Raw genomic sequence first — 279,570 nt, 5'->3', positions numbered from 1 at the left:
GAGCGACTGCGACGAGTATCCTAAAGCTAAGGAGAAAAGAAGAAGAAAAGAAAAGAAAGGAAAGCTCTCGAAGATGGCACGAGCTTATAAGCGGAGCTCGGTGGGTCTTGTCGAGAGCGGAGCCGAGACCCTCACGGGCTCAGCCCGTTACAATAACCCCCTCCTTCCCCTCCCCCGTTTCGATCGTTTCGATTGGGGTGGTTTCGATCCAACTTTCCCATGAACTTCTTCATACCTAGCCAGTGCTATTGTGTCTGCGACGTACTTGACTGGCTCCACGTCGGACCTATCCATCCGACCCATTTCACCAACACTTTCCACTCTCTCCGACTTTCTTCCTGTCCAGAATCTCTTCCACTTCCCACAGCTCGCCATCGTCCGTCAAAATGGCCGGTGGGCGGTAGTCATCCGACGTCTGTGACGGTAGCGGATCGTCCGCTGCTAAGCGTAAGAGCGACACGTGGAACACGTTGTGTATTCCCGGAGGCGTGTCCAGCCTGCACGCGTGTGACCCAATGGTCTCCAGGACGGTGTACTTGGCCGACAGCCAATCGAGCTTCTTGGATGGCCGATTGGATCGGATGTTGCGAAGTCGCAGCCATACCTTGTCTCCAGGCTTGAACTGGTCTGACGGCTGTCTTCGCGAATTGGCGTTCTTCTCTTGCTGCTCTTGCGCTGACGCAATTGCCGCCTGGGCCCATTCCGTTGCCTCTCGAAATCGTTGCACAATGCTTTCAGCCCTGGTCACTGGGGACCTTCCGTCCGTCCGTAACTTCTCCTTGACTTGTATCGGGTCAACATGATACCCATGCGTGATAAAGAACGGGCTCAGGCCTGTCGACGTCGAGTTGTGATTGTTGATGGCCATCATGGCCGCTGGCAACAGCTCTTCCCAGTTATCCTGAGCATAAGCAGCAAAGATCCTCAGATATCTCTCGACTTCCTGATTCGCCCTTTCTGTTGCACCGTCAGTCTCGGGATGCCACGCCGTAGACAATCTTTGCTTCACGCGTAGCAGCTCGCAGAGCCTCTGCCATAGTCTACTGGTGAATTGCGTGCCACGGTCAGTGACGATCGCGCGCGGCACGCCATGGTGTTGCACCACGTTCCGTAGCAATGCTCTGGCCGTCGTCTCGGCCGTGATGTCCTTCAATGACTCAAGAACGACACTTTTGGACAGTCTGTCCGTCACGACCATAAGGTTGGTCGAACCGTTCGACTTGGTTGGTGGCAGGTCTGTCACAAAGTCAATTGACAGCTCCGACCAGATCCTGTCTGGAATAGGTAGCGGCTTCAATAAACCGCGACGCTTCTCTCGCCAAATGTTGCTTCGGCCACACACATCACAATTTCTCACAAATTGACGCACGTCTGAATCGAGGCCTGGCCAATAAAACTTGCGGCTCAACAAGGACTTCAGCATGTCCCGTCCGGGGTGTCCTGCAAGCGTTGAGTCATGCGTCTCCTGCATAAGCCGCGTGCGCAGGGGTTCGTGGTTCGGCACCCAAATTCGCTCTCGCCAGCAGAGCCGCTGTCCATCGTCAATCGAGCATTCCGAGAGCATCACGGGCAGTCCCAATGCGACGGCAGACGCCTCGCCTTGCTGTACGGCCTTTCGGATGAGCCAATAACGATTGTGCTTCTTGACACCTTCGTCCCATAACTTCTGCAGTTCCGGGTCCGAGAAAGGGTTTTCGATTGAGTCGTCTTGGTCAGTTGTTGCGTCATCGGGTTGATCCGTGTCGCCCTTGGTGACATAACCGCTCTTGACTTTTGTCACCAGGCCACCCTTGTTACGTTGCAGCAGCTGAACACGTCGTCCTTGCAACCGATCATCTTCGGCGCTGTGCGGCATGTCCTGTTCTCGTCGAGACAGCGTGTCCGGTACGACGGCTTCTTTGCCCGGTCGATGCTTGATGGTGAAGCTGTACCGCGATAGCGTCTCAGCCCATCGCGCCTGACGTTCACTCAGTTGCTGCTTCTTGGTGAAGTAACGGAGGTTGAGATGATCCGTCAAAACGGTAAAGGACTTCACACTCCTCAATTCGGCGTCCCAATGCTCAAGGCGGCGAATGATCGCCAGCAGCTCTTTATCGTGGATTGGGTAGTTGCACTCCGCCGGTGCGTTTTTCTTTGAGAAGAAGGCCACAGGCCGCATGATGCCGTCATCGCCCTTTTGCGAGAGCGCCCCTCCTGTGACATAACCGGATGAATCCGTCTCCACAATCGTCTCTCTATCCGGATCCCATTGCGCAAGGACCGGCGCACTGGTCAGAAGAGCCTTCAACTCCTCGAAGGCCTTGTCGCACTCCTTCGACCACGCAAACACCGCATCCTTCTTTGTTAACGCCGTTAGAGGCGCGGCGATGTTGGAGAATCTGGGAATGAATTGCCGGTAATAGTTGGCAAACCCCAGAAAGCTTCTGACGCCTTTGACAGAACGGGGTCGCTGCCACTGCTGAATTGCCTGCACCTTCTCCGGGTCCACGCGGATACCTTTCCCGGCTTCGACGATGAAGCCCAGGTACTTGACACTCTTTGCCTCAAAGTCACACTTGTCGATATCAATCTGCAGGCCTGCATCTCGCAGTCGAGCAAGGACCTGCCTGACTTTGTTGCGATGATCTGCGAGCGAACCGCTCGAGTAGATCAAGATGTCGTCAATGTAAGCGGAACAGAACTCGTCGAGGAAATCTCGCAACGTGTGGTTTATGTAACGCTGAAACGTTGCGGGAGCACCCGTCAACCCGAATGGCGTGACAAGCCATTCGTAGAGTCCGTAACGTGTTCTGAATGCTGTCTTCCACTCGTCTCCCTCCTCGACGCGAATCTTGTGAAATGCTGCGATAACGTCAAGTTTGGTGAGCCACTTGGCCTTGGACAGCGACCGCAAAGTTTCCTCGATCAACGGCAAGGGATATCGGTCTTTCTTGGTGATCGCATTCAATCCTCGATAGTCCACGCAAAGCGCAGACCACCACCGGGCTTCCTCACGAACAAAACTGGTGCTGACGCTGGAGAACTACTTGCTCGAATGAAACCCTTGTCGAGTAGCTCAGTGAGAGTCTTTCGCAGAACAATGAGCTCTTCTCGTGACATGCCGTACAATGGTCCCCACGGCGGTTCTTTCTCCTTGTCATCAGGAACTCTCTCTAACTGAATCTTGTGATCACACCCCGGACGACGCGGTGGGAGTTGGTCCGCTTGGTCGCGGTCGAAGACGGATAGGTACTCGTGGTAGTGACGGGGCAGCTTCTCTCTCGGGTCTGACTTCTTCCTCGGAGTCAATGCCTTCTCAATGTCTTTCAGGCTTGCGGCGAAGATCCGCACTCCATCGTCTCGATGCTTGAACTTTCTTGCTCGGCGAACCATTCCGGCGAACACGAACGCCGCCTGTCCTCGTATGTTGCACCGTTCCTCCTCCTTCGGGTCTCGGCCTTTCACCCAATGGTCGTGCGTCCCGATATGCAAGAGGTTCTGCGATAATCGCAAGGTGACATCCTCCTGGTTCAACCACTTCTTGCCCAGAATCACAGGATCGGTCTGGTCTCGCACAACGTAGAAAAAAGCTCTTTTCTTCTGGTACCCGTCGATATCGAAGTCGAAGTAGGTCACGGCACAGATGGCCTCGGGTGAGAATGTGTTGACCTGCTCCAACGCTCGAGGTTTAATCGGAATACGCGGCAGGTGAAGCTTGCGGGCAAGGCGCTCACTGATGGTCCCATAACACAGGCAACCACAGTCAACGAAGGCCGTGGTGAAATACTCTCGATTGATACCGAAATTTACGTAGAGGCCTTCACAGTCCATCTCGTCCTTCTGAGTTGCCCATTCCGCCTCAGCCTTTGCGCGCTCCTGACGGCGATTTTCGTCAGGAGCTACTCGTTTTCCGAATGGTCATCGGAGGTATCCCGCTAGAACTCTCCGCGGGCTCTTGGTGCTTTGCTCTCGAGCTTCTTGTCTTCTCTTCGACACGGACCTTGACTCTCTGCTGCCGCCGCTCCTTCCCGGGACACTTGGCCGCAAGATGGCCAAGCTTCCCGCACTCGTAACATTTGCGCTCCTCCAACGGAACAAATTGCTTTTCCTCCGGGGCCCTCCTGCCGTTTATCAACCGATTTGCTTTCACGGGTTCCCAATCCATCTGATCATCGGACGGGGGGGACGACGTGGTTGGCGATCCGGGTGACGGGGGCTTTTGTCGGGACTCGAGCGGTTCGGATAAACGACCATACTCCTTTCTTGACCTCTGCTCGCGGCCTTGTTGTCGTTGGTGGAAATTGAGGCTATCTAGGCGCGAGCCAATCGTCAAGAGTAGCTCGGCGTAGCTGTTGAAATCCTTCGGGAGACTGACGGCACTGACGAGACTCGACTTGAGCCTATTATTAATTGCTCCTTCCAAGTAATTGATTTGCACCACGTCGGCCCACTCGCCACCGCCACTATCGGCAAGCTCTTTCTCGAACTTTGGGAAGAAACTGGCGAAACTCTCATCAGGCTTCTGCTTCAACGATCGAAGTCGATCCAGTGCTCGTGCCTTTGCGTTCGGGTCCCCGTACCGACGGTTCAAGTAGTCGAGAAACAGATCTGGGAGCGAGCACCATCGATACCGCCCTGTTCGTAATAAGCAGCGGCCATGTTCTGGGCTGTTCCCGCCAACCGGGAGTACACATAGGCGAAGAGTGCTTCTTTATTGTCGAATGCCTGTCGGTCCACAGCCAATTTCGCTTTCATCTCTAAGAACCAGGGACGGAAGTTTTCCTGGTTCCATCAATTTCGGCGGATCAGGCAAGGTTGGTTTTACCCTCTTTGATGGGATTCTTTCGGATGTCTCGATCGATTGAGGCGTGTTGTCGGACATCGGTTCGATAGGAGCGACTGGTTCATTTGCCGGAGTCGGAGTTGAGACGGCTGTTTGGAGGATTCGGATCTGCGATCGCATCTCTTCGCGTTCGGCCTCTTGGCTTGCACACACTTTCTAGTTTGTCCATCACTGCAGCCAGGGCTTGCATCATCGATTGAGGCTCAAAAGAACCTTGCTGGGAATCGATTGCCTCCATGACTGAAGATTTTCTCCTCGTCTCTCAGGACTGAGGGCGACTTGATCACACAGCAAGTCTGATACGGAAGGGATATCTCGACAACGGTCGAACGCTATCAACGCCTCGAAGGCTCCTTCCTACACGGCTGGACGTTCTGCACAGGGCTTCTAGTCCAGCTGCTGCCGTCCACACTGGGAGCCAAGCAGCAATCACGTACTTCTCGCTCAACCGCACGCCGTACGGAGAGCAGATTGACGCTCCACGTCCTTTGCTCGGGAGATGAGAGCTACGCGACGCGAGCCAAGCTGGCTTTGGCGCCGTACACACGCACTTTCGTCGCGGGCGTTCCACAGGATTGCCCAAGCTACTGCCACTCCGCGTACCCACAAAGGAACTGAACAGCGCTGCCAATTGATTGTGATCAAAGGCTTTAACGATGAAAGCGGAGCTTTAGGATAATGTAACGGTCTCAACTGAGTGTGTTGACAACTAGCTGAGCGACTGCGACGAGTATCCTAAAGCTAAGGAGAAAAGAAGAAGAAAAGAAAAGAAAGGAAAGCTCTCGAAGATGGCACGAGCTTATAAGCGGAGCTCCGGTGGGTCTTGTCGAGAGCGGAGCCGAGACCCTCACGGGCTCAGCCCGTTACAGCAGGCAACAGCCAAGGAATAAAGAAACAGACAAGAAGCCAAGCAGCCGAGCAGCCAAGCAGCCAAGCAGCCAAGCAGAGAGGAACAGACTAATAGCCAAGAAACAGGCCAACGGGAGACCAAGGAATAAACCAAGCAACGGGCCAAGGAACAGGCCAACGAGAGACCAAGGAATAGACCAAGCAACGGGCCAATAGGCCAACCAGAGACCAACGGTAAGAAATAGCAATAGAGGGAAGAGAGATCCTTATAGGCAAGGGAAAGAAGAAGCTAACGAGGAAGGCAGAGGAAAGAAATCTTTAAAGGAAAAGGGGAAAAAAGTCCCTAGAGAAATACCTAGTAAAATTCATTTAAAATTCAAAAATTATACCCTCTTTTTCCCCGGCGACTTTTACGTCTAGCTAGCTTTACCTAGGCAAATACCTATGCCTAGGAGGAGAATACCGGAGATTGCTGCTCTTATCTTATTTATTTTAGGTATTTCGAAAAGGGGGGATTTTTCACACTTTCGTTAAGACTGCTTAAAGGTGCCTGCCGCGTCGGCTACTACGGACCGTGCCGGGAAGGGCGGAAGGAAGGATCTCTTGCGTATGCTATTATTGCTGTCGGAAAGGTCGTCTATCACGGAAGTCGTCTGCTAAAAAAGTCGTCTATTGCAATGGAAGTCTGCCGGGGAAATCGCCTGCCGGGACGGAAAAGGTTGTCTGCCGGAACGTCTGCCAAAGAGGAAATCGCCTACCGGGACGGAAAAGGTTGTCTGCCGGAACGTCTGTCAAGGAAGAAATCGTCTGCCGGGACGGAAAAGGTTGTCTGTCGGCACGTCTGCCGGGAAATCTGCTAAAAAGGGGGGAAATAAGGCAAAAGAGGGGTGCCTGCAGTCTCTAGGTGCGTAATCGGATGGTCAGAATAGGTGCCAAGGGGAGCCGTTGGTCCGGGCCATTGGTGCCGAAGGAGCCGTTAGGACCATCTGATCGTGCGAGAAGGAATAAAATCAAAGGAAGCTGCCGTGCTAGACGAAGAAGACTGCCGTGCTAGACGAAGACTGCCGTACTAGAGGCGCTGCCGAGGAAATTATCGAAGATTGCCGAAGAAAGAGACTGCCGAAGAAGAAGACTGCCAAAGAAGACTACTGTAGAAAGAGCTTGCAAAAGACCGTAGCCGAGGGGGCTGTCGAGACCGTAGCTAGGGAAGCTGTCGGGACTGTGGCCGAAGGAGCTGTCGAGACTGTAGCCAAGGAAGCTGTCGGGCTATAGAGACTGCCAGTCCCGTAGAGCTATTGGTCCCGAAGAGCTGTTGGTCCCGTGGAAGCTGCTGAAGAAGTTGTCGTATTGGCCGCAGAAAGAAAACCTAGAAAATGTCCGCTGCTGCTGCTGGCGTAGGTGTCTTCCCTCCACAACAAAGACCAGACGTCCCCGTCTGCAACTAAAGCAGCTGCCGTAGATAGAGCCTGCCGGGGAGGAAAGTTCGGTTCGATAAAAAAAGAAAGTTCCGTCTAGTGCAAGGGACTCCGGCTAGGGCAGGGGACAGGGGCAGGGGCCGTGGTCTGGGCCAACCGCTAGAGAAAAAGAAAAAAAGTCGGTAAAATCTTTCCCTGCCTAGCGCTTATCTCGACGGGAAAAGTACGGCAGCACCGGCGCAGTTCGTTTAGCTCTGCCCTTTTCGTATCTTCTTCCTCTTCTCGAGAGAGAGAGAGAGAGGGAAAGGGAAATAGAAGCTTCACGCTCTAAAGACTAGTTTTAACTATAACTACGGCACACACCTAAAGACACACCTACGCCAACGGCAATAGCAGCAGCTAGATACCGAAGGACGAGGGGGTCTAAGGGGAACGAAGGAAAAGAGAAAGTACTAGGCAGGGCAAGGCAAAGGCAAAGAGGGCTAAAAAGGTATATTAGTAGAAGAGGATATAAAAGAAGATAATAATATAAGATAGTAATAAAAGAAGGAGATACTATCTACTAGCTAAGGAGAAAAAAAGACCTCTTTTATAGACCGAATTTTCCCTCTTTCTTCCCTAAACGATTAGGGGCTAAGGGATTATCTAATTAAGAAGAGGGCTAGCTAAAGACTCTACTAAGTATTACGGAGTAGGCAGAGGCGTATGCGTAGGTGCCGTCTATAGGATGATATTAATAAGCTATATAGAGCTCTTCTATGCGCGGCTAGCCTATATATATACGTGCGGGATCCGGCCCTCCGCACGTAACTATACGGCTTAGGCCGTAGCCTAAGCCTATAACCTATAATAGTTAAAGACTCTTATATAATGCCCTCCCTTAAGCGCGGCGCGGCGCTGCCCTATTAACGGCTTCCGTACTATTAGGCCCGTGCCGCTAGCTCTACCCTGCCCTTTCCTATTAATCGTGCTAGCCCTACTAGCCTTATTATCCCCGTACCTATTAGCCTAGGTAGCCGGAACCTAGCTCTATACTTATCGGCCGGCTAGCCGTTTAAATAGGGGCGTAACCTATTATATACGCCCCTAGGTAGCCGGCGGCCGGCCTAGACCTACGTAAGCCTTAGGTTACCCGTCCCCTTAGCCTTAGGCAGCCTCCTCTACTAAGGGGTATATAAGGCGGTATCCCCCCCTTCCTCCTTCCCTTCCTTCTCTTCCTTCTTTAACCGTAGTAGTAGTAGTAATAGGTAAGTTCCGCTCTACCTAAGGCGTTAGTTTATTCCTAGTTATATAGGCCGCTCTATTAATATATACTTATAGTAATAGCTATAGTAGTAATAATAGCCCTAATAATAGCAATAATAATAATAACTTTAACTAGTAAGTTCCTTACCCTATAGAGTAGGAGGCCGTAATCCGTAATACTAACTTCCGCGATAGATATATCTACCTCCCCCTCCCCTACCTCCTCCTTCTCGGAGCGTGCGGAGTCGTTCGTCGACGCTATACTAGGCACGGCCGACGACGACTCCGCCGCTGCCGCTACTCCTGCCCGCGCCCCTGCCACCGCGCCCACCGCCGCCGCTACTACCTCCGCTGCGCTAGCCACCCTTACGTTGCCCTTTAGGGTAACGACGCCGTCCCCGCCGCTACCCGTAACGCCCGGCCCCTCGGCCCCCGCCTCTATCTCCGCTACCCCCGTAAGTCTATAGTCGAGCGAGCGTAATAGACGTCTTCCGCTAACTCCTTAAAGCATAAGCGCTAGGTCTAGGCCGGAGCCGCTCGCGCGGCCCCTTATATGCGGTGTACGTCGTAGGAGCTCCCTTACGCCGACTAGGTCGGGCGCCGCCGCGGCGGTAGTTATTACTAGTATACGCGTGCCGGCCGCGCTTATAAGGCGGCGCCTCCTATCCTACTCGCTACGGCGTCGGCTTAGAAGGCCGGCGCGTATAAGCAGGCCCGGGAGGCTACTAAGAAGCGCCTTACTACCTCCGTAGCCGCCTACTATAACCTCCGCGCCTTAAAGCGCTAAGGGCTTATCCTTAAGTAAGTTCTTCCCCCTCCGCTCTTTTACCTCCGCTACTAACTCTCCCGGTACTAGGGACACCGCCTCTATTGCCTTATCGGCGATCCCTATAGCCGTGCCCGCCGCCGCCGCTACTACTACCCCTGCCGCCGCCGCTAAAGCTAGCCGCCGCCCCTCCGCCCCCGGAGCCGCCGCCGCCGCTAACTAGCTTATAGGCCTAGAGGGCCGACTTAGCGCGCTAGAGAGCGCCGCCGCCGCCGCTAAGGAGGAGGAAGGGGCCGACGAGGATAATAATAATAATAATAGCGAGGGCGAGGGTAATAATAAGGAATAAGCTTAAGAAGTTTAAGGGCTCCGCCTTAAAATAAACGCTATTTTTATCTCTACCTATACTATTACGCCTATATCGCCGTAACTACTAACTCTACTTTACTTATTTTATAGTCTTAGTCTAGGCTATTACTAGTAGTCTACTAGTCTATTATTCTTATCTACCGGTCTATATAGGGTCTCGAACTTATCGAGGGCTATAGCTCCTATAAACTTATATATAGGTTCCTATATAGGGTTAAGGTACCTACGCTACTTAATAAGAACCTCTTAGCGTATCCCCTTACCTACCTTCTTTTAGCGTATAGCCCGTATCTCCTTAACCTTAAATTCGTCGTCCCCTTCTACTTTAATTATAAGCGGTTAAGCGTCTACTATTTCTTATCTAGGTAGTAGGTCGGAGGAGGCTTAGCGAAGGAGGTTAAGGTTAATCTTATTATAGACCCTTATTAAGAGGCTATTAAGCTTAACTACTTATAGGCTAACGACCCTCTATACTATAAACTTTATATATAGCTAGTTTAGTTTCTTCTTTAGTTATACTAACCTATAGTTATAGAGGTCGAGCTATACCTTATCTCTTACTATAAACCTATCCGCTAGCGCCTTAGTCTTATTAGCGTGCCGCTCTTAATCTTATACCGCCGCGGCTATCGCGGATTAATAGTATTCTATAGTTTCTTATAGCTTCTATATAAACGCGGAAGCACGGCTATCTAATAACGTACTACTATACTACTCTACTACTATATTAGTAGTAAACGGGATCGGGGAGGGCGGCTTAAAGCTATACGTTGCGAAGAAAGGGGCTATCTAAATAGAGGATTACGGTCTACTATTTAGCGCGAGCTAGGTAGCGGGGAGCTAGCGGTCTTAGTCCGCTTAGTTATAGGCTATAACTTCCTATAAGTACGCCTACGCTTCCTAGTTAACCCTCTTAAGACCCCTATTAGTTTATAGGTAATAGGCCGTGCTAAGTAGCTATATAATCCGGAGTAGCTAGTATAGGTACTACTAAAAGCGGCTAGTTTAGTTCGACCTTTTATCGCTTATAATAGAGGCCGGCTAGCTATATAAGTAGGCCTAGTACTAAAGGAAACGCTCCGCGTAAGCTTCTATATTTATAGACGGTATTAGCTTTAGTACTACTAATTTACTAAGTCGGTCCTTAATTACCTATATATAGCGGTTGCCGCCTTCTATAAGCGGGAGGTCTATTATAAAGTCTATCTATATATACGTATAAAACCGGTCTAGTACTAAAAGCTGCTTAAGTAGCCCCTTAAGCTATGCCCTCTAGATCTTCGTACGGCCGTAGATATCGTAGTTATAGAGGAAGCGACGAACGTAGTACTATAGGAGGGGCTAGTAAAAGTCCCTCGCGAGGCCTACCGCTATGCCCTACCTACCTAGGTAACCTACGATACTAGAGTCGTAAATAAGCTAGACTAGCCTCCCTTAAAGCTCGTTCCGTTTATCTAGCTCCGGCGGTCTATCTTTCTCCTTAGCTTCTATAGTATATAGTACGCTTAGTACCTATAGTCTCCCCCGCTAGCGTAGATACCCTTATAAGTCGATATAGTAGTTAGCTACCTATACCTTTAGCTTTAGCTTTAGATCTAGGCGTCGAGCGCCGGACTTTATAGCGCGGCGCACGCTCTTATAGGTACGATCTAGAGCCGCTATCCTATCCTATAAGCGTTAAAGGGCTATATCTTAGAATACTCTCGCCGCGCGTGCCCCTAGGCCGGTCTATCCCTCCTTACCGGACTAAGGTAAAGGCGCTAGGGGAAGCTCGTTTAGTAGTAAAGGTATAAGGGGAAGCTCGTCCGCTAGCACCGCGCCTTCCTCTACTAAGGAAGCTCCTATATAAGTCCGTAGCGCTTCCTATAGGATAAGCTATAGATCCTAGGCCTCGATGTCTGCTCCCGTTAGCCGGTCCTAATCTCTCTAGGAAAGCGCGTTTAGGACTACGGAGTCCCGCCTAGGGCGGTACTTAATCGAGAAGTTAAAGCGTAAGAAATACTCCGCCTAATAGGCTTACCGCTCTAAGAGGTACTAGCGGGTTATAAAGTACTCGAGGTTCTTATAGTCTATAAGAACCTCGAAGCTCTCGTAGCTCTAGAGCTCTACCTACTATCGCTCGAGGTAGCTAATAATCGCTAGTATCTTCTTATCGTAAATAGCGTAATTCCGCTTTACTAAGGTTAGCTTATAAGAGTAAAACGCTACTAGTTACTTCCGCTTATCTACTTCCTAAGAAAGCGTTCTTTTAAGTGCCTAGCCGCTATAGTCTGCTTCGACTAACGTAGACCGGTTAAAGTCCTACTAGAGTAGTACCGGGGCTTACGAGAAAAGGTCCTTAAGCGTATAGAACGCTCCTTCCTATATAGGCCCTTAACGAAAGGCGGTCCGCTTCCTAGTAATCTTATTTAAGGGCATTATAATATAAGAGAAGCCCTTAATAAACATCCTATAATAGTTCGCGAACCTAAGGAAGCTCCGTATACCTATTTATATAGTTAAGGCCGCTTAGTCTTAGATCGCCTAGATCTTTATAGGATCCGCCTATATACCTATACCTATATAGATAATAAAGCCTAGGTACTTAACCCTCTTAACCTTAAATTCGTACTTATCTAGGTTAAGGTAGAGCCTATAAAGTTAAAGGCGCTCTAGGACCCTCTATACTTTCTATATATAGTCCTTATAGGAGCCGCTTATATAGATAAGGATATTATCTATATATATAGAGGCGAACTTATTAAGGAAGTCGCGGAGCACGTTATTAATATAACGCTAAAAGGTAGCGGGCGCTCTTAATAGGCTAAAGGGCGTTATAAGCTACTTAAATAAGCTATAGCGTATATAGAACGCTGTCTTTTACTTATTACCCTCTAAGATCTATACTTTATAGAACGCCTATTTTATATCTAGCTTTATAAACTACTTTGCCTTTAAGAGGTTATAGAGTATATCTAAGATTAAGGGTAAGGGGTAGCGGTCTAGCCTCGTAATTACGTTTAAAGCCCTATAGTTATAATAGAACTATATCCCGCCCCTTAGTTTACGTATAAATAAGACTAGCGCTCCTACTTTAGAGCTACTTACTTAAATAAAACCCTTATCTAAGAGGTCCCTTAGCGTCTTCTTTAGCACTAATAGCTCCGCGTATAATATACTATATAGCGGTCCGAATAGTATAGGTAGTTCCTACCCCTTCTTATTAGTATAGAGTACGATCTTATAATCTACCCCTAGCTTATATAGGTTAAGCTTATCCGCTTCCTAGGACTTAAATAGTAGTAGGAGGTCGTAAAAGCGCTTTAGTATCTACTACTATAGCTTAGCGGGCGACTTTAGCTTCTTTATCTAAAGGGCCTTATCGATATTTACTAGGCTAACTACGTAGACCGCTACGTTAGCCGCTGCCCGGCCTTCCTTCTACTTTACCTATCGTATAGTTTCTACGAAAATAAAGGCAAGGACTTCTTAGGCCGAGTATAAAGCTCGCACGCCTAGTCCTATACCTATAAAACTATCGTCGTAGTAGACCTACTATTATATAGGCCTAAACTATAGCTTCTTTTAGTATAGAACTAAGTATAACTCTATATATAATAACTAAGGTTTCCCGAGGATTAAGGGAAACTCTAGTTAAGGGATTATATAGGCTACGATAAGCTTATAGTAGCCGTCGACCTCTATAGCTAGCTATATAATGCCCTTAATTACTATACCCTCTATCGCGCTTAAGGCGCCCTTTACTCGCCTTAGGGCGATCTTTTCTACTAGTACTTATATCTCTCGTATAAGCGCCTCGTTAACTACGGCGTAGTACTAGTAGCCCTCGTCTATAAGGGCGGCGACGGGTAAAGAGTTATTAATTATAACCTATATTAAAGTAGGCTCCTCTTCTATATAGGCGGATAATTCCTCCTTCTCCTTTACTAGTACTAGTAATTAGGGCTCTAGAGCCCGTCTTCGCTCCGGAGCTACTCTTTTTCCTCTAAGCCTAGGGGCGTAGAGTCCTCTTCGTCGTCTAAGGTAAAGAGCGGTTCTATCTTCGCTACTCGAACTACTATAGGCCGCTTAGCTAAAAGGAAGGGGCATTTTAATATAAAGTATATAGACGCGCTATAATATAGGTAGCGGCCGTTAGCCTTCCTTTTCCCGATTTCCTCGCTCGTTACCTACTTCGCCCGCTACTTAGAGGGCGGAATAGTATAGGGAATATTCGATAACGACTTCCTACCGCGTTTAGCTCGGTCTATATAGGTAGCCGATATTAAGGTATCCCCGTCTATATCGATAGTCGGCTATTCCTCTTATAGAGGGGCGGTAATCCCGTTACCGCTATACGGCGTATACTTATAAAGCTTTTAAAAACGCGGCGTCTACTTATAGCCCTATACTACCTTTATTAACCGGCTTATATACTTACCGTAGTTAGTAAGTATAATTATAGGGATAAGTAGCTCCCGTAGGGCTAGCGTAATCGAGTTCTATAACTATATAAGCTTTACGCTATCTTCTTATACCGTGGTTTCCGCCGCCTATAAGAGCGTCTCTTTAAAGTTAGGGAGGAATTCGCTAAAGGACTGCCTATCCCTCTACCTAAGGGTCTATAGCTTATCCTATGCCTTCTCCCGCTCCTATACGTTACCGAATATATATATAAGGTATTAGAAGAAGTCCTATAGGTCGCGTTTACCCTTAGGGCCGCCCTTATCCTAGAATCCGGAGATCCTTTATATCTAGGGCTCCGGTAGCGTATAGAGGAGCGAATACTACGCTATATTACGATAGCCGTTTAGGCCCTATTTCTCGTCTATTATAAACTTCGTCTATAGCCGGCTAAGGAAGAAGTAAAAGGACTTAGGCTTACTATCCTAAGTCGGCTACGGAAGCGGCTTTCGTAATAGTAGTGCTACCGCCGTAACCGGTATTATAGAGGTTATAGGGGTTAACGCTAGTCTCGTAGATAGCTCCCTTAGTATAGCGAGAACCTCGTTCTTCTCGCTAGCCGTCGCGCTTTTAATCGCTTCTAGGATAGCTACGATACTTCCTATCCGCTTAAGGGGTAGCGGGGTGCTCCCTTAGGGAAGCAGCGCCCTTTCTAGGGAGATATCTATTAGATCTATTAGTTAATAGCTTATACTATTACGGAGTAAGTAAAGGCGTATATATAGGTGCTGTCTATAAGATAATATTAATAAGCTATATAGAGCTCTTTTATACGCGGCTAGCCTATATATATACGTATAGGATCCGGCCCTTTATACGTAACTATATAGCTTAGGCTATAGCTTAAGCCTATAACCTATAATAGTTAAAGACTCTTATACTAAGGATCCTACTAAGGACCCTACTAAGGACCTTATTAAAGACTTTACTACGCGGGCTATATATATTCCTTAGGGTATAGATGCCCTTATTAAAGTAACTAGGTAAGAAGTATAAGGTCTAAAGGGTATAAGAGAGGTATACTCTTTTAAATTATACCTTTAGTAGCGGTAGGGCCGCTTTAGCTTTTAAAGCCTTAATAGGGGATCCTTTAAAGGCTATTAAGACCTTTAAAGGAGCTTAGTTTTAAAGCCTTTAAAAAGGCTTTATAAGGCTCCTAGGGGTCTTAGGCCCCCTATATTAAAGCTAGGCCTTATAGTCTACTATAGAGGTTATATAGGCCTAATAGAGCTATTTAGAGGCTCTAAATAATAGGCCTTTTTATATAGAGGTTAAGCGGGATAGTCCTTTAAAGGCAGCTTATATATAGGCTACCTTCTACTTAATATATTATTTAAATAGGAGTATAGAATTAAAGAAGACCCCTAGCTACTATACTAAGGGCTTTGCCTCGAAAATAAGCCTCTTACTATTATACCCTTTAAAATAAGCTGCCTTTACCTACTAAAGTAAATAAGTTTTATTTTTAAGGGGTTAAAGTAAACCCCTTAGTCTTTAGCTTATTTAAATAGGTTAGTAGCTATTACTTTTAGCTACTAAATATTCTTCTTAGCTAAGGTTAACGTTATAGAGATATTAAAGTTATCTATATAAGATAGCTAGTATCCCTTAGCCGCTAGTATCCCCTTTATATATAAAAAGAATAAAATAGGGCTAATAAGGGACCCTTAAAGCACCCTTATTACTAGGTTTATAAGGGGCTAGACTTACCCCTTAAAAGCTAGCTAGATCTTCCTTTTAGTAAGGAAGTAGTCTACTTAGCTTATAAGGGCCTTAAGGAGGTTTAAGTCCCTTAGGACCCTTATAAGCTATTCCTTTAATATAAAATTAAAGGCGCTCTTTATATTTAATAAGAAGGTACTAGTAATAGCCTTCTTATTAAACTCCCGGTTCTTTTAAATATAATATAAAAGGAGGAAGGCTATATTTATAGCTAACTATTATTTTCGTCCCCTTAGCTATATAGGGTTTAAAAGTCTAGCCGTATTAACTAAATAGCTTAGCTAGGTAATATATTATTTTTTAAGGACCTTTCCTAAGTAGTTAAGTAGACTTATAACTATATAGGCCTTAAGGATAGTATAGTTTAGCTTATTTTACTTAGGAAGTATAATTCTTATAGCTTCCTTTTATACCTTAAGGTAGTATCCTTAGTTAAATAAAGCTTTATAGGCCCTATTAAAGACTATAGGGTATTATAGGGTAAGTAAAGGGTTATACTATAAGTGCCTTTTATTATATTATAATAATAAGCTATATAAGATCTAACTATACGCTACGCTTACCGCTACTAAATATACGTTTATATATATAGCCTACCCTACCCTATAACGCTATCGGCTAAGGTCTAGGCTAATACCTAGACCTATATTAAGGGTAAATACCCTTATATAAGGTCCCCGCCCCTCTCTTTATAGGCGGTCCCTTATAACGTTAATCCTATACCTTAGCGCGCGGCTAGGAGGTAAATAACTTACTAGCGCGCTCTTATCGCTCTTTCCTTTTAACTATACTATTATTATTATTATTAGTAGTAATAGCCGTAACTATAACTATAAGTCTCTTAGCGCTTAGCCGTACGCTACCGCCTATATATAAGCTAACCTATACCCTTATTAGTTATTTAAATAATTTAATATATCCTCCCCCGCTTTATCTTACTTCTCTACTAAGATCGATAACTTTATTAATCGCGCCCTCGCCTCGCCCGCTACCCTACCTACTACCCCCGCCGCCCTAGTCGCGCCTACCGCCGCTCTACGCTACCTACTACCTAGCTTCTTAGCCGTTAACTTTACTACCTACGCCGCTACCGCCCCCGCTACGCTCTTTACTACTATCCGCTACGATAACGACGATAATAATAACGATAATAATAAGCGCGGGTTCTCGCCGCCCTCCTCTATAAGCCCCTCCGCCCTTATTCTCGCGGGTATTACTAACTCCCCGTACTAATATAAGCGCGCTATAGCCTAAGGCGCTACCTACGATTCCCCCTATATATAGTATACTTTATAGTCCCTCCCCTACGCTAACTAGGCCGGCCGCCCTTAGGGTAGCTGCTTCCTATACGCCTAGGCTAGCCGCGCTTATAAGGTTATGCCGCCTATCCTTACCCGTGCTACCGCGGCTTAGAGCGCCGCGGAGCCGGGTAAGGACTAGAATAAGGCTAAGCGCGCCTTAACCGCTACCGCCGCCGCCTACTATAACTTATAGTTCCTCGAGCGCGCCGCCCTTATACCTAAGTATATAAGCTCCCTTTCCTATACTCTCTATAGCGCTAACTCTCTCTCTCTTAGGGGCACCGTCGCCGCCGCCCTAGCTACCCCTGCTACCTCTACCGCCGCCGCCTCTACTACTACTAGTACCGCCGCCGCCGCCGCCGCCGTCCTTAACGCCGCCGCCGTCGCCGCTTAGCTAGGTAGCTTAGAGGGCTAGATCCGCGCCCTTAAGGCTAGGGCCGCGCCTTATACTAAGGAGGAGGATAAGGAGGAGGATAAGGAGGAGGATAAGGAGGAGGATAAGGATAACCGTTTAGTAGTTAAGACCTTACTAAAGAAAAAGGCCTACTAGGCCTAGTCTATACGCCCTTAAGCGCGCTTATAAGGGCTAATACGATTTATTTATACTACCGCTAACCTAAGTACGCCCTACTTATTATCTATAGTCGCGGTATCTATAACGTATACCTATAGCTTACGCTAGCGTAGCGACCGCCGCGGGCCTAGTGCCCCGCTACTTCCTTAAGGGCGGGGTATAGTCTCCCCTACGTCTTAGGGTACTAGCTACTTTACCGTTAAGGGGGTAGCTTCTTTTACCGGGCCGTTATTTCTCTTTATTAGCCTATAAAGGGCCTTAAACTTATCTAGAGCTACCGTGCCCTCGAACTTTAAAGCTAGCTCCTACGTTAGGTCTTAGTAGCCGCGCTACTTAACGAGGACTTCGCGCCTCCTACCGCGGCCTATATTCTTTTAACGGGCTACCTATAACTCCTCTACTAAGAACTCCTCCTTCCCCTTAATAAGGATAGCGGCTAATTAAGGATCCGCTATCTCTTAGCTTAGTAAGGGGTCTATAGTAGCGTAATAAAAGAGGTCGACGTTAATCGTACTATAGATACTATTAAGGATTAATAGAATTCTATAACTTATTATAGCTTTTATATAAAGGTAAACGCCCTACCTTTTAAGGAGCTAGCTAGGTAGCTCTCTACGCCTATATTTATAATAATAGGCTACGCCGACGGCGGTTTAAACCTATATAGCGTAAGGAAGAGGGATATACTAATAAATAAGTTTAACCTACTATTAAGCGCTATCTAAGCTATAAGAAGCTACTTATCTTAGTCCGCTTAGTTATAGGCTATTACCCTTTAAAGGTAAGCTTAGACTTCTTAGTTAAGGCGTTTAAGCCTTTTATTAGTCTATAGGTAGTAGGCTATACTTAGTAACTAAGTAACTTAAAGTAGCTTATAAAGGTACTATTAAAAGCAGCTAGTTTAATTAGTGCCCTTATTACTAGTAATTAAGGCTAGCTACTAATAGAAGTAGGTATAGTATTAAAGGAAGCGCTTAGTATAAGCCTTTACTTTTATAGATAGTTATAAGAAGGTATAAGTAATAAGCGTAGAATCGGGTAATCGATAACGTAAGCGGAAAGATCGGTCAAAGGAGTATAGGGTAGGATTTCGTCCGGAATTTATAACGAGCATATAAGGGGCTAAATAATATATTAAAAGAATAGCGTTATAAAAGATACTTGCTAACTTACTTATTCTATCTACTACTCCTAGGGAAATCCTTTGACTTTTATAGACTATTACTTACTTACTAGTAGACTAATTAGTTAGCTTTCTAGTATATTCTATAGTACTTAAAAAGCTCTATCTATAGTATATCTTCCTAACTTAGTAGGTGGTCTAATTATAGCGTGATGGTTAACGTAAGACTATAGGTTCTAGTATAAGTAGTAGATTTAACTAGAATGTTCTATGCCCTACCTATTCTCGTATCGCGGATATCTTCGGAACCGCTAGGCTAAAATAGGCAATAGGGTATCCGTTCTACTCGTAATTAACTTATGCATTTTATGCATATTTTTGTTTATAAGGATAGGCATCTAACCCTTTTCCTAGAGGAAGGTATAGATATCTAGTAGAGGTCTTTGTCTTTTAAGGGTTATTCCCTTAGACTATATTATAGAGCCTCTTTTTACTAGCTTATTCTATAAAGCCTCCCTATACCTATTATTTCTTTATAATAGTAAAATAGGAATATAAGGGTATATTCTTATAATAGTATTAGCTTTAGTACTACTTCCTTACTTATACGGTCCTTAATTACCTAGAGATTATAGTTACTGCCTACTATAAGGGGGAGGTTTATAATAAAGTTTATTTATATATATATATAGAACTAGTTAAGAACTAATAGTAACTTTAATAGCCCTTTCTTAAGCGCTCGCTAGATCTTTAAGCGGCTATAGATATTATAGTTATAAAGGAAACGGCGGATATATAGTGCTATAAGCAGCTAGTAAAAGTCCTAGCTAATCGCTACTAGCGTGCCCTCGCGGCTAAGATAGCTAATTACGCTTAAGTCGTAAATTATTTATACGATCTACCCTCTTAACCTATCCTACTCCTCGACTTTTAAGGGGGCCGCCCTAGCTATAGCCTCCGTCGTCGCCGGCGCGCCTAGGACCTATAGCCTGCCCTTATAGTAAAGGTAGCTATAAGGGTTAATATAGTAGTCGCTTACTTAGACTTTTAACCTAAGGCTATAGTTAAGTAAGCGCGCCCTTACCTCTATAGCGTAGTATACGCTTATATATATACTATCTTATACCGCTAGCTAGTCTTATAGGCGTTAGAGCTCCTCGTCTTAGAAGATACGCCGAGGAACGTCGGGCGTATACTTAGGGGGGGCCGGGACCCCGGCCGCTCTTAAGGGGTTACCCTCCGCCCTTAATAAAGTAGCGCTAAGGTAAGTCTAAAGCGTCTTATTTAAGATTATTTATATATCTTATATATCGAGGTTAATAAAGGTAGGCCGGTCCTACTCTCTCTATAAGAGGGCGTCTAAGACTATAGCCTCCTTACTTAGTCTATACTTAATATAGAACTAAAAGCGCGAGAGATACTCTACTTAGCGCGCCTACTACTTTAAGAGATACTATTAAGTTATAAAGTATTTAAGGTTCCTATAGTCTATAAGGATCTTAAAGCTCTTATAGCTATAGAGCTCTACTTACTATTACTTAAGGTAGTTAATAATTACTAATATCTCCTTATTATAGATTAAGTAGTTCCTCTTTATTATAGTAAGCTTACGTAAGTAAAACGCTACTAGCCTCCTCTACCCTTTTACTTCTTAAGATAGGGTTCCCCTAAGTATATAGCCGCTATAGTCCGCTTCTATAGTTAATAGATTATTAAAGTCCTACTATAGTAGTACTAGGGCCTATAAAAATAAGTCCTTAAGGGCTTAGAACGCCTTTACCTATATAGGTCCTTAAGAGAAAGAGGCCTTATCCCTTATTAGCTCGTTAAGCGGTAGTACGATCTATAAGAACTCCCTAATAAAGACCTAGTAGTAGTTAGCGAAGCTAAGGAAGCTCTATATACCTCGTTACGATATTAGGGTCGCTTAGTCGCGGATAGCTTAAATCTTAGCTAGGTCCGCTTATACGCCTATACCCGCGATAATAATAAAGCTAAGGTATTTAACGCGCTTAAAGCTAAATTTATATTTATTTAGGTCTAAGTATAAGCCGTACTCTACTAGGCGGTTTAGTACCTTCTATACCTTCTATATATAGTCTTTATAGCTCTTACTTAAATAGATAAGAATATTATCTATATATATAAATACGAACTTATCGAGGAAACCCTTAAGTACTTAGTTAATATAATATTAAAACGTAGCTAGGGCACCTACTAGGCTAAAAGGGGTAACTATCTACTTAAATAAGCTATATCTTATATAGAACGCTATCTTTTACTCCTCCTTATATACTATTTATACCTTATAAAACGCTTAGACGATATCGAGCTTTATAAACTACTTTACCTTTACTAGGTTACGAAGGGTCTTTTTTACGAGCGGAAGGGGGTACTAGTCCGGGCGTATAATTACGTTTAACGCTTAGTAGTCTACGTAGAAGTAAAGTCCCCCCCCCGGCTTCTATATAAATAAGACCGGAGCCGCCGCCTTAAAGGAGCTAGCCTTAATAAATCCCTTATTAAAGAGGTCTATAAGGGTCTTCTTTAATACTAGTAGTTCCTCTCGTAATATACTATATAGCGGCCTAAATAGTAAGGGAAGCTCCTTACCGTTATCCTTTATATAGAGCGGTATTAAGTAGTCTATACCTAGCTTATAGGGGTTTAACTTATCGGCCTTACTCTTTTAAAAGAGCGGTAGTAGGTCGTAGAACTATAGTAGGATAGCTTACTATAGCTCCTCTTTTAATATAGGGCGCTTTAGTTATAGCGCTTTCTTAATATCCGCTAAGCTAACTATATAGATTAATATTATAGCTATAGCCGGCCCCTTCTACCTATAGATTTACTATATTATGCTTATAAATACCGAGGCTAAGACTTCTTAAGCGTCTTATAAGTTAAGTAGGGCGTCTAGCACTCCCTCCCTACCGCTATACTAGACCTAGGACTATATAAAGCTAAACTATAGCCTCCCTTTATATAGCACTAAATATAACTTTATATACGTTAACTATAGCTTCCTAAGAATTAAGGGAAACTTAAGCTAGGGGACTATATATACTACTAGTAGCCGTAGGAGGCCGTTAACCTCTATAGCTACCTAGGCGACGCCTTTAATAACCGCGCCCTCTATCGCGGCTAAGGCGCCCCTTATATACTTAAGGCGAATCTTCTTTACTAGTAAGTATAGCTTAAGGGCTTTTACTTTATTAATTATAGTATAATACTAGTAACCTTTATCTATAAAGGTAGAGAGGAGGTAAGTCTAGTTAATAATAACTAATATTAAGGTAGGTTCTTCTTTAATACGCCTTACTAGGTCCTCCTTAGCTAGTATTAGCTTACTAGGCTCTAGGGCCCGCTTTTATACTAGAGCTAAGCTTTTCCCTCCGCTTTATATATAGTAGAGGTTCCCTTATCTCCCTCGTCGTTAGATTTTAATAGGGCGCGGGTAACCTATATCTTTACTAGCTTCCTTACTAAGAGGTAAGGGCAAGACCTAACTATATACGTGCTTATACTATAACGTATATAGCGGCCCTCTTTATATTATTTACTAATTTCCTTATAAGGTACTTACTTAGCTATCTTACTAGACTATACCGCTAGTAGAGTAGCTAGGGTCTTACTATTACCGCGCCCCTTACGGCGTATAGCCGCTATCTAAACGTCGCCGTCTATATCGACCGCTAACTTAGGAGCGGGCCTAAGCGTAGATAGGTTAAGTAAGGAGGAACTATCTAGCCTATTAGTCCCGCTTAAGGCTAAGCGCTTATATAGCTTTTAGAAGCGCGGCGTCTACTTATAACCTTAGGCTACCTTCGTAAGGTAAGCTATATAGCCCTTATAGGTAGAGGGTATTATAATAGGGATAAGTAGCTCCTAAAGCGCTAGGGAGATTAAGTTCTATAGCTAGGTAAGCTTAGCGCCGTTATCTTAAGCGGTATTACCCGCCGCCTAGGTTAGGGTCTCTTCGAATTCTAGTAAGAACTCCTTAAAAGACTGCCCCTCTTACTAAGTAAGGGTCTATAGCCTATCTTATACCTTCTCCTATTCCTATACGTTACTAAAGGCGTAGACTAGGTAGTTAAAGAATACTTAAGGGTCTTTCGTCCTTTTAAGACCGCCCTATTCTTAGAAGCCCGCTACTTACTATATCTAGGGCTTTAGTAGCGTATAAAGGAGCGAGAACTAAGCTATCTCTTTATAGCTATTAAGGCCTTATTTCTCGTTAATATAGTATTTCGCTATTAAGCGGTTAAGGAAGAAGTAAAAGGTCTTTAGCTTACTATCTTAGGTAGGCTAAGGTAGTAGCTTCTATCTACTAAGGGCCGCCTTACGTTCTAACCTCGTAGTAGTAAGGGGTATATCTATCGGAGCTAGCGTTAAAAGGGTATTAAGGATCTAGCATAGGGTTACTCGTTAGTCTAGGTCTTATAATATCTAGTAAAATAGCTTTATAAACTAGGCTTATTCGTCCTATTACTACTAGGCCTCTTCTTATAAGTATTACTAGTATAGCTCTTCCGCCTATTACTATAGCTATTAGTACTAGGCTTCTTCTTATAATAGCTACTACTACTACTACTACCTTAGCTAGTACTACTAAGGTTTTAATATTAAGTTTAATATAAGGATAGCTTATACTATTATAAGGTAAGTAAAGGGTTATACTATAGGTGCCTTTTATTATATTATAATAATAAGCTATATAGGATCTAACTATACGCCGCGCCTACTACTACTAAATACGCGTTTATATATATAGCCTACCTTACCCTATAACGCTATTAGCTAAGGTCTAAGCTAATACCTAGACCTATACTAAGGGTAAATACCCTTATATAAGGATAGCCTTATATATATATTAAATAAGGAGGAAGCTAAGAGAGTCTAAGCTAAGGGCTTTTTTATTAAAAGAGCTAAAAATAGCCCTCTTAATCTTAGGGTCCTTTAGCTCTAGCTAGTCTTACTTAACCGTACCCTTACTACTTATATAGCTTAGAGGCTCTTTTTTTTCTAGGCTTTAAGGGGGGCTAAGGGGGGGGCTAGGGCTAGGGTCTAAGGTTAAAAAAGGGGTTATTAAGAAAGCCTTATATTTTTCTATAAAGGTATTATATTATATACTAGTCCCTTAGTATAAGGCCGGTACTTTAACCTAGCTATTTACTTAGATTTAGTATAAGTTTAATAAGTAATTAAATAGACTAGCTACTATATATAATTAAATATATTATATAAACTAGCTACTATATATTATTACTCGCGTTAAATATAAACTAGCTACTAGTCTTATAAGTTAAAGTAAGAGTAGTAATAACTATCTATATTCTTTTCTACCTACCTAAGGTCTAGCGGGTTCTCTATCCTTTATATATACTATAGTAAGCGTAAGACCTTACTTAGGGCTTTAACTAAGTAATATATTAACCTTATAATTATATAATAGTAGTATAGTATATTAATAGTATTTCTTAGTATTTTCCTTAGGTAAGTATAGGTATTTCTCTATAATTTCCCTACTATATTCTTATAGTAACTTCTTAAGGAAATATTAATATAGTCCCTAAGGAGCTATTATTACTTAGGAAATTATATTATATTCCCTATATAATATATCCTTAAGGGAAATCTTTATAAAATATCTATATAATCCGCTTAATTATTATTTCTAGGATTTCTAAGTAATTTCCTAGAGTTTACTTAATAGCTTTTAGGTTCCTTCTTTTATAAGGAGCCTTAAGGAGTTAAGGGTAACTTCCTTAAAGGAAGTAGATATTATTATAGGTACCTAGATTATTAACTATAAGGTATCCTATAATAAAGACCTAGGGTAAAAGAATTAACCGACGTCCTTATTAGTCTCTCGCGGTATTTAAGTAAGAGTCGCGCTAATAAGGAACTATAGTAAAGTTATATAGATTTCTAAGGTTAATATAAAGGATAATTTATATCTTATTTAAAACGTAACCTAGTATAATTAATACTAAGGGCGCGAGGTAGCTAAGCTAGGAGTAAAATACTATTAAGACTAAGGGCGCTAAGTAGCTAAACTAAGGTAATAAATAAGTAGGGCTAGGGGTATAGTATAGCTAAGCTAGGGAAAACTAATTATAATTAAGGGCGCTCTATAGCTAAGCTAGTAATAAAATAAATAAAGCTAAGGATATAATAAGGCTAACTTAGTAACTAACTATCTTATACTATAAGGGTAAGGGTAGGGTAGGGAATCTCCTCCTTAGCTTCCTCCTTTATTAGTTCCTTAAGGCCTATTAATATATCGGCTAGGGTATCTTATATATTAAAGACTTTATAGATAGGCACGCTATAGGTTTTATTTAAGGCTAGTTTTACTAAGAGTATTATAGTTAGTCTATTACGAGAAGCTAGAATTTAGTTATAGATTACTACTACTAGTACTTATATAGTTAGGCCTAGGTTTTAGAATCCGCTTAAGTATATATTAGTAAACTTTTAGTTTAATAAGTTAAAATAAGCTATTACGTTAGCCGTATAAAGGCGGGCCGCTATTAGCGTATATAAGGGGCTAACGTAGGCAGCTCTTTAATATACTATAGTAAGCTTAGGCGAGTTATTTAAGAGGTAGGCGGCGAAAGTAAACTAATAAATAAAGCTAGTAAGTACTTTAGCGAGGGCAGTATACTAGCTAAGCGAGAGGTTAGCGTCGGCCTCCTTATAAATAGCGGCGAATAAATTTACTTAAATTTCGGCTATATTTAGGGCTTTATAGACTAGCGCTTTTAACCTAGAATAAATAATACTTATATAGCTATCTATATCGCTTAGGTTATTATAGTATACTATAAAAGGTATAATAAGGAACAGTCTAGGCTTTTTATAGCTTAGAATCTAGAAGGGGTTAAGCTTTTATTAAACCGGTATTAGGGCTTATTCCTTAGCGAATAAGTTAGCCCGCTTAGAGGAAGTAAAGGGTAGGGCCGCGGCGTTAGTAAGTAAGCGTTTAGTAAATAGGTTCCTTAATAGCTCGTTTAAAGTAAGGTCTATTATACTAGATCTTCTAGTCTTAGCTAGGGTACGCTTAAGGTTCTCTCTAAACTTATAAGTTCTTAATATACTAGTAGCCTCGCGCTCCTTTATAGCGGCGGCCTTAAATATCTTTAAATAAGTAGGAAGGTACTTTATACTAGTATTAAGGGCCGGCGTATACTTAGTATAGTAGTATAGGGCCGAATAATTATTTATCTAAAGCTAAGGAGAAAGGAGGAAAACTCTATCTTAGTCGCAACGGTTATCTATCTTCCTTAGTCCCTAGCTCGACCTATATTTAAATACTATTCGGCCTAAGTTTAGGTCGAGCTCTACCTATATATAGGTCTACTTTAGCCCGACTTTAGTACGGTCGCTATAGTATAACCTTAGCTTTTTATAAGCATAGCCTATAATACTACCCCTGCTCTCCCCCTTTTATCGGTAGTACTCTTATTCCTCTCTTACCGCCTTTCTATTATCGCTATCCCCTTTTTCTTAGCGCGCGCGGTTGCTTCCTTCCGCCTTACGCTTACCCTATCCCTCTATACCCCGCCCTTTTATATACCTATTCTACCCTCTCCTTCCCTCCTCCGCGTATATACCCCTATACCTTACTAACTATACGCGTACCCCGCTATATATAAATACCCCTCTTCTATCCCCTCTCCCTCTTCCTTTCTTTTTCCTCTTTTAAGCTTTACTCCCTCTACGCGCGCGCCCTTACTCTACCTAACTTCTATCGCCGCGCCGCGCTATATTATAACTACTATAGGCCCTCGTATGCCCGCCGGCTTCTTTACTCCGCGTAGCGGTACCCCGCCTCCTAGCACGCCGGGCGACTATACTCTACCGCCTTTACGCTAGTTAATACGTCCGCCTATATCTCCTAGTAAGCGTAGCGCGACCTATAGCACTACTATACGGCGGCTACCCTATCTCGCCTATATAGGCTAAATAACGTCGCTAAGCGTCGAGATATAGTATAGTACCTACTAAAATTAGGCGTCGCCGCGTACTTATAACTACTTTACCTACGCCCGCGCTAGATTACGCTACCTTCCTATCTATTACTCTCCCTTAACTTTATTCGATAGGACGCTAATATAATAGTAGTATACTAAGGATACGATCGCTACTACTAACGCCCTCTAAGACTATATATCTTAAAGGATATTCGACGACTATTAAAGCGACCCTTATATATATACCTTATTCCTCCTCTAACCTTATCCTACCGTTTATCTCTAACTATCGTTTTAGTATACTAAGCTTACCCGCGCCGCTATATCTACGCGCTAGGCCTAGACGTACCTTAATATCTTAGAGTAATTAGGCGGTAGTTAGGGGGCGTTTATAGTCGGTTAAAATTAAGTCGGTATCCTTAGTACGTCTTACTATATCTATATCTTATCTTATTATATCCTACCCTTATCCTTATTCTTATCTATCCTCTATCGCTATCCGTCTTATATCTATCTCCTATCTATCTTTTATCGTTTCCTTTTAGTACTATAGTTCTTTTTTATCTTTTCCTTATTCTTTAATAAGCGTCCCTTATTTCTTACCTCTTTCTCTTTCTCCCCCTTCTATCTTTTATTTCCCCTTCCTTATCTTCCGCCCTCCTCTTTATCCCTTTCTCTCGCCCCTCCTTTATTATTCTCCTTTACGTTTCCCTACTATCTCTTAAATCCCTTTAAGGCTTCCGTCTCCTAGAAGTCATCTAGCGGGTACTATAATAGGTTTATATACCCTTACTATTTTATAAGTACCTATCGCTATCTGCCCCTCCCCCTCCGCTTTTACTACGCTTACTAGATCTCTTCGACGATATACTTAGGCTCGTCGTCCTCCCCGATTACTAGTAGCGGTTAGTAGTCGTCGACTACCTATCTAGGTAGTAGGTTCTCTACCGCTTAATAAAGAAATTCTATATAAAGCCTCTTATATACCCTCCTTAGTATATCGAGCTCTACTATATATAAGCTTACTACCTTTATTATTATAAGGAACGGTGTTCCTACTATAAATAAAGCAGCTATAATATACTCTCCCGATTATATAAGCTAATAAGTAGTATATTAATTATAGATAAAATCTTATCCTATAGAGCAAGAATCGCTCGTTATTTTACATATTATTATATATTAAACGGGTTGCCGGTTATTGTATAATCGGGAATCGAAGGAATAGAGCTAGCTTAGAATACTAGCTAAGACCTCTTAAGAACACCGGCACGACCAACCTCCTTTAAACACGAATATTAGAGGAACTAAGACACTTCTAGATTTACTCGAGGTATCACGGGATTCCTTAGTCTTAGGGCTATACGGCAGCTTAAATCTAGTCCCGAAAGGTTCTTCCGTTTAGCTATAATTATCTATATAAGATAGTATGTCCGCTAGTAGATAAATAGAGAATTATTAACTTTAATACCTCTTCTATATACTAATATACTACTAATAAATTCCGTTGAAAATCCTACCTTATACTCCTTCTTCCCCTTTATTATATAGTCTTACGTAATTCCTTAATTTCCTAAAATTCCGCTTTTACTTATATACCTTAAGAGTTATAGTATACTTTTAGTATAGTTAGTCGAGCTTCTTATATAGCTAGTTAGTTATATATTTAGCTATATCTACCTATACCTTATTGCCTACTTTAAACCTCTCTACTAAAGCTCTCTTTTAGTTTACCGTCTCCTTTTATCTTACTTACGCCGCGATAATAGCGGTTTATAGGAAGTTAGTTACCTCTCTTATCCTTTAAGCGAGCTCCCTCGCCCCCCTTACTTCTAGCGCTAGCGGCCCCTCCTCCCTTACTATTTAGACTAGCTCGATATTATATTTATATATCGCGAAGAACGGGCTTACGCCCGTTATTAACGCTACGCGGTTATTTAGTATAGCTTATATATATAGTAGCTATACTCCTTAGTTATCTTAGCTATAGTAAACGTATGCCTAAAGGTATGCCTATACTTTTTAGTTTACGCGCTTAGTCGACTTATCTATCTATAGGTAGTATACTAAACTTAACTTCCTTTATACTCTTATTTATCTATAGAACTCCCTTTAAAAGCTTCCTATTTAGTTCGTCCCTTTATCTAATATAATCGACCTTAGCATCCTATAGAAGTAAAAGTAAGCCTAGAGGAACCTTATTACGTATACTACTACCCTTATCGTCGGTATTACTTTAAGCGTTACCGCCTTTATTAGCTAGTCTATAATTACCTAAAGGTACTTCGCGCTTTCTATCTTAGTTAGTAGTAGTTTAACTATAAAGTCTATTAATAGGTATATAAATAGTTAGGACGGCGGTAGTAAGGGCTTTAAGAGTCCCTTTTAAAGTTACCTTTATATATACCCCCTCCTATATAGTCCGTAGTTTACGACGAGCCGCTTTACTATCGCCGACTAGCTAAGCTAAAAGAATTCTTAGGCTAGTATTACTAGGGTCCCTTCTCTCCCTAGGTATCCTACCGCCGTTAAGTTATACGTCTATCAAGCTATCTATACCTAAAGTATATCTTATTCCTTAGCCCCCTCTCTTTTATTATACTTTAGTTTCCCTAGTACTTATAGCCTCTCTTAAAAGTATAACCGTCTCTTAATATCGATTATATATTCGCTTAACTATACCTTTAGTTACTATTTTAGTGCTAGCGATCTCTCCCCTTTATATACTACTTAGAATACCGCTTAGTATTCTTTATCTTTCCTTAACGCCTTTATCTATTTCTTCTATAGCTCTTAGTCGTTAAATACTAGTATAAGGTTAGCTTATTCCTAGGGTATATTTCGGCCTAAGTTTAAGTTAAGTTTTAATCGGTTATCGCCCTTATTTGCTTCCTCCTTAGGTCGTTTAATAGGCCCCCCCGCTCCGCCGATATACGCTATTACGCCTACCCCTCCTTTACTTACCTATAGCGCTGCTACTACCGCCCTATCTTAGGCTAAGCGTCCCGGTAAGTCGGCGTGTCGGCCCCCGGCGGGGACTAGGCGGCCCTATAAGTATACGGTCTCCGGAATTATCTAGACTACCCGCCCTATCTCCCTTTCGTCCGTTTCGCCCGCCGGCCGATCTTACTCCCGGTAGGATAGCGCGTCGGGCACCGCTACTAGCCTCCCTAGCTAGAACTCTAGTATAAAGTTATAGGATATAAGCTCTATTACCTATTAGCTTTATCTCTTATTTAACTTCTTCTTTATTATAAAGTACCTTAGGTTATTATAGTTAGTTAGTACTATAAAAGTAGGTATATTTTAGAGTTTTACTTCTTAGAAGTCTAAGCACTATATAATTATAAGTATCTCTTTATCGTAGATTAAGTAGTTATACTTTACTAGGTTTAGTCTCTTTAAGAAGAATCCTACTAAGTATTATATACCGTCTAGCCCTACCTATATTAGCGCCCCTCTTATCGCGTATTTAAAATAGTCTGCCTCTAGGTATATTTCTCTCTTTAGGTTATAAAGTTATAGTACTAGGGCGTTATAGAAAGCATTCTAGATAAATTTAAACGCTACTTAGTACTTATTTATTTACTTAAAGATTATACCTTTCTTATAAAGGCCGTCTAAGTATACTAATGCCTCTACGTAGAGTAGTATAAAGGCCTAGTAGTAGTTTATAAAGCTAAGAAAGCTCTAGACTCCTTTTATATTCTAGGGTACCTACTATATTTATATTACTTAGATCTTCTCTAAGTTATATCGAACCTTACCCTTTACTTATATAATAAAGCCTAGGTACTTAACCTCCTTTATTATAAAGTTATACTTTCTTAGGTTTAATATTAAGCCTACCTTTTATAGCTTTTAGAGTACCCTTACTACCTTCTCTTAGTAGTCTTAGAGAGACCCTAATAAGTAAATTAAGACGTTATCTATATACGCTATAATAAACTTATATAGGTACTCCCTTAGTACCTTATTAATATATTATTAGAAGGTAGCCGGCGTCCTTATTAAGCCGAATAGGTATACCTATTACTTAAATAATCCGAACCTTATTTAAAAGGCTATCTTAAACTTATAGCCCTTTACTATCTAGATCTTATAGAACGCCGCTATAACGTCGAGCTTTATAAACTACTTTACTTTTATAAGTATCTATAGTATCTCTATAATTAAGGGTAGCGCGTACCTATCTCTCTTTATAATCGCGTTTAGGGCCTAGTAGTTATAGTAAAATCGTAAGCGACCGTCTAACTTTTAAGTAAAGAGTACTAGGGCCGCGGCTAAGGAGCTACTTAAGCGGATTAAGTTTACCTTTATTAGCTCGCTTAGGGTCTTCCTTAGTACTAAGAGTTCCTCCCTTAATATATTATAGAAGGGTTCCTATAGTAGGGGGGGCTCTGCCTTATCTTTATCTAGTATTAGGTTAATCTTATAGTCTACCCTTAGCCTATATAGGGGTATCTTTAAAGCCTTCTCTAGTATAAAGAGGTCTAGGTATATATCTAGCGCCTACTTTAGGATATAGTCTACTAGGTCTACCGCTATCTTTAGCTAGAGTGCTCTCTTTATATCCTTTATTATAATCGCTTAGATATCGACTATCCTCTACCTTCCCTTATTATCCCTTACCGCCCTCTCCCTTTAATATTCTATTATAAATACTACCGCGCTAACGATCTTTACCCTTTAGATCTATTCTACCCTCCTTATTACTTCCGATCCTTATAGGCTAATCTAGATCTTAGCCTTACTATACTAAATCCGATCCCTTACTATATTATATATTACTTAGTTCTTTTTTATTTATAGCCTTCCTAGGAATATATTATAGCTTAGCCTAGGGACTATATATATAAAGGTCTACTCTATATAGCCGTTAATATTTATCTTAAATACTATAATTCCTTTTATTTATAAGGCTAGAGTATCTTTTAAAAACGGCCTTAGTTATCTTCTCCTTTTATTAGCGAGAGGTATTTATAGCTTCTTTACTACCCTCTTACTTACTATAGTATAGTAATTATAGCTAGTATCTATAAGCGCGTTAAGTCCCTTCTTCCTATTAATACTTACCCTTAGCGTTACTAGGCCTAATATAAGATAGTCCCTTATTAACTTTTAAGCTTCTTACTATTTCTCTTTTACCCTTAGCGCCTAACTTTACGCTAGGGTTCCTCTTTTTCTAAGTTATTATTATCCTTAGCGTCCCTCTCTTCCTTTATTACGCTTGCCCTCTAAGGTTCCTATCTCTTCTTCTTATAATAAAGCGCGATATATCCTTTAACTCTATAGTTAAAGTATATTTAGTTCTCCGGCTAGCTCTACCCCTCCCTTTATCTATTTAAGGCGTTAATACTAGTTATTAAGGTATCCCTATCTTTATCCTTCCTTTCTTAGGGGTATATATCCGCTAGTCTCCTTTAGTTTAAAAGGGGTTATCTTATTTACTAGACCCTCTCTAGCTTAGCCGCTATTTACGCTACCCTATTAATATAGGCGGCAAAGCTTAATATAAGGAGGTCGACTATAGCTAACGCCTCGCGGAGCTAGATTCCTAGAGCCCCCTCTAGGAAGACGATCTAAACGTCGTATAGCTAGGACCCGCCCCTAGCCTTAAAGAGTCTCTACTTAAACTTTAGGAGGAACGCTATAAACGTTTAACTTTCCCCTTATTTTATTATCTAGATCGCCGCCGCCGCGCGTAACTAGATATCTAAGTTAAGGTAGATTAAGTTAAGGTACTTTAGGAATTCCTTTTAATTATAGCCCCTCTCCGCCTTTATTTTATAGTATATAGTAACCGTTTATTATAGCCCGGCGTCTAGGTAGTTATAGATAAGGTAGAAGATTTCCCTTAAGCTTAAGAAGAATTCTTTATCGATCTTATACTTCTCCTATATATATTATACCTATAGGGTATAGTGCCGTCGTTATCTATTAAATTTTCCTAGGCTTAGGAGAGGCTTCTTATAGCTATTCTTCCTTATTACCTCCCCCTTAGTTATAGGCGTTACTGCCCCCCCTATTGCCCTTAAGGGCGGTATTAAACTGCCTACTCCGCCCCTAGCCCCCTCCTACGTACCTATCTATATCGGTTTATCTATCCTTTAGTATATCCTCTTAATCTAGCCGATTAGTTCCTATATCTATAGTTAGCTTTATATTACTTAATGCCTTATCTTTACCTCCCTTACTTATAGCGAGAGTATCGCTTACTTTATCGTTAGCCGGGCGTCTAGCCCTCCCGTTACTACTCCTTACCGTCCTTAGGACTATTCTCCCTCCTCTAGGTCGTTAAGATATCTATATTATATCCTTTTAGTCCGATCTCTCTCTAAGCTTTATAGCCTTATCTAAAAGGAGCTTTAGATATGTTAAGGGCTAGCGTATACTTAGTATAGTAATATAGGGCTAAATAATTATTTATCTAAAGCTAAGGAGAAAGGAGGAAAACTCTATCTTAGTCGCGATAGTTATCCGTCTTCCTTAGTCCCTAGCTTAACCTATATTTAGGTGCTATTCGGCCTAAGTTTAGGTCGAGCTCTGCCTATATATAGGTCTACTTCAGCCCGACTTTAGTACGGTCGCTATAGTATAACCTTAGCCTTCTATAGGCGTAGCCTATAATAACTAGTAATAATAGCGACGATCTTAAGTATCTTAGCGTCTATAGAGGCGACCTATTTAAATAGGAGCTTATTAATAACATTAGCTAAGATAGTTTAATAGGGACGAGGGTATATACTTAAAGCACGCGTAGTATATAGCTAAGGATTAATAGAGTAATTAACTATATAATTATCTAATTATCGGTCCTATATATAGCTCTAAGGGCCTTAGGTTATAGATATAAGTCTTAGAGATTTCTTTACTTTATACCTCTTTATCTCTACTAGAGTCGCGTAACTAGCGGCCTTTACTTTAAAGGGGAAAAATAAAAATTTAAATTAACTATAATTAAGGAAGATACCTAATTAGATAATTAAGGTCTTTATAACGCCTTTAAGTATACTTAGAAGTAAGTTAGAAGGGGAGTACTAGGGGTCTTATCCCCCCCCCTAACGGGCTAATATCTATAAGGGTATAATCTTACCCGTTAAACTCCTCCCTAGCGACTTTCCGACCTAGGATACTAATAGAAAGGGCGCGATAATAATAGGTAAGGTTCTCTTCCTAAGTATATAAGTAAGTAAATAAACTATCGACGGAACTTTTCTTCTTTACTATAATCCTTTTCCCTTTACGTCCTTTATTCCTCCTTTTACCTATAAGCTACTCGTTTAGCTCTTTCCTATTTTTACTCGCGTACTTCCTTCTTTAGATAATTATCTACTACCCCCTATATATACTCCTAAGTATTCGCGCTTATTATTCCTAGAGGCGTTAGGGAAACGAAGTAGTTAGCGTCTTTACTAGTCTATAGCTTTAAGTATAGCTAGATTAAATAAGCTATAAAGTCTTATAGGCTAATCGTTATCGCGTTATTAGTAGTCCTATATAAATATATAGAATTATAGTCGTTAATATCTTAGCGGTAGTTCTAATATATTCCTAGGTTTTTAACTCCTTTAACTTAGGAGGGCTTAAAACCTAGTATAAACCTTATAGGGACCGTAGCTAGAGAGGCTATTACTATACTTTGTTTCTAGGGAGTAACGGGGCATACCGTAGGCGTTACTAGAGTCTTCGGCCTTAGGGTAATTAACCGAGCGCCTAGTAATTTTAGAGTCTTAAGGCGAGTTAATAGTTAGGCTATCTACCTTTCTTCCTTACTAGCTCCTTATTAGGTTATCGGCGGGGGTATAGTTATAAGTCTTTTACTCCTTTATACGTTTAAAGGAGTCGTTAGTAGTAGGCGAGGAGTAAGCCTAATTAGCTATATATTAAAGGGGGAGAATAAAAGCGTCGTTTCTATATAGATAAAGGGACTAGTAAGGGTGCTTAGCTCTCTTCTTTATAGGCTCTAAGGTAGGGATCCTATCTTAAGGTTACTTAGGGAAAGGCTACTTAGTTTAAATAAAGAGCTCGATTTAGTTAACGCTTAAGGTAACGAAGGACTAGGTTTATTCTCGATTCCTATTAGCGTAATTAGATAGTTAGGGGTCTTTTTAGGGAGGAGTTTCGTAAAGAAACCGCGTATAGTTTAAGCGATTAAGTTAGGTTACTCTATAAGGGTAGCTAGTATAGATAGCTCCTTTCTCGCTTTCCTTACTATATAAGCTAGTTCTATATCGCTTTAAAGCGGTAGTCTCTATCTAGTAGGCCTATCTAAGAGGTTAACTACCTCTAGGACTTCCTAGAGGTCTTATTCTTCTTAGTCTCCTAAGATAATACGGTTATATCGGTAAATCCGCTCGCTCCTAAGAATCCTTATAAGAAAGACTTTATTAAAGGTTATTAGACCTTAATTAGATAGTATCCTTTATAGTTATCTAACCCTACTATTAAACTACTAGGAAACTCTACCGCCCTATAATATTACTTACGTATAATTAAGCTCGTTCGCCGTAATAGCTTAGATTCTATATATTAGCCTATCGACGTAGCCTTTTATACTTATCCTCTTGTTTAGCTTAAAGAAATACTAGTCTTAGTATAAGATTTTATCTATTTATAGGGCTTCTTATATTACCCTATACCTTTACTCTAGAATTACTTTAACCTTTAAGTATCGCTGCTTAATTATCTTAAGGTATAGCTTAACTATACCTTTAACTTAGTATTAGATTATTATTAAGGCTAAGTAGCTATATTCCTACCCTTCCTACTAAGCGGTATAAGGGACTAGCGTATAGGTAAAGTTATAAGGAACTTAGAAGATATAAAGAAACTACCGCTATATTTATAGGAACGTATAAAGTCTAGCGTACTATCCCTCTTTCTAAGTATTAAAAACGACTAAGTTTCCTTCCCTATAGTCTTAAAGGAACGCTCCTTAGTAGAGTCCCCCTTTATTTAGTCCTACTAAAAAGTTAATAACTCTAGTCGTATACCTTTATTTATACGTAAAGTAACTAAGGTTAAAGGTAGGAGCGGTAAACTTAATTAAATACTCCTTATTATTTAGGTATTTATAGTACTTTATATATCTATCTTCCGTATCTTCGATAGGTTCCCCTTAATAGTTAGTATAAACTAATAGTAGGTAAGGTAAAGGGTATACCGCGTTCTTAATACCTCTTATTAAGATCTTAATTATCGTACTAAGGCTAAAGCTTATAGCCTATTATTTATTAATAGCTTTATAGAGAAAGTTATATATATCGATAATATACTCTTCTTAGTAGGCCTTATTCCTAGTAAATCCGTTTATCTTTTTAACGCCCTTATATATTATCTAAGTATCTTTAAGGGTAATATCCCGCCGTTTAATAGGGCCTATTAGTATTAAGTACTAACGATCTCTATAAATATACTAGGGAGGTTACTTTTGCCTATAAATGTCTTATTAGTCTTAGTCTACGAACTTTTCCTTATCTTTAGCGTAGAAGCGCCCTTTGCTACCTTCTACTTTAACTTCGCTATAGTAAGTAGGCAAAATAAAGCTCCTACTCCTAAATAGTAGTACGCTAAAGAAGATAGCGGCATTCTTAAGGAGGTCTATAGCTAGGCCTAAGATACTATTTAAGTTCGCCGCTATATCTTAGGAAAGGGTAAAGTAAGCGAAAGAGAGGGAGAAGATAAGATTAAATAGTTAAGGTAAGTAGTTCTAAGTTATAACGCTAAGAGGCTAAGAGGGTATTATATATATATATAAGAGTTATATTAATAGAAGGGATCGTTATAAGTAGGGAAATATATAGAGTATATATATATATATATATATAGAAGGAAGAAGAAGGAAGGAAGAAGGAGGGTATAGCGAGAGGAATAAATAGTTATTAAAGCGCGCGGTTATTAGTTACTTTAGCCGGCCTTTATAGCGGTAAGGTCTTAGGCGTATTTAGGGGTTACGCTTAAATAGCTTCTTTTACCGGTTATTAATTAGTAAGCTATCTAATCTCTGCCCTTTTCTTCTCCTCTTTACTCTTTCTATTCCTTTTCTTCCTCTCTTCTCCTCTATCTTTTTTATTTCTCTAGACCGCTACCTTTTATCTTCTCTTTTTATAACTACCTCTTCTTCTTTATTATATCTTATAAGACCGCTAAACTTAAAACTAAAGAGCTACTAAATATTATTAACCTCTCTTTAATTACTCTTCTATAACCTTCCCTTATTATTACTACTCTTCTTACTTAGAATTATTATACTAAGGTCTTTCCTCTTTATATAAAGTACTTTTAAGTAATAACTATCTAACTTATCTAATCTCGCTTAGCTCGTTCTAACTATCTTTTTCTATAGATCTATAGTTACTTTAAGACCTAGGTCTATAGTAGAAATAATATCGGTTATTAAGGGTTTCTAATTTATATAGAAATTGCCTTTTAGTTATAGGTTTTATTAGAAGCTCTTAATATCGTTAGGATTAAAGCGCGCGGTCGCTCTCTTCTCTCTTACTTTCTTAAGAGCATACTAAGTCGGTATAATTAAATCGTTTTCTATGCCCTTTATTATAGACGTTAGCTAATAATCTATATCCCTATAGAAATCGCTTATCTATATAGATACTTCTTTTCTTAGCTTAGTTTAAGGTAGTAAGAATACTCTTAAGTAGTCCTAATTACTTTATATAGAACTTATAATCCTTGCCTTTATTAAGGGTATATTTAAACTTATTAGATAACTATAACTTCCGCTTATAAGCACGTTATATTTCCTTTTTATAAGTATATCTCTTTTCTAGGCACTACTAGCGGTTCTTATACTAACTATATCTAGGATTTAACTAAGGCGCTTATTTATAAATAGCGGTACTTCCTTAGATACTATAGGGCTACTTACGACCTTAATAGATTTACTAACCGTATATATAGTTATAATTTCTATACTAACCTTAAGACTAATAAATTTTACGATAAGTATATTAATAATAAGACCGCCCCTTATCTTCTTTATAATATCCTTAATCCCTTTAATCCTACTAAGGATTTAAGGAAGGGGAGGAAATTAACCTTACGCCCGTTTTACCTAGAAAAAGATTATATAGGTTTAACGAGCTCTCTCTTAAGTAATAATTAGATAGTCTTTAAGTTCGCTTTATAATAGTCTATAATAGGTTTACTAGGAGTAGGTAGCCTTATTTAGTCGCTATCTTTAATAGTAAAAGTTTTTCTCTTAAGGTTATACGTATTTAATCTAGTAAGTTAAAAATATATTAAAATTTATCTTATAAGCGCGTTTATTTTCGCTATAATAAGTCTCCCCCTTTATAATAAAGAATAAAAGTCCCTATCTATAAAGTAAAAAATCCTATTCTTAAGGGAGGTAGGTAGTAAGAATATTTATTTTCTTACTCTATTATTTAATTATATCTTTATTTATCTTCTTTAAGGTAGTAAAAGGTAAGTTATTATTAAGGAAGGGTAGGAAATATTATCTTTATCTACTTAAGGAGCTTTAAGTAGAAAATATAAAACGGTAAGGTAGTAGGTAGGGCGCTTATAAATATCTCGGCTACTATAGTCGTCCTTTAATTAAATAGTTAAACGGTGCTCTAGTTACTAGTTAGGTTCTAGCGTGCTTCTTACGATAGTTATAGATTTTTGTCTTTACTGCCTTTTCCTCCCTAGCTCCTTTTTACCTCCTCCTTTTCTTATTAGATTAGCGTCTTTAAGGCTCCTATATAGAGATCCTTTTTTACTTTACTAAGTTATAGTAGCTAAACCTTAATCGTATGCCTTAGGCCTTTCTTAGGTATCTATAGTCGCTCTTCTTCCTCTTCTTAGCTTTAATCCTTCTAAGGTTTATTAAGGACTATAGTACTATTTAATCTAAGGCTTCTTTACTTAGTAGTAGTAGTAAATTATCTACTTTATTTATTATTTCTTCCTTCTTTCTCTTATCGAGAGTAATCTTATCCTAGAGTAACTAGTCGTCCTTAGTAGAGTACTACTAACCTTCCTTATCCTTTTTAAACTTCTTTAAATACTCTCTTAAGATTATCTTATTAAGTACGATTTTATCTAAAGTCTTAATCCTATATGCCCTAGACTACTCTAAGCGCGATACTACTTAAAAGGGACTGTTTTACTTTATTTAATACTTAGCTTACCTCCCTAGATTATTTAATCGTCTTACGTTAAATAGTAAGATAAGGTCTTTAAGTTATAAGCTTTCTTTTCTTATTATATACTTATTAGCTTTATCCGTTCTCTCTATTAATTAATTCTAATATCTTATTACTCTTTTCTTAGCTTTTTTTATATTTTTTTCTTTCCTTTCTAAAACTTATACTTATACTTTAAATAATTCTTCTCTTATCTTTACTTTATCTTAGTCGATTAGTCGCTAAGTTAGGTATTCTACTTTAAGAGGTAGTACTAGTTCCTATCTATATAGTAGGTAGAAAGCTAATATTTTATAAGACTCTCTAACTACTATTCGGTCTGTAAGGATTACTTAGTTAAGGTATCTAATCTACTTACCCTTTTTCTTTACTATTTTTATAAGTACTATTATTAACCTTTAGTACTCTTATTTTACTACTACGTTTGCCTTTAGATTATATACTAAAGTTTAAATAACTTTAACGCCTATATCTTTTAGGATATACTTAAAGTCTTTCTTTATTTCGGGCCTTCTATCGATTATAGCGTATAGTATTACGCTATACCTATAAATAATAAAGAGTATAAATTTAGTTATAGCTCCTATAGTAATTTCCTTAACTAGGGTTACTTCTACCTATCTAGTAAGGTCGTCTCGTGCTTTTATAAGGTATAAATACCTATAATTAGATAGTATATACTAGCTATCGAAGTAAATCTTACTTATAGGGTAGCTAGGCGCGGTCGCGGTTATAACTTCTTAGGGTCTCTTAGTCGTAAAGTATTAATATTCTTTATAGGAAGAGATTACGCTATAAATATCGTTTTAAAAGCTAGCCTACTAATACTTATTCTTTATAAATATATATATAACTTATTATCCTTTTTATCCTATTTACGCGTAGTACTTTACGATAATCCTTTTTTATTCTTTTAGGTCGTCTACGACTAGTATAGGTCCCCTTTCTTTCTTCTTAGGGAGTCGCTAAAGCTTTTAATCTTTAACGTAGAAATTTAGACTCTTTAAACGTAGCTTCCTATAGTCTTATTTAGAAAGGACCTCCGGCCGTTTTAACGTTTAAAGGAAGTCTATAATTATCCTCGATTCCTTTAAGTAGTCCCCTTATAGCTTAGTCCCTTATACTACGTTTAAGTAAAAGTCTATAAATTCTTTAATATTGCCTTCTATTTCCCTTCGACGTATTATATAGTAAAGTTAAAGAGGAAAATATAGATTATCTAGCGAGTTACTATAGCTCTAGGGACGTCTTTAAGGGCACCTTTTAGTTAATTAACTAGGACTTATACGTTAGTTTCTAAGATAAAATATACGCTATATAGGTATATTCTTAGTCTCCTAAGCGCACTTAATATAGCCCTATACTCCCTCTTTATTATATCGTATTTAGTTTCTACTAGTAACTATATTCTACTTTTAAACCTTATAGGGCGCCTCTTTCTATCGACGATTTATATTAAGACTGCCCCCTAGCTAAGTAGACTAGCATTATATATTAAAATAATATCTCCTCTTCCTAAGCTAACGTTAAGGGATACTAGAAAGACTAGATTAGTAATAGCTTCCTTAAAGGTAGCTATCGCTTTTACTTATTTATCTCCTTATTCCTAATAGACTTCTTTCTTTAATAGGTTTATAAGGGGTTTTACTAAGACAGCGAACTATCTAATCTAGATTCGATAGTATCCTATAATACTAAGGAAAGCTTTAATATACGTTATATTAAGGTATCTTATTTATTCCTTAATTTTAATAACTTTAGCTTTTATAGGGCACCTTTTATTTATTCTATAAATATAACTAATAACTTCGGTTACTTACTAGTAGAATTTCGATTTAGCCCCTATAATTGTATAACTAAAGAGTTTAACGTTAACTAGGACTTTATTAAGGTTAATCTAAAGGTATATAAGCAAAAGCGGAATTTTAGGAAATTAAGGAATTACGTAAGACTATATAATAGAGGGGAAGAAGGAGTATAAGGTAGGATTTTCAACGGAATTTATTAGTAGTATATTAGTATATAAAAGAGGTATTAAAGTTAATAATTCTCTATCTATCTACTAGCGGACATGCTATCTTATATAGATAATTATAGCTAAACGGAAGAACCTTTCGGGACTAGATTTAGGCTGCCGTATAGCCCTAAGACTAGGGAATCCCGTAATACCTCGAGTAAATCTAAAAGTATCTTAGTTCCTTTAATATTCGTATTTAAAGGAGGTTGGTCGTGCCGGTATTCTTAAGAGGTCTTAGCTAGTATTCTAAGCTAGCTCTGTTCCTTCGATTCCCGATTATACGATAACCGGCAACCCGTTTAATATATAATAATATGTAAAATACCGAGCGATTCTTACTCTATAAGATAAGATTTTATCTATAATTAATATACTACTTATTAGCTTATATAATCGGGAGAGTATATTATAGCTACTTTATTTATAGTAAGAACACCGTTCCTTATAGTTAATAAGGTATTCGAAGATAAATCTCCTTACTCCTAGCGCTACCTCTTTATTATTATACGTTATATTAGGCCCCTTAATACCTATATTATTAAGGAAATTCCTATAGATATTCGGTATAGGGTCTTATAGGATTCTTTATATTATCCTTATAAATTAGCCGACTAAGTTTATAGCCCCTTAAGGGAGTATATATATATATAAGAGGCTAATAGGTATCGCGAATATTATTAAGTTACCGCTTCTAATATTAAGAGGGATCTAATTATAGCCTAAAAGAAGGTCTAGGAGGGAAAGGATCTTATATATCGAGAAGTAGTCGCGAAACTTATCTATATTCGGCGGTAGGTTTGTATCTCTTATTATAACGGTATTTATACGCGTAGCGGAATTAATTAAGCGTAGTCCTCTATCTTTCTTTACTACTAGAAAAAAAGGGTTCTTATAGGGCCTATGCCCTTTTTTAAGTACTCCTATTTCTAGTTTAATTTTAAGGATATCGATAACTTTCTACTCTATTACTTTTAAGATTAGGATTAAAGCTACTTACTACGCCTTATATTTTATTATCCTAATAACCTATAAGGGGGCTATAGCTAGGTCGACTTTACCTCTTTCTATAAAGTCCTAGGATAATACTGCTTCCCTATTAAATAAAATACTATCGAAGATCCGGATTTCTAACGTTAAGCCGTTTAATAGAGTATCGTTAATAGGGTTAATCTTATTTACTTTTCTTTTAAAGAGAGTATTAACTCTTAGATTATATAATCTAATAGGTTATTTCCTCCCTATCTTAACTTTAACCTTCTAGATCTTTTTAAACTTCTTTCTAGCTCTAATAATATTTTTCTTAAATTCTCTTATAGCCTTTATAACTATAACTTTAATAATCTCTTTTACTATCTTAGATCTAATAGCTAGAATCGCTTTATCTCCTTTATCTATAATTAATTACTATTATACTAGTACTATTAAGGGCTTATTTACGCTAGCGTAGGCTAGGTTAGGGACTTAGTTAGCGCCCCCTCTATAACTAAGGATCTTACCTCCCGGTAAGAGAATCTCGGCTATTAGGGTATCCGTAAGGGGTTCTCTTTATAATTATTAGGTAGCTCTTAGGTTATCTTCTTTAACTTTTATTACTAAAGCCTAAAAAAGATTTCTTAGGAGCTAGGTAGCTATTTCCTATATAGTCTCCTCGAGCTTTAGTCTTTCGTATACGTCTTTATTAACTATTAAGGTCGTAGTCTAAAAGGATTTTACTATATCGACCTTATCCGGAAGCTCCTATTTAATAGCTCTTACCGCTAGCGTAACTACCTAGATAGTACCGATTTAATATTTAACCTATATATCGCCGTTCCTTAAGGAATAATTAAATAATATACGCGCGGCTCTAATAAATAATATGCCTAGGATAAAAGGGACTAAGACTCCGTCTAGCGTAATATAAAGACGGATTAATATCTAGGCCGTGCCTAGATAGAGATTAATCTCTACCTCCCTAACTATATCTATAAGGGACCCGGTATACGCCGTTATTAATACTCTTATTAATAGGATTTTAAGCCTATATACGTTTATATATCTTTTAGTAATAAGGTTTCCTTCGGACTTAATATCGATTAAAGCGCTTAGAACTTTAGCTTTCTAGCTACTAAGCTATACTTAAATATAGGGTAGGTCTTATATATACTTAAGCGAGCGGAAAGGTATAAGGACCGTATTTATATATATTATAGGAATCGCTATAAGGTCCTTTAGAGTTATCTCCTAGTATCTTATTAAGAGTACTACTTCCTATATAATAAATTTATTTTTCTTTAGTCTTATTACTTTTAGAGTTTATTAATTAAATAGTCCTTAGGCTAGTTACGTTATACTAATTATATTAGTTATAAACCTAACTTCCTTTAGTACTTATTAGACTTCGAGGCACTTATAATCCGATTCTTTATAAGTAGGGTAAGTAAGCTTAATCGGTTCGACCTAGTATTCTTCGTACTATTCTTTAACTTATACTAAAGCTACCGCGAGTTTTCCTTATAAATATTTAAGGAGGAGTAAACTACTCTCTATATTATCTTTAGCTACTTTTATAACTATTATTATAGCTCTATAAGGTCTTATATTACTCTCTACTTTCTCTAAGGTCTAGAATTTATTATTTTCTATACCTTAGGCTATATCTATATATCTCGTACTAAGTCTCTTACCTAGTTAAGGAATAAAGTCGATAAAGTAATTTAAAGGGATTAGGATTCTTTTATATATAATTTCTCCGACAATTTTATTTATAAGTCTATCGAACTTCCTATCTAAATCTACTCTATATCTATAGTATATAGGGATAATCTTTAGGCTAGTTTTTACTATTCTCGTTATCTCGATTTCCTCTATATTCTCTTTAACTCTTTATCTTTTCCCCTTATAGGCATTAATCCCTATTATAGTTATATAGATTATCTAATTATATATATCGCTTTATTATATATTATCTATAATTATAATAACTAATATCCTTCTTACTTCTTTTCTTATATCGCTTACTTTTAGATTCCTTAGCTTTTACTTATACGGGCTTCTATATCTCTAGAACTAGTCTAAGAAACCAGATTCTCTTTTACTAGTAGCCTAATTTAGGTAAGATAGTATAACTATAGCTTTAACCTATTTTATAAGTAGTAATATAAAGGAGTCTAGCTATATATCTACTTAGTATACGATAAGCCTTTAAATATATATACTTATTTAAGAAAACCTATTAGTAAGTACTAGGGGAATTACGCTTCCGTTATCTTTTCTTTTAAGGTAAAGAGTCCCGTTTACTACTTTATATATTATAAATCCGATCTTATAGTCCTAAGAGTATACCTTATACTTATTAGGGTAGTATCCTTTTTTACTATAATAAAAGTATCTCTTAAGCTAGTTAAAAGCATTAACCTAAAACTATATATATTAATTAAATAGGTAATAAAATCCGATAGTATTTACGCTACCTCCTTATCTATAACTTAAAGAGTAGCCTTTACTACTAATACGTCTTTATTCCTTATTAAGCTAGTTAAATATCTACTCTTACTAGCGAGTAAAGTTAATCTTTATATCTTTAAAGGCTTTTATTAGGTCTAAGATCTTCTTTATAAGCTATCTAGGTTTCTTATCTATTTTCTTTAACTCTTTAGGAAGTTTTTCTTTGCCCTTATTAGATTCGGCTTCCTCTATTACTCTTAAGGTATATGAGCAAAAGCGGAATTTTGGGAAATCAAGGAATCACGTAAGACTACGTGATAGAGGGGAAGAAGGAGTATAAGGTAGGATTTTCAACGGAATTTATTGGTAGTGTATTGGTGTGTGGAAGAGGTGTTAGAGTTAATGATTCTCTATCTATCTACTAGCGGACATGCTGTCTTATATAGACAATTGTAGCTGAACGGAAGAACCTTTCGGGACTAGATTTAGGCTGCCGTATAGCCCTAAGACTAAGGAATTCCGTGATACCTCGAGTGAATCTGGAAGTGTCTTGGTTCCACTAATATTCGTGTTTAAAGGAGGTTGGTCGTGCCGGTGTTCTTAAGAGGTCTTAGCTAGCATTCCAAGCTAGCTCTGTTCCTTCGATTCCCGATTTTACAATAACCGGCAACCCGTTTAATGCATAATGACATGCAAAATGACGAACGATTCTTGCTCTATAAGATGAGATTTTGTCTATAATTAATATACTACTTATTGGCTTATATAATCGGGAGAGTATATTATAGCTGCTTTATTTATAGTAGGAACACCGTTCCTTATAGCCTCCCTTAAAGAGTAGATTTATATACTCTTTACTGATTTATTTATAGTAGTATATATATAGGGTAAAACCCTAATTTAGGAAAACCATTCTTATACCTTAATAGGATATATAAAAACCTATTCTTTCTTAGGAAAGAAATCCTTAGGTATATACTAATAAAAAAACCTATAGTAGGAAAAATCTATAGTTATAATAATTATTTATAGGATAACCTTATATAAGGTAAAACCTATTATTGCTAGGAAAATCTTAATAGATAAAAACCTAGTAAATATTTCTCTAGGAAACCTAAAAGGAAAAACCTAGTAGGGGAAAGATATAGAAAGCATAAGAAATATCTAAAAACCCCTTTTAATTGCTTAGGAACTTATATTAAGGATAGACCGTCTCTAAATTTATAGAGTAATTTAGGTCTTAATTCCTTCGTAAAAATATCAGCTATATTATCTTCTGATTTAATATAAAAAACTCTAATTTCCCCTTCTCTTATACTAGTTCTAGTATAGTAATAGGCTAATCTTATATGCTTAGACCTTTTATAAAATTCCGGATTTTCTGCTAATTTAATAGCAGCAGTATTATCCGTTAAAATAGGAGGTATAGTATTAGGAATCTTAATAGATAGATCCTTAGTAATATTTCTAAAAAGCATATTTAAATAAACAGCTTCTTTATTTGCCTCCCTAAGGCCAATATACTCTGCTTCGCAGGTAGAAAGGGCAACGGCTTTCTGCTTAGAGCAAGCCCAGCTTATTATATTATTATATATATAAAAACAGTAACCGGAAAAGGATTTTCCGTCCGTTAAATCCGACGCCCAGCTAGAGTCGGTAAAACCCTTTATATAGATAGGTAAAGGGATATTGCAATTATATTTAATCTTTAGGCTAGGGAATTTATTTAAATATTTCCAAATTATATTTAAAGCCTTAAAATGCGTCTAGTCGGGCTTAGCCGCGAATCTAGCGCAGGAAATTACAGAATATAAGATATCTGGCCTAGTAAATAAGGCTAAGTATAATAGAGATCCTATTTCTTTCTGAAATAAGGCTAAGTATAATAGAGATCCTATTTCTTTCTGAAATTGCAATATATCTTCCTTAGAAGGTAATTCCTTTGCTTTTATAAGCTTAAAGCCTACTATAGCGGGTAAATTCGAAGTTCCTAAACCTTCTTTATTAAATTCCTTAATTTATTTAAGGTATAATTTTCTTGGGATATATATAGCTCTTTATTTTCTCGGTTTATTTTAATATTTAGACCTAAGAAGTCTTTTATATCTCCTAAGATAGTAAAATCTAGGAATTTAGATAATTCTTTAAATAATCTTTCTTCTATTATAGATTTAGAGGGCCCTACTATAAGAAAGTCGTCGACGTGAATTGCTAAGGCTATACTATAGTCCTTATTTATAAATACTCCTTCGTCTAAAAGAGGAAGAAATCCGAGATTATTTAGTATAATTTTTAAATGATTATACCAGAGCTTAGGACTTTGTTTTAGGCCATATAATGCTTTCTTTAGCTTTGCTTTAATTTGACCGGTTTTATATAGGTCTAGGAATTTAGTTAATTTAATTCCTTTAGCTCTATAAGCTGATCTATGTTTTAAATAATATTCTTTAAGAGCGTATTCTTCGTAGCTATAGGAAGATCGATATATACTTCGCTATCTATATCGGCATGTACGAATGCATTTGTTATATCTATTTGCAAAGCTTCAATTCGTAGATAATAGCTAAAATAAGCAGAATTCTAATAGATTCGGGTCTAGCCGTAGTCGAGAAGGTATCTAGGAAATCTAAGCTATAGATCTGCTTAAATCCCTATATTACGAAACGGGCTTTATATTTTATTATATTATTTTGACTATCCTTCTTAATAGTATAGACCCAGCGGCCTCCTATAGCCTCCCTATCCCTAGGGAGGTAGGAAAATTCCCAAGTTTTATATTTAATTAGCTGGATAATCTCCTTAATCATAGCATCTTTCCAAAATGCTATTTCAGGGCTATTTATTGCCTGTTTATAGGTCTTTGGAATTTTTAGATCCTGATTTTCTATACTAGCTAGAATTAACTCTGTAAAATCGCAGTTTAGAAATAAATTAACGTTAGGGTATTCGATATAGTTAGAATCGAACCCTTCCGGCTTCTTAGGTAATTCTACTACTATTTTACTAGTAGTAGGAATAGGATCGTTATTTAGAGACTCTTCTTCTATAGAGGGCGAGGGACTTTTATCTCTAGGTTCTCTAGGAGCTTCCTCTATAGGGATATAGCTTTCTAGCTTATCTTTATTCGGAATAGAATTAAAATCAAAGGTATTATTACTACTAGAGATTTCTAGATTTTTTATAAATTTATTTTCTAGTATAGTAATATCTCTAGAGATAGTAATCTTTCTCTTAGAAAATCCTAGATTTTATATGCATTTTCTAAATAGCCTACTATTATTCCCTTAAAAGCTCTATTATCTAGCTTATCTTTAGGGTCTTTATTCTTATAATATATAAGGCTTCCGAAGGTCTTAATTTTATTTAAGGTCTCGAAGGGTAGTATTATATTATCCCTCTTTTCTATAGGACTTTTAAATCCTATCGCAGAATGCGGTGATCTATTATATAAATAGGTAGCTGTTAAAACAGCTTCTCCCTATAGATATTTAGGAAGCCTAGCAGTAAATAAAAGAGCTCGTACTTTTCTAATATAGTACGATTTATTCTTTCTATTCTACCGTTAGATTCCGGCGTCCTAGGAGGACTAGAATTAAAGGTAATTCCTTCTTTTCGCAATAGAGCTTTATTTTATATATAAATTCTTTAGCATTATCAGAAAATGCTTCTCTAATCCTAGTATTTTTAGGGTTATTTTCTACCCTATTTTTAAATTCTAGGAACCTATCTAGAGCTTCTCCCTTTTTTCGAAGAAGGTATATTTCTAGATATCGGGTTCCTACGTCTAGGAAAGAAATATAATAGTAATATTTATTATAAGTAGGCACTTTAATTGGCCCCTAAATATCTAATACTATTTTTTCTAAATAGTAATAAGACTTATACGAGGGTTGTTTATTAACCCTATTCGTTGCTTTAGCTCTAATACATATTTCGCACTGCCTTATTTTATTTTCCTCTTCTAGAGGCATTTTTATATCCTTATTATATCTTTTTAATATTTCTAAAATAGCCCTACTATTTATATGCCCTAAGCGTAAGTGCTAAGTATAAAAATCTATATCCTTTGCTTTTAAAGACGTAATAAGGATCGATTGGCTTTCTAATAAAGGTTCTATAGGAATATAATATAATTTATTTCTAAGAAATCCTTTAGTAAGGACCTTAGCCTTATTATCTAGTAAAAGGACTTTATTTCCTCCTATTAAGGCATAGGTATTATTAAAATAAGATTGGGATAGTATATTTACCCCTAATTCGGGTATATAAAAGCAGTCTCAAAGGATATACCTTTTTCTACTATACGGGAACTTAAATACTAAGTCCCCCTTTCCTTTTACTAATATAAAGGAAGCTTTTCCCCAGCAAACTTTAGACTTAATTTCTTTATAGTTAATAAGGAAATTCTTATTAGATACTATATGCCTAGTAGCTCCGGTATCATATATAAAATCAAAGATCCTTTTATTCTTATAACTAGGAAATCCTCCTTCTCTTGCCTTTAAGACTAATTCCTTTATTCTAGGAATCGAGGCTTTTAGAGGTCCTAAAAGAGAGTCTTTATTAGCTTCTGCTATAGGGGTAATTATAGAGGTTAAAATTACCTCTAAATCCTTAGACGTATGCATAGGGGTCGGGGCCCTAGAGAGGTCTATAAGGTCGATATCTAGGTCTATATTTTCTTCTTGCGAAGCTATATTTGAGACCTTATTACTATCTTCCGAATCGGACTCTAGCTCGGTAATTCGAGCCTTCCTTCTTTTATTAGTAGTAGAAATGCTACTAGAAGGATTTCTTCCTAGAAGAAGAAGAAGAAGAAGATTTTCTTCTTAGAAATTCGAGTCCTATCGTCCTTTTTTCCTTTATTTAATACCCAATAAGCGGGAGCCTTATTCGGGTGTAATTTATAGCAATTTGCTATAAAATGCCCTGGTTTTTTGCATTCCTTACAATAAGGAGTATCCGTAGAATTTCTATGGGATTTCTAAGGCTTCCTTCGTATTAGGAAGGCTTTCTCCGAAGATTCGTCTATATCCTCTATTCTTCTAGCTTCGTCTAAAAGACTAGCTGTAAGGGTTTCGAGGGTAAACGCCGCAGAATTATGCCTAAGGCTCTGCGTAATATTTGTAATATAGCTTCTAAATTCCTTATTAAGGCAATTAAGAATCCATGCTATAAGAACAACTTCTAGAATTTCTATATTACGGGATTTTAAATCCTCGTAGATTTCCTTTACCTTATAAAGGTATTTTCTAAATCAGAGTCCGAGGACTAAGATTAAAGAGCTGCTTAATAAGCAGATAATTCGACGAAAAGTTCGACGGATTATATAGCTTTTAAGCTCATCCTACGCTTCTTTAGCATTTTTAGATGCCGAATTGCATTAAGGGACCATCTTCGACTCGAAGGAATATCATAGATAAAGCCTCCGTAGTCTGTATATGATTTGCTTGCTCTAGAGCAGCAATAAGCTTTTCTTTTATAAGGATAGCTTCTATCCTCGTAGTCTATAAGGTATAATTTGAATTTCCCTTAAGTCTAGTAAATTCGTATTCTTTCTGTCCACCCATTTTATATAAATTCGGTATTATTTCGTTCGTAGGGATCGAGAAGTCTAAACGGGAGTTTAAGAGCGTAGGAAGGTAAAAGAAGTCGGGGGAATTTCGAAAGGAATTTTAATTGAATATTTCGACGAGGAATTTCAAAGGTATAAGTAGTTGATTTCCCGGCTTAAAAGGAGCAAGCCGGGCTCATAACCTCTTAAGGTATATAAGCAAAAGCGGAATTTTGGGAAATCAAGGAATCACGTAAGACTACGTGATAGAGGGGAAGAAGGAGTATAAGGTAGGATTTTCAACGGAATTTATTGGTAGTGTATTGGTGTGTGGAAGAGGTGTTAGAGTTGATAATTCTCTATCTATCTACTAGCGGACATGCTGTCTTATATAGACAATTGTAGCTGAACGGAAGAACCTTTCGGGACCAGATTTAGGCTGCCGTATAGCCCTAAGACTAAGGAATTCCGTGATACCTCGAGTGAATCTGGAAGTGTCTTGGTTCCACTGATATTCGTGTTTAAAGGAGGTTGGTCGTGCCGGTGTTCTTGAGAGGTCTTAGCTAGCATTCCAAGCTAGCTCTGTTCCTTCGATTCCCGATTTTACGATAACCGGCAACCCGTTTAATGCATAATGACATGCAAAATGACGAGCAATTCTTGCTCTATAAGATGAGATTTTGTCTATAATTAATATACTACTTATTGGCTTATATAATCGGGAGAGTATATTATAGCTGCTTTATTTATAGTAGGAACACCGTTCCTTACAATTACTTTATTAATTTCCCTAAAGAGCTAGTCTTTCTTTAGGTTCTTAAGCTTTTAATTATAGACTTTAAATACTATATCTCGTCGCTTAACGTCCTAGCGAGGTGCTAAGTAGTTATTAATTATATAGATAAGGCTTTTATATAGGAGTTTCGAGATAACTTTAGATATCTTCCCGTTTCTCTCTATAACGTTAATAATAAGCTCCTTTAGTATTATATAGTAAATAAAGTATAACTAGACTATAGATTCTTCTTAGCCGTTAGGTTATACCTTACGCTATAAGTATAAGTAAAGACTAAGCTATTCTATAACTTCTATAATAGTCTTAGGCTTTTTAGTATTATAATAGTTTAAGCGGTCGTTAGTAGTTTCTAGTTATTTAATATTATATATATAGTAGTATTAAAGGAGTCTCTTCTTTATTTCTTCTTAGGTAAGTCCGTCTATAAGAATTTTAATAGTAGGGGCTTATATAAAGGAGATATAGACTTTAAGCTAGTCTATTTTATCCTCGTTATAGATATAGTTAACGCGTATCTCTTATTCGAACTTCTTAAGGAATTTAGTTACGTTTTTACTATTAAATTTACTAATAGGTAGGAGTTATAATTAGTAGAGTCTTCCTATAAGGTTATCTTAGCTTTTAGTAAGTATATCTCTAAGTCTATTAGTAATCTTATTAATATCTACCTTAATTTTCTTTATATCGCTAGTAGTAGGATTAAATAATCCCTCTTAACGGCTAGCGTTTCTAAATATAGTATGCCTATAGATTATAAGGTTATAAAATTTAAAGTTAGAGTTTTTAAAGTTAGAGGATATCTTATTATAACTATCTTATTACTTACTTTCTTATCTATTAGCGGGAGGTAAGCGTTCTCTATAAGCCACCGCGTAGAGGAGAGCTAAGGTTAAGGTTATTAAGGTGTCCCTCGTTAATACTTATATTAGTATTATTAGTATATATATAAGTAAGAGGTCTTAGTAGGGTTCTAGAACGGTCTAGATTATACTATTATCGTTATTTATATCTTTTAAAGTATTATATAAGGATTATAGTTTCTTAACTAAGTCGCTAGTATTAGGGGTTATAGGGCCGATAATAAGAGCTTAGGGTTTTTTAGTATTAGCTTATTACTTTTCCTTTACTACTAGCGAAGGCATTATCTAATTATTTATTTCCTAGTAAGTCTATTACCTTATTAGGTCCCTAACTCTAGCTATTAAGGTAGTTACTACTTTAATTATTAAATCCCTAGATTTTATTTTTCTAAATAGTACTATCGTCCTCTAAGTACTTTCGGCTTTATAAAGCTACTTATCGCCGTATAAATAGAACGGAATAATAAGTTTACGCCCTAAAGACTAGTTTTAATAGGGACGAGGGCATATACCTAAAGCACGCGTAGTACGTAGCTAAGGATTAGTAGAGTAATTAACTACGTAATTATCTAATTATCGGTCCTATATATAGCTCTAAGGGCCTTAGGTTATAGATATAAGTCTTAGAGATTTCTTTACTCTATGTCTCTTTATCTCTACTAGAGTCGTATAACTAGCGGCCTTTACTTTAAAGGGGAAAAATAAAAATTTAAATTAACTATAATTAAGAAAGATACTTAATTAGATAATCGAGGTCTTTATAACGCTTTTAAGTATACTTAGAAGTAAGTTAGAAGGGGAGTACTAGGGGTCTTATCCCCCCCCCTAATAGGCTAATATCTATAGGGGTACGATCTTACCTATTAAAATAGTAGTAATTTATATAGTTTTAAGGGCGCTAGTTATTATCTTAGTTTTATTAAGGAAGATAGCCTTATCTAAGTCGCGTAGTAATAAAGAAAGAAGCTTATCCTTATTAAATAATAAGGTAAACTACCTATAAGCGTTTAAGGGGGTACTAAGGGTTTTCCTTATAATACTTAAAACTAAGGGTAGCGAGTTATTAAATAAATTACTAAAGCTTAATAGCGGTAAGGTATAGTTATTAAAGCGAACGTATAAAGGAGTACTAGGAATAAAGTAATAAGAAGCGCCGACTTACTATAGTTAGATAGTTAACGTTATATTCTTACTAGTTTAAGTAGTTATAAGAGTTATAGTAGTAATATAATAAGCGGCGGCGCTATAAGGCATAGAGAAGTATAGCTAGTTACGTTTATATAGATTATAGGCTTTAAACGGGGGAAGAGATAAAAAGGCGTAGTATATACCGTTTTTTACTAAGCTTACGTTAAGATCGTACCTTTCTTTAATAAGGAGGTCGCGGTAGTTAGTATATATACTATAATTATCGTATTTCTACTTAGTAAATATGGCTATATTAGACTTAAGGTTATAAAGGAGCTTTGCTTTATTCTTATATAATTAAACTACTTAGCGGAATCCCTTAAAGCTTAAGCGCGGCGGTTAGTAGTAGATTTAGTTAGAGAATTACTAGCGAAATACTAAGTCCTTACTATAATACTTATAGCCTTAGATAGCGGGAACCTTAAATATAGGTATAAGAGTAGCGCGGTTTGGTATAAAAAAGGGAGCGTAAAAGGATAAGGAAATTAGGTTCTTAAAATAAAAATAAATATAGGTGCTAAAATATAAAATTAGATTACTATTTACTATAGGCGGCTTATTAATACTTATTAGCTAGTTAACCTATCCTTAGACTTTTAAGAAAATAAATAATAATAGCGCGTACTATATACTATTATTTCTCCCTTAGCTATAGCGGCTTATACTATTATATAGCGCGTATATAGAGCTTTTAAGTATAAGTAATATAACCTTATAACGCTCCTTACTATATATTAAATTCTTTAATAAGGTCTTTAGTAATAATATCCTTAGTAGCTACCTAGGAATTATAGCTACTTAGCTAGCCTTTTTAGCTAATAAGGTATTTTATATAAGTAGTTCCTTAGCTATATTTATAAGTTTTAGAGTTAAGGATTCTTTTAACTTCTTAGTAGTTAGTATTAGGTTCTAAGCTAAGTTAGGCGTTTAGTTATTTAGCTAGCTATAGCTATATAATAGAAATAACGTTATAAATATTTAAGGATCTAGCTAAGTTAAGGTAGTAAGCTAGATAGCCGATCTATTTAAGGACTTTAAATAGTCTTATATAGCGTTCCTTTAACTTCGCTACCTATTTATTAGCTATACTATATCCTTTTCCTAGCTAGAGCTATACTTAGTTTCTAAGCTTAAACTCTAGCGCTTAATGCTTTATATTATATTACTTTTTTATTCTTACTTAAGCTAAAGCGATTAAGATCCTAGCTTAGTCTTAGAGTATCTCCCTATCTATTTATAAAGGGCCTTCTTTAAGGTATTGCTTACTATCCTCTACCTATATCTTAGTTAATAGCTCGCTTAAAAAGGTACCGATTACTAAAGAGTAAGAGTTATTAAGGGTAAATTAAAGTAATAGTAATATATTAACTTATTAATAAGATAAAAAGTTAGTTATAAAGAACTAAAGTATAGTTTTAACTACTTTTTTATATTATTTTAATAAGCTATTAGTCTAAGAATACTAAGCTATAAATACTAGTAACTTAGACCTATATACTATTTATAGTCCTTTTTAAAACGCTAAAAGGAACCTAGGGTCTTAGTTAAAAATAATTTAAGCGGGAATTCCTTAATTATAGTATATTAACTTAGTAAATAGTACCTTAGCTTAGTCTTTTATAGTAAACTAATTATAGCCTAAGATAAGGAGCTTTATTTTTAAGAACTTATTAGTTACCGTTAGTAGTATATTATAGTAAACCCTAATAAGTAGTATCTATAAAGTTTAGTCTATAAGGACGTTTAAAAGCCCTATAATAAAATCTATAGCGATTATATAAAAAGGTAAGGCTAAGGAAGTAATTAAAACTAACTTACTAAGGGCCTTTAACTAGTTAGTTTAGTTTTTATAGTAAGCGTTATACTTATTAATAAAGCTATTAATAAGTTTTTTAAAGCTAGTAATAGTAAACGTAGAAGATAACTCCTTTTATATTCTTTACTATCTAAAGTAAAATTTACGCGTATAGTTATTAGCGATAATTTCCTTAGTATAAATAGTAAGGATATAAAGCTAATAACAACCTTTAGACTTAACTAAGTAAAGTAACTTATTTTACTAGATAAATAAGAGACCGACCTAAGACTTATTGCTTCTAAGCTACTTTAGTATACTAGCCTACCTAGGTTCTTTTATATATACTTCTTAGATCTTTTAGTATAGGTTAGGTTAAATAAAGGATTCTATAACTATATATATATATTTAACTAGCGCTTTATCTTCTTAAACGTAGTTTAATTCCCTAGGTTTATATTTCCTAGGTATTATAGATAGTAGTCGAGATAGTATATTAGTAAGGATATTTATAGTTCTAGGAATATAGTAGACCTTTAAGGGAAACTAGCTAAGGTACTATAAAGTAAGTATAAGCTAATTATTTATCTTTATACTAATAGTAAATAGTAATATTTATTTTAGGATTATACTTATAATAATATAGTTAGTTAGTATAACGACCTTTAATAGTAAGGTAGAGATAATATATAACTAGAGCTTTTAATATACCTAGGAAAGATAAGTAACTTTAAGTTTAATAGGCTAGTATTTAAGCTCTCCGTTAGTTAAGCGTTTACTAAGGTAAAGGATTAATTAGATACTTATTTAAGGTAAGGTCCTTCCTAGGTTCTAGTCTACCCTTAGTACTAAGCAAAAGGCTACTATTATAAAGCTTAGCTTATAGCTAGTATTAATTTATAGGAATAATAGCTATTATAGGTCGAAATAATATAGCTACGTTAGTTTTATAAAAGCGTTTATAATATCTTAAAAAGCCTATTCTTTTACTAAGGATAGTTAGTATATTACCTTAAAGGTATATCTATTCCTTACCGATCCTTTAAGTAGCGCTTAACTATCCTATACTTCCTTAAGTATCGCTATTTTCTAAACCTAGAGCGCCTTTACCCTTTAAAAGAAGTAAGCTACTAAGTACTATAGTTAGTTAACTAAGCCGAGCTACTTTTCTAGTACTTATAAGGTATTTAGAAACTTTATATCCTATAATACCTATACTTATTCTTTAGTATTTATTAAGCTAATATTATCGACTTAAAATCCTAATAGTTTTATATATAAGTAGCTTAGAAATAATATCGATTTAGCTAGGGCTAGGTTATAGTCTATAAAGAGTTAAAAGATAGCTTAAAAGTAACGAATATAGTCGTTTTTTATATCTAAGTATATTATAATATTATCGATATACTTAGAGGAATAGTCTATATATTCTTAAAGGATTTAGTTTATAAATCTTTAAACGTATATAAGTAAGTTCTTATATCCTATTAAGGCTACCGTTAGTTATTTTAAGCCTTTATAGCTAATTACTATAAACCTTTCTTAATACTCCTTATAAATAAAGAACTAATAAAAGAAAGACTAAGTATTTATAGCGGAAATAAAGCGTTTCCTTTATAGCTTCTAAATTATATCTCTTTAAAGTAGTATTAAGTAAGCGTCTAAGATAGCTATACTATTAAGAGCACGTAGGTCTATTACTATTTAGCCCTTTTCGTTACTATATATAGTTCTCTAGACTATAAATATAGGGTAAGAGAATAAAGTTACCTTTATAGCTTATTTTATATACCCCTTTTAATATAGGTCTTTATAGGTTTAATTAATTAGTACCTTATCTTTTTAGCTAAGTAGGTAAGCCTTAAACGCTAGTTTTTATAAGTACTAATTTTCTAGTAGTAGAATATATATATAGTAGTCTAGGTAGACCTTAATAATACCTTAGTCCTTTTATAAGGTTAGGAAGGAAGCGACTATATATTAGATCTTTTTTATAAATATAGGGTCTTAATTATAGATTTTAACGTCCTTTAAAGTAGTTATTTCTAAGAGGCTATAGTCTTATAAAATCCCGATCTTATAGTTTAGAGTTTATCTTATAAGAGTCTTTAACTATTATAAGTTATAAGCTTAGGCTATAGCTTAAGCTATATAGTTATATATAAAGGGCCGGATCTTATATATATATATATAGGCTAGCCGCGTATAAAAGAGCTCTATATAGCTTATTAATATTATCTTATAGATAGTACCTATATATACGCCTCTACTTACTCTATAATAGTATAAGCTATCGACTAATAGATCTAATAAATATCTCCTTAAAAAGGGTACCGCTTCCTTAAGAGAGTACCTTACTACCCTTTAAGTAGATAGGAAGTATTATAGCTATCCTAGAAGTAATTAAAAGCGTAATAGCTAGCGAGAAGAATAAGGTTCTTACTATACTAAGGGAGCTATCTATAAGACTAGCGTTAACCCCTATAACCTCTATAATACTAGTTATAGCGGCGGTACTATTAATATAAAAGCTACTTCTTTAGCTAACTTAGGACGGTAAGCTTAAGTCCTTTTACTTTTTCCTTAGCTAGCTATAAACGAAGTTTATAATAGATATAAAATAGGGCCTAAATAGCTATTATAATATAGCGTAGTATTCGCTCTTTTATATACTACTAGAGCTTTAGATATAGTAGATCTCTAGATTCTAAGATAAGGGCGGCCTTAAGGGTAAACGCGACCTATAAGACTTCTTCTAATACCTTATATATTTATTTAGTAATATATAAGAGTAGGAGAAGGTATAAGATAGGCTATAGACCCTTAGGTAAAAGGATAGGTAGACCTTTAGCGAATTCCTCTCTAACTTTAAAGAGACGCTCTTATAAGTAGTAGGAACTATAGTATAGGAAGATAGCGCAAAGCTTATATAGTTATAGAACTTAATTACGCTAGCCCTATAGGAGCTACTTATCCTTATAATTATACCTACTAACTATAGCGAGTATATAAGCCGGTTAATAAAGGTAGTATAGGGCTATAAGTAAACGCCGCGTTTCTAAAAGCTTTATAAGCGTACGCTATATAGCGGTAATAAGATTACCGCTCCTTTATAAAAGGAATAGCTAACTATTAATACTAATAAAGATACCTTAATATCGGCTACTTATATAGACTAAGCTAAATATAGTAGGAAGTTATTATTAAATATCCCTTATATTATCTTACTCTTTAAGTAGCGGGCGAAGTAAGTAACGAGTAAGGAAATCGGGAAAAGGAAGGCTAATAGTTACTACTTATATTATAGTATATTTATATACTTTATATTAAAATGCCCCTTCCTTTTAGCTAAGCGGTCTATAGTAGTTTAAGTAGCGAAGATAGAACTGCTCTTTACTTTAAACGATAAAAAGGACTCCGCGCCCCTAAGCTTAAAGGAAAAAAAGTGGCTTTAAAGTAAAGATAGGCTTTAAAGCCTTAATTACTAATACTAGTAAAGGAGAAGGAGGAATTATCCGCTTATATAGAAGAGGAGCCTACTTTAATATAAGTTATAGTTAATAACTCCTTACCTATCGCCGCCCTTATAAACGAGGGCTACTAGTACTACGCTATAGTTAACGAGGCGCTTATATAAGAAATATAAGTACTAGTAAAAAAGATTGCCTTAAGGTAAGTAAAGGGCGCCTTAAGTATAATAGAGGGTATAGTAATTAAGGGTATTATATAGCTAGCTATAGAGGTCGACGGTTACTATAAGCTTATTATAGCCTATATAATCCCTTAACTAGAGTTTCCCTTAATCCTTAGGAAACCTTAGTTATTATATATAAAGTTATACTTAGTTTTATACTAAAAGAAGCTATAGTTTAGGCCTATATAATAATAGGTCTACTATAATAATAGTTCTATAAGTATAGGACTAAGCGTACGAGCTTTATACTTAGCCTAAGAAGTCCTTACCTCTATCTTTATAAGAACTATACGATAGGTAAAGTAGGAGGAAGGCTAGGTAGCGGCTAATATAGCGGTCTATATAGTTAGCTTAGTAGATATCGATAAGGCCCTTTAAATAAAGAAGCTAAAGTCGCCCTCTAAGCTATAGTAGTAGATACTAAAGCGCTTTTATAACCTCCTACTACTATTTAAGTCCTAAGAAGTAAATAAGCTTAACCTATATAAGCTAGGGGTAAACTATAGGATTATACTCTATATTAATAAGAAGGGGTAAGAACTACTTATACTATTTAGACCGCTATATAGTATATTATATATAGAGCTACTAGTACTAAAGAAGACGCTAAGGGTCCTCCTAAATAATAGTTTTATTTAAGTAAGTAGCTTTAAAGTAAGAGCGCTAGTCTTATTTATATATAAACTAAGGGGCGGGATATAGTTTTATTACGACTATAAGGCTTTAAATATAATTATAAGGCTAGACCGCTACCCCTTACCCTTAATCTTAGATATACTCTATAACCTCTTAAAGGTAAAGTATTTTATAAAGCTAGATATAAAATAGGCGTTCTATAAAGTATAGATCTTAAAGGGTAATAAGTAAAAGATAGCGTTCTATATATACTATAGCTTATTTAAGTAGCTTATAACGCCCTTTAGCCTTTTAAGAGCGCCTACTACCTTTTAGTATTATATTAATAATATACTTTAAGACTTCCTTAATAAGTTAGCTTTTATATATATAGATAATATCCTTATCTATATAAGCGGCTCTTATAAGGACTATATATAGAAAGTATAGAGGATCCTAAAGCGCCTCTAACTTTATAGGCTCTACCTTAACTTAGATAAGTACGAATTTAAGGTTAAGAGGGTTAAGTACCTAAGCTTTATTACCTATATAAGCGTAGGTATATAAGCGATTCTTATAAAGATCTAAGCGATCTAAGACTAAGTAGCCCTAACTATATAAATAGGTATATAAAGCTTTCTTAGGTTTACGAACTATTATAAGATATTTATTAAGGGCTTCTCTTATATTATAATGCCCTTAAATAAGATTACTAAGAAGTAAACCGCTTTTTATTAAGGGCCTATATAAGAAGGAGCGTTCTATATACTTAAGGACCTATTCTTATAAGCCCTAGTACTACTTTAATAGGACTTCGACTAATCTATATTAGTTAAAGTAAACTATAGCGGCTAGGTACTTAGAGGAACGCTCTCTTAAGAGGTAAACGGGTAGAAGTAACTAGTAGCGTTCTACTCTTATAAGCTAACCTTAGTAGAGCGGAATTACGCTATTTATAATAAAGAGATACTAGTAATTATTAGCTACCTTAAGTAATAGTAAGCGGAGCTCTAGAGCTATAAGAGCTTTAAGGTTCTTATAGACTATAAGAATCTTAAGTACTTTATAACCTACTAGTACCTCTTAGAGCGGTAAGCCTATTAAGTAGAGTATCTCTTACGCTTTAACTTCTCGATTAAGTACTACCTTAAGTAAGACTTTATAGTCTTAAACGCGCTTTCTTAAAGGGATTAAGACTAGCTAATAGGAGTAAATATTAAGGCCTAGGATTTATAGCTTATCCTATAAGAAGCGCTATAGACTTATATAAGAGCTTCCTTAGTAAAGGAAGGCGTAGTACTAATAGACGAGCTTTCCTTTATACCTTTACTATTAAATAAGCTTCCCCTTATACCTTTACCTTAGTTTAGTAAGGAGGGATAGACTAGCTTAGGGGCATACGTAGCGAGAGTATTTTAAGATATAGCCCTTTAACGCCTATAAGATAGGATAGTAGGTCTAGACCGTACTTATAAGGGCGTACGCCGCGCCGTAGAGTCCGGCGCTTAACGCCTAGATCTAAAGCTAAAGCTAAAGGTATAGGTAGCCGACTACTATATCGACCTATAAAGGCATCTACGTTAGTAGGGAAGACTATAAGTACCGGGCGTACTATATACTATAGAAGCTAAGGAGAAGGATAGACTACTAAAGCTAAATAAATAAAATAAGCTTTAAAAGAAGCTAGTTTAGCTTATTTATAACTCTAGCGTTATAGGTTACCTAGGTAGGTAAGGTATAATAGTAGGCCTTATAAGGGACTTTTACTAGCCCCTCTTATAGTACTATATTTATCGCTTCCTTTATAACTATAATATTTATAGCTATATAAAGATTTAAAGGGTATAGCTTAAAGGGCTACTTAAGTAGCTTTTAGTACTAAACTAGCTTTATATATATATATAAATAGACTTTATAATAGACCTCTTACTTATAAAGGGCGGTAACCGCTATATATAGGTAATTAAGGACCGACTTAGTAAATTAGTAGTATTAAAGCTAATACTATTTATAGATATAAAAGCTTATATAAAGCGCTTCCTTTAATACTAGGCCTACTTATATAGCTAGCTAGCCTTTATTATAAGCAATAAAAGGTTAAGCTAAACTAGCCGCTTTTAATAGTACCTATACTAGCTACTTTAAATTATATAGCTACTTAGTACGGCCTATTACCTATAGACTAACGGGGGACCTAAGAGGGTTAACTAAGAAGTATAAGTATACCTATAAGTAGTTATAACTTATAACTAAGTAGACTAAGACCGCTAGCTTCCTACTACCTAGCTTACGCTAAATAGTAGACCGTAATCCTTTATTAAAATAGCTCCTTTTTTTATAATATATAGCTTTAAGCCGCCCTCCTTAATCTTATTTACTACTAATATAGTAGTAGAGTAGTATAGTAGTATATTATTAAAGAGCCGCGCTTCTATATTTATATAGAAGCTATAAGAAACTATAGAATACTATTAATCCGCGATAGCCGCTATAGTATAAGATTAAGAGTAGTACGCTAATAAGACTAAAGCGCTAGTAGATAGGTTTATAGTAAGAGATAAGGTATAGCTCGACCTTTATAACTATAAGTTAGTATAATTAAAAAAGAAGCTAGACTAGCTATATATAAAGTTTACGGTATAGAGGATTATTAGCCTATAAGTAGTTAAGCTTAATAGTCTCTTAATAAGGGTCTATAATAAGATTAACGCTAACTTCTTTCGCTAAGCCTCCTTTAACCTACTATTTAAATAAGAAATAGTAAACGCTTAACCGCTTATAATTAAGGTAGAAGGGGATAACGAATTTAAGGTTAAGGAGATATAAACTATACGCTAAAGGAAGGTAGGCTAAGGGAAACGCTAGGAGGTTCTCGTTAAGTAGCGTAGGTACCTTAACCTTATATAAGAACCTATATATAAGTTTATAAGAGCTATAGCCCTTAATAAGTTTAAGACCTTATATAGGCTAGTAAATAAGAATAATAAACTAGTAAACTACTAGTAGTAGCCTAGGCTAAGACTATAAAATAAGTAAAGTAAAGTAAGTAGTTATAGTAATATAGGTATAATAGTATAAGTAGAGATAAAAATAGCGTTTATTTTAAGGTAGAGCCCTTAGACTTCCTAAGCTTATTCCTTATTACTACCCTTACCCTCGCTATTATTATTATCGTTATCCTTATTAGCCTCCTCCTCCTCCTTAGTAGCGGCGGCAGCGCTCTCTAGCGCGCTAAGTCGGCCCTCTAGGCCTATAAGCTAGTCGGCGGCGGCGGCGGCTCTAAGGGTAAAGGGGCGGCGGCTAGCTCCGGCAGCGGCGGTAGGGGTAGTAGTAGCGGCAGCGGCGGGCATAGCTAAGGGGACCGCCGATAAAGCGACGGAGGCGGTGTCCCTAGCGCCGGGAGAGTTAGTAGCGGAGGTAAGAGAGCGGAGGGGGAAGAACCTACTTAGGGACGAGCCCCTAGCGCTCTAAGGCGCGGAGGTTACGGTAGGCGGCTACGGCGGCGGTAAGGCGCTTCTTAGTAGCCCCCCGTGCCTACCTATATATACTAGCCTTTTAAGCCGACGCTATAGCGAGTAGGACGGGAGGCGCCGCCTTATAAGCGCGGCCGGCACGCGTATACTAGTAATAACTACCGCCGCGGCGGCGCCTAACTTAGTCGGCGTAAGGGAGCTCTTACGACGTATACCGTATATAGGGGGCCGTATAAGTAGCTCTAGCCTAGACCTAGCGCTTATACTTTAAGAGGTTAGCGGAAGACGTCTATTACGCTTACTATTACGACCACGGTCTAGTAAACCGTAGGGACTAATATATATTACGAGGTTACGTAACGTAGGGAGTAAGGAATATTAAACGGACCGACGGGCTAATTAAGTTTAGAGCGATAGGTTACTCTAGCGCTCTAACGCTCTATAGCTAGGATCGTAGGATCGCTTTAGCGCTCTAGCGCTCTTAGACGATAGGATTACCTAGCGCTCTCGGCGATCTAAGGAAGCTCTTAAAATATATAAGGAAAGAACGGAATACTCCTTTAGATAGATAGCTCGATAGCTTTTAATATTATAATTATTACGATCTTTATTATAATCTTATTTTTAATTCCGATTACTTAATTACCTAGTTCTAGTCTATAGTCTACGACCTTTAACTTATTACTAATATAATATACTTATTATTACTTAGACTATACCTTATTATATCTACTAATATAAACCCCTCGATAAGTTTATCTCTTAGGAATAATACTAGTTATTATACGTTAAAAGCTCTTATTTAGTATAATACCGCGTTACTTTAAGTAATATCGTAACTATTAATATGCCTATATAGTAAGCTAGATTAACTAACTCTAAAGCTACTATATCGCCTTAGGATATAATACGCGAGATTATTACCCTTTAATATAAGGTATAGTTACTTAGGAATAGAGGAGGTAATAAATAAGTTAGGGACCTTAAAGAAGTAGTTAAACTAAAATAGCTAGGACTATTCGACGGTACTTATAGCACGCTTTAAGACTTTCTTACCTAACTTAAGGCCTACTACTAGTTTTACCCTACTAAACTTTTAGACTTAGTTAAAAAGGTACTTTATATAGGAAATTATTTATTTAGAACGGTACTCGCTTAGTTTAGACCTATTATAAGGGACTTTCTTAATAACTAACTAGCGCGATAAGATAACGAAATAGATAAAGTCTTTACTAGTTTTTAAGGATTTAAAGAAGCTATTATAAAGGTATTTAGAATAACTAACGAGGAATAAAAAGCTAAATAAAAACTTTAAGAACTCCGATAAAGGATCTTAGTATTAAATTATACTATAAAGTTCCGTTAAGTTACCTTAAAGCTTAATTAGGACGACGAACCTCTTATATTACGATTCTACGATAAGCTTAAAGAAGAAGTTAAAGATAAGCTCTATAAGGAAAATCGACCTAATAACCTCTTAGACTATATTACTATAGTAGTATAAATCGACGATAGATAGTATATATAATACTAAGAAAAGAAATAAGGAAGAGGAAACTAAAACCCTTCCTATAAGAATAACTTTAACTAACGCGCTAACTATAAAAAGAAGCGCGAAACTCCTATTACCTACGCTTATATAACTAACCTAGGTAGGATAGATCTAGATATAATATAGAAAAGTAAAGGAAAGTATTTTAACTATAGGAAACTTAGATATTACTTTAAAGAATATAGATAACCTTATAAGGAGAAGAAAACCTACTAGGCACTAGCCCTAGAAGGTAAGAAATACCTAAACGCTATTAATAGATAGGAACTAAAGTATAAACTCCTTAGTTAGACTATATACTACGACGAATATATAGTATACTTAAGCGATAAGGATAGTATTAGATAGTTCCTAAAGCTATTAAAGAAGACCCTTATAATAATATAACGAAGGGATCTTAAAATATAGAAATAAGTTAAATTCGTAAAACTAAAATACCCTTATCTTAAAGGAGTCTCCTAAGGCTAGATTAAGAAGAACGGTAAACGATTCTAGGAAGATATATAAAATAAAAATCGATAATAATAATAGGCAGTCTATAAATAATATAATAAGGAAGATATAGATATAGCCCTTATACTTACGAAACTTAGATAATAACCTAAGGAGGAATAATAAAGTATCGACGATATAAGCTTTAAAAAATAAGAAATACTTAGAGAAATAGAAGATAAGAACGAACTTATACTACTACTCTTACTACTAATAGAAAATACTATAATTAGAGAACACGCTTTATACTTTAAAGAATTTAAAGAAATACTTAAAATTAGAACCTAATAAATACCTTAAATTCTTATAGAAAACTAATAAGCTATATTAATTCGGTATTAACCGGCACTACGCGGAGGAGACTATACTATAGCTATCGCCGCGGTTAATACTTTTATAGCTCTATAACGAGAATAGTAACTATAAGGAGAATTTTTAGATAACCTAAGAATAGTACTTAGTTATAAAGAGCATAAGTATATTTTATAGATCTTATACGTTTACTTAGACTATATAATATACTTCTAGATAAAGGTATAATACGACGCCTTCTTAGTTAGATTTAAAGGATAAGTACTTTTGAAACCCTTCCTAAGTATAAAACTAAACTACTAGAAAATCGATTAACGCTACCCGAACAACTAAGTTATATTATTAAAACCCGATTATAGTATACTACTTAAATACCGCGATAATTATAGTTTATTAACGAGATATCTTTCGGAGATATATAAAATCTATAAATACGCTAAAATAGAGGAATAGTATAGCGCTACTTACTTTAAGGTATCTAAACTATTAATCTTTTAAAGACTTATATAACGAATTAAATATAATAAAGAAGATTATAACGAATATATATACCTAAACTATAGAATTTATAAATACGAAAAAGTATAAGTATAGTATAAACGATATAACGGTATACTAAAAGATTATTAGTAATATATATAAAGGCTATAAGCCGTATTTAACTAAGGAAGAATTAATATAAAAATACTATATATAAAATAGAAAGATATAGAACGAAAACTTAACCTTTAGTATAAGAACGAATAGAATTATAAAGTATAGTATATAATTAACTATAAAGTAGTATAATATAAACGATATAGCGTTAAGAAATAAGAAATCTTCGATTAGCTATAAGAAATTAGTCTCTTAAGCCCTAATACAATACTACGCGATAAAAATATAAAGAAACAATATTAATAATAAATTAAAGAAGAATACCTAAATAAAATAAATAAGGACTAAGTAAAAAATAAGGTATACTATCTATAAAAGGGCTATAGACTAGCACGATATAATAAGATCTAAGGACCCTATATATAGTAACGGTAAGCTATAGCGACTAAATAGTATTAGATATCTAAATCGCGGGATATTATATACGTATACTTTTAAACTATAGCGCGATAGGTAATTACGTTTTACCTAAAGTTATTAATCGTTACCGACTTATATAGAAATATAAGATAGATCTATATAAACTTATAAATATCGAAAGAGAGGCCTTTAACTATAATAACGGAATTATTAATATAAAGATTAATTACCTTAATATTAATATCTAGGGCTATAATAAATAAGTTAACTTTAATATTATAGATATTAAAGAATATAACCTTATATTAAGACTTCTATAGCTATAAGAGAGCAACCTACTAATTAACTAGAAAACTAGCTAGCTATATTAGGACGAAGATATAAGTTTCTAGGACTAGTAGATTTAGAAGAAAGTAAAATTTTATAATAATTTAGCTATTAAATAGAACAAAAGGGATAACCGTTTAAGTAAATTATTACGGGCTTTAGCAATATAAATAAAAATAGTAACCGAACTAGCGGATATAAAATCGACTAATAAGACCTACGTACTAACTAATATAGCTATATAACTTAGTATCCGATATAAATAGAATAAAGGATATAATATAAAGATCTAAAGAGTTATTACTACTTTAAGGAAAAACCTTATATAAATTAATAAAGAGCTTAAGTTAAGAGAAACTAGCTTTTAAAAGAAAGAATAAAGCCTATAAGATAAAATAAAGAATATCCCTTAAGAATACTAAAAATATAATAAACTCTTTAAGGAAGAACTTAAGATAGGGTTACCTAAATATAGCTAATAGGACTATAAAATTTATCTTAAGGATAGAATAACGCTAACGTTTTATAAGATCTATAACCTAAACGAAAAGTAACTATAAACGCTATATAACTACCTTAACGAGAATCTATAAAAGGGATATATATAAACTTTAATATCTAAAGTAAGCTACCTAGTAATATTTATTCTAAAGAAAAATAGTAAGCTATAACTAGTTATCGACTATAAACGCTTAAACGATATTATAATAAAGGACCGAATACTATTACCGCTTATATCGGAACTACGAGATCGACTATATAGTAAAAAATAGTTTATAGCCCTCGACCTTAAAGGCGCCTATAACTTAATACGTATAAAAAAGGGATATAAATAAATAATAGCCTTTAAAACGAAAATTAGACTATTTAAATATCTAGTAATACTATTTAGACTTATAAATATACTAGCTACCTTTTAATAGATAATTAATAATATCCTACGCGAATACTTAGATATCTTTATAGTAGTATACCTAAATAATATCCTAATCTTCTCGGATACCTTAAAAGAATATAAGGAATATATTTATAAGGTACTCCGCGTACTTTAGAATACGAAACTACTAGTTAAACTAGAAAAAAGTAAGTTCTATATATAGGAAGTAGACTTCCTTAGATATATAATCTTACTAAAAGAGATATAAATATAATAAGATAAGATTAACTTAGTTAAAGAATAGCTAATACTAAAGAACGTTAAGGATATATAAAGTTTCCTAGGATTTATAAATTACTACTAACGATTTATTAAAGATTTCGGAAAGATTATAGTACTACTATACGACTTAATAAAGAAGGAAAAAGAATTTATATAAGACGATAAAGCTAATAAAGCTTTCGATTATATTAAGACTACGATTATATAAGAACTAGTCTTAACTACCTTCGATCTAAAACGATAAATTAAACTTAAAACCGATATATTAAACTTTACTCTAAGAGTATAAATCGGATAAAAAGATAATAAAGAAAGACTACGACTAATTATATTTTACTCGAAAAAACTATATAGCGTAGAACTTAATTACCTTATCTACGATAAAGAGTTCCTTATAATTATTTAAGCTTTTAAGGAATTTCGATACTACCTTCTTAAAAGTAAATATAAAGTTAAGGTCTATATAGATTATAAGAATATCTTATATTTTATAACGACGTAATAGTTAAATAGATAATAGATCTAATAGGCCGAATATTTATTAGAATTCGACTATAAAATAATCTATAGAAAAAGAATAGAAAATAGTCGAGCTAATACCTTTAGTTAACGAAGTAACTACGATATAGGAGCACCTATAGTAAAAGGATAGCTCCTAGAAATTAACGAAAACGGGAACTACTAGTAATAATAGCTAAATATAATATTTAAAGTATAACCTAATAACTTAATATACTAAAAGATCCTAAAATAAATAAAAGAATATAAAGTACTAAATAGATATAATATAGAATATTTAGAAGTTCTAATATATAAAAATAAAATCTAGATACTACTAGAATTATAAGATAAAGTTATATAAGATATATATAAATATCTAATATATAAATACTAAGGAATCTAAAGAATAATAGAACGGATTAAACGATAATATAACTTCCTATAGCTTAAAGAAGTAATACGATAAGTTATTAAAGAATATAAACTTTACGTATAAAGTAAAGCTAAACGATATAAACTATATAGAGAATTATAACCGCTACTAGTACTAGAAAAACTATAGGATTTAATAGCTTTTAACTATATTATAAAGCTACTACTATTAAAAGAACCTATAACTAACGTTAAGTACGATAGTATATTCGTTATTACTAATAGACTAACGAAGTATAGGTACTTCTTACTATATAAAGAAGTAAGTAATATAGAAGAGCTAGTATATATATTCCTACGAACTATTATTAGTAATTATAGACTACTAAACGAGATTATCTTTAATAGAGGAAGTACGTTTATAGCTAAATTTTAGTAAGCTCTTATAATATAATTAAGGATAAAATATAAGCTTAGTATAGCTTATTACCTATAAATAGATAGATAAACGGAACGACTTAACTAAACGCTTAAATAATATTTACGATACTATATTAGCTACGAATAAAACAATTAAGTTAAATAGCTACTAATAGTATAACTAGCTTATTATAGCTTAGTTATAAAAATAACTAAGCTCTTACTAGTATACGCTAATTACGGATATAACCTAGAAGTATTTAAGGTTACTTAATAAGGACTATAAGCGGAACGAGCGATACTATAAGTAGATTAGCTATGAAAATTATATAAAGAAATATAATAAGAACTTTAATTTATTAGAAAACGAATATCTACTTATTATAATCGGAAAAGATTATAAGGACTAATCTTTTAAGAGGGAGATATAGTCTACCTTATATAACGAAATATTAAAATAAAACGACTAAGTAATAAATTAGATTTTAAGAAACTTTAACCGTTTAAGGTTAAGAAAGCTATTTTAAAAGTTAACTATAAACTTTCGCTACTAATAATAATATAGATATACCTAATATTTTATATCTTATTATTAAAACTAGTACTACGAAACGCTAAACTATAGGATAAAATTAAAGTCGATAATAATTAGGAATATAAAGCTAAATAAATACTAGATATAAGAAAATAAGGTTAGTAATAAGAATACCTTATTAAGTAGAAGGGATATAGGCTAGAGGAAAATACCTAGGAACTACTTAAGCACTTAACCTACTATAGCTCTCTACTCCGATAGTTCTACTAGGCGAACCCTTAATCGGAAATATAAGGTTACTAAGAATAGCATCCTAGTTTAATACGTCTAAGGCACTAAACGATTAAACCTTACTAATAGTAATAGTTTCTTTATTCGATAAATAAACTAATTCGTCTTAAGAAGAACGCGTTATACTATCTTCTTTATTAATAGCTTATATACCCCGCTAAAATAACTTACTACCTCGGTCCTTTAGGAAACGCTTTTATTTCTTAATCCGAGCTAAGCGAGCTATCGCTTCCTTTAACGCTTCTTTTACTTTCCGTTTAACCGAATTAATCTTTTACTATTAATTTATAATATAACGAACTAGAAAAGAAGGAATATTAGTAAAAAGAATAATAGGGAAGGAAAGGGATAAAATAAATAAGCGGACGCTATATTATAACTATTATAAGAACGGCCTATAGAGGTATATTTAGAATACCGATTAAAACGCTCGCTAACTTTATAAGTTAGGCTTAACTAAAAATAATAGGAGTAAGGTATAATTTTAATACTATAGATCTTAGTTTAGGATACTAGCTCCGATCGTTAACGCGATTTATCGGAATTATAGGAACGGGATTTTTAAATATAACTAGATATATTATTAGCAGTATATCCTAAAAGGATAAAAGAATAAGAAACGATATACTTATATACGACGCGATAAGGGTATATTTATATACGGCGGCTAAAGTAGTAGGTCTTAGGGATAAGACTAAAAGGAAGGGAGGCATCTTATTACGACTACGGTCTAGTAAACCGCGGGGACTAATATATATTACGAGGTTACGTAATATAAGGAGTAAGGAATATTAAATAGACCGACGGGCTAATTAAGTTTAGAGCGATAGGTTACTCTAGCGCTCTAACGCTCTACGGCTAGGATCGTAGGATCGCTCTAGCGCTCTAGCGCTCCTAGACGACGGGATCACCTAGCGCTCTCGGCGATCTAAAGAAGCTCTCGAGATATATAAAGAAGGAACGGAATACTCCTTTAAATAAATAGCTCGATAGCTTTTAATATTATAATTATTACGATCTCTATTACGATCTTATTTTTAATTCCGATTACTTAATTACCTAGTTATAGTCTATAGTCTACGACCTCTAACTTATTACTAATATAATATACTTATTATTACTTAGACCACGCCCTATTATATCTACTAATATAAACCCCTTAATAGGTTTATCTCTTAGGAATAACACTAGTCGTTATACTTACTTAACTATAGACTTATAGGGGTAGTAGAGATAAAGGCGGGGGCTGAGGGGCCGGGCGTTATAGGTAGCGGCGGGGACGGCGTTATTACCTTAAAGGGCGATATAAGGGTAGCTAGCATAGCGGAGGTAATAGCGGCGGCGGTAGGCGCAGTAGTAGGGGCGCGGGTAGGAGTAGCGGTAGCGGTAGAGCTATTATCGGCCGCGCCTAGCACGGCGTCGATAAATAACTCCGTACGCTCTAAGAAGGAGGAGGTAAGGGAGGGGGAGGTAGATATATCTATCGCGGAAGTTAGTATTACGGATTATAGCCTCCCGCTTTATAAGGTAGGGAACTTACTAGTTAAAGTTATTATTATTATTATTATTATTAGGGCTATTATTACTACTATAGCTATTACTATAAGTATATATTAATAGAGCGGCTTATATAGCTAAGAACGAACTAATACCTTAGGTAGAGCGGAACTTACTTATTACTACTATAGCTATAGTTAAAGAAAGAAGAGAAGGAAGGGAAGGAGGAAAAGGGGGACGCCGCTTTATATACCTCTTAGTAGAGAAAGCTACTTAAGGCTAAAGGGATAGGTAACCTAAGGCTTACGTAGGTCTAGGCCGGCCGCCGGCTACCTAGGGGCGTATATAATAGGTTATGCCCTTATTTAAATAGCTAGCTAGCTAATAAGTATAAAGCTAGGTTTCGGCCGCTTAGGCTAATAGGTATAAGGATAATAAGGCTAGTAAGGCTAGTAGTATAAGCTTAATAGTACGGAAGATATTAATAAGGTAGCGCTACGCTACGCTTAAGGGAGGGTATTATATAAGAGTCTTTAACTATTATAAGTTATAGGCTTAGGCTATAGCCTAAGCTATATAGTAATATATAAAAGGCTAGATCTTATATATATATATATAGGCTAGCCGCGTATAAAAGAGCTTTATATAGCTTATTAATATTATCCTATAAATAGTATTTATATATATACTTTTACCTACTCTATAATATATCTATATATTTATAAAGGGAGTTCCTCTTTAGTAGACTTTAAGCTCCCTTCTTTTAGGGTTTTGTAAGGAACGGTGTTCCTATTATAAATAAAGCAGCTATAATATACTCTCCCGATTATATAAGCCAATAAGTAGTATATTAATTATAGAAAAAATCTTATCCTATAGAGCAAGAATCGCTCGTCATTTTGCATGTCATTATGCATTAAACGGGTTGCCGGTTATCGTACAATCGGGAATCGAAGGAACAGAGCTAGCTTGGAATGCTAGCTAAGACCTCTTAAGAACACCGCACGACCAGCCTCCTGTAAACCCGAATATCAGTAGAACCAAGACACTTCCAGATTCACTGAGATATCACGGAATTCCTCAGTCTCAGGGCTATACGGCAGCCTAAATCTGGTCCCGAAAGGTTCTTCCGTTCAGCTACAATTGTCTATATAAGACAGCATGTCCGCTGGTAGATAGATAAAAAATCATTAACTTTAACACCTCTTCCACACACCAATACACTACCAATAAATTCCGTTGAAAATCCTACCTTATACTCCTTCTTCCCCTCTATCACGTAGTCTTACGTGATTTCTTGATTTCCCAAAATTCCGCTTTTGCTCATATACCTTAAGAGGTTTCTACTAATAGGTTAATATCTTAATATAGGTCGCTATATTCTATAGTCTTTTATATAGCTAGCTCTTTAGTTAAAGTTACCTTAGCTAAGGTTTCCCTAAGTAAGTCTATCTATAAAAACTATATTTTATTACTAAGGTCTATTAGTATTCCTAAGTACTATCCTTTCTTAAATCTAATATAGCGAGCAGTAATATTAACTATTATAACTAATATTATACCTTAGATTAAGTTATAGGCTAATAATAAGTCTCTTAGAAAAAATACTAGGTTACGATCCCTTAGTATATCCTTAATCTATACTAGTAAGCGTTTTATTTTATATATAGAGATATTAACGTTAGTTTAGCATATAACCTAACGATAGATTATATAGCCTTATTAAGTTAAGCGAGCTATAACTATTAATTTACTATATAAGCTAATAGATATTATTCCCTTAGAGTTTAAGATATTAACTTCGTTTAGTACTAAGAAATCTTATTTAAGTAATAATCCTATAAATAAGGTCTAGACTACTTAAGTACTAATAGTAAATTACTTAACCTTAAATCCCGTTCCTTATTTCCCTAAGATATTAATTATTAAGGTCGCCTAACCCTTAGTTTAGCTTTTCCCTATACTAGATAGTAAGACCTACTAGGTTATATTAAGGGTTATATCGTTAAAGTAATTAAGCTAGTCTTCTTTAATTATAAAGCGGGCTATACTAAAGTCTATATATACGTTTAATAGCTAGTTTAAGCCTTTAGTTTTAAAGATAGATATCTAAGTATATATAAACTAAGACGGCTTTATTAGATCTAATATTTTAGTTTATAGCGCTACTCTTATAGTTAGCTAGTTCCTTAGTATTCTAGGTAAACGGCTCGGTCCTATAGGTTCTACTTTTCTTATATTAAGAATAAATAGGATTTTATCTTTTATTTCTTTAGTTTCTTCTATTATATCGGCGGTAGTATCCTTATCTTTTAGCTTTTTATCCTAGGTAAATAGGATCTAGTTTTATATTTCTTAAGAAAGATATATCTTACCTTAGTCGTTAGTTAGTACTACTTAAAGCTAATAGGCGAGGTTAATAACGATTAGGTTTTCCTAAGAGCCTTCTTTTAGTTTTAAATCCTAAGGCTATAGTCCGGTTTAAAGACTAGTTAACTAGTTTAGTACTAGGCCTATATCTACTTAGCGTAGATTATTCTATCTTAATATAGTTATTATATTTTCTTTCTATTAAAATTATCCTTATTCCTAGGGTTTCTAACTAATTAGTTTAGCTATAGATAAGGTAAAGTTTACTATAGTCTTATTCTTAGTTTCGTATAACCTGCCTTATATATATTCTTTTACTATATTACTTATCTTCCTTTACTACCTAACTATTAGCTTAGTTTCTAACTATAAGATAAGTTACTTATAGTTATTAATCTAGATATTAAATAATTTTAGGCTAATAGGTCGGCGGAATAATTCTTATAGTAATATATTTAGTCGTTAATAAACTAATATAATAAAGTGCTCTTTTAAGTATAGCGCTACTTTTACTTTTTAGTAGAGCTTTAATATCTATTTATAGAAGTTAGCTCTATTTATAATATCTAAGGTAGTACCTTTATACTCCTTTTATAGCTTTAAGAGACTAATATAGAAAATATTATAAAGGTATAAGTACTTCTTAGGGAGCATAAGATAATATACTTACTTTCTAATAGCTTATAAGACCTAAAACGGTCTAATATACTTAGGTAAGAGTTTTCTTTTTTCGTCCTTAAGGTATAAGTTCTTTATTAATAATACTATAAGGTCTCTTACTTTTAATATAAGCGGTTAGTGCCTTAAATTATAGTATTTTACTTACGATTTAATAGCCTTTCCTTAGTATTCTTTAAGCCTCTTTTATAGCTCTTATAGCTTAGTAACTCTTACTCTTACTTTAGGTACCCCCTTTTAAATAATATTATCCTTAATATTAATATAGAAGTTTAGTTAGTAGCTTATTAACGCTTTATTAAGTAATAACTTAGTTATTGCGTTCTTTATATTATTATATTTAAATTAAGTAATATATAAGAGTAACGCTTAGTTAGTTTATTTTAAGTTAGTAAAGTATCTTAAGTAGTACTATATAGCTTAGTTTATTTATTTCGTTTACCTATTAGATTATAAGTAAAATACCGTTAATAGCTTATATCTTACTTATAAGATAAAATAAAAATCTAACTAAAACTTACTTATAAATAGGGACCCTTTATCTAAGATAATGCCTTTTAAAGGTCTATATACTAATTTAACTTAGTAATAGAATAATTTTACTAGCTTTAAAGCTATTATTATCTTAGAGATAAGAAAGAAAAGGTAATACTTAGTATATCGGTCTATAATTACTAAGATCGTATTAACGTCTTATTTATTATACTATACTTTAGGTAGACCTATAATAAAGGCTATTAATAATTCTTCCTATAGTTATATAGGATATAATAACTATTATATAGTGCTATAAAGGCGATGCCTCTTAAATACTATACTTTAATATACTAAGTATAACTAAACGTATTTATTTACGTTTTTTATTATTCTATCTTAGTAGAAGTTCTTTATTAGTAGTTCGCTAGTATATTAAGAGCTAAAGTATCTTACTAATAAATTATTATAAAAGAGCTATATTAGCTCGTATTATAAAGCTACCTTTAAAGGTACTATAATATAACCTATTTATAGTAGAAGTCTATCTAAGCGTACTAACTAAAAACCCTTCCCTTTTAAAAAGTCTTTAGTCTTTTTTAGCCTATTAATTACTATATTAACTAACTAAGTACGTTTTAGTAACTCTAGTAATAGTTCTAGAACTTTTACTATATAAACCTTTATATAGTAGGCTACTTCTTTAGCGGTCTTCCTTAAAAGTAACTATTTATAACTAGCTCTTTCTTTGGCTTAATTAGCTAATTATTTAGGCCTCGCGCTTAAATTATTATAGTTTCGCTATAAATAAGCTTATATATTTTCCTTATATAAAGGCACTTTACTATACTTATATTAACTTAAGGTTAAGTATCTCTTTACTTATAAAAACGCTTTATTATTTCTTTATATAGATATAGTATTAATAGTAGCTAGCTTTACTTATAGCTCTAGTAATAGTTTTATAAATAAGGGCTTTTTACCTTTATATCTAAGCATTCTTAATAGTATATTTACTAAGTTTAATTTACTTATATAATACTTAATTATAAAGTTAAATAGTACTAAATATATATACTATCTTACTTACCTCCTATTTATAAAGGTCTAGTATATAAACGTCTAAATATTATAGTAGTCTAATAATACCTTTACTTTATATACTACCCTTTTAATATAATATCGCTAATATTTAAATAACTTAATAATAGTAAATAGTTCTTAGTTTAGAATACTATAATTAAGTTTAGCTCTAGTAAACTTCCTTAACTAAAATATAATTAGATAGCAACGCCCTTTATTATTAAGTTAAGAGATAATCCTTACTATTATAAGTTATAATATATCTATTTCGATATAAATATAAAGCTAAACTCTAAGAGGGACTAGCCTTCTTATTAGTAAGCCTCCTTTAATTATATTACTAATAGTATCTCTTTATTTATAGTATCCTTAATTAAAATAAGTATCTATTTTTTAAAGTATACTTAATCTATACTATATTTAGTTTATTTAATTAGCGTTTATTCTTTAAGGTATTAGCGCTATCTCGCTTTATAGTCGCTATATATATAATCTACTATATAAAGGATCTTTATTTTATTATAATAAAAACGTTTAGGCGCTGCCTTAAAAGCATCGTTTAAATCGTAAGTCTAGTCTAGATATTTCTATATATTAGTAGGTTAAGATAATTAAGCGATATTTTTAATCTTAACCTCGCTACCGCGACTACTATTTAATTTAAGGGAGTAGGACTATCGACGCTTCCCTAAACGGATAACGATAGCACTAGCGCGTTTAGCAATTTCCTCCTTTAATTATTATCGCGAAGACTATTGCGCCACGCAGGCAAAAGTAGAACGCGCGCTCCGATAGGTGCGCTGCAATTAACATATATAACTAACAACCGCGTTTTTCCGACACACCCCCTCAGGGATCGCGGCTCCGCCGGGATTCCTAGACCTAAGCCCACGACGCGGGAGTCAAACACTAAGCACCGCGCCTATTACCTAGGGAAATCTAAGAGAGAGAGGGGTACACGGCTATCTACGGGTATTACCCCGCAACGCGTAGTTACCGGAAGTTATAGGGGTGGTTTGCCACCCCTCCCGGGCTTATAACTCTCGCGAAGAGAGATACGAGAAGTGCATAAAAATGCACGAAGGTAAAATTAGAAGTAAGGGGTCGGATAGGCAGGGCAGAGAGATTTAATTCTTATAGGAGTAGTAATAAAGGTAGGGGAGTAGTTATTATATTGCTTTAATTATCCTTCTTTCCTTTATCTAACGCCCCCTTTTATACCTATCTAGTATCTTAATTAATAAAGAAGATCCTACTTAAAGAAGCTATTAATATCCTTTTAACTACTAAGCTTTTTACCGGTTTTTCCCCTCTTTTCTAGCCGTTGCCGGTATATCCGTCTTATCTTTCGCTACCTTTATAGGAAGCTATTACTACTTCTACTTCCCCTTATACCCCTACCCTCCTTTCTATACTTCTTTTTAGCTCTTTCTTCCTTCTTTTATACTAGGTATTTTTAGCTTCCTTAGTCCCTTATACTAAGGGATATCTCTAAGAACTACGAAATTAAGCTATGCTTTACGATATACCCCCTTAGCTATAGCCTGCCCCTTAAGGGCATAGCTAATACGGCTTCGGGCTAGTAAGCGTATAGAGGAGGTTCTTAGTTCTATACTTCTCCCTTTACTTAAGGAAAGCAGGGGCCCTTTTAGGTCCCTAGGCTCTTTAGACCTACTTAATAATAAGGGCCTAAAGAGGAAATTCCTATAAGAAGGGGGCCTTCTTAGAAGGGAAAAACCTAATTAAATAGGGGGCCCTTTAAAGGGAAAAACCTCTTCCTTTTCTTTAGCTATAGATATTACCTTCTTATACGGGCTATTAGCTCCTCTTATAGACTCTTAAGGCGGGCCTCTAAGGATAGCTTTTCTCGAACGTCTTCTAGCTTAATTTACTATAAAAAAACAGCTAGCTTTTACTTTAGTAAGGGCTTCGTAAGACCGTCGGCTTTTATTAATACTATTAGAACCTAACGGATAGAAATAAGTCCCTTTTAGACCTCTTAGCGTAACTAATACTAATAGATATTAATATACTATAGCTAGGTTAATAACTTACTATTTTCTATAAGAATTCGTATAGTCTATATATTATTATATTCTATAGCTAATAGGGTCGGAATTTATAGTTATAGAGATATTAATAGCCGGCTAAGGAAAATCGCTTCTTTTAACGCTTCTAAAAGAGCTAGTAGCTCTGCCTCTATGCTTAATATAGTAACGGTAGCTTGCTTCGAAGCTTTCTAAGTAATAGTTCCTTTAAAAAGGGATATAATATACCCTTATAAGCTCTTTCTATCTAAGGAATTATCCGTAAAGGACGAATCGCTCGAATAAAAGAAGATTTTAGTAGCTTATTTCCTTCCCTGCCCTCTTAGGCGTAGACTATATAATCTCGTTAAATAGAGATAAAGGATAGCTCTATCTACTACTTTTTAATGCCTAGAGCTAGGATTCTAGTTATGCCTAGCTAGCTAGGAGACCGTAAAAGAGATATCCGGTCTAGTAAAAATAGCTAAAAAAAAGCAGGGAGCCTACCTTCTATTAATATTAGTGTTTCTCTTACTCCCTAGCTTAAAAGGACGGATTAGGCAAAAGCTCTTTATCTAATATAGGCGTAGAGGGAAGCTTCGTATCGAGGGATTTAGGGAGAAATTTATAAGCGACCTTATCGATATAGGCGTCCTAGGTAAGCTAGATAGTCCGTTAAGACCTATTCCGAAGGATTCGTATCCCTAGGAACTACTTTAGCTCCCCTAGCTTAGTTATCTTATACCTTTATTATAAGCCTTATATAGCCTCCCTAGTAGTAGCTTCTTCCTCTTTTAGGTAGGCCTAGATAATATCGTCGACGTAGAAGAAGACCGTGATTTTACCCTTCTATATTATATACGGTTCTTAAAGGACTTTCTTAAAGCCTAGGGCTTTAAGGGAACCTATTAAATGCTATTAATAAAGAAGGGGTAATCTTCGTAGTCTATATAGAGCTTTCCTAAGCTATAGAACCTTTCCTAGCTATTAGAAGCCTAGTAGAAGGCGTATATAGATAACTTCTTCTTCCTTAAGTAGGTAGTTAATAAAGGCGTTAACTATATCTATCTAATCGAGCTTAAGGTCGAATTCTACTACTATAGCTATAAGGGTCTAAAAAGACATCCCTACTAAGGTAGTTGCCCTAGTAGGTAAATCCCCTTTTTCCTATTAATTCCTATAGATAACTAGCCGGGCTTTATACTTTTAAAGGAAGCTATGTTTATTAGTCTTATAGATAAAGACCTACTTATCGCTAAGGACCTATTTTCCTCTTGCCTTTTCCTTAAGGACCTCTTTAAAAGACCCTATCTCTTTATATAAGGCTAGGTAATCTTTCTAGGCCTAGAAAAACTAGTCTCTAAAAGGGTGTCTTTCTAGCTACTTCTAGTTTACTAGTAGGTCTAGGAGGTCTCTTTTATATACCTTCCTTACTAATAGCTATAGCTTAAAAAGCCGGCCTACTATAAATGCTCTATAGGAACCGTCTTCTATAGGCGTTAGATAGAAGTCGGAAAAACGATCGAAATAAGGGAGAAATTAGTCTTCTTTAGTAACTATATCGGGCCCTATACCTTCCTTTGCTTCTTAAAGTAGGGATAAAAAGGCAGCTAGGTAGTCCTTCGAGAGAGGTGCCTTTCTTACCCCCTTAAAGGTCGAGACGGGAAGACTAACTAAAAAAGCTACTTCTAGATCTTCTTCTTATTCCGTAAGAGGAGGCGTAGGAAGGTAGGCGTATTCTAGCTCTACCACTTTCCTATAGTCTCCTTCTTTATCTATATTATCTAATCTAGTATCTTCCTCTTCTCCTTTAAAGTCGGCGTTATCCTCGACTACTTTAACGTCGGTTTCTTCTTCCGTTTCCTTATCTAGAACCTCTTCTTAAGACTATTAAGAAGGAGGGATTTAGATCTTTTAAATTAGCTAACGTTATAAGAGTAAGAGGGGCTATTAATCCCTCTTTTTATCGAAGAAGCTAGATTCGTCGAAAATTATATCCTTAGTCGAAATAACCTTCTATAGAAGAAGAATCTAGATCTAAAAGATATTCGTAGAATTATAACTAACGAGGTAACTAATAAAGGCTCTAGGATTAAGCTTTCTTTTCTTCTTCCTTTTTAGCTATATATCGGTAGTTATTATATATACCTTATAGCTATAGGCATAAAGATAGGCTAGCGAGGCCCTTATCTTCGTAAAGAGCTCGAGGGGGGATTTCTAGTCTATTCCTTAGGTAGTCCCTCTAAGGGTCCGGTTCTATAGGTAATAGGCAGTCTTAACGACTTCCCTTTAAAGGTCGTATAGAAGCTTTATAGTAAGTCTTATTATATAGGCCCTTTTTATTATAGTACCCCCTAATCTTTCTGCCCCTCCGTTTTAGGCCTAGGTATTTAGTGCTAACGGGAGGGGTAAAATGCTTATTTTTCGAAGCTAATTTAAGTTATCCTTCGTAAATAGCTCTCTATTAAACCGTATCTTCTTTACCTTATAGCCGAAGTAGGAATTTATCTAATTAATAAAGTCCTAGAGGGTAGACTAGTTATACTTACTTAGGTAGGTCCGTAAGAAATAGGGGAAAACTATGCCTAAAAAAGCGTTTATAAAAAACATTACCCTAATAAAGCTTTCTTAATCCTTAGAGACGTCGGTCTAGTCGACCTAAATTTCCTTATATAGCTGGTCTAGCCGTAAAGGGGTTCGTCTAGAAATTCGTCTCTTAGTCTTTCCTTAGCCGTAGTATTCGTACGCCCTATTATTGTCCTAGCTTATATAAAGCTAGGGGGCCTAGGTAACTAAGTCGTGCGTGCTAAAGAAGACCGTCTCCTTAGGCTGCTAGAAGAGGGTCCTTTAAACCTACCCTCCTTTAAGTAGGGAAAGCTAACTTCTTAAGTAGTTCCTTCCTATAAATAGGTTAGAATTTAAGAATAAATTAACCGAATTTTTCCTCGATAAGCCTAATAGTCTAATTCTTCTAGACTAGCCTTATAGGCTTAAACGTTATATCCTAGAAGATTCCTTCCTTTTAAAGAAAGCGGAAGGAAATTAGGCTCGTTAAAAATCAAGGGTAAAAAGCTACCCTTTTTCGTTAAAGAATTCGTATAAACCCGTTAGGTAATTTTATCGTAAAATTCACCCTTCTATATCCCTCTATCCGTACGGTTAATTCCCTAGCAATAAGATATTCCCTTTATACCTTCTTAAAGAACTAAAATCGTAAGAGTATATTATAGATATTAAGGGAAGTACTAGAGTTAAGGATAGCTGATTTTCGTAGGGGATTATCGGAGGGCTCTAACGGTTAGTCTTAGCCTTATTAATCTATAGGGAAGACGAAGGCCGGATTTACTATACTAACGATTTTTCCTCGAATTTATAGCTCGAATAAGAGCAGCGTTATTATTAATTACTATTTCTTAGTAACCTAAATCTCGTCTATCTTCTTTTATAACAAGGAGTCCTCCTTAAGAGACTATTATACTCTTTCTTATAGTCTCTTTAAAGGGTTAATTCCTTTAGGTCGGTTTTCCTCGAAGACCTACTAATAGTCTTCTAGCCGATAAGGCTTTTTATATACTTAGTAGGTAGGTCGATTCCTCCTCGTACGTTGTCTCTTCGAGGAATCCTTATCCCTTTTCGGAAGGTCTACTTAAAAACCCCCCCTTTTTACCCCTTATTGCTAATTTTAACGAAGAGGTTCGATTTCGACTAGTTCCCTAATTTTTCGACTAACGGACTAAAAGGTCTATTAAGGGACTAGTCGGGCCGGTCTAACTAACGGGACCGGGGCCGGACCCGGAATAAGATATATAGCCGGGGCCGGGGCAGCAGCTATAGTTAACGACGGCGTTAAGGCTCTCGAGGGAGGTAGAGCCGAAGGAGCAATAGCTATAGCAGTAGTAGCGGGGGCCGTAGTAATAGGGGCTATAGCAGCTATAGGTCGAGCTGTCTAGGTCGAGTGCTAGCTACGAAGGAATAAGACTACTTACTATTATACTCTAGTAGCCTCTTTATTTAGTTCCTAGCTAGCCTCTTAAAAGATAGTTAAGTAACCGTAACTAATAGGCTTTATTAGTATAGATATATCCTATAGCTACTAGCCGGAAAGAGCTTTTATAAGGAAGTATTAGTTAGCTTCCTCGAGGATTTCTTCCTACTTAGCTAGCTATAAAGAAGCTAGTAGGTTCCTAGTAGAAAAAGCTCTTAGGTAGGCCGTATAAGTCTTCTTAATACGGTTAGTTATATAGCCCCTCGAGGGAGCTATCGAAGTCTCGAGCTTTAAAAGCTACTACCTAAGAGTCTCTTCCTCTTAAAGAGAGATTAGCTTTACGGCACTAATAGATTCCGTTATCGCCGTACGTATAGTAGTTAGTAGCTTTATCTTATAGAGGTACTCCTTTCGGTGACTCTTATAGTCGCCTAGGGCAGTAGAAAAAGCTCTCTGCTATATAGAGGTTAGCTCGGAGAAGAGGGAAGCTCCCTCTATAAATTCCGTTACCCTTAGACAAAGAGGAGGCTTAAGAGGGTCCTACTTATTAGAGAAGACTAAATTATAGATAGTTCTATCTATACGAGCCCGTAGCTCCTTTACCTACTTATCCTAATCTTAGGGCTCTATAAGAATCGTCCTATATACCGTAGGGACGGTAGAGGAGTCGTTTTTCGATATTATTATAAGAGAGGGGGTAGAAAAGTCGGTTAAAAATCGGCTTTTCTAGTAAGAGGGGTAAAAGGGAGCTACGAGGGATATAAGAAAGGTGCCTTTTATAGTAGCCGGAAGGTATAGGAATTCTATTCCTCCCGGGCTTATAACTATCGCGAAGACTATTACGCTACGTAGGTAAAAGTAGAACGCGCGCTCCGATAAGTGCGCTATAATTAATATATATAACTAATAACCGCGTTTTTCTAATAATTATATAACGCGATCTTATAGGCGTTTTATCTCCTCTAGCTCCTTAATACGCGCTTATAAAGCTATAAGCTTTTCCTTATAAGATAGTTATCTTATACCTATAGGTAGTAATATCTTCGATATAGTTATAACGCTATCTATAGTAAGGGTTTATTCTAAGGATATATCTTCTTATTTTTTATCTCTTAAGTAAATACTTAATATATATAATAAAGAGGCCTTAACTAGTTAACTACTACGTCGCGCTATAGGAGCGTTATATAGTCTTCTTTAAGTAGCTATCTCTATTAAGTAACTAAAAGGGGAAGCTTTAGAAATTATAAGGGAATATATATTACGGTATAATTAGTTAGGTAGTAGAGATAGCTAGAGGTACTACGCTATATATATTATATTCTCCTTAATATAAGACTAAAGCGTATAAAAAGAGGGATTTCTCCTCTTTTATTAAAGTAGTAAGTAGTCTATAATATATAAGTAAGGTAAGTATAATTCCCTATTAATACCCTATTAATATATTAGTACTATATACCTAAGTGCTTTATTAGCCTATACCTCTTAGTAGCGCTCTTATACCTTAGAAAGTAACTCCTTTACGTACGCGGGGTATATAGTATTAATCGGTAGTTATTATAAAAAAGATATAGCCGCCTATTAAATATAAGCGATAGAGTTAATTAACGTATATAGTATACGCGATATACCCCCTTAGGGATGCTAGGTTAATTCGTCCTAGGATACCTAGATATCCTAGACTATAGAGGGAATTTTTATATAGGCAGGCCCTATACTAAAACCGCGCTTAATTGCGCTAGCAGGACTCGAACCACGGGCCTTCGGGTAATACGCGCTAGGCTAGCTAGAAGAAGTGCGTGCGCAGTTACCGGGAAGTTCCTAGAGGGGTAACCCCTCCGCCTAGGCTTATAACTATTACGAAAAAGATATAGCCGCCTATTAGATTTAAGCGATAGCGTTAATTAACGTATATACTATACGCGATAGTAGTACGAGCGTTTTTAGTTAATAGTTAATTATATAATTATCTCCGACCTTATCTTATAACTATATCTTCCTAGGCTCTACCTTATTTTTCCGCTATAAGGCTTAGCGGGCTAATTTTATTAATACCGGCCTTTAGTAGGGCCGGTAGTTAGGTTATTATACTAGCTTTACGCTATACTTATTAAGTTACTAGTATCGGCCCTAGGTTTTTATTTTCCCGGTTAAGGGGCCTAGACTAGGGTTAGGGGGAGGTCCTAATAAATTCGTCGCTAGGTCTAAGTAGGCGAGGTCTAAGCTAGCCTACTTATAGTAGGGCTAGACTACTAGTATATTTATAAGCGCTTCTAGAAGCGCTAACTAGCTAATTAATAAGTAGGTTAGTATAGTTTATTAGTCTAACTAAAAATTAATCGTGCCCTTAGCCGGATTCGAACTAACTCTAGCGTTATAGCTAGTAGGCCTCCTAGGTATATAACTACTATACTATAAGTCCCTTAGACTATTATAATATAGGTTAATACCTAAGCCTAGGCGCCTAAGCTAGCCCTAAGGTAGAAAAAAGTAAAAGCTAAGCTAGTTAAAGCTAGGACTATATCCTAGCTTAAACTATACTAGTTAATACTTTTAATACTAAAGGATATTAACTAAGACCTAGACTATATCTTTATTACCTTACTATAGATCGTAATAGTTATAGTTCTATACTAAGGGTAAGTATTACTTAAGAGTAATATATAGTTTACTTTAAAGGTAGGAAGGGCAATAAAGGAGGCTAAGAAAGTAAGGAGGAAGTATAAGTAGGAAAGGAGTAAGGTAAACTAAGAAGACCTATATAAGGTAATAGCGGTATAAAATTAGACTATTTATAAAGTAAGGAGGGCCTACTAGCGCGAGTTCTTAGAGGAATTTAGCGCTAATAATACTAAGCTTTAGAATATATAAAGGTAAGCTAGGCTCTATAGTAAGCTACTATTAAAACCGACCTATATCTTATTATTAATAAGAAAAGGTAAGGACTAACTAATAAAAACCTTTAAAGGAAAGGTATTATATACTAGTCCCTTAGTATAAAGCTAGTACTTAACCTTACTATCTCCTTAGATTAAATATCGGTTTAATAGGTAACTAAATAAGCTAGCTACTAAATATACTTAAATATATTATATAGACTAGCTACTATATATTATTAAACGTATTAAATATAGACTAGCTACCGGTCTTATAAGTTAAAGTAAAAGTAGTAATAACTATTTATATTCTTCTCTACTTACTTAAGATCTAATAGGTTCTCTATCTTCTATATATACTATAGTAAGCGTAAGACCTTACTTAGGGCTTTAACTAAGTAATATCTTAACCTTATAATTATATAATATTAATATAGTATATTTAGCGATATTTCTTAGTACTTTCCCTAGGTAAGTATAGGTATTTCCCTATAATATCCCTACTATAATCTTATAGTAACTTCTTAGGGAAATATTAGTATAATCCTTAAGAAGCTATTATTACTTAGGAAATCTTAGTATATTCCTTATATATTATATCTATAAGGGGAAGTCTCTATAAAATATCTATATAATCTACTAGGTTATTATTTCTAGGATTAATAGGTGATTTCCTAGAGTTTACCTAGTAGCTTCTAGGTTCCTTCTTCCGCGGGGAGCCTTAGGGAGTTAGTAAAGACTTCCTTAAAGAAGTAGATATTATTATAGGTACCTAGATTATTAATTATAGGGTGTCCCGTAATATTAAGGGTATAGATATAGGTCCTTTAATAGTAAATTAGCGTAAAGTACTTATTTATCGCTAAAGTAGCTTTTAGTAGGGTCTTATAAAAAGGTAATATATCCTTTTAATTATAAACTACCTTACTAATTAAGTATATAATATTAAAGTCCTTATAAGTAAAGGCACTAAGTATATCCTTTAATAGGTACTATTTAAAGAGCTTAAGAAAATAAATAGTTTATTATACTAAGTAGGCTCCTTTTTTATCCTTAGTTACTAGGTTATAGACTACTAAGTAAGTATAGTTATTAGATAAGGGTTAAAGAAAAAGGTTAGTATACTAGTAGTAGGTTTACTTAGCTATATATATTGCTTTTAGTATATCCTTATAAGGGAGGGACGCTAGTTAAGAGGCTATATTATATATAAGATTAAAGTATTTTAAAGGTAATAGAGATAGTCTTTAAATAGTTATTTTAGTAAAGGATATCCTAAATAAAAAGGCTTTTAATATCTAAGGTACTAAGAGAGTCTTCTTACTAGCGGGACTAGCTAAGGGAGAGGCTATTAATAATCTAGTACTTATAAAAGAAGAGTTCTTTTAAGCTTACTTTCCCTTTAAGGGAAACTTTTAAGTAGGTATTACTCTAGCTTAGATATAAGTAATATAAGGTAGGAGAAAAAAGTAAAGAGTTAAAGGAGCAGGTAAAGGGGCTAGTAAAACTAGACTTTAACTTATAGGCGCTATAAGTTATTAGTCGTACTACTAATAAATACTTAGTAGCTATATACGCGCGCTATATATAGATTAAGAGGTACTTTAAGCGCTAAGAATTTACTTAGGTTAGGTTAAAAGTAAATTACTTAATAGTATAGACTTATTCCTTTATATTCTATAAGGTTTACTAATATATAGAGTTTTTTTAGGTTTAGGTTTTATAAGAAATCCTCGCGATAGCTTTAAGTTACTAGCGTAAGAGGTATTATTTACTAAGAAAGTAGTTTTTATCGATTTCTAAAGTAGGTTCTAGAGACTACTCTATAAGCGGAATAATTAATCGATTATTAGGTAGTTCCTATTAATAGATATTAAGTAAGAGCGTTTATACTATATAGGGTAGATAGTATAGCGAATTAACTAAATAATTACTTATTAGTATATATAACTATAGGGGTTACTACTAGTACGTGCGACTATAGAGGTCGCTGCTAGTACTATAGCTATACCGTTACTAGTTAAGAAGAGGATCTTTTTAATAGTTCTATAAAAATAAAGAATATCTATAAAGGTAGGAATTACTATTAATTTAGTATACTAAGGGTTAGATATAAAGGTTATAAAAGGGATAGTTTATATTAAGGAGGACTACTATAGGCGCTGCTCTTATATATAGCGCCTTAGGGGTCCGGACTATCTTATATTTATATCCTTAGTAGGGGCTATAGTATATTTCCCTGCTATAGCTAATATAGGTAGCGTAGGGCTAGTCTTTATAGCGCTCTTCTTATATTAGTAATAGAGGGGAAGAAGGAGTATAAGGTAGGATTTTTAACGGAATTTATTAGTAGTATATTAGTATATAAAAGAGGTATTAAAGTTAATAATTCTATCTTTATTTACTAGCAGTTATACTACCTTATATAGATAATTATAGCTAAATAGAAGAACCTTTTAGGACTAGATTTAGGCTGCCGTATAGCTAAGAGGCTAAGAAATTTAGTAATACCTAGATTATAGCTAGATATATCTTAGTTCCGCTAATATTCGTGTTTAAAGGAGGTTAGTCGTGCTGGTATTCTTAAGATATCTTAGCTAGTATTCTAAGCTAGCTCTATTCCTTCGATTCCTAATTATATAATAACCGGTAACCCCTTTAATATATAATAATAATAAAAGTAACGAGCGATTCTTGCTCCATAAGATATGATTTTTTCTATAATTAATATACTACTTATTAGCTTATATAATCGGGAGAGTATATAATAGCTGCTTTATTATAGTAGGAAAACACCTTTCCTTATAAGAAGGCTTAGCGGAAAGTATCCCCTGTCTTATAAAGGATGGTGCAGGTATTGCCGGCATGCTCCTCAGGAGCTTTTCTCGGACGGTTATCGGGGAAGCATTGGGCAAGTAAGACTGGACTGTCTAGGGCCCTTAATCGCTGTTTGCAAGACGCATCCGTGGTTCCTTGCATTCGGAAGGATAGACGGTAAATATCCTTACGTTACTGCGCTTGGAACAGCTCGATCCGAGGTGGAGAGGGACAGCCATCTCGTATTGCAGTTATTTTGCGATGAAACGTTGGAATGGATTTGGTCTCGCCGGCAGTGGCTGGTGATGTATAAGGGTCAGAAGAGCTTGGAAACTGTGTAGAATGTAGGACTGTGAACATTGAATGGCACTATACATAACTGTTGTCTGCAGGCACGATGGATTGATAACGATCGATTTCAAACTCTGCCAACGGGAGAATTGCCTTTCTCGTGATATCGGCAGCCAGATAATCGACAGCACCGTTTGGCGGCTCTCAGGCTCGCTCAGTGCCCTGAGAGTATTAAAGAGCTGTTAAGCCTTGCGGCAGAAAATATTTCGGAACAGGGCATGAAATTTAGATGCTTGTGATGGCATTACTAAACAGGACGGAGCCTAACCACTATATATCACTGCTCCCCTGCTTGAACCTCAGCATGGTGCTCTTTGCACCATTCTCTCATGAGTTCTTTTTCCAGTCTTGACCTAGTATAAACAAAAATCACTCCACTGAGTGTCAGCTGCTGGTCACGAGGTGCGGCTGCATTAGACGAGTCATGACTGGAGGGATGGCTGGCCAACTGGACAGGCCCATGCAGCTCTGTGACAGAAGGTTCAGCCTCGGTCAGGAGACAAACGAATCAGTAGGTTATAAGGGCACGCATAGGGGCATGGAACTTTCCGGACATCAGCCAGTCTTGCTGTGGCGCTCAACATATCAGGACCGCATGTTGCTCGACCAGGAAAGTAGAGCCGTCGGCTGGATCATGACTTGAAGGCGATGCTTTCAGAGCCCTTGCCATTTTTCCACATACATTAAACCGATGCACCGCGATGGCAGTGTTGTTACGACTGACTTAGAGCGGTCGGTTTGGGCAAGTGATGGTAGTTGTTATCTCAGCCGATGGAACAACTTGTGGGTACTCAGACGAGTTTGTTGACTTCTGGGGGAAGAGGGCCATGAGATTAGCGGCCCAGCCTTTATGCCTTGGGAACAGAAAGCCATAGGTGATGCCTGGCGCGTGCTTGTACTTTTATTATTGCGCATTCTATCCAGCAGTAACACATCTATTTCATTCAAGAAAAGCCTTGTAATTCAGCTCGACGTCAATTGCCACATTCGATCAGGATAGACGGCGAAGGCGGCTGCAAATAAATCGTCCGACCCATTACTTCCCTGAGAGAAAAATTGGGGCTAGGAGCCCCAAGTAACCGTCCTCAACCTTTCCTGCAAAGCCTACCAAGTTACCATCCCCTAACTCCAACTGGCTCGATTTCCCCTCGCTCCCACCAACATCGACCGTCCGACCGAAAATCGTTGTAAATTTAATCCGGTATATGTATAGGTTGTCGCTCCAGATATTCATATCCGTGATAGATTCATCATTCTTGAGATCAAAGGTGAAGGATTCAAGCTGCGCGAAGTATGTATCATTAACTCCATACCCCCGGGTTGATGTGTCATCTTCCCAGGTGATTTTCATCCCTCTCAGGATGACTGGGTAGTCACCGGTAGGCTTAATCTTCCCATAAAATATGTCAATCTTCAAGATTCGCTGTTCGGCGTCGGCTTTACAGGCCCAAAATGTTATCGGTCCCGGCGACCCCCCGGCCAATGCGTTGTTTACGACAATAGATTCAGAGTGATCCTTGAATTTAAGCATCGATGGGTGCAGAATGGTTATTCCATGACCGCGGCATTGGTCGAAAGTACCGGCGTAACATCCGTCGAAAGACCTCAGAAAGCCGCTACCGACATCCATTATGTACTCATTGGTATCCTCTGTAGGGCCAGCTGCAAGTGACTGTCCCTTGTCTGTGTCGATTTCAATCCGTTTTACTTGCGGGGTGATATCAGAAGAAGATGAAAGGGAAAACCTAATGATTCTCTCGTCGGGCTCAAGCTCCAAGGTGTACTTGTCACCTTCCGTAGAGCCATAGGTAATCATGGGCATCCCATCATATGTGACCGAAATACCGCAAAGGCCCTCCGGCTCGGGATGGCTTCCGTCACTGTACCCAATCCACACGTCGAGTTTCCGGACTGCCTGATTTCCGTGTAATTCGGGCATAGGGAACTTATTGCTAGTCCCACCACCATAGCCAACCGAGACATTGGGCACAATTGGGTCAGCAGACATGGTTGCTGATATAGCGAAGAGAGTATGCAATTAGGGGTCGATTAAATAGGCGACCAATGTCCGATTGATGTGATGTGTGTTCACGTGCGTGTGTTGTTGATCTTGTTCTGACCTCTTTCTACTTTCTTCGCCCGACCAAGACCGCTTGTTTATACCCTTTTCCCACCTCATTAATATCCTGATTTCCCAATCATCCACGGAACTTTTCCCAACCCCACTTTCTTCCTGCCCAATCTTTCTGCACCTAGTAATCTCCGTACCTCCCTTTAGCTATGATCTTCGGTATCTCTGCCGGGACCCCCGGCCCGCATTGACTTGGATGCAGCCAAGAACTAAACTGACTCAGAGACTTCGATCTAGACCCGCCTTCGCAACAGTTGAAGTTATCTCCTGGGCCGAGAAAAGCGAGGAATTGAGCTGAAACTGGGGATAGATATACGAAGCTGAGAGTACTTTGTGCCTGGAGACTTATTGGCCCCTGATAACGAACTGCGGACTGAAAGTAGCTTAAGGCACTGTAAGGCATATAGATTGAAATAGATACGTAGGTTGGTTGGTATGAAAGTAACACCAGATGGTTTCAATCCTAGGCGGCACACTGCTAGCTAGTTTCACGGTCTTCTCCGTACTGTAAAATCAATTAGAGAGTAGAATAGCCCTGGCTCGTGTATTCATATTGCCTATTCTCACGTTTCCCTGCCGTAGGAGCTAATCCGTGGCATGTTTATTACATATATTAGTCCATCTTCATGCAACGCAACCTACAGCGGAAGGGTAAATGAGCGTTATGTATACAAGTCACAGGATGTCGTAGAAAGATCATACCGGCTGAATATACAATCATTAGTAAATTAATTTAAGCATTTAATAGGGTAATGCAAAACTGTGCTCCGCGTCTTATCTCGGCATTCTTGTTAATGTCTTCTGTTCGCTATTCCGAGCCGGTTGTCGAAATGTCCTCATCGAAGTCGCGTTGACATAAACCGGAAGGTAGACTACATATGTAATTTAACCGAATACGAAGTACCTAGTACTCATAATCTATCCCGTTGTCCCTCCATGCAACTGTATATTGTGGCTGTGGACATGCAATGATACAACGGTTCGCAGGTGACAGCTGCAGCTGGACACATTGGTTACAATTCATTAATGAAGTGGCCAGCAGATATCAGCTGACACTATCTGATGGACTCGGAGAGACCGCAGTAATATATCCAAGCAGGTTCAGCTGCGATGCGGCAATGACTTCACCCGCGTTCTGCTAGCCATGCGCATGCACCTGCGAGGTTCAGCTGGCTCATTGCATTACATTGCAGTAGGGCCTTGCCACACCTCGGACGGCTTATTAACCTCTCTGGGTTCCCGACGGTACGAGTCGACGCTCGTAGACTCGTTGAAGTCTCTCAAGAGAAGTCAACATAAATATGTCACGAGAGTCGGCCATGGAGAAGCTCCTAAGCACGGGGCAGCTCAAGAGTTCATGTAGCAGCATTTTCACCGCGTGGTGAGTAAATTACAGAAACCCTCATAGATCTCTCCTCGTTTCGAAATTTTGTTGGGTCAAGCCCCTCTTATACCGATCTTTGATCTAAATCACGATGGATTCGACGACCATGGAATCGTATGGAACCATTTTCTCTGCAAATTATGCCGGATGGTTACTGACTCACCGCAAAGTCCCATTTTTGAAGGAAAACCAGTTACTCTTGTCAACGATAAGAAAGCAAATGAATTGTGGGCAAAATCTGGCCCGTGTGGCACAATGTTCATCTCCCCATTTCGACGCGTCAAACCGGCCGAGCAACTTAGTGTCGACCCGGGAGAGACCCGAGAGCGACAACCCTTAGGTAGCGATACTCCCAATGACCCTTTCGCCCAGGCTTTCGTGAGGTTTCCGGGGCAGCGACATGCTAACGACTTCTTCGAATAAATACAGGATTTGAATACGATGAGCATCGACTGCTGGGAGACCAGATCACTCTCACGCTTGAAAGCGGGGAAAAGCCTCATGCTGGTTCCGTTCCTCTCCTGTCGCTATTTGGTAAGCTCTCTTTGACCTATGGCCAAATCTGCGCCCTGGCCGGGGACTTCTATGGCACCGACAAGCCCATCAGCGACGGGAACAGTGATTCAGACCGTTGCAATCGCTTCATTGCTGCATTTGATACACTTGCAAACAATCCTCACGACCAGCCACAGGATGCCGGGGCGCTGCTCGACTTTTTGCAAACGGAGGTCGACGCCGTCAATGCTGCCGTCAGCCAGGGCAAAGATCCATCAGAGGCATATGCGAACGCCGGGTTCTGGGATCCGGTTAAACTGGACTTCAAGACCAAGGACCGAAGGCCGGGCTTCCCCGGATATTTAGCTCTTGCAGCAATCAACTGGGATCATTTTGGAGAAGACGCCCGGACAGTGTATAATGTTGGCCATGCAGCTGCCATCAAACACGCTGCGACAACCGGGGACTTGCTTCGAGCCTATGCCTTGAATGCATTCGCCGACCATTTCCTGGAAGACTGCTTTTCTGCTGGTCATCTGCGAACTCCACGACGCCCATTGCATGGCTTGGCTCACGCGAGAGACCTCTGTGCCAAGGTATCAAATATTCTTTACTCTGGGGTCCAGCTGGCATAAGCTAAAACTTGGTATAGTACATGCACGACGAGGATTGCGCCCTCGGAATCGATGTGCAGAGCCAAGAAGGTCAAAAGTGGACAGTCTTTGGCGACAAGCGCCTTTTGGACAAGATCAACCACGACAACCTCGTTCGCGTCTCTACGGCTGTGCAGACTTCGGCGGATGAGGTCTATCAAGCATGGTCCACAAAGAAGGAAATCCCAGCGGCTGACTTCAAGGTATGGGATCAGGCACCTACGGTAGAATCAGCGCGGGGCCCACAGACCCTGGCTCCCTTGTTTACGTTCCCTGCGAGTAGCGAACTGGCCGACGTCAAACGGAGATCGACGTTGAAGAACAGGAGAGAATGGAAGTTTGACAAGAATTGGCTGACTGCAGTCACGGTGGCCAAGATAGCTGCCAGTGGCTACTGGAAGTATCCCATGTCTATGGACCCTTGATAGTGCTATCCAAAGCCGGGGCCGATAGGGTTTCAAGCCACTAAAGTCAATTAGCTACCTACGCAGGTTGGGGGTGTTTTTATGCGTCTAGAGGACTCGTAAATGGCTATCAAAGTGCTCTTGGATGCTATTAATACCAACAGAGGTTAGGACTAGAAGAAAGCGAGCCCTAGTAACTCTCCGTCTGTATTTCTGTGTGCTCTCGGAACGCCACACTGTTGACTGGGTAATAAGCCCCCCTGCAAATGGGAGCTAATAAACGCTATTTTATTCCCAGCGGAGGACCGCAACACTAAACTACTTACAGATCCTCCATTTCTGCTATCAACAGGCCTGCTTAAAGGCCAATTCCCTTAAGTATTTAGCGTCCTACTCTTAGTAGCGACGCCTAGTCTATTGATGAGAGGCTGCGTGAGGTTAGTACTGTATTATATACCCTGTTCTGTTGGTGTTATATACCACTAGTCTATATCTAGTCTCCTAGTTACTATTATAAATTCAATTGCAGTATATACTGCTAATAGGTATGGCTTCTACCTATTGCTACGTAATATTAACTTCCCTCCCGGGAATAATAATACTAGACCCGCTTATAATTGATCGTATTTGTGAGGAAACCACTAGGCTGTGCAGGCAAAAGTGAAGCGACACTCCAACAGATGACCTGGTAGTAGACCCTATATGCCATGGAGGCGTTGGTGAGAGCTGACAGTATTGCATACTCTTGGTGGCAGAGCAGATGGCGTTTGAAAGAAACTGCAAAATATCGCCGGCGATCCTTGGAGTCGGAATCGTAAAGGTCTATGACTGCATGCGGTGCGGGGTAAGGACCAGAAAAGGTACGCTGTAGTAACTGGAGGTGCAACTTGGTCCAAGGCAGAGGCTCAACGATGATTCGGGATCGAGGGTAGCGGTGGGCTCTTTGTTGGATAGAAAGGGAATCAACGCCGTCGGTCGTGCGCGTAGTTGGTTTGACGTCGGGTCGCTGAGTTGGGGGGGGGCGGCTCCATCGCTTGACGAGGCGAGGCTGGCTATAGCAGCGGTCGGCTTTGAAGATTGGGGAGGGGGATGATGCCGCCACACGGTTGCAACGGGGCAGCTGGAGAGAAGAGAAAAGGGAGGAAACAAGTCTGGATCATGAGTCAACAGGAGGGGGATAGGGGCCGGCTCCTTTATACGGCGCTGAGCAGCAGAGGGGCGCAGGCGTTCCGGGGTGCCACCATTCCCGATAGGTGCAACGGTGTGTTCCAGACCATAAGAGGTTCGACCAAGCTGCCTCATAGATGCACATATCACGGCTTCTATTCAGGGAACCGTATGTATCTAGTCGGCCATCATGACCAGGTCTTTGAGCTGCTATTTGTTGGATCTGGTGGCGAGACTGACCACGCACTATACTTTCACCCTATTGCCTTACATGACTCATGGCCGCGACCATTGACGGCCGACGGTGCCCCGGCCGCGCAAAAGCTGTGGCAGCCCAGACCATAGTTCTGACGACCTTGATCCGTGGTCAAGCCTTAGCAGCCGCCCTAATACGAACAAGCTTGGCATCCTCCACAGGGTCGAGTACGACGCTGCGCGCGTTTGGTTAGCGGCGCGGCAGTTGCCGAAAGGGACACAAAAGGGCAACGCCCGCGTGACCTTGACCATCGCCTCGCTGCGTCGCCGGAACTCTTTTCTTGGTCCAGTCTGTTTCCGTTTTATACAATTATTGGTGGTGAGTCGTCGAGAGCCAGTCGCATCTCGAGATGTTAACTCGATATGTTGTCAAGTATCAGTTAACGAACCAATTGTAGCATAACTTGGGAGAAACTGGGGCGGGACTAGCCGCTATAACACGAGAGTTGATATGCTCGGCAAATGACAGCCTTCGGTTTGCCATTTCTCTTTCAAATGGGCAAGGGGCAATCCCCTCAACCCGGCCATCCAAACCAATAAAACATCCACTCGTGGGCAAGCCCGGCCAATCAGCAAGATACCCGTCGCAAGCCCAGCGTAGCGTCCATGGCCACCCATGCCGTCAACATGGGGCAGGGTTCAGGACATTGGTTCGGGCCCTTCGACAAGGCTACAAAATTCACAGCTCAGGAGAAAAGGGGCAGGATTGGTTGCCGTTTCGAGGCATTTTCCCCGGCTGTTCAACGGGCAAAGTCATCGAACCCCGCGATTTTACTTGATATGGATCTGGGGTCCGACTGGGGAAGCCATGCTACCGTGACCACAGGAATAGGCCCGACGGTGGATGACATTGAAAAGACTCGGCGGAGTATACGAAGAAGTTAAAGACTGGAATTTAAACGCGTCCTCTGAAACTCGTTTCTCGTTGGCTTGTGCCCTCAGTTCATCAATTGCTCTTCATACGTCTTCCCCATTGCTACTGGCGACGCGACCGACCATGTATATCAACGGTGGCGGCTTCGTCGCGCTGGCCGCTTCTGCCGGACACGTGCTCCTCTTGGTACACCGAGCCGCAGCCAAAGACGCACTTCCCGACCTCACCTGCCCCCAGCTCCAACAGTTTATCTGCCTGGTGGGCATGACCAAAGAGATCTGCGAGGTTCGAAATTGGGAACTGGCGGTAAGATACACTCTCCCATTGCATGACCCAGATGACTTTGCTTTCAAAATCTCACAACTGCAACATCGTCAAAGTCGTACATGAAGCTTACGGCCGGACGCAGGGCTGCCGACGCGTGAGTACATATTCACGGCTCTGTCCTTCAGGCCACGTTCAATAACATCCCGCGCAGAGAGAAATATGTGAAAAAGACCACAGTGACCTGGATCCGGCAGAGTGTTGCAGACAACGAGACCCCACGCCCCTGGTACGCCAATCATCCATTACACCAGATGAAGAGGCAACAGTGCCCCCGAGTGCTTCGTACTGACACTGGCAAAGAACAAGTCTGAGCACTTTGCCTACATGAAACAGTGTGCGCCGGGGTCCTCGCCGGGCGATCCAGGCGCCTCGGAGTTGGAGTGCTCTGCCCTTGAACATTTCACATGCAGCTTCTGGATGCAGAGGGATTATTGCCACTTGCTTCAGCGCGAGGATGAGGTGAGTCTCTCACGTTAGAGACCTTGGGTGACCCGGACGGGGCATGACTTACCGGTTACACTGTATGCAGGGCTGCCAAAATGTAAGTGGTATGGCCCTAGGCTGATGCCCGAAAAACAAAGAAACTTGACATTGAAGCGTATAGGAAAAGGAATGTACGTCGACAGAGTACCCTTCAATGTGCTGCACGGCTAAGAGTTCTGAAACAAGGGTAAGTGAAATTCGCGTCATTGGTCTTCGACAACACACTCTCATGCAACAAGTGCTGAGACTTGACAGACTCGACGGCCCGCCGACGAATACATGCGGAAATGCCATCCCTCGAGCGCCAAAGGACTCGCCACCCACTGTGAGCGGGTGGCCACGCAGGCGGACTGGTGTGAAAAGACATTCCGCGCCTGGGTGAGCCAGCATGACCTCGGCTCGTTTTGCCGCGACGGGGACTGTACCCAGTGGTGGAAGCGGATGGACCTGGGCCACTGGGTGCGAGACGCAAAGCTCCCGCGCCACTGGGACGAAGAGCCGCAGACCAAGGAGGGCCGCGAGGATCTGAACAGGCGGCGGGAACGCGCGTTTGCCATGACGGCGAGGGAGTGGCGCGTAATGTGTGCGAGGGCGACTGGAGAAAGGGAGCTGTGCAAGGTGAGTCTTTGCTAGCGACGTGAAACGAACTTAGTGCTTCTACACGTACATTCTCGAGACGGACGATGCTAACACCCTAGTTATGAACCAGGCTGACCCAAAGCGAGATCTCAGCCTGATGAGCACCCCGGACTGGATGCGGCGCATGGCGCTCACGCTAGAAGAAGACGTCGAAGCCGGCAAGAAGCTCGACGACTCGCCGGCGCAGTACGCATACGCTGCCAAGCCGACGAGCGAGAGCGGCGCCGACAGCTGGCCCAAGCTGGAGAAGGCAGCGGCGGACGCGTGGCGGAACCGGCTGCTCAAGCTCGAGGAGCTGGCCGTGTACCGGCCGCCGAGCGAGGACTACTCGGGGCTCAACTGGCACGATCCGGTGTGGGAGGCATGGAAATCGACGGCGCTAAACATGACGCGGGCGTAATGAAGGATGTCGAGGCCGGGGGAAGGGCGTGGAGCGGTATATACGAACGGGCACTGAGTCGACTGAACAGGATGGCTTGTGAAAATATTTTTATATACACTAGACTCCAGACTGAGGTATAGCCCCTAAGATATTGTGAAAGGCTGGCCCGGAGTTTATTCAACAAGCAGGTGCCTAGGTGTTGTCTATCTAGAGCTAAGGAGGAAAAGAAGCTGAACTCGAGGCGTAGCCTCGAGTGCGAGCTTATATTGCCCTTCTCGGAATGTTCTCGCAGCTTCTGGGTCCGCGGAGCGGGCCGGTGTTGCCACCGGAGCACGACCCACCGGACCCGGTACAACCGGGTTCACCAGCCGGGCACAGCCCGTGACATTACCCCTTGTCCCCTCCGACCAGGTCGGCGTCTGCGGGTTCTTGCGTTCCTGCCAGCGTCTCGTACTCTCCCTAGGGCCATCATTGGTCTTGATTGGCCCGTACTTGTCCTCGAATGCCTTCATCGCAATTGTTCCTTGCAACCACTCAACTGGCTCCCAAGTCGGCTCTGCGTAGCCCGTCCATCGCACTAGTGCTTGCCTGAATTCCTCGTCCGCGCTTCTTCCATCTCGCGCAGAGGATCTCGTCGACATCCCACAGATCCGTGCCGGACTCATCTTGTACCGGTGGTGGCTGTGCGTCATCTACCTTTGGCCAGGAGCCGGATCTTGATGCGCCCGCCGCAAAGGTCAACATGAAATCGCGGGTAAATTGAGCCACGAACATCGAGCTCAACAACGTGCGAACTAATTACCTTCGTGACTGTGTACTTGTGATGCAGCCAGTCGAGCTTCTTGCACGGTCGTGGCGATCTGTAGTTTGCCATCGAGAGCCACACCTTGTCACCAACTTCAAATCGCTCCGCAGGCTGTCGCTTTGCGTTGGCAGCCTCTTCTTGTTGTTGCTGTGAGGAGGCCATCACTGCTTGCATGTACTCATTGACCTCCTGCAGGCGACTGAGTAGGCTATCAGCTCTGCTTTCACATGCTCAGCGAAAAGGGGCTGATCTTGGTCGCTGCGGATTCACGATTGTTGAGTGCCAGCTGCGCGGCAGGGAGCAGTTCTCCCAGTCGTCCTGCACGTACGACACGTAGGCTCTCAGGTAGGCCTCGATCTCCTGGTTCATTCTCTCTGGCCCTCCGTCCGTCTGAGGATGATAGGCCGTGCTCAATTTCTGCGTGACACCTGCAAGACGGCAGAACCTCTTCCAGAACCTACTTAGCCAGTTGCTCCCGCGGTCGCTGACGATGGACCGTGGCATTCCGTGAAATCGGTAATGACACTGGAGAAAACGGTTTGCACACGGCTCAGCTTCCATGTTGTCCATCACCTCGAGGGTCACAGCCTTTGTCAGTCTGTCCACAATCACCCACAGGTACCTTGCCTTGCTCGGTCCAGTAGGCGGCAGATCTGTGATGAAGTCCATGGACAAATGGCTTCGGGGTCGATCTGGAATCGGCAGAGGCTTGAGAAATCCCTTTCGACTGGCGCCAGATGTGTGCTCTGCCGCAGGTGTCGCAATTGGCTACGTACCGGCGAACCAGCTGGGACTGCCCAGGCCAGTAGAATCGCCGAGCCACAATAGCCAGCGTACCTTCCTGCCGGGATGACCGGTCGCAACAGAGTCATGCGACTGCTGCACAATGCGGGTTCTCAACTGGTCTTTCTCAGCTTCCTCCTGGTTACCCTCCTCTCCGGATCCACCCGGCACCCAAATACGGTCTCTGAATGTCAGCCTTTGCCTGCGTCGATCGCACATTCTGAAATCTGGATCTTCAGGCCCAGCGAGGGCGGGAAGGCACGCTCGCGATCGCGGACTGCCTTATAGGCTGCCCGGAATATCGAGTCCTTCGCCACCGTTTCGTCCCAGAGTTGCTGCAGGTCCGCTACCTCGAAGACCTTCATCTTCGGCAGGGTGGATGCCTCTGAACAGTCAGAACTCATCGCGTTGATACATGCTCTTGTCGATGATGGAATGGCACTATCCGGTATCAACTGTATCATTCTTCCTTGTTCCCGCTCGTCGTCGATGCCCTGTGGCTTGTCTTGTTCACGGCGGGACAACGCATCAGGCACGACAGCCTCGCTTCCCGGTCGATACTCGAGCTTGAAGTCGAACTGGGACAATTCGGCTGCCCAACGGCTCTGCCGTTCCGTGAGCTTCTGGCGTGTCATGAAATACCCAGGTTGCGGTGATCGGTAAGGATTGTAAATGGGCCGCAGCTCCTAAGTTCGGCGTTCCAGTTGTCGAGACATCTCATGATGGCAAGCATCTCCTTGTCGTGAATGGGATAGTTGTACTCCGCTGGCGAAAGTCGCTTCGAGAAGAAGGCGCATGCGTGTCGACGTCCATCTGGGCCTTCCTGCGACAGGACGCCTCCCAATGCGTAGCCTGAGCAATCCGTCTCCAAAAAGGTCGGGAGGCTCGGGTCCCACTGCTTGAGCACCGGTGACTCGCAAAATCGTCGCTTCAGCTCCTGAAACGCCTCGTTCTCCGCTCGTCCCCAATGAAAGGCAGTTCCTTTCTAAGCAGGGCATCCAGAGACTGCGTGATCTTGGCATAGTCGGGGATGAAGATCCGGTAATAGTTGGCGAAGCCCAGAAAGCTTCTGACACCCTTCACCGTGGTCGGGGCCTCCCATTCGCGGATGGCGCGCTGCTTTTCGGGGTCGCAGGCGATTCCTTTCCTGCGTTGACGATGAACCCAAGGTATTTGACCTCTTGTACCGAAAACTCGCACTTCGCTGGGTCTAGGTGCAGCCCAGCGTCGGCGAGTGCTTGGAGAACTCGTCGCACCTTAGCCTCATGATCCGCCTTCGAACCGCTCGAGTAGATCAGTACATCATCCAGGTACGCTGTGACAAAGTCGTCCAGCCATTCGCGCAATACACTGTTCATGTATCGTTGAATGATGCCGGGCGCCGCTCAGGCCGAAAGGGCACACGAGCCACTCGTAGAGCCCAAACCTCGTGCGAAATGCAGTCTTTCCTCATGTCCCGGAGCCATGCGGATCTTATGGAAAGCGGCCACCACGTCCAACTTGGTGAACCACTTAGCCTTGGCCAGATTCTGCAGGGTCTCCGCGATGAGGGGCAGTGGGTATCGGTCGCGCTTGGTGATTGCATTCAGCGCTCGGTAGTCGCAACAAAATCGCAGCCCTCCATTCGGCTTCCGCACGAACAGCACCGGCGCGGCAGCCGCTGAGCTACTCGCTCGGATGAATCCTCTGTCCAGCAGGTCTTTCAGGGTCTTTCGCAAGACCAACAGCTCTTCTCGTGACATGTTGTAGAGTGGGCCCCACGGAAGGGTGGCTCGTTGCCGTTCTTGTCAGGCTGCAGGTTGACTTCATGATCCACACCCGGTCGATGTGGCGGCAGCTTCATTGCCTCTCCTGGTGAGAATAGGTCGCGGAATTCTTTCAGCACTTCTGCCGGGACCTTCTCGCTCGGATCGACTGGCGGCTTCGGCTGAAGCGCCTCTCTATATCCGACAAACTGATTGCATGAATCGAGATCGCGTTGCACTTCTTGCGTCTCTTTGCGCGTCGACACTCCGCCGTGAATACGGCTGCCGACACGAGTCTTGCGCTTCGAATCGCGCGTATCTTGGCGGGCTCTTCCTGCCCAATGAGGCGTATCGTCACACCTGCCCTCCCATGGTACATTCGCTGCTTGGCAGCATCGTACACGACGTGATTTCTCTCCATCCAAGGCCGGCCGAGGAACATGTCCTGGCCCAGGCTTGGGATCACGTATGCAAAGACACGTTCGTCAAATCCAGCTGTCTCGACCACAACAGCCACGACCCTGGGGATATGACACTCTTCGCTGACTCTGAGAATCCCCAATTTCTCGTGGTTTCGAGTCGACGAAGGGTATCCGCAGCTTCCGAACAAGGGCTTCGTCGATCACGGCATAGCAGTCACATCCACAGTCGACAAGGGCGCGTATTCGATAGCCTCGGTTTACCCGCGCGTTGACTAATACAGTCCGACTATTCATTCGTGGCTTGAACGCTTCCCAGTCCCGGATGTCTGCCTTTGCAGGCCCCGGCGCCCGCTTTCGCCCCGGGGCTAGTCTTTTCCGCCGACTCGTCCTCACTGGATGCTGCGGTTGATTCCGAATCATCTGCGGCATCGGGCTTCTTCATGCGCGCAGCTTTAGGTCGCTGTTGCTTCCCTTCGCCAGGAAAGACCACCTGGGCTGGGCAGTCCACGATAAGATGATCCGTCCGACCACAGCGATAGCAGCGGCGCTCATCCTTCGGCTTCTTATCGACATGTCGACGACCCTTCGACTCGTGGCCAATACGGTTGATGTCCGTCATCTTAACATCTCCGTCGGGGTCCTCCGGTTCCTCCTGGGTCGTTGCCTTGGTAGCTGTTGAGGCGTCCGCTCAGTCGACGTCGGCTGCCTACCGGGTTTCAGTCTCCAATCTGCCCGCAATTTCCTGAACTCTCGCAAGCCATCCCTGGTAGTCGTCGGGTAGGACGGCTGTGACCAAACTCTCTTGGAGGCGTGCATTTATTGCGTTCTCTAGAAATACGATCTTTGCACTGTCCGGCCAGTCTGCTCCCCCGGCTTCAGCTAATGCCTGTTCGAATCGGGGAAGGAAGGACGCGAGAGGTTGGTCTTCGCGCTGCCGCATAGTTCTCAGCGTGGCAGCAGCGCGGGATTGGATGTTGCTGTCCTGGTAGGTTCGGTCGAGGTATCGCATGAACTCTTGGGGTCGTAGCTACCCCAGGGCCTCCCGCGGCGTAAAAGGTAGCGACCACTTGCTGTGGTCGCTCGTCCAAACATGAGTTGATGAGGTACCAAAGTTCGCGATTTCCACTGTAGTAGTGTGCATCAAGGTCCAGCTTGTCTCGCATCTGCCTGGCCCAGGCGGAGTAGCTCTTCCGTGAGCCGTCATACTTGGGTGGGTTGGGCAACGGTTTCCGCATTCCAGTACCGCAGGTTTTGGGAGGGCGTGCCCAAGCCAGGCGTGCTCGCCCAATCCTCGTGCCACTGGCGGCGATTGCAAGTCGGCGCTCTGCGGCTGCGCTCGCCCGAGTTGCTCCATCAGCAAGGAAAGTTGGTCCTGTAGAGGGCTGAGAGTCGCATTGACCGCTTCTTGAATGCGTTGGTCAATCCATTGCTGCTGGAGACTTGGGCTCTCACTCTGCTGGTCCATCCTGACGAGCAGTCTGCAGCTTGCGGTATTTAGAAGGAGCTCTAGATATGTGAAAGGCTGGCCCGGAGTTTATTCAACAAGCAGGTGCCTAGGTGTTGTCTATCTAGAGCTAAGGAGGAAAAGAAGCTGAACTCGAGGCGTAGCCTCGAGTGCGAGCTTATATTGCCCTTCTCGGAATGTTCTCGCAGCTTCTGGGTCCGCGGAGCGGGGCCGGTGTTGCCACCGGAGCACGACCCACCGGACCCGGTACAACCGGGTCCACCAGCCGGGCACAGCCCGTGACAGATATATTAGTTATGTCTAATAACAGCTAATGATGCTGTATGTCTACACGGGGACGCTTTCTCTTGCAGAGTAGCTAAGGGAGCTAGGATGTCGAAATTAGCGATGGATATAAGTTAATCCTCGCTCGCTCATAGAAGCTCTAGTGCTTTCTTTAGGGTATTTAGAGCCATCGTTGTAAAGTTTATCGGTGTTTAAGGGAGGTATGCATTTCGGAGGAAGACGCGCGAGCGCGACGCGTGTATTGGTTATCCGGTAGCTTTGCCATCCTATTGTAGGTAGCCCATTCCTAGTGACTCTGGCAGCCATGTCGACTGGTTTAACGGAAGAATGTGATTGTGGAAAGGCAATCAACCGCTTGGCAGGCTAAAATGAAACGCCCCAGCAGATGCATCCATTGGTCCGGTGTACAGTATATCCTCCTCTTGTGGGCACACCCCTTAACTTGATAGGCATCAACGCCTAGAAAGAACCTCCAGGCTAGGTAGTCTCTAGCAGGCTTCAATTTCAACTGTTCCGTCTTATTTGACAACCTCAGGCTATCTCTAGGTTTCGAACAAACAAGCGATTCCACAGTATCGGAAGACTCGGTTTAACATTGACCTATGTATGCCGCCCCCCTTTACCTTTCGCCGTGCTCTCGAACGTTTTAACCCTCTCCCCACTCGAGGGACCCGCAACCGGGCTCATGACTGTGCCAAGGCAATCAACCGCTTGATCAGGCAAAATCAGAATGGGTCAACAGATGCAACTATTAGTGCGGTATATATCCCTCCTAACAATTATCCATTCCATACGACGGTAACATGGCCTTGCTTACTACACACAAACTACAGCACTCATAACGCGTAGATACATATAGAGATGAAGAGAAGCTGCGTGGATTCGCACCGCCTTTTGTAAAGTAGACGTGTTCATAATTCGCAACCTTTCCTATTCAAGTTTTCCTATCAGCATACAGATTCGTTTGCGGGATAAGTTAGTCATGGCGGTGGCGACGAAGGAGGAAACAGCGACCTTGATACTCGAACTCAACACCGCGCGGGACCTAGTTTCGCTACGGGCAACGGTAAAACGCATCTTCAAGCAGCAGCCACCGCCCCCGTCGACCAATGTTAGTCCCCTTTTGATGGTAGCGTTGCGTGTGGTTGAGCTGACGTGCGAGTCGGTGAACCGTCTACTCGCACGACACAAAGGCCAGACTAGTGGTGCAGTCTTAGACACTGGGATATATCGCCCTTGTCGAGGAGCCAGAAACCAGCATAGGCCGGTGCATGATGGAAGCAGTCTAGGCGAACTAACAACCATGATTGATATCGCCACCAGGCACCTGACGCAACTAGATGCGTTCAGCGGCTACGCCACTGTCGTCGCTGGGCTGGTCCAGGGGTCCTCGTTTGAGCACGAAAGCGATGATCTTGTTATACACCGATGTCTCCTGGCCTCGCATGCATTGGCCGAGGTATACATCAGAGCATTACAAGGCGGGCTCCCTGCCGCTGACTATGCGAATGTTGGCACGTCCGCCCGCTATCCGAAGGGCAATGTAAAGCAAGCGGTTGTGCGAACGGCGGGGGGGCCGATCCTTGGACACCACCAGATCATGACGCTCAACTGCGCCACGTGCTTCGACATTGGCATGCCCCCCCGATTGGCGTTTCTCTCGTACAAGGAGAACATGTGTTGGTTCAACGACTGGGCGACGGCGCACCGCGAAGACGGGGACGTCCTAGCCGCCGTGAATGCCTGCATGACTCTCGAGCGGTGCGCCGACGACTCGGAAACGCATGCAGGACAGGAGTTGTCGTGGCGGGCTCGCAACGAAGTCGGAGACCAATTGAGCCGATGGCTCGCCCAACTCGATGTTGACGGTAAGGAATCCAGCAACTCGTCCCTCGCCCATACAGGGGTGCTCTGCGCCCTCAACGATGGGTTGCGTAGGGTGTTAGTAGCGAGCGTATGTTACGGGTCCTACCACTTCTGGCCCACGCCGCGGCAAATGACGGCCGACGACTATGCCAGTTACCTTTGCGCCAGCATCGGCGGCATGGCGCGCGGCTGGGCCATCGACCACGACTCGGAAGCAGCCATCGGAGAGCACAACCTATTCAACTGGCTATGTCGGGGCTGCTCGGTGGCTGTAACACGTGAAGTCCTGTTCCCGGCCAGCGCTGCTGCCCCTCGTGAAGACGCCAACATGCGCATCGCTTGGGGCGCGCAGACCTATTTCTACTTTGGTCAGCGGCACCACGGCTTCGCACGACGGGTGGACAATCTTGCCCAGGGACATGGCACCTGTTCACACGGCCACATGCCGACCCGGGCCATCAGGCCGTCCTGCTCCCCCGTTGCGGCCGGGGATGGCGTCGGTGTTATCGTCACCAAACTCCTCGCCTTGTGTGGGGTCGAGCCCGCCCGCGGTTGCAGCGATGTTGATGATTTCGGCGAGGCAGAGTGGGACTGCGATTCTCAAATGTGTCCCATGTGTCAGTTTGATGGCAGTCGAGCGCAGCTGTTCATGGTGTCCGTCGGCGCGGCACGCTTGGCCATCAAGCTACCGAGCGAATACCGTATGTCGCTGGTAAACCTCATGGATACTTTTGGCTTCCGGCTCTTCCCCGCAATTCAAGCCCGGCTACTCGTGCTCTGTCCTTGCCTACCCAAGTGGGCTGCGAGCGTCATGAGCCATGGCTACGCAGAGGCGGGCACAAGGTGTGGCCAGAGCGACTGCTCGGCCCCAGTCCACGAACAAGGCTTCTTCACACGGCCGCTAGCCGACGAAGAGGTCCGATACGGCAATACATCGCTGAGAGAGTTGCTTCTGCGCCAAGCTCGGGTTGAGGCGACTGACTATGCCAACAAGACTGGACAAGCCGCGTGGCTTAACGTGGTTTCCCAACCGCTTAAAGCCTGACTTAGACAGCTGTTGTTCCTTGGATAGTTCTCATCAAATTGCCAGATGCCATCTCTGACCAATGGTAGGTATAGAGATGGCATGGGGACGATATCTATCAACATAATACGTTTCCAACCATGTGGGAGTGGCCTTGCATTAATTATTCTTCGCCGATAGGGATTGCCTCCACCATCTGTTGCAGCTCGAACAGCGTCGGTCGTTCATGCGACGCCTCGCGCATGCAAACATTGACGACTGCTTGGAGTGGCTCCGGAACTGGCCACTCAACTTGATTGATGATGGGCGCATTAGCATACACCATGCACTTAATGCAGTTGCCAATGTCATAGATGTCCGACCGCACAGTCCATCCAGAATCTAGTCCACCATTGAATGAGATTTCTGGGGCGGCGCGCTGGCCCCAGCGACTCTCAAGGTCGCAGACTACCAGGCGTTGCCATCCTCAGTGAATAGACAGTTGTCGATGCGGAGATCTCGGTGAACAATACCGTGGCTATGAAGACAAGCCAGCGCGTCGATAATGTGGAGAATCCATCGCTTGTAAGTCCGGAGAGATGAGAAGCGCGCCAGGATGGGCCCACGTGTAGCCAGCTTTTCGAAGACTAACAGCCCGTCGGAAGATATGCCGAGGAGACGAACGAGATGTGCAGAAAGAACTTGTCCAGGACATGATCCTCCTTGGCACTTCAGAATGTTCTCAATCTCGCTTTTATACTTGATTCTCTTGAGATGCTTCGACGTATCGACCTGAAGGAGTGGTGGCTGCTTGACAAGATGCCCGATATCCTCAAAGTCATCAGGAATAGGCTGAGGTAGGTCGGGGCATTCTTGGAGGTTGCGGAGGATGCCGCCGTCTATTTCAAAGTGGCCTTACACTGAAAGTAGATTACGTTCCAGGCGAGGAATTCGTCCCGATAACGTAGCCGGAATGTCAAAGAGTCGGACATATCGACCGAGTCCGGCACCATGGTCGTACCAGATGCCCATATATGGCCTTTCTCCATGTACAAACTCGGTATCGAGAGTAGGCTGGCCTGCAGGAGGGAATACGTTGAATCTCTGCCGCTTATCCTGATAATTGGCTCGTAGGCGAACGACTAGCTCGCTGAAGACGTGGCCAGTTTTCGGGGCCATCTTCAGGATTGCAGCGGATCTGATGTTGCGGTAGGTCTGACAAATGTGGCTTGGTTACTTAGCTTGGCCACAGTATACGTGCAAGGGCAGCGAAGAGATACGATGCGAGAGCAGCGAGAGAATTCATACGCCAGTAGTGAAACAAGACACCATACCTATAGGTACCCAGTAGTTTCCACATAGGCTCAAGAGCGGGAGTAAGTGAGGCTGGAATTAGACAAGGGAGGAGGTTATTGTGTCGCTAGAGGCGAGGAAGGTGGAAGAGAAGTTTCAAGTCGTAAGAACCGTGAAGAAGAGTCGCTGAAATATGGGCCGCTTTATGAAAGGTAGCAATTGTGTTTGTCGATTGAAGGAAGGACGAACTTTTTGCATGGGCGTTTTAGGTTTCTGCGTGTGCGCAGGCAGACTCACATTCGTGTCCTTGTTGCACGACGTTGCACGACATAAGGGATTTTCCGCCGGATCTGGTGATTACGGAGGCCGATAGGGCGCACTGGCGCAAAACGACCCCGGCACATTGGGGGCAGCGATCTGACGACTACCGGTAGCTGTCCGTAGATGTTTTGGTTTTGCGGGGGTGCTTTGAGGGCATCAACCTCTTTTTGCTGCCACTATCGCCCAACACAGAGGGCGCCATTAGTCAATAGATCTGGTGTGATTTCATTTCTATACATTAGTTCAATTTCGGCTTTTGATATACACTCATTTCCATATGGTTGGTCAAGTTCGTAATCAGGAGGCCACAAGGACAGGCTAGGCGCGCGTTTGTCGCGAACTTGTCCACAAACCCATGCTATTATTACGCGTGAGAAAAAATCCATGCTGATGCATCAGACCTCGTTCACGCTTTCTCCACTCCCAAAGCCACTGAAAAGCCCCGTCGTTTCTTCTCGTCATGCGGCCGAGGCGGGCAGGCGAATGGAGACGGCGCCGGCAACATGATTGCTGGCTTCTGCAATCGCCGAGTAGCCGGCGGTTCAAGACCCGTTTTGACTTATCCCTCCCTCCTTTGCCGCCTCCGACTCGGCAATCTGATGCTCCCTATAGGCCGGGCAAGGATTCGACTTGGCCCAGTAGTCGGAATGCATGGGGATCCGCCTCGGCAGGTTCAATAGGGCGCTCGGGATCTGGGCGCTGCATTCGCCTCGCTCGGGCCCCTCGCACTTGACGAAGGGCTCTACTGAGAATCTCTCCTGGAACCAGTACTCAGGGTAGACGTGCTGGAAGTTGAGCAGCGTCGACGGCATCACCGTGACCGGGTCGAAGCGGCTGGTGATGCGCGCAGTGACGCCGTTGCGCTGGCTGCTAACGTAGTCGGCAAAATGGCGGTCGCCCACGCGCGGAGATCCGTACGTATAGATGTCGCAAGCAATCTTTTGCCGGCGGAGGTAGGCCCCGGCAATCGTTGCGACAGCTCCGCCGAGCGAGTGGCCCGTCACGATGAGTCGGTAGTCTTTGTGCTTCTCCAGCAGGGCCCTGACCTTCTTGAACATCTCGCTCTGGATGTTTTCAAACGCCCGATAGAATCCATGGTGGACGAGACACTTGCGGCAAAGCCCCCGGGCCGGGATTTGCAGGTATCGTACGTCGGTGAAGAAGTCCCATACAGACGCCGTTCCGCGGAAGCTGACGACAATGTTTTGAAGAACGTGGGAGACGGCAATGTTGCCCGCAATGTAGTTTTCGATGGTGAACTCGTGTACTGTCTCGGCTCGGTCGAGGAACGTGCAGTCGGAATCCGTGGTATTGCAGAGAGTGTTGGGCGTGATCGAGTCAAAGTTGTATGGACAGTATGCCGCGTCCGAGAATGCAGCATAGGCCAGCATCAAGTACCCCTTTTCGCGGTCGCTGGTGAATCCTGCCGCAGCTGTGAGCGATGCTGCGAGCGTAGTCTACCCAGTCTCGGTAGACTCCTACTCGACGCCGGCATACGAGGACAGTACAGGAGTGGCAACCTCACGTACTTTGTGCAACAGGAGGACCAGCACATGCTGCCAGCCGCGCACAGGCTAGATCCATGATGACCCTTGTGATCTGCATTTCGTTCCGGTGCCTGGCTTCCACCGGCGCGAAACACCGGTAACTGACTGAAGAAAGAGGTTGCAACAACAATAGTACCTGCGCTGCGGTGGTCTAGGTTTCTCGGTGCGCTTAACTTTATATATAAACACTGCTGATTCCACGCGTGGCTGGGGACCAGAGGAAGTGTCCCCCTTGATACAGCCTCGAAGCATCATCGATGTTTATGTTGTTTTTCTTCGCCACGGAACTGACGCGTTGAGCTGGCCCACGACTTATCAACTTTGAGTCTGCTTGGTACGTTATGGGGCCATCTGCAAGCGCAGCGCCACTCGAGCATGGAATTTTGCGGACAGTTGGTTTGGAGAAGAGCTGGCTTCTGCGAAATGGCCGTGTAAAACGCCAGCCCCTCGACCAGGCAGGCTTGGTGTGCTCCAACAGATTCCACGGTGGTGCAACATAACGAAGAATGGGATGACATGTTGGCAAATCATAAACGAGATATTTGAAATAATGTCGTGGGCAAGAAAGAGCACAAGGGACGTGCTCTTCATGAAGCGCTACCCCCCGCGTATGAAGAGCAGAGGAGTTGGTTTTAGACTTCAAAACTAAGAATTTAACCTTGAGCCTTTTCAAGCCCACCGATGCAAACCGGAGGCGCCTTCCAGTGGCTGAAGTGCCATCTGCAATCACCAAACTCTTGTCGTGCATGGATGCACTGTTGACAGAACTTGGTGAGGAAGAGGCCGACCGGATGAGAGGAGGCATCAGCTCGAGATGGCTAAACATGGAGGGTTCAGTCGCTTCCCTCGCCGGCACTCGCGTCGCTTCCTCGCTAGTACGAGTCCCGGGTGTGTCAGTCCGTGTGTGCTCGCTCTCGCTCGTATAGCACTCACCATTGTTCGTTCATCACTCCCTCCCCGGTCGTTGTCAACACTCGTTCTCACTCGTGCGATCACTCGGCCAGCCTCGTTCCCTTACATGTTCTCCAGGTTCCCTCAGTTCAACTGCGCGTGGCGTGTCACTCCCGTTCATGCTCACTCCGTCGCCATGCACCTGCAAGTCGGGACTCCCATGTCACACAACCTGTGTCGTAACCCCAATGGCATACTTCAACCACCGTCTCCTGTCATCGGCGGAGCCTCGCACGGGCTCGCCAAGCTCGCGTAGGAGGGTATCTACCTGGCGAACTGGATACAGCAAGCACTCGGTCAGCCAGCAGAGCCAACAGGGATATGAGGGAGACACACCGTTGAAGGACCCCAAGTCGGACAGTTTCCGAGGAAAGCCCTCGATCGGTTCCCCAGTGGCAGCGTTGCAGAGAGGAGAGAGTTCGACACTCGAGTGGGTGACGATGCTATTCCGCATACGCGCCGTGAGGTTCTTGTTGCTGCAGCAAGTCCGGCCGGTTAGGTCCACGGGAGCTGCACTGGGTCAAGGGACACGGGTTTACTTTACGCACGAGACGGTCACCTTCCGGTCCAATGCCTCCATCCTCTCGCCCATATGGGTAAATCCGCGTCGCATATTTTGCTCCAGACGATCAAAGCGCTCCATGAGGGCCTGCATCATCTGCATGGTGTGAACTCGGCCATCCACGGCAGGTAGATTAGCACAGCGCTGAAGCTGGTCAGCTGCTCGCCTCAGGCCGTCGGCAGCTGCTTGAAAGTCGGGCGGATCAAGGGCCGCATCATGCTCCATGTCTGCTCCTCTCGGAAAGGAGGTCGGACTGCTGTGTCTGCGTAAGAGGTGACGTGTCTTGAGCCTTTACGTTTAACGCGTCGCCCCGGTAACAGCACGTGACCGATCCGCACGTGTGCTTTCATAAGCAGGACTACTAGGGTCTAGGGTAGGTAGGGCTATCTCTCGACTTGCTGCGTTGCCGCGGGGATATGTCTGTCTTTCTGCTTGAAAAGGTGAAGTGCATTTGATGCTCCGCTCAAAGGTAAGAATACAGGTACCTCCAAGTTTTCCCACTTGCATCTCCGCCCGTCGAGATTGAAGTAGGCACCCAGGGTGTGTTATTTCGTCTCTGACCTGTGACTCTTTCGAGTCCGGCATTGTTCGTCCGTCCTATGCATCGGTAGATACGTCGTTCGCTCTCGCCTGGCTGCTGGGTGTTCAAGCGGATCGGCATATCGAAACGAACTGGCCCCCGGGACTCTAGTCTGGCCAGCCGTACGAAATCTACAACATGTATGGTAGTAGGTCTACAGTAAAAACGACGGATTCAAGGTCTTAGACACCAACAACTACATCGCGTAATATGCGTTTCAGCTTGAAACAACTAGACCATTTGTAATTATGCCTCTAGAAGCTCCACGATCCTAGCATTCGCCTCATACATACACGAGGTATTACTACTAGAATTAGCATCACATCGCGCTATGCAACTCAAATTAAGATTCAAGACCTTTTTCTACCTAGGGCGTCTGCTGATCCTATTTAATTATAAGGGTCTTGGCCCAAATGGGCAAAAACAGCGTTACTGGACCCCTCCTGCCGCAGAAGCCAACAGTGTGCAGCAGCAGCAGCCCTAGTAGTGTAATAGATAGCAGCAGCATAGAGTCCCTCTACTATAATGGGGGACGAGGAGGTGGTAGATACAGGCAGCATAGAAGGGGAGGCAGCAGCTGTAGTAGAATAGTTAGCAGTAGTAGTAAGGGAGGCAGTAAGCATATTATTAATAAACTTACCAGTAGTAGAAGAGAAGTTAAAGAGGCCAGAAAGGCTATATAGTATTATATTTAAGCTGTTGGGCATAAAAGTTTACCTGCAAACAAGCAGTAATATATAATAAAAGGCAGAAAGCTTATAATTATTATTATTACTGCTAGTAGTAGTAGTAATAATAGTATCAACAGGAAATACATATTAAAGGGTATAAACTGCAGGTGGTTTACTTACCCTTAGGCATGCAGCTGACAAGACATCCTATTTTGACAGGGACAAGAGCATACACCTAAAGCATATGCAGCATACAGCTAACTCTCTAAGACTTCTTCCGGTCCTTATCTTAACTGCTTCGGCTGGCGTCGACAGTTATATCGGCCTAGCATGCACAAGTCGAGCACGCGCGTCGGAACTACAGCACTAGCATAATGTTATCCCTAAAGCTTGTCTTAAATCAATGGTAAACCCCTCTAGATTAATCGCTAAAAACTTTTAGGGCGGTGTTGACCTTGTGATGCTTGCTTTAGTATATGGAGAGAGGGTTGGCCGAAAGAGCGACGGAACGCTTTCTGACTAGCTAAGGCATTGAGGCTCGCGGCGAGCAAAACCCGGATTCTCGGGACTAACTTAGCGATGGTTACTTGTGAAACCCTATAAAGGTGGTTTAAGTGGTCAGGTGTGCAAGGCGTGTATGCCTATGTAAAAAATTACCGCCGCTCTCCTAGTATTCGCCCGCAGTTACATGGACCGGTATTCGTTTGTTTACCCCGCCCAGCGGGCTCCGGGGGGGGAGAGGGGGAAGAGAATGAAGCAGTAGATAGTACTGGCCGGAGTAAAAACACGGAATAGGGGCAGCTAACTCCCACAACCGAAACAAGGGCGCTTACCGACGGCCATCGGCATGGTTCAATTTTTGTCCCTGAATATTGCGACTGTGGTCTGGATGATCGCGATATAGAAGCCGTATATAGCACTGGCCGGACTAAAACTTGGGATAGGGGCAGTATATTGCTATCCGGGGATTGCCGCCGAGCTGAGATAGCTCCGGCTAAGGGATCGCGATCTCTCCTTGGACCTGACACCGTAATTCCAATCAGAGTTTCCCACATTCGAATCAGGGGCGCTTACCGGAGGATACCTATCGGCATGATTCGTTTTTTGTCTCTGACTATGGTCTGAATGATCGCGATCTAGGTCCTTAGGGGCGTGACATTTAGGGACCCTCTAACTATAAGACCAACTGGATATCTGCTTCGGTCGACTTCATAGCATCACAGTCCAGACTCTACTCTGTGATCTCTTTACTTATCACCTTATTCGAATTCACCTTCTACATTTTGGCCATATTTTGCCGAGAGTGTAGCTCCTGTCCGTCTCTCAAACACATTTACAAGATGCCACGGAACCACCAAGCACCCGACCTTGCGGCAGCTCTTGCCCGGAGCCTGGTTGGAAAAAATTATAGCATCCCGGACCTGAACGCGCTTCTCGGTGGATGGCCAGCCGGGATAAATGAGCATTTGGAGAGACTCCGTCCCGTTGTTGACCAGATGCTCGAGAGGTGATCTTCATAGCCGTGAATAGGATCAACATTCTAACCCGGACTTAGTATTATCGCTAATAAAAAGATCCTACCTGGCCTTAAGAGATGCGACTTTGCCCTGCTTACCTCACTGTAAGTAAGACTAATGTCAATTCCCTGTCTTATTTCCCTTCTCAACCGCTGATTGGTATGCGCTAGCTTATACCCTAGAGCCGCTTGGACTGAGCTCGAAGTAGCCGCCGCTTTTATGGTCTGGATCTTTGTTTGGGATGATGGAATTGATGAGGGTGACTCTGAAGTGGCGACGCATGAGCAATGTGCCCGCATATACTGCAATCAATCTACCGCTTATGCTCGCTGGGCATTGGGGCTTGCTAGAAACACCAACAAGCAGCACGGCATTTTATGCCAGAGCGAAGAGCCACAGTGCTCCGTCCCGACTATGTCTCTCTTCCACCGAATGTGTTCCGGATTATATCTGAAGATAGATAAAGGTAAGTACCTAGGTCTATTGGTTGGCATCGGCCCTAACTCATGGTTGGTTAAATCCTCAGTTCAACGACAGCGGATGTTTCAGGAAACCGAGTCTTACATGGCCTCCACCATGATTGAGCAGTCAAACCGGCAATCTCAACAGGTTCCAACGCCGGAGCAGTATTTCGACATGCGCCTAGTAACGTCTGGGATCTACCCTGCTCTTGCCCTTTTTGAGTGAGTCTGCACCGGTCAAACGTTTGTTGCCTGTGCATAGCTTATAGATGCAGCTACATAGCAGGGGTGAGGCTCCCTGAGTCGATTATGGAGTCTAACTCTATGAAATCCCTCTGGAGGGAAACGACCATCCTCTGCATGCTGTAGGTCCAATCGACATATAGACATGGAATATGCAATTGACACTTCCTTTAGAGTCAACGATATTTACTCATTTAAGAAGGAGCTGGTAAGGCCGATAAGGGATTGGCATTTGGCCTATTGCACACAATTATGCTAATTATTATACTTAGGCGTCTGGTTCGGTATTGAACATGATCCCAGTTCTATTTAACGCTAGAGTCACCGACGACCTAAATGAAACTATGGGGGTTCTCGTGAATATTATGCATAACTCGAGCATCGCGTTCGGCAAAGCAGCTGAAGAACTTGCTGAGCTAGCGAGCGTCGCAAGATTAGAAGCAGAGGTTGAAACTTACATCGATGTCTGCCGCACAGTTGTGACAGGATTGAACAAGTGGGCTTTGACAACAAAGAGGTATAGCATGGAGAAATATCAACGCAAAGACGGTTCCATCATCATCGCCCTGTAAAGAAACCTTTGGCCCAGGGCCTAGTCGCCTGCAGATGCAAGGAATACAACCCAACAGGCAAGCAAAATTGGTAGAATGGAATTGATGGCCACCCGGCTTTGGACCAAGTGTCTCGGAGATATCGCAAGAACTTCTTCTGCGCAAATAGATCCGCACCAGTGAACGCAAAAATGGACATGATGCCGACAGCTCCTCATCGAGTTGGACGACGCAACAACAGGCCCCGTCGAGTTCAGAAACAAGCAAGTGTCCTCCCTCTCGATATTCTAGTGCATCTAGACCTCCAAGTTTCCTTATGCAGATGGAACTGCAGGAACAAGAAAGAAGCGCTCAAAGAAGCAAGCAAGTTCACATGTCGTTTGGGCAGGACCTGGCAAAGGCTTGTGCTGCATTGTGGGTCTGCACAGCTGATGCAAGACTGCCTACGACGGCTGGATGCGTCTCGATTCTGACTTGTAGTTGGCTGGTGCTTATTGCGTGCATGATGTCGAGTGCGGATGGTATACATGTGATCTGCAAGCCAAAACGCCCCCCCCCCCAGCGTATGCCGGTCGTCACCCGGGCCGCCGGACTTCTGCTGAAACATGGTTCCGGCTCGCCTCCCGTTGCTCCAACGGGCCCGGATTGACAGTGGATGTGCATGGCTTCAAGCTTCGGTTGGCCCGCCCGCTCCTCGAGCCCAGGCGCCAAGGTTCAAGGACTCGGAGATGCAGAGAGAGTCACTGCACCGGCCTGGCGGGCTCCCCGCGTACACGCACCCAAGGTCTGGGCTCTGGAGGCTTCTCCACTCGACAATAGCGTGATGCCGGACATGTGTGTGTGTGGTTCGTGTGCGTAAGAGGCGGACCAACAGATGTGTTGCTAGTGGACGGCTTGTACCGAAAACTCGTAGTCCGTATAACAGACGAGATAATTAACATCTCATCTCCGGATACAGTATCAATGGGCAGGGTTTCTATTCCTTCTCTTCCCGCCACCTCCACCTGCTCCCACTCTCGTCTTCGTCACTTGAGCAACCAGGCTGACATCGGGTTCATGTCGCCTTCTCTACCGCTCTCGAGTTGATGCTTCAGGCTGAGGCCAGACACGGCTCGACCTCTCTCCACGATCCGAACCCGCCGCCATAATGCCAGTGTGGCTCGGCCAGCGAGACGCGCCAAGGCCATCATCCGCCGCTGCCGACTTTGTACTGGCCACCCTGCTGCCCCCTTGCGCCGTGAGTGCCTCCTCTTCGAGCCGTCTGTCCAGTGTCCCCGGTTCGCCGCTGAGACAGTTTCAAACCACGTTGGTTGGTAAAACAGGTCGATTGCGTGACGCCGACGTGCTCCATTGCCGACCTCGCCTGCATCTGCCGCGCCGGCTACTACGGCGTCGACGAGGCGAGGAGCAGATGCGTTATCGCCGCGTGCGGCTTCGCGGAATCACTATGTACGCTTACATCAACACAACGCCGTGCCCTCGACATGTTGAAAAGGCCCGTGACCAAGAACTGACTCGGAATCCCGGCCCCAGCTGCCCGGAACCGCACGGCGACGGCATGCGGCGCCCCCGTCCGAGACGAATCGGCCCGCCTCACCGTCATGGTGGCCTCCGTCTTCTCCCTCACGGCCGTCTTCGTCGCCCTGCGCCTCACCTTTAAGCTGTTCTTCAGCGCCCAGCGCCGCCTCAGCATCGACGACTGTTTCATCGTGCTCGCGTCGCTCGTGGGCATCTCTTGCTTCAGCGTCTTGCTCGCCGGCCTCAACGTCCACGGCCTCGGCCGCGATTCCTGGGCCCTGCCGCCCGGCGAAGTGGCCATCTTTGCCCTCTACTTTTACGTCGTCGAGATTCTCTACCTCACCCTCATTACCCTCGTCCGCCTGACGTTTACCTTCTTCTACCTCGAAATCTTCTCCAGCAGGGGCGTCCGCATTCTTCTCTGGGCCACCGTCGCCTTCCATGTGGCCTCCGGCCTCACTTTTGTGGCAAAGGCCATCTTCCAGTGCTTTCCCGTCAGTTACAGCTGGACACGCTTTGATGACCGCGTGAACCATCAACAACACGGCCGTTGCCTCCAGGTCTACGCGTCGAGCTGGGCGAACGCAGCGCTGAGCGTTGCCGCTGATCTCTGGCTTCTGGCCATTCCGCTGACCCAGCTGAAGAGGCTGAACCTCCATTGGAAGAAGAAGGTCGCCGCCACCTTGATGTTTCTGGCGGGCGCAATGTGAGTTGCAACAGCTAACGTCCCATTCGCTTCAATGTTGATTTCATCGGCCTCTGTCCCAACTGTCTGGCTCAACTGCTTTCACACACCATTAGTGTTTCTAGTCCATCTCCCCTGTTCTCCCCTTACTACACAGCGAAACAGTCGTCTTCGTCGAAACTAACTCGTCTCGTCCCAAGCGGCACCATCATCTCTGTCCTGCGCCTCCGCTCCATCATTCACTTTGCAAAGTCGACCAACCCGACCCGGGATCAGTTCGGCATCGTGTGGTGGTCCTCGATCGAGGTCCTCGTCGGAATGATGTGCACCTGTCTGCCCGCGCTCCGCCTCATCCTCGTGCGCATGTGGCCGCGCATATTCGGCGTCGGCTCTCACCAGCGATCAAATCTCAACTTGAGACGGGTGGGCGAGCCTTATAGCAGTCAGGGTCACCTAGAATCAGGCACCAGCGACGATTCATGTCCCTCAGGACTTTGCAAGACGAACACAGCAGCATCCTACGGAGCCCATGGTGACCATCATCTCGAGGCGCAAGAGATGGAGCGCCAAGAGAGCTCGCGCGAGTTGCGTCCGGTGGAAAACAGAATAAGGGCAGTGACAGAGATCGAGCTGGTCGAAACGAAGCCTATAGCTCGGCACGAGTGGCACACCGTTTAGTCTTTCACATAATTTCAGTTGATAGATGTAACACAGACTAAGTAACACAGAAATGGCTTGAAGCCATCAATGAGCCAAGGTTTTTGTAAGAGCTGTGCTCTGGCCACGATGTCTCGAAATCAACCCCTTCCATCAGACCATAGGCCCGGGTTGGTGATCCTGACCTCTACTCCTCCCACTCTATCCACTGATCAGACCCTACACTGTGCCATGCTTACGGTTTGGTGCAACATGAACCCTCGAGCGTGGACTCGGTTCTGCATCGACTGCTAGAGGTTACTAGTCGGTGATGTTGATAGCGGCCAAGCGCGCGACAATACGTGTAATGCTTGTGTTTATAGCACTGCCTCGATTCGCCTTGTCTCTTTGTCCCCGCTTATCGAGCTTCTCGATACGAGTCTGGTCTCTGTCGCCATCCTTGCTAATCTCGGCGGCAGTACCGGCGTCTTGTGCCGCAGCCGTGGCGTAGTCACCGAGGACCGCCTCGACCTTGGCCTTGGCGCTATGCGAGTCTCGCCTTTGGCGCTTTGAAGATCGTCTCTCCTCTGGTGTCTTCTCGTCACGGGGGCGCTTTGAGGCCGCTTCGCTGGCGTTAGTGGCGCTGCCGTGACTCGTGGGAGTGGGATTTGCCTCGTCTCCGACGCCAAGGCTGCCCGTGGCTGCCCGGGATTGCTTCATCTCTTGCTGAATGAGGGGGAATTGACCTCGGATCCATTTCAGCAGAAAGGAATGACGTTCTGCACCACGCTTGGCCTGCCAATAATAGCGTGTGTCGTGTCGGACAATTCGAATGATATAATTCCTGGTCCATGTCGCCTTGTAAGCCTGCTCCGCCACGTTTAATAAGGAGGCTCGGCACGCCTTTCGGTGTCCACAAGCAGAGCATGCAGTTCGTGATGAATCAGAGACGGCTTCCTCTGCAAACGAAGCGGCCGATCTGGCTGATTCTTCGGCCTCCCGGCCCTGTTTGATTTCAGCTCCGAGTTGCTGCCCGTAAGCTTTACTCGATATGAGGTCGACAAACTCATCAGGTCCCAGCACTTTGGAGCACTCCAGACGGTGCCAGGCCTTTTCAAACTGCTTCTGGCGGTCGTGGTCCTGATACCATAACCATTCGCGGCAACACCAATATTCGAAGACCAGGTATTCAGTCCATGTGGTCAGCCTGTCTTGTCGCTTCGGAACCCTGTCGAATGCAAACGACAGCTCGAATTTTCGGTTTGCCAGGATTTCTTTGGCCCACAAGGTATAATCGGAGATCCTGAATGGAAACTCCCTCCTCTTTTCGGTCTGGAACACGACGAACTCTTTCCACCTCACCCACTGGCATTCGTACACCTGCCAGATAACCTCTGTGGTGTCGGAGACGCCTTCTTGCCAGTAGCGCAGGAGTTCACGATGCCGCCTAGGATTGCTGGACACGTCGTCGATCCAATCGACGGGGTACCAAGGCGGTATTCCGTGGTCTACAAGCTTGTTGTAGAACATCTTTTCGTGTTGCACATCTTGGAGACGCTGGGATTCGGGGGACAAGGGCGGGACGCTACCCACGGGGGTTGCGTCGGGGCGTGGACCACTCGCGTCTGCTTTCCCACCCCTGAGCGAAATCTGGGACAGCCCGGCAGTGGCCTTGACCCGTGCAGCTCGCTTGGACGGAGTGGTGTCGCTTTGGGGACGGACTCGAGATCTGATGAAGCAGGCTGTTAGATTGCGAGTGATGAAGGGGATCTCAGAGGACATGGACAGACATCGGGCTCCGATTGAATGACGGGCTCATCTCCCGTGGATCGCAGACAGTTCTGCATCCGACATGGTCAGCCATGGATTGAAGCAGGCTGATGAGAGCCCAACCTTCCACTGTCTAGGGAAAAGCTGACAAGCTGGTCATCGCTATACTTGACCAGGACTCTCGCATATACATTTGTGGCATCCATTGCGCTTTAGGGTCGCTCACGGGACAGGCAACTTTCGAGGTGGTGGGAAAGGGCAAGGAAACAAGAAGAGGCAGAGCGAGTCGATGATGTTCTTTTAACTTTGACCCTGGGCCTGGATAAGCTTGTTCACTCAAAGAAGAGAGGAGGGTCTGAACAGGCCCGGTGGCGGCGGCAGTGGCGAGCATGTTCTTTGTCGTTTGATTCAATGTCCATGATTGCTATCTTGTGATACAATAATGGTCCTGGGCATCCACTTCTTTTTCCTGACTCACTAATGCATACTGTGCGACCAATGTCTGCTTGTCCGCCGTAGGGTCTTCGCACAGAGTGCGGGTGCTGTGCTGTGTCGTTGTCACCATCTCCCAAGGTCAACCCAATCGGAGGGTGACAAATAATGTTTGTTTGTTCGAGCTGAGAGATGCAGCGATTGGATCGGGTGCGAGGGCTTCGTGGCTTTGGGTAGCACGGCGAGACGGCCGTGAGCCTAACTCGGGCAAGATGAGGTTCTCGCGGAGCCCAACGCTGGACAAGCTTGACTATATAAAGACTCGGCAAGGACACGCTTCTCACGCTTTGTGAACACATCAGCGATTTGCACCCTCCTCTCCGCTCTGTTCTGCGTTTGAACGCTCCAGTCACGATGCGAGATGAGAACCTCATCGCCTGCCTGTATCCGGCAGGCTCCCTCCTGAGCTCCTTTCGAGGCCTGGACACGATCCGTGCAGCGCCTGGCTCGATGCGTCTTGCTCCGCTGCTCGAGGACCGCGCCCTTGGCCCGGAATCGCCCCAGTCATTGCGCGGCGACAATCGTGGCTCGAGGGGCCAGAGGGCGGAAGCCGACAAACCCCCACACTATCACTACAGTCCCGGGATCCAGCTCCGGTTCGACCAGTTGCGCAAGAACCAGATCGGCTTCGTGTTTGGGAAAGACGCCAGCTGCGACGTTGTCCTACCTAGGACGGATAGTCTCCGCGGCATTGGCGACCGCCAGTGCGTCATCATGTTTGATATCAGGGGCCGCCTCATACTGCGGGACCTGAGAGATCCTCGTCCGGGGAGAGAGGCAACCAGCGTTTCATATAGCGGCTTGGGTGGAGACGGGCGCCGTGGCTTCACCTGGGTTCTCTCCGGCGACGACGTAACGAGAAAGCAGAGCAGCATTATCATTTCCTTCCACAGCAACCTCAGTTTCCAGATTGTTGTGGCTCCCCATGACTTTCACTCACCTCGCTATAAGCAAAAGGTTTCTCGATTTCGAGACAGCACCGTCCATTCATCAAAGTTTCTAGACGTCACCCACAAGTACCAGGCGTGCGAGGCGCAGACTGTAACCCCAAGCTCCATCCTGATCAAAGACGGGGAGCTCGGCCGAGGATCTCAAGCCGTCGTCTCGCAAGTCTGGGACGTCAGTACCGGGACCGTGTATGCTTGCAAGGAACCTCTTGACAAGAAGAACAAGGAACAGTTGGACCGACTGAGGACAGAGGCCAAAATCCTGAGGCGGATCAGCCATGTGAGCTCAAGCTAGCATCGAACAAGCAGCCCTTGGAAAGCGGTCTCTTGCTGACATGTTTCAATGACACTTGTAGGCAAACATTGTCCGGCTGATTTTCCTTAGGAAGAGGCCAATCCCCTTGCTTGTTCTTGAATGCATCCCACTGCAGTCCATGGACGAGCAAGTCATGAAGAAGCCCTTTTCGGCGGAGGAGACCATGTCGATCCTTCAGCAGGGCCTGTCGGCTCTGAGACACCTCCATGAGCGCGAGAAGCCCATTGTTCATCGAGACATCAAGCCGGCAAACATACTCATTCAGTCACGGACGCCTCGAATTCACATCAAGCTGTGCGACTTTGGCTTCTCCAAGGCGAGCCGCAACTTCTTGGCAACCAAGGTCGGCACCCCCATTTTCACTGCCCCAGAAGTATTCACCGAAGACATCTTCCGCGAATCCGTGGACATCTGGTCCCTCGGCGTCGTTATCCTGCTGCAATCCCATGGCCTCCCGTGCGACGATGGTCCTCATTTCGATGGAGAGGCTTGGGCCTGGAAGATCGTTTGGTTCCTCAACGCTCTCGCCGAGGCAACGAGCTGCCCCCTGGTCGACTTTCTGACATGCTATATGCTGGTCAAAAACCCTGTGACACGGATACGGGCGTTTGGGTGCGAGCTATTCGCCGAGCGGCTTAGACCATCACCCTGTTGTTGCCAATTCTTGGAGCCCGGAAACCCCTACGCGGTAAAGAAGCCAGCGGTGGTGAACAGGGGGCCCGTTGAGCCACAAACCAACCAACAGGCTCCTCGGGAAATAAACCGCGTTCAACCGCAAAGCGGCGGCGGCGGGAGCAACCAGGCTCCGTTATCGCCAGCTTCCCTCCCTGTCCGCTCTGCTGTTGCAAGCCCGCGTGAGCAATCCGACTCTGGACCCATGCAACGAGGGTTTGGTGACAAAGCCAGCCCGTGGAATCCGATGCAGGCCCAGCAACGACAGGGAGGCCAGGACGGTAAACGGGATAAGTAATAGGAACTTCATTTTGATGTAATGGCTAGAAACTCGAGAAGCGTGGAAGCATCCTGGAACTCACAGGATTACATGTGTCTATTATACCGACTTCTAGGCCTTTGGGCGGATGGAATTTGGATCGAGAAGGCTTGAAGTTTGCTAAACCACGGTGGCTTGTTCAAGTGTCTCCCATGGATGTGTTCAAGGCTTGATTTCGTTGCAAGCTCCCTGGACGTCATGACTCGTAATCACAAAGATCATTATGCTTTGACCTATGGGTTTGCGGCTTTGGCTCTTGGGACGCATCAGTTGATTGAATCAGAGTATGGCCACAGGTCACGGGTAACACGCACGGCGAGGAGGGTTGAGAATTTCCACAGTATAGTGCCGTAATTGGACGTCGTCACGACAGAAAGAGACTTGCAATTCGCGATAATAGCCCCCCTAATAAGGGTGTCCCTATTTTGCCTGGTGGAGCGGTTTGTTACCAACTTGACAGATGTTATGAAACCACTCCTCTCTCAAACGTAGTCTCATTGATGCGCTTGGCATTTTACTCATAGACTGGTCCGTGACCTGCCTTGTGCCATTCAGCAACCCGCCTTGGACTTGGTTTGACATGGTTCGCTCAAGCATATCCTGGTAACACATGTCCCACGAACCTTGAGGGCCGACAGACAAGGACATACATCTGGGCTTTACCAGGTCCCTTCACCAGAGTGAACAGAACTGATATTAACTTCCCTGCAAGCCCGACGCCTTGTATGTACTGGCTTTTGCTCGGGCTCTATACTGGGGTATGAGAGAAGGCGGCCTATCCGTGTACCAAGTCCGCTTGCCTTTAATAATTGGAATCCTTCTTAGCGGAGTCCCTTTTGTCGGCCTTTCTTGTCAGAGTCCTTCTTATTAGCGTCCTTATCTCCAGAGTCCTACTTGTCAGTCCTTCTTGTCAGAGTCCTTGGCCTTGTCCTTGTTCTGGACATCCGCGCTGTCCCTTGCGCCCTAGCCGCGGTTGGCGGCCTTCTCCACATCCGACCCATTGCCGAACTCGCGCTCCAGCTCCTTTTCCAAGTCGACTTTCTGGCCCGACTTGAGCTTCTTCTCTAGTTTCATTCCGTAACTAATGGCCTTGAGTAAGTCAAGGTCCTTGCCGTCCTTGCCCAGCCCAAAGGGGTTCTTCCTCGCGCCGCTCTTCCAGGATCCCTTACCGCTGAAGGGCCAGAAACCGCGCGCGACAATGTCAGAATCATCGCCCCTTTCCTCCTTCTTCTTCTTGAACATGTGTTGGAACCGCAGGCATAGCCTCTCCTCTCCAGGGTCGGGGAGGATCTTGTCCATGCCGGGAATCTTGCGTAGGGTCCCGTCGACGACGTTGTCGAAGACGTAGGCGGCGCAGTCGATAAAGTCGCCCTGACGGGGTGTCCCCATTCCCTCGGACCCGGCGAACTTGGCCGAGTCGACGCCGGCCTGCGACGCCATCTCCTGGGCTGGCGCGGCGAGCACGCTGCCGGCCAGGCAGGAAAGTGCCAGCGTAACGAGAGTGGGCTTCATGGTTGTCAGGTTCTGGGGGAAAGTGCCGTGGCTACCAGGGGGTTGTCAGGGTCGGGTTCAAGTGGACTGTCACACGCTTTTATATCTCGTCCTTGCCTGCTATGTATATGGACTCCAGGGGTCTGAAGCCGGGATGGCTTTGGGACAAGCGGACCATGATCCCGGAACCGCACGAGTGGCTCCGCAAAGGAGAACTCACCTGTCTCACCGGGGAAGACGATGACGGTGCTCGACCCGTCGTTCCTGTCTTGAAACAAGACTCGGCTGACTGCAAGTCTGTTGGAATCGCCGTTTGCCCACTGGAATGCGGTTTTTAACGGTTCTTTGCCGAGGCCCCTCGCTTGCTTCAATGCGAGTCTCCTATTCAGTGATCACTTGCGCGTGGGCTTGCAATTGCTGCCTCCTCTCCATGCTCTTTCATGCAACTTTTTCGAACTCAGACATAAGCAAACTTTAACATGTCTGATTTTCTATTCGTGAGGTTTTGCATCCACATAGAAAGCGTCTCATGTTTCGATGCGAGAATATGCTTGATATATTCATGCTCTGCGCTCGACCATGGTTATGTAAAGTCTTGACCCGGTCGACGGCAAGTTATCCACGTTAAGGACGTTCAAGGACCGAAGAGCCCATGCTCCGACACGTGTGACAATCTCCTCAGATCCCCGTATGGGCCGCCATGTCTGCCTTTTGCCCTCATTCTGGGCTTGTCTTACCCTGAAAGCAGAATAGTCGGCGACCGTAGTCCGCGATGCGCCGCCCCTGCAATGCAGCTGCTAGAGATGGTTCCGCCGTCCTTCTGTTTTGCATACAGACTTGAGTGTATTCGCAACGGCGGCGGCTTCGACCGTGATTCTCCGAGAGTATCGTCGCTCAGCCATGGCCAGTCTCTTCCGCAGAAAATTTCCATGCGTGGCTGGCCATGCCCAGACGTCCGCACAAGCGTCCGACTAGCGGTTTCGACCGTGTCGAGGGAGCGTTGAAGAATCAGCGGCCGTGGTTGAAACAGACCTAACGTTGAGGAATGCGATTGCAATATGATTCATTTTCTGATGTCTGTTGGATCGCCAGCTGGTCTTGCGTGGACTTGAGACTTGAGACGTCGTCAAAGTGTGAGTGATAGCATGGCGCCTTCAAGCGTTGGAGCACACGTTCTCATCCACGGCGCAGGAGGGCGTTCAGCGGTCTTCATCGCCGGGAATGAGGGCTCGCGTGGCGTCAACGGGGTTCATACAGTTTCGACTGTGCATGCTTTAATTGGATGTCGGGCGGTTCTGCCAGAGATTGCGCTCCGATGTCGAGTTCCCAAGAGGCGTTGATCGCCCGCGTATGTCGTCCATACACGTTCTTCGGGTTTGTTCCTCTTCTTGACGTGTAATTAGGCACTGGCCCGGCTGCCGTTTGTAAAGAGCCGACGGACAATTACCATCATACAACGAGCATCGTTCGTATTGTAACTTATAACTTTAAGTGCTCGTTATTCACCCCCTTTGACGAGCTTGCCAGTCAACACCCAGAGTCAATGCCCATCCGTATCTGGAGGCACAACCAGTTATGTGGCATGACCAATTCACTGATTCACAAGGGCATCCGTCACTTGGCATCGACTGTTTCATGCGGGGGGGTGGCACCTCCTGGGGTTCATGAGGATGCAGGCGTTCTGCATTCATGTCGGATGCCATCTTGTAGAGGCCAAGCACCGGTATGATCAGGTCGATGAGGCATTGTATAGAGCACCTCCGACAAAACTTGATGTTTCACGCGTGCCTGTGTTCTCTCATCGACATCCAGTCGCATCTCACTCGGGAAACGTAGTCTGCCTTTGGTCACTCAACATACTGCGATAGCCTGCAGCAGCAAGAGAAGCCCAGTCAGCGCCGCTCGTCCCACTCCACGTAGGCAAGAGACACTCACTCGACAAGATTCCCATCCGGATCCCTCACATACACACTCCGGAGCCTACCCCGGGCCCCCGTCCGCGGCACCACGCGCCCCCCCTCGAGCACCTCGACGCCCTCGCGCGCAAACCCTTGGGCCACGGCCTCGAGAGCCACGCCGTCGTCGAGCAGGAAGCATACGTCGGCCGTGCCGGGCAGCGCGGTGCGGGCCTTGGGCTCGAACTCGCGGCCGCGCTGGTGCAGGTTGATCTTGTGGGTGCCGAACTTGAGCGCCGTCCGCTGCTCGCCCGCCGAGATGAAGTGGGCGGGCGTCATGCCCAGGTATCTGGCGTACCAGGCCGTGGTGGCGTCCATGTCGGCGCAGGTGAGGACCAGGTGGTCAATGTCTTTGACGGGGGCCAATGGGTTGGACATTGGAGAGACACGGGATGATGGCTTAGGGTAGGTGAGAGGAGAGGGGAAAAGAATCGAGGCCATCCTTGACGACGGAAGCGAGAAGATGTCAGCCAGTCACCTGACGGGTCCCCGACTGATGGATCTCTGCATATCTGTGCCTCGGGACAGACTGACTGTAGACGGACACTCGGTCACCGCTCGGCAGCTGATTACGCATTTGCAACAAAAGCCCAGGACGTCACAGAAAGAGTCCTCGATCCGAGTGCTGTCGAGGGTTTACGCATATGCCTCTCCCACAGGCGCAAGCTTCACGAGTCCTAAGGGAAACGGTCCGCAGAATTGCATCGACCTTGATATGTGTTGGACGAGGCGCCTGGATTAATCAACTATACGGCGCGCGCAGTCTATACAAGACCCCCCCAGCAGGCGCCTACCCGCATGCTGCGCCGTGACCGAGTGCAGCGTCACTACTCTTCCTCGCCTCCCGCCGCGGCCGCCTCTGCCTCTGGCTCGGCCTCGTCGGCGGCCGTCTCGACGGAAACGTCCTTGGTCTTGACAGTCTCCTTGGGCACGTCGTCCTTTTTGTCCTCGGCATCCTCGGTTTCCTCGGCGTCTTCGTCGTCCTTGGCAGCGTCGCCATTGGAGACTGCCTCGGTCGTCTTGCGCTTCTTCAGAGGTGGTGGCTCGTCTGCGCCCAAGTCTCGTTAGCTTTCCGACGCAATATGCTGCGAGCATGACGTGCTCACTTGACTTACCCTTTTCACCATTCTCCTTGTCCTCGTCCTTGTCGCCATTTGCGGCCGTCGCCTCTTCCACCTCTTCCACCTCTTCATCCTCATCCTCCTCGGCATCTTCGTTGCCCTCTTGAGGTTCTTGGTCTGCGTCCTCGCCGTCGTCCTCGCCGTCGTCTTCTTCATCTCCAGTGGAGACGTACCTAGCCACAGTCTCCTGTCAGCACCCGCCCGTGTGTATCTTCGCCATGGACCATGTCGCGACGACAGATATCGAGAGGCGTGTAGACGCACGGTGTGTCGCAACCAGAACACAGACGTGCGCGCGTACACAGGCATTGCGATATGCAACAAGAGACAACTCACTCTTCCTCTTCTTCGCCATCGTCTTCTTCGGGGAGGGAGACTAGCTCCTCCTCCTCCTCCTCTTGCTTTCTCTTGCGGGTAGACATTGTGTGTGACGGTGCGTGTAAGCTGAGGCAATTGGGAGAGCTTGTCGCCACAAGTCTATCGTCTATTGAACCCGACTGGCCGAAGGAAAGGCAGCTATTATATAGGGGAGGGGGGAAGGGGAAGAGATAGGTAGGTAGGACAAGGGAACCGAGGAGATGTAAGAGGAGAACGAGAGAGTGTGGGAGGAAGAGTGAGAGTGAGAGAAAGATGGAGGAGAACCGGTGAAAGCTACTCCGTACCCGGGGGGGAGAAGGGGGATGAGAGGGCAGGCAAGGCTACAAGGCGGCTTGTACTGTACTGCCTGGCCGGAGGGAGGCAGGGAGGGGAGAGCTGGCTTGAGGAGAAGGGTTAGGTAGGGGGAGCTGTCCAACTACCTCTCAACCTTCCAAGGCTCTCTCTCTGTATCCGTACCTACAGCGTCTCCGGGTTATACGCTTTGAGCTTGTACCAGATACTCGGACCGCTGCCACCACAGCTTGCCGGCGCGGGCTAGGCTGGATCGAGGTGGGCAGGAAACTCGCGCTGCTGTTGCGTCAGCCTCGAAAGAGGCACAGGGCAGACGGTGGGGAAGAGAGAGATGCGAAGTACCAAGTACTCCCTCCGCTCAGTATCCAGCAGAGAGGGGAAGGGGAGGGCGTGGGAGGAAGCTGAAGGGGGGGGTGAGACGAGGGACAGAGAGACGGCCGAGCTAAGTAGAGCATGGCAAACAAGCACAACAACAAGGGTGTGAGTGGACGTGGCTGTCCATTCGCCGCCCCGGCGACGCCTTTGTTTGCGGAGCTGGCCCAATTCTCCTGCTGGAGAGCTGGGTGGGACGTGGGGGAAGAAGAGGAGGCTGGAGCGCGAGCCATTTTCTTGGTCGAGAGAGGAGGGGCGTGGCCTTCGGGTGGCTTCGAGCTTGAATCAAGGGGCGTGGCCGCATCAGCACCATGGTTCGATCTTCCAGGCCAAGCAGCAAGCCGTCGAAAAGGCCCCCATCTCATCCCCCATCTCATCCCCCCCTTCGTGTCCCGTTGAAGCCTCGACCAGCCGACGCAGACGAGGTGAATGTTGAAGGGGAAAAGGTTCCATGATTTGATGCCGCCTCACTGCAGCGCCAGCAATTGGCTTTGCCTGGCGAAGGATGAGATCTGCATGGGGCGAGCATATCAGCATGCGAGGTCCGTACGAATTTCGTCGCCTTTGGGTGCTCACTCCCTCCCTTGCCACGACGGATGGATGGATGGGTCTCTTCCTCCGCTGCCGCAAACGGTCGATTCCAGCCAGGTATGGCACATGTACCCGCAACAAGGCATGTTGCGAACCGAGACGGGCGACAGCAGGTAGCGGGTACGCGCGAGGCAGTGCCGCCGGTACTGTGCAAAGATGACGGAATGTGCATGTTTTCGTCAACATGCTGCTGCTGCGGGACGTCGGTTGAGCATGCACGGCCTGCTGTCACGTGCGAGGGCCCAGAGCCCGGGCCGAAGATGAGCCGGGCCCTCACCGTTCACCGTGCGGCCGACCCGAGTGGGCGAGAAGTCACGGGGGACATTTGGAGACAATTCGATTCAGTCTTCTTCACCCAGAACAACCGCCCTCTCCTCCTCGCCGCACAACGAACATCAGCAGCCGGCGCGTTGATGCGGTCAGCCGTCGAGCTTCAGGCCAGGTGTCCGCTGCGGTGGCTGGACATGGGCATCCGGCTCCCCTGCCCCCTCACTTCGCTCGCTCGATGCACGTCTCTTTGAAGCCCGCAAGGGCGCAAATAACAATTCCCTGCGGCTCATCATGCAAGCGCATTGCCCCCTTGGGACATGTTCTTGTCTGCCATTCGGTCCCCGAGCGTCCGCCCACGGCACTGCAACCGACGGGTCCCGCCCGTGTCTCTGGGTGAAGCCCGCCGTTCCATCGGCCTTGGCCTCGAATTTTCACGGCTTGATTGTCCATCGATCCGTGGGTCATCATCGTCTCCCCCAACAGCGCCCTCGCTTGGATCGGCGCGCGCTGCGTCCGAGACAACCAACGGTGAGCATCGGGTCCTGGACGCACAGCAGCACTGTTTCGAAGAGGATGCGATGCAAAAGCAATGGAGAGCCTGTCCTCTTTCAGTCTGGTTGGCGCCTCCATCTCTGCTTGACCCGCGAGCCAACCTATGACGTCTGCAGCTTGATGCTGCTTGCCCAAGTCCTGTTGTTCGCCGACGCGAATCTGGGGACTAGCGCGCTGCTCCTGGCCACCGAGCCGTCGTCAATGGCAAGGAGCACGGCTCCGAGACGTACTTGGTGCATGCCGAACAAATGGCTCCCCTGATTGCTTCCGTTGGCCAGCTTGGTGTAGCAGCCTGTGAGCGACGGCGTCTTGGCCTGCAACGCCGGCGTCATCCAGCCTTCCCAGAGAGCCGTAGGGCCGCTTGACCCAAATGCTGCGGATGAGCAGCAAGGGGTCAAATTACCATGACGCCGACAGTCGGTGCGGACATGACAAGGTCGCAACCCGCGCCACGGGTACAGGCAACGCACCCACCACGCGCTGTGTCGACTGGTGCAAGACGAGGTCCCGATTGCTCAGACGGTAGCATCGATGGTGACGCACCAAGGGCCAAGGGGGGATGCGCTTGTAGGGACGCCACTGTAGTGTTGGTATCAGCGTGGCATCAAATGGAAGCGTCCCGGCCGGGCGAAATGCAATCTCCATGGACTCTCGGCGGAACCCCAGTGGTGCTCAGTAAATCTAACACGAGCCCTCGAACTGGGTAGTGGGAGGCACGCAGCTGAAATGGGCTCGGCGTCGAGCATCATGATGGCTTGGCCGTGCATGGCTCGATGTCCCGATGTCCCGCAAATGCGTCTCCGGCCGTCGGTATCAACTTGCCCAGTCATGCTGCGTTCCGACAAGTGACTGATCAACTGTCCCTCAAGCCTGACTGTCCAGGTCGACGCTATTCCTCGCGAGATGTGCTCGTCGAGGCCCAAGAACGAAAGTGCGATGGAGATGCCTGCCTGTCGTATGGCAGCATCAAGTCGTGGAACGCGGTAGGTTCTACACGGCCTGGGGACAAGAAGAAAAGGCATGATGTAGTCGGGAGAGTGAAGCTGAGTTTGGGGATATGATCAGCCGTGGCTTGTGACTGCGCCGGTTCAGCGCATCTGAAGGTCGATGCGGTGCAACGAGCCACGGCGTCCGTCATCCCCGACGGCATTATGACAGCTCGGTCCAAGTCCGCGCGTTGGCCCCCCTTTTCTGTGTCGATCAAGCTGCAAGCAATCAGCGCCGCAGCTGCTGGACCGCGGTCCCCTGACGGTGTAAATCCGCGGGCAGATGAGGCGGCTTGCCAGCCTCCATGGCTCAAGGGTGCTCGCCCCGGCTCTGCCTACCCTGTACCGCGATATTTTCCCCTTCTTTTGCAAGCCTAATAGTCTGGAGCAGCGTACGTGATTGAGCAATGCCTTTCCTTGGTCTGGTCACTATTGCCAAGGGAGAATAATCATGTGCTGCAGAGGCTTGTCATCAAAACGCATGACGGGAGAAGAGAGCCCCAGGAACAATGTTTCTTGCATGGAAGTATTAATCAAGCTGTGGCCGTAAGGTGTCCTGGCTCGCAGTCCCGGGATATGCGGACACGGGACCGCCCGCCCGGACGCCACACGGGTGTGTTCGGGCGGCGGGAGCGGACCCTCAGCGGGAGCGGTGCCGAGTCCCGCCTCGGAATGTGGGTGAAGGGGGGAAGAGGTGGGAGGACAGAGGAGCATTCCATATTGTACAGCACCCCTCGAGCCTGGCGACCATTGGCAGTAGACGGGGACGATCAATCAGTGAAAAGGACCGCTCATGTAATTATGCTTTGTCTCTACAGCTTGGAATGGGTCGTGCTCGGCGCCGTGCTCGGCCTCCTAGGAGTTGAAGGCAGCCGATTCACCAGCACAAAAGGCAAAGACTTTGTCGAAGACGGGAGCACCTCTATGCTAGACTTTGCTAAACTAGACTCCAGCCTATCAATGTTTTCCGCCGCCATCGGCAAAGGCCGCGTGGGTGGGAGGGGGCCAGGAATAGAGGGCGTTCCAGGGCCGAGACGGTGCCGACTGGGGCGGACGAATAATAATAGAGCGCACCTGTCTACGTGATTGCTCTGCCGGTTGCCAGCTTTATTTACAGGTTGTTACGAGACGCTCAGCACACCGGCAACCTGTCGACAAACAAGCCGGGAGCCGGGCGACGGGAGCAAGGCCAACAAGAAGATGAATCATAACCAGAGTGACGGGCAGGCGCCACGAGAGCGAGAGGTGTCCCGCGTCTGTACGGATACCGACGTGTATGTACATGGGCTGCGGGCGCGAGGCGGCGGGCTGTGTCTCTGCGTCATGTTCGGACCCCTTTTCTGGCAGTGATCGGTGCAGCCACGGCGGGCAGCCGAAGAAGGATGACTCAGGAGACAGTGAAGAGAGGATGAGGAAATGGGCGGCGGGGGAGGAGAGACAGGGCGGCGGGCAACAAATCAGGGCTATGTGAGCGCGGGGCGGCGCGGCCGAGTCGCGTCGGGGGCTGAGACAGGGCCGAAGAGCCCGGAGAGCGAGACAAGAAAAAGGGAGGATGCAGGATGGCTGGGTGGATGGAGCAGGTTAGATGCCGTCGCCGGTTCGGCCAGATCTCTGCGAGCGCGATGGAGCTAGGCAGCGTCTCGGCCTCGAAACGCGCTGGCGATGATGACGAAGAGGCTCAGTTGGTCACGTCATGGGTCCGGACACCTGGCCGGTCTCTTTCCTTCTCGCGACGTCGCCTTCTCTGTCCCTCTGAGCCTCCCTGAGCCATGTACAGTAGGTCCAGGCGTGACTAGATGGAGTGGTGTGCGTCTGTGTTCCGGCGTCTCTGGAAGGGAAGTAATTAAGAGAAACCTGAAAAGGTAGACATGGCACCGGTAACCCCGTGAATTAGGATGCCTGGGCAGACTGGAGGCGTCAGGCCACGAGGGGCTGCCAACAGCGCCTTGATGCGACGGGCGTGTGCTATAAAATTAGCTAGCTGTGGCCTCACGCATGGGGAGGCGTCCGTTGTCAGGAGAGATTGGGGGGTGAATGTCGCGCGTCATGCGTGGCACCTGGCGGGCGGGCTGGGGGAGTCGGGAGTCGGTTCCTTGTGCCAGGCGCCTTTTCAGGGGGATTGTTGGCTGCAGCTTGTCATGTGCGGAGGAGGACGAGGAGATGTGGAAAAGGAAAGACAGGAGATGGATTGGGTCCAGATATGCAGATGGCGGGTTGGCGGCACGGTCTGTGTACTGTATGTAATTGTGTGGCTGGCGATGGGTTGGCTGACCCCGGGCCTGGCTGGCTGTGATGACGTCATGCAAAGGAATAGCAGAGGGGAGAGTGAGATGGCCAAGAAGTTGAAGAAGAAGAAGAAGAATAGGGCAGCGCAAAGAGGTGGGCTAATAAAGAGCGGCGAGCCTGTCTATCTGGGTTGGGTTGAACGTCCGTCCGCAAACTCCGGCTCGCAAGATTGCACGCGGTAGCGTCATTTGCCGTTCTTTTACCATTGCCTCTCTCTCTCGCTGCATGTTTCAGAGCCTCCACAAGCCCGTGGCAGGACGGTTGCTTCCCACGGTGTCCCCAGGGGATGGATGGGGGTGAGGGAGGGGGTGGGGGAAGGGCCGTGCCGAGAGGTCGGGAGGGAAAGAAGGAGGAGAGGATTAAAAGGGCAAAGGAAAGAGACAGTACGATGGTAATACGTAAGGAAGGAGGGGAGTTTTCTTTTGCTGTTGTCAGGCAAACAAACGGGCTTGACGGGCTTGCTTGTAAGCCGGCCACCACGACGCGGCAGGCAAGTGAATATTATACTGTAATGAAGCTGATGACAAACGAGGAACGGCGAGCAGAGCAGAGCAGAGCAGAGCAGAGCAGAGAAGAGCAGAGCAGAGCAGAGCACAGCTGCAAAAGTCGGCCGGGATGGTGAGCGTTCCGGGAAATTGGGTTGCACGGAGCGGAGCCGCGGCCCATGCAGGCAATTTACGGCGCCTACTAGGTACTGGCGATACATGTGAAGACGAGCAAGGTACTGTACGAATGCAGGTGGAATGAGAGGCGGAGGTGCGGCTCTGCTGGCGTGATGAGTTGCGAATATTCCGTCGTGGTGCCGGCATTGACAGGCGGGAGCCATCGGGGCATGTGTCAACGGCTCGCTCGTGAGCATCATTCATGCGCCGACGTGTTCGAAAAAGAACCACCACTGTTTACCAGTCAACTGGTCGACTCGCCTAGCCTCAATGGCAGTTCGTTTCGTTTCGTTTCTGTTTGTTTTGGCTGGAACAGACTGGCCGGCAGAGCGGGCCGGGCGGGGGGTCCACGAGTCGAGTTGTTTTTGTCACGCCCGCCGCGTGTGGTTCGCGTAGGGAGGCGTAAGGAGCCGAGGTGAAGTGGAGAGAGATGGAGACGGAGGCATGTAAGGGAGGAATGTGCGTGTGGGTGTGTCTTGACATTGTTGATGGCTCGCTGGTGAGCACAGGAGCTCGTTGAGACGTGCCTAAAGAGGATATCCTAATGCGGAGGAGGCGGGGAGGCTGGTTCACTTTTTTGCATGGACGCTGACGGCTGCCACTTGATGGATGATGATGATGTGGTATGATGGTGATGATGGTGATGATGATGGTTATGGTTGATGAAGCTTTGCTGATGTCGTCTTCATTTTCAAGCACAAGGTAGGTACCTAGGTAGGGTAAAAGGACAAGTACCTCTTTGCGCAGGTATCTCCAAGTACCTTAACGTGTCTGGGCCGGAGCGACAGAAACTGTCTATGGAGGTAATTACCTACCTTTGTATAAAGCACCTACCTACCTAGGTACGGTAGGTACCTACCTACTTACATACTATAGGGGCCTTGTCCCTGACACTGACAAGGTCCCGTACCGCGTAGCCCTAAGCTCAAACTCAACTCAAAAAGACGTCAACAAGACAGCTTCTCTCGCTGCTGCACGGCATCCTCGGTACAAGCAAGGGGAAGGTCGAGCCAAACATGCACTCTGATTGGCCCGCACCCGGGCTCGTGTGCTGCCCCCTGTCCTTGTGCCTGTATGTACTGTAGGTATCCGTCCGCTAAGGCAGGTCCACTAAGGCAGGTCCGGAGGTACGTACCTGCAATGCTGTCAAGAACGCACTTGAATTGGAACATGGCGGATTTCCTCCGCGCCTTTCACCCCTTGGCTGTCAGTTGGTTACTTTTTCCGCCCTGTCTCTCTTTCATCGCTTCATTCTTGGCTGCATCCGTATCAGTGCGTTGATTCGACAGGCTGGCTGTACTGTGCAGTATCCTAGTACCTACTATCAAGCACCAACATAGGCCTGTCTAGACAGCCTCTCGGCTAAACGTACCTTATGTACAGGGCACGGCGTCCATGTACTGTACTGCCGGGTACCCACCGCAGCCCGCTGAGCAGCATGTTGGGCGCAAGGATGTGCCCTGTTTGCCTTACTCTGCTGCACCCTTTTTCCCCTCGTCTCTCTTCCTGAGCAGTGATCCATCATCCATCCCATCCATCCCAATCCATCCCATCTCCACTCCTCCGCCCACACGACGGATGACACGGCGAGAACTTTTGTTGTTCTGCCGTCTCAAAGCTCTGGCCCGCCGCGGTGACGCGCTCCTCTGGCGGGATTGACTCACGGAATTGGGCCCGAAGACAGACTAAAACAACAAAAACAAAAATAAAACGGTAGAGGTCCCCTTTACAAAAACGAACCGAAGCGAGCGAAAGGAAAGAAAAAAAAAGTGCTCTCCAATCATGTCCCCGCCCCGTTGTCAATTCCAGCGACGACGGTGATCTTGGCCCGTTGGTTCACGGGCAACGGCCCTTTTTTTCGCTCACTCACTTTAGTCGCCCACACGCATTCCATTTCGCCTGCATGCCTCTCACTCAGCTCGATGACGACCGTCGTCGATAGTCGGGGCCCCCGTTGCTGAACCACTCGCGGCTGCCAGCAGAAACAGCAGCGACCTCGATCAAGGCTCCGACCCCGTCGAAAACGCCCGAGTCATCTCGACCCTCGCTACGCATCGAGTCCCCGAGTTGGTGTCGTGACGCACCGCCCCAAGCGCGCCCTTTTTCCTTTTGGCCTTGCCTTTGCCTTTGCCTTCGTGCCTGCCTGAGCCGTTGCAACAGACGAGCCCCTCACTCTCTACCTCCGTTCAAGCTTTTTTTTCTTCTTCTCCTCCCCTCCCATCTCCTGCCTGTTGCTTGCGCCGGTTGCCTACAGCCTTTCCCGTCAAGCAGCGAGAAGTGGCAAGAGCGGGAAGCAGCATCGGCAGCTCTCTCCATAATCAAAGTGCGGGTACCGCACATTCACCCGAGGTAAATACTGCTTCCCTCCGCTCCTTCTCCCCAGGTGCTCCGCAGGACCCTCTGGCGGCCACTGCCCAACCACGCCAACGGCCTGATGCTCATGACGCCCAGCTCTTGCTCTCCATCTTGCTCTCCATCTTGCTCGCCATCCGACCGACCGTCAAGCCTCGACCGACCGACGAGCCTCGCCAGACGGGCAAACGGCCGTCTCCTCGTCGTCTCTTCACCATCGAGGGTCCATTCCTTTCCCTGCATGCTGTCGACGGCGCCGCGCGGGGGACATGGCACAGCGTTGCCCGCTCTTCGATTCATCACCATCCTTTGCCGCTGATGCTTCTGCCTGCTTCGACAGCAGCCGCCCCCAACCAGCACCGTGATAGACCACCTCTCTCCTTTCTTGACATCACACAACCCCCCTTGGACTCGCCCTCGACGCCATCGTACGGCCTTCCTCTCGACAGCGACCCCCGGCCGCTCTCGCTTCTCGGCGAGCCCAGTGAGTCGACTGCGTGACCGACGCTGGGCTCCTCGAGACCATGTACACCATGGCCCTCTCGCCCCTCGACGACGACGGCCCCGTCCAGCGCCATCGCAGCGTCCGCAACCGCCAGTGCTCCGTCTATGCCTCTCGCATCAGGCCCGTCCTCGCCCCTCTCGCCCTTGACGGCGGCCCGCCCCCTGCCCACATGCCCCAGGTGCCGCAGTTGCCGCCCCTGCCCGTCTCCCCTCGATGGGACTCGCTCTCCAACGGATCCCATGTCATCCACCACAGCCCCGAGTCGCCCACCAACCCGCTCGACCGCTCCTGGCCCGAGCCGCCCTCGCACCAGTTTGTCGCCTCGCCCATGCGGCCGCTCTTTAGCCCCGTCCCGTCGGACACGCAGTCGGCTTCGGCAGACTCGCGAAGCAGCTCGCCGTTCAGGATAAAGGGCCTGCGGCCCGAGGTGCGGTCGCCGGATTGTGTCATGGTTGAGAATTTCTCGCGCCCCCGCAAGCAGAGCATCCGCCAGCAGCCCGCCGTCCCGGAACAATGTGCTCCGGAGGCCGCTGTGCCGTGCCTAGCGCACCTGGCGCCCACGGACCTCCTGGGCGACATGGGCCCGTCCGCACCCCAAACGCCACCCTGGCAACGTCCCAGACGGCCCTCTGCCTCATCCTGCCAATCCGCCTCCACCTACTCGTCCCCCTTGGGCCCTCCGCCGACTGTTGATTTGCCCGACCCTAGGTGTGCCCGCGCCCGGAATGCCACCGGTCCGCCCCTGACGGCCGCCAGGCCCCCGTTCGCTGTCTCGAGCCGCACCCCCGACAGCGCCGCCTCCTCGCCAATGATGGGGGGTGGGGCCCCGCCGCCCTGGCTCGCCGGCGACGAGCTACGGTCCAGTTTCAGGTCCCAGCTCTCCGCATCAACCGCTTTCGGCACGGCCGTTACAGAGCGCAGCAGCGTCCTGACAAAGGACAGTTCCATCACCTCCCTCTACGCGAACACGGACGAGCCCAGCCTCGAAGATGTCATGTGCATGTACGAAAAGGGCTTTGCGGACGATGAGGAAGACGACAACCCAGTCGACAACCTAGACGACGGGCAAGACGACGCCAATCGAGGCGACAGCCCACCCAACAGTCGAGGCGGCAGCCGAGTCGACAATCGAGACAACCAAGACACCGCCTTCGGCCCCGACGACGCCAACGACGCGCCCCCCCGCGAGATTGTGACCGTCACTCCTCCCGAAGCCCAATCGGACGCCGCCCCCGACACACGCCCTGTCCCGGTCATGTCGGCCTCGGACGGACAGCTCGCCGACGCGCCACCGCCCATTCCCACGTCTCGCTCCATGCTAGACGCCGAGATCCGGCAGTCCAAGATGATTTTCTCCAGCCCCGCCTTCACCTCATCCGTCCCCGCCCTGTCGTCCAAGGCCGAGGTCGACGAGCCCGAGAAGCGAGACTCGGGCAAGTCGCTCGACTCGGAGCCGTCCTTCTCGGACCCGGCCCTCGCCGCCGACTCCTTCAAGAAGTCCGTCGCCGTCCCTCCCTCTCTGCCCCCCTCGGCCTCGGCCACCTTTCGCGCTGCCATGGAGCCCGAGGACCCGGGCTCGCGCGATCGGTACGGCTTCAAGAAGCAGAACCAATCCATCTCGAGAGAGCAGTACGACACCTGGAACAAGGGCTACACGCAATACCTGGCCCGCAGGCACAAGAAGTGGGTGGCCTATCTCAAGGAGTGTGCGCTGATGACGGACCGGCCCAATCGTTTCCCCCCCCCCAACGCAAAGACCAAGAGGTTTGTACGCAAGGGCATCCCTCCAGACTGGCGCGGTGCCGCCTGGTTCTACTACGCTGGCGGCCCTGCCATCTTGGCCAAGCACTCTGGCCTCTACGAGAAGCTGCTGGACCGCGAGGTGAAGCAGGTCGACGTCGAGGCCATTGAGCGAGACCTGCACAGGACCTTTCCCGACAACATTCAGTTTCAGCCGTTCTCGGCGGCCGAGGACAGGTCCCCGGGATCGCCCCCGCCCGCCGACGAGCCGCCCATTGTCTCGTCGCTGCGCCGGGTGCTGCACGCCTTTGCCGTCTACAACCCTCGCATCGGCTACTGCCAGAGCCTCAACTTCCTGGCCGGCCTCTTGCTCCTCTTCGTCGAGACGGAAGAGCAGTGCTTTTGGCTGCTCAACGTCATCACCATCATCTACCTCCCCGGCACGCACGAGATGAGCCTCGAAGGCTCCAAGGTCGACCTCGGCGTCTTGATGACGGAGCTGCGCGACACCATGCCCGCCGTGTGGGACATGATTGGCGGCGAGCTCGAAGGCGCCCCCGCCGGCGCGCGGCCGGGCACGGGCAAGTCGGCGCGCAAGCCGCTGCCCATGCTGAGGCGTCGCGACCAGCCGAGCCTGTCGACGGATCGGCTGCCGCCTATCACGCTGTGCATGACGGCGTGGTTCATGAGCTGCTACATTGGCACACTGCCCATCGAGACGACGCTGCGCGTGTGGGACGTCTTCTTCTACGAGGGATCCAAGACGCTGTTCCGCATCGCCCTGGCGATTTTCAAGAGCGGCGAGGCCGAGATCAAGGCCGTCTCGGACCCCATGGAGATGTTTGGCGTGGTACAGTCGCTGCCCCGACGCATGCTCGACGCAAACGCCCTGATGGAGGCGTGCTTCAAGCGACGCAACGGCTTCGGGCACATCAGCCAGGACGCCATCGACGAGCGCCGGCAGGAGCGCCGCGAGCAGGCGCAGCTGGACCGGGCGCACCAGCTCAAGCTCAGCGGCAAGCCGGGCACGGGCGGCAACCTGACCGAGGTGGATACGGACTCGTTCCGTCGAAAGGGCACTCTATTTGGCAGGAAGCGAAGGGACGTGTCGAGGCCGAGAGCCGCCGAGGTCTAGAAGAGCCCGGCTCTGGATGCGATGCCGCGTCTCGACCTGTGATGCATCACCGCCCTTGCCTGCCCGCATCGGGGCGAAACGGCGCCAGCCCCAGCGGCAGCACCATCCCCCCCCCCGAACATTTGTTTTGTCTTTCACTGTTCCGGATTTCCGGCATCAGTCACGGCCACGGCGTTGAGGCATGTATGAAACGGCATGGGAGGGCCGAGAGGGTGGGGGACAGGAGACCAGCCGTAGAAATGGCTGACGACAGATACATGGCGACTGCTTTTTGTGGGAAAAAGAAAGAAAGATGTGTTGTCATTGCCATTGCCACCTTTGCCTTGTTTCTCCCGCTTCTGGAGGGCGAGCTTTTTTTTTCATATCGCTTTTTTTCCCTTGCCTCCTTTCTGCATTGCATGACGATGACGGCTGCCAACGACGACTCAACGAGGGCGAGACTGCGAGCGGACAAGACAAAAACAAAGGCTGGGCTGAGGGCTCGGGCTCGTGTGAATGTATGCGTGCATTTTCTCTCTCTACTTCTCTCTTTCTCTCCTCTTGTCCTCCGTCAGTCGACGCGCAAGTCTATGCGAGGACTCTTGTATCTTGTTTGACGGGGCGGGACGGAGATGGTTGGGGCGGGCCGGCTTTACCTTGGGGCTTGTGTACATAGACTCTCATATACACGCATAGATATATTACATGGACGTTTACTTGTGTCTGTTGATGCTTATGCGTGATCTGGTCACTTTCCTGTCTGGGGAAGTGGTTTTAAGGCCCAGACGGCAGGCAGTGTAGCAAGATGCACGGGACGGTCTAGCAAAGGCATGCAGAGTCTTGGTGATGCTTTAAAGCCCGAATCTAACCCTTTCTCTCCCCCTTTGCCTCTGGTCATCGTTACTTTTCCCGTTTCTCTCCTCTTTTGTCCCGTCTACAGCCCAAGAGGCCAAGAGGCCATGGGGCTTTGCGCCGTCTGGATCGCCTTCCGTGCATCGCGACAAGCCAAGCGCTGTGGGGTCGGGGCTCCCTTGTTTTTCCCGCCTCTTTTACCCCTCGACTTTTTGGCTTCGAGATAGCGCATGTTTGCGTCGGACGAGGGTGGCGGCTGCTGTGTCTGCCATGGATGGCCATGGTGGCATGGTGGCATGTGGCCGGTTGTCCGCGTGCATGTTGCGCAGGGCGGCGGCTAGTTGTATGAATAGATTGCTCGCGTGGTTTCTTGGTCTTGATGCATTTTTTTGTGCGGTAAGAATCTCTCCCCCTTCCGGACTCTCCTCGGCCGTGCGCCGGCGTCGCCGGGAACAGCAGCTCGGCCATCTAGGAGGCGGGAAAGGTGGGCTCGGCGGTAGCATAGCGCTGGACGTGCTGGCGGACATTCTTCTCCCAGGTCGACCTGTCGTTGCGGAACTCGTCGGCGATACGGTCCTCGAGCGGGTCGTCGGGCTGGGGGTGGTCGAGCAGGCTGCGCAGGGCGTCGAGGACGGCGACAATCTTGGTCGAGGGCTTCCACTGGTCGGGCTTGAGGAGGGCGAGGCAGACGTTGCCGAGGGAGTCGTTTGTGACGTTGGGGTGGTAGAGGCGGGTGAGGAAGCGCACGGCGGGCGGCTTGAAGGGGTAGTCGGTGGGCAAGGTCAGGAGGATGGCGAAGCGGCCCGGGTGGTAGGGCGAGGAGGCGTCGGGCGGGGCGAGGACGACGTGCCAGGTGTAGATGGACTGGGAGGACTCGGGGAGGGAGACGGAGAAGCCGGCGGGGGGGGAGGTTGATATCTCGGCGAATTCCTGGGCAGGTGTCAGCTGGGTATGGAGGGCGCTGGTGGGTGGTGACGGTGGAGGAGCGGGAGACGGACGGACCTTTGTGATGCGCTTGGTGGACATGGTGGGCGGCGAGGGCGAGCGTCGTGGGCAGGGCGGTTTGGAGCTGGCTTGGCGGTTGCGGTGGGAGAGTGGAGGCTCGTGATGGAGAGGAGAGGAGAGGAGAGGAGAGGGACCGAGGGATGGCAAGAGAGGGCGAGTGCCGATGACGGCTGCCCGGTCGGTCGGGGGGGTCCAACGGATCGGGCCAAGGGGGACCGCCAGGGGAAGTACCTGATGCTATTGGCGGCCTGTAAAGTTACCGGCAATTCTCTGCGGCGGCGGATGCGATAGAGGGCTGGAGTGACTTTGCACCCCGACGTCCCGGGCGGGACCCGCCCAATGGCAGCGGCGGCGGCGGCGGAGGAGCACTGGCGCTGTGGCGTGCAGGTACCCAATGATGGGTGTACCGTCTGCTCGCGAGGGGTCCGGCGGCACTGTACCAGGCGGGGGTACTTGGGACATTTACTCCGTACCTTACTAAGGTACCTACCTACTAGGTAGGCAGATAACGGGAGAGCGGCAGATAATAAGCGTGCTGCCAAAGCGGGGCACGTCTGCTCACCGAGACTTGCTCACCTTGGTTTTTTTTTCTCCCCATTGCCAGCCGAAGAAGCATCGCCGTCCATCCACCCACCACCACCACTCACCACCAGCAACAAGACGACGAACAAAGGGCGCAGTCGAACCGCACACCTACGCTTCTCGGCCCGCACGCACCCCACGCCATGGCCGCCGACGCAGCAGCCCCCGGCGCGGAAGCCGCCCAGATGCCCTTTATCAAGAACCTCGCCTCGAGCGGTGCGTCTCTCCCTCCTCCTCCTCCTCCTCCTCCTCCCCCCCATCACCATCAAGACTTTTCCCATCTCCCTTCCCGTGCTGACCGCCCCGCCCGCCCAAAAAAACAGACCGCAAGCTGCGCACGCAGTCGCTCGACGCCCTGCAGGCCTTCCTCGCCAGCCGCGCCGCCGGCCTGCCCGCCGCCGACGCCCGCCGCCTGTGGACCGGCCTCTTCTACGCGCTGTGGATGACGGACCGCCCGCGCCCGCAGCAGGCCCTCGCCGCCGCCCTCGCCGACCTGCTCTTCGCGCTGCCCGCCGCCGCCGCCGTCGGCACCTGGCTGCGCGCCTTCTGGGCCGTGCTGTCGGCGCAGTGGGCCCGCATCGACGCCCTGCGCCTCGACAAGTTCCTCCTGCTGGTGCGCAGGGTCTTTGCCGCCCACGTGCGCTATGCGCGCATGCGCGGCTACCGCTTCGCCGCCGCCGGCGAGGACGATGTCGTCGCCGTCCTGGCCGAGGCCTGCTTCGACGCCGACGAGGCCGCCGCCGACGCCCCCACCGGCGCCCGCGTCGCCCTCGGCCTGCGCCTGCACGCCCTCGACGTCTGGGTCGACGAGCTCGAGCGCGAGCGCGCCCTGCGGCCCGGCCCCGACGCCGCCCTCGACGCCGCCCGCGCCGCCTTCGTCGCCCGCCTCGGCGCCGTCGTCGACGCCCTGCGCGCCGCCTGCCCCGTCAAGAGCGTGCGCCGCCGCGCCGCCGAGAGCTATGCCGACCCGCGGCTCCCCTGGGCCCAGGCCGCTGCCGACGAGGAGGCCATGGACGTGGACGGCGGAGACGGCGGCGGCGACGAGCATGACGGCGACGATGGCTGGGGCGGTATCGAGGATTGACGTCTTGAGGTCCGCGGGGTGCATTCTTTTTCCTGGCTTGGGGGGAGGGGCGCAGCGGCGTGTCTTGCTCATCGGCCGGAGCGGTGTTTGGCGTTGCTTGTCGGGGTTTAACGGTCGGTTCACCATTTACATCACCAGCGTCCGGGCATGCTTGTTGGCATGTACAAAATAGGCGCAGGAGCAGGACGAGCATGGGGGCATGGGTAGAGCATCATCATCAACAATCTTCATTGTTGCCATTGTCTTGCTTTTTACATTCATCTTCGCAACCCTGTTGGTATTCTTCTCCTGCAGCCTCTCACTTGCCTGTACAGGAAGGTCCCTCTGGCCGGGGAGCCTCGTCGCCTCCGTAACGCCGCGCAGCCGTGCTCGCAATGAGCTGAATGGCATGAGTGTGTGCATGGCCATGTGCCGAATCGAAACATGTAAAGGTAAGAAAAAAGCCAAGAGTCGGCCCTGCCCATCGACGCAGTCGGCCACGCATCCGCGCGTCCCACAGACCGTCCCCGCAACCCGCGCGACAGCCGTACAAGCCTGAAGAGGGAGACTCAGCCAACGCGCTCGTCATCGCCAATGGCCGCGCCCTCGTCGCGCCCGCCCGCCGCGTCGAAGTAGCCCATCTCGCGCACCTCGCGCCTTCGGTCCCGCGCCAGCCGTGCCCGCCGCCACGCCTCCCACTTGGCCCGCTGCTCGGGCGGCGGCGGGTCGGCGGTGGACGACGACGACCCGACGGGCAGCCCCCTCTTGGCGAGGCGCCGCCGGTGCTGCCGCTTCTGCGCAGGCGACATGCCGCGCAGGGGCACGTCGCTGATGCTGCGCCCGAGCGCCAGGTCCTCGAGGTCCGCCACCAGGTCCAGCGCCTCGTCCGCCGCCCGCCCCAGCAGCGCACGCCCGTGCCCGCCCGTCGTCCACTGGTCCAGCTTGACGGGCAGCGCCGCGCCAAACGTCGGGTCGTCGAACGAGTAGACGCACTCGCCCGACGAGCACGTTGCTGGTCGGCAGTAGCGCGCGCACATGGCCGACTCGAGCGTGAGCCACAGAGACGCCACGGCCAGCACCAGGCCCAGCAGGCTGAGGCGGAAGCGCGGCGTCGTGTAGTACAGCCGCGGGACGGGCAGGTGGATGTACGTCATGGCCTCGGGGCTTGGCTGCGCGAGGCACGCCGCACAGTGCTCCTCGTGCTTTGCGGGAATCTTGCGCATGTCGACGTCGGGTTCTTCGCTGAGGGGCGCCTTTGTGTCGGCGCCAGGAGCCGGCTCGAGCCGCGTGCCGGCGTGCGAGAAGCGGTCCTCGAGCCGCTCGATGCCCTGCTTGGCGGTGCGGATGTTCCAGAGCCCCGCGTACAGCGACTTGCTCATCCGATCAAAGAGCGCCGTGTCCTTGACCCCGTACTTTCCGTTGAGCTTTGGCTCGCCGCTATCGGCCTCGCTGCTGTCCTCGCGCTTGACGAGGGGCTGCTCGTCGTCGGAGCCGCCGATGCCGTCGTCCTCTTGAAGCAGCTCCAGCCTTTCCGATCTTCTGCGCCCCAGCAGAATATCCTCGACGTCGTCCATGGTCGAGTCGTCAATGTTGTGGATGCGCTGCAGCTCGAGCAGGTCGCCCTTGACCGACGGCAGCTTGGCCGAGTTTCTCAGCGGCGGTCTGCGGCGCGGCAGGGATCGGGCACGGCGCCGCCTCCTAAGCGCCACCGCCGCCGACACTGCATCGCCGTCCCTGTTGTAGTCGCTCGTGCCCGGGTCCGACGCCGCGTCCTGGTCCCGTCTTCTCCATTCGAGACCAGCTTTCTCATCACCGAACACGACGGCCGCGTCCCGGTGAGCTCGCCTGCCCTGCCTTCGCTCGTCCGCCTCGTCCCTTCTCCTCTCCACCTTCAAGGTCGCAGGGGTTTCGACGTATGCGCCCGTCACTTTGGGTGTCGGCATGCTCGCAAAGACGTGCCTGTCGGCCCTTGGTGTTGCCTCGGCCAGCTCGTCATCGTCGGAGCTGGGTTGCGGGGACAGCGCGCGGACGGATCCTCGCTCAGACTGATTTTCCTGAGGCGCAAACAGTAGTATCTCTGCCTCGATTCTATCCGTGGGGTCGGCTTCGGACTGAACGCTGGATCTCTTGCTCTTAGCCGGGTCCAGCGACTCCGACCGCCGCAGCCCCGTGAATCCCACGGTCGGCTTGGGGCCGTCCTTGTCTCTTGAGCTGGCAATGGCTGCCGGCATTTTCCTGCCCTTGTCGGGAAAGCGCGCAAGTGCCGACGGCTTTGGTCGCGGCTCATCGCCATTTGTCTCCCGTCGCGGAGACGGCGGCCGCTTGCTGCTCGCGTCTGGCTCTGGCGCGGGACTGGCACTCGTCGCTCTTGCCAAGCGCCGCAGTAGGTCGTGCGAGTCTCGCTTGTCGTCAGCACCCTTGTCAGTCGCTTCCTTTTCGAAGTTGCCCCCATTCGCCCCCCTCTCTGTGGTACGCCGGTTCTTGAAGACGGTGATCGGCGTGTCCGGGATACGCTCGCCATTGCCGAGCACAGGCTTGGTTCGCGTGGGAAGTCTCTTGTCTTGGCCGCCTCCAGGCGTGGCCTTGCGCTGATCCGGATGCTCTCCTTGCTTGCCTGAGCGTGGTCTCGCCTCTTCCGGCGACACGGACCGCGACGTCGAGTTTTGCTCTCGTATCTCCTCGAGGCGAGCCGAGGCATAAGCTCGCTTCGACAGCCCCTCGGCCTCCCGTTGCCGTATCTCGTCGAGTTTGGTGTTTTTGGGCCGCAGCTGGTTCCGATCGGGAATGGGGATCTGGGCCTCGACCGCCTTTTCCCTGGCGCGAATCTCATCGAGCTTGGTGTTGCTCTGCCGAGGCTGCGACTTTTCCGCCAGGATCTGGTTGGTCGGCTTGAGCTCGCGCGCCCGAATCTCGTCGAGCTTGGTGTTGCGCGACCCGGGGTGCGTGAGCCGCGGCGGGGACCTGATGGAGATTTTGTCGTCGGTGCTCACCAAGGATGGACGATTCGCGAAAGGCCGGTTGCTCTCTACTCTGATTCTCGGGCTGTCCGAGATTTGCAAGTCTCCAGCCGTAAAGTCGGCCTCGACCTGCCAGTCGAAGCTTTTTTCCGGAGATGCGATGGCATTATTTCTCCGCGGGGATCGGTTCGGCCCCCGGTCAGCCGCTTCTACCGAGGGAAGGGGGATGTCTTCGATGCCGGGGACAAGGTCGGGGATGTCGTGGCCGTCACTGCCGCTGTGGTGGTCTGGCGGCGGTGACTTGGGATTTTCATGTCGAACAGGGCTGACTCGAGGGCTAGGCTTCCAGGTCTGCATGTGATTCCTTGGGGGAGTCGCCTTTTCTTCTTGTGGCCCGGGCTCCATGGGGGCAGACTCGGCCGTCGGTTTCGAGGGGTTTCTGTCGCTCGACTCGCCGGCTGCTTGCCTACTGCGTGCCTTGGTGTCGAGATGATCCTGGCCGAGCATCTGGCGCATCTTGGCCTCGTCTCGGGCGCCCCTGGCTCTCCATGACCTGGGTGCCGGGCTGGGCGAGCCGTCCAAGGCCTGGGCGCGCTTGGCTTCGGCCTCTTCATCCTCGGCGAGGCGAAAGGCCTCGGCGAGCGAGATGGGCCGTCGTCGGTGGAAGGCGGAGCTGGACGTTGAGCTGGACGGCCGGGGGATGCGGGTGCCGCCGGGGGAGACCAGGCTGACGCTGTTGCCGCTGCCGCTGCCGCTGCTGTGGTTGTCGTTGATGTTTCCGTCTCCGTTGGCGCCGCTGTTTCTTGTGGGTTGTGACTCGGATTTGGTCCTGCGCGCGAGGCCCAGGCCAACTCCTAGTGCTGGTCTATTGCCGGCCTCGACAGCCAGGCGCCCGGGCTTGGGACGGGGCGACGCCTGAGCAGCGCCGTTAGTCCTGCTGTCGGTGGTCTTGTCTCGCGCATTGCTGGCGGCTGCGAAGAGCGGTTTCCGTCCCTCGTGGGTGACGACGAGGTGGTTCGAAGGGCGCAGTCCATTCGGGCGCGGCGCTGCTGCTGCCGTCGCCGTCGCCGGCTGGTGCTCCATGACGCGCGACGGCAACGCTTGGTGGGGAGAGGCTTCTGGATGAAAGCCAAGGGGGTCAAAGGGCGTGCATCATTCCGGTGGCCTCGGGCTCGTCGTCGGGCGCGTCGCACAAATGGCGCGAGAAGCTCGCGTTACACGAGTAGCAGGGCGAGGTAGCGATTGTCCACGAGGTTGCTGTGTGAGAGGACGGGGAGCGTCGAGGTTTGTCTGTGTCGTTGCGAGTGCGTCCAAGTTGCGAATTGAGCTGCAGTCTCGATCGTGTTGTTTTGTTTTGCTTCCTTTTTTTCCTTCGGTGAGACGGAGTTGAGGCGCTTTTTTGGGCGGCACGCGGAATTGCAGCGAGGGAAGGGACGGGCGGATGGCAGCTGCCTGCCCCACCGAACGAGCGTAGCGCCCGTTGGTTCGCGCCTGCCCTGTGAAAGTGGGGGGAATAAAGCCGTCTGACTAAGACATTTCATGATGTAATTCATCAAGTAACATAAAGTAAACACAACTTGGAGGCAACTTGTCAAGCTTACAAGAGCCACGATGAAAACTCGTCAACAAATAAGGCCTTGGTCGAGCCATCCTCTGGACAGAACCCGTCACGGGTAATTAGTCACCGCCGAGGCTTGACAGCTACGAGTAAAGGACGCATGCATTCACTGCAAGTTTGTCTCATGGTTTCTCCGCCAAGAGACGACCACAGCCACTCCCCACCTCACAGCTTAATCAAAACCCTCTCAAAGTCGGTGCTTTTTGTTGGTCTAGATGTTTCAAACAAAAGCAAAGATTTGGGATCAATTTCATCGGCAACGCCTCCCGGCTCTGCATTCAAGAGGGGCGCATCTGGCTTATACTTTCTCGATGCGTTTGAAGCTCTCATCAGCCTCTGATTGGAAGGAAACAGCCAGTTGATGCCGGAACAATTCGGGGCAGCTTGCTGTTGAACACGAGGCTCGGTCCATTCAGAGTCTCCGTCGTCACCGTTGGCTCATGTAACCTCTCAGTTGACTATGCACGTGATGCATATATATGCAGCCTGCAGGAGAAAAGCTGCTGTTGGCCGTTGCCTGAAGACGGAGCCGGCATGAGAAGGTAGCACCACATGTACCCCACAGACAGGACATGCATACAGGGAAGAGACAAAGGAAGATGGGTCTCGTTTAACAGTCCATCGAGTACTCATTCGTACCCCCTGAAAGGAAAGGAACCTTTGCAGCACATCGTCCCAAGAGTATGAGCCCTGGCCATGGCTGCATGCAGGTGAGCACATATCAGTGGCAGAATCGCCCCGTAGCCAACATGAATCAAACATGTGATGTAATGCCTTGTCCATCTAGCACCGTGGAATGACGCTCTGGTCTCCTGAAGATGCAACTCTAAGCTGGGGCTGCACTGAGAATGATCTAAACACTGGAATGCTTCAACCTCGGCTGTGAAACCGGTAGTGGTAAACGACTGAGAGGCTATTATAAACATGAAACGAAAATGCTACTAGTGAGACAGGAGAACTATTGTACAGCCGTGATGGAAAGTATAGCACAAAGAACTTGAATATGTAAGAAGAAAGCATCTCTGTCCAAGCAGAGTCAAAGACGTCCAGGAAAACACCAAGCTCCGGGTATCTGCTCCATCCGCTCCTCGAGGCATCGTTACACCTACGGGACAGAGAACCTCGTCTGTCTCCGTCTTCATGGCATAGCTGTGAATCAGACTTCTCCAGCCCAAGAACCACCCGTGGAACCAAGCTCAGTCAACCGCCCACTCATTTCGCTTGGCGACTCTTTGACGCCCCTCCCGAAACCATCAGAGGGTAGCATTTGCCCACATCTCCGCCGGTTACCGAATACTTGACATCGTCGCTCTCCAGCATGTGGAGGCCCTTTTCAGGGTCGCTCGCCAAGAAGACCTTGGGCCCACTGCCATCGGTAAAGTCGCAGACCGTCGGGTACAGCACGTTGCCATCCGCATCCACACCCAGGTAATACGGCCTGTCGGGCGTGCTCGCGTCGGTGTAGAGCGCCAAGACGACGACGACGCCCGACCGCGTCACCTCGTTGTCAGCCCGCAGCCGCAGCCGGGACACGCCGAGCGTGCTCATTGTAGATGCGTCGTAGTGCATCAGCTTGCGCGCGCCGTCAGAGGCTATCGAGTTGTCTCGGCCGATCGGGAACAGCTCGGAGCAATCGGGGTTGCGCTCGCCCTCGGCGTCGGCGGCGTACAGGTTGCCGTTGCCGCACGACACCACCATGGCTTTGCCTCCTGGGGTGACGAGACGAGCGTAGTTGAAGCCATTCACCTCGCTGTATGACGATTGGTTCAAAGGCTTCGGCGCCGAGGTGACGTATTTGGATCCGTGAGCCGGATACTCGCTCGTCAAGTCGGAGACAGAGTCGGGTGGCAGCGCCAAAGGTTCCGACCTCTTTGACTTGGACTCAGTGACGTTTAAGGGCTGTGATGGTCCCTTATAAGCAGGCAAGCTGTATGAAGTCGTGTCAGCAAGATCGAGGACAGATCAAATCACATCGTGGCGGGTGGGGGGATAGAGACGGATAGGGGCAGAGGAAACTCACGCGAAGCATTTGCGAACCAGCGCACGATCTCCAGTATCGTGCAGGTTGACTGTTTCCAAATCCACCACGTTGATAAACACCTTGTTGCGCCAAGTGATCTGAGTGCTGATGCCGGCGCAGCCGTCTCGCTCATTGAATCCGGCCGAGAAGGATCCGGTATTCGCCAGGCTCATGGCCGCAGCGGCCTGAGCAGTCGCCTTGATGGAAGGCTCGTCTATAATGGCCACCGTCTTGTGCCACTCGCTGATTGCAATGCCGCACTCGAGGCCGACGGGGAGCGCCAGGGAGGCCGACAGCATAATCTCTCCCTCGGCCTCCAAGACGGGCTTAAAGTAGGGCTCCCAGCCGCTCTTCTCGTTCTTGGACGAGTCGACAAGGTCGATGACGACGCGGGATGCCTGCAGGCCCACCTCGGCGCCGGCCAGCAGTCTGCCCTTGGCCGCCGCCTCGAGCCCGACGCGCGTGCCGACCGACACTTGCGGGGCGATGGTGACGACGCCGTAGCTGAGGCCCGGCAGGCCCACCCTGAACAGATCCATCGAGAACTCGGACTTGTAGCGGATGTGAGCGTCGACGCCGAGTTTCAGTCCAAAGTGCATGTCCGTGTTGAACTCGACCCTGCCCTCGGTGATGCCGTGCAGCATGCTCCAGCTCGCCTTGCCGGCGACACTCGCCTTGACCCTGGCGCCGCAGTCGACGCAAAAGATGTTGAGATACTTGGTCAGGTCGCCCTCGGCCTTGGGGGAGCCAAACGACTTGAGCAGGACGGCGTTGCCCCATGGCGAAACGACCGCCTGGGCGCCGCTGTCCACGAGCTTGTTGGCCTCCGAATTTTGGTTGTTGGGATCGGGTAGAGCCCACGAGAACTCCTTTTTGTAGCCGCCCGAGAAATTGACGGCCTTGACAACCTTATCGTAGGCGTTGCTGAGGACTTTCTTGACAGTGTTGACCGCACCAGACCAAGTCGACGACCAAAAGCCCCTCTTCACGAGGAGATCGCGCTGGTGCCTCCTCGGGAATGCGGCCGTCCTGTTCAAGCCGTGGCTAGAAGACTGTGGAGCGGCTCCCAAGTCGAGCCCGGGCGCCAGGTCGTTCAAGAGGGCCCTGCTTTTGTCGCCCAGGGGCTCGTAGCCGAGGCCATTGTCAAGGTCCATGTCAAAGTATTCGCCCAGGCAAGCTGTCGGACGGCCGTACTTTGCATCGGGCGGCGCGGCACAGGGGGGCCGTCCGGAAGGCTTGCTCGCGCCGGAACCGGAGCCGGAGCCGGAGCCGGAGCCCGGAGTTGGGGTGGGGCCGGCGTTCCAGCTAAAGTCCGGCTTTGCGCCCTTCTCACGGTCAGACTGTGCGCCGCCGTTGCTGTTCCGGGGGTTCCACCAGCCCCATTCCGTGTCACCGCCGGAGGTGATATCGTCCGGGTGCTTGGACTGGCCACGAGCGACAATTGTGCGGATGCTACTCGAGGCATCCACCTCGAGGCTCGACACGTCGAAGTAGCATCGCTGGCCCTTTTCGTAGCCCCCGCATCTCTTGGCGTATGCAATCAAGATCAACCCGTCCTTGGCGGACCAGGTGTTGGACGCGTGCTCGAAGGCTTCTTGGCTGTTGAACGTCACCGCCAAGCTGTCTGCACCGACGCAGCTGACCGACACATGGTCCGAATGGTCTAGGTTGACAGACTGGCTAGTGAAGTAGTAGGAAACAAAGGCAAAGGCGCCGGCCTTGGCAGGGTCTATTTGAACATCCCGTTAGAGCCAACGATATACCGACGGCTGTCACGTCAAGAGTGCAGCAGCAACGTTAAAATGAGCACGTACCAGAGTTACCGTAGAACATCTGGGAGGCCTTGCCCGGAAGGATAGGCTTGACGTTCTCCGCCGGCTTCGTATCAAATGTCCAATGGATGTCGGGCAATAGGGTAGTTTGGGGGCCACCGGCCGTGGGTGATTGGGTCGCTCGATCCGCCCTGGAGCTGCTTCGATTTTGAGCCGTTGGGGTTGAGGAGATGACGTGCGTCGAGTGCAGCAAGGTTGGTAAGGGATGTCCATGGGCTGCAGACCGAGTGGCTTGTGCGCCTACAGTGCTGCTTCGGTTTTGATTCGCAGGGGTCGAGGAGACAACAGGCATCGGTTGCACCAAGGTGGTTGAGGGGTGCGCAAGAGTGGCAGACCGGGTTGCCCGTGCTCCCGCGGAGCTGCTCTGGTTCCGGCCTTCAGCAGGCAATGAGGTAGAGGAGACAAGGGGCCTGCTCGTGTGACGGCCATAGCGGCTGGAGCAGTCCCCGGAGCTGCAAGCCTGCTCGCTTTGCTCAATCGAAATAGGGGAGGAAGTATTGGAATATAGCGGCCCTGAAGCCGAAGCTAGCAGTGCCTGGGCTGCGGCAACCGTGCCGAGGAGGGCCGCACATGCCTTGAGAATGGAAGGCATTTTGGTGATGGAATCCAATAGGATATAAGAAGCTTGTGATTCAACAAGTGAAGGGTCAAGTGAAGGGTTGATTCAAATAAAGAAAAGGGAATGAGTGGCTCCAGGAGTAGAAGACGGGGTGTGAGAAGAAAGGATAACGGGCTGCGCCGTCACTGACCGGCTGCAGAGGGCACAGTCGCTGCTCGTAGGTGAAGAAAGAGAAACTCTTGAAGGAGAAGAGAAGAAGCAAGGCGTTGACGGCATACTTATACGAGGCTGTTATGAAGCTGATCCTTATGGGTCTCGGCATGCCTCGTCCAGTCCACGCGCCTCCCCCATGCGGCAGTGCCCGGTGGACGAGAGGAGCTTCCCTGGAGCATCGTTGTGATAGCCGTGGCCGTTCCGTCATATCGCAAGACTGAGCCTTGCGCCAAGAGCAGAGTGCGAAGCTATGGGGGCTGCATCCTTCCCCGCGTGAGACGCACAAGCCGTACATGCATGCAGGCGAAATGAAGCCATTCCGCGCCGTTGCAGCTGCGGTCAAGGACGCACGTGGCATTGCCGGGCGCCCGGTAGAGTCACATACGCAACTGAGATAGGGCGACAAGGGGAGCATGTCGCACGGCGGGCGGTGCTGCCCGGTTGAGCGGCTGCCAGGAGGTATTACTCAATATATTTGCATACGTATAACGGCCCCGGCCTATGTGTGGGGATGCTGTTAGTTGAAGCTGCCTCCATGTGAGGGCCCGGGGAAGGCGACAGGGGACCAAGACGGGGGCTCCCTGGCAATACCCGTGCGGCCGCCTCTCGGCAATAGAGCTAGAGAAGCTCGCGGGTAATGCCAGGCGAGGACACGGAGAGGGGGAGCCAGCTTTAATGGATTTACATTGAGCGTGGGGGATATGCCCCGGCATACATACACATTGCAGTAGTTTTGCACGCCTGGCGGCTGTCAAGCCGAAGCCGCTCTGGTGGCATGGTGATCCTGGAGCCCCTCCTCTTGCATGTGCATGAAGGGACAGGCAACGGCAGGGCAGGGCGATACCGGAAGATACGTCGTCCTGCTATAACATGCAGAGCTATAACAGTGCTGAGAGAATCAAAGACCACATCATATCACGCACCTTGAGGGTTGAAACGGGGCATCTTTCAAGGGACCCTCGGCGAAGGAGATCAAGGCTCCACCACGTCCGGGCAGACAGCATTTTTACGACTTGATCGCATGACAGCAACAAGGAACCGGGAGCCGCAGACGCAAACCGGCCTTGACCAAGACGTGGCCAGACCTCTTGGCAGGCCGCCTGGATCGGCGTGCTGTTCGCTCGGGAAGCTGCCCGTTCATCTTATCAATCCCCACCCAACCTGCAGCAAAAGCCGCGTGCAGGCGGGGCGACAAAGAACTAACGTGAAAGGAGGCGGTGTCGAATCCGCTGACCTTCCCGTTGCGGCCTGGCTGGCATGGGGTTCTGTGTATGTGTGGCCCTTTTTCGATGCCCAGTCGACAAGCTTAAACGGTGAGCTCAGGGGAAATGAGGCCGAGCACGATATCGGGTGCGACTCTGCAGGGATTCAATGCAGCGCCTGCCGTGGGACGTAATGCATCAATGATGCTGGAAAAGTGCGGAGAACAAGTGCGTGCATCCGGGAGAAGAAACGAGGTGGTTTCGCTGTCAAACAGGGAACCGGGGTCGGGTGTCGTCGTCGTCTCTGGTCCGGCCATCATGTAAGGACGGGGCTTTTTGCCTCATTGGATCCCGTCACGCAATCTTCCCCATATTTGGTCCTGTGTGTGGAAGAGTCACGCGACTGATTTAGCAGGCGGTGCTGCTCTCGTCTGGTACCCACACGTCTGACGACATGGTCCGTCGCCTCTCCTGGCTGGAGTGAGATTGCTTTCTTGGGAACGACACTGCCAAGCTCAAGGGGTTCGAGGTGTGGCAGGCCCATTGGGTTCCTCGGCCCCGGTTGTTCGTAAAGCTATCCCGGATTATCAGCGGGACGGCAACGTATCGGTAGATGACGACAGGAACGATAATGGTGTGCCCCTTGGACGCGGTTTGAAGGATTTGGCACCGTAGCTTATTGCAGCGTCTCTCGGCTTGAACCGTGCCGTGTGCCCCAAGTCCGCCATGGCATCCCTAATTATTGTTAGAGAAGAGATAAAGATTGCCAGCACTATTTGCTCCGTGTTACGTACGGATGAGCAAGTAGATTGTATTGGAACTCTTCATCATACCCAAACGAGATACGCTCATTGATCTAATTTCAAATAACTGCCATCAGAATCAAGCCAGGACAAAGCTCCTCTCAACGCCAACTCCCTCCTCCAACGCCTCGCCATCCATGATGCCGTCGCAATACGCTTCGCCCAAGTATGTCCACGACTCGTCCCCCCCCTCCCCTGCCGCCTCCCTCAACAGATGCGGCACCGTCCCGCCGTGGAAGACCACGACGGAATCCCCCGGCGTCATCTGCGCCGGGCCCACGCCCACGTAGCCCTTCTCGGTCCGGTACAGCCTCCGGCCCGCATTTTTGAGAATATTGGAATCCAAGAGGGCCAAGTCTGGTCCGAGGCTGACTTCGGGGTCGAGGCCTGCCGCAATCACATCCTCCACCACGGGCCGCAGCTTGACCTTGCTGAAGCGGCGGCGGAACTTGATGTGATACGTCGCCCAGGTCATCCTAGCCGCGCCGAGGCAAAGCCCGCCCATGTCGACGAGGAAATCGGCAAGAGCCAGATAAAGGATGTAAGCGGCTGCGGCCGGATCACGGGCACAGATGCGGAGACTGGTCATCTCGGAAGTCGGGGTCCAGTACCATGGGGTGATGCCAAGCGTTCTGTAGATGCGCGTGATACCAAACGAGGCAACCGTTTCATCCGAGTTGAGAAGCCGCTGCCCCAGATGACTGACGCTGCCATGGAGAGCGCGAAGTCGTTCGAGGCCAGCAGGCGCCCCAAGCTTGTCCGTGAAGTGTCTGTGGGAGAGGCCCGAGTCACAGACGCGCAGAGACATCTGGGCCTCCGCCTCCTCGTCTGAGCCGGAGGCACTCCCGCTGTGGCGGGAAGCAGCGGCTTCTCTGACGAACTTGGCCGTCTCGTCAAAGAACATTTTGGCACAGCGGTAATCAATCTGATCCATCATTCGCCGCTCAGGGTCTAGCCGATGACTTGTCTGTCCAACACACACGATTCTGTCAACCAGGACGCCACGGACCGTGAGCCGCCCGGACCGCTCGTCCAGCCGACGGCGGGCCCCTTCCTTCGGCCCTCCAGCGGCGAAGACGGCGTCTGCCAAGGTCAAGTATCCCACCGGCACCTTGATGTCCATGGCCCAGTCCGGGACCCAGGAAGGCAGGCCTTGTGTCTCTTTCGGAAACTGCGTAAACAGCAAGGCGTCCATGTTTTCCTTGAGAAGCAAGGCAGAAACCTCTGTGTAGATCTGGACGGCCTCCTTTGCGTAGCGGACACGGACCTGCTGCCGCAAGTCGTCGTCATCGGCCGCCAGCCCCAGCAAGCCAAATATGCGATCCTCTGCGAGATGGGAGCCGATCTTGACATTGTTGTCGTTGACATTGAACTTGAGCACGAGGCCATACAGACCTTCTCGCCGGCCCGTTTGATGAATGACCTTGCGCTGCTGGAAAATGCGAATCAAGCCTGCCGTCTTGTTAAAGATGGCGCTGCGTCGACGGATTTCGTGCTGCGACGTGGCCTCGGTGCGCTGGCCTGCCCAGTGCGTATTGTAAATGTTATAGAAGAGCGCCCCGGCGCGGAAGCAGTCGAAGCAGAGCGACTGTTGGCCGCAGATAAAGACGACTGCGGGCGCCAGACATGCCTCCTGGATGATCCATAGGCGGTTGAACCAGCGCCGGCCTAGCACGTCGGCGAAACCATCCAGGGGAAATCGGACACCGAATCGTTGAATTAGGTTAAGTATGTCGTCTCGGTCCTCGCGTTGCCCTTCGTCGACTTGGACACCTGGATCCATCACGGCGTCAAATACACGCGCTAAATGGCTGACTCTGGGCCCCATGACGCGGCTTAGGACCCCTTCTTGGCATATTTCGTGGATAAGGTTAAAATATAACTTAGACGCGCGGGTTGCCGGGCCCAGCCACACAACGGTGCGCGAGCATCTTGCGTAAATGTCCCTCATGAGCTGGACCTGGTGGCTCTTCTCGGGCTTGTCGTCCTGGTTGATGCTGATCTGGTCGACAAAGAGAGGTAGGTTTACGGAACTATTGGCAGCAAGATGAAGTAGTGCTAGCTCGAGCGGACGATGGATGGAGAGCCGTTGGGCGTCGCTGTGTGTCTCCACGATTATCCCTCGGTCTCGCGCACCGAGGGAGGCCGGGTCGCCCCAGGCGTAGGATAGAGCGTCATAAGGAAGCTTGGTGTCGACGTTGACCTCGACCAGCTTAATGCGCAGCGTGCCGTAGGCGCCCGGTATGCGAGCAGGCTTCGGCGGCAGAAGCTGGACCAGGCGAAAGGTTTTCTGCGACGGGTCAAGGGTGCTATACTGGTATTCTGGGAGATGGCTGGAGGCGAAGAGCGGCATGATGCTGGTAGTGAATCACGTCGAGCTCAACACATAATTATACATGTAGTTCTATTGGATTTCGATGAGGAGGGAAGATAAGCTAGACTCCTGACCCCAGCAATCACCACTCGTAGTGAGGCTGAAAAAACTGCAAGTCTCAACATCTCGAGCTGAACATATGTCGTTGGACGCACGTAAGCCGCAATATTGGGCCGTCTACCAATCGGGGCACAGCAATCTGACACTTTGCAGCAAACATGCAGCCACCTGAGCTCTGATTTGAGGTCTGAGCGAAGGAGAAACGGGGCGACTTTCCACTTTCCGATTCGCAGCTTTCTCACACACCGTGGGCTTCGTCGAACGTGAGGCCATACGCGACCGCGATGCTTCGTCCGCGACTTATAGATAGTGGCGGCTTGGCCATGTACATCCAAACCTTGCTTACGGCTCTGCAAATTACGACGTGGCTAGTCTGAGTTGTCGAATCTCTTGGCGGATCGTTCGACCTGGATGCTGAAGGCTATCTTCATGCACCTGTATGCGGGAGTAAGGCCCCTGAAGAACCTTGATGGCAAAAGCTAGATATGTATAATGCTCCTGGTCTGTTTAATTGCTGAAATTCTCGGCCTCAAAAGATGGCCTGTACAAAGTAGACCGACGATAATGGGCGAGCGATATGCCAAGTGAATGAGAAAGGAAATGAGGCCCCATGCCCACTCCACTTTGCTTTGCTTTATGGCCCATACGGTCCTCAACGCGTTTCGACTATCAGTAGGTCATGCTAAGCTTGATTCTCTGTAGAAACAACGGCTGTCCTCTCCTGAGCTACACCGAGATCGCCCAGGTCCAGCACATTGCCACTCCAGGTGTGAACCTACCCGGAGCTCGTATGGGCCGGATAAAGGTGAACGGGGCTAACGCCGTCGTCATGGTCCCGTGCTACAGCCTCCTATAGCCGGTCCTACCGTGGACGTTGTGCTGCGAGCCCTGCGGACAAACAAACAATGGCTGCACTACCCCGGCCCCATACCGATCATTGTAACCTCCTTCCCCGCAGTGTGCCGCTTTCCCGGAGTCTTCCCAGCAGCCGGGGTCTCGGGGAATGGTCGACGGAGTTCTCCGCCGTCCGAGTCAGGACCCCGTAACGGTTCAGCCCGGAACTCGGGACACAGTCAGGTCGGTTCAGACTGCCGAGCCGCTGGCGAGCTTGGCAGACTAAACGTCAAATGCGGCTCTTTTACACCTTTAGTGAGGCAGTCTGCACATGGGAATGCATCCCTTGAGCGGTTGGCTGCTTCAATAGCTTCGTGTTCCTATTACATACACACGTGTGGCCTATGTTGCGGAGCAATATGGAGAATAGCCGCTTTGGTCAGCACAGGTAGTCTGATGTGCCCGGCCGACTGGACTGACGGGAAATGGGAGCCGATATTGTGCTCAGCTCTGCGTGTATTCTTGTTGAGCTTCGTCTAGGGCGAGCTCTCGGCAGAGTCACGCATTGTAGCATGGCCGGGACTTAGTTCCGCGTGGCCATGCTCGACTTGAAAGTACAATCATCATGAGCATACATTCCGCAACTCACTCGGCCAAAGACATCACCGCCCTCACCTGAGCTTGGATGAGGGAGAGGACCCGTGGAGCTCGGCACGCTGGAAAGAATCTCGAGGCGCAAGTCTTATGCGGCTTTTCAGAACGTGTGCCAAATACTATGAGTGCTAAGATCCCGACTTGCATGCAGGTCATGTACAAGATATCAATAATCGTCCTCATATTGAAAGCTCGCGCCGCGCCTGGGCCATCATTCCCTTGTCTGTACCATTGAGAGTCGGCTTCTGTCGAGGCATGTGCCGGTGTGCAAGTTTCCTTTAGACGTCGTGTGTCTTGCTTGACCTTCATCTTCCAACTTCTCGTGCCATGTCGCAAATAACCTCCATGTGATGTTTCACCGTCGGTGCGACATGCCCAGACCGGCAGCGCAATGGCTTCGTCGTGCATGGACTGCGCCCCCGGGAAATCCGCATCGACCACGCTGCGGCCAGGCATTTCCAAACGTGCCCCGGCTTCTCCGTCGAGCTTCGCCCCATGGATGAGAACATCCTTTGGTGAGGAGGAGCTTGGGATGGTCTCGGAGAACATGGCATATCCCCTCCATGGTAGCTTCAATGGCAAAGAGCTCGAGCCCGAACCTGAAGCCAACACCAGCCTATCTTGTTCATGTCGGTAAAGGCACGGCTGCTAGCAGTGTACCACCAGAGCAGCAGTAAGTCACGTTTGTGCAGCAAATGCCCGAGCCTCAATAGCCGGAGGCTACTCGAGTTGACCGTCTGGCCCCGTTGCCCATTGTCACTAAATGCGAGTAGCATTTGCACAGTTCGACAGAGTGAGTCAAAGCCTGTCTCAGGACGTACGTAATATGGCAGTCTCGATGCCAATGATTGCTGTGTCATGCACCCGATTCGTGGTTGGTGCAGGGCGGGCTCCTTTCTGTAACACCAACCACGGTTGAAAGTGGCAATCTCGCTTGTGCCATATTGGAGGCCTGGATGCCGTCTGACGGACAGCAAGCGTCGTGTATCCTGTGTAACGGTGCTGTTTGTCAACTGTCGTTCGAGTATTGCCCGGGCCCCCTCAACGTCAGTGCCAAGTTGCAACGACGACAGGCCAGACACGACGCCACATGGCTTGCTACAGACCTCTTGTACATGGGAGTTATGCGCTGTGCGTGTATGCACCGCACGCGCTTGAGAAAGCCGACATGCTCAGCTCAACACTCGCCGTTCTCACGGCTACATTCGACGCCAATGCCTCGTGGTGCCATTGGGATGAGAGCAGTCTCGTTTTCGTCACCGAATCAGAGGCTCTGCTTTGAAACCCGTAGTCTTGGGTGACTTATAATGAGGCAGTAAAGCCGCTCTGCTATGAATCTGAGCAAGTAGAAAGCACCAGTTCACGGTCAACGTCGGCTTGGGCTCGCACAGAAGCCACACGACTCCCAATCACCTATTCGTACAAGCCATCGTCATCTTCGTGCGGCGACATTTCCCTGTTTCAGAGCAACAGCCATCACTGGCTGACCGAGAATGGATCTACATGCGTAACGGTGGCGCGGTGCGTAATACTATTCTGAGAAGCTCCGACAGAGAGAGCGACTCTCGCCTGTTGGAGGAGGAGAGGATCGACAAATCATGGCCCCGGCTTGTCGCTGCCTCACGCATGTGCCTACTGTGCCCGTTGGAGTCGCCGACTAATCAGCAATCTTTCTCTTGCGGTTCGATCCGGCACACTCCTTTCCCCCAATTGGACGTTTCTTTTCTTTTCCAGACATTCGTTTTTCTTTTACGGCCATGTTCTTGCCTCTCAATGGCCAACACGACATCGGGCTTGCATGAACAAGGGGCTATAGCTCGACCATGTTTGCTTTTTCGGCACCAGTGGATGCGAGACTCAAGCTGAATGTCTCACACCAGGTCTTATTGTGTTTTCCCTGTGGGCCTGTCTCCCAGCAAACGCGGTGAGTTGAAGAAACTGCCCGCCGCCATCTCGTTCTACGGCCGACTGTCGAGCCTCGTTCTGAAACCGTCGACACCAAGGCCTTGGTTCTCGTCAGCGTCATGGCCCACGAACCGAACGAGAGGGATCCCCTCATACCGAGGACCGGCCACCGGGGCGGGCACGCCGAGGATGCAGGAAGCTGCAAGGCCCTCGAGCAGGCGTCGCTGCCCAGCGGCGCGAGGTTCTACGCCATCATCGTCACCCTGATGCTGAGCTGCTTCCTCGCGGCGCTCGACACGACGATTGTGGCGACGGCCATCCCCGCCATCACCGACACGTTCCAGTCGCTCAGCGACGTCGGCTGGTACGGGTCCGTCTTCTTCCTGACGCAGACGACCTTCCAGGCGACCTGGGGCAAGGCCTACGGCTTCTACGACCTGCGCACCACCCTGGCCGTCTCCATCGTCGTCTTCCTGGCCGGCTGCGTTGCTTCGGCCGCGGCCCCGAGCAGCGCCGTCGTCATTGCCGGCCGCGCCATTGCCGGCATCGGCGCCTCGGGCATCCTCGGCGGCGTCTTCACCGTCATTGCCTTCATCACCGACGACACCTGGCGGCCCGTGTACATGGGCATTGTCGGCACCACCTTTGGCGTCGCCAGCGTCGTCGGGCCCCTGCTCGGCGGCCTCCTGACCAGCACGGCCTCGTGGCGCTGGATGTTCTGGATCAACCTCCCCATCGGCGGCTTTGCCCTCGTCGCCCTCTTCGTCTGCTTCCAGACGCCCAAGCTGGCCAAGGACGCCCAGAGGCGGCTCCCCTGGACCGCCGTTGTGCGCGAGCTCGACTTCACCGGCAATGCCCTCGTCACTGCCGCCGCCGTCCTCTATCTGCTCGCCATGGAATGGGGCGGCACCGCGAAGCCGTGGAGCTCCCCCCCGGTCGTCCTCGCCCTCGTCTTTTCCGGCATCCTCACCGTCGCCCTGTGCCTCTACGAACGCGCCATGGGCGACCGGGCCTTGATTCCCTCGCGCCTCTTCACGCAGTGGCCCGTATGGCCCAACTGCATCTACACCTTCTTCGTCTCGGGCGTCTACTTCCCGCTGCTCTACTTCCTGCCCATCTATTTCCAGGCCGTCCAGGGCGTCTCGCCCGCCGTCAGCGCCGTCCGCAACATCCCCCTCATCCTGGGCGTCTCCGTCTTTAGCATTGCGTCGACGTCCTTTATCGGCCGTACGGGGCTGTGGAAGGTCCCTCTTGTCGCCGGTGGTCTCATCACCCTTGCCGGCTCCGTTCTTCTCTGCCTGCTCGACTCCGACTCGACCACGGCCGAGTGGATCGGCTTCCAGACCTGCGCCGGCATCGGCATCGGCACGGCCATGGAGGTGCCGCTCGTGGCCAACCAGAGGAGCCTGCCGCTGCAACACATCGCGGCCACCGTCGGCCTGACCATGTTCTTCGAGCTCGCCGGCGGCGTCGTCTTCATCTCGGCCGCCCAGGCCATCTTTGCCAACGGCCTGCTCCGGAGCCTGAAGCAGACGGCCCCGAACCTCGATGGCCTCGACGTGCTGCACCACGGCGCTCTCCGCCTCGGGGAAACGTTCGGAGACGACGCCCCCGCCGTTCTCGAGGCCTACATCAATGGCTTCCACGGCGTCTTTGCCATGTCCCTGGCCTGCGCTGTTGTACCCGTCTTGGTATCCCTGATCGTCCTCTCGCCCTTCTTTTCCCCACGCAGGAAGAGTTTCTGGACGTAATGGGACAACGACACGGGGCTTTACATTCAAAGTTGACAATTCTGTCGCTGCGGTCGCTGGAGCATCTTTCCCACTGAGCTATATGCAGACTTGCGTGTAGGATATGGGGGCATAACATTAATATGTGATGTATAGGAAGTAGTCAGGGGTGTGAGTAGGCTCGCTGGCTACGCATTCGTGGGCCCTTTAAAGTGCCTATCAAAACTCAATGTTGTCTCAATTTCCCGGCGGAGATATTTCCCCATCACGACAAGTGCGTCGTGTTGAACAGCCGGTTGCCAGTGTCGGTTGTCTTTGTCCCCGTAAACTTATTGTTAGACAGCCGGAGCGCAACCAACTGCACGTCGTGCTTGCTCATTGCATCGGCCAACGCTTGGCCCTGCGAGATGGCCTCAGCCTGGACAACCCCGGCCACGATGACCACGCAGATGCTGGGGCACATCTGGCGGATATGCTCTATAAACAAAAGCAGTGTCTTGCCGGTGTTGATGACCGAGTCAACCAAGACAACAGTCTTTTGGTCTCGCACGTGGTGTCTGCGTACGCTCGACGCCGAGTCGGCGTGGACAAACATGGCGAGCGGAAACACCTCGTTGATGCCCAGGGCCAGCGGCTCTCCACCTCTCATGAGTGCTATGATCGATGTCTGTCTCTCATTACGAAGCCGATGGCCGCTTGTCTGGTGGCCCTGCACGTGGGGAATGGGATATTCTTCGAGACCTATCGCGGTAGACAAGTACTCGGCGGCCAAATACCGTCCAACCTGTTCATGAGCAGCCCTGAGCCGCGGGCCGGATGTTGCTGCATCGCGTGTAGGAGACATGAGCAGCTTTGCCGCCTCTTTGTCCGTGGCATGCAATACTCGTGAACCGGTCATGCCAGGGTCGCGGTCATCACCCCTGGCACTTACACGGCTATTGTGGCGACCGGCAACCGAATTGATAAAGTCTTGATCGCTGAACCTGACTCGAGGCAGCCGAATCTCGTCCAAGCGCGGCGAGACATGTTCAGGCATCAAAACCTGTCGCGCTCGGAGGCCGTCGCCGATGGCAGCCGCCAGAGCCGCCTCCATGTTTCGGCTCCTCGTCTGCTCATCGCCAACCACGACGATGGCCTCGTTGGCCTCTCGTAGCATCGGCAGATCCAAGGGACTGTCACCGAATGCCAAGACGTGCAGCATGTCGGCGTGCCGCAGCCGAGAGACAATGGCAGCTTTCGTCGCCGGAGTGACCACGAGCCCGTCAGAGGTTCTGCCTCCGCCCACGACCTTGACTGTCTGCGAGAGGCTCTCTCTTTCCAGCACCTTTTCCCAGGCCCGGCCAAGACCACAGGTCACCACGACCGCGCCAACGTCGTCTCGGCCGGCTACCGACCGGAGCAATGAGAGGAATTCTGGATAGACCTTGATCGATGACGCTACGGCTCCACACAGGCGTTCATACTCCTGGTCGTCGGAAGCAGCCCCTTCGTATAGCAATGCCGCTTGGCGAAAAGCGCAGTCCGAGTATCCCAACGGGCTTCCAAAAAGCAGCTTGAGGGGGCAGGTCCCTGGCTTCTCTGTCAAAGGCCGTGGCTCAGCACGAATCTGCCAGAACAGCGCCCCCGTATCTTCGGCGGCCAAGGTCCGATCTCCGTCCAAGACGAGAACCGTTCGCAGTCGGTCTCGGCCTGGCAGCACTTGGTCGAGTCTCGTTTGAGCACGCACAAAGTCTCGATCGGCGGCATCTTGTCGAAAGCGACGAATCAAGGCCGAGACTCGCAGCGCCAGAGCAGCCTGCTCCGTAACGACAGAGAAAAGAATGCCATGATGACGGCACAGGGGTTCAAGTTGTTGAATCTCGGCTTGCTGCCATTGAGAGAGGTGCTGAGGAGACACCGCAGATCGAGTCCTCAGCTTGTCATCCACGCGACGCTGGGCGATGCACCGGGGGTCGACTTGGAGGTAGACGATGTGAGTGTAAACTGCCAGGTCGTTTGGAGTGCAGACTGGGGTTTCCATGGCCTCCCCATCTGACCAGAACATGAAGTGGCCGGTGACGACTGCGGTTCGCCCGGTGGAAGCGCTCTCCCTGCCAATATCATCAATGGCACGCCCTCGCCAGTGGGCCTTTTCCTGTTCCGACATGCTCTTGAAAGCCGCGAGGCCACCCGAAACGAGAGCAGAAATATTTTCCGAGCCTTCGTGCATTTTGAACTCGCCGGGGTACAGCTCGTGCTTCAGACGATTCAGAAGAAACGACTTTCCTGAGCCTGGGACGCCGTATAGCCCAACCACGACAGGTTTCTTCTCTTGCTCCTCATCAAGACAAGATGACGGGACAGAAGCTGGAATCGGAGCGCAGGAGACGCCCGAATCCTGCTTCGTTTTCTCGAAACGACCTGTTGCCGTTGCCGCCATGATGAACAAAGTGACAGTGGTGGTGCAAAGTGTCAGAGTGGTTGGGGGTGCAATAGGATTGATGCTGACTAGAAGATCTTTGAACTGCGTTGAGTGTAGAGGCTGGCGGAATGGACGACTACCTTGGGACAATTTAAACTTATCCGCAGTGAATGAAGCCCTGACATGATATCTGCTCCTCCCCATGAGGCCGTTGTCATTGAACATGGGAACGGTCGGTAAGTTACTTCGTACAAGCAGACCCAACAACATCATACATCATGTAGGCGGCCTCCTGCATGCGGGAGGCCAACAGCTGACATCAATTGTCTCCCCCCGCCGAGAGAGCTCGGACGCGAAAATCAAAACATGCGGCGTTCTCGATCCCTGCCAGTCAAGGGAGCCCGACAAGTCAGCTCCCGTCTCCGTTTGGACGTGACTCATACCGCGTCACCTCCTCGGGAATCAGGCCTCGAACACGTTGGATTTCCGTGGTTCCCTCAAGGGAAAAGGGGCCACACAGCCCTCAACCGGTGGCAGACTCGCACAAACGTCGGAGGATGGATGCCGTGGCGACCTGCAACCTCGCACAGCTTGCGGTCCTTTGCCGGGTTCACCACTTCGCGCACCGAGGCCGGGTCAGCACAGCTGCAGCAGCGGGCAGCCACTCGATAAAAGGCCCATCTCGACGTGTACTTGAGCAAGAGGTACGCATACACGACGACGTGCCGGGTTCGGAAAGGCGGCGGCCCCTGCAGCGGATGTCCGTCGTGTTGCGCCCGGCTGATGATGTAGAAGACGTCGGCCGTCTCGCTGAGTCGCTCTAGCGCGGACCGGGCGGCCTGTTGCTCGGCCAGCTCTTCTCGCAGCCGGTCGCCATACCAGGGCCGCGCTTGTGGCGTCAGTCCCAGGAAGCGATGCCATCGTTGCAGCACTCTCTGCAGCCGCATGTTGCCGTGACTTGGGAGGGGGGGAAACGGGTTATCAAGGTGAACGACGCGGTTTCGAGAGCTGTCCTCTTCCAGGGGTCAGGCCTGACATGAACTCACCTTGATGTGCGTAAGACAGGGGTTGCACACATGCGCGCGCAGAGCCGGTCTCGATGTTCAGTGTCTCGTCTCGATGATAAAAGTGAAAACAGTTGAGTGCAGGATGGAATTTGAAGCGGACGAGTGTTTGCATTTTCCCACTCTCTGCAGGGGCCAACTGACGACCCTTGGTGAGACCGCGCACCGGCATGCATGTCCAATCTCCCTACTTTTTCAGCTGGCATCGTAGATGATTACGCAGTGAGTTTTAAACCCAAGAAAAGTTGCACGGGATAACCGCCCTCCATTTCCACGAATTTTTTTCAACATCAGCTGGGCTGCATGTCGTAATAAGTGTGTGGGTGTGTAATATGGAAGACAGGTGCTTTCTAGAATACCCCATTGCCCTTATTGCCACATCAGCACCAAGCTAGAAGCAGTTGCCGCGAAAACTCTGGCTAGGTAGAGGCGTTGTTTCTATGAAAATGGCGCCCTATCTTCACATAAGGTAGTTTTGGAAGACGCCGCAGCACGTAAGAATCCCATGCTGGTACTTTATAAACAAGTCCTGATGCCGTTCCTATGCACACCCAGGCTTCAGAATTTCAGACTGTCCGATGCTGATCTGTGGGTGAGTTACGTTGAAGGAGGGGCAGCTGGCAAGGCACTTCTGGCCGCTCGCCTCGTGATGTTGGCTCTGTCTTGGCTGACGCTGGTGTAAGTCGGTAGTTCAGTCACCCCTTGGATGAGTCGAGGCACGTTAGATCGCCGTGGATGAGTCGATTCCTGTTAGATCGCCAGCTTCCCTCACCCTTGGAGGGCGCTCTTCATCTTTCACAGACGGCAGCAATTCACCAAAAGGCTGAAGCAGGCGATGATGGCTTTCAACGTGCGTGATGCTTCCGCATGCGTGCAGGATCCTATAGCTTTTCCTTCCATGACAGCGAGTTACGGTTGCTAATTACGGATTAGGTGTACGTACATGATTTTCTATCCGCCTTTTCCAGAGGTCAACCAGGGATTCCTCCCGGTGTAATCAAAAGCTCACGTTAATTTTCTCCAACTTGTGTGCCAGCTGCCTCGAACGCGCGCTTGCTATTCAGGAGCTCCATGAGGTTCGGATGCGGCTTGTCTGCGCATACAGGTTAATGATGGAAAGCGCTGTTGCGCCCACCGAATCAGGTGGAAGGCCCCACAATGTCAGGCATGAAATCGGTTCCAGTAGTTTCGTAAAGAATAGTCTGAAAATCAATGCTTTTATACTGAGCGTCAAACGCCGCTCGGTGATGAGGGATAGTAAAGAAATCCTTGACTGTACATGTAAGCGAGTTTGTATTCTGTTCCTTCAAGAAGAGGCTTATCTTCAGGTCATTGCCGAGCTTTAGAGTGAGGAACTTGACAATCAAGACGTTGCTGGTGATACTGTTAGTACTAACGTAAGAAGTAATTCCAACCGCCTTTCTCTAATCGTGTCTTAGGATCTCGCGTCAGCCAGCGCCAGTCTCCCAGCCTACGTAAAAGCTCATAGCCGCTGTAGGTATGGTTGCGGTAGACAACGGGCTGTAGACGTCTATCCCTGTAATCAAGATGGCAATAATCTCGCAACCAGTTGCCGTCTTGCTAACATGCCAGGGACAGAGCAATTGAGCTGTACCTTTAGGCTCCTTAAAGCTTATAAGGGCATCTACAAGGGCCAAAATTACAGCCTATGACAGTAACTCAAAGTAGATAGATTCCTATCCTTGCAGCTAGCATAAGCAAGGCTGCACACAGACTACTGCCATTGAGCTTTAACCTTGCTAATTATGAAAACGAATGCTATTAAGAAGGTCTTCTTTGTATGCATTATATTTTAGTTATTTAGAAGGAGCATGTTAATGCAGTGAAGGTTATAGAGGCAGTCCAGTTGCCAGAGCGCTAGGATGAGACAGCATTTTCATATTGCTTTTGGGGACCAAAAGAGGGCAGAAACTCGACCTTCTAGATCAAGGGTGCGACGGACAAAGTAGTCCGACTTCTCAAATAGATTATGGAGGAATTCATGTGGCATATGCCCCATCCTGTGTCCGCTCCTTGGACCTATGAGCCTTTGTGTCGCGACCGGCTTTCCTTTGCCTGTGTTCCTTTGAGATTTATGGCTCCTGGCCCAATCACATCAGAGAATCGTGGTAGAGATGACTCGATTCAGCCGTGTCTGATTGGCTACATCATTGGCATTTCGCATCATCCCATCGAAGCAGGGCACCGCACATGGACCCGGGGCTGCTGACCCGGGTGACAGCTCCTCCTCCTCTTCTTCCACCCTCGTCCTCTTCCAGCCGCCAAAGATACAACAACAGTTGATACGACTCCCGCCACAGCGCCGCTCTCCGCACAAGTCAAAGGCAAAGGATAGGTTTCAGACTACAAAAAGTACTCTGCGCACCACACGATGTTTCAAAGGACTGGACAGCATTCGAAGATCCCCAGCAATGAACAGCTCTTGATTTTCAATCTGGGGTGAGCTAAGCTTCAAGAGCATGTTTACTGTTGCCTGTTCTGGGCAGCGGCACTGGGCGTCTCGAATGAGCCAGCAGCTGATCTTGACAGGCAAAGATGCAGCGGGTTGCAACCCCTCGCGCCAACTGAAGCCCTTTTGACGTGGATACATTCAAACGAGTTCTTGCGTAAGTGGCGCCGGCCCGAGAAACCTTGCAAAAGGGCCGCCGAAATAGTGCTGGTGCAGGCTGCTCGCCAAACAAGTCAACAGTTGACAGGGCCGAGTCTGTCAGAGCATGTTACGTGTAGTAGGCAGTAGTGCGGCGAAGGTGAAACTACGTCTGCTCGTAGGCCTGCAGTCCGGTGCCGACCTGACTCGCTCCCCTCGCAGTCGGGCGCTTTCACTCGGGGAATTGGCCCGCAGGCACTGTCTTCTTGGCATAGAGTTTCTAGAAGCCAGGATAATGCCGGGAATGACAGATGGCTTCATACGGATACCGAAACGCGGAGAGTAGCAAGTGAGTGCATGCGGCCCTGCCACGCTCTCCTCCGCACCTTGGGCGGCATCTCGACCTTTCAACATCTTCAAATTCCTTGCGTGTCCCGCTCTCGTCTTGCGCCGGCCGGCAGATTCAAGCACCGTGATGCAATTGAGCCAACATGGGCGACCCTCGAATTGACGCAGCCCTGGCTGCTGGCGACGTGCCTCGGAGAATCAGCGTCGCAATCCTCGAAATGAACCGAGACCTTTCGGCCACCGTTAGCATCGTCATCGTCACGGCCCTGGCTACTTTGATCGTCTTGTGCAGACTGCTCTCGCGGAGATTCATTATCAAGCGCTTCGGACTTGGCCTCGACGATGGAATCGCGCTCGCGTCGCTGGTGAGCCGCCCTGGAGCATGGAGCTTCTGTGACGACCTGGTGCTGACATTTCGGATAGGTTGTCTTTATTCCATTCGCGGCGCTATGCTTGGAGCTTATTCAGATAGGCGGGGGACGAACATTTCCCTTTATCGAATTCGTCCTCGACGAAGCGACAGCCAAGAGAATCCAGGTCATCGACTCTATTGCGCATTTGGTCTACAGCACCGCGCTTCTGCTCTGCCGCGTATCGGGTCTCGCCTTCTACTACCGCATCTGTGCTTTGCACAAGGAGTTTCTCATCGCAATCAGGGTCATCTTCGCAGTCTTAATCGTCGGCTACCTGGTGCAGATGCTGCTCGTCATCTTCCACTGTAAGCCTGTGAACATGGCTTGGTTGCCTACATCCAACGACGACGAGCTTTGGAATGCTACGTGTTTGCAATGGTATCAGGTATACAGCACCATCTCCGGCATCTCGCTCGCCTGCGACTTTTTACTCTTCGGCCTCCCGGTGGCAATGCTTAAGATCCTAGATATGCCACGGAAACAAATGGTTCAACTAGCCTGTATCCTCTTACCAGGCCTTGTGTAAGTACCGGCATACCTAAGAACTAACAAGGCGAGGGCTTTCTAACCGCGTAATTAGCGTAGTAGGCATTTCTTGTGGTCGAGTCGCGCTCGTCGTTTTCTACGGCAGTAAGTAAACCCCGAGCCGGCTAGGTCGGAATCCGTACTGACGTGCGGCATCCAAAGACGAGGAACCTAGAACGTTCAAATTTGCATTTCTTAGACTGCTCATCGTCGAAGTCTCCGAGGTTAGCGCGACGCTCATTGCCCTTTCAATCCCGGGAGTCAAGCCGATGGTGGATAAGTTCATCTTGCGAAAAGACAATTGTTCGGAGTTTGGCGGATCCAGGATCTCCTCCAACAGGGGCAGCATCGGGTCCCAGAGCTCGGGGCTGAGCACCTTAAAGGGGCTATCGCATTTCAACGTGCTCGGCGACGAGAGCGCCGCCCAATACGGGGCAGCGGTGTGCCTGGGTGAGCAGAAACAAGACAGGAAGCAAGAGGGCATCCAAGTGACGGTGGATGTCTACGTCGAAGACGGACGAAGCAAGCCGACAAAAGGAAGACAGAACTTCATATAGACCGGTGGCTCTCACCAGGATCTCGACACCGCTGAGCGGGCGACCGATCAGGGTATGAGCTGGCGACTGGAGAAACTCGCCTTCATGCCAACCACCTTTCACCACACAAAGCAACAGCGTTGCCACGAGAACCCCCCCCCAGAACTTGTTATCATACATGTAGCCTTAGAAACAGCCTCCTAATTATGCAGACGGTGAAATTATGAATTCCAAGTTGTATGACCCATATGGGTTGCTGGTATAATGCCTGTGACCCTCTCAGAGATGACTTTGCTCAGAAGATGAGAGGTTGAAGCTGAACACATTTACACTTCACTCTGTGCAGGGTAGTAGGTCTACTTGCTGCATGTATGCAGGAGGGAGTGCACCCTGTAGGAATCAACTTTCCATCAGAGTTGATTCTGTCACGCTCATAAGAGGCTGTTATAATATACACCTAGTATAGCTTACTGCCCAGACTTGAAGCTTAGCATTCACCATTCCCAGGCCAGCATATTTCAGTTCTTGCATCACATATTCGAGAATTCTTGTGGTAGGAGTAAAGGGAGACTGGTAAACGGCTGCCTTGGCTGCAGTGTCCTCTTCTGGCCGTCTTTGGAAACCTCCAGTACAGCGACGACGTTGATGGCACAAACCTTGAAAGAGTTAATAAAGGAGGCTGCTACTCGACTGCCGTGGCCAGGCTCGTCTTTGTGTTGTGGTCTGAGTTGGTACACATGAGCATGCAGAGCGTCACTATAGGTAATGTCCACGAGCCGCATTGTTGACGCAACTCGCTCCACAACTTGAGCGTCAAAGCTAAAAAGTCTCGTTGGCGTATATAGATAGATACATGATGTAGCCGACTTGCCCTTCCAGAACGAACAGTGGAATTAAGACCCAAAGTTTACATGAGAAAGAGCTACGATTCTACTACTGTAACAGTCCAAGAACTTGAGGACACTCCGCGGAAGAGGGCGCGCGAGCTGGCCCTGGGATCCCTGATTCATGGAGCGGAGCACATGATGCACTCGGATCGGACGCAGCCGGCGTCCGGCGTTACAGATGCGGTCTTGACCAGGGGAGACGGCCCCGTTTGGTCCTTGGCGACATGGCGGGATGGTCCGACGTTGGAATCAACTGCGAGAAGACGGTTGATTGATCTGGAAGGCGCACCTATCCGGTGTCCACTGGGTCGGGCTTTGACAAAGGATGGCGGATCTGGCAATAAATTTGCAGCTACTCTGCATCAACTGCGTATATCGACGAGGCAGATTCAACGTTTCGCCCTTCACTGTACCCGCACAGTACCGGCCAAGGGCAGATCAGGTGGCCCAAGAGGCCTTTGGCTTTTCTCAATGAATATCCCAACTTATTCGTCTCTACCAGTGATGCGGCATTCTGCCCCGTCTTTTTATTTGTAGCAAGCGCAACCAATAGTTGGTACGTCTTTACCCAAACTCACACCTTTGACGTGCAGTGTCAGCTGCCAAGACGCCTGTACCCTTTATGGTGGGTGAATATATAATACCTAAAGGCAAAGTTTAAAGGCGGAATGTCTTACCTACTTGTAGCAGCGTCTCCTGTCAGCTAACGCGTCCCAGGCATTAATCTCGTCCGAGGACAAGTGATACATTCATCTCTAAACGACTCATATCTCCACTTCCTACTTGACGGTCTTAACCATCTCGCCCTTCCGCCTTCAGCGCCGCCATCTGTTTCTGTCCAGCTTAACACGATTCCTCAAGGCCGTATCAGTCCTTCGTGAGCGCCTAATCCTGCATCGAGACATAACGAGGGCAGTCGAAGTGCAGCTTGGCTGCATTGCGACGAGTTATAGGCCAAGGCATAACAAGGGAGTAGTTATGGGGCTGGCACCGGGGCAAGGGCCTCGGGGTCCAACACCCTTGTATACGTAAGTAGGTTGCCTAAGACGGTATGTAGGCTCCTTAGGATTGTAGGGATATTATAGTCTATAAATATAACCTTGATCCCTCTGGCTAGTAATTCTATACATATCGTCGCTTACTTACTTCTATAACCATGTTACTTCTGTACCTGCTCTTTAATGCCCGCTGAGATTCTCCAATAGTTCTATGCTTCTTCTACCTTTATACGCTGTATTGAAGCAAATACGAGATATTCTATCAAACGATAAGATGGCGCTATATACACGCTTGACGATGGTGACCACTCTGTGCACCGATCCGTCCGCAAATGCAGCTGTGGTGGACAGTTTGGACAGGTGCAGAGCCCAATACTGCAGAGGCATTTTGGGCCCATCTTCACAGCAAAGACTTGGCACGATTTCGAGCTTATCACTGTAAAGAGTGTGGAAGCCCTGTCGGCTTAAACAGAGTCGCGAGCCTGACCTCGAGCTCGCTTGGTTGGGGGAGCGCCGATATGGCGTTCGTACACTGCGGCGCCGGTCGACGGAGACAGCAGGCCTTTATGCGGAAAGGTGCGAGTTGGCGCAGGATGCTCATCACACAGCCTCCAGTTTTCGCGGCTACCCATCAAACGTTTTGGGCCGGAAGAGGTAATCTTCATGGCAACCTGCCAGCCAGAGAACACCGCCACATCTGCTTTACAGACGGCCTGTGTATGGGCTAGCTCTACGACTTGCTCTTTTCGCTGCTCTTTACCCAGGCAAGAAAGGACAGTCACTCTGTCATGATTAGATGGATGATCCCCGATATGTTCGCGTCGGCCTCCCGGATTGCACTTCAGAGGAACAAGCAGGCCGTGACGGCCCATCTTTGTCATATAACGGCGCGAAAGTGTTGTTGCATTTATGCCTGCCGAGCGTGAGATTTACTCCGATATCAATCAAACTTCGTATTCGCAGGTACAGAGCTCCCCAGTTCTTATGTTGAGATGATGGTGTCGGGCAACAGCTGTCAATTGAGTAAGGGATGCCTGTGTCAGCAGGGCCCAAACAGCCATACACACACATTAACACAAGGATAACCCATCACTACGCATTGAGGCCAAGGGAAGTTGCAATTTCGTATTAGAACATCAGGACCATCAGGGTAGGGCTATGTTGGCAGCTATACCAAGGTTTAGAAGAGGTATCTGTACGTATAAATACCCCCTTGGACCTCACATAGCTAGAAGAAGGGCATGCTCACTTTGTCACATCGATTCATTGCCCCTGATCACTTCCACATGCGCTCTCGAACACCTGTTCGAGAGATGGATACAATACAATCAGGGCCGTCGTTGGAAGCATGGGCAACCATGGGCACACCCTCTTGGCCGGGTGAACTGACACCGGCCGGGTGATTCGGGCTGCGTCATGCAGTTGAGGCTCTGTTGGCCATTGAAAACCCCTAATGGGAAGTTGAAGGATGATCCAAGATGAAGCGCGGGTTCTCGTTGACTTTGCGAGGGAGGGGGCTGACGGAATAGATCTGCAGATCCATATAGAGCCACGATCCATACAATACACGTACACTGAAGTGAGCTCTGAAACGAGATCTAGTTTTCCTGTCTTTCCTTCGAAGAGTGGACTACCATACTCCTTATACCTGCTCGTTATCAACTCGAGACATGACGGGTTCGCTCGCAATGGCACGTTGAATAACATGATACACTTTGGGCGACGCTCAACCACGTGCAGTCTCGAATGATAATTTCTGAGTAAGGCAGGTTGCCTACAATATTAGCCGTACCAAGATTCAGCAGAAGGGGAAGAGGGATGGGCCTTCGTGCTGTTTCAGGATGCACATTCCTTGGCAGACAACATGGGTACTCAGCTGGGCTCGACGTTTGCTCGGATACGACTGGAAGCTTGGCGGATTCGGGCACGGCAAGAATCGGAGCCGACATTAGGTTCGCGGCGCGGGAACATAAGCAAGGAGTGTTGCATAGACTTGGCCACAGAAATAGCACCAGCCTATCAGTTTTAGGTCGGCGAGGTTCTATAGTTCTCGAAGCCCGCGAACAGGCATACCTTGGTGTTTGTGGGCTTATGGGCTATCGAGCAAGAGTACACACCTGGACCAAGTAAGTCAACGCAACATCAAGCACGACCTACCAGCCTTCTTGGCATAAAGTGTTGCTTCGGACAGTCCGGATGTAGATGTCGAGAGAACGTACTCGCGGGTGGATATGACAGGGCAACCCGTGTGGAAATGTTGCAGCGCTCGGCCGGGCGTGCGCCTTCTCGTGCTGATGTTGATCCAACGACTCGTGGCGCCCCAACCGATCAATGCTACTCAAGCCAGGAGATTGTAATTAGTTGCCCCGTAACCGTTTGTCCCGTCGCGTCCGGGCCCTGTTCGGGGTTCGCCGCGTATGCCACGCCCAGACCAAGGCAGAGCGACTCCGGTAAGCATGACACGGCCAGCCCTGAGTCGCGCATGGAGCATAGGTGAGTGTTGACGAAGCAGGGTTGCGAGAGCATAGACACGACATCAAGGATCTAACGATACCGGCCAACGTAGGAAGCATTTGAAGCGAGGTTCGGTCCTATAAATACCTCATGGTCCGCCTCCCAGCCGTCATTTGGTCCTCACCACCATCACGTCTGTACACTAATATCCTCAGCCAACACCAACAGTCTTTTCAGATCGACTCACACTTTCACTTCACCTTTGTCCTGCAGAATGAAGGCCTCGACTCTCGTTCCTTTGCTTGCCGGAATGGTCGCGGCGGTTCCTGTCGGCTCGGTCACGACCGCGATCGCACGAGCTGATAACAAAGGAGTAAGTGGCTCTGTTGCGCTACCGTTTATTGGTAGTGCAGTGTGCTGACTCTTCGGGCGACTATAGAGTCTCGATGCAAACGTGCAGTTCTTCATTGGCGAGACTAAAAACCGACTTCAGGCGGAATGGGATTTAGTTATGTCGTCGTCGGACGCTATGAAGACTACCATAAACGACATGTGGAATCTGGCCGAAGAGCTTTTGGGATCTCAAGCTACCAAGGAAAACGTGGAGTGGTGGATTCGCGAATATGAAAATATCAAGCAGAAGCAGGATGGCGTCAAACCCAACGTTAAACTTGTGAATGGTATGCAAATGATAATCGACACCGTCGACCATTATGCAGATTATCTCAAGACATTAAAGGACTTCCAGTACTAGATAGAGCAGGATGGCAGTCAATGGTTAGCTACATTCAATGCCTAAATTTATAAAGTGCCGAAGGTGGACAAGCGATGAGCCTCGTGGCACACGAACAGGAGGTTCATATAATGAACCAAGAATTTGAAGCGCCGGGGAACCCTTTACTCATCTTTCCTAGCAGCCTCACCTGGTGAAACCTCCCACCTATGCTCCAGCCATGGTCCCGAGTCTCGGCCGGGCAATACGTAGCTTATTATACAAGTAGATCCAGGCTCCGGCCCCTGTCCCTCCTTTGCCACGGGGCCGTCATAGTTCTCATTGTGCCCCATGAGTCATGTACTCCACTCGGAGTGCTTTGGCAAGTTGGCCGAGTTGGTTATGGCGCCAGGTTAAGGTCCATCTTCACATGAAATATATCCTGGTGGAGCAATCCTCCTGGGTTCAAGTCCCAGACTTGTCATATCTTTTTGCATCTCGGCACAGTTTTTGTTGTTGGACGCCTCCCTGGACATGGGCCGTGTCTTTTTGCTTCGCGTCAGCTTCTGTCGTGTAATTTTCATCGCCATGGCAGTGCATTGACCAAGAGAAACATGGTTTGACATAACGGAAACCACCAGAAAACCCGTGGATGATGATAGGGAGGTCAATTTTGTTGTTTTGGTAAATCTAGTAGGCGGATAGTCCCCGGTCTGTGTACCCGGTTGGGACGCCTACGTCGAGGAACCTCGTCATTCTTCCAGTTTGTCCCTTTTTTATTATATTTTCTCATTTGTTTCTCCTTTAATGCCCAGTCTGCTAATGGCTCAGTGTCTCTACTTGCATCCCGCCCCTGAGGACAGCCACCCTCATGCCACAGAGCAGGTTGTGCGCATTGCCCGAGTGGCTATAGACTCCGCCCTCGAACCACTGCGTGGCGTCTCGGCCCATGCCCATGTTAAGCATCGACTTGCCTCCCGGGTGCGTGTCCATGAAGCCGGCCACGTCGTAGATGACGCCCCCGATGGCGATCCACTTCTTGCCGTTGTCGTCGACCTGCTTCTTGAAGTCGGGCCAGTCGACAATGGGCAAGCACTCGAGCGGGACGCCCCAGTCCAGCTGGCCCAGCCTCCGGCTCATGTTCTTCTGCTCCTGCTGCAGCTTGCGCTTCTCGATCTCGTTGCGCCGAAACGTCTTGAGGCCGTAGGCGAGCCCGACGAACTCGAGGCCCGCGATGAGCCACTTGGTCGGGTCCCAGTGGTACCAGACGGGCGACGAGCGGTAGTCGGAGGGGAACTCGTGGTGGAAGTTGTGGTATCCCTCGCCAAAGGTGATGATGGCCGTCACCAGGTGGTCGCGCGGCGTGTGGGCGTCGTCGTAGGGCTGCTCGCCGAGCCAGTGGGCGAGCGAGTTGACGCAAAAGGTGCTCTGGTGCACAAAGAAGGTCCGCACCAGACAGCCGTAGACGAAGCCGCCGCGCCAGTCGCCCCAGCCGAGGCCGCAGACGACGGGCGGGAGGACGACGACGGTGGCGATGAGGATGGCGAGGAAGTGTCGGTGCTGCCAGACGACGAGCGGGTCGCTGTCGAGGTCCGAGACGTCGGCCCGGCCCACCTTGTTCTTGTCCTTGCGCACCAGCAGCCAGCCGATGTGGGCGTGCCAGAGCCCGTCCTGCACCGAGTACGGGTCCTTGTCCGTGTCCGAGTAGCGGTGGTGAGCCCGGTGGTCGCGCACCCACCACCGGATCGACCCCTGAGCCGCGCTGGCGCCGGCCAGGGCCAGGTAGACGCGCAGCAGCGCGCCGCCCTCGTACGACCGGTGTGCCCAGAGGCGGTGATATCCTGGAGACGACCCCTGTCAGCGGTCCGTCGATCGAAGCAGAACGGACGGGACACGAAGAGCGGTGCTTACCTGCGGTGATGCCCGTGATGGCGACGCCGTAGCAGATGGCCGAGAAGACAAACGTCTGCCACCGCAGCGGCGTGCTGGGCGCGGCGAGGAAGCCCGCGATGGGGATGCCGAAGACGAAGAAGACGGAGCGCCAGTTGATCTTGGAATAGGTCTCGTGCGGCTTGAGGCCGCCGCGGACCTTGGACAGAATCTCCTTTCTCCTCGCCGTCGGCTTTGCCTTCGTCGTCGTCGTCGTCGTCGTCGTCGTTGTTCCCCCACCCGTCGCCACCTTGGTCGTGTACGACATTGTCGTCGACTCGCTGAGGACCATGATGGGCCGGCGCTTGTGGAGTCAGTCGTCGACGCTGTTGAGCGGGCAACAAGGCTCCAGACCAGGTTCAACACTGGACCGGGCTACGCTGAACAAGAACCCGGAGCTGTCTTCTCGCGGAACGAGGCCAAGACGGAAGCGCGTCAGAGTGGGAAAAGGAGCGATTGTCCGTTCTTCACCAGCCGACAGGGAGAGAAAGAGAGAACTGAGGCGAAAAAAAAAGGCAATAAAGTCCCAACCGATGTTTAATCATGTTGAGCACGCCTGGCGACCCGTCTTTTATTCTTTGATGGCTTCAGCGGCAAATAAGTGGCAAGCAGCCGCGTTTGGAAGGTTTCACTCTTCTGTTTTATTTCTGTTCCTTTCCCGTCCGGTTTCTCTGACCAGCTTACTCCAATAGGTGGCTTCTCCCTCTCCTCTCGCTGCTTGCGGCCTTTGCCTGCTCATGCTAGGGGGTGCGAGGACGAAAGCTGCCTCGAAACGAGGCGCGAACTTAGGAGAAAGTTACTATCAGGCGACGAGACTAGTTTTATTCGGCCTCTCCCAGCCTTTAATTGAAGCATGTCGTTACATGTACATGGTTGTGTAGATTTGCGTAACAAGGTCGAGGCCGTTGCGAGATGCTGAGCCAAGGGAGAGCTGGAGCTGGACAATTGGCCATCAAAATGCAGGTCTAGTCGGATGCAACCGTCCCCTTGACTACCCAGCCCGGAGCACAGCTCGCAACTGCACTCACAGCATCGCCGTTCGACGCTCCTCGGCGAGCCATGAGACCAGACCCCGAACATCGGCCCCCCTGCAGACACAGAAGCCCAATCGCAGACGTCCTCACGCCACAGGCTGCAAGCTCCGTCCAACCCACGAGCGGCCCAATGTCTCGCAGCCGCGGCCGGCATGCTAGGCGTATCGCGGCCTAGACTCGCAGGAGACGCGCCTAGCGCTCGGCGTGGGCTTCGGCAGCAAATAACGTTGACGCTTGCGATGGGACAAACAATGGAGCCCTTGCTTCCTTTCCCTCAGACACGGGCGACGGTTGTCAGCTGTCTTGTCTCACTTCACTCATTGCAGCAGCAGCGGCATCATATACGAAGACGGCATGGTAGAACTAGCCAAAACAAGGACGGACGACGATGAACCGCTTGCCCTGGCGCCGACCAGGAGAGAAAGGACAATCAACTTGTCCGGACAAGGCGGAAGGCGAGGCAAGATAAAGGGGGGCGCTGGCGGGACCAAGGACACAGCTGCGCGATGGAAGCGGGAAACGAGCGTGTCTCCCCCCTCGACCTCTCGCTACCTCTTAGTCCGATATCGATCGGCCGGCGGTCCCCGGAGTCGTCGGCCTATTCTTGTCTCGGAACTTTCAGCTATGCATTCCAGCGCGGCCTGTCCGCATGTATTGGCCGTTGCTGTAGGCCTGAGGATCCAGTTGCCCGTTCGCTCTCCTTGCCCCGCGGAGCCCTCGGATAGAACTCGAGGCCATGGACGTGCCACGAAGCCCGAACAAACTGATAATAGGCTCGAGTCGATATAGATCCCCGTCTAAGCTTCTGATTCGCATTAGGATTTCCCATTCGCCATGGAGACTTACAATACATCTCCACTGGGCCTAGACGCAGCGCCGCCTCAGCGGATCTCATACCAATCAATCACTCTGCGATGAGTAAGGAAACGGGGGCAAATCTGATAAAAGAGCGCCTTCCAGACCCCAGTGCCCTCCTCGTAGCCATCGTATAGATGCCATTATCGACGCCAGATCACTCGCGCTAGGAGCAGCGTCGTGCAAGACTAGACACCCCATCAGCGTTTGCGTCCCCTGTCGTTCCACCCGTTTCCTTTGCCTCCTGACACTCCCGAGATCTCTCTCTTCTTTCCAAAGCAGAGGCGCTCATACAAAGACGGCAGCACCTGTTTGGCAACAAAGCTTCCGCTCCGCACCGCCGCCATTGGGCGCTCCTGGTCCGATGTCTTCCTCAGCGCGAACAACAGCATCTCCCATTTCGACAGTCTCCATGGCGAGGGCCAGAGCAAGCGCCTTGTATTACATCCGGACTACGTAAATCCGCCATGCGTACCCCAGCCGCAGCCCCCAATACGGACCTATTCGCCGACGGGGCCACAGTGGGGACAGAAGCACAACATCGTCGGCTGTGGCTATACCGGACCAGCTCTTGGCCATTAACGCAGCCCGGCTATCACGACTGGACCTTTGCACGCAGCCATGTACCTATGTAAACAGTCGTGAGCCACGAGATGGGGCCCTGTGAACGGTCACAAGCCACGAGATGGGGCTCCGTCTACGGCTCCCGCATGAGGCTCTCCTGCGCCGCAATCACGGGAGGCCGACGTACGATGCGCCGGCATGAATGCACTACATGCCTATATGCTTCCTTCTATGCTAAAGGCACCCTTCGCGGCTCCTCGGCAGCCGCGAAAAGACCAAAACCGGTCGTTGTGGACGTCGACGTGTTCGAGGCATCCCCATCTGTCCGTAGGATTTGGCCACATGCCGCTGCCGGTACTTCTCAGCAGGGGGGAGGCTGGCTGGCCTCCCTTCCAACCAACCCCCTTTCGCCTTGGCCTTTACGAACCTGGCTGCGAGTTCCCATGCGAGCAGCGACGTGGAAACCGCAAGCACAAAGACCCAGCGCTCCTCGTGGCACGCTCTCCTTGAACCAAGGTTGCAAAGAAGCCTCGGTCATCAAAACTCAAAGGAAAAAGACGCGCATTCCTTACAAGAGACGACGCATCACTCCCAAGTGAACCCATATCAGATGGCTGCTATACGTCGGTCCCCGCCACGGCACCAAAGGCTAATCCACGCTGCCGTCTTACCGGTAACCCTGACCTTGAGCGACGGAATGTCCCGTCCAAGAATAGAAGTCCCGTCCAAGAATAGAAGTCCCGTCCAAGAATAGAAGCCCCGTCTGCCGAGCCTCGGCTTTCTACCTCGCGGCTTCTGCGATACGTCTTCGCCAGGCTCGGTTTCCTCCGGGGTAAACGAGGCCATCGTGGGCTTGGCCGGGGAAGCCCTGTCTCGCAGAAGATCCAGACTCGCTTCCCTCTTTTCTTACACGAGTATATAAAGAGAGGGAGAGAAGAGAAAAGTTTAAGGCCTGGCCCACCGTCAACACTCGTTTACTGTTCCCCATCCGGCACACACATAGAAAAGCCAAGCTCACACGGGCTTGCTCTCCCTCTTCACCTCGGCTCTCACTTGACCTCGACTAGACACCACCCCTGGTCGCTGACACCAAATGGCTCGCATCCGCACGCTCGTCGCGGCCGTCGCGGCCATCGCAACCCTCGCGCTGGCCGACGCCGACCCGAGCGTCGACGTAAAGCCGGCGGCCGTGTACGACGGGGGCGTCGAGGGCGTCGAGAACGCGCCCATCAAGCTGCGGCTGGGCAACGGCGGCGCGGGTGAGAGCGGCCTGATCGAGGGTACGCTTCTTCTACATGCTTCAACTTGGCCCCCACCCCTACCACATTGGAAGTCGAGATATTAAGATGGCCGCTTGTAGCCCTCGCCAACGCCTTCATCCGAGACTCGGTGGCCGAGAATGGCAACTCGGGCCACTTCAGAGTAGCGTGGTATAAGAGTGACACGACCTTCACCATCAAGCACCTGGGGCAGCACCTCATCGACGCGGGCATCACGTACAGCGCCGTGGCCGAGGACATCGCCATTGACGTGGGCATCGCCAAGGCGCCGGCGCACTACGCCTTCCGCGACCACTTTGCCCTCGTGGGGCCCAAGGACAACCCGGCGCGCCTCAACGGCTCGGCGTCGGTCACCGGCCTCTTCTCCAAGCTGTACGAGGCTGCCGAGGCGCAGCCCGAGGGCCGCGCGGCGCAGATCCGGTTCCTCAGCCGGTTCGACAAGTCGGCCACCAATCTCAAGGAGTCGCATCTGTGGGCGAGTGTCGGACAGGTAGGCCCCCTTTTCCGGGCGAATGGCACTTGTATCCCAAGAAAAAGAAGCTCATTGTCCAACGTCTGGTGTGTGTAGGTCCCCTGGGCAGACCCCGTCTCGGGATGGTACCACAAGTTCCAAGACTACCCCCTGGAGGCCCTCCGCGCCGCCGTCCACCTGGGCGAGTACACAGTCACGGACCGCGGCACGCTGCTCTCGCTCGAGGCCGGCCTGCGCGCCGAGCTGGCCGTCATCAAGGCCGGCGGCGACGACGACCCGGAGGACCCGTTGCTCAACCCGGCGCGCCTGCTCATCGCCCGCAACGCCACAAACGCCGCCACGGCCGACGCCTTTGCGCGCTGGCTCGTGGGCGAGCGCGGCCAGGCCGTCGTCGAGGGCTTCACCTCTAAGACCAGCGGCGAGAAGATGTACAGCCGCGCGCCGCGGAGCTGAGGAGCCGTGGGCTTGTGGATCTATGTCGAGGCTGGAGCTTGGAGGCTGTAATGAGAGTAACGGGGAAATGGTCTTACTTGGCATCACGGAGCGAAACCGCATGTGGTTGGAGCAAGGATTGGCATTTATTACATGGATGATGCATGGCGGCGTTGCATCTGCACTTACAACTATGCGTACATACATGGCTCATTTCTACAAACCACCGCCACCGATAATATCACGCCTTTCAGCCTTTCATACTTGGTACCCGGCGCTAGATGAGTCCATGTTCCTGCATCGGCGCTGACCGGGGGGGGAATAGAGGAAGCGAAAAAGCAAAACGACAAGGGTTTCGATCTCCTCACCACGTTCGCATCTATCCACGTAATAAATCATACGACAAAGAGGTCTCCAGAGAATAGAGCACCGCTTGCGGTATCTCGTGCACTTGCTATTTCGTACGGAGTTCTCCGTAAAGTGGGTGCGGTGAACATCTAGCTTAACATCCAGCCTGCGCCCTCCCTCCGCATCACCACAGGCCTCCTCCCTCACGAAACGCCAACCTCAATCCCGCACCCCAAGCCCTCACAGCAGCCGTCGTCACCATGGACCCTCCGTCCGCACCACAAACCCCCCTCCGTCCCCTCTCCAACATGTAAGTCACTGCAGCCCCTCACTCGACCCCCTCAGTTCTTGCTGAGCTCGCCGCTGCCAGGGAACTCTTCTCCTGCTCGCGCCACCACCTCGGCATCTACCGCTGCGTCGCCATAACCTGCCGCTACACCCACTCCGCTGCCTCTTCCCCATCTCCTCCTGCCCTCCTCGACGCCTCCGTCCTCTACCCCGCCCTCGCCACTCTCGTCTCCGCCCAGCCCATGCTCCGCGTCGGCATCCTCGGCCAAGACCGCCCCCGCCCGCGCGCCCGCTTCTCCCACCTCGCCCGCCTCGACCTGCGCGCCCACGTCTCCTTTGACACCCTGCCCGCCGGAGCCGACTACGAGGGCCAGCTCGCCCGCCGCCAGGGCTGGCTGCACGACCAGCTCTGGCCCGACGTCGAGGTCTGCGCCCCCTGGCGCCTCGTCGTCCTCCGGCCCGGCCCCGGCCCCGGCCCCGGCCCCGGCTCCGACTCCGACTCCGATCCGCCGCCGTTCTACGACGTCATCTTCGCCTTTCACCACTCGCTGATGGACGGCTCCAGCGGCAAGGCTTTTCACGAGCACCTCCTCGCCGCCCTCAACAACCCATCCCTCTCCTCCTCGTCATCCCCCTCCTCCTCGTCATCCCCCTCCCTACCTGCTCTCCTTCCCCTCCCCACCCACGCTCCCCGAGGCCCAGGAAGACGTCGTCGGCTTCACAAACAGCCTCCCCTTCCTCCTCGGCGCCGTCTGGTCCGAGCACGCGCCCCAGTTCCTCCGCCCCGCCGCCCCCTGGCACGGCAAGGCCATCGACTTCTCCATCCCCCACCGCACGCGCACCCTCGCCATCGACATGGCCCCGGACGTCGTCGCCGCCCTCGTCGCCGCATGCCGCGCCCAGGGCACCTCGCTCACCGGCCTCGTCCACGCCCTCGTCCTCGCCTCCTTTGCCCTGCGCCTTTGCCCCGACGCCTCGTGCTTCGCCGCCAGCACCCCCATCAACCTGCGTCCCTACCTCGACCCCGACACGTCGGACCCTTCTCTCCGCCCCCTCCTCCGCTCCCTCGTCACCGGCCACTCCCACCACTTCCCCCCCTGGGCCGTCGCCGCCCTCCGCGAGCCCGACGCCTCCCTCGACGGTGCCATCTGGTCCGCCGCGCGCCACATCAAGCGCGAGCTCGCCCAACGCCTCGCCACCCTGCCCGCCGACGACCCCGCCGGCCTCCTGGGCTACATCGGCGACTGGTTTGCCTTCTGGCGCGCCAAGGACGGCAGGCCGCGCGCCGAGTCGTGGGAGGTGAGCAACATCGGCGTCTTGTCCGGCGGCGGCGCTGCCTGGTCCATCGAGCGCGTCTTCTTCACAAACGGCGCCATGGTCGCCGGTCCTCCCCTCGGCGTCAACATGGCCACGGCCGCTCCCGCCGGCACCCTCACCGCCAGCCTTTCCTGGCAGGACACCGTCATCCCCGACGGCTTCGCTGAGCAGCTCGCCGCCGACCTGGCGTCGCTCACCCGACACTTCCACGAGACGGGCAAGTTTTCCTTCTAAGGCCGCTACAATACTCGAGCGCAGCATAGATTCCAGCATACCAGCTGCATCACCCTCTGGCTGCCACGCAAGCCATGGGCAAGGCGACTTCGACTCCCTCGGTTGGTTGGTACGCTCGCCAGGCACGCCACGACTATACAGCTCCATCACGCATGTGGAACAAGCACGGCTAAGGCCTAGAGGTAGATAATGTATCATAAGACATGGGGACGCACCTTGCTCTGCTCCATGCCCCCAATGAACATAGTGTAAAGTTATATACATGGGCATTAAAGGGTTGGCGGCATCCCGCCCTCGCCGTCTCGCAGCGACCTCTAGTCTTTTTCTTGTACCGTCCGGCTCGCGGGCCATCCGTCTATCCCAAACGCGACAAGGAAAAACGCTCCAGCCCAATGTCATGTTCACCGCGGGGGGAGGCATTTTCGACAAACAAAACAGACCCATCCAGCCCCGCGGCTTCATTGCACGTTCCAGCCATCTCGCCTCACCACCCCTCGCCGGGCGGTCGCACCGGCCGATTCCCCCCTCGAAAGTAGCTGTACCGCGTCGGGTCGACGTCTGGGCTCTCCACGTCCTCGTTCTGCGCCAGCCCGCTGTAGCCTCGTGGTCCGCCACCCAGCGCGCCCACCGACGGGCCAGGCCCCACGGGCGGAGAAGTGATGCCCGAGACGAGCCCGGGACTCGAGCGCCCTCGATCCACGGAGCCGTCCCGCGCATAGCTGGGGTGGCTCACGGGCACACCCGCCGCGTGCCTGACGAGGCCCGAGGCGCTGCCGTTGTCCTGCGAATACAGAGGGTGGCGGCCGCGGGCGGACTGGTCGTATCCGGGCGCCGCCGCGGGCCGGCCACCGGAGTAGCTCGTGTCCGACATGCCCGTCATCATGCGACGCGGCGGCACGCCTGGCGAAAAGGGCGTCGACCGCCCGGACAGGGGCGACGCCGGCCGGGACAAGGAGCGGTCGCTAAACTCGTCGACGGAGACGGGGGTGCCGGGCCGCCCGTACATTTCGCCGCCGCCGTGCTGCTCTGTAAACTCGGCCCGGTTCTTGTAGTACTCGAAGTCCATGCGTGACTCGGAGACATACTCGAAGCCGGGCACGTTGTTTGCGCTCTTGCCCGGCCTCCCGCCCTGCATAGCGTCGAGGGCATACATGTCCGAGTATCCGCTGACGCTGACGAGGTCGCCCGCGCCCGCCTCCCTGCCGTCCGTCAAGCGCCCGCGATAGACCGAGGGCAGCAGGTTCTGGGCCTTGGAGTGCACCATGGGCGTGATGAGCGGCTTGTAGAGCGCCGGGTGGCCGAACCGGCTTGACAGCTTCTCGCTGCGGAGCCGGTTCTCCTTTTGCAGCACAGCCTCCTGCATCTTGCCGGGGTTTTGCGTGCTGTAGTAGCGTATCTTGGTGTCAAACGCGCGGCGGCAGTAGACCTTGAATCCGATCATGATAAAGGGCAAGGGGATGACGGCGTAGAACTGCGTAAGGGTTCCCACGCCGCGCACCCAGCACGTCAGCATGACGACGAGATTCGACAGGATGGTAGCCAGGACGAATCGGTTGAAGAGCACGCGCCAGAACAGGCCTCCCGACTCCGTCTTTGTGACGAAGCGGTAGAGGATGAGGTACTTTTTGAGGTACGAGTCGATGCAAAAGTACATGGCCGTGGCCAGGAGCACGAGGGGTTGAATGCCGGCAAAGCAGAGCGTCACGGTCGAGTAGAAGAGAAAGTAGTTGTAGTAGCTGGCGTACTCAAACGGTGGCGGGGCCGTCAGCTCGATGAGCTTGCGCGGCGTCGGGCTCGAGAATTTCTTGAGGAAAAAGGCGTGAACCAGGGGCCAGATCTGGGTGAGGTCGATGGCCGCGCCGAGCTGGCGCTGCAAGAGGTACGTGACCCAAAAGATGCTGTTGTTGCAAAAGGCCAGGAAGATGGCGTCGGCGATCTTGGCCGTCCGGATGGCGTCCCAGGCGTTCTTACCCTCGCTGGTGTTCTGGACGACGGCGGAGACAAAGGTCCATATGGTGCTGAAGAAGGAAAAGACGATGAGATTGTTGAAGATGAAGAAGGAGTACATCTTGGCCATGACGTGCCTCTCGCGCCCCGTCTTGGTCTGGTCGCCCGCCTGGATGGAGAGCCGGCGGAAGATGATGGGGAGGACGAGGTAGACGAGCGACATGAGCGAGGGCGACAGGATACCCTGGACCATGCCCCAGAAGATTTGATTTGCATCCATGGATCGTCTAAAGGCGGGCCAGACCTTGCCGAGGTTGTTCAGGTTGACGAGGAAGATGGCGATCATGGCGTTGGGGCCGACCCAGAGAAAGGTCAGGATGGCGATCCAGAAGTTGTTGATCCACCTCCGGCGGCTGCGGGTGGCGCTGGACAGGGGCATGTTGCGCCAGATGATGTCGCCGGGCCGGGGCGCCAGCGTGACGGTTGCGCCCTGCGTCTTCTTCTTCTTCTTGCCGCAGGCATGGGCGATGCTGTGGGTCTCTGCAATGTCCGTGTAGCTGGCGAAGCCGTAGGGCATGGTGCCCCGTTTGTCGACGGAGGCGCGGACCTCCTTGATCTCGACCTCGAGGTCGCGGATGCGCTGCGTGTAGTACTCGATGGCGTCAAGCTTCTGGCCCTTGGGGTACGTGTCGACGGCGCGGTCCTTCTTGGATGGCTTGCACTGGGGGCGCGCGGGCGGAAGCTTGTCGGGGTTCCTGAGGTACTTTGCCAGGATCTTTTCGAGCTTGCGGACGGCATGGCTGTGCTCGTCGATGAGGTCGGGGAGGTCCTTGACGTTGCGGGCGACGGCGGTGCGGGCAAAGGACGAGTTGGGCACAACCTGATCGATGATGCGGGCGATGCCTTCGTCGGAGCGGCTTTGCTTGGGGAGGTCGTAGAGCTGTTGCGAGCGAGACATTAGCCCAGGCCCCCGATCGTTGCATCCATGTCCAACGCGGGAGGAGAGAGAGAACCATGGCTCACCATCAGAGTCCGCGAGTGCAGGCTGTTTTGGTACTCTTCGCTTTCAAAGTATTGCCTCCGCAGCTGCAGGACCTTTGTGTAGTTGAACCACAAAAAGACCATGATGACGACGTTGAAGATCCAGGCAACGACGACCTGAGCCCACTGGGCTTCGCCGTAGACGTCGCGGGGCGTGATTTGAATGGTCCAGTCGGTGGGTGGGCCGTCGCCGTACTTCTTGACCGACTTTATCAGGTTGACGGGGAGCAGGATGCCGATGCCGATGAGGGCGAGGACGAGGAACATGTTGCGGCACATGCGGATGAACCGCAGGAAGATGGTGGCGTCCATGCCAATCTGCTGCATCAGGGCCGCCTCGTTGGTCTTTGCCAGGGGCGTGACCCAGGACCAGGGCTTCTTGCCGATGGGGGGCGGGGCATGCTTCTCGTCGGCGTGCTTGAGCTTGGGGGCGTAGATGGCCTGGTTGTAGGGTCGCACAAAGGAGAAGCATATGGCGATGAAGGCGGTGAAGCCGAGCGAGATGCCCAGGGCGGAGAACAAGGAGGCGGCGGCGAGCTGGAGGCCCTGATGTTAGCCTGCGTCTCGAGTCCGTGGCGAGCGACTTACTTGACCCTGGAAGGGGTCTTTGAGCAGCTTGAGCAGCTCTTGGCCGGCATCGTCCTCGCGAGGAGCAAGCCGGCGCAGCACCGAGTTGGGCAGGTCCATGGCGTCAAGGACGAGGCCGCCGGACCGGCACGATTCCAGCCGCGGCCTGGCAGACCGTCGCACGGGAGCAGCTGTCCCGGCGCTGAAGGATTGCGCAGATTATCGGATCCTCCAAGTCGCAATGGTCGAATGACGGCTATTTTTCCTCGTCTGTCGTCGGGATCGACACGGGGGGACAAGAGAAAGGGGGCGATTCGCAGAGGCGCACTGTCGACGGCCGACGCGTCGATCAGTGTCTTAAAAAACAGGAGGCGATGGCGTCGTCGGGCGGGAAGGTGGTTGTCGAGCGAGAGACCAGGGGAGAGCGGGAGGAGAAATCGGTCGTCAAAGGCCAGTGAACGCCTGTGCGGCCCTCGGTCCGTGCCACTTGCGCCGGCTATGATGCGGTCTTGACGATGCAGTTGAGAAAATAAAGAAAGGAAGAAGAGAGGCGATGAGCGACAAACGAGGGACGTTTGGGGGGACGCAAAGAAAGACGAGGCGCCGCGAGAGGAGACGAGAGGGCAAGGAAAAGAGAGGTCGAGGCAAGCCTGTTGAAGCGGCGGCGAGAAAACGAGAAGGGGGGAGAGGAGAACAAAGGACTCGGAGCAGGGAATCTGGGATGAATGATGGGCGGATTAAGGATGATCATGCACGGATGGATTGTTTGGGGCAGCGCGACGAGGCTCACTCAAGGTACCCCGCAGGTCTCTCGTGTACGGCGAGGACAGCGACGGGCGCGCGGCGGCGGTACCCGGGACATGCGCACGCCATTCCCAAGGGCAGACGGCAGGCATGGGCGAGGTACCGGGGCTGGGCCAGATACGGGAGAGTAGTGTAGGATGTGGTACACATTTCGATCGCGTCGCCCAAGTGGTACTCGCGAGTACAAGGAAGCACCTCCGAGAGGCTCGTTTTCTGGGGAGACGGGGCATCCAGCCGGGCTGCCAGTGGTCGCCTGCGCTGTCAATGTGCTGAACTAGCACGCTGTGCTAGAGGCGCTAAGCAGTCGGTGGTTCCCGCATCACGAGGATCTGGCGACGGTTGCCAACGCTCGACGCCCGCGTTGCTTTCTGTTGAGGCCGGGCAAACTCTCAAGTCCATCTTCCTCATACATACTTTGTTCAGACACCCCGTATGGCCCATGCTTTTGTCCTCGTTTGATAGTGCCCGCGCGGAAGAACCCTGTTTCATGCCAGCATGCCAGCCAGCCGTGGGACCCGTGGATACCTCGCATAGTTACCGCTAAACCCGGGAAAGGGAATTATGTCAAGGCTGGTATTCAGGTATTCTGTAGAAGTGAAATCATGCTCATGTAGAAACATGGAGCTTCTTGACCTTGGAAGCCGTCGCTCTCGCTCTTCTATTTGTTTGTGTTGATATGGCAGCGATTACTTTAAAGTGCCGCACGAGTCGCATGAGGTTTGTAGGCGGTCGGCCGTAGCAGCCACTAGCGCCTGGCTCTGCCCCGAGTCCCCTGCGGCTGCGGGGCCCGTTCAGGCCCTGTAGGGAGGGACCTGAACACCCTGAAAGTCGCGGCAGGGCAGGCCGATTACTGAGCCTTAAGGTACCGGTATTTAGTTCAAGGCCGCCTCTATCCGTACATGTACCGTCCTTGGATCCTCCCGACACTCACCTCTCTCTCTATATGGTTTTGGATCTGCGGATATAATGTTACTTGCTCTAATAGAGACGTGTAGCCGGTGTAATAATCTACTCTACCTACCACTTACTAGTACCCAAGTAGGCATCTCTTCCTGACCGGTACCTGCCGGCTCTTGGGAGTGCCCTCTATTTTTAGCCCAGGCTCGCTCCCCAACCAAGCCTGCCCCGACTTAGCGTCACTTTTCCTGCTCCCCGGTTCATGTATTTACCGCTTACCTTTCTTTACCAGCTCAATGCCAACAAACAACCAGTGCTGGGGGTTGCTAGGGGTGCCCGCCGTCTTGTGACCAATCTTCAGCACCCATCGACGGCCATCACGGAGACAACAGCAGGACGCAATATCTACGGTATTGTCTTGGCAAGGAACTTTGCCTTGAGCAAGGGAGTCGCTGCACCGCAATCGAGATGCTGCAGGTCCCTGGCAAGATGAGTGGTGAGCTCATATTAGTAGGTTATCTGGTGCATGGTAGACAACAGTCCCGGCTGCATTCCTAAACCAGAAGACGCAATTCATGCCATCCAATCCTTTCACGCATGGCGTGTCAAAGGCATGTGCGAATGCTTACTAGGCAGCTAGATTGGCCGTGTTCCGATTCGCATCGTATCAAAGACGAACACACAAGACACTATCCATCTCACCAATAGAGCGACCGCTCCCCGCAGAGGCAGCTTGCCTACAGCTGCGCAATAGCAAGCAATACATGGAGCAGAAAACGGGCAGCTTGCAAGTCGACTTCTTGGCACAAAGCTTTGCCTTGACCCAACATACAGTATGTAGCGTTCTATACGCAAACAGGCGCACTTGACGAGGTCAAATTTCCATGCCACCGTTTGGTGCCGGCATGAATGGACCAGACTCGCGCCATTGCATGTGAATACTGCCTTTTCATGGCCATCGCCAGGCTTTATTACTCCTCTCGTGGCCTCTCGCGCCCCACCGACCTCACGGCCTTCTGCTAAAGGCACCAAAGCCAGGACTGACTCTGCGAAAAGAAATTGGAAGGAGAGGGCATATCGATTCGACTCGCAGGGTACTGAAACACGAGACCTAAACTCCTCATGGCACAGACACACATAAACACGCCCTCCTCTGCGTAACAAATCTTCACCTCCCGCAGCGGTAAAAGGCTCCCTTTTCGCCTGAACCACGCCTCGCATTCGCCTATCCATAGTTGCCCCGACAGCGCTTGGTTACCCATGCGTGCGAGTCTTGATCTTGAGTGCCTACGCCTCTGCAGGCCCTTGGCTCCGAGTCTTGCGGGCTGTCCTGCCTACCTGGGGTGCAGCCGTCTTGTCCTTCCTGGGCCGGCCGGGCTTACGCGCCGGTGGTTTTCCATTGACGGCTTTGCCCCCGTTGGTCTCGGCCGAGACGTCGTCGACCTTGGCCTTTTTAGCGGGTGGGGGGCTTTCCATCTCGGCCGTCGGGGGCACGCCCTCCCGGTCTAGGTTGCGCTTGTCTCCCGTCGCGGCCTCCAATGGCGCGGCCGGGGCTACTGGTCCCGACGGTTTGGCAGGCTCCGAGGCCAGGAGCGGCGCGTCGCCCGACATGGCGCGAGTGTTAGCGACCGCAGATGGCGCCGGGGCAGTTGCCGGGACCGTTTCCGTCTCGGGACCGGTGTGCGTGGCGGGCGCGGTCGTTTCAGCAGGGTTATTGCCGTTGGTAACGGCCGCGCCAGATGCGGCGTCGGCGTCGGCCTCTGGGACCGAGGCGGCGGGCGAGGGCTTCGGATCCGTGATGCCGGTGGTCACGAGGGGCTCCTTGGGAGAATCTTTGGCCGCGGCAGGCTCGTCTTGTATCTTCAGCTCGGGCTTGGGGGTTCCGCCAGCGGGTGTCGCCCCGTTGACGGGCGTTTCCGGGACAGACTTGACCTCGACCGGCTTGGGGGTGCCTACTGCGGGCCCAGCGCCGTCGGGGATCTCGGGCTTATCCGCCTCGCTGGGCTGGCCAGGTTTATCCTCGTGGTTTGCCGAGTTTGGGAGGCCGGCGGCAGTGGATGCAGAGCCATCCATGGTCGGAGCCCCAGCTTTCGCCTCAGGGGCAGTAGGCTCGGGCGCGCCCACTAAAAGGATGAGTGTCAGCAAGTCGCGTCCAACTGGTCAAGCTCTAATCGGCACGTCGCGCGCCGGCGCATTGCGCAGAGCCACTTGGCCGGCCGGCGCACACCGGCTAGACGCCCGAAAAGAAAATTCAGGCACGCCAATCGCTGGGAGAGGCATGCTGAGCAGTTCGCGGCGTTCAGCGACAGGCGATACCTTTGTCAATGGCTGGAGCAATTCCGTCGGCCATGGCGATTACTCGTGGTTGGGGGCGCTTGATGACGTAAGAGGGCGAAGGGTGAGCGCAATGCCGGTGGGGGAGACGGCGGATGGCTCAATCGCGCAGCAGACGCAGGCCAGCCCAAGGCAAAGGATACCTTAAGTGATCGCGTCTGGGAGGAGAAACGGACGAGGATCAGGCTTGGTAGAGGCGATGGCAGTCTTTTGCAAGCGTCCAAGAGGGCGCGTGTCAGGCAAACGAAGCAGGAGGGAGTTGCAGGTAGGAGAGAGGGCCTGCCGGTACGAGATGGAGCTGGGCGGGCGCACGAGGGCGAGCGAGGCCACGACGGTTCCACAAGCGGCGCCCATTGGATCGAGCGAGGGTGGGCAGGTCCCTCGCCACGTTGGGCTGGCGGGCGAGGAACATGGTTTCTTGCGTGGATGCTGCGCATACTGTGGTTGTGCGTGACGGGAGCGGCATTTGCTCTGCATTTGGCTCTCCAGCTAGGTTCGTCTTCGGAGGCAGCGACCAGGCCGCACAGTGCGCGTGCGTCTCCAGTCGGCACTCCGGGGCCTGCCATCTCGAGATGGGTGGCTGGAGACGGTGCGGAATCGAAACGATCGAGACGGTGCAGCCCAGGGAGCGTCTCTATTTGCGGGGAAGTTTTGTGCATCTGGGTGGGCCGGGCCGCTGGAGCTCGACGTCGCCAATCAGAGTAAAAGATGGACTGGCTGCGGCTGCAAGCGTGAGGATTGACGATGTCTCAGGATGCGGAAACAGGGGAGGGGCGTGACTGCGCACGTGAAACCGTGTCCGGTTCATTCTCGGCTGCCGTGTCACCGGATGCCACATTCGGGCAGCAGCTCCGTTACAGTCATGGGACCGTGCAAACACCGTGTAGACAGACTTTCACCGGGTGACCAGATGAATCTGGCAGCATCGTGACGTCTGATGCTCAAGCATTGACAACTGCCAACGGATGCAACAACGCTACAGCAGGTCAACCGACACGGAAACTGCTCGTTCCAGCTACGCCTTGACTCGGGATGCAAAGTACTCCTCATCCTTCAACGTCTAGGGGTGATAGACGAAGGTGAAGATTTTGAAGATTTTGAATGAAGGATGAATCAAATGAATTGAATTTTTTGGATCTTGATTCAAAATCTTCAAGCTCCAATTTTCGCGATTCAAGTTGGGTTTGGGCCAATTCAGGCCATTCATGAATGGTTTGAAGGATCCCTAAACGAAGTGAATTTGGTGTGTACCTGAGCGATTGCAAAGATGCCTCAAAACGCCAATAAGTAGTATATAGTTTTAAGTTATAGCCTTCTAAGAAGTCGATAATCCCGAATACTACAAAAATTAACTTACATAAATACTGATCCGCCTGTCCTAGGCAAATCGACTGAAAATAAGCACTTTCAAAGCTCTGCCGAATCCTCAAAATACGTCGGTACAACGCGTTCGAATCCGCCACTGTACACGGCTACACTCTTAGAGCCCCAATCCTCCGAAGCCTCCATTGTATCTAGACAGGGGGTTGATATCGCAGACTTATCGGCTTGGGATGCAGGAGGTTTGGGGGTAGGGGGTTCGGTGGGAGCCTCGGTGGGAGGAAGAGGTTGAGGAGGATTCTCGCCTGAACACAGATTAGCATATACCTACATATATAATGAGGGTATATCCATACATACCATCTTCCAGCTTGCCCGGAATGTGGTCTGGTCTCCAAATAATACTATTGGCAAAGGGCAGGATGTCATACTCCATGGCCGCCTTGATCAACGCCTGATCGATCTTATCTTCCTGAGTATAAGCACTCCGTAAAAGTGTTAGTACTCGCACCGTATCTGCCTTCAAGGCGTGACGGCGGATACCGAATTCGTCTCTACAACCGCTGAAGAGGCGTTCCACGTCAACTTCAGAGCCAGAGACAGAGAGAAGATCACGCGCCGCCGCAGCCAAAAGTGGCCACTCGACCTTGTGTTCTTTCCACCACTTCAGTAGGAAGTCTGGAGACTTTGCAATAGACTCGTCGAACTCTATTCGAGGAGCTGCAAGCCACCGTTCAAGCTCCGAAATAGGGATCGCCGCGCCCGTCTCCGCCTCCCTCGCCTTCTTCATTTGGATGGCTCTCCATTGCGCAATGGAGACTCCTTGAGGACGCTCAGCTGGTCTGGATTGGCTCATAGTTGAGTTTGTGGCATTCAATGCTGCTAGCTCCAGCCACTCCGTTTTGAAATACTTCTTGACTTTAGCCATAATCTCAGAGTATTGATCCGGTATCATCATTTCCAATTGGTGAGTTTTATAACGCGGATCCAGGATGTGAGCTGCGAATAGCATCATTTGATCGTCAAGCTTCTTCATATAAGTAACGTGTTTTGCTTTGCCCTTCGAGAAGGCGTCTCGAATGGACATATCAAGGTCTGTAAAGTCGCCAACTCCTTCGACTACATCATCAAGGAGAGCTTCCAAATCCCAATAGATATCGAGACTTTGTGAGATCGGCGGCATAACTTCGGAGACTTTCAGAGTGTGGTCTTTAAACGGCTTCAGAACCTTCCGCAGTTGATAGAGAGCGACAATCTCTTCTGATAAGGGCAGGAGGCACTTGACTTGCGGGTGAGTATCAACGAACTCAGTATACTCTGCCTCAAGCTCGAGGAATTGGTCAATCATGTCGTAGGCCGAATTCCAGCGAGTGTCGACATCGTAGGTTGGCTTCCGGTAGTGCGTGCGCGGCATGCTTTTGAAGTCTTGCTCCTAGACCCGGATCTCAACATCCAGAGATTGAGGAGGCGGATTTTGGCAATCCACTTCGACTAGAGTCTCCCGGAATGGTGTAGTTGTTGCTTTTATTCTCTTCGTCCCACTTGTCAAGCATCTTCTTGGCTTCCTTCGCTGTGCCTGCTTTGAGATCTTGCAAGACGCCCTCACAAATGAGCGAGGTAATATGAGCTAGACAGCGGATCCAACTCTTCCTGCCGTGAAAGCGCATGCAGGGCCTCCTATTGGGCTCACCTTGTCGTCGAATTTGGTCTTGAGAGAATCGTACAAAGACTGACAGAGCGTGCCGTTATTGCCGGCGTTGTCTCCCGTAATGGCGAGAAGCTTAGGCTTGAGCCTGAGCTCCTCAAGCGTCCTCTCAACTATCTCAGCTAATTGTTTGCCAGTGTGAGATCTTTTGAGCTCAATAAACTCAATAACTTCCTCTCTCCTCAAACTCCGGTGTAATCCAGTGCGCAATAATGGCGAAAATGGGCACCCGATTCGGTGCTGTCCAGATATCAAGGGTGAACGAGATGGTGGCACAATTGTACTCAAGCTCAATCTTCAGCTTCTCCCTGCGTTCGACAAAGTCTGTATATATATGATTGCGTAACGTTATACGACTCCTGTACACACATGTTGTGTTGTGAGCCAAGAACATCTCTTGAAAAGCAGGAGTCTCGACAACAGAGAAGGGTTGTCGGTGTTTTACAAACCACCGGCGGATAGACTCCTTTGCCGTGAGTCTTGCTCTCTGCCTAGGTCGACCGCTCCATGCGTCTGCCTCTGTATAATCTCCTCCACCAATGGCGCGGCCGTATCCATTAATTCGAGCGTGGTGAGATTCCTTCGTAATACCGTGGATTTTTAAATGGTCTCTGTCAGAGGGAGCAGACTGACGGTCTAATCCGCACACGTATAAACTCCGGTGAAAGAGGCAGGTCAGACACAAGGACTTGAGTCAGGTATCGATACAGTAGAGGAACATTGCCCTAATCGGGATACACGGGAATTGGCACTGATTCAGGGCCACCACGGGTCCCAGATTGGTATCTATTCGTATAAATACCCCTCAATGTCGCACAGATAGATAAAAACATGCATCATCGTTTGGACTCAATTGTGCCTGCCCTTATCCTTCCGCCCGCGCTCTCAGCTTGCTGAGAGTTATGAGCCAGTTTGCGGTGCTCTTTATCCTTCGCATTCCTCTACCAACTGTGAGGCTATCACGAATCTCAACGCACCATATATCCTTCACCCTTGGGGTTGACGCGAGGAAGAGAGCAAAATTCAGGGCAACACCCACAACTACGCAGAGTCAACGTGACGCGTGCATCCCTCGCAGGAGGTAAAACACACGATGACACTAGGCCCCAATATCAGAAGGGGAGGTGTACATCACCACACTCAAGGAAAGCCTTGACTGGACCCCATGGATTAGGGTATCAAATCATGGGCTCAAACGCACCACATCTGGGAGTACGTTAACCCAGAAGGGACCGTGGTGCTCGAGGAGCCCCTGAGGCCTAGCTGGGAAGAGCTACTCGAGAAGGTAGGGCAGAGGCCCCCTGAGGAAGCTTTCCCAACGAAGAAAATAAGTATAAGGCAGCAAGGGAAGACTTCAATGAGAAGCTTCAAGATGCCAAGGACCTCTTTAGGTACAAAGAAGACCTTCCAGGATCAATTGGACCGCTTCAAGGCTAGAGAAAAGCCATGATGCAGATCGAGGAGGTGATCAAGAAGTCCATCAGTGAGGGCTCCAGGGCGAGACCTGATACAGCTGACGCCCGGGACAAGATCAAGAACTCAAACAGAAGGTTCTCCCCTCAGCGGAGGAAGAAAGAACCTTATCGATGAAAGGTATCATCAAATCATCAACAAGAAAGGAACCCGGGACTGGAAGGCCTGGGCAGAGCAACTGGACCAAGTCATCCTGGATTCAAGAGACCTAGCGGTCTCGACTATTAATGACACAAAGATTCGTCAGGACTTCCTCAAAGGGACCGAAGAATGGGACCCTAGCTGGCCCATGACGATTAGGCTGCTGGACGCACTCCTGGAGAGAACAGGACTCCCAGCAACCCCTTTGCGCACCCTGATTGCCGACTTTAAAGGGGGTCAACAACGCAAACAACGCTCCAAGATCATCTGATCAGAGGACTAGGAATGGCCCAGAGGGTCACACAAGTGCCCGGCATGTAAGCAACACTGGGTCAAAAGGATGAGTGGTGGGAAAGCTGCTGGACCTTTAGAGCGATGTTCCAGAAAGACCCCCGAAGGATGGATTCCCAGGACCACCTTAAGGAGGCCATCAACCAGCACCTTAAGGAGAACCCCTTGGACAAGACCAAAGCCATGGAGTGGAAGCCAAAAGCCAAAGACATCACAGTCCCGCAGAATAACAACAACTCGAGCAAACAGGCTAATACAGTGTCGCACGTGCATAGCACTAATACGAGTGAAGACTCTCTCGAGGACAAGGCCATCTATGATTCAGGGGCTAGCGTACATGTCTTTAACGACCTACGATGGTTCGATGAGGATACCTTCACCTGGGGATCGTCAGAAGAAGTCCGGGCAGGAGAAAACTCCTCCAAGTCAAGGGGTAGGCATGGCCGTTATCCCAGTGAAAAACAGGATCAATTTGAAGCTTGAGAGCAGCTACTACATCCCAGAGATGCCAACAAGTGTGTTCTCAGCTCGTCAGGGATTGTTGCGAAGATCTATTGGAACCAGGTTAACGGCACACTCTACCATGAGCCCACAGGGCGCACTCTGGTCAGTCTGCAAGAAATTGAAGACCAATACGTTATTGCAAGCCTCTCAAAGCGGCCCCAACACAGCGTCTTTGTCACAAGCAGGGCTCCTAAGCCACCAATGGGTGGGCAAGCAGACCTTTGGCACAGACGGCTAGGACATCCGGGGCCAGAACCCCTTAGCCACCTAACCAAGATGGGGGGACCGGCCACGTGTGAATGCGAGGTCTGCGCAACAGGCAAGGCAAAGAGGCAGGTCTCCCGTGAGAGCCCACTTTACGACCCAGAGGGCCGGAGCTCAATTTAGCTTCGACTTACACCCAGGCCCGGTGGCCGGATTCGGGGGTGAAAAGTACTTTGCGCTCTTCACATGCATAACGACCAGGATGAGGTTTTATTACGCGTTGAAGAGCAAAACCGAGGTCGAGATGCCTTCAAGAAGCTAACATCAATGCTAGAAACTCAGTACGGGATAAAACTGATCAACCTGGCTTCTGACGGAGAAAAAGCCCTTCTAACAAAGGAGCTAGTCAAATTCATCGAAGGATTGGGCATTCGGGTCTTCCAGTCAGCTCCATCCACGCCCACGCAGAATGGGCATGCAGAAAGGTCGGGGCCGTGGTCAAAGAAAGGGCCCGGCTTATGAACCTGGACTCCCGCATCCCGGAGGAGCTCTGGACCGAGACCTACCGCACAGCAGTGTATTTGCTCAACCGTACGCCACTTAAAGGATCTGATCATAGCTGGAGAAGCCCACACGAACGATGGTGGACCTATATGAGGGACCACAACCCTCTATACGGCCACATCAAGCGAGTCCAGCCGAGCATAAATCACCTGCGTGTCTTCGGCTGTGTGGCCTACCCAATGACAATCACTGCGTTGGAGCATGTAAAGTCACATAAGACGCAGTCCCCGCTTGAGCAGAGAGCTCATATCGGTTACCTGGTGGGCTACAGATCGACCCATCAATATGTCGTGTGGATACCCTCGATCCGCCAGACCAAACTGATGGTCTCGGCGAATGTACAATTTGATGAGTCAACAATGTACGATCCGAAGAGGAAGAAGACGCGGAAGCCTTCCAGGTCTATACATACGATGTTCTTCGTCAAATGGTGGCGATAGACGTCCCTGACGACGAAGACATAGAGGAAGCAGGAGTGCGCAATTACTCCGATGATGAGACAGATGACGGAATGACGCCGTACACCTCGGAGTCAATTGCGGCACCCTCTGCAGACGAGGCGACACAAGAAGCACCGAATTTGAAGACTTCGATGAGGGCTACAACGGACAGTGCCTATATTTCGCCTCCAAGCACTTCAAACAGTAGGGTGGAGGAAGAAACCTCGCCCTCCCCACCAAGCTCTGTCACCACTAGCGTGACCCAGCAGGAGGTCACACACCACGGGAGTCAGGACCCGGAGGTGGAAAACTCAAGCATTATCTCGAGCCCTACGCGGACCGACCCGGAGCCTCAGGTATCATTAGGCACGCCGATCCTAGACGTATTGAATGAGCGATTGAATGAGCCGCCTGTCGATCCGGGGTGGTGCGCTCGAAGAGCCACAATGGTCAGAATTCGAGGAGCTGTCTCTGGGGGTGGGAGAGCCCGACCCCAGAGTCACAATCACAACCTGAAAACGACCCCGCAAGGCGAGGACAAGTCTCAGGGATAAACCCGCCAATGTGCTTGAGGGCAAGAGACAGAGGAAGCCGAAGAAGGCCTTCATCAATAACATCATTGCTAATGCCTCGAAGCACAGGCTTCACGTTGAGGATATGCCTCCTGTGCCAACCTCCTTTAAAGCCGCGATGGCTTCGGAATACGCCTCCCAATGGATAATGGGGATGGGGCGTGAAATTGAGGACCAGATGAAGCTCGAAACGTGGACCAAGGTGGCCAGAAAGATGGTTGAAGAAGCCGGCCACTTCATAATCCCGTTGCGATGGGTATATGCATATAAACTGGATGAGCAGGGCTACGTCACTCGCTTTAAAGCCCGACTTGTGGTCCGTGGAGACCAGCAGCCGGAAGACAACGAGGACACATACGCGGCCACACTACGAGCAAGAACCTTCAGAGTGTTAATGGCCCTCTGCTGTCTTGAAGACCTTGAAACAGAACAGTACGATGTGAAAACAGCGTTTCTGTATAATAAGCTCAAGCATGCCATCTATTGTCAGATGCCACCAGGCTACCTTGAGCCTGGGCTATGCTTGAAGCTTCTCAAGGGACTATACGGGCTTCGAATCGCTCCAAGGCTGTGGTTTGAGGCTCTCGGCTTCTTCAAGAAGCTGGGCGCTCAACAACTCGTCGAAGATGCCTGCGTGATGACTTATAAAGGAGTCATCATCTTCTTCTTTGTGGATGACATCGTGATGATGTATCCAAAAGAAAAGAAGGCCGAATGGGAAGAACTTCACGCTGCCATTATGAAGGAATATACCATCAACCACATGGGGGAACTTCGCTGGTTCCTAGGGATTGAAGTCATCAGGGATAGGGCCCAGAAGAAGCTTTGGCTCGCTCAAGCCTCGTATCTCTCGAAGATGGCCAAGAAATTCCACATTGAGGACGATGATCAGATCCTTGGCGTGCCCCAGTGTAAGGGGCTACGCCCCGATGTGTAGATCTGGCATGGCCAGACTAGTCACGTGCGAGCGCCACGGACACGACTCCTAAAGGGAGCGATGTAGACACGTCTCCCCTTTACACTCTTTGTAGCTCAATTTACATCAATTACGCCCAGCACCTGTGCCAACAGTGCTGACCCCGTAACATATTGAGCTACCAGTTAACAAAAGACAGGACAGACAGAAGGACAGACAGCAGGACAGACAGCAGGACAGACAGCAGGACAGACAGCAGGACAGTCAGCAGGACAGTCAGCAGGACAGACAGCAAGACAGGCGATAGGCTAAACGACGAGACGGACGATCGATCGGACGACGAGACGGACGAACAAGATGGAGGACAATAGTAGTTATGCAGGGCACCGCGACCGGCGGCGCAACGAGCCGATGGAGGGAAGGAGCAAGAGCTCTTGCAGATCTTATCTGGGATCGCGGGAGACGAAGAACTGCGGAAGATGTTCACCGGGCTAGGCCTAGCAGCGCCACCGTTGACACCCAGCCCGGGGGTGCTCAGTACCCCGGCGATCTTACCCGTCGAACCGAGGCCGGAAGCAGCCCAGGAAATGGACCGTGGCAAGAAGCGCAAGCCGATGACTTGGCCGAAGTGGAACGGTCAACCCGAGTCCTTCCACTTCTACCTCGACCGTCTGGTATTTAAGTACAATACCGACGAAGAGGAGGGCCTAAACGGCAATAACAACGTCGTGTGGTACGAGATCCTGCAGACCTTGCCGGATCAGATGATGAGGAGAGTCGAGGGTTTTTGGAGGCAAGAGAGCGCGAAGGGCAACCCAGACCCCCGGAAATTCTTCTCGCACCTAGCCCAGACGTTCGGCAGCGTGCAGCAGACAGAGAGGGCGCAGGACAGGCTGCGCACCCTCATTCAACGAGACAGCCAAGAGTTTGGGAAGTTCCTCCTGAATTCGAGGAAACATTGACCAAAGCGGGCGGCGCGAGCTGGGATAATGCTTCCAAGCTCGCATGGCTACGGAACTCGATCTCTCCTGCTCTCCGTGAGCAACTAGTCCCGGTTATCATGCCGAAGGACTACAACGAGTACATCAACGTCTACACCCGATTGCTTGGGCGTTCGAGCACACCGCGAAGTTTAAGGCGTTGCAGAGGAAGCAGGGCTCCCGCGGGCAACGTGACCAAGGGCAGGCATCAGGCATCGGCAACATCCAGGTCGCCGGTAACGACAACACCCCGGCACCGTCAGCAACGTTACCCGCCGAGCAGAACGCACGTGACGCACGCGACCATGACGGCGACGTAATAATGACGGTTACACGCACTCAGGGGCAGGGTCAGAGAGGACGGGCGAACGGCCAGGGGTCAAGTGGAACGAGCAAGACGGTTCGCTTCCAGCCTAGGTCAGGACGGAAGCAACGGGCGAGGTGGGTATCCGAGGACGAACGGAATAAACGCCGTGACGAGGGTCGTTGTCTCCGCTGCGGCGACAACACCCATTTCATTGCCGCTTGCCCCTACTCGCCAGGACAGGACCCTAGCCGGTCGAGGGATGTAAAAGTCCGCACCGCTAGGATCATGCCCTTGCTGGAAGATGATGGTAACGACTCTAGTGAGGAAGAGTCAGGACTTAGCGAGACCCCATCCCTCTCGGGAAATGCGTAGCCTCGAAACAAAGACGGGTCTCGAGGCCAAAGAACGGAGCAGTGGCAAAAGAAGAGAAGTTCTCAGGAAAAATGGAAGTTGGTCCTACAATAATTCGAAGCATTATCAATAGGACCAATCTCTTCTCCTCACTCGTAGACGAGGATGCCAGTGCTACGCCGCGGTTGACGAAGAAGTCGTCGAAAAGTTGGAAGTTCCTATAGTGGAAATAGCACCGCGAGCTATTACAGGAGCATCAGGGGCAATGGAAGGAGCAACGATTAGGGGCCTCGTATGGCTATCAATGGAGGTCAACGGCCACATACAGACGATCTGTGCCTACGTGGTGCCCCGATTGGAATTCCCCCTAATCCTAGGAAAACCCTGGTTATGCCACACAAAGTCGTACTCAGTGCCCCACGAGAAACGACTATGGCATGAACCTACACAAGACTGGGTAGATCACCTCGGGAAGGAGAATATTCTGCGAAAGCCAAGGAGTTCGAAGAAGCAAAGCACGTACTAGCCAGTACCTTTGTGGGTTACTTTGAAAGGATCCGCAAGCAGGAAGGAAGAGAGGCAGCTGCCACGGCGATTTTCGCTATCAGCATGAAGGATATCGAAAGGGCGTTATCACCAAAGAAACCCATGTCAGAAGCAGAGCTACGCCGAACGATACCCCAGCGGTTCCACGATTTACTGCCTCTATTTATGAAGAAGGAAGCTGATAAGCTGAATCCTCATAAGCCAGGCATAGACCACGAAATCAGAATCAAGGAGGACCCGAATGGCCAGCAGTTACCACTACCGTATGGAGCACTATACGGTATGTCACGAGAGGAACTCCTGGTTCTTAAGAAGACTCTACGAGACCTAGTGGATAAAGGATTTATCCGTGCAAGCAGTTCAGAAGCAGCAGCTCCAGTCCTGTTTGTGAGGAAACCAGGTGGCGGGCTGCGATTCTGTTGTGACTACAGAGCGTTGAACGCAATCACTAAGTCGGACCGTTACCCCTTCCTCTAATAGGGACACACTTCGCAACCTAAAAGATGCGAAGTGGTTCACTAAGGTCGACGTGGTACAAGCGTTCCATAAAGTACGGGTTGCAGAAGGAGACGAGTGGAAGACAGCGTTCCGCACCCGGTACGGTCTCTTCGAATGGATGGTTACCCCGTTCGGGCTAAGTGGCGCGCCAGCAACCTTCCAGCGGTATATTAACGGTATCCTACGAGACTACCTCGACGAGTTCGCCTCTGCTTATATGGACGATATACTTATCTATTCGAGCGAGCAGAGAAGACCATTTCCGGAAGGTACGGTTAGTTTTAGAACGCCTCGCCGAGCATGGACTACACCTAGACCCGGAGAAATGCGAATTTGGAGTCAAGCGGATTAAGTACCTAGGATTCATTATTCACGCAGGAATTGGCATTCAGGCAGATCCCGACAAGATACGAGCAATAGTCGAGTGGGCAGTCCCCGTTACCCAGAAGGGGGTGCGCAGTTTTCTAGGATTCGTTAACTACTACCGGATATTTATACCGCAAGCCTCGGAAATAACTGCACCCCTAACAGCACTAACAGGAAAGGGGACTAAGTTCAAGTGGACGGACGAGCACGATATGGCGTTCCAGACACTAAAGACGCTATTTACGAACGCCCTATTCTTACTCAATGGGATTTCGAGAGGCCAACCTTCGTAGAAGCAGACTGTAGCGGCTGGGCGCTTGGGCACACTTACGCAGGAAGTCGACGGACAACGCAAGCCAGTAGCGTTCCACTCGCAGAAGCTATCACCGGCTGAGCGCAACTACCCAATCCATGATAAGGAAATGCTCGCTATTATTCGTTGTCTCGAACAATGGTCAGCCGAGCTACGAAGCTGTGATAACTTCGTTATCCTTACCGACCATAAGAACCTCGAGTATTTCATGACGCGCCAACAGCTCTCGGAAAGGCAGGCACGTTGGGCTGAATATCTCTCGCGTTTTAACTTCCAGCTCCAGTACCGTCCGGGACGGGAAGCAGTGGTGCCAGACGCGCTCTCGCCGCGAACAGGACCGACCAAACGAAGCGGATCACGAAGCACGAGATATGCAGCTTATTCCAGAAGCAGCCCTACGTACCTACGTCGGAGTAACGTCGACTCAAGCGGGAGAAGGCGAAGAAGAACACACGGTTTCCACGACCCAGAGCTACAACAATTATGGCAGCAAACGGCAAACCAGGATCCAGTCTTTACAAGCGTTTATAACGCGGTACGAAACGGATCTCGGTCCTCGACCCCAAGCTTAAGCTGAAGGTACAAGTCGCCGAGTGCTTTATTGATCCTCGGGGGCACCTACGACTACGTGGCCGCTTATGGGTGCCAGGCGCACCGATCACGACAGAAGCAGCAGCCAAGGCAGCACCGCTAGAGCAGGAGTCGCTAAACGAATTAAGGGCTCCTTAATCCAGAAGGTTCATGACTCCCATGTAGTAGGCCACCCGGGACGGAAGGGACGATAGAAGCCGTATCCAGGGACTTCTACTGGCCGCTAATGCAACAGCATATCCGACGTTTCTTGCGTAACTGCGATGTCTGCGGCCGTACGAAGATATGGCGCGAGCATAAAAGGGGTCTACTTAGACCGCTACCCGTACCGGACCGCTTCTTCCGCCAGATACAGATGGACTTTATTACGGACCTCCCCCTTGCGAACGGTAACCGCTGCCTCTGGGTTATCAAGGACCGGCTAAGTAAGGAAGTTATACTCGAACCGATGCCAACGATGGAAGCGGAAGCATGTGCAGAGCGTTTTCTATGGTGCTTCGCCCGCTACCACTGGTGGCCCGACGCTATAACGAGCGATAGGGGCTCGAATTGGGTAGGCCGCTTTTGGAGGCACATGTGCAAGTTACTGGGGATCGACCAGCAGCTAAGCACGGCGTACCACCCCCAAACCGACGGAGGCCCTGAGAGGATGAACCAAGAAGTACAGGCATACCTCCGCGCCGTGATTAACCAGAACCAGAACGACTGGGATAAGTGGGTTCCCGCGGCTCAGATGGCGTTAAACGGTCGGGTCAATACCTCTATAGGGATGTCCCCATTCTTCGCTATACACGGCTATGAGCCGAAGTCACCAGTTCCCCTCGTTACGGAAGCATATGCGGAAGAGTATCCTCAGCATTCGCCAGAAACCAGGGCAAAGAAATTTGTTACCAAACTACAACAGATTACGGACCTCTGCCAAGCATCAATGGCGACAGCTACGCAGCAACAAGAACGCTTCGCTAACAGACGACGGAACGCGGCAGAACGCTTCGAAGTAGGCGATAAGGTTTGGCTTGACTTACGGAACTACGCGTCAGAGCGACCTAAGAAGAAGTTCGACTGGCTGCACGCTAAGTATACGATAAGCAAGGTACTCGACCCGTACACGGTTGAACTAGCAGACCTCCCGAGGGCTGCTATAATAGGTTCCACGTCGACCAACTCCGGAGAGCGGGACGGACCCAATGCCTGGTCAGCAACGCACAGACGCTCAACCCCATCTATCCAAGTAGACGGGAGGCTCACCAAGTAGTAGAGGAAATACTATGCGCTAGGTGGAAGAGAACCGGCCGCGGCCGTAGGCGGAAGTCCTTGTACGCTGGCAAGGTTGGCAAGACCCGACCTGGACCTCTTTAGACAATATGCAACAGACAGCGGCCTTGGATAAGTACGAACAGAGATACGGCCCGGCTCTCGAAAACGATGGACCATACCAGCACCGACGAGTGGCAACGGAAGCACAGCCGGCCCAAATCCAGGGGCAAGTCGAAGGAATACAACCACAGCTGCAGATACAGGGCAAGAGAATACGCGGACCACTACGGGCTAGGACTAATGGCGACGCCCCGTCGATAGTAACGGCACCAGACCCTATAGACGACGGCCCTACGATCGTTGTAGGGGACCAGGAACAGGAAAAGGGCACCAGCGCCAGAGAGGAGTAGGGGCTAATGTGGGCTACGCCCCGATGTGTAGATCTGGCATGGCCAGACTAGTCACGTGCGAGCGCCACGGACACGACTCCTAAAGGGAGCGATGTAGACACGTCTCCCCTTTACACTCTTTGTAGCTCAATTTACATCAATTACGCCCAGCACCTGTGCCAACAGTGCTGACCCCGTAACACCCAGATCCCGATAACGACCGAAGAGCTCAAGCCATACGAGAAGACGGCTACTAGGGACGAGGTTCATCAATATCTCTCTCTAATTGGCTCAATTCTTCACCCAGCGATTCACACCAGACCCGACGGTGCGTTCCCGGTTGGAAAACTGGCACAATTCAGCCATAACCCGGGCCCGAAGCATAGGAGAGAGGCCAGGAGATGCCTGGCATACCTCTATCACACGAGAGATCGCTGCATCTGCTTCTCAGTCAAAGAAGCTGAACGCAGGTTCCTCTGCGCTTCTGATTCATCCTTTGCAGACAACCCGGAGACTCGAAAATCCTCACAGGGATATGTCTTCTTGTTTCTAGGCGGACCCGTTGACTGGAAGGCTACGAAACAAGCGACTGTGACGACGTCGTCCACAGAGGCCGAATTGCTGGCCCTGTCAAGCGCGGCGAAGGAGCAAATGCAATTTTCCCGGCTAATTAAAGAGCTTGACATCAAGGTAGAAGGCACCAATGAGCTATGGTGCGATAACCTGCAGACCATCAGGCTCCTGACTGAACTAAGCGCAAAGCTCAAGACGAACCTTAAGCACATCGATATCCATCGTCACTGGCTTCGACAGGAGGTTCAGGAAGAAAGACTCCAGATCACATGGATCAAGTCTACGGAGAATCCCGCTGATGGAATGACAAAGGCCCTTCCCAGCAAAAGCACGAAGCTTTTGTCAAGCAGCTAGGGATGCAAGGAGACCGGTGGCACCAATTGAAGCCGATGCGCCGGAGGACAGTTTCGACAGTATCACCACCCAGAGAGATATAGATGCTCTCCGAGCATCACCCAGGCACAGGATGGACCCATCATTTTGCTGGTATTGACTTGTTAAAATGCTCCTGGTCACAACACCAAGGAAGACATCATGAAGAGCATCTCCCTCAACGGTAGTAGCCTCACTCGCTGGATATTTGATAAGATTGGATGATTCGTCTGTCTCTTTTGCTTGTTTGCCTCACTCACCCAGTGAGACCGAGGCAAAGGGGTGTGTCAGAGGAGCAGACTGACGGTCTAATCCGCACACGTATAAACTCCGGTGAAAGAGGCAGGTCAGACACAAGGACTTGAGTCAGGTATCGATACAGTAGAGGAACATTGCCTAATCGGGATACACGGAATTGGCACTGATTCAGGGCCACCACGGGTCCCAGATTGGTATCTATTCGTATAAATACCCCCTCAATGTCGCACAGATAGATAAAAAACATGCATCATCGTTTGGACTCAATTGTGCCTGCCCTTATCCTTCCGCCCGCGCTCTCAGCTTGCTGAGAGTCTCCCATGCCAGAGGTAACCCCTCGGCGGTTCGATTCGAGGACCTGGAATCTCTTCCGAAGAGTATTGGGATTTTGAAGGCACTCTATACAAGTCCACCGGAACTCTTGGAAGATCTTCGGCCCATCCTTATCCTCTGAGTAAAAGCTTCTGTCTATAGCTTCCCTCTGCATATACCAATAGACGTGGCTGTTCTTGTCTCTCTTCTTGCGAACATGCTTTTGTTTGTTGTCGGCCCACTTCTTGATAAGTCCGGCTTTCTCTGCGAGCGTCATATGACTACTGTTCAATGGCGGCTCTGGTGTATCCGCGTCGGGCATGTCATCATCTGACTCACAGTCAGGATGACCCGGGGGCGCGCAGACAATTGTATCTTCGCCAGTTGGAAGAGGAGAGGAAGGAGCCGGAGTTGCGCTAGAATCAGCGCGCGCGCGGATTCGAGGTTGAATTGAGGACGTTCGATGCGGGCATAATTCTGCGTTGGCAATTTACGCCGGGTCCTTGGAGCAAAGAAATTCGCTGCGGCAGATGTTTTTGTTTCAGCAGGGCCATACTACGTATCATGTTATAATTAGCTATCCACTCGTAAGGTAATTAAATAAGGAGGGTAGATTGGAGAGTAATGAAGTTTTACCTGATCTTGGCTGAAAGGCTCGAGAATGGACGCGACACAGGTAGTCGGAACGACACCAAATAAACCACAATAAAGTGTCAAGGAGTCGGGGTTGAACGGGTAGGATAGGTCGTCGGTCAGGGCGTTGATTCGGGGGCTGATCCGAAGCCGCTGTCGGAATATCGAAGCAGGAATTAGGCGAGGTCGTGGTAAAATAATGTCGTGGCAGTTGTCGCGAAGACCGTTGCGCCACGCAGGCAAAGGTGGATGGGCTGACGACCCTGTCTTTCCGACAGCAGTAGAATTAACAGGTGGTCAACTGAGCGGAAATAACGCGTCTGAACGCGGCTAGTTGGCACAATATATCCTTATCATGCAGATTTTTCGGGTACTTCCTGATCGGCTAATTTGTATGGACAAACAAGTAGCAGTCATATTGGGCTCGAGGAGTAGATAAGTCCCTAACAGCCTCCAAATCGCGAGCTGACTCGATTCGTGTCACTTCCAATTGTTCGCGCAGTATTGAGATGTTGAGGATCTGAACGCGTTTTCGAATCAGCTTGCTGGGGCTGTACAGCGGTATAATTATTATATTATATATCCAGAATATGGGTTGCCGAGCTTAATATGTGCTTGAAATGTAGTATTCCAACCAAAAAATGGGCTATCCATTGATTGCCTTCAAGATGATGTGGCATTTCTTGAGCAAATGTTAACGACATGTAACTATCGAGGGTTATATCATCCGAACGAGAAAATCCAGAACATTCGAGCGGCACTACATTTAAATCATGTGCATTATAAAATGGCACTGTTCATGAGCTTCATGGTGTTTTTTTAATACTCCGTATAGGGTGGCAAGATTGCTGAAACGGTGGCGTATCAGGCACTGTTAGGGTCGTTATACCACAATATATGGACGCCCTAACTGCCGTCCTTCGCCTCGATTTCCCCAGCGACGCCCCCCGCCAGACGCGGGCGGCGCGGGACTAGGATTTTGCCAGTGGAGTGTGGACGGTGGAATCCAACTGAAACACGCACAACAGACTTTTAAATACGCAGAGCGTCATCACAAGCGCGGCCGAACTCGAAGTTACCGTGTCCGCGCGGGGCAAACCCCTTAATGATGGGGTCAAAGCAGCTTGTTTATTGATGTGTATGTGAGCCTGCCGAGGAAGAACAGGAAGAGGCCCTTGGTGGGTGGCTTCGGGTATTGACCCTTTCCTCCTGTATGTCCCTTGGCCGCGAAGCGGGTGATAATTTTTTCGCCTTACGTTTCGACCATATCGCCATTCATTCACAATTTTTATGAATGAATTGAATGAAGACTCCTGATTTTTGATTCGTCGAATTTGAAGACCTTACCCGATTCGGCTTCATTCAATTCAAGGGTCCCGAGGCCGATTCGACTTCAAAATCTTCAAATATCAGCCCTATCAACGTCTCCCTGGCAGCCAACTCTTGACCATGGACACATCGCAAAACTCGTTGCCCAGGTTGCGCACTTCCTCGGCGTTCCCATTAAAGACCAAGTCCAAAAAGGCCGTCACGATGCCTAGCACGGTCCGCTGCATCCGCCAGCCATTCATGCTCCCAACCACGGCCTCGATCGCCGCCCTATCCTTGTCGGGAATCCGCAGCGCCGTCACCAGCAGCGGCGCGTCGGTAAACGAGTAGTGCTGCGTCTTGGCCACGGCCAGCTCCAACTTGGGGCCCCGGAGGTGAGAGTACAGCTCGGGCCAGCTCGAGTTGGGCGCCGGCCCGTGGCCCGGGACGCCGACGAGGGCAAACGGCCGGTCGAAGCCCTTGTGGGCGACGGGGCCGAAGATGTGGCCGTCCAAGTTCATGCCGCCCAGGATGCGTTCGTCTTTGAGCATGGCTGCCGCCACGGTTGCCCCCCCCAACGAGTGCCCGTACATGGCCACCTTGGCTACGTCGACCTCGCCGGGGAAGCATCCCGTGAGCTGCTGCAGGGCTGACGGATCGTGCAACCGGTCGATGATGAAGGAAATATCTGCAGCGCGAACCTGATCAAGCGGCTCTCACGTCAGACCCTGCAGGACTCGGCCGGCGCCGCATTCGACTCACCTCAATGGCCCGGATGGCATCGGGAATTGTGGATATGTCGACCGCGTGCACCACGGAGCCATCCGGAAACTCCACAATGGACGCATCGTAGGGATGATCAACGGTAATGACGACGTAGCCCTGGCTGGCCAGCGCCCTGGCACCGGCGCTGTATCCGAGCCTCGAGCCCTCGAGCCCGGGCGAGAAGAGGACGACGGGATACCGAGGCTTCGGGCCGTCCTTGGGCCGGTTCTGGGCTGGGGGAAGCCGGTGATACTCGATGGAGAAGCGCGAGAAAAAGTCGTCGGCCAGCGGGGTCAGCGTGCTAGCCAGCTGTCCGAACTGGGCGGCGGTCGCGGGCGGCATGTAAGGGACTACTTGGACGGGTGTCTTGGCGGGGTGCCCCGGCTCGAGGGGCAGGAAGACGGAGACGAGGATGCGCCTCCTGTGAGCCTCGTGCGCGGGGGCATACGGGTCCCAGCGACTCTCGTCGGTCAGCTCCTGGACTCGCATGGCGACGGGAAAGGGGCCCAGGGGACCGGGGACCAGGAGTGCCCGGACGGTGCCGAGCGTCGCGGCGAGGACGAGGAGGGGTAGCATCGTGGCAGATTTGAACGCCCCAATCAGGCTGTGGCTGTAGAAGGAGAATATGGAGAGACCCGATGCATTGTATTTACAAGGCTCGAGGGCGCTTCTTATAACTGCTGCGTGATGGATGGCCAGTAGCAGCAAGCATGGGTGCTGCTTACGCTGCACTCGTCCACAGGGAGCATCTCGTCCTCGGAGAACATCGCCCGAGAGACTGCGCAGCTGCGCCCCTGCTCCGAGTCGCCGAATCTGGCCGATATAAGCCTCACGGCCACTAAGAAGCCGGCGGAGAAAAACAAGAGTGAGACTTGATGCTCAAAAATGTCTGATTTCGGCAACCATGTGTTGTCGGGCTAAGGAGTAGGCAGCAGTCAAGCAGGCATGTGTGTAGGCGGCTCGTCGGCAACAGAACCGGTCGATGCTCTCTTACGGCCGTAAGCTGCAGTGCGACCCCCGGGTGCCAAAGGAATCGAAGCATTCATTGCGTCACGCCGAGTGTTGCTGCGGGTTCGCTGGTGGCTTGGGCAGCAAATAAGCTCAGAGCCCCGACGCGAGGGATGAATTCTTTGAGACCTCGTCTTTTTCTTCTTCCCTTATCAATCAGTCATTTCTGCGCAGGAGTTCGAAAGAGGGGGCTGTAGCGGTGAATTTGCGGTGTTGCAAGGTCCGAGGTTGGCCGTGGTCGATGACGGATCAGCCGGAGTCCGCCGCCTTAGTCATCCAATTTGCGAAGCAACTTGGCAGCTATGCGACGAGGCAGCTATCGCGACACACCAACGGAAATCAAGCCAGCATTCAACGCGGGCCCAGCTTCCCACGCGCCAATCCCGCAAGGCCAACTTGCCGACGCTCCTTTTCTCCTCTGACCTCTCTGCAGTCCCTTCTCCCTTGCTCGCCCGCAACGCCGTCCTGCCCGACCCCAACCAGCGCGTCACGCTCCTCCGTCTCCTCGTGTCCCAAACCACAGACAGGCCCATCGATCCCCCACAGCCGCCATGGCGTCCGCAACGGCCTCCAAGGAAAAGTACTCGGTCATCCTGCCGACGTACAATGAGAGGCGGAACCTGCCCATCATGACGTGGCTCCTGAACCGCACCTTTACCGAAAAGTACGCGTCGTTGTGAACCCGCGTCCCCGCCCCTTGCTGCAATCAGGCCCCGGCAGATGGTGGATGGCTGACGGAAAACACAGCAACCTCGAGTGGGAACTCATCATCGTCGACGACGGCTCGCCCGACGGCACGCAAGAGGTTGCCCAGCAGCTCGTCAAGGCCTACGCGCCGCACGTGGTGCTCAAGTCGCGCGCCGGCAAGCTCGGCCTCGGCACCGCCTACGTCCACGGCCTGCAGTTCGCCACGGGCAGCTTCGTCATCATCATGGACGCCGACTTCAGCCACCACCCCAAGTTCATCCCCCGCATGATCGCCCTGCAGCAGGCCGGCGCCTACGACATCGTCACCGGCACTCGCTACGCCGGCGACGGCGGCGTCTTTGGCTGGGACCTCAAGCGCAAGTTTGTCAGCCGCGGCGCCAACCTCTTTGCCGACACGGTCCTGCGTCCCGGCGTCAGCGACGTCACCGGCTCCTTTCGCCTCTACAAGCGCGCCGTGCTGGAAAAGGTCATTGCCAGCACCGAGAGCAAGGGCTACACCTTCCAGATGGAGATGATTGTCCGCGCAAAGGCCATGGGCTGCACCGTCGCAGAGGTGCCCATTTCCTTTGTCGACCGCCTCTACGGCGAGAGCAAGCTGGGCGGCGACGAGATTGTCGAGTACGCAAAGGGCGTCTTTTCTCTGTGGCTCAAGGTGTGAGGACCGAAGGAGTTACCAAGACTTGAGCTACCAAGACTGGTCCATTCTCTGTCCAGCACCTCACCACGTGCTGTCTCTCATCCAGTTTTCTCACGCCGTGCTCTTGACGTTGTCGCGTGTTGGCTGGATGGATGGATGTATTGATGAAAGGGGGGGTGATTGATGAAAGGGAGGGTCGGAAGGGCGTTAGGGCGTCAAGCACAGCACCGCTGCCACTTTCGAACACACATGTTTCTACCAAAGAAAGCTGCCGCCGTCTCCTTGATAATTGGCCGTTGCAGCACTATACCAAGACTGGCCGTGTCCATGGCTGTTTTGGAGCCGGCAAGCAGCACTAATCAAATCCCGAGGTCATCCAATGGCATCTACAAAATTTGCAACTGAGAGGAAGCATCATCGCCGACATCAGATGAAAATCGCTGCCAGTCCCAGGTTCTTATCCCCCGTAAATAACACCTCACAAGGCACCCGGCAGACCATGGATCCAGCACATCGGCTGCCAGACCGTCACAGCTTAAAGTCAGCACTCATCTTCTCCCACCCCGCTGCCGACTCGTCCAGCCGGGCCACGCGCTCCACGAGCCTCGTCTTAAGATTTCGGTGCTTGTCCGTGCACAGCTCGTACATGGTGGCCAGGTTGAAGAGCAGCGTGTGCGACGACGCGCCCGCGCCCACCAGCCCTTCGAGCAACTCGCGGCCCTGCCGTCTAGTTATTAGTCTCTTTGTCTCATTCTGCTGCCGAGCGGCCTCCTACGCGCATTCTACGCAGGGCAAGGGGTTGCCGCGGCGCGGGGAGCTCGCAGAGTAAAAACTTGCCTCGTGCATCCTGCCTAGGTAGAGCAGGCAGACGGCCGTGTTGACGCCCACCATCTCGTCCCCGGTGCCCAGCGTGTCGTGCAGTCCCTGCCACTTGCCGAGGGCAGCCTCGTAGTCGGCGTCGGCCATGTCGCAGAGCGCCTGGATGAGCGTGTCCGTCTGTGCGGCGTTGTCCGAGCACCTGGCCGCGCACTCCCGCGCCTTGGCCGCGCTGCCCAGGTGCAGCCACAGCAGCGCCCTCGACAGCGCCAGCTTCTTGTTTCCGCCGCCGTCTGACATGGTGGCCAGGTGGTGCGCCGCGCCAGGCAGGTCATCCATGTCGATGAGGGCCCCGGCGACCTGGATGCCCAGTTCGTGCAGGCGCGACCTCCAGAGCTCGCGCGTGGTGCCGTCGTGGCTGGCGGCGGCCTTTGAGATGTGGACCCGTGCTTCTCGGGCGAGGTCGTGGTAGCTCATAACGGCCCTGCGGTGGTCGCCGAAGCCGAGAGCCTGGAGGCGCACGTTGAGGACGCGCAGCTCCCAGGGGGCCAGGTGCTGGCCTGTTTCCTCGTCGACGTAGATGCGGGGGTTGTTGAGGTCCTCGAGGGCCTTGACTTCCTGAGCCGCCAGCGGCGTCGCGTCAATGAGCGTCAGACAGGCCAGCCGCGTGTACAGCAGGTCAAAGATGGTCTTTGCATCGCGGGCATCGACGCCATTACGACCGCTGGCCGCCGCGGCGGAGCCCGTCAGCTCCTGGACAGCCGCAATGGCCGCGGCCCTGAACTGGCCGCGCTCGAGGAGCTGGTCCAGCGGCACCTGGGGGTCCGGCTGCTTGGGTGAGTTGCGAAAGGCCGGGGGCACGTTGAGCTGTGTGATGGGGTGGTAGATTTCCGGACGGAGCAGAAAGGAAAAGTCCTTGCCGGGACGGGCATCGCCGGGCTGGGGAGACGCGGCATCCTGGCGCTGGCGGGCCGACGAGGCGCTGCGCCGGGGCAGCTGGACCGTCGGGCTGAGCTGGGCCGTCGAGGGCGACTTTGGGCCGTCACTGGGAAGGGCTGGTCAGAAGCGGCTTGGCTTGCGCGACGCATGCGACCAACTCTTGTGCGGCATCGAGAGGGCCCCTGGTGCTGGATCTGGGTCTCGACGCTGAGAATCTTGGTCAGCTGGGATTTGGCCATGATGGTAATGCATTGATCAAGTCCAGCCGCTCCTTGCCGCGACTCACATCTGGTGGAAGACGACTTGTTGCGTGCGTGTCCCTGTGACGGGACTCGTTGCGGCTGACTCATTTGCCCTGCTTCATGGGAGCCTTCATCTCTCGAGGAGGCCTGCTTTCGTCGTCGCTGGTGAGAGGTGAAGCCGTCACGTCGTGAGCTTCAAGTACATGTACATGTACGGGCGTGAACTCGGGTATTTGCCGGCTAACTCGGAAGCGGGAGCCAATAGGCTCACGGTACCCGCGAATCTAATATTTCGCGGGCACCGTGACAATGACTAAGCAGATGTCGCAGGGGAACGCGAGCCCGGTGACCGCGCGTGTTATTGACGGTCGACAACGCGCCTCAGCAAAAGCACCCGTCCGCTTAAACATGCTGTAGCGACCGTTAAAATGGGTCCGCCTTCTCTCGGGCCGACTGCACCGTTTGCCGAAGACTGTCTTCCACCGGAACTTGACTACGACTCTCGCGATGACCTCCTCATTTCGATCAACGCTTGGGCTGCGACGCGGGGCTATGCCTTCACAACGGAAAGTCCACCAGAGCCAAGGGTGGCAGACAGACAGTGACCTTCGCGTGCGACCGGTCTTGTCGACCCCAAATCCGTCGATAGAACGTCAGCGAAAGACAACAACCCGAGGGACGGGCTGTGAGTTTTCGATTTTGGCCAAAGAATCAGCCGACAGGCAATCTTGGGCTGTGCGACACCGCCCAGACAAACGATTTTCCCTGCATAATCACGCGCCCAGTCGCCACCCTTCTGCTCATCCTGCTCATCGTAGGTTGACGGAGAAAGATATTGAAAAGTTATCGCGCCTTTCTAATGCCGGCATTGTCCCAAAAGATATTCGGACCTATATACGACAGAACTGCGATTCTCTTGCCACACAACAAGACATTTACAATGGAATTGCAGCTACCAAGAGAGATGTATGCGAAGGGCAAAGTTCAATTCACGCTTTGGCCAGTCAGCTCGACCAGGAGGGGTTTTGGAGTCGGATCCAATTCGGCCAAGACGGCCGAGTGACCGCAGTTCTGTTCGCTCATCCAGAGTCCTTGACGTATCTCCAGGCATACCCAGATGTCTTGTTGCTAGATTGCACGTACAAGACGAACAAACACGGCATGCCGCTCCTCGACATGATAGGAGTAGATGCTTGTCAGCGATCATTTTGCATAGCATTTGCATTCCTTGGTGGGGAGACCGAAGCTGACTTCGTGTGGGCGTTGGATCGCCTGAGGTCACTGTACGAACACCATAGCGCCCGCTTACCCTCTGTCGTCCTAACAGACCGCTGCATCGCCTGTATGAACGCCGTTGCCATTTCCTTTCCCACTTCTTGCTCACTACTCTGTCTGTGGCATGCCAACAAGGCCGTCCTCCGCTATTGCCGGCCAGCCTTCGTCCGCCAGGACCAACCGGAGTCCACAAACGCAGAGACAATTGATACGTCAGAGAGCAACGGCTGGTCTGAGTTCTACCAATTCTGGCACTCGATCATGGCTGCACCAAACGAAGAAGCATTCAAGGACCGAGCTACGCAATTCGAGAAGAAGTACCTACCCAACCACCTCAAACAAGTTGGATACATCAAAACTTTCTGGCTTGAAGGGTATAAGGAAAAGCTTGTTAAGGCTTGGGTTGATCAACATGCTCATTTTGGAAATACAGTCACGTCGCGCGTGGAGGGCATACATGCATTGTTGAAGGCCCATCTCAAAAAGTCCACGCTAAATCTTTTCGAGGCTTGGAGGGCGATGAAGCACGCGTTACTCAATCAACTGTCAGACTTGAGATCGAATCAAGCCCGACAGCAGATTCGGGTCCCAATTGAGCTCTCTGGGCCCTTATACGCTTCAGTGCGCGGTTGGGTCTCCCATGAAGCGCTGAGAAAGGTGGAGGAGCAGCGGAAGATGCTTGGTAGGAGAGATCCTCCCCCACCGCCAACTTGCACGGGGGCTTTCACCAAGTCCCACGGGCTGCCTTGCCTTCACACTCTAAAATCTTTGCAAGAGCAAGGACAAGTACTCTTACTTGAGCACTTCCATACGCACTGGCACCTGCAGCGGGATGGAACTCCCGGCCGCTGCTAGAGCCGCGCCAGCGAATCGAGTCGACCTTAGCAAGTTCGGCTATTCCCAAGCAGAGCACTCGGAGAGAACCCAGTGCATTTGAGAGTATCGAGGAGGCTCGTAAAGCGCCACCCACATGCAGCAGGTGCCATACGGTTGGTCATAGGATGACCGCGAAAGCCTGCCCGCTGCGCTTTGGAGAGCTGCTTCAAGAGACTACGTCGTCGATGCATTCACGATCGGTGTCACCATCGGAGATCGTACCGTCATCCCAGTACGTGCAAGCCGCTTTGGACGCACAGGAGCCAGAGCTTGCAACTGAGCCGCCAACTGATGCGTCCCTGGCGACGGATTTGGGAGTGTCGCAGGAACCCTTACAATTCTGCCCACTACAGCTCCAGACCATCCTCCTGCCCAGTCGGGTCAGTCCTTTCACGCCGAAATAGGTTCAGTTGCCACGACCTTTCCCGGTGACCAAGATTCCGGGCCCGTACCGGGTCCGCCCCGCGATGCCACTGAGCTGCTGGTATCGCCACCACCTATCTCACCTGACTTGCCAGCCCCACCGCCGCCGAAATATGATTCACCAGAAGCTATACACAAAAGTTATACCGCTGCAAGAAGCGCATGGTATGCAGCGCAGCCGGCCGGCAGCATCAAGACAAACCAACAATACCGCAAGGCAATGAGGCTTCCAGCTAGGTATGACAAGCAAAGCTATGAATGGTGTATGGACTACAAACAAATGTCCAGGCATTGCGCCACTACAACGGGGTTGAGAGCATGGACGAAAGAAGAAATGATGGCATACCTTGACTGGAGCCATGCAGAAGATCAGCGTGTTGAAGCCCAGATCATGAAGGAGATGGGAGACAATCCGTTAGCCAACACACGGAGGGCGTGGCCGACATTTGGCGACAGGTAGAAAAGGACAGCCGAGAGCAGGAAACGCTGTATTCTGCACATGTTGAGGCAGATGATTGTATTTTCGTCGAGCCGTAGTTGGCTCTACTGATATTAGCAGCTCTTTAGTTCTAGTAGACAGTAGACTCACACATACGACGAGCACAGTGCCGACAGACTACCCGCATCATGGCTTTACGCAGACAACGGACTGTGATTAGTCATTTTCGCGGTGCCCGCGAAATATTAGATTCGCGGGTACCGTGAGCCTATTGGCTCCCCTCGGAAGCTTGTGTATGACTAATAGAAGAAGATTCTCTGGACATCAACGGCATGACCCCGTGAAGGCCTCGTTTCACGCCCCCATGCCTCAACATCTAGTGTCATGAGAGCGCTCTCGACTCTCCAGGATTTCTTCATCAAGCCGTTGCACGAGCCGACCCGGGATGACGCCATGAGTTGACTGCCAAGGCAGAAAAGTTTTATCCGGTGCTAGCGAAGACTTCTCGTCGCCGCACGTCTCCTCAGCCCTCACCGTCTTCTTGGTCCAGCCGATCTGCGCACGCCTCCCCTGCATACGTATCGTCACCCTCCCTTCATAGCCCCTGTTCATTCTGGAAAAGAAATTGACGTTTCGCATGCATGTACGAGGATGCACGGTGACCTGCAAAGTCGCATCCGATGCTGCGCCAAGTTCCAATGCCGCGCGGCCTTTTCTGTCTAGCCATCGTCGCGAATAAGAACCGATGATCATCGACTGAAGGACATTAATGACTTATAGAGATGGCGTGGACAAAGGCCACTCGCCGGCAATCTTCGTGGTCGCCAATACGCGCCTGTAGCCGCAGTCCTTGCTGCCGGACTTGGACACTCTAGGCACCCCGACATGGCATTCTGACGGTTCAATGCTTGGACGTTTCCTGTAGACTCCGCCAAGCTCTCGCATTCCATTCTTACTTGATCCCTTGTAAGACAACTATTTAGCGTTTTCATGACCCTATGGACGACGGGATCGAGGTGCCATAAGGGCCGTGAAGTTATGAACTACTACGATGATGAGGATGCTATAGTTGCAAGCCCTATTATAGCATTAATATAGAGACTCTTTTTAGCACATGGGCCTGCCTAAGCTCATTCACCACCGGTTTCTCAGCCTCTTCAACGCCCGTTACTCCAAAGGGGCTTGGCCGTCACCCCGTTGGTTCCCATATTACTTTGTAGTCGCGCACCAAGTAGCAGACGAAGACCCCTTTCTTCAACGTTCGTGTTGCGAGCTCGCTCTACGGCTCCAATAAAGAGCCGACTTGCTTGCCATCCATGTAGATGCTCGACAGGAGCCTTGGCTCTCCGTCTTTGAAGTGTGTTTCGTTGCCACCTCTCTCTTCTGCTGTCGAGAAAAGTCAGAGACGCAAACTTTTCGGTCAGCGCCAGGAAAGGGGTATCGTCAATAGATATAATACAGTGTTTGCTTGCTTGCTTGCGTCTCGTGTCCACGAGTATTATTCAAAAATGAGCGTTACCCGCGGCATTCCTCTCCTCCAGCTTCAAAAGGACACCCCCTTTCCAGGACGAGACGCCGGCCACCGCCAACCTCGTCGCCGGACCATGATACACACGAGCCCTAGAGCGGCCACCAGCAAGGGGAAGCCCACCCACGGCTGTTCGACATGCACGTGGTCCCCGAGATAGTTGAACAGCCGCCCATCGGACCGGTGCCACGACCGGCCCGCCGCGTGCCGCACCACCGTTCCGCCGTACTCGTCGTCCAGCACGCCCAGCACCGGCTGCGTCGCGGCCCGGGCCCGGTCATAGTCGCGCGACGCCGCCGTCACCATCATCGGCCCCGTGGACCAAAAGACTTGCAGGTACGGCAGGATGATGCGTCGCGACGTCGAGGCGCCGCGCCGCTTGGCCTCGTGCAGCGCCCACAGGAGGAAGGGCGAGGCGCGCTCCGCCATAAAGAAGTGGTTGCTCAGACCCAGGGCTCCCGATGTCGGGGCAAAGATGGCCTCCAGCCCAAGACGCTGCAGACAGGATACCCCCTGGACCGACTTGGGGTGCACGTCCAGGTCGGCGTAGATTCCCCCGTGGGCGTGGACCACCACCAGTCTAGCTACGTCGGCTCGCTGGATGTTTTGTGGATAACCCTCGTACGTAGGCAGCAGCCACGCGTACTCGGCCCTAATAAGCCCGACGATGTCGTCGTCGGTCCACAGCCAGACCGTGTAGTTGAAGGGCTCTAGCCCGGCCCTCCATGAGTCGCGAGACGACCATGCCGGGTAGGTGCGCACGTCGGCCGTTTTCCAGATCTGGTGGACAATGTTGGGGATGTTTCGGCCGGCGACGGCCTGGCGAGCGTCGTGGGACGTTTTATGTTTTGGGCGATTAGGCCGAGGGCAGGCTTGGATTAGCTCGGTCGACGCTGAGATATGGCCGACGAGGGTGTAGTAGTCGACGTAGCTGAGCTGGTGGACAAGGACAAAGAGGACTAGGACAGCGCCTAGTGAGGCAATGAGCTTGCGCGAGTTCCCCCTATAGAGAGCCATCGTGCCCTTGCCGAGGAAATCGGCCCGATCGAACGGGGTGATAGGTAAAGTCTAGAGAGTAGAAGCCCGAGTGAGTTCCAAGTCGTACGAAGCGAGGGGTAGTTAATAATATTAAACGGAGCAGTAGGTGGTGGTGTCGTCAACAAACGAGTGTCCAACATGAACGGTGCGCATGAAGTCGTACCGAGCAAACCGTTCAAGTTATAGTCAGAGGAAGGAATCGACTGCAATTCAGCGCCCCTCCACGTTTGAATAAGCTCGGGGACCGTTGGGGGAGGAGCCGGAGCGAGTCAAGGAAAGAACCGCTCCAAACGACAACAAGACGGAGACAGGGCTGACCGAAGAGGCCCGGAGGCTGGATAGAGCCGCTGCCTGCCTGACAGAAGGGCAGACGTCGGGGCATATGCACCGGCTCCGAGTCTGGAAGGACGGCAAGGATCAAGCCTTGTCCCGGGGACCTCGCCGTCGTATGGCACATGTCCACGCCGTCAACGAGCTTCTCCGACTCTGGAGCGCGTTCGCCATGTCCATCCTGCCAAGTGTGGCTTATAGGAACAGGCAATACACCAGGGGGTGGTCCCACGAGCAGGGCGTTGGTAGCTTCCGCGCGTCCCTTGCATACTTGTTACATACGCGGAAACTCGCCGGCGTAAGCGACAAGCTAGCGGAAATGATCTACGGTATCTGTCCGGCGGCTCGTGCGAGGGACCAGGAGGAAAACTTGATATTGTAGCAAGGAATGCGCAATAGGCCATGGCGGTGAACGTGGGCTCTGGTCCATCAACACGTCCACACATCAGCTGTCTAGAGAGAGAGAGAGGGAGAAAGAGAGAGGGAGAGAGACTTGCGCCAGAAACAGCCTCAGCTCTGGCATTCCTGACCACCTCGAACCCTCATGTGGGCCACGAATGGCGGACGATCTACTAAGTATGTCCAACTGCGAGGTGGTGCGTCAAGCGGACCCGACTCGTAAGCTATAGCGTAGAGGTGGATAATTATCACAGTACACGCCAAAGGGGCAAGCTCTGCTTTAATAATGCAAGCAATTAAGAACTAACGTCTTAGCAGCAAGTGGCCCACACATGTTCAAGTCGAGTCCGCTGTTCGCCCAGGCGGTAGGGGTGATAGACGAAGGTGAAGATTTTGAAGATTTTGAATGAAGGATGAATCAAATGAATTGAATTTTTTGGATCTTGATTCAAAATCTTCAAGCTCCAATTTTCGCGATTCAAGTTGGGTTTGGGCCAATTCAGGCCATTCATGAATGGTTTGAAGGGATCCCCTAAACGAAGTGAATTTGGTGTGTACCTGAGCGATTGCAAAGATGCCTCAAAAACGCCAATAAGTAGTATATAGTTTTAAGTTATAGCCTTCTAAGAAGTCGATAATCCCGAATACTACAAAAATTAACTTACATAAATACTGATCCGCCTGTCCTAGGCAAATCGACTGAAAATAAGCACTTTCAAAGCTCTGCCGAATCCTCAAAATACGTCGGTACAACGCGTTCGAATCCGCCACTGTACACGGCTACACTCTTAGAGCCCCAATCCTCCGAAGCCTCCATTGTATCTAGACAGGGGGTTGATATCGCAGACTTATCGGCTTGGGATGCAGGAGGTTTGGGGTAGGGGTTCGGTGGGAGCCTCGGTGGGAGGAAGAGGTTGAGGAGGATTCTCGCCTGAACACAGATTAGCATATACCTACATATATAATGAGGGTATATCCATACATACCATCTTCCAGCTTGCCCGGAATGTGGTCTGGTCTCCAAATAATACTATTGGCAAAGGGCAGGATGTCATACTCCATGGCCGCCTTGATCAACGCCTGATCGATCTTATCTTCCTGAGTATAAGCACTCCGTAAAAGTGTTAGTACTCGCACCGTATCTGCCTTCAAGGCGTGACGGCGGATACCGAATTCGTCTCTACAACCGCTGAAGAGGCGTTCCACGTCAACTTCAGAGCCAGAGACAGAGAGAAGATCACGCGCCGCCGCAGCCAAAGTGGCCACTCGACCTTGTGTTCTTTCCACCACTTCAGTAGGAAGTCTGGAGACTTTGCAATAGACTCGTCGAACTCTATTCGAGGAGCTGCAAGCCACCGTTCAAGCTCCGAAATAGGGATCGCCGCGCCCGTCTCCGCCTCCCTCGCCTTCTTCATTTGGATGGCTCTCCATTGCGCAATGGAGACTCCTTGAGGACGCTCAGCTGGTCTGGATTGGCTCATAGTTGAGTTTGTGGCATTCAATGCTGCTAGCTCCGGCCACTCCGTTTTGAAATACTTCTTGACTTTAGCCATAATCTCAGAGTATTGATCCGGTATCATCATTTCCAATTGGTGAGTTTTATAACGCGGATCCAGGATGTGAGCTGCGAATAGCATCATTTGATCGTCAAGCTTCTTCATATAAGTAACGTGTTTTGCTTTGCCCTTCGAGAAGGCGTCTCGAATGGACATATCAAGGTCTGTAAAGTCGCCAACTCCTTCGACTACATCATCAAGGAGAGCTTCCAAATCCCAATAGATATCGAGACTTTGTGAGATCGGCGGCATAACTTCGGAGACTTTCAGAGTGTGGTCTTTAAACGGCTTCAGAACCTTCCGCAGTTGATAGAGAGCGACAATCTCTTCTGATAAGGGCAGGAGGCACTTGACTTGCGGGTGAGTATCAACGAACTCAGTATACTCTGCCTCAAGCTCGAGGAATTGGTCAATCATGTCGTAGGCCGAATTCCAGCGAGTGTCGACATCGTAGGTTGGCTTCCGGTAGTGCGTGCGCGGCATGCTTTTGAAGTCTTGCTCCCTAGACCCGGATCTCAACATCCAGAGATTGAGGAGGCGGATTTTGGCAATCCCACTTCGACTAGAGTCTCCCGGAATGGTGTAGTTGTTGCTTTTATTCTCTTCGTCCCACTTGTCAAGCATCTTCTTGGCTTCCTTCGCTGTGCCTGCTTTGAGATCTTGCAAGACGCCCTCACAAATGAGCGAGGTAATATGAGCTAGACAGCGGATCCAACTCTTCCTGCCGTGAAAGCGCATGCGGGCCTCCTATTGGGCTCACCTTGTCGTCGAATTTGGTCTTGAGAGAATCGTACAAAGACTGACAGAGCGTGCCGTTATTGCCGGCGTTGTCTCCCGTAATGGCGAGAAGCTTAGGCTTGAGCCTGAGCTCCTCAAGCGTCCTCTCAACTATCTCAGCTAATTGTTTGCCAGTGTGAGATCTTTTGAGCTCAATAAACTCAATAACTTCCTCTCTCTCCTCAAACTCCGGTGTAATCCAGTGCGCAATAATGGCGAAAATGGGCACCTGATTCGGTGCTGTCCAGATATCAAGGGTGAACGAGATGGTGGCACAATTGTACTCAAGCTCAATCTTCAGCTTCTCCTGCGTTCGACAAAGTCTGTATATATATGATTGCGTAACGTTATACGACTCCTGTACACACATGTTGTGTTGTGAGCCAAGAACATCTCTTGAAAAGCAGGAGTCTCGACAACAGAGAAGGGTTGTCGGTGTTTTACAAACCACCGGCGGATAGACTCCTTTGCCGTGAGTCTTGCTCTCTGCCTAGGTCGACCGCTCCATGCGTCTGCCTCTGTATAATCTCCTCCACCAATGGCGCGGCCGTATCCATTAATTCGAGCGTGGTGAGATTCCTTCGTAATACCGTGGATTTTTAAATGGTCTCCCATGCCAGAGGTAACCCCTCGGCGGTTCGATTCGAGGACCTGGAATCTCTTCCGAAGAGTATTGGGATTTTGAAGGCACTCTATACAAGTCCACCGGAACTCTTGGAAGATCTTCGGCCCATCCTTATCCTCTGAGTAAAAGCTTCTGTCTATAGCTTCCTCTGCACATACCAATAGACGTGGCTGTTCTTGTCTCTCTTCTTGCGAACATGCTTTTGTTTGTTGTCGGCCCACTTCTTGATAAGTCCGGCTTTCTCTGCGAGCGTCATATGACTACTGTTCAATGGCGGCTCTGGTGTATCCGCGTCGGGCATGTCATCATCTGACTCACAGTCAGGATGACCCGGGGGCGCGCAGACAATTGTATCTTCGCCAGTTGGAAGAGGAGAGGAAGGAGCCGAGTTGCGCTAGAATCAGCGCGCGCGCGGGATTCCGAGGTTGAATTGAGGACGTTCGATGCGGGCATAATTCTGCGTTGGCAATTTACGCCGGGTCCTTGGAGCAAAGAAATTCGCTGCGGCAGATGTTTTTGTTTCAGCAGGGGCCATACTACGTATCATGTTATAATTAGCTATCCACTCGTAAGGTAATTAAATAAGGAGGGTAGATTGGAGAGTAATGAAGTTTTACCTGATCTTGGCTGAAAGGCTCGAGAATGGACGCGACACAGGTAGTCGGAACGACACCAAATAAACCACAATAAAGTGTCAAGGAGTCGGGGTTGAACGGGTAGGATAGGTCGTCGGTCAGGGCGTTGATTCGGGGGCTGATCCGAAGCCGCTGTCGGAATATCGAAGCAGGAATTAGGCGAGGTCGTGGTAAAATAATGTCGTGGCAGTTGTCGCGAAGACCGTTGCGCCACGCAGGCAAAGGTGGATGGGCTGACGACCCTGTCTTTCCGACAGCAGTAGAATTAACAGGTGGTCAACTGAGCGGAAATAACGCGTCTGAACGCGGCTAGTTGGCACAATATATCCTTATCATGCAGATTTTCGGGTACTTCCTGATCGGCTAATTTGTATGGACAAACAAGTAGCAGTCATATTGGGCTCGAGGAGTAGATAAGTCCCTAACAGCCTCCAAATCGCGAGCTGACTCGATTCGTGTCACTTCCAATTGTTCGCGCAGTATTGAGATGTTGAGGATCTGAACGCGTTTTTCGAATCAGCTTGCTGGGGGCTGTACAGCGGTATAATTATTATATTATATATCCAGAATATGGGTTGCCGAGCTTAATATGTGCTTGAAATGTAGTATTCCAACCAAAAAATGGGCTATCCATTGATTGCCTTCAAGATGATGTGGCATTTCTTGAGCAAATGTTAACGACATGTAACTATCGAGGTTATATCATCCGAACGAGAAAATCCAGAACATTCGAGCGGCACTACATTTAAATCATGTGCATTATAAAATGGCACTGTTCATGAGCTTCATGGTGTTTTTTAATACTCCGTATAGGGTGGCAAGATTGCTGAAACGGTGGCGTATCAGGCACTGTTAGGGTCGTTATACCACAATATATGGACGCCCTAACTGCCGTCCTTCGCCTCGATTTCAGCGACGCCCCGCCAGACGCGGGCGGCGCGGGACTAGGATTTTGCCAGTGGAGTGTGGACGGTGGAATCCAACTGAAACACGCACAACAGACTTTTAAATACGCAGAGCGTCATCACAAGCGCGGCCGAACTCGAAGTTACCGTGTCCGCGCGGGGCAAACCCCTTAATGATGGGGTCAAAGCAGCTTGTTTATTGATGTATGTGAGCCTGCCGAGGAAGAACAGGAAGAGGCCCTTGGTGGGTGGCTTCGGGTATTGACCCTTTCCTCCTGTATGTCCCTTGGCCGCGAAGGGTGATAATTTTTTTTCGCCTTACGTTTCGACCATATCGCCATTCATTCACAATTTTTATGAATGAATTGAATGAAGACTCCTGATTTTTGATTCGTCGAATTTGAAGACCTTACCCGATTCGGCTTCATTCAATTCAAGGGTCCCGAGGCCGATTCGACTTCAAAATCTTCAAATATCAGCCCTACCAGGCGGTGCAAACCATGGGAGTGAGCAAGAGGCCGGACTCGCTGCCCGATGGACGACCCTCGTTAGGCCGCGTTGCTGTGAACACAGTCCTCTGCTCCTCCAGGACGCCTTCTGACTAGATGCACTTGGCTCGGCGAGGTTTTGTTACGGCGGAAGTTGACAGTGGAGGCTGGACACAGAGTTAATAAAATACTTCGAACACCCGTTAAGTTGCCAATGCAAGGGGCTTAACGGCTGAATATCCAGCCCGAAGGGTGAATATCGTATACCTGCACTCGACTTTCTTAAGGGGTACCCACTAGAACCCCTTCCGCCTTCAGCGGCTAACCAGCCGTTCGAACTACTTCCTGGCAGGCCCAGTCTAACTATAACCCTATATCGTACCCCCCCCCCTTCCCTGTAGCTTGTAGGAAGACGACGTTTAGTCACGGTAGAGTGGTGGATACAGTGGATCGCTCAGCTGTTGACCCTGACGCCGTTGTTGGTCAGCGAGGCGCATCTTCATCCCTGTCTCATAGTTAGCCGTGAATGCAGTACGTAGGAAACGCAGGCGTATAACCTTCCGTCGGCGTGTGGTTATAGAGGCTCTGACGATCGAACGGCGCCTCAAGGAGTAAGCCTTGGAGCGAGGTAACCCGTGAGACGGCAACATAGCTAATACCGGCCTGGAAGTCGCGTGTAGCGAGATCAGTAACTATTTTATCCTTTGTTAGGCTCTGGCATTTGTGAACAGTAATAGCAAACGCCACGATTAGGGGAAACTGCGTGCGAGCGCAGGTCTCGTTGCCCACAAGGAAGTCCCGCCTGACTGGCAGGATGGGGTGAGATTTTCCTGCCCTCGTTAGTTGTTAGATACGGCGGTCCGTCGTAGCTATCAAAGTCCACCATAATAACGGCTGGGGGGTCTTCCAATGGATCGGCGCCTGCGCTCCAGGCGATATCGTATACAGTACCCTGAGCACCGTTAACTAGGCCAGCTGATTGCCACAGATTAGTCGTGAGCATCACCCTGGTGCCCTTAGCAACAGGGAACTTGTTAGATAGATTGCCAGCATTGTTGCTTGGTGCCTGCCCAGCGCCGTTGCCGTGATTCTTTGCCTCCACTTGTATTGCCGGGGCGTTGAGATGCACCATATGCTCGTGGTTGTATTGGTTGACCCGTGCCTTTGTAGAATACACTCGCAAAGCGGTCCTGAAGCCGTCAAGCTCGCTCCGCGGTAGCCTGGCCTGTACCCGATTGCTAAGGAGGTTCCAGGATGGTATAGATAACTTTACATCACGCAGTTCCTGCAACGCCTGACGGAACTGGGCCTGATCATCACCAGCCTGGCGCTGTGCCGTGGTCAGGAAGACGGTGCGGTCAAATAGGCGGTAGGCCACCTGCCCTCTCCTTTCCAACGAAGACAGGCCGGTGCTAGTCGAATACAGGGCTTTTGTCGGACTGGTGGTAACTGGAAGAAATCGCCCACAAGCACAACGCTCACACCACCAAAGAACTCGAGGTTACGCTGTGGAAAGGCTTGTCGCAAACGGGAATCGATCCGCGCGAGCTGCTCAAGCCCTAGCATGCTCTTTTCATCGATAACGAGGTATTTGATGTGCCGTAGGCGGGACTGAAGGGCGGCTGCGTCGGCCGGGGGAAGGTCGGTGAAAGTACCGCCTACTGGGAGGCGCAGCAACGAATGAATGGTGCTGCCCTGTATCTGGTTACTCGCAACGCCTGTTGGCGCCACGCGGCATATAGGGCTAGGATTCGGTAGGGCGGCTGCCTGAAGATGGGAAGAAAGCACCTTGATAAGGAACGACTTGCCTGTGCCACCACCACCATCAACGTGGAGAAGGATTTGAGCAGGATTTTGCGCCTGGAAGTGGCCCATGAATGTGTCGTACACGAGCCGTTGTTGCGTATTCAGCGTATTACGCCAGTGAGGGCCAAGGACCTCCACATCGTTGGCCATGGGGTGGCTAGCGATAAGGTCTTTCCAGTAGCCGTCTCGGAGTTCCGGATAAGTACCACATGCTGTGTCTACTCGTAATTGATGTCGATATCGCGGCGGCCAGGTAGGTCAAGATCTTGCTGGGTAAGGGAGTTGTCAGGTAAAGGGCGGCGAGGCGAATCCAGTCTTCGTCATCAAATTCTTCCTCCACAGGCAGAGCCTCGTATTGATCATCTTGAGGCTGTAATCGAGCCTCTTTTGGCCGACTGTAATGGTCATCACCATGACTGTGATGCTGCCAACAATAGGAGAAGGCCTCAGCGTGAGAACCAAAAGCTGGCCGTCAACTGTGAGGAGATCATCAACCCGCCGATGTGGGTGGTTTAATGTTAGCTTTACACGACAGTAATCTGACCACTGTTGACCTTCTGGATCAGCCTGATAGCGAGGAAAGTAAACCAGCACTCGAGGCCTGCCGTTAATGTTGCCTGGCTGCCATTGCTTCCACTTGGAAGGGTCCCTAGGGCGGAAATTCCAGCATTTCAGGAAGGAGACGTAGCTTAGGTCCGCTAGGGCTTCCGGGCGTTGAGTGTACTTTTCGTAAACGTTGGGGGCCTCGTCCACCTCATCGCCGTCAATACGGAGGGAGCGGGAATGCCTGTCAGGATTACGACAGTCGACGTACAGGCAAGTTCGTGACCCTTCCTGTAACGGCAGGCCGAGGAGCAAGTGGCTGACCTCCTGCTTCGAGTAATCCCGCTCCGCAACCAGCTGATTGAGGAGCTTTGACGTGAAGGAAATCAAGGGGTTGTGGTCCTTGACCCGGGGCATCAGGGCCTTCCCAATCTGGGCAAAAGACTCGCTCTTCTTTTCCGACTTGGAGCAGTATTTGGCCGCGTAATCGATTACCTGCTGTAGACTCGTGCAAGGCGAAACATCTGTATTGGCTAGCCACGCAACGGTAAGCAAGCGGTTGTAGTGGTTAATCTGGCCATCGTTCCGCTCGCCCCTAAAGCTCCAGTGTTTAGAGTGAGGAACCTTGTCAAGGAGGCTAGTAGGCGCTGGCCGTGAGGAAATCCAAAGCGGCACTCCACCTGCTTGGTATGCTTATTGAGCTGCATGCAGTAGTTGTTGCAGCGGTGGCGTTGCACGCGGTTGACTACCATCGATAGGAACTGAACGGTAAGGGATGTTCCAGTAGATTACCGATCAGGGGTTCCCTCCCCAGGAGCCTGTATTCGCTGTGGCTCTGGGTTCACTGCAGATACGTGGTATCCCCAGATGCGAGCGAATTGCTCCCGGACTGATCGTTGTCAGGATCTAAGTCTGGGTGGCCACTTAGCCAATATAGGCCGTGGTGGTGACTGGAACCCCTGCCCTGCCACTCGTAGCGGCCCCAAGAGTCCGTTAGGTTGAACTTCTGCTTCAAGACAATAGCCTAAACAGCGCATAACGCTTATGAAAGTGGTACGCAGCGATGTGGGCGTTGTCTCGCAGTAGTTGCCGGGATAGAGCCATCCGCGCCGCCTCAGGAGCTGTTTGCCACTCGTCAAATCGAGGCATATGGCGGTATAGGGATTCCCAGTGGTAATCGGCTGCACTTGCAGTAGCGAAAAGGCCGGGCTTGCCTAGATTATAGGCATATGCTTCCAACTCCTTCCTTTGTTTATACCAATACGGCCGGGTGCCCTAATTACTGCGGCTTGGCGCGTGATCGACTGGATCAGGACCTGAGCCTCCGGCTCGTCAGGCTCAGCCATTGCTTCCTCTAGGTCGGCGCGTGTAAGGGGCTGACGGCGGCTGTCGCGTTGCTTGACGAGGTAGTCACTTCGCTTTCGGACCTGCGCACGTAACAGCGTGTTGAGGGCGACGAAAGGCCACGTCTTATGGCGGGCGAAACGTCCGTCATGCCATCTCATCGCATGGGCAAGGTAGTCCTGGAACGTGATGCTCCGTAAACGAGGCTCCACGAAGTCGGCCTTGCCGTCAGGGTAGAGGGTAGGGAATGCAAGCGTTAGCAGCGGCTGGGAACGGTTGAATTCGTCGATGGGGGTCCTGCGAACTGAAGGCAGCGGCATCTGGTGGTGAGCCTGCGCGTTACACGGTATATGCTCCACATCAGTCATACGCTCAGGTTAGGGTACCATCAAGAAATCGGGACTGCAGAGCGTTCAATTCGGTATCGGTAACCTGCAAATTCGGGATCGCTGATGCATCGGCATCGCTAGGATCCTCTTCCACAGCCTCCTCGACGGGGCCTTTGGGGACCTCGCCGTCAGGTATGTCAGCCACTTGGCTGGCAATGGAATCAACTATGTTGCCATCAAGAGGAAGCCGGTGCAAGCGATTCTGACTCACGACGATATCGCGATAGCCCCGGTGGTGGCGCTGTAGGTAGTGCAGCCACGCCAACAGGCATGAGCGGCGTACCCGCAAATCGCGAGCAAACTGTTGCCGGAAGCGAGGGCTGCCCTCCATATTAGGAGGCCGCAGGAGGACGACATCTAGCTCTTCAGGTAGGACCGGGAGCTCTTCAAATAGCCTGCCAACATTGCGAAGGAAGTGGACAACATGACCGCGATATTTATATTGAGCGCCACGTACCTGCAGGACCTTCACATGTACGTGAACTCTAGCAATGAGCATCTCCTCGACCATCGTTAGATCGGGTAGATCGCTCGGGACTTCCCAAAGTCAAGGTTGTTCGCAGCGCTAAAGAAGTAGGGCTCGTTGGGGCCTTTCTTCCTGTCTCGACTAATGCAGCGGCTGCAGATTTTCAAGCTATTTCGCTTCATATCGAACCAACGCTCCTGGCAGCGAATGCAACTATGCATCTTGTCGTCATTCAGGGCAGTATAGAACTCGCGCACAAGGGCTCGATCCCCTCACAAAGGGCAGGCAAGTCAAGGTCCCTGTAAAAGGCGGATCAACTATCTGATCGAACTGTCGCTCTTCAGGCTGTGGCCGTGGCCGGGGTTAATGTTGACTCGACGTGTATAGCGGCCGCGGCGACGACTCTGTGGCAGTAATGAAGGAGGGTACGAGGCGATTCCTTCGGTATAGGCGTGCCTTGCACAACAGAAGCCGATGGGAGAGTGCCTTGAGGAATTGGCGTTTCTGGAATCGGCGTGCCCAGAACTACTGTTGGCAGGCCAAGGGTAGGAGGGTGGGGAAGGTCCTCTACCGCGCTTGAGGTAGATGGCCCCGGCAGAGGTCTAGGCAGTCCCTGGAGTGCGGGCGCCAGGGCACGGCATAACGTAGATGTGGCAGGGGGTCGTAAGACTTGCACACACGCAGGCGTTGGCGCAGCCCGCCTTGGAGGCGTCAGGTTAGCTAGAGAATCGGTCCGTTTCGTGGCTCTGCGTGGCGATAGCCTCAAGGCGAAATTCCGCATTGCGGCAACGGCGGCTCGAGATTCGGTTACCCGTTCCTTTCGGCGTGCCCTACAGCTAGCACAGTCTCTTGTAAACTTCGTAGGGTCCTTGACGCTTCGAAATTCGACTTCGGGCAGGTCTTGCTTGCAGGTATGGCAATTCCGAACTGCCTGGGGTATGTCGTCCTCCATCTGGCCGTATATGTATCCACCTCTTACCCTTCAGACTGCTAGAAGAGACAGAATAACCGGAGAATCTTGGGAGGTGGGCTGGCTGCCGAGGTAATAGGTGAACCTATAAACCGTTAGTAACATGATTAGTTTGATAGATTGGGCAGAAAAGAGAAGCAGCCGCTATGTAGGTTAGTGTAAAGAGTGCCTAGCGACCCAGTAAATTGATGGCATGGATGGAAGAAAGGAAGAACTGGAAGCTCTTGGAGAGCCTGCCAAGCTGGCCAGTTACCTAGTCAACGCTCAGGGGTAATTTTTGCGGGCCTTCATTTGGTGACGTTATCGGCCGACCAATCCGCGCACGAGTTGAGCACAAGCCAGGCCAATTAGCCAATCAGAGGAGGTTTTATGCTCGAATCTTTCTGACTGAGTAGAACGCCCTTCGGGCTGAATTAACACGAGAGGAAGGCTCGCCAGCCGCGGCTCGCGCAAAGAAGCCTTTCGGAACGAAATTTGGCGACAAGAGAACCGGAGAAGAGTTGGCTACAGAGAGAGAGAGAGTTGGCGACAGTAGATAGGAGACAGGAAGAAGAGTGAGGTCGAGATACGAGACACGGCGAGAGACGTAGAGCATTATCGTGAGTGAAACCGAGACAGAGCGTCGGGGAGGCAGGCTAGGCCGCTGGAGGAGATTTTGTTTAAAAGGCGCAAACTCAAAGGGCGTGGAGAGACGGCAGGGTTGAAGAGAGATGTGAGTGGGTAATGCATGTCTGGGCGAGTGGAAGGCTCGGAAAATTTACATGTGCTACCGGTATAAGTCGTAGGTATAAACAGAATAAGGAGTATATTGGGGAAGTTTTGACTTGATCGTCTTCATGAAAAGGAGAACAAGAAGAGAAGAGAATGTGCTATTCGAGCCTTTGGCAGTTGATTTTGAGGATGATGAGACATGTTGTCATGTTGTATTGTTTCGTTTGATGCTTTAAAGTTTAGAGAATATTCTTGGGCGGACGTCGGGCGCGCAGTGGTCGGGAAGATATCGACGCGGGAGGTCTGATAGAGCCAGAGGCGGATGTGTCTTGGTGATTGACCTGTTCGGTGTCCGTCTCTGACTCTGCGGGGTCTTCCGGGGACAGAAAGGAGGAGGTATCGGATTTGGGGGAGTCTTGACCGTCACAGTCGGTGATTATGGTGGAAGTTTCGGGAGAAAGTCGCGGTCTCTTGGTTGGGGTTTGGTAGGGATCGGGCATTGACCGACTTGATGCCAGCATAAGGGGATCGACTGGGCCAGAAGCATGCGGCGTGGGGGAGGCGGGGCTTTGGGCGGCCTTGGGTTTCTTCGTAGAGGTAAACCTGGCCAACGCAACGCTATAGTCCGAGGGATTGCCGACCGCGCTCTTGGGTGTCGTCGGCAGTAGTTGTGTTGCAGAAGCCTGGTCGGACATGGCCTTGTCGTGGAAAGTCCACGTGTCGGGGACGACGATGAAGATATAGTCTTGGTCGAAAGCCGGGGCATGTTTCATGATCTGGTGATCCAGTAAGCCGGCGATTTTGCCCGTACAGGTGAAGAGAGCGTTCGACTGGAACTGGCTGTCGCGCCTCTCGGTCATCTTCTTGCATAGGAGGTCCAAGGATTAGCGTGAATGGGAAGATGACGAAAACTTGAAGGGCTGAAAGCCCTTGAAGGGGGTTTTGCCGGGAATCCCAGGACAAATAAAGGTGGAGAGCTGGACAAAGCCGCAGCAGCTCAGCTGGGTGTCGTCAAGGGCCGCAGCCGAGTTTCCATGCAGGAGGTCGCGGCCGGAGCCGATGACAGGTCCCATGAAGGAGACAATGGGTTGTATCGTTGGGAAAGTATCCACCGAGCTGAGGGTGCGAGTGACAATTCTATGGATATCGTCAGGGAGGGCAGTGGCGACAGAGAGATTTGGAGCATAGACTCACGGTTGGTAGCTGTGATCGCGGACTATAAGCGCGGGGACGGTGTATTCTGTGATGTTATCATCGTCCGACTCCAAGCCATCACGTCGCTCGATTTCCACGTCAGGGCAAAGGGATGAACACGGCCGACCATGAAGAACCATTGCTCGGTCCATTCCGAGGAGATTATCTGTTGGTTGTATATGGAAATATTAAGGCTGAAGAAGATGCAGGTCGATGGATTGCCAGTATCTGACCGGATTGCTGCATACTCCGGAGTCGACAGCCATGAGGGCGTGGGAAGGAAGACCCTCGCTAGGGTTTCTGCGTTGAGTCCTTTGACACGATGCTCATTCTGGTAGGCGAACCTAGCCGGGCAGCCGGGCTGGACAAAGGCCATCATGGACATGTCGGCGCCAGCATTTTTCTGGCTGTCAAGAGGTTGCCGCGGGGAGGACGAGGTATCGACGTTGAGCTGGGAGGCCGACATCGTGAGAACATGGCAGATGTAGTCACCGTGGAAGTGTAAATGAGGGGTTACGCAGAGTGGAGGTGGGCATCCTATAAAGCAGGTTTTCTTGCTGCTCGAAAGAGGGCTCGCGGCTAGGGTCGGGGAGACTTAAGAGTCAGAGAATGCTACCTAGATGATAGATCAGAAGCGGGGGGTATGCGGGAATGAGCTGGCGAGGTTCTTGAACAGTCTCGACCATCTGGTTCTATGGTCGTGAGTGAAGTAGGGAGCCGGGAGGTTGGAAGTTGAGTAGGGGTGATGGCTATGTCGCGAGAAGTTGGAGGTCGGCGAACAGTAAGGTTAGTGTGGGTAAGTCTGCGGAGAAAGAAAGTCCAGCAGTACCCTTCGGTGTCATCGTTGCATGGAGTAGATAGCAAAGGCGACAATAACGAATGAGAGTGAAGGAAAGAAAGAGGTTATGGTAGTATTGCAGGGGTCCCTTTTTGACGGTCGTCGGTAGTTGGATGGGCATTGCGTGCGGCTGAGCGAGGCGGGTGCCGACCGTGTCGAGTCCACTATTGGGACACGGTGAAGTCGGATATAGGGGACGAGCTGAGGAGGAGGATGCGAGTTGGTCACGAGAACTCTCAAGAGGGTTTGCAAGTCGAGACTCCGGTGGCTAGCGACTACAAGAGGACAGGCAGGGGGATCCTGGCTGTCGCTTTAGCATGAAGGCCGTTGATGCGACGTTGGTGGTGGCGAGGGAGCAAACCTAGCCGGGTAGTCCGGTTGCACGAGGGACACCGTGGACATGTTATCGCCGGCAGCCTTTTGGCTGTTGCTCGACGAGGTGGAGTGGCAGATATTGATGGAGCAACTGATGCGCAAGGTGGGTGGGAAGGCGTTGGAAGGGCCGGAGAGTATGGTTGGAAGTGTGCGGCGGGCGGTTGGCGCGGCCACCCCCATGTGCCGGAGGTCGGCAGTAGCCAGGGATTCGCTGGAGTGCGCAAAAGAGAGCACGGCGATGGAAGGGCCGCCTTTGGCAAAGCTGGGGTAGCAGGTCGCACGTGGAGACCAGCCGAGGGTCGGGACGGTGGACGCACATAGGGAGGGTAAATGGGGGATTACAAAGGGGTAGTAGTATTGCATCGCTTCGGTACCATAGGCAAGCATTATAAGGGAAGAAATGCCACGGCCATGAGAGTAGTGATCGTTAGGAAGCTTCCCACTGAAAGAAATAGTGTACGCCAAGAAGCGAGATTATCCAAGTGGAAGTGCTCCGGAGCCAAAACTTTCTAGCCTGTTGCCAATCCACGCTAGTCGACGTCGAGGAGGCAGTAGCATGGCGGACAGTCCTGCAGGGAAGCTAGGCGAGGCGGCCGCTCACCGTGGAGCCTGTTCGTTGTCAGTCGAGGATGGAGAAGAGGTAGGAACGGGGAGTGCCTGTTTCGGGGTGCGGAGATGATACAGGGCAACTCCGAGAAGGCACGGAGCACGGGAGACAAGGTTGGGGCGGTTCGGGAGATACAGATCAGTGGCGAATGAAGCATTAACGTTCCGGCTGATTCAGCCTAAGCAGTCTGCGGTCGAAGAAACCGCATGGAGAAAGCATGCAGGGCGATCGCAAAGTCACTGCCGAGAAGACCGCCGCGAGGCGGTTTGCGGTCAAGCAGAGCACGGAAGTCCCGTAATTTGGTCAGCAGCGGAAATTCCGCGCAACGTCAGTCACCGAGTCCGCTTCCGAGGTTCGTGTTGCCTACAGAACGTGGAGACCAGGGGCAGTGGGCTCTGACAGTCCGCCCTTCATCGGCCGTTTTTGCCCCAGGAGAGGGTCCTGAAGGTGACGGGCAGGGAGATAAGGCGGCGACCGGCGGTGTCCCGGGTGTTCGTTCGAAAAGGGACCGACGCTCCGACCTATCCAGCCCAAGGATACGACTTTCCAAGACCTAAGACGAACGGCGCAATTTGCAGCATCGATTGCATGGGGTTTGCCCAAGCCCGTCGGGGACCGGTTCGGCGGCCAAGGGCACAGGTGGGTGTGGACGATGGCGCAGCAGAGGCAGCGGACGGCTCGCTGCGCGGACAGAGGCAGTCCCGGAGGCGGGAGAAGAGAGCCCGTCTTCCTAGCCGGGATGGGCGCCCGATAAAACAGGTCCGAAGTGGAATCGGAAGGCATAGGAGACGGGAGCTGCAGGCCGAAGACCTGGCGAGTGTGCTGCGCTTTTTGGAGGAAGACTTTGCCTTGAAGGAGAGATTGTCTAACGATCAGACGTGGTGCACGCCAATACCGCTCGAGAGGAAGGTGTCGACGGTGCGAGACTTCTATCAGGCGTTCCACGATGCGAGCACGTTGCCGATACGGACCTGCATGGGTGCTACCGCAAGTGTACGAGAGGAGAGTTGAGGGAGATTACATGGGATCATTGGCTGTCAAGTTGCGTACCAAAGGGCGGCCGCTCACCATTTTCATGCCGGAGTTGCTTTCCTGAGGGCGAGTCCGTGTCGGTGTGCGCCGAGTGTGGCCGATGCCTGGCGCGCAGGAGCCTGTCGCCGGCGATCCACCTTCACAGTCGCCTTGGCTGCGAGCACATGTTCCCCGATGAGCTCGGGACTGACGCCGGTCGAAGAGAAGCTCATCTCGCTGAACTCATGTTACGGGTTTGTCACGAGATATAGCATTCCGGGCGGGCAGAGACAGAGCGTGAAGTATCCGAGGCATGTCAGGGCCACATCACAGTGTTTCCGAACAATGTGCAGGAGCTGGCCACCAAAGTGCTCCCGCACCCCTTTGCAAGCACTGGACGAGATCCACATCTCGTGGCAGGGCGCGGAGAAGCCGGCACCGAGCGACCTGTCGAGTCTCTTGTCGGTGAGGCGGCGGGTGGTCGAGAGGGCCCTTGTCTGGCTGAAGCGGAACAACCCCCACTACGCCGAGATCGAGATCGACGCGGCGGAGATGGAGAGCTGGGAGACTCGATACACGGGGTACCGTCGTCGGTGTGCGATCGTATGGAGCGGAACGAGCCGTCTGGGTGGGAGAGCGCGGACGGCGCACGTTGTGCCGCCCACGGAACGCGCCGTGGACGAGGAGGGCCGGTGGAGATCGAGGAGCTCTTCGCCCTGCTCAACCAAGGACAAGAAGCCGGCGGCCAGGGTGAAGGTCACGGGCCCAACGGAGAAGGCGCGGTTCGCGATGGAAGTGACGCCTGCCCCGACCAGAACGTTCCAGCGATCAACGAGGTGACGTCTTCTGGCATGTTCGCGCTCGACGGACCGCCAGACGTCGCGGACGTGGAGAAGCTGCAGTTTGCCTGTGACGCTGTTGGTGAAGGTGCCGACGACGGCCGTGCGGCCCGAGAGCGTGGGTCGGGTCCCTAGCCGGGGTTCGGGGCGTGGCGACGGTGGTTGTGAGCCATACATCCGGGTTTCGCGGGGGTGAGTTTACCGATTCCTTTGAGGCGTCCTTCTTTGCCAGGACGTTCCCGACCCTGTTCCCATTTGGCGTTGGGGACCAAGGCTGGTTGAAGAGACCATGGTCGACGCGGGAAGGTCACGGCCAACTTGCGAGGCAGGGCTGTCGAGGCAGAGGCGGCCGCGGAGACCCGTATCGTCTCGAAGCTTGAACCTTCAGGCGTGGGCCGAGATCGTGCTCCGGCGCCATGGTGGTCGATTTGCACTGCACCACATCTTCGCATTTCTCGTCTTCAACATGGGGGTGCGGTCGAGGAACCGCCGGGTCAGCATGTTGAGTGTGGGGAGGAAGAACTTCCGCAAGGTAGAGCGCATCGTGCGTTCGATGACCACAGAAAGGCTAGCGGCGGCGAGGGTCGAGTTGGAGAGCTCGGGTAAGACGACCGATGGTGACGTGAAGGAGCTTCTCAGGAGCCTCTCGCTTTACGGCCACCGGCAGCCCATGTCGAGAGAGGTCCGTCTCAATATGCGGCGGAAAATCCAGTCGCTCATCGTCGGATATGGCGTGCCGGCCATCTGGTTCACCATCAACCCGAACGACATTACGAACCCGGTGAAGCTGCGACTGGCGGCATACCGCACACGCGATCCCGACGCGGCCGAGGAGTTCTTAGAAGGCCTTGGGGATGCGTATAAGCGGGCACGGCTGGCGATATCGGATCCCATGAGCTCGGCCGTGTTCTTCCACCGCGAGATGAAGCTGTTCTTCGATCATTACGTGAAGGTCGGTGAAGAGTCGGTATTCGGGCGCATCGGCAAGTACTATGGCGCCGTGGAGACGAACGAACGAGGGCGCTTCATGTTCACGGCTTGCTCTGGCTGCACGGGAACGCGCATCTCAGCTCGATGCTTGCCGACATCCACGGGGAGGATCAGGCGGCGTATCGCGAGCGAATCGTCCGATACATCGATAGCGTCTTCTCAGAGGTAAGAATGCCTACCTAAGATGTGCCACCGGGAGCCTGAAGTACTCTTCTGATGGCCAAGTGGGGCCGGGTTGACGTGCAAGGCAGGATCTGGACCAGGAAAGTTTTTGCGCCGTGCAAGCGGAGCGATCTGTGACGGGCGGTATTGGTTCCTGCTGGACAACGCCGCGCAGTTCTCGGCCGCGTTTATCGAGGAGGCCAACTTCTGTGCCGGCGCGACGCAGGTGCACACGCATAGCCCGACCTGTGTGAAGTACTCCTTGGGCAAAGGAGGGCGGAAAGGGGACCTCTGCCGGTTCAAGGCGCCATGGAGGTTAGTCGACAAGACCGCCCTCACGGCAGACGGGGTGCTGCAGATCCGGAGGACACACAGCATGGTCAATCGATGGAACGAGGCTATTGCTGTCGGGCCCGGCACAACCATGATATTTCCTTCATTGCGACGCAGCGCAAGACAATGGCCCTCATCTATTATGTCACGAACTACGCGACCAAGGTGGAGGACCCGGTGTGGAAGCGTGTGGCGGCCGCGGCCGAGCTCCTGGCCACCTCAACAGGTGATGGCACGGCAAACGGAGGGCGGGACGGTGGCGGAGACGCTGCCACCGATGACCCTGTCAAGGGGAACAGGACGCGACAGTTCCTGATGAGAGTGGCGAACCGCGTGTTCACGGAGCGTCCGCTATCACAGGTCGAGGTCGTCGCTCACCTTCTCGGATATCCGGCCGAGTTCACCGACAGCAGCGCGTGGGCGTACCTGAACTGTTCTCTGCTGTACTGGGAAGTCTTTCGGCGATGGCGGCATCTCCGAGAAGCCAGTGGCGCTGCGGCTACGGATGACACCTTGGATGAGTCGGTCGTCGTCGAAGAAGAAGGCCTGAGAATCTCCCACGTCGAGGCGTACCAGCACCGGGAGAGCTGCTGAAAGGCCTATGCCTGTATGACTACATATCGATCGTCAGACTGAAACGCATCGGCAACGACGAGAGCTGGGCGGCTTGGGGGGAGATGTCTTTCGAGGATGGATGGGCGCCGGGACGACGCTGGGTTCAGGTGCTCAGGCGGCCGGGCAAGCACGCTACCGTCTGCCTCGACGGCTACCTGAGCAAGGACTTCACCTACGATGACGAGTCGTGCTACCGGAGGTGTGTATGGCAACTGCTCTGTCAGCGGGCATTATCGGAGAGGCTAACCCACCCCCTGAAGGGCAGCCGTGCAGCATCTTGCGCTGTTCGTGCCGTGGAGTCCTTCCTGGGCGAAGGAACAGGTGAGATCAACAGCATCTGGGCGCGGGCTCGAGACGCTATGGCCCCGAGAATATCATGTCTGGTCGACAACGTGCAGCTGCTTCGACGATCCGCCGAAGACGCAAAACGCGACGCCAAGCAATGGGCAGCCTCGTCCGGCGATGGCGACCCGACGGTCGCACACGTCGAGGAGGGTGGAGCAGGCGAGGCGGGCGCGGAGTCTGCAGCGACATATCAGCCCAACAGCATCGGAGACGCAACGCGGCTCATCGACGTCGTCCGAGGTGCAGTGGGAGCGAATCAGGTGACGGCCAAGTCGCCGGAGCTCATGGCAATGATACAGCAGCTCTGTCGGTTTCAGCATCGGCGCTGCGCTCGACGGCCGAGCTCGAGGCCACGGCGCTGATCGAACGAGGGAGAGGCGGTTAAGCATGCCAGGGCGGGTATTTTCCGGGGCCGCACTACCGCCGCAGGATCAGGTCAAGGCTATCAAGTCGCAGCAGGTAAGTGCCTCGAAGGAGAGGAGAGGATGATCCAGGGATACAAAGCACGCCCGCCGCCTGGGAAAGCGATCGCCGCGCAGCGTTGCGAAGGGTGATGACCGGTTTCGGGAGGACGAGGTCGAAATGACGATGGCCGACTCCGACGAGACCGCTATCGACGCAGGGGCGGGAATGGACGTTCAGTTTGGCCCATCAACCTCCTTCCTCGCGGCGGGCAAGGTGTTGGCAACACGGCTGACGCTGAACAAGAGGCAGTCCATCGCTTTTCTGATAATATGCCGCCAGCTCGATTTGATGCAGCAGACCGACGGGGCGATGCCTGCCAGCTGCGCCAGTTCGTCGGTGGCGAGGGCGGTACCGGCAAGTCGCGAATCATCGAGGCACTCGTCGAGCTGTTCAGTAAAAGAGCCTTTCGAATCGTCTGCTGATCACGGCGACGTCGGGGACTGCCGCGGCGCGGATCAACGGCATCACGATCCACCCGCCTGCGGGTTCACTAAAGACCAAGGGGCGGGGGCGCGAACATGGTCAAAGACCTTGACGGTGCGGCTGCCGAAACAGGCGGAGCGGTTCATCCACGGCCAGTCTCGAATGGATTGGCAGGAGAAGGATGTGCTCGTCATCGACGAGGTGAGCATGCTCGGGGCGCGGACGCTGCACGCCGTGAACGAGCGGCTTCGCCGGCTTCGCGGATCGCGGCAAGATTTCGGGGGGATCCCCATCGTCCTCTTCTGCGGAGATTTTCAGCAGTTCCGGCCGGTCCAAGAGAGGTCGATCGTCCTGCCTAGCGCGGCCATCTCGTGGGACGTAGACAACTCGTTCAAGGCCGAGCAGCGTCACCAGCACGACAAAGCGCACGCACTGTGGAAGAGGTTCACGACGGTCGTCATGCTGGACGAGCAGATGCGCGCCGCCGGCGACCCGGAGCTGCAGAGGCTGCTGAAGCGGATCCGTCTAGGCGTGCAGGATCGGACGGATCTAAACCTCCTCAACTCAAGGTGCTACCGGGAGGGAAGGCGGATCCCTTGGGAGACGGGCATCACCGTGGTGACGCCGCTCAATAGGAATCGGTGGAACCTGAACATGGAGGCGAGCCTGGCGTTCCGGGTCCAGCAGCGGTCGACGATGCGCATTTTCATCTCCGAGCACAAGTGGAAGGAGGAGCTGCCGACGGAGGAAGAGGCGATCATGATACTCAACCAGGGCGACGATAGCGCGATCCCGGTGCCGGCCGTCTTCATGTTCGTGGCCGGGATGCCCATCGTCGTGAACCACAACACCCACCAGGGGCTGAAGCTAGTGAACGGCGCGAGCTACTCGGCGGTGGAGGTCATTGTCGACAAGGCGTACCCGGGGCATCGGATCTCGGCCGATATGACGATCCACTTCGGCCGCCGGCGGGGATCATTCTCGAATCGGAGACGACGAGATATCTCCACTTCGTCGGGATGCCGCCGGGCACGATCTTGTTGACACCCATGACCGTTAAGATACAGTGCCAGCGAAAAAGGCCGTGGCAACGCAACGACGTCAGCCGAAAGGGTTTGCCGTGCGCAGCAGCGTTCGCGTGCACGGACTACAAGGTGCAGGGCAAAACGCTGGAGCGCGTGGCCCTCGAGCTGCGAGGGACACGGACGACGAAGATGGATGGAACGGTGGTGCCTCGCAGTGCGACCCGTACGGCCTGTACGTGCAGCTATCGCGCTGCCGAACTCTAGACGGCATCATGCTCGTGTCCAAGGTGCGGGACAGAGACTTGGTGGGCAACCGGGTCCCCGAGGAGATGACTGCCGCACAGGCCAGGCTCGAGGTACTGAGCGAGAGGACCGTTGAGGAGGCGTTGCGCTGGCTGGACGGTGATGCTGAAGAGTCAAGGCGGCCGCGCTAGGTGACGCGATGAAGAGTTCGGCAGGCGGGAAGAGTCGGCAGGCGGCAGACAGGGTGGGAGGCGCCTAGTGGTGGGATAAGGCACGCGAAAAGGCAACAGAAGCCGGGGAAGGGCAGCGACCAACGAGGAGGGAGGCAAGGAGGACCAATCACAAGGGACCAATCAAGGGGCGGAGAACTTTGGGGGAGAGGGCGGGGTCTGCGGGGCACGTTAGACGAGGGAAGGCTCGCCAGCCGCGGCTCGCGCAAAGAGGCCTTTCGGAACGAAAGTTGGCGATGGCGACAGGAGAAAGTCGGGAGAGGAGAGAGTTGGCGACAGGAGATAGGAGACAGGGGAAGTGAGAGGAAGACAGGAAGAAGAGTGAGATAAGAGATATGAGATGGAGATCCGGCGAGAGACGTAGAGCATTATCGTGAGTGAAATCGAGACAGAGCGTCAGAGAGGCAGCCTAGGCCGCTGCAAGGAGATTTTGCTTTGCAAAGGCGCAAAGGGCGTGGAGAGGCGGCAGGGGTGAAGAGAGTTGTGGGTGGGTAATGCATGTGGGCGAGTGGAAGGCTCTGAGGATTTACAGGTGCTATAAGTGGTGGATATAAACAGAATAAGGAGTATATTGGAGAAGTTTTGACTGGATTGTCTTTGTGAAAAGGAGAGCAAGAGGAGAAGGAAATATCCCATTAGGCCTTTCGCACTTGAGTTTGAGGATGATGAAACATGTTCCTTGTCATGTTGTGTTGTTTCGTTCGTTGCTTTACAGAATATTCTTGGCGGATGTCGGGCGCGGTGCGGTCGGGAAGAGATTGACGCCGGAGGTCTGATAGGGCCAGAGGCGGATGTGGCTGGGTGATTGACTGGCTCGGTGTCCGTCTCTGAGTCTCCGGGGTCTTCGTGGGACAGAAGGGAGGAAGTGTCGGATTTGGCGGGGCCTCGACTATCACAGGCGGCGACTATGGTGGAAATTTCTGGAGAAAGTCGCGGTCTCTTGGTTGGGGTTTGGTCGGGATCGGGCAATGACCGCTTTGATGTCATCATAAGGATCGACTGACCTAGATGCAGGCGGCGTGGGGAGGCGCCGCTTGGGGCGGCATTGCGTTTTTGGTAGAGGTAAACCTGGCCAACGCATCGCTATAGTCCGAGGGTTGCCGACTGAGCCCTTGGGTGTCGTCGGCAGTAGCTGTGTCGCAGAAGCCTGGTTGGACATGGCCCTGTCAAGGAAAGTCCATGTATCGGGGACGACGATGAAGATATAGTCTTGCTCGAAGGCCGGGGCATGTGTCATGATCTGGTGATCGAGTAAGCCGGCGATTTTGCCCGTGCAGGTGAGGAGAGCGTTCGGCTGGAACTGGCTATCGCGCCTCTCGGTCATCTTCTTGCATAGGGAGGTCCAAGGATTGGCGTGAATGGGGAAGATGACGAAAAGTTGAAAGGGATGAAAGCCCTTGAAGGGTGTTTTGCCCGGAATCCCAGGACAGATAAAGGTCGAGAGCTGGACAAAGCCGCAACAGCTCAGCTGGTGTCGTCAAGGGCCGCAGCCGAGTTTCCATGCAGAAGGTCGCGGCCGGAACCGATGACAGGTCCCGTGAAGGAGACAATGGGTTGTATCGCTGGGAAGGCATCCGCCGAGCCGAGGGTGCGAGGGATGACTCTGTGGCCATCGTCAGAGATGGTAGTGGTGACGGAGGTCTGGAGCATACACCTACGGCTGGTAGCTGTGGTCGCGGACGATGAGAGCCGGGATGGTGTATTCTGTAATGTTGTCATCCTCCGACTCGAAGCTATCACGTCGCTCGATTTCCCACGTCAGGGCAAAGGGATGAACACGGCCGACCATAAAGAACCACTGCTCGGTCCATTCCGAGGATTATCTGTTGGTTGTATATGGAAATATTAAGGCTCAAGAAGATGCAGGTCGATGGATTGTCAGGATCTGACCGGATTGCTGCATACTCTGGAGTCGACAGCCATGAGGGCGTTGGAAGGAAGACCTCGCTAGGGTTTCTGCGTTGAGCCCTTTGACACGATGCTCATTCTGGTAGGCGAACCTAGACGGGCAGCCGGGCTGGACAAAGGCCATCATGGACATGTCGGCGCCAGCATTTTTCTGGCTGTCAAGAGGTTGCCGCGGGGAGGACGAGGTATCGACGTTGAGCTGGGAGGCCGACATCGTGAGAACATGGCAGATGTGGTCACCGTGGAAGTGTAAAGGAGGGTTAGGCAGAGTAGAGGTAGGCATCCTATAAAGCAGGTTTTCTTGCTGCTCGAAAGAGGGCTCGTGGCTCGGGTCGGGGAGACTTGAGAGTCAGTGAATGCTACCTAGGTGATAGATCAGAAGCGGGGGTATGCGGGAATGAGCTGGCGAGGTTCTCGAGCAGTCTCGACCATCTGGTTCTGTGGTCGTGAGTGAAGTAGGGAGCCGGGGGTTGGAAGTTGAGTAGGGGTGATGGCTATGTTGCGAGAAGTTGGAGGTCGGCGAACGGTAAGGTTAGTGTGGGTAAGACTGCGGAGAAAGAAAGTCCAGTAGTCCCCTTCGGTGTCATCGTTGCATGGAGTAGATAGCAAAGGGGGCAATAACGAATGAGAGTGAAGGAAAGAAAGAGGTTATGGTAGTATTGCAGGACTCCCTCTTTGACGGTCGTCGGTAGTTGGATGGGCATTGCGTGCGGCTGAGCGAGGCGGGTGCCGACCGTGTCGAGTCTACTATTGGGACACGGTGAAGTCGGATATATGGGTCGACCTGAGGAGGAGGATGCGAGTTGGTCACGAGAACTTTCCAAGAGGGTTTGCAAGTCGAGACTCCGGTGGCTAGCGACTACAAGAGGACAGGCAGGGGGGTCCTGGCTATCGCTTTAGCATTAAGGCCGTTGATGCGACATTGGTGCTGGCGAGGGAGCAAATCTAGAAGGGTAGTCCGGCTGCATGAGGACGTCATGGACATGTTATCGCCGGCAGCCTTGTGGCTGTTGCTCGACGAGGCGGATTGGCGGGTATTGATGGTGAACTGATGCGCAAGGTTGGTAGGATGGTGTTGGAAGGGCTGAAGAGTATGGTTTGAAGTGTGCGGCAGGCGGTTGTCGCGGCCATCTCCATGTGCCGGAGGTCGGCAGTGGCCAGGATTCGCTGGAGTGCAAAAGAGAGCACGGCGATGGAAGGGTCGCTTTGGCAAAGCCGGGGTAGCAGGTCGCACGTGGAGACCAGGCGAGGCCGGGACGGTGGACGCACATAGATAGGCATGGTAACGGGGAATATAGAGGGTAGTATTGCATCGCCTCGGTACCATAGGGAAGCATTTTATAGGAAGCTATAAGGAAGAAACGCCACGGCCATGAGGGAAGTGATGGTTAGGAGCTTCCCATTCGGGAGAAGTAGCGTCGTCAACAAGCGAGACTGTCCAAGTGGAGGTGCTCCGGAGCCAAAGCTTTATAGCCTGTTGCCAATTTACGGCAGTCGACGTCGAGGAGGCAGCAGCATGGCGGACAGTCCTGCAGTGAAGTTAAGCGAGGCGGTTGCTCACCCTGAAGCCTGTTCGTTGTCAGTCGGGGATGGAGAAGAGGTGAGAACGTGAGCGGGTCGGGTTCGGGGCTCGGAGATGGTGCGACAGGAGCCGGTGTAGATGTGGTGGCAGCTTCTGAGAGGGGCCGCAGAGCACGGGGGGAGAGCCTGGGACGGTTACGAAGATACGAATCACGGGCGAATGCGGCATCAACGTTCCGGCCGATTCAGCCTAGGAAACCTGTGGTTGAAGACACCGCATGGAGACAGCACGCAGAAGCAATTGCGAGGTCGTTGCCGAGAAGACCGCCGCGAGGCGGTTTGCGGTCAAACAGAGCACGGAAGTTCCATAATATGGTTAGCAGCGGAAGTTCCGCGCAACATCAGTCACCGGGTCAGCTTCCGAGGCCCCTGTTGCCTAGGGAACGTGGAGATATGGGGGTAGCGGACTCTGATCGTCCGCCCTCATCGGCACTTTCTGCCTCAGGAGGAGATCCTGAAGATGAGGAGCAACGTGTTACGGCGGCGGCGGGCGATGTCCGAGTGTTCATTCGAAGGAGGTACCGAAGCTTCGATCCATCCAGCCTAGGGAACCGGTATTCGACAACTTAAGAGAAAACGGGCAATTAGCAGCAGCGATTGCGTCTGGTTTGCCCAAGCGCCGTCGGGGACGGAGTTGGCGGGTAAGGGAGTACCAGGCCGCAGGGGTGTCTCCAACGCAGCAGGTACGGCGCAGCATCCGGGGCCGTCTCCTGTGGGGGTGGGCGACGCCGCGGCAGAGCCAGCGGACGCTTCGCTGAGCGGGCGGAGGCTGCAGCAAAGGGAGGTGGGCGGCTCATCGCGGGTGGCGGCTGGGGAGCCCGTGCAGTTTGATCGGCAGCAAGAACGAGGAGAGTGCTGGAAAGGGCAAGGACTGAGGTCAAGGTTCGGCGTGGAAAACGTTCGCCAGCACGGCCCGGTGCCTGTCCAGTGCAAAGGGCCGGATGGCGTGTCAGGGATGCGCACGTAGTCGGGCAGTCGTCGCCAAAGCTGCCGCATCCGACGGCTTGCGAAGAAGCGAATCAGCCACGGAGAGAAGAAATCATGGATCGGAGGCGGCCCGGAGGCGGCCCCGGAGGCGGGAGAAGAGAAAACGTCTTCCTGGTCCGGACGAGCGCCCGAGAAAACAGATTCGGAGTGGAATCGGAAGGCAGAGGAGTCGGGAGCTGCGGGCCGAAGACCTGGCGAGTGTGCTGCGTTTTTTGGAGGAAGACTTCGCCATGAAGGAGAGGCTGTCTAACGATCAGACGTGGTGTACGCCAATACCGCACGACAGGAAGGTGTCGACGGTGCGGGATTTTTATCAGGCGTTCCACGATGCGAGCACGTTGCCGATACGGACCTGCATGACAGCTACCGCAAGCGTACGAGAAAAGAGCTGAGGAGATCAGATGGGATCAATGGCTGTCAAGCTGCGTGCCAGAGGGCGGCCGCTCACCATTTTCATGCCGGAGCTGCTTTCCCGAAGGCGAGCCCGTGTCGGTGTGTGCGGAGTGTGCCCGATGCCTGGCGCGCGGGAGTCTGTCGCCGGCGGTCCATCTTCACACTCGCCTTGGCTGTGAGCACATGTTCCCTGACGAGCTCAAGGGACTCACGCTGGTCGAAGAGAAGCTCGTCTCGCTCAACTCCTGCTATGGGTTTGTCACGAGATATAGCATTCCGGGCGGGCAGAGGCAGGCCGTGAGGTATCCGAGGCACGTCAAGGGCCACATCACAGTGTTTCCCAACAACGTGCAGGAGCTGGCGACCAAGGTGCTCCGCACCCCTTTGCAAGCACTGGACGAGATCCACGTTTCGTGGCAGGGCGTGGAGAAGCCGGCACCGAGCGACCTGTCGAGTCTCTTGTCGGTGAGGCGGCGGGTCGTCGAGAGGGCTCTTGTTTGGCTGAAGAGGAGCAACCCCCACTACGCCGAGATCGAGATCGACGTGGCGGAGATGGAGAGTTGGGGAGACCCGATAGACGGGGTGCCGGCCTTGGTGTATGATCGCATGGAGCGGAACGAGCCGTCCGCATGGGAGAAAACGCGGACGGCGCACGTTGTGCCGCCCACGGAGCGCGCCATGGACGACGAGGGGTCGGTGGAGATCGAGGAACTCTTCGCTCTGCTCAACCAAAGGCAGGAAACGGGAGGCGAGGCTGAAGGGCACGGGCCCAACGAAGAAGGCGCGGGTCGTGATGGAGTTGGTGCTAGCCCCGATCAGAACGTTCGACCAATCAACGAGGTGACGTCTTCCGGCATGTTTGCTGGACGGACCGCCAGACGTGGCGGATGTCGAGAAGCTGCGGTTTGCCTGTGACGCTGTTGGCGCAGGTGCCGACGACGGCCGCGCGGGCCCGAGAACGGGTCGGATCCTCGGTGGGGTCGAGGGCGTGGCGACGATGGCAGTGAGCCATACATTCGAGTCTCGCGGGGGGATGAGTTTGCCGACTCCTTTGAGACGTCCTTCTTCGCCAGAACGTTCCCGACCCTGTTCCCATTTGGCGTTGGGGGACCAAGGCTGGCCGAAGAGGCCATAGCCGAGGCGGGGAAGGCCCTTACCAACTTGCGAGGCACCGGTAGAGCTGCTGAGGCAGGGGCGGCAGCGGAGACATCGTATCCTCCCGAAGCTTGAACCTCCGGATTTGGGCCGACATCGTGCTCCGGCGCCATGGTGGCCGGTTTGCGTTGCACCACATATTTGCATTTCTCGTCTTCAACATGGGGGTGCGGTCGAGGAACCGCCGCGTCAGCATGCTGAGTGTGGCGAGGAAGGACTTCGGCAAGGTCGAGCGCGTTGCCCGCTCGATGACCGCGCAAAGGTTAGCGGCGGCGAGGGTCGAGTTGGAGAGCTCGGGCAAGACGACCGATGAGGGCGTGAAGGAGCTTCTCAGGAGCCTCTCGCTGTACGGCCACCGGCAACCCATGTCGAGAGGTTCGGCTCAATATGCGGCGGAAAATCCAGTCGCTCATCGTTGGCTACGGCGTTCCGGCCATCTGGTTCACCATCAACCCAAACGACATTACGAACCCGGTGAAGCTGCGACTGGCGGCATATCGGACACGCGATCCCGGCGCGGCCGAGGAGTTCCTAGAAGGCCTTGGGAGTGCGTACAAGCGGACAAGGCTGGCCATGTCCGATCCGATGAGCGCCGCCGTATTCTTCCACCGGGAGATGAAGCTGTTCTTCGATCATTACGTGAAGGTCGGAGAAGAGTCGGTATTCGGGCGCATCGGCAAGTACTATGGCGCTGTGGAGACCAACGAACGAGGGGCGCTTCATGTTCACGGCTTGCTCTGGTTGCACGGAAACGCGCATCTCAGCTCGATGCTTGCCGACATCCACGGGGAGGATCAGGCGGCGTATCGCGAGCGAATCATACGATACGTCGATAGTGTCTTCTCCGAGGTAAGAATAGCTAAGACGTGTCACTGAGAACCTGAATTGCTCGTCCGATGGACAAACGGGGCCAGGCTGACGTGCAAGATAGGATCTGGATCAGGAAGGGTTCTGCGCCGTGCAAGCGGAGCGATCTGTGACGTCCGATATTTCCTCCTGCTGGACAACACCGAGCAGTTTTCGGCCGCATTTGACGAGGAGGCCAACTTCTGTGCCGGCGCTACACAGGTTCACACGCATAGCCCGACCTGTGTCAAGTATTCCTTGGGCAAAGGAGCGCGGAAAGGGAATCTATGCCGGTTTAAGTCTCCATGGAGGTTGGTCGACAAGACCGCCATCACGGCAGACGGGGTGTTGCAGATCCGGAGGACTCACAGCATGGTCAATCGATGGAACAAGGCTATCGCTGTTGGGCTCCGGCACAACCACGACATTTCCTTCATTGCGACGCAGCGCAAGACCATGGCCCTTATGTATTATGTCACGAACTACGCGACGAAGGTGGAGGACCCGGTGTGGAAGCGTGTGGCGGCCGCGGCCGATCTCCTGGCCGCCTCAACGGGTGACGGCACGGCCAACGGAGGACAGGACGACGGTGGAGGTGCTGTTGGCGATGACGCCGCCAAGGGAACAGGACGCGACAGTTCTTGATGAGGGTGGCGAATCGTGTGTTCACGGAGCGTCCGCTATCTCAGGTCGAGGTCGTCGCTCATCTTCTTGGATATCCGGCCGAGTTCACCAACAGCAGCGCCTGGGCGTACCTGAACACATCTCTGCTGTACTGGGAAGTCTTTCGACGGTGGCCGTATCTCCGACGAGCAAGTGGCGCGGCGGCCATAGATGATACTCTGGATGAGTCGGTCGTTGTCGAAGAAGCAGGCCTGAGGATCTCCCACGTTGAGGCGTACCAGCACCGGGGAGAGCTCCTGCGAGGGCTATGCTTATACGACTACATATCGGTCGTTAGACTAAAACGCACCAGTAAGGATGAGCTGTGCGGCCTGGGGAGGTGCCCTTCGAGGATGGATGGGCGCCAGGAGACGCTGGGTCCAGGTGCTCAGGCGGCCGGGCAAGCATGCTACCGTCTGCCTCGATGGCTACCTGAGCAAGGACTTCGGCCACAACGACGACGAGGAGTCGTGCCACCGGAGGTGTGTATAGCAACCGCCCTGCCGGCAGGCATCATCAGAGTGGCTAACCTCCCCTCCCCTTAAAGGGCAGCCGTGCAGCATCTTGCGCTATTTGTGCCGTGGAGTCCTTTCTGTGCGAAGAAACAGGTGAGATCAATAGCATCTGGGAGCGGGCGCGAGGCGCTGGCCCCGAGAATATCATGTCTCGTCGACAACGTGCAGCTGCTTCGACGATCAGCCGAAGACGCAAAGCGCGACGCCAAGCAATGGGCGGCCTCATCCGGCGATGGCGATTCCACGGTCGCCCACGTCGAGGAGGGCGAGACAGGCGAGGCGGGCGCAGAATTTGCAGCGACGTATCGGTCCAACAACATCGGAGACGCAACGCGCCTGATCGACGTCGTCCGAGGCGCAGTGGGCACGAATCAGGTGACGGCCAAGTCGCCGGAGCTCATGGCAATGATGCGGCAGCTCTGTCGATTCCAGCAATCGGCGCTCTGCTCAACGGCCGAGCTCGAGGCCATCGCGATTCCCGAACAAGGGTTGAGGTGCATAAGCATGCCAGGGCGGGTATTTTCCGGGGCCGCACTACCGCCGCAGGATCAGGTCAAGGCTATCAAGTCGCAGCAGATAAGTGCGTCGAGGAAAGGGAGAGAATGATCCAAGGCGTACAAACCACAGTCGCAGTCCGGGAAAGCGATCGCCGAGCTGCGTTGCGGAGGGTGATGACCGGCTTCGGGAGGACGACGTCGAAATGACGACAGCCGACTCCGACGAGACGGCTAGCGACGCAGAAGCGGGAATGCGCGTCCAGCTTGGCCCATCGACCTCCTTCTTCGCGGCGGGCAAGGAGTTGTCAACACGGCTAACGCTGAACAAGAGGCAGTCGATCGCTTTCCTAATAATATGCCGCCAGCTCGATTTGATGCGACAAACGAATAGGGCGATGCCGGCCAGCTCTGCCAGTTCGTCGGCGGCGAGGGGGGCACCGGCAAGTCGCGGATCATTGGGGCACTCGTCGAGCTGTTCAGTGGGAAGAGCCTTTCGAATCGTCTGCTGATCACGGCGACGTCAGGGACTGCCGCGGCGCAGATCAACGGCATCACGATCCACTCCGCCTGCGGGTTCACTAAAGACCAAGGGGCGGGCGGCGCGAACACAGCCAAGGACCTTGACGGGGTGCGGCTGACAAAACGGGCGGAGCGGTTCATCCACGGCCAGTCTCGGATGGACTGGCAGGAGAAGGACGTGCTTGTCATCGACGAGGTGAGCATGCTCGGAGCGCGGACGCTGCACGCCATAAACGAGCGACTCTGTCGGCTTCGCGGATCGCAGAAAGATTTCGGGGATCCCCATCGTCCTCTTCTGCGGAGACTTTCAGCAGTTCCGGCCGGTCCAAGAGAGGTCGATCGTCCTGCCGAGCGCGGCCATCTCGTGGGACGTAGACAACTCGTTCAAGGCCGAGCAGCGGCACCAGCACGACAAAGCGCACGCGCTGTGGAAGAGATTCACGACGGTCGTCATGTTGAACGAGCAAATGCGCGCCGCCGGTGATCCGGAATTGCAGGGGCTGCTGAAGCGGATCCGGCAGGGTGTGCAGGACCGCACGGATCTGGACCTCCTCAACTCAGGTGCTACCGCGAGGGCAGGCGGATCCCTTGGGAGACTGGCATCACCGTGGTGACGCCGCTGAACAGGAATCGGTGGAACCTAAACATGGAGGCAAGCTTGGCGTTCCGGGTCCAGCAGCGGTCGACGATGCGCATCTTCATCTCCGAGCACAAGTGGAAGGAGGGCCTGCCGACCGAGGAAGAAGCGATCATGGTACTCAATCAAGGCGACGATAGCGCGATCCCCGTGCCGGCCGTCTTCATGTTCGTGGCCGGGATGCCGGTCGTCGTGAACCACAACACCCATCAGGGGCTGAAGCTGGTGAACGGCGCCGGCTACTCGGCGGTGGAGGTCATTGTCGACAAGGCGTCCCCAGGGCATCGAATCTCGTCCGACATGACGATCCACTTCGGCCGCCGGCGGGATATTACTGGAATCGGCGACGACAAAGGACCTCCACTTCGTCGGGATGCCGCCGGGCACGATCTTGTTAACGCCGATGAGCGTCAGGATACACTGCCAACGAAAGCGGCCGTGGCAGCAGAACGACGTCAGCCGGAAGGGATTGCCGTGCGCAGCAGCCTTCGCCTGCACGGACTACAAGGTGCAGGGCAGAACGCTAGAGCGCGTGGCCCTGGAGCTGCGGGGGACACGGACGACGAAAGTCGATGGAAGGGCCGTGCCCTCGCAATGCGACCCGTACAGCTTATATGTGCAGCTATCGCGCTGTCGAACGCTAGACGGCATCACGCTCGTGTCCAAGGTGCGGGAGAGAGACTTGGTGGGCAACCGAGTCCCCGAAGAGATGACCGCCGCGCAGGCCAGGCTGGAGGTGCTAAGCGAGAGGACTGTCGAGGAAGCTTTGCGTCGGTCGGATGGCGACGCTGAAGAGTCAAGGAGAGTTGTCAGGTGAGGTGACGAGGGGAGAAGACGGAGGAGCGCCGGCGGGCAAGAAGACAAGGGCACTGGGCAGCAGCGATCAACGAGGGGCGACTTTTAGACTTGAAGGAAGAACCCGCTAGAAAGGCATGAACGAAAAGGGCAAAGACAAAAGACGCAAGTTTTAGACACAATAAGAAAACCGGCGGACGAAAGGAAAAAGGTTGGCATTGGCATTGGCATTGGCAAGGGGGTAAACAGGAGTATAAACGGGGGGGAAACAGGGCAAGGCATGAGAGGGGCAAGAAAAGGCGGCTGCGACCAATGATGAGGGAGGGACGGAAGGGTCGGCGACCAATCACACGGGATCTTTTATTCCGAAAGAGGAAATAAATCAGCCAATCAGAGGCGGCCCCCTTTCCGCTCCCTGTGCCCGATTTTTAGTCTCCCTGTGCACCTTACCGTATTAGGTAGAAGCATCGCGAATCGGCCAAGACTTGCATTTGTGTGTGCAACACACCAATTACTGTAGAAGGTGGTCACGGATTGTAGAGTCTTTGCGTTGAACATTATGAATTTGAAGCTATTCGCACATTTCCTCCATATCTTCTAGCCGCATTACAAGCTCATACGGCTGCCGCATTGCGTGGCCTCTTTTCCGCCGTGGTGAGCGTTCCCCTTCCTCTAACTGTAGCGTTACTTATCTGCGAAGCCGGGAGCGGCATAAATCCTCCTTCCACTGATGTAAGGGTGCTAGAGGGGTCGAGGACCCAAGGGTAAAGAGACGAGGGCGCTCGCGATGCCCCGTTGAGACCCTCCTTGACGCGGCGGCCGCGGCGGCTCGTGATATTCGAAGGCCGAGGTAGCCGCCGCATAAGTTGGGTGGCAGACTCTGAGCGCCGGAAAGTCTGCGGTTGCTGGTATGAGGTCGGCTGTGTAGGCGTTTGACGGATCACGATGTCGGCTTGTGGTGTTGACGCTGCTTGTGGTGTTGACACCGACCACGAAGCTATAGCCGGCCCAATGCCAAGGTAGTTGCCAATAGCCTCAAGCCGCGCAAGCACTGTCTGCAAGACTGGCTGCCGCTGTTGCTGTTGCCCGCGAGGCTGTGACTGTTGCGAAGCTGGTGAGGTAGCTGCTGCCGCTGCTGACGAGGCCACAGGTGCAGTTACAGCGGCTGTTGCAACGGCTGCAGTCGTGGCCACAGGTGCGAAGGCTATGGCTCTGGCTGGTCTGCGGCGCCGGGCAATGACTCGAGGATCGCGAATTCGTCTGTATGGGTCTGTGACAGCAAGATCCTGCCGTAGAAGCCAGTGGTTGTCCCACAAGTTCAAGGGCAAGGGTCTTGTAGCTATAACTTTGCGGCTAGTCCCCTCCCCTTGGACCTGGAGGTACGAGGCGATAATATGCTTGCAGGGCAGCCCGTATTGGGCAGTGAAGCTATTCCCACATTCCCCAAGTGGCCGCTCTTGTGGTTTGAGGAGGCCGGCCGAGGCGGCTAGTGCCTGTTTCTGTACAAGCTCGAGAGACGGATATGACGCCTTCTCGACGGCTTCCTCATATAATGGTAGCCGGAACAGGTCGCGAGTCCGTCGTGATTCGCGCTCAACGGTCCGATCATGGTGTTCTCGTGAGGTTGAGGCTTGTAGTTGCAAGGCATGATATAATTCAAGCAGGTTCGACTGGCCGTTGCGAAGGAAGGTGCGAGAGCTTGAGTGAAGGGATTCACAAGGCGAGGTCGTTGTGTGGCCCCAGTTGCGGTAACGGCAGACCCAAGCGCGCGCCCATTGCGTTCGTACAGGCATCCAGACCTCTTCCACATACCTAAGAATAATGTGCTGGTCTGAGAAGGCGCTTTGACGATGCCCCAGCGGCTGTTGAACTCGTCCTCGGTCGGGGCATACACTACGGACCGGAAGGCTGTTGTGAAGGCACAGGGCCTCTTTTCCGGCAGTGGCTCCGGTAGCTGCAGAGCGCCCGGGGTCTTCATCGTCTTGGGGCTCTTGCGGCGGGTCAAATGGGTCGTCATCGTCATAGTCGCCAAGCCAGCGCTTCTTCGCGTTTGTAGTGATGTTCTTCATGATATGCCACGTACAGACCTGTAGCTGTGAGTCCGGGAAGGTAGCCGTCAATGCAGCGCGCGCAGCAGCGTCATAGTCAGTGATGATAACGTGTGGGATAAAGGCATTGCCGTCAGCCTCGCCTCTTAGCCTTGCCTTTGACTGTAACCACTCGCGAAGCTGTATAAAACACCAGGTAAATGCGTTTGTGTCTTCGGAAGGGACTAAACAGAAAGCCACAGGAAGATAGAGCCCAAGGCAGTGATTCCATTGATCTCTAGCAGCTTGAGGCCATATCTATTCGTGTTGTTCGTTACGTCGGCCATCATAAGGTGTGAATGTTGTGCCCAAAGCCGCAAGGCAGGGTCAAGGCCCACAATCTGGTAGAAGAAGCGATCCTCATCGTCAAGTAGCTCTTTATGGAAGGCACCTTCCTCGTCGAGCCTGGCAATAAGCGCTTGTGTGGATGTATGTGCCCCAAGCTCCCGGAGACGAAGCCGGGCACAGATATTCGCGATGTCTTGCTCTGTTGCAAGTAGCCGCGGGCTCTTAGCCCGAAGAGCAAGAAGGATCTGCCGCGCCGTTAAGCCAGCATCGCGAGATAAGTCTTTAACCTGCTGGAGTTGATGTGGATGAAGGCGCCGGTATTCTGGGAAGGCGCCGGCCCTATTGGCCTCATGGTTGTGCCTTGGGCACATCACAGAGATCCGCCAGAGGTCTCCCTCTAGCTTCAGGCGCACAACCTTGACTCTAAACGGGCAGGAAGTCCGCCTGGTGCCAGTCTTCCGGAGTCCTAACGAGGCTGACTTGTATTCACGGCCGCCGCATGCGCATACGATGTCGTAACGGCGTGGGAGCCCATGTTCGTAGTTGCTTGGCTTGAACTTAACTATGGCGTAGCCTTGGCAGCGCGCATGCCGCTGGAGCTCGTCAAACGCATCGTCAAAGGTCTCAAAGAGTGGCATATTGTTTGGCGGGGGCTGGAGAAGCATCTTGGAGAAAGAACGGGTTGATTAGCTGCTTTGTGGCGGTTGTGTGCCTCTGAAACTTAGCTACGCAGACGCGATGTGGTATTGCGAGGTGGGTGGTTATCACGAGTTATTTTGGCTTGCGGTGTTGTACCAGGAGGCACTGCTTGCCGCGACGCCAATTGTGTGTATTATGTGTGTTACGCGTCTACGTGTGGAGTCTTGCCAAGTACGGTAAGGTGCACAGGGAGACTAAAAATCGGGCACAGGGAGCGGAAAGGGGGCCATCAGAGGCGGAGGATGTGGGGGTGAAGCAGTCTGGGGCCTTTTTTCCCCGCGCGCTAATGAAGTCCTTTCGTTCCTCAAGGCACGGGCTCTGTTAAGCTCCATGCTCCTACATGGAGGTGACGCGTCCTCAGGCAACTGCACCGTTGGAGTGGCATTTGCTGTGCATAGGGGTTTCCCCGCGGCCTGTTGATGGCGAGCGTTGGCCGCTTTCTAGAAGCCGCACCCATTCGGAGCGGGCTTACCCGGCGCACGTCAAGGTCGATTCCTGTGACGCCGAACCTGGCAATGCGTTGGAAGTCTTGGCGGCTGCGTCTGACATCATGACGTGCCCTGGACGTGGCTGAGCCGCGGGCAGGATGAGCACGCTCTGGGCACCCATATATGTTGTCCGGGTGAAGGCTGTCCAAGCATCAGGCGAAAGAGAGTTGTCTTTCACATCTTGTATAGGCTGCTGAGGAAGGTTTGACGAGAGCATTCAAGGCACGGCTCTGGGACTGTTACGAGAATGCTGTGCCCTGCCTGCACCTTTGATGTTGTTTGAAATCCAAGATGAATGCAGAGGCCACACGGCGGCCGGGGGTCTCTGAGGGCAAATACAACGGTAATGACAGGCTGCGCGGCCATCGATAAAGTCGATGAGAACGAGGACTTTGACCTTGGCTCTGGAAGGAATGCCGTCTGCCATTGAAATGCATCGCCAACACGCAGCCGCCACGGCGATGATCATTTCGGGCTTTCGTAGAGCCAGTTGTTCCCGGATGCCGAGGTGTGAGATCATTGGTTCGCAGCGAGAGGTGTCGCCGGCAGAGGCTACGCATCTTGATGCATGCGGCCGTTAATATCGGCATCTTGCATCCGCCCCCTCTTTGCCTCTCTTCCCCACGGCATGCTCTGGGCATGCTCTTTGAAAGAGGCATTGCGACGACGCGCAAGAGCCAGGCAGGAAGCCGAAGAGCCGCAATTCCACTGGAACGGGAGCCACTGTTGCTCACTCGCCTCGGGCTTGAATAACAAAGGCCGGTGATATCGAGGATTAGCTTCTATTCCCCGCTCCTCTCTCGGACCCCTCGTTGAACGAGCCTTCCGAGAGACGCAATGGTGCCAAATCGCCTGCTCTCGCTGCTCACAGCAACAGCTTTGATGTCGTGCTCGCCCGTGCTCGCTCACGCGCCGCCGCCGACGACGACCGACGGCATCAAGGGCCTTGCCGATCGACTCTTGCCCGGGCAGGGCGACAGCTTCGACTTTGTGCTGACCGCAAGGAATGATGCGTGGTCTCGCTGGAATCCGCCGACGAATGATCATTATACCGTCGCCGGATCGCCTGGCGGGAGGATCCGCGTCGAGGGGACCACGCTGAGTGCTCTGGCCAGAGGGTAAGGCGGTCATTACCTCTCTTCACTGCTTGCAACAAGGTGCTTTGACTGGGTTCTGGACGAGATATGAGTGTAAATGTGCATCGTGAATACTCGAGTGCTTGCTGCGCTAACATCGCCGTTCCTTCGCCTCAGTCTTCGGCACTACGCCACCGAGACCCTGCAGTTGGACGACTTTTGGTTCGTCGACAACTGCAGGAATGTGTCGGGCCCGTTGCCGACTCCGAAGGGGACCTTGACGGGGTCAAGCGTCGTCCCGTGGCGATATAACCTCAACACCGGTGAGACTTGCCGTCGCCTGACCATCACCTCCTCTTACCACGCTTATTGCGGTTCACTCCAAGGCCGCCATCTGAGACTAACGGATCGTAAGTGACCTTTTCGTATACCTTCGCGTGGTACACCTGGGCCGACTGGGAGAAGCTCCTCGACTGGGCCGCCTGGCGAGGCGTCAACCTCCAGCTCGCATGGGTCGGCTACGAAAAGATCTTCCTCGACAGCTTCCGGGCCCTGGGCCTGGCCGACGACGAGATCGTGCCCTTTTTCAGCGGTCCCGCCTTCCAAGCCTGGAACCGCTTCGGCAACATCAAGGGCTCCTGGGGCGGCGTCGGGGGCCTGCCGCTCGCCTGGATCGACGCCCAGTTCGAGCTGCAGCGCCGGATTGTCGCCCGCATGGTCGAGCTCGGCATCACGCCCGTCCTGCCCGCCTTTCCGGGCTTCGTCCCCGATGCCATCCGCCGCGTCCGGCCGAGCGCCAACGTGACGCGGGCGCCTGTCTGGGGCGGCGTGCCGGAGCAGAGCCGCGATTACTTCCTGAGCCCCCTGGACGACACCTTTGCCGAGCTGCAGCATGCCTTTGTGTCGAGGCAGATGCAGGCGTTTGGCAACGTGACAAACTTTTACACGCTGGATCAGTTTAATGAGCTGACGACGGCCGAGGGGGACGGCGAGTACCTCTCCGGCGTGTCCAGGCAGACGTACAGGGGCCTGACCGAGGCGAACCCGGCCGCCGTGTGGCTCATGCAGGGCTGGCTGTTCTACTCGAGCAAGGACTATTGGACGCAGGAGCGCATCGACGCTTACCTCGGCGGCGTCCCGGAGAAGCAAAGCATGTTGATCCTTGACCTGTACTCGGAGAACGAGCCGCAGTGGCAGCGGACGAGGAGCTACGCCGGCCGGCCCTGGATCTGGTGTCAGCTTCACGACTTTGGGGGCAACATGAATCTCTTTGGACAAGCCAACCAATATCACCGCAGGGCCGGTCCTGGCCCTCGACTCCTCCGACTCCTTGGTCGGGTTTGGTCTCACTCCAGAGGCCTACGAGGGAAACGAGGTCGTCTATGACCTGTTGCTCGACCAGGCCTGGTCAAGAACTGCCATCGAGGCCAAGTCCTATTTCCGGGGCTGGACACGACGCCGGTATAGCGAAGCCTCATCCATCCCACCGTCTCTTTTTGAAGCCTGGGATCTACTCCGCGCGCACGTCTATGACAACAAGGACCACAGGATCCCCTGCGCCGGCGTGGGAGTCTACCAGCTGGCCCCGAGCCTGTCCGGCCTCGTCAACAGAACATTTCATTTTCCCGCCCCGACGGCTCTTCACTATGATCCCGAGGTCCTGAAAGAGGTCTGGGGGCTTATGCTCGATGCCGCTGCTCACGAGGGTTCTCTGTGGGAGGTGCCGACCTTTCAGCTCGATGTTGTTGACGTGACCCGGCAAGTCATGAGCAACGCCTTTATCGACATTTACACTGATCTCGTTCGGGCATACAACGACACTATGCAAATACGTGGAGGTTCGAGACCTGGAGGACCTCGCGTTCCTAGTCGTGAGGTGTCAGTCAAGGGGCAGACGCTGCTCGACTTTCTCGACAGCCTGGACCTAGTCCTCTCCACTCAGGAGCACTTCACCCTCGACAAGTGGCTCGGAGACGCGCAGCGCTGGGCCAAAGTCACAGGCGCCGACGAGCTCATCTCCTTCAACGCCCGGAGCCAAGTCACCGTCTGGATATGGGAGTCGCCCTTTCTCAACGACTACTCGGCGCGCGCGTGGGCTGGCCTGACGCGGTCCTACTACCGACCCAGATGGTCTCTCTTCGTCGAGGGCTTGAAGGAGGCGACGGCGAGGGGGTCGCTGGATGAGAAGGCGCTCAATGCCAAGATTAGGGCGTTTGAGAAGGAGTGGCAGTACGGAGGATTTGGTCTTGAGACTGGGCCGGCGGGTGAGCGGACCAGGTTGAGGGATACGCTCATGCGTGTTCAGAGGCAATGGCCCAGCGTCTTCGCCCGGCGTCGAGTTGACGCCAAACATCCTCAGTTAAAGTGAAAGATGGTGACGTTATTGCTAATGTACCGAGAACGTGTTTCTCGAATGAGCTTTCTTCGGAGATTGCAGAGCCGACTCTGTTGTAGATGTTAGTTTTGTCACGGATTTGCCTATTCCACAACCCGAGGAGGACCGGGGAAACAGCTCCAGCTTTACTTATCGCAAAGCGTTGTACATCGGCGTTAAGTAGGGGCTTAATAGCATGGTAGAAAGTAAATGGGCTCATAAGTTGGTAAAAGTAGTAACATGTATTCCATTCTATCTAATGGGATAAAGGGGAGTCTCTACTCTCTACAGGTACTGTTAAGGAGAGAGAGTGGGCATAAGAGGCCACAGTCATGCTTAGTAGACCCAATAGTCATGCACAAGGAAGCCTGCCTAAACAACATAACTCCCCTAGCCCAAGGACACTATGCAGGCCTAACTTAGGTATAGGAATATCCTATTGCCCTCTTTTAGCTAGCTATATATGGTTACTATACCTATATAAGCCCCTCCCTTGTCCTAATAGATAGACTAAGACATGCATTACTAAATTTACCTTTCTATGCCCCTATTTCTTCTACTATGCTCTTAAGCCACTGCTTGAGAGTTATAAGCCCGGCCTACACGGCTAGACCATCTTTTGCCCGCCGATATTACCTTTAAAGCTATTTACGAGCTATTAACGCCGTTATAACGCTTAAATTATAGTATTAAGGCAAGGAACCTAGCTATACTAAGGGGCACTACTAGAAATATACGAATTTTATAAATTATATATCCCTTAAAGAAGGATATTACTTATTAAGCTAGAACCCCTTATTTTCCTAAGATAACGTTAAAGGAAGTAAGAGGGGATAATTATATCGTAAGACTAAAGGAAAGCCTCGATTAAACCCTATAGATTAGGGGGATTAAATCGTAGGCCTAGACTTATAAGATTTAGGAATATACTAACCTAGACGGTATAAAGGAGCTTAAATAGCCCTAATAGCCGGACTAGGAGTAATTTATTATTAACCTTAGAGGGAGACTATCCTAACGAGAAGATAAAACCGAGGCTATATTCCTAGCGAGGCGAATAGGCTATAACGAACGATACTAGGATATAAAGGACTCTTTTTGCAACCTCGAGAAAAGGTTCTAGCTATAATTCGATCGCTATAAGGTCTAGTAGAAAGCCCTAATCGTACTCGAAGAATTAATTAAGAAAACAATTAGTAAAGGGCTTTAAGGGATAACCTTAATATATAATAGCTTAAGAGAGAAAATTAAGGAATTAAAGAAGTAAGCCCTGCCTTTAGGGGTAGAGGAGAAAAGGCTAATTTACGAGAGATATACGACCTCTATTAATAAAAGAGGCACGCGAGACTAGAAAGCATAGGCAGAATAGCTCGACTAAATTATTATAGATTTACGAGACCTTAAGGTCGATATACTAAACGATATAAGAATTAGATAGGACTTTCTTATAGCGGTAGACGAGTAGGACCTATATTAGTCTATAATAATAAGGGCTCTCGACCTCTATAATAAAAGATATAGCAAAGATTAACTTCCCCTAAGGAACCTAATCGCTAACTTTAAATAAAAATATACCTATAGGAAGAAGTTATAACTACCTATAAAAAGGGGAAGCGCTAATTAAATCTCTAGGAAATTAGACACCTAAGCTAAATACGCTAGCTATAAGCAGCACGTTAATAGCTTAATAAGCTAGTAGGAAAATTACTACTTACTATAGGTAATATATAATAAGAAGCCCCCGATAGGCTAGAAATATAATAATCTAGCTAAATAGAATATCGAAAAATAGCTAAAGGACTATTTAGACGAGAAAGTAAAATATATAGCCTAGACCCCTAATTCCTACCTTAAAGGAAGAGAACTAGTAGATACTATTATTAGCAATAACGGGCTAGGAAAGACTATTAATACGGTTACTCTATCTAGGGTAAACACGGCTATTAAGGGAACGCCGTTACTTACCGATAAATTAATATACGACTTAGGGGCCGATATTAACCTCTTTAATAACCTAGGTTAGTTCTAGGAAGGAACCTTTAAGTAGGGTTCTAACAACGAAGTCTAGGTTAGAGACTAAGCCTTTAGGGTATAAGGAATAGGAATAGTAGTTATCCCTATAATTAACGGTAGAAAGATAACCCTACTAGATGCCTACTTTATCCTAGAAATGCTAATAAGTGTCTTCTTAGCTAGGCTAGGGATAACGGTAGGGATATTCTAGAACTAGCTCCTAGGATACCTCTATTCGGAACCTACGAAGGAGGTTCGTATTAAACTAACCGACTTCGAAGGTTAATTCGTAATAGGAATACTCCTATAGTATAAGCGGGTATTCGTAGTTATATAAACGCTTAAGCCGCTAACTAAGGGGGTAGGTAACCTATAGCATCGCCGCCTTAGGTATCCTAGTCTAAAATTACTAGAGAAGCTATTAGAAGCCTACCTAGGCACTAAGCTTTAAGGCCCTATAATATATAGCTATTAGATATACGTAATAGGGAAAGCTAAGAGGGAAGTCTTAAGAAAAACACTATCCCTAAGGCCTAAAGGTCTAGGGGTATAAGTTAGCTTCGACCTTTACCCTAGCCCTATAATAGTATATAATAAGGAAAAGAACTTCGCCTTATTTACTTATATAGATATATCTATAAGGTTCTATTACCTAATAGAAAGAAAAACGGGTATTAAGGATATCTTTAATAACTTTATAGCGTTACTTAAGACCTAGTACGGAGTTAAAATAACTATATTAGTTACTAACGGGGAAAGGGCTCTTTTAATAATAGAATAAATAGATTATATAACTAATAAAGGGATACGAGTTATATAGTTAGCCCCTTTAACGCCTACGTAAAACGGTTATATAGAGAGATTAAGGGTAATAGTAAAAGAAAAAGCAAGGGTTATAAGGCTTAACTTAAAGCTTCTAAAAGAGCTATAGCTAGAAATATACTATATAGCGGTATACTTACTTAATATAATACCCTTTAAATTATATAATTATAGCTAGTAAAGCCTATATAAGCGTTAGTAGACCTAGATAAAAGAAAATAATCTACTATATTACTATATTAAAGATATTAAACTAGATATTATATATTTAAGGGTCTTTAGCTATATAGCGTTCCTAATAATAATTATAATATTAGAATATATTAAGTTATATAAGACGTAATTACCCCTTAAGTAGAGAGCTTATATCGGCTACCTAGTAGGCTATAGGTCTACTTAATAATACGTTATATAGATACCGTTAATTAAATAGAATAAACTAATAGTATTAGCTAATATATAGTTTAACGAGTCTATAAGCTACGATATAAAAAGAGAAGAGTAAGCCTAGCTAGTCTAAATATATAGCTACGATATCCTTAGAGATATAGCTATAACCGACGTTATAGATAGCGGGGAACCCGAAACCTTTAGGGTACTAAGTTTATCCGACGATAATACGGATAACGGTTAAACGCCGGAAGAAGTAATTACCCTCCTACGGGACCTATTACCCCTATATACTCCGGAAGATTAAGGATTAAAGACGCCCTTATAGGGATTATATAGATATATATATCTTTCCCCTCCGGAAATAGTAGGCCTAGGGATAGAGATTTTAACGTTACCCCTTCTACTTAATACTATATTTAACATAGAGTTACTAAGCTCTATACCTCCTACGCCCGCAATAGATACTATAGCTAGCAACCCCTCCTATATCTCGTTAGGGAGATAGCTTAAAGATATAATACCTATATTAATCGACTCGTCTCCTTAAGACGAATATAATAATATACCTCTTAACCTAAGGGGTAAAGGAACGATTATAGTATAGGTTTAAGAAGATAACCCCTAGTCCGAACCCCGTACCCTTAACCTAGCGGTTAGTAGGGCCGGCTTAAGGATATTATAAATATAAGAGCAACGTAGACGAAAGGATACGTTATAAAGGATTAACCTAAGCAACGTTATTAAAGGAAAACGGGCTTATAGGCCTAAGAAATCCCTTATTAATAATATTATCGTAAAGGTAAGTAAGTATAAGCTTTACGTTAAAGATATACCGCCTCCCCCTACCTCCTTTAACGCGGTAATAGCTTTAGAATTCGTATATAAGTAGAAGGAAGCTATAGACCGCGAAATAGAGGAAAACCTAGTAAGGGGTATATAAAAGACTATCCTAAAAGCTATTATTAAATAGAAAGGTTACTTCCTAATCCCCTTATATTAGGTCTTTATATATAAGACTAATAAATAAGGGTATATTATATACTTTAAAGTATATATTATAGTTCGTAGAGACCTATAACTTAAAGGTAATAAGGATATATATATAGCTACCCTACGAGCACGAATATTTCGACTATTAATAGCCTTCTACTACCTCGAGGACTTTAAGACGGAATAATATAATATAAAAATAGTATTTCTATATATAATCCTATACTAAGAAGTCTATTACTAGCCTTTACCGGGATTCTTAATGCCTAGGCTATGCTTAAAGCTATTAAAAGTACTATACGGGCTCTATATCTCTCTAAAGCTATAGTTTAAAGAGATATCTAGTTTCTTTACTAAACTAAGAGCCTAGTAGCTAGTAAAAGACGCCTACGTACTAGTCTATAAGGGCGTTATTATCTTTATCTTCGTAGATAATATTATTATAATATATCTAAAAAGGTAAAAATAAGATTAGGAAGAGCTATATAAGGCTATTATAAAGAAATATACCGTTACGTATATAGGAGAGCTATACTAGTTCCTTAGTATCGAGATTATTAGGGATAGGGATCTTAAGAAGATATAGCTCTCGTAAGCTTCCTATATCTCTAAGACCGCGAAGAAATATTATATCCTTAATAATAATATCCTTCGTAAGCCTAAGATCCCGCTAATAATAGAAGAGCTCGTCCCCTATAAAAAGCAGGCCTTAAAGGAAGAGATATACGAATATCTCTCTTTAATTAGGTCGCTTATTTATCTAGCAATTTATACTAGGCTATATATCGTATTTATAGCCGGAAAGCTAGCCTAATATAATTATAACCCTAGGCCGCGCTATAGGCACGAAGCACGTAAGTGCCTAGCTTACCTCTATTATACGAGAAACCGCTATATCTACTTTACGGCGATAAACCTAATAAGGCGGCTAATATATATATCCGACTCCTTATACGCCGATAACCTAGAGACTAAGAAGTCTTTATAAGGATATATATTCCTACTCCTTAGTAGGCTAATTAACTAGAAAGCTACTAAGTAAGCTACTATAATAACGTCCTTTATAGAAGCTAAATTATTAGCACTCTTATAAATAGCTAAGGAATAGGTAGTATTTAGCCGACTAATTAAGGAGCTTAGCATTAGTATTAAAGGGACTATAGAGCTTTAGTATAATAACCTTTAGACTATTAAGCTTCTAACTAAATTAAGCGCGAAGCTTAAGACGAACCTTAAGTACGTTAACGTTTATAGATACTTTAACGGGGACGAGGGCATATACTTAAAGTACGCGTAGCACGTAGTAAAGGATTAGCAGAGTAATTAACTACGCAATTATCTAATTACTTAGTCTATATATAGCTCTATAGGCTTTAGGTTATAAATACGAGTCTTAAAGATTTCTTTACTCTATACCTCTTCGTTTCTACTAGAGTCGCGTAACTAGCGGCATCTACTTTAAAGGGGAAAAACAAAAATTTAAATTAACTATAATTAAGGATAATGCTTAATTAGATAATTAAGGTCTTTATAACGCCTTTAAGTATACTTAGAAGAAAGTTAGAGGGGGGGGGGGTGCTAGGGGTCTTATCCCTCTAATAGGCTAATATCTATAGGGGTATAATCTTACCCGTTAAACTCCTCCCTAGTAACTTTCCGACCTAAGATACTAACGGAAAGGGCGCGATAATAACGGGTAAGGCTCTCTTCCTAAGTACGTAAGTGAGTAAATAAACCGTCGATAGAACTTTTCTCCTTTACTATAATCCTTTCCCTTCGCGTCCTTTATTTCTCCCTTTACCTACGAGCTACTTATTTAGCTCTTTCCTATCTTTACTCGCGTACTTTCTTCTTTAGATAATTATCTACTACCCCCCGTATACGCTCCTAAGTATTTGCGCTTATTATTCCTAGGGGTATTAAGGAAACGAAGTAGTTAATATCTTTACTAGTCTATAGCTTTAGGTATAGCTAGATTAGATAAGCTATAGAGTCTTATAGGCTAATTATTATCGCGTTACTAGTAGTCCTATATAAATATATAGAATTATAGTCGTTAATATCCTAGCGGTAGTTTTAATATATTCCTAGGTTTTTAACTCCTTTAACCTAAGAGGGTTTAAAGCCTAGTATAAACCTTATAGGGACTATAGCTAGAGAAGCTATTACTATACTTCGTTTCTAGGGAGTAATAGGGCGTACCGTAGGCGTTACTAGAGTCTTTAGCCTTAAGGTAATTAACCGAGCGCCTAGTAATTTTAAGGTCCTAGGGCGAGTAGGTAGCCGGGCTATCTACCTTTCTTCCTTACTAGCTCCTTATTAGGTTATCGGCGGGGGAGCGGTTACGAGTCTTTTGCTCCTTTATATATTTAGAGGAGCCGTTAGTAGCGGGTAAGGAGTAGGCCTAATTAGCTATATATTAAAGGGGGAGAATAAAGGCGTCGTTTCTACGTAGATAAAGGGACTAGTAGGGGCGCTTAGCTCTCTCCTTTATAGGCTTTAGGGCAGGGATCCTATCTCGAGGTTACTTAGGGAAAGGCTACTTAGTTTAGATAAGGAGCTCGATTTAGTTAACGCTTAAGGTAACGAAGGACTAGGTCTATTCTCGATTCTTATCGGCGTAATTAGATAGTTAGGGGTCTTTTTAAGGAGAAGTTTTATAAAGAAACCGCGCGTAGCTTAAGTAATCGGGTTAGGTTACTCCGTAAGGGCAGCTAGTATAGATAGCTCCTTTCTTACTTTCCTCGCTATATAAGCTAGTTCTACGTCTCTTTAAAGCGGTAGTTTCTATCTAGTAGGCTTATTTAAGAGGTTAACTACCTCTAAGACTTCCTAGAGGTCTTATTCTTCCTAGTCTCCTAAGATAATACGGTTATATCGGTAAATCCGCTCGCTCCTAAGAATCCTTATAAGAAAGACTCCGCTAAAAGTTATTAAACCTTAATTAAATAGTATCTTTTATAGTCGTCTAACCCCGCTATTAAACTACTAGGAAACTCTACCGCCCTATAATATCGCTTATATATAATTAAGCTCGTTCGCCGCGACGGCTTAGATTTTATATATTAGCCTATCGACGTAGCCTTTTATACTTATCCTCTTATCCGGCTTAAAGAAATACTAGTCTCGGTATAAGATCTTATCTATCTATAGGGCTTCTTACGTTGCTCTATACCTTTACTTTAGAATTACTTTAACTTTTAAGCATCGCTATTTAATTATCTTAAGGCATAGCCTAACTATGCCTTTAACCTAGTATTAGATTATTATTAAGGCTAAGTAGCCGTATTCCTACCCTTCTTACTAGGCGGTATAAGGGACTAGCGTATAGGTAAAGTTATAAGGAACTTAGAGGATATAAAGAAACTACCGCTATACTTATAGGAACGTATAGAGTCTAGTATATCGTCCCTCTTTCTAAGCATTAAAAACGACTAGGTTTCCTTCTTTATAGTCTTAGAGGAACGCCCCTTAGTAGAGTCCCCTTTTATTTATGCCTACTAAAAAGTTAATAACTTTAGTTATATACCTTCGTTTATACGCGAAGTAACTAAGGTCGAAGGTAGGAGTAGTAAACTTAATTAAATACTCCCTATTATTTAAGTATTCGTAGTACTTCTTATATCTATCTTCTATATCTTCGATAGGTTCCCCTTAGTAGTCGGTATAAACCGATAGCGGGTAAGGCAAGGGGTATACCGCGTTCTCGATACCTCTTATTAAGATTTTAATTATCGCGCTAAGGCTAAAGCTCGTAGCCTATTATTTATTAATAGCTCTACGGAGAAAGTTATATACGTCGACGATATACTCTTCCTAGCGGGCCTTATTCTTAGCGAATCCGTTTATCTTTTTAACGCCCTTATATATTATCTAAGCGTCTTTAAGGGTAATATCCCGTCGCTTAATAGGGCCCGTTAGCATTAGGTGCTAACGATCTCTATAGATATACTAAGGAGGTTGCTTCTGCCTATAAACGTCTCGTTAGTCTTAGTCTATAAACCTTTCCTTATCTTCGGCGTAAAAGCGCCCTTTACCGCCTTTTACTTTAACTTCGCTATAGTAAGTAGGTAAAATAGAGCTCCTACTCCTAAATAGTAATACGCTAAAGAAGATAGCGGCATCCTTAGGGAGGTCTATAGCTAGGCCTAGGATGCTATTTAGGTTCGCCGCTATATCTTAGGAAAGGGTAGAGTAAGCGAAAGAGAGGGAGAAGCTAAGATTAAATAGTTAGGGTAAGTAGTTTCGAGTTATAACGCTAAGAGGCTAAGAGGGTATTATATATATATATAGGAGTTATATTAGTGGAAGGGATCGTTATAAGTAGGGAAGCGTGCGGAGTATATATATATATATATATATATAGAAGGAAGAAAAAGGAAAGAAAAAAGAAGGTATAGCGAGAGGAATAAATAGTCGTTAGAGCGCGCGGTTATTAGTTACTTTAGCCGGCCTCTATAGCGGTAAAGTCTTAGGCGTATTTAGCGGTTACGCTTAAATAGCTTCTTTTATTAGTTATCGATTAAAGAGCTATTTAATCCCCGCCCTTTTCTTTTCCTCTTTACTCTCTTTATTCCTCTTCTCCCTTTTCTTTCCTCTATCTTCTTTATTTCTCTAGACCGCTACCTTTTATCTTCTCCTTTTACGATTGCCTCTTCTTCTTTATTATATCTCGTAAGACCGCTAAACTTAAAACTAAAGAGCTGCTAGATATTATTAACCTTTCTTTAACTACTCTTTTACGACCTTCCCTCGTTACTACTACTCTTCTTACTTAGAATTATCGTACTAAGGTCTTTCCTCTTTATATAGAGTACTTTCGAATAACGACTATCTAACTTATTTAATCTCGCTTAGCTCGTTCTAACCGTCTTCTTTTATAGATCTATAGTTACTTCGAGACCTAGGTCTATAGTAGAAATAATATCGGTTACTAAGGGTTTTTAATTTATATAGAAATCGCCTTTTAGTTATAGGTTCCGTTAAAAGCTCCTAATATCGTTAGGGTTAAAGCGCGTGGTCGCTCCCCTCTCTCTTACTTTCTTAAGAGCACGCTAGGTCGGTATAATTAAATCGTCTTCTATACCTTTTATTATAGACGTCGGCTAGTAACCTATATCCGTATAGAAATCGCTTATCTACGCGGATACTTCTTTTCTTAGCTTAATTTAGGGCGGTAAGAATACTTTTAAGTAGTCCTAATTACTTTATATAGAACTCGTAATCCTCGCCTTTATTAAGGGTATATTCGAACTTATTAGATAACTATAACTTCCGCTTACGAGTACGTTATATTTCCTTTTTATAAGTATATCTCTCTTTTAGGCACTACTAGCGGTTCTTACGCTAACTATATCTAGGATTCGACTAAGGCGCCCGTTTACGAATAGCGGCACTTCCTTAGATACTATAGGGCTACTTACGACCTTAATAGATTCGCTAACTATATATATAGTTATAATTTCTATACCGACCTTAAGACTAATAAATTTTATAATAAGTATATTAATAATAAGACCGCCCTTTATCTTCTTCGTAATATCCCTAATTCCTTTAGTCCTACTAAGGATTTAAAGGAAAGGGAGGAAATTAACCTTACGCCCGTCTTACCTAGAAAGAGATTATATAGGTTTAATAAGCTCTCTCTTAAGTAATAATTAGATAGTCTTTAAGTTCGCTTTATAGTAGTCTATAGTAGGTTTACCGGGAGTAGGTAGCCTTATTTAGTTGCTATCTTTAGTAGTAAAAGTTTTTCTCTTAAGGTAATATACGTTTAATTTAGTAAGTCGAAAATATATTAAAATTTATCTTATAGGCGCGTTTATTTTCGCTATAGCGGGTCTCCCCCTCTATAATAAAGAATAGACGTCCCTATCTATAAAGTAAAAACTCTTATTCTTAAGGGAGGTAGGTAGTAAGAATATTTATTTTCTTATTTTATTATTTAATTATATCTTTATTCGCCTTCTTTAAGGTAGTAAAGGGTAGGCTATTATTAAGGAAGGGTAGGAAGTATTATCTTTATCTACTTAGGGAGCCTTAGGTAGAAAATTTAAAACGATAAGGTAGTAGGTAAGGCACTTATAAATATCTTAGCTACTATAGTCGTCCTTCGATTAAATAGTTAGACGGTATCCTAGTTACTAGTTAGGTTCTAGCGTGCTTCTTACGATAGTTATAGATTTTTATCTTTACTACCTTTTCCTCCTTAGCTCCTTTTTACCTCCTCCTTTTCTCGTTAGATTAGCGTCTTTAGGGCTCTAGTATAAAGATCCTTTTTTACTTTACTAAGTTATAGTAGCTAAACCTCGATTATATACCTTAGGCCTTTCCTAGGTATCTATAATCGCTCTTCTTCCTCTTCCTAGCTTTAATCCTTCTAAGGTTTATTAAGGAGTTATTACGACTATAGCACTATTTAATCTAAGGCTTCTCTACTTAGTAGGAGTAGTAAATTATCTACTTTATTTATTATTTCTTCCTTCCTCCTCTTATCGAGAGTAATCTTATCCTAGAGTAACTAGTCGTCCTTAGTAAAGCACTACTAACCTTCCTTATCCTTTTTAAACTTCTTTAGATACTTTCCTAGGATTATCTTATTAAGTATGATTTTATTTAAAGTCTTAATCTTATATGCCCTAGACTACTCTAAGCGCGATACTACTTAAAAAGGACCGTTCTACTTTATCTAATACTTAGCTTACCTCCCTAGATTATTTAATCGTTTTACGTTAAATAGTAAGACGAGGTCTCTAGGTTATAGGCTTTCTTTCCTTATCGTATGCTTATTAGCTTTATCCGTCCTCTCTATTAATCGATTCTAATATCTTATTACTTTTTTCTTAGCTTCTTTTATATCTTTCTCTTTCTTTTTTAAAACTCGCACTCGTGCTTTAAATAATTCTTCTTTTATCTTTACTTCGTCCTAGTCGATTAGTCGCTAAGTTAGGTATTCTACCTTAAGAGGTAGTACCGGTTCTTATCTATATAGTAGTTAGAAAGCTAATATTCTATAAGACTCTTTAACTACTATTCGGTTTATAAGGATTACTTAGTTAAGGTATTTAATCTACTTACCCTTTTTCTCTGCTATTTTTATAAGCGCTATTATTAACCTCTAGTACCTTTATTTTACTACCGCGTTCGCCTTTAAATTATATACTAAAGTTTAGATAACTTTAACGCCTATATCCTCTAGGATATACTTAAAGTCTTTCTTTATTTTAGGCCCTCTATTAATTATAGCGTATAGTATTACGCTATACTTATAAATAATAAAGAGTATAAATTTAGTTATAGCTCCCGCGGTGATTTCTTTAACTAGGGTTACTTCTACTTATTTAGTAAGGTCGTCTTATACTTCTATAAGGTACGAATACCTATAATTAGATAGTATATACTAGCTATTAAAGTAAATCTTACTTATAGGGTAGCTAGGCGCGGTCGCGTTATAACTTCCTAGGGTCTCTTAGTCGTAAAGTATTAGTATTCTTTATAGGAAGAGATTACGCTATAAATATCGTTCTAAAAGCTAGCCTACTAATACCTATCTTTTATAAATATATATATAACTTATCGTCCTTTATACCCTATTTACGCGTAGTACTTTACGATAATCCTTTTCCGTTCTTTTAGGTCGTCTACGACTAGTATAGGTCCCCTTTCTTCTTTCCTAGGGAGTCGCTAAAGCTTCTAATCTTTAACGTAGAAACTTAGACTCTTTAGACGTAGCTTCCTATAGTCTTATTTAAAAAGGCCCTCCGGCCGTTTTAACGTTTAAAGGAAGTTCGTAATTATCCTCGATTCCTTTAAGTAGTCCCCTTATAGCTTAGTCCCTTATACTACGTTTAAGTAGAAGTTTATAAATTCTTTAATATCGCCTTTTATTTCCCTATCTAATATATTAGAAGGTCATTTAGGCTTTCTTAAGAGTCCGTCGGCTATACTATTCTTCTTACCTTCGATATATCGTATAGTAAAGTTAAAGAGGAAAATATAGCTTATCTAGCGAGTTACTATAGCTCTAAGGACGTCTTTAAGGGCACCTTTTAGTTAATTAACTAAGACCTATATATTAGTTTCTAGGATAAAATATACGCTATATAGGTATATTCTTAGTCTCCTAAGCGCACTTAATATAGCCCTATACTCCCTTTTTATCGCATCGTATTTAGTTTCTACTAGTAACTACGTTCTACTTTTAAACCTTATAAGGCGCCTCTTTCTATCGACGATTTATATTAGGACTACCCCCTAGCCGAGTAGACTAGCATTATATATTAAAATAATATCTCCTCTTCCTAGGCTAACGTCGAGGGATACTAAAAAGACTAGATTAGTAATAGCTTCCTTAAGGGCAGCTATCGCTTTTACTTATTCGTCTCCCTATTCCTAATAGACTTCTTTCTTTAGTAGGTCTATAAGGGGTTTTACTAAGATAGCGAACTATCTAATCTAGATTTAATAGTATCCTATAATACTAAGGAAAGCTCTAATATACGTTATATTAAGGCATCTTATCTATTCCTTAATTTTAATAACTTTAGCTTCTATAAGGCACCTTTTATTTATTCTATAGATATAACTAATAACTTTAGTCGCTTACTAGTAGAATTTCGATTTAGCCCCTATAATCGTATAACCGGAGAGTTCGACGTTAACTAGGACTTTATCGAGGTTAATAAGGTATTTAAAGATAAATCTCCTTACTCTTAGCGCTACCTCTTTATTATTATACGTTATATTAGGCCCCTTAATACCTATATTATTAAGGAAATTCCTATAGATATTCGGTATAAGGTCTTATAGGATTCTTTATATTATCCTTATAAATTAGCCGACTAAGTTTATAGCCCCTTAAGGGAGTATATATATACGTAAGAGGCTAATAAGTATCGCGAATATCGTTAAGTTACGGCTTCTAATATTAAGAGGGATCTAATTATAGCCTAAAAAAAGGTCTAGGAGGGAAAGGATCTTATATATTAAGAAGTAGTCGCTAAACTCGTCTATATTCGGCGGTAGGTTTATATCTCTTATTATAATAGTATTTATACGCGTAGCGGAATTAATTAAGCGTAGTCCTTTATCTTTCTTTACTACTAGGAAAAAGGGGTTCCTATAGGGCCCGTGCCCTTCTTTAAGGACTCTTATTTCTAGTCTAATTTTAAGGATATTAATAACTTTCTACTCTATCGCTTTTAGGATTAGGATTAAGGCTACTTACTATGCCTTATATTCTATTATCTTAATAACCTATAGTAAGGCTATAGCTAGGTCGACTCTGCCTCTTTCTATAAAGTCCTAGGATAACGCTACTTCCCTATTAAATAGAATATTATCGAAGATCTAGATTTCTACCTCTATAAAAAAGCCCTTAAATTATTCGTAGATTACTTTAAGTCTTTCTTACGTTAGCCGCTTTCCTTTCTATATACTTAAGAATTTTCCTATTAAGTGTTCTAGGTAGGGTCTAGGCTATATCTTATCTTTAATAGTATTCTATTTAGTCTTCTTTTAGTTAGGGTCCCCTTCCGGCGTCGAGCTATTTAATAGAGTATCGTTAATAGGGTTAATCTTATCTACTTTTCTTTTAAAGAGAGTATTAACTCTTAGATTATATAATCTAATAGGTCGTTTCCTCCCTATCTTAACTTTAACTTTCTAGATCTTTTAGAACTTCTTTCTAGCTTTAATAATATTTTTCTTAAATTCTCCTATAGCCTCTATAACTATAACTTTAATAATCTCTTTTACTATCTTAGATCTAATAGCTAGAATCGCCTTATCTCCTTTATTTATAATTAATTACTATCGTACTAATACTATTAAGGGCTCGTTTACGCTAGTATAGGCTAGGTTAGGGACTTAGTTAGCACCCCTTCTATAACTAAGGATCTTACCTCCTAGTAAGAGAATCTCGGCTATCTAGGTATCCGTAAGGGTTTCTCTCTATAATTATTAGGTAGCTCCTAGGTTATCTTCTTCGACTTCTATTACCGAAGCCTAAAAAAAATTTCTTAGGAGCTAGGTAGCTATTTCCTATATAGCCTCCTTAAGCTTTAGTCTTTCGTATACGTCTTTATTAACTATTAAGGTTATAGCCTAAAAGGATTTTACTATATTAACCTCGTCTAGAAGCTCTTATTTAATAGCTCCTACCGCTAGCGTAACTACCTAGATAGTACCGATCTAATATTTAACCTATATATCCCTGTTCCTTAGGGAATAATTAAATAATATACGCGCGGCTCTAATAAATAGTATGCCTAGGATAAAGGGGACTAAGACTCCGTCTAGCGTAATATAAAGATAGATTAGTATCTAGGCCGTTCCTAGATAAAGATTAGTCTCTACCTCCCTAACTATATCTATAGGGGACCTAGTATACGCCGTTATTAATACTCTTATCGGTAGGATTTTAAGCCTATATACGTTTACGTATCTTTTAGTAATAAGGTTTCCTTTAGACCTAGTATCGATTAAAGGGCTTAGAACTTTAGCTTTTTAGCTACTAAGCTATACTTAAATATAAGGTAGGTCTTATATATACTTAAGCGAGCGGAAAGGTATAAGGACTATGTTTATACGTATTATAGGAATCGCTATAAGGTCCTTTAGAGTTATCTTTTAGTGTCTTATTAAGAGTGCTACTTCTTATATAATAAATTTATCTTTCTCTAGTCTTATTGCCTCTAGAGTTTATTAATTAAATAGTCCTTAAGCTAGTTACGTTACGCTAATTATATTAGTTATAAACTTAACTTCCTTTAGTACTTATTAGACTTCGAGGTACTTATAATCCGATTCTTTATAAGTAGGGTAAGTAAGCTTAATTAGTTCGACTTAGTATTCTTCGTCCTATTCTTTAACTTATATTAAAGCTACCGCGAGTTTTCCTTATAGATATTTAAGGAGGAGTAAACTACTCTCTATATTATTTTCGGCTACTTTTATAACCGTTATCGTAGCTCTATAGGGTCTTATATTGCTCTCTACTTCCTCTAAGGTCTAGAATTTAGTGTTTTCTATACCTTAGGCTATATCTATATATCTTATACTAAGTCTCTCGCTTAGTTAGGGAATAAAGTCGATTAGGTAATTTAAAGGGATCGGGATTCTTTTATATATAATTTCTCTAACGATTTTATCTATAAGTCTATTAAACTTCTTATTTAGATCTACTTTATATCTATAATATATAGGGATAATCTTTAGGCTAGTTTTTATTATTCTCGTTATCTCGATTTCCTCTACGTCCTCTTTAACTCTTTATCTTTTCCCCTTATAGGTATTAATCCCTATCGTAGTCGTATAGATTATCTAATTATATATATCGCTTTATTATATATTATCTATAATTATAATAACCGATATCCTTCTTACTTCTTTTCTTATATCGCTTACTTCTAAATTCCTTAGCTTCTACTTATATAGGCTTCTATATCTCTAGAACTAGTCTAAGAAACCGGATTCTCTTTTACTAGTAGCTTAATTTAGGTAAGATAGTATAACTATAGCTTTAACCTATTTTATAAGTAGTAATATAAAGAAGTCTAGCTATATATCTACTTAGTATACGATAAGCCTTCGAATATATATACCTATTTAAGAAAACCTATTAGTAAGTACTAAGGGAATTACGCTTCCGTTATCTTTTCTTCTAAGGTAAAGAGTCTTATTTACTACTTTATATATTATAAATCCGATCTCGTAGTCCTAAGAGTATACCTTATACTTATTAAGGTAGTATCCTTCTTTACCGTAATAAAAGTATCTCCTAGGCCGGTTAAAAGCATTAACCTAAAGCTACGTATATTAATTAGATAGGTAGTAAAATCTAATAGTATTTACGCTACCTCCTTATCTATAACTTAAAGAGTAGCCTCTACTACTAATACGTCTTTATTCCCTATTAAGCTAGTTAAATATCTACTCTTACTAGCGAGTAAGGTTAATCTTTATATCTTTAAAGGCTTTTATTAGGTCTAAGATCTCCTTTACGGGCTATCTAGGTTTCTTATCTATTTTCTTTAGCTCTTTAGGAAGTTTTTCTTCGCCTTTATTAAATTCGGCTTCCTTTATTACTTTATTAATTTCCCTAAAGAGCTAGTCTTTCTTTAGGTTCTTAAGCTTCCAATTATAAACTTTAGATACTATATCTTATCGCTTAACGTCCTAGCGAGGTACTAAATAATTATTAATTATATAGATAAGGCTTTTATATAGGAGTTTTAAGATAACTTTAAATATCTTCCCGTTTCTCTCTATAACGTTAATAATAAGCTCCTTTAGCATTATATAGTAGATAAAGTATAACTAGACTATAGATTCTTCCTAGCCGTCGGGTTATACCTTACGCTATAAGTATAAGTAGAGACTAAGCTATTCTATAACTTTTATAATAGTCTTAGGCTTTTTAGTATTATAATAGTCTAAGCGGTCGTTAGTAGTTTCTAGTTATTTAATATTATATACGTAGTAGTATTAAAGGAGTCTCTTCTTCGCTTCTTCCTAAGTAAGTCCGTTTATAAGAATTTTAATAGTAGGGGCTTATATAGAGGAGATATAGACTTCGAGCTAGTCTATTTTATCCTCGTCGTAGATATAGTTAACGCGTATCTCCCGTTCGAACTTCTTAAGGAATTTAGTTACGTTTTTACCGTTAAATTTTCTAATAAGTAGGAGTCGTAGTTAGCGGAGTCTTTCTATAAGGTTATCTTAGCTTCTAGTAAGTATATCCCTAAGTTTATTAGTAATCTTATTAATATCTACCTTAATTTTCTTTATATCGCTAGTAGTAAGATTAGATAATCCTTCTTAACGGCTAGTATTTCTAGATATAGTATACCTATAGATTATAAGGTTACGAAATTTAGAGTTAGAGTTTTCGGAGTTAGAGGATATCTTATTATAACTATCTTATTACTTACTTTCTTATCTATTAGCGGGAGGTAAACGTTCTCTATAAGCTACTACGTAGAGGAGAGCTAAGGTTAAGGTTATTAGGGTATCCCTCGTTAGTACCTATATTAGTATTATTAATGCGTATATAAGTAAGAGGTCTTAGTAGGGTTCTAGAACGGTCTAGATTACGCTATCGTCGTTATTTATATCTTTTAAAGCATTATATAAGGATCGTAGTTTCTTAACTAAGTCGCTAGTATTAGGGGTCGTAGGGCTAATAATAAGAGCTTAGGGTTTTTTAGTATTAGCTTATTACTTTTCCTTTACTACTAGCAAAGGCATTATCTAATTATTTATTTCCTAGTAAGTCTATCGCCTTATTAGGTCCCTAACTCTAGCTATTAAGGTAGTTGCTACTTTAATTATTAAATCCCTAGATTTTATTTTTTCTAAATAGTACTATCGTCCTCTAGGTATTCTCGGCTTCGTAAAGCTACTCGTCGCTATATAAATAGAATAGAATAACGAGTTTACGCCCTAGAGACTAGTTTTAACGGGAACGAGGGCATATACCTAAAGTACGCGTAGCACGTAGTAAAGGATTAATAGAGCAATTAACTACGTAATTATCTAATTACTTAGTCTATATATAGCTCTATAGGCTTTAGGTTATAAATGCGAGTCTTAGAGATTTCTTTACTCTATGCCTCTTCGTTTCTACTAGAGTCGCGTAACTAGCGGTATCTACTTTAAAGGGGAAAAACAAAAATTTAAATTAACTATAATTAAGGATAATGCTTAATTAGATAATCGAGGTCTTTATAACGCCTTTAAGTATACTTAGAAGAAAGTTAGAGGGGGGGGGGGGGCTAGGGGTCTTATCCCTTTAATAGGCTAATATCTATAGGGGTATAATCTTACCCGTTAAAGTAGGTACTAAGGACCCTCTTTTAGTAGCTTAAGGAGACGGTCTTCTTTAGCACGCACGACTAGGTTACCCGGGCCCCCTAGCTTTATATAAGCTAGGCTAATAATAAGGCGTATAAATAAAGGGCTTAAAGACCGTCGAATGCGAATACTATAGCTAAGGAAAGACTAAGAGACGAATTTCTAGATAGATACCTATACGGCCGGACTAGCCGTATAAGGAAATTTAGGTCGATTAGACCGACGTCTCTAGGGATTAAGAAAGCTTCGTTAGGGTAATGTTTTTATAGACGCTTTTTTAAGGATAGTTTTCCCTTATTTCTTATAGACCTACCTAAGTAAGTATAACTAGTTTACTCTCTAGGACTTTATTAACTAGATAAAATCCTACTTTAGCTACGAGGTAAAGAAGATACGGTCTAACGGAGAGATATTTACGAAGGATATCTTAAATTAGCTTCGAAAAAGGGGTATTTTACCCCTCCTATTAATACTAAATACCTAGGCCTAGAACGGAGGGGTAGAAAGATTAAGGGGTGCTATAATAGAAATAGCCTATATAATAAGACTTACTATAAAGCTTCTATATAACCTTTAGAGGGAAGTCGTTAAGACCGCCTATTACCTTTAAAACCGGACCCCTAGAGGGACTACCTAAGGAATAGACTAGAAATCCCCCCTTAAGCTTATTATAAAGAAGAGGGCCTCGCTAGCCTACCTTTACGCCTATAGCTATAAGGTATACGTAATAACTACTAATATATAGCTAAAAAGGAAGAAGAAAAGAAAGCTTAATCTAAGAGCCTTTATTAGTTACCTTATTAGTTATAATTCTATAAATATCTTCTAGATCTAGATTCCTCTTTTATAGAAGGTTATTTCGACTAGGGATATAATTTTCAACGAATCTAGCTTCTTCGACAGAAAGAGGGAATAATAGCCCCTCTTACTCTCTTAACGTTAGCTAATTTAGAAGATTTAAATCCCCCCTTCCTAATAGTCTTAAGAAGAGATCCTAGATAAGGAAATAAAAGAAGAAACTAACGTCGAAGTAGTTAAGGATAACGCCGACTTCGAAGAAGAGGAAGCTACTAGATTAGATAATCTAGACGAAGAAGGAGACTATAGGAAAGCGGTAGAGCTAGAATACGCCTACCTACCTACGCCCCCTCCTATGTAAGAAGAAGATCTAAAAGCAGCTTTTTTAGTTAGTCTTCCCGTCTCGACCCCTAAGGGGGTAGGAAAGGTACCTCTCTTAAAGGATTACCCGGCTGCCTTATTATCCCTGCTTCGAGAAGCAAAGGAAGGTATAGGGCCCGATACGGATACTAAAGAAGACTAACCTCTCCTTTATTTCGATCGTTTTTCTAACTTCTACCTAACGCTAATAGAAGACGGTTCCTATAGAGCGTTTATAGTAAGCTAGCTTTTTAAGCTATAGCTATTAGTAAGGAAGGTATATAAAAGAGACCTCCCGGACCTACTAGTAAACTAAAAGCAGCTAGAAAGACATCCTTTTAAAGACTAGTTTTTCTAGGCCTAGAAAGACTAGTTTTTCTAGGCCTAGAAAGACTACCTAGCCTTATATAAAGAGATAGGGTCTTTCGAAGAGGTCCTTAAGGAAAAGGTAAGAGGAAAATAGGTCCTTAGCTATAAGTAGGTCTTTATCTATAAGACTAATAAATATAGCTTCCTTTAAAAGTATAAAGCCTAGCTAGTTATCTATAGGAATTAATAGGAAAAAGGGGATCTACCTACTAAGGCAACTACCTTAGTAGGGATATCTTTTCGGACCCTTATAGCTATAGTAGTAGAATTCGACCTTAAGCTCGAATAGATAGATATAGTTAACGCCTTTATTAACTGCCTACTTAAGGAAGAAGAAGTTATCTATATACGCCTTCTACTAGGCTTCTAATAGCTAGGAAAGGTTCTACGGCTTAGGAAAGCTCTATACGGACTATAAAGATTACCCCTTCTTTAGCAATAGCATTTAATAGGTTCCCTTAAAGCCCTAGGCTTTAAGAAAGTCCCTTAGGAACCGTGTATAATATAGAAGGATAAAATTATAGTCTTCTTCTACGTTAATAATATTATCTAGGCCTACCTAAAAGAGGAAGAAGCTAATACTAAGGAGGCTATATAAGGCTTATAATAAAGGTATAAGATAACTAAGCTAAGGGAGCTAAAGTAGTTCCTAGGGATATAAATCCTTAGGAATAGGTCCTAATAGACTATCTAGCTTACCTAAGACGCTTATATTAGTAAGGTCGCTTATAAATTCCTTCTTAATTCCCTTAATAAGAAGCTTCCCTCTACGCTTATATTAAATAAAGAGCTTTTACCTAATCCGTCCTTTTAAGCTAAGGAGTAAGAGAAACACTAATATTAATAGAAGGTAAGCTCCCTGCTTTTTTTAGCTATTTCTACTAGACCGGATATTTCTTTTACGGTCTCCCGGCTAGCTAAGTATAACTAGAATCCTAGCCCTAGGTATTAAGAAGTAATAGATAGAGCTATCCTTTATCTCTATTTAACGAGATTATATAGTCTACGCCTAGGAGGGCTAGAAAGGAAGAAATAAGCTACCGAAATCTTTCTTTATTTAAGCGATTCGTCCTTTATAGATAATTCCTTAGATAGAAAGAGCTTATAAGGGTATATTATATCCCTTTTTAAAGGAACTATTGCTTAGAGAGCTTCGAAGTAAGCTACCGTTATAACTTCTAATACGGAAGTAGAGCTACTAGCTCTTTTAGAAGCGTTAAAGGAAGCGATTTTCCTTAGCTAGCTACTTATTTCTTTATAACTATAAATTCCGACCCCGTTAGCTATAGAATACAATAATATATAGACTATATAAATTCTTATAGAAAATAGTAAGTTATCGACCCGGCTACGGTATATCGATATCTACTAGTATTAGTTACGCTAAGAGGTCTAAAGGGGACTTATTTCCGTCCGTTAGGTTCTAATAGTATTAATAAAAGCCAACGGTCTTACGAAGCCCCTACTAAAGCAAAAGCTAGCTATCTTTTTATAGTAAATTAGGCTAGAAGACGTTCGAGAAAAGCTATCCTTAGAGGCCCGCCTTAAGAGTCTATAAGAGGAGCTAATAGTATATACGAGAAGGTAACGTCTATAGCCGAAGAAAAGGGAGAGGTTTCTCCTTTTAGAGGGCCCCCTATTTAATTAGGTTTTTCCCTTCTAAGAAGGCCCCCCTTTCTTATAGGACTTTCCCCTCTTTAGGCCTCTTTTCCTTAAGTAGGTCTAAAAGAGCCTAGGGACCTAAAGGGGCCCCTGCTTTCCTCGAGTAAAGGGAGAAGTATAGAGCTAAGAACCTCCTCTATACGCTTACTAGCCTAAAGCCGTATTAGCTATGCCCTTAAGGGGCAGGCTATAGCTAAGGGTATATCAACGTAGCCTAATTTTATAGTTCTGAGATATCCCTTAGTAAGAGGGACTAGGAAGCTAAAACCACCTAGTATAGAAAAAGGAAGAAGGAGCTAAAAAGAGGTATAGAAAGGAGGGTAAGGGTATAAGGGGAAGTAGAAGTAGCGATAGCTTCCTATAGAGGTAGCGAGAGATAAGACGGATATACTAGCAACGGCTAGAAAGGAGGGGAAAAACCGGCAAAAACCTTAGTAGTTAAAAGGATATTAATAGCTTCTTTAAGTAGGATCTTCTTTATTAATTAAGATACTAGACGGGTATAAAGAGGGGCGTTAGATAGAGGAAAGAAGGATAATTAAGGCAATATAATAATCACTCCCTTACCTTTATTGCTGCCCCCGTAAGAATTAAATCTCTCTGCCCTACCTATCTAACCCTTTACTTTTAATTTTACCTTCGTGTATTTTTATATACTTCTTATATCTCTCTTCGCGAGAGAAGTATTATTAAAAGTATAAGTATTAGATGCCTTAAATATATAAGCGAGCCGCGCTTATTATTTAAGCTAACGCTCTCCTTACCTTAGCTTAAATATACTCCTTAGGCTTTAAGTGCTCTTAGGCTTTTATATTATTTCGTCTAGCTATCTATCTAAAATAATATATAGGGCTAAACCTATATAAGCTAGCTTCTTATTTCTCTTATTACTCTTTATTAATTATATAGCTATTAGACTATACTAAACGCGGCTAGAAAGATATAGTAGAATCCTTATAACCCTATTATAAACTAGCTTATACTATTAGTAGCACGTTATACTTAGTAGCTTTAAGTTAGCCTTTAGGCTTTATACGTTAGTCCTTAATTAGTATTAGTGCTCTTATCTTATTATTATATTCCGCGGCCTAGATTAAAGAATAAGGCTCGGCACTTAGTTATAGGCGTTCTTAGACCGCCTTTTCTTAGCTTACGTTTAGTATAGTAATATATACCGCGTTGCCTTTACGTAACCCTTTATTAACGGCTAAAATTAATAAAAGGGGGCTTAGTTATACCTTAGATAGTATATTAAAAAGAGTCTAGCTAAGGGAACGCCGGGCTATATCCCTTATATTAATAGACTATATACTAGCCTTTTCTCTTTATATTATACTAGTTTATAGCGTAAAAAGGTAGTTTAGCTTATTAAGGATAGCGCCGGTCTAGCTATATTAGTTAATTAACCTACCCTTTATACTACGCGTTAGCGCTATTAGTAACCGCGTATTTTCGTAACCGACTAAGGGGTATATAGGCTTCCTTTACCTACTAAATAAGGGCTAGCGTCCGGAGGGGTAGCTATAATAGTAAAGAGATAAGATAGTCTAAGGTTAGGTTAAGGATAGAACTTATAGCTAGACGGATAATAATACCTAGATATAATAGCTTTATTTAAGTTAAAGAAAGCGTATTATATAATAATAAAGATATATATTTTAATAAGGGCATCTATACCTTAAGGAATATATAGCCCGCGTAGTAGAGTCTTTAGTAGGGTCCTTAGTAAGGTCCTTAGTAAGATCCTTAGTAGAGTCTCTAGCTAGCCCTCTTTTTAATTAAATAATCCCTTAGCCCTTATTCGTCTAAGGATAAAAGAGGGAAAATTTAGTCTATATAAGAGGTCTCTTTTCCTCCTTAGCTAGTAAATAGTATCTCCTCCTATATCTTCTTTTATTATCTTCTTCTACTATCTTCTTTAACTATCTTCTTTTATATCCTCTTCTATTAATATACCTTTTTAGCCCTCTTTACCTTTGCCTTGCCCTGCCTAGTGCTTTCTCTTTTCCTTCGTTCCCCTTAGACACCCTCGTCCTTCGGTATCTAGCTGCTGCTATTACCGTTAGCGTAGGTGTGTCTTTAGGTGTATGCCGCAGCTACCGTTAAAGTAT

General features: G+C 48.4%; 42 protein-coding genes and 1 non-coding gene across 43 annotated transcripts; 21 read left to right on the top strand and 22 right to left on the bottom strand.

Moving 5' to 3' along the window:
- Window positions 1-304: 304 nt before the first annotated feature.
- Window positions 305-4,887, bottom strand: HRG_01111 (reverse transcriptase (RNA-dependent DNA polymerase) domain-containing protein; the record flags this gene model as incomplete). Its single annotated transcript, XM_044859582.1, has 12 exons — window positions 305-415; window positions 461-901; window positions 1,073-1,291; window positions 1,370-1,440; window positions 1,483-1,925; window positions 1,977-2,378; window positions 2,472-2,583; window positions 2,638-2,929; window positions 2,995-3,855; window positions 3,980-4,100; window positions 4,167-4,587; window positions 4,860-4,887. The coding sequence occupies 12 exons, from the start codon at window positions 4,885-4,887 to the stop codon at window positions 305-307; spliced, it is 3,522 nt and encodes a 1,173-aa protein (XP_044725982.1).
- An 83,484-nt stretch (window positions 4,888-88,371) lies between these two features.
- On the bottom strand, window positions 88,372-89,343 carry HRG_01110 (jacalin-like lectin domain-containing protein; the record flags this gene model as incomplete). Its single annotated transcript, XM_044859581.1, has 1 exon — window positions 88,372-89,343. The coding sequence occupies one exon, from the start codon at window positions 89,341-89,343 to the stop codon at window positions 88,372-88,374; it is 972 nt and encodes a 323-aa protein (XP_044725981.1).
- Window positions 89,344-91,105: 1,762 nt separating this feature from the next.
- On the top strand, window positions 91,106-92,423 carry HRG_01109 (phosphatidylcholine-hydrolyzing phospholipase C; the record flags this gene model as incomplete). The annotated part of the gene is made up of 3 exons (XM_044859580.1): window positions 91,106-91,190; window positions 91,280-91,941; window positions 91,998-92,423. 3 exons carry the CDS (start codon window positions 91,106-91,108, stop codon window positions 92,421-92,423), a joined length of 1,173 nt encoding a protein of 390 aa, XP_044725980.1.
- A 2,398-nt stretch (window positions 92,424-94,821) lies between these two features.
- On the top strand, window positions 94,822-96,547 carry HRG_01108 (uncharacterized protein; the record flags this gene model as incomplete). The annotated part of the gene is made up of 5 exons (XM_044859579.1): window positions 94,822-95,004; window positions 95,326-95,484; window positions 95,555-95,566; window positions 95,764-96,091; window positions 96,207-96,547. The coding sequence occupies 5 exons, from the start codon at window positions 94,822-94,824 to the stop codon at window positions 96,545-96,547; spliced, it is 1,023 nt and encodes a 340-aa protein (XP_044725979.1).
- A 2,500-nt stretch (window positions 96,548-99,047) lies between these two features.
- HRG_01107 (reverse transcriptase (RNA-dependent DNA polymerase) domain-containing protein) lies at window positions 99,048-99,859 on the bottom strand (the record flags this gene model as incomplete). Its single annotated transcript, XM_044859578.1, has 4 exons — window positions 99,048-99,264; window positions 99,312-99,432; window positions 99,544-99,688; window positions 99,755-99,859. 4 exons carry the CDS (start codon window positions 99,857-99,859, stop codon window positions 99,048-99,050), a joined length of 588 nt encoding a protein of 195 aa, XP_044725978.1.
- A 3,478-nt stretch (window positions 99,860-103,337) lies between these two features.
- HRG_01106 (uncharacterized protein) lies at window positions 103,338-104,945 on the top strand (the record flags this gene model as incomplete). Its single annotated transcript, XM_044859577.1, has 1 exon — window positions 103,338-104,945. The coding sequence occupies one exon, from the start codon at window positions 103,338-103,340 to the stop codon at window positions 104,943-104,945; it is 1,608 nt and encodes a 535-aa protein (XP_044725977.1).
- A 142-nt stretch (window positions 104,946-105,087) lies between these two features.
- On the bottom strand, window positions 105,088-106,082 carry HRG_01105 (putative serine/threonine protein kinase; the record flags this gene model as incomplete). Its single annotated transcript, XM_044859576.1, has 3 exons — window positions 105,088-105,371; window positions 105,404-105,817; window positions 105,839-106,082. 3 exons carry the CDS (start codon window positions 106,080-106,082, stop codon window positions 105,088-105,090), a joined length of 942 nt encoding a protein of 313 aa, XP_044725976.1.
- Window positions 106,083-107,059: 977 nt separating this feature from the next.
- On the bottom strand, window positions 107,060-108,101 carry HRG_01104 (lipase (class 3) domain-containing protein; the record flags this gene model as incomplete). The annotated part of the gene is made up of 2 exons (XM_044859575.1): window positions 107,060-107,940; window positions 108,047-108,101. The coding sequence occupies 2 exons, from the start codon at window positions 108,099-108,101 to the stop codon at window positions 107,060-107,062; spliced, it is 936 nt and encodes a 311-aa protein (XP_044725975.1).
- Window positions 108,102-109,178: 1,077 nt separating this feature from the next.
- On the bottom strand, window positions 109,179-109,679 carry HRG_01103 (uncharacterized protein; the record flags this gene model as incomplete). Its single annotated transcript, XM_044859574.1, has 3 exons — window positions 109,179-109,291; window positions 109,352-109,491; window positions 109,564-109,679. 3 exons carry the CDS (start codon window positions 109,677-109,679, stop codon window positions 109,179-109,181), a joined length of 369 nt encoding a protein of 122 aa, XP_044725974.1.
- Window positions 109,680-112,168: 2,489 nt separating this feature from the next.
- HRG_01102 (terpene synthase family, metal binding domain-containing protein) lies at window positions 112,169-113,621 on the top strand (the record flags this gene model as incomplete). Its single annotated transcript, XM_044859573.1, has 7 exons — window positions 112,169-112,335; window positions 112,384-112,449; window positions 112,528-112,811; window positions 112,872-113,028; window positions 113,082-113,171; window positions 113,224-113,257; window positions 113,322-113,621. 7 exons carry the CDS (start codon window positions 112,169-112,171, stop codon window positions 113,619-113,621), a joined length of 1,098 nt encoding a protein of 365 aa, XP_044725973.1.
- Window positions 113,622-114,747: 1,126 nt separating this feature from the next.
- On the top strand, window positions 114,748-116,413 carry HRG_01101 (CFEM domain-containing protein; the record flags this gene model as incomplete). The annotated part of the gene is made up of 5 exons (XM_044859572.1): window positions 114,748-114,837; window positions 114,923-115,049; window positions 115,134-115,824; window positions 116,004-116,226; window positions 116,294-116,413. The coding sequence occupies 5 exons, from the start codon at window positions 114,748-114,750 to the stop codon at window positions 116,411-116,413; spliced, it is 1,251 nt and encodes a 416-aa protein (XP_044725972.1).
- Window positions 116,414-116,760: 347 nt separating this feature from the next.
- Window positions 116,761-118,221, bottom strand: HRG_01100 (uncharacterized protein; the record flags this gene model as incomplete). The annotated part of the gene is made up of 1 exon (XM_044859571.1): window positions 116,761-118,221. The coding sequence occupies one exon, from the start codon at window positions 118,219-118,221 to the stop codon at window positions 116,761-116,763; it is 1,461 nt and encodes a 486-aa protein (XP_044725971.1).
- An 834-nt stretch (window positions 118,222-119,055) lies between these two features.
- HRG_01099 (kinase) lies at window positions 119,056-120,674 on the top strand (the record flags this gene model as incomplete). Its single annotated transcript, XM_044859570.1, has 3 exons — window positions 119,056-119,928; window positions 120,005-120,576; window positions 120,659-120,674. 3 exons carry the CDS (start codon window positions 119,056-119,058, stop codon window positions 120,672-120,674), a joined length of 1,461 nt encoding a protein of 486 aa, XP_044725970.1.
- A 1,244-nt stretch (window positions 120,675-121,918) lies between these two features.
- On the bottom strand, window positions 121,919-122,467 carry HRG_01098 (uncharacterized protein; the record flags this gene model as incomplete). Its single annotated transcript, XM_044859569.1, has 1 exon — window positions 121,919-122,467. The coding sequence occupies one exon, from the start codon at window positions 122,465-122,467 to the stop codon at window positions 121,919-121,921; it is 549 nt and encodes a 182-aa protein (XP_044725969.1).
- A 1,910-nt stretch (window positions 122,468-124,377) lies between these two features.
- On the bottom strand, window positions 124,378-124,779 carry HRG_01097 (glyoxalase/Bleomycin resistance protein/Dioxygenase superfamily domain-containing protein; the record flags this gene model as incomplete). Its single annotated transcript, XM_044859568.1, has 1 exon — window positions 124,378-124,779. One exon carries the CDS (start codon window positions 124,777-124,779, stop codon window positions 124,378-124,380), a length of 402 nt encoding a protein of 133 aa, XP_044725968.1.
- A 449-nt stretch (window positions 124,780-125,228) lies between these two features.
- HRG_01096 (uncharacterized protein) lies at window positions 125,229-125,944 on the bottom strand (the record flags this gene model as incomplete). Its single annotated transcript, XM_044859567.1, has 3 exons — window positions 125,229-125,449; window positions 125,517-125,695; window positions 125,859-125,944. The coding sequence occupies 3 exons, from the start codon at window positions 125,942-125,944 to the stop codon at window positions 125,229-125,231; spliced, it is 486 nt and encodes a 161-aa protein (XP_044725967.1).
- An 8,842-nt stretch (window positions 125,945-134,786) lies between these two features.
- Window positions 134,787-137,642, top strand: HRG_01095 (rab-GTPase-TBC domain-containing protein; the record flags this gene model as incomplete). The annotated part of the gene is made up of 1 exon (XM_044859566.1): window positions 134,787-137,642. The coding sequence occupies one exon, from the start codon at window positions 134,787-134,789 to the stop codon at window positions 137,640-137,642; it is 2,856 nt and encodes a 951-aa protein (XP_044725966.1).
- Window positions 137,643-138,941: 1,299 nt separating this feature from the next.
- Window positions 138,942-139,499, bottom strand: HRG_01094 (ubiquitin-conjugating enzyme domain-containing protein; the record flags this gene model as incomplete). The annotated part of the gene is made up of 2 exons (XM_044859565.1): window positions 138,942-139,403; window positions 139,476-139,499. 2 exons carry the CDS (start codon window positions 139,497-139,499, stop codon window positions 138,942-138,944), a joined length of 486 nt encoding a protein of 161 aa, XP_044725965.1.
- A 704-nt stretch (window positions 139,500-140,203) lies between these two features.
- Window positions 140,204-141,144, top strand: HRG_01093 (nucleolar protein,Nop52 domain-containing protein; the record flags this gene model as incomplete). Its single annotated transcript, XM_044859564.1, has 2 exons — window positions 140,204-140,276; window positions 140,384-141,144. 2 exons carry the CDS (start codon window positions 140,204-140,206, stop codon window positions 141,142-141,144), a joined length of 834 nt encoding a protein of 277 aa, XP_044725964.1.
- Window positions 141,145-141,692: 548 nt separating this feature from the next.
- On the bottom strand, window positions 141,693-145,163 carry HRG_01092 (uncharacterized protein; the record flags this gene model as incomplete). The annotated part of the gene is made up of 1 exon (XM_044859563.1): window positions 141,693-145,163. One exon carries the CDS (start codon window positions 145,161-145,163, stop codon window positions 141,693-141,695), a length of 3,471 nt encoding a protein of 1,156 aa, XP_044725963.1.
- A 1,747-nt stretch (window positions 145,164-146,910) lies between these two features.
- Window positions 146,911-149,551, bottom strand: HRG_01091 (uncharacterized protein; the record flags this gene model as incomplete). The annotated part of the gene is made up of 3 exons (XM_044859562.1): window positions 146,911-147,625; window positions 147,719-149,447; window positions 149,533-149,551. 3 exons carry the CDS (start codon window positions 149,549-149,551, stop codon window positions 146,911-146,913), a joined length of 2,463 nt encoding a protein of 820 aa, XP_044725962.1.
- A 2,855-nt stretch (window positions 149,552-152,406) lies between these two features.
- HRG_01090 (heterokaryon incompatibility protein (HET) domain-containing protein) lies at window positions 152,407-154,680 on the bottom strand (the record flags this gene model as incomplete). The annotated part of the gene is made up of 2 exons (XM_044859561.1): window positions 152,407-153,653; window positions 153,723-154,680. The coding sequence occupies 2 exons, from the start codon at window positions 154,678-154,680 to the stop codon at window positions 152,407-152,409; spliced, it is 2,205 nt and encodes a 734-aa protein (XP_044725961.1).
- A 3,593-nt stretch (window positions 154,681-158,273) lies between these two features.
- On the top strand, window positions 158,274-159,905 carry HRG_01089 (major facilitator superfamily domain-containing protein; the record flags this gene model as incomplete). The annotated part of the gene is made up of 1 exon (XM_044859560.1): window positions 158,274-159,905. The coding sequence occupies one exon, from the start codon at window positions 158,274-158,276 to the stop codon at window positions 159,903-159,905; it is 1,632 nt and encodes a 543-aa protein (XP_044725960.1).
- A 244-nt stretch (window positions 159,906-160,149) lies between these two features.
- On the bottom strand, window positions 160,150-163,232 carry HRG_01088 (uracil phosphoribosyltransferase domain-containing protein; the record flags this gene model as incomplete). Its single annotated transcript, XM_044859559.1, has 5 exons — window positions 160,150-160,593; window positions 160,669-160,766; window positions 160,812-160,926; window positions 161,008-162,120; window positions 162,831-163,232. 5 exons carry the CDS (start codon window positions 163,230-163,232, stop codon window positions 160,150-160,152), a joined length of 2,172 nt encoding a protein of 723 aa, XP_044725959.1.
- Window positions 163,233-166,448: 3,216 nt separating this feature from the next.
- HRG_01087 (proteinrelated to integral membrane protein pth11) lies at window positions 166,449-167,800 on the top strand (the record flags this gene model as incomplete). The annotated part of the gene is made up of 4 exons (XM_044859558.1): window positions 166,449-166,670; window positions 166,729-167,240; window positions 167,299-167,348; window positions 167,406-167,800. 4 exons carry the CDS (start codon window positions 166,449-166,451, stop codon window positions 167,798-167,800), a joined length of 1,179 nt encoding a protein of 392 aa, XP_044725958.1.
- A 4,628-nt stretch (window positions 167,801-172,428) lies between these two features.
- HRG_01086 (uncharacterized protein) lies at window positions 172,429-172,872 on the top strand (the record flags this gene model as incomplete). The annotated part of the gene is made up of 2 exons (XM_044859557.1): window positions 172,429-172,491; window positions 172,558-172,872. The coding sequence occupies 2 exons, from the start codon at window positions 172,429-172,431 to the stop codon at window positions 172,870-172,872; spliced, it is 378 nt and encodes a 125-aa protein (XP_044725957.1).
- Window positions 172,873-173,211: 339 nt separating this feature from the next.
- HRG_12043 lies at window positions 173,212-173,314 on the top strand. The gene has a single exon. It is a non-coding gene; the product is annotated as a tRNA-Leu (tRNA).
- Window positions 173,315-173,649: 335 nt separating this feature from the next.
- HRG_01085 (fatty acid desaturase domain-containing protein) lies at window positions 173,650-175,051 on the bottom strand (the record flags this gene model as incomplete). Its single annotated transcript, XM_044859556.1, has 2 exons — window positions 173,650-174,671; window positions 174,742-175,051. The coding sequence occupies 2 exons, from the start codon at window positions 175,049-175,051 to the stop codon at window positions 173,650-173,652; spliced, it is 1,332 nt and encodes a 443-aa protein (XP_044725956.1).
- Window positions 175,052-178,305: 3,254 nt separating this feature from the next.
- HRG_01084 (PBP superfamily domain-containing protein) lies at window positions 178,306-179,417 on the top strand (the record flags this gene model as incomplete). The annotated part of the gene is made up of 3 exons (XM_044859555.1): window positions 178,306-178,492; window positions 178,573-178,982; window positions 179,061-179,417. The coding sequence occupies 3 exons, from the start codon at window positions 178,306-178,308 to the stop codon at window positions 179,415-179,417; spliced, it is 954 nt and encodes a 317-aa protein (XP_044725955.1).
- Window positions 179,418-180,004: 587 nt separating this feature from the next.
- Window positions 180,005-181,583, top strand: HRG_01083 (Alcohol acetyltransferase; the record flags this gene model as incomplete). Its single annotated transcript, XM_044859554.1, has 3 exons — window positions 180,005-180,054; window positions 180,115-180,657; window positions 180,761-181,583. The coding sequence occupies 3 exons, from the start codon at window positions 180,005-180,007 to the stop codon at window positions 181,581-181,583; spliced, it is 1,416 nt and encodes a 471-aa protein (XP_044725954.1).
- A 484-nt stretch (window positions 181,584-182,067) lies between these two features.
- HRG_01082 (calcium-dependent channel, putative phosphate domain-containing protein) lies at window positions 182,068-185,258 on the bottom strand (the record flags this gene model as incomplete). The annotated part of the gene is made up of 3 exons (XM_044859553.1): window positions 182,068-184,470; window positions 184,554-185,108; window positions 185,160-185,258. 3 exons carry the CDS (start codon window positions 185,256-185,258, stop codon window positions 182,068-182,070), a joined length of 3,057 nt encoding a protein of 1,018 aa, XP_044725953.1.
- A 2,868-nt stretch (window positions 185,259-188,126) lies between these two features.
- HRG_01081 (uncharacterized protein) lies at window positions 188,127-189,189 on the bottom strand (the record flags this gene model as incomplete). The annotated part of the gene is made up of 2 exons (XM_044859552.1): window positions 188,127-188,962; window positions 189,156-189,189. The coding sequence occupies 2 exons, from the start codon at window positions 189,187-189,189 to the stop codon at window positions 188,127-188,129; spliced, it is 870 nt and encodes a 289-aa protein (XP_044725952.1).
- Window positions 189,190-196,535: 7,346 nt separating this feature from the next.
- HRG_01080 (reverse transcriptase (RNA-dependent DNA polymerase) domain-containing protein) lies at window positions 196,536-197,324 on the top strand (the record flags this gene model as incomplete). Its single annotated transcript, XM_044859551.1, has 2 exons — window positions 196,536-196,826; window positions 196,878-197,324. 2 exons carry the CDS (start codon window positions 196,536-196,538, stop codon window positions 197,322-197,324), a joined length of 738 nt encoding a protein of 245 aa, XP_044725951.1.
- A 4,388-nt stretch (window positions 197,325-201,712) lies between these two features.
- HRG_01079 (integrase core domain-containing protein) lies at window positions 201,713-202,510 on the top strand (the record flags this gene model as incomplete). The annotated part of the gene is made up of 1 exon (XM_044859550.1): window positions 201,713-202,510. One exon carries the CDS (start codon window positions 201,713-201,715, stop codon window positions 202,508-202,510), a length of 798 nt encoding a protein of 265 aa, XP_044725950.1.
- A 3,957-nt stretch (window positions 202,511-206,467) lies between these two features.
- HRG_01078 lies at window positions 206,468-207,698 on the bottom strand (the record flags this gene model as incomplete). Its single annotated transcript, XM_044859549.1, has 2 exons — window positions 206,468-207,058; window positions 207,120-207,698. 2 exons carry the CDS (start codon window positions 207,696-207,698, stop codon window positions 206,468-206,470), a joined length of 1,170 nt encoding a protein of 389 aa, XP_044725949.1.
- A 983-nt stretch (window positions 207,699-208,681) lies between these two features.
- Window positions 208,682-209,496, top strand: HRG_01077 (glycosyl transferase family 2 domain-containing protein; the record flags this gene model as incomplete). The annotated part of the gene is made up of 2 exons (XM_044859548.1): window positions 208,682-208,794; window positions 208,878-209,496. The coding sequence occupies 2 exons, from the start codon at window positions 208,682-208,684 to the stop codon at window positions 209,494-209,496; spliced, it is 732 nt and encodes a 243-aa protein (XP_044725948.1).
- A 507-nt stretch (window positions 209,497-210,003) lies between these two features.
- On the bottom strand, window positions 210,004-211,580 carry HRG_01076 (Tetratricopeptide-like helical; the record flags this gene model as incomplete). Its single annotated transcript, XM_044859547.1, has 4 exons — window positions 210,004-210,202; window positions 210,251-211,336; window positions 211,389-211,437; window positions 211,517-211,580. 4 exons carry the CDS (start codon window positions 211,578-211,580, stop codon window positions 210,004-210,006), a joined length of 1,398 nt encoding a protein of 465 aa, XP_044725947.1.
- A 320-nt stretch (window positions 211,581-211,900) lies between these two features.
- HRG_01075 (MULE transposase domain-containing protein) lies at window positions 211,901-214,506 on the top strand (the record flags this gene model as incomplete). Its single annotated transcript, XM_044859546.1, has 4 exons — window positions 211,901-212,059; window positions 212,376-213,429; window positions 213,977-214,283; window positions 214,335-214,506. The coding sequence occupies 4 exons, from the start codon at window positions 211,901-211,903 to the stop codon at window positions 214,504-214,506; spliced, it is 1,692 nt and encodes a 563-aa protein (XP_044725946.1).
- Window positions 214,507-216,028: 1,522 nt separating this feature from the next.
- HRG_01074 (glycosyltransferase sugar-binding containing DXD motif domain-containing protein) lies at window positions 216,029-217,030 on the bottom strand (the record flags this gene model as incomplete). The annotated part of the gene is made up of 1 exon (XM_044859545.1): window positions 216,029-217,030. The coding sequence occupies one exon, from the start codon at window positions 217,028-217,030 to the stop codon at window positions 216,029-216,031; it is 1,002 nt and encodes a 333-aa protein (XP_044725945.1).
- Window positions 217,031-223,185: 6,155 nt separating this feature from the next.
- Window positions 223,186-227,179, bottom strand: HRG_01073 (PIF1-like helicase domain-containing protein; the record flags this gene model as incomplete). The annotated part of the gene is made up of 16 exons (XM_044859544.1): window positions 223,186-223,271; window positions 223,324-223,596; window positions 223,718-223,928; window positions 223,992-224,033; window positions 224,249-224,529; window positions 224,575-224,729; window positions 224,779-225,017; window positions 225,101-225,359; window positions 225,402-225,710; window positions 226,084-226,139; window positions 226,217-226,357; window positions 226,399-226,469; window positions 226,551-226,763; window positions 226,846-226,969; window positions 227,060-227,089; window positions 227,132-227,179. 16 exons carry the CDS (start codon window positions 227,177-227,179, stop codon window positions 223,186-223,188), a joined length of 2,538 nt encoding a protein of 845 aa, XP_044725944.1.
- Window positions 227,180-233,365: 6,186 nt separating this feature from the next.
- On the top strand, window positions 233,366-238,236 carry HRG_01072 (PIF1-like helicase domain-containing protein; the record flags this gene model as incomplete). The annotated part of the gene is made up of 13 exons (XM_044859543.1): window positions 233,366-233,609; window positions 233,708-233,941; window positions 233,995-234,132; window positions 234,189-234,822; window positions 234,930-235,014; window positions 235,101-235,161; window positions 235,370-235,869; window positions 236,067-236,158; window positions 236,220-236,280; window positions 236,358-236,610; window positions 236,699-236,763; window positions 236,830-237,097; window positions 237,164-238,236. The coding sequence occupies 13 exons, from the start codon at window positions 233,366-233,368 to the stop codon at window positions 238,234-238,236; spliced, it is 3,708 nt and encodes a 1,235-aa protein (XP_044725943.1).
- A 5,506-nt stretch (window positions 238,237-243,742) lies between these two features.
- HRG_01071 (PIF1 protein) lies at window positions 243,743-249,208 on the top strand (the record flags this gene model as incomplete). Its single annotated transcript, XM_044859542.1, has 13 exons — window positions 243,743-243,813; window positions 243,871-244,399; window positions 244,458-244,562; window positions 245,120-245,563; window positions 245,646-245,853; window positions 245,901-246,160; window positions 246,250-246,548; window positions 246,592-246,705; window positions 246,771-247,318; window positions 247,760-247,950; window positions 248,024-248,234; window positions 248,285-248,800; window positions 248,874-249,208. 13 exons carry the CDS (start codon window positions 243,743-243,745, stop codon window positions 249,206-249,208), a joined length of 3,831 nt encoding a protein of 1,276 aa, XP_044725942.1.
- Window positions 249,209-253,585: 4,377 nt separating this feature from the next.
- On the top strand, window positions 253,586-256,192 carry HRG_01070 (alpha-N-acetylglucosaminidase (NAGLU) tim-barrel domain-containing protein; the record flags this gene model as incomplete). The annotated part of the gene is made up of 4 exons (XM_044859541.1): window positions 253,586-253,866; window positions 254,002-254,147; window positions 254,240-255,058; window positions 255,123-256,192. The coding sequence occupies 4 exons, from the start codon at window positions 253,586-253,588 to the stop codon at window positions 256,190-256,192; spliced, it is 2,316 nt and encodes a 771-aa protein (XP_044725941.1).
- Window positions 256,193-279,570: the final 23,378 nt, after the last annotated feature.

Source organism: Hirsutella rhossiliensis (assembly GCF_020360975.1).
Source record: "Hirsutella rhossiliensis strain HR02 chromosome Unknown scaffold00001, whole genome shotgun sequence".
NCBI classification, from domain to species: Eukaryota; Fungi; Ascomycota; class Sordariomycetes; order Hypocreales; family Ophiocordycipitaceae; genus Hirsutella; species Hirsutella rhossiliensis.
This window is presented reverse-complemented; position numbering and strand designations above follow the sequence as displayed.